General features: G+C 37.0%; 9 protein-coding genes and 1 long non-coding RNA gene across 18 annotated transcripts; 7 read left to right on the forward strand and 3 right to left on the reverse strand.

The window, feature by feature from the left end:
* Nucleotides 1–27,746: 27,746 nt before the first annotated feature.
* LOC149501509 (myotubularin-related protein 9) lies at nucleotides 27,747–39,487 on the reverse strand. The gene is made up of 10 exons (XM_089733059.1): nucleotides 39,235–39,487; nucleotides 38,206–38,459; nucleotides 37,427–37,625; nucleotides 36,928–37,084; nucleotides 36,183–36,293; nucleotides 33,663–33,784; nucleotides 32,917–33,023; nucleotides 31,832–32,052; nucleotides 30,703–30,885; nucleotides 27,747–29,473 (listed from the first exon to the last, which is right to left on the reverse strand). The coding sequence occupies exons 1-10, from the start codon at nucleotides 39,379–39,381 to the stop codon at nucleotides 29,301–29,303; spliced, it is 1,674 nt and encodes a 557-aa protein (XP_089589185.1). The 5' UTR covers nucleotides 39,382–39,487; the 3' UTR covers nucleotides 27,747–29,300.
* Nucleotides 39,488–41,054: 1,567 nt separating this feature from the next.
* Nucleotides 41,055–68,505, forward strand: LOC114250321 (MYND-type zinc finger-containing chromatin reader Zmynd8). Of its 6 annotated transcripts, XM_089733062.1 has the most exons (23): nucleotides 41,055–41,302; nucleotides 41,475–42,638; nucleotides 42,948–43,174; nucleotides 44,030–44,114; nucleotides 45,648–45,837; nucleotides 48,250–48,420; nucleotides 50,008–50,183; nucleotides 52,697–52,807; nucleotides 53,432–53,544; nucleotides 54,263–54,355; nucleotides 54,506–55,736; nucleotides 56,613–56,856; nucleotides 57,482–57,684; nucleotides 58,124–58,212; nucleotides 58,249–58,318; nucleotides 60,611–60,736; nucleotides 61,254–61,398; nucleotides 61,839–61,962; nucleotides 62,727–62,847; nucleotides 63,505–63,576; nucleotides 64,403–64,502; nucleotides 65,553–65,668; nucleotides 67,577–68,505. In XM_089733062.1, exons 2-23 carry the CDS (start codon nucleotides 41,478–41,480, stop codon nucleotides 67,694–67,696), a joined length of 5,088 nt encoding a protein of 1,695 aa, XP_089589188.1. In that variant the 5' UTR covers nucleotides 41,055–41,302; nucleotides 41,475–41,477; the 3' UTR covers nucleotides 67,697–68,505. The 6 variants fall into 6 exon arrangements, with proteins under 6 accessions (XP_089589188.1, XP_028039943.2, XP_028039946.2 ...); XM_028184142.2 differs by having other exon boundaries at nucleotides 58,124–58,318; XM_028184145.2 differs by having other exon boundaries at nucleotides 58,124–58,318; nucleotides 64,412–64,502.
* A 3,268-nt stretch (nucleotides 68,506–71,773) lies between these two features.
* rnh1 (ribonuclease H1) lies at nucleotides 71,774–73,546 on the reverse strand. The gene is made up of 2 exons (XM_028184157.2): nucleotides 72,590–73,546; nucleotides 71,774–72,437 (listed from the first exon to the last, which is right to left on the reverse strand). Exons 1-2 carry the CDS (start codon nucleotides 73,452–73,454, stop codon nucleotides 72,247–72,249), a joined length of 1,056 nt encoding a protein of 351 aa, XP_028039958.2. The 5' UTR covers nucleotides 73,455–73,546; the 3' UTR covers nucleotides 71,774–72,246.
* A 1,679-nt stretch (nucleotides 73,547–75,225) lies between these two features.
* LOC114250337 (serine/threonine-protein phosphatase 2A regulatory subunit B'' subunit delta) lies at nucleotides 75,226–229,637 on the reverse strand. 4 transcript variants are annotated; one of them, XM_028184168.2, is made up of 14 exons: nucleotides 228,411–229,637; nucleotides 158,358–158,381; nucleotides 124,204–124,413; nucleotides 91,906–92,042; nucleotides 91,184–91,361; nucleotides 89,370–89,512; nucleotides 88,589–88,689; nucleotides 87,696–87,864; nucleotides 86,585–86,711; nucleotides 85,025–85,189; nucleotides 83,553–83,635; nucleotides 83,351–83,468; nucleotides 80,975–81,002; nucleotides 80,397–80,500 (listed from the first exon to the last, which is right to left on the reverse strand). In XM_028184168.2, the coding sequence occupies exons 1-12, from the start codon at nucleotides 229,275–229,277 to the stop codon at nucleotides 83,363–83,365; spliced, it is 2,310 nt and encodes a 769-aa protein (XP_028039969.1). In that variant the 5' UTR covers nucleotides 229,278–229,637; the 3' UTR covers nucleotides 80,397–80,500; nucleotides 80,975–81,002; nucleotides 83,351–83,362. The 4 variants fall into 4 exon arrangements, with proteins under 4 accessions (XP_028039966.2, XP_028039967.2, XP_028039968.1 ...); XM_028184167.2 differs by lacking the exon at nucleotides 80,975–81,002 and having other exon boundaries at nucleotides 80,364–80,500; nucleotides 228,411–229,636; XM_028184165.2 differs by lacking the exons at nucleotides 80,975–81,002; nucleotides 83,351–83,468 and having other exon boundaries at nucleotides 75,226–80,500; nucleotides 228,411–229,629.
* Nucleotides 158,437–160,427, forward strand: LOC149501510 (uncharacterized). Its single transcript, XM_089733084.1, has 2 exons — nucleotides 158,437–158,888; nucleotides 159,186–160,427. The coding sequence occupies exons 1-2, from the start codon at nucleotides 158,832–158,834 to the stop codon at nucleotides 160,425–160,427; spliced, it is 1,299 nt and encodes a 432-aa protein (XP_089589210.1). The 5' UTR covers nucleotides 158,437–158,831.
* Nucleotides 161,574–162,173, forward strand: LOC114250341 (uncharacterized). The gene is made up of 2 exons (XM_028184170.2): nucleotides 161,574–161,630; nucleotides 161,697–162,173. Exons 1-2 carry the CDS (start codon nucleotides 161,574–161,576, stop codon nucleotides 162,171–162,173), a joined length of 534 nt encoding a protein of 177 aa, XP_028039971.2.
* On the forward strand, nucleotides 165,280–167,933 carry LOC149501511 (uncharacterized). Its single transcript, XM_089733082.1, has 2 exons — nucleotides 165,280–165,639; nucleotides 165,721–167,933. Exons 1-2 carry the CDS (start codon nucleotides 165,589–165,591, stop codon nucleotides 167,683–167,685), a joined length of 2,016 nt encoding a protein of 671 aa, XP_089589208.1. The 5' UTR covers nucleotides 165,280–165,588; the 3' UTR covers nucleotides 167,686–167,933.
* Nucleotides 169,260–170,412, forward strand: LOC149501512 (uncharacterized). The gene is made up of 2 exons (XR_016324213.1): nucleotides 169,260–169,349; nucleotides 170,194–170,412. It is a non-coding gene; the product is annotated as an uncharacterized LOC149501512 (long non-coding RNA).
* LOC114250340 (uncharacterized) lies at nucleotides 171,355–174,023 on the forward strand. Its single transcript, XM_089732799.1, has 2 exons — nucleotides 171,355–171,396; nucleotides 172,285–174,023. Exons 1-2 carry the CDS (start codon nucleotides 171,355–171,357, stop codon nucleotides 172,987–172,989), a joined length of 747 nt encoding a protein of 248 aa, XP_089588925.1. The 3' UTR covers nucleotides 172,990–174,023.
* LOC114250338 (uncharacterized) lies at nucleotides 175,736–179,608 on the forward strand. Its single transcript, XM_089733083.1, has 2 exons — nucleotides 175,736–176,268; nucleotides 177,348–179,608. The coding sequence occupies exon 2, from the start codon at nucleotides 178,368–178,370 to the stop codon at nucleotides 179,403–179,405; it is 1,038 nt and encodes a 345-aa protein (XP_089589209.1). The 5' UTR covers nucleotides 175,736–176,268; nucleotides 177,348–178,367; the 3' UTR covers nucleotides 179,406–179,608.
* Nucleotides 229,638–231,835: the final 2,198 nt, after the last annotated feature.

Consider the following 231,835-nt stretch of genomic DNA (forward strand, 5'->3'; position numbering starts at 1 on the left):
TACAGAAAGAAAAAGATTCACTAAATTAATTCATAATTTATTATGACATAATAAAAAGCATAAATAAACCGTCCCTAAGATGCCCGGAGCACTAATGTCGAATATTCCGATCTATAAAAAGATGTACCATGAAGGAGTAACGTTGTGTTATAACTTGTTGTAAGCTGTAGTATGCAATGTGTGTTGCGTAATGAATAATGGTAGAGTATATTCTTATTGTGCAGGTTAGGTTCCACGATTTTGCCTATTCCTGCAATGACGCAGTCATGCGTTTCAATGGTTTTTTTTATTACTTCGTTGGGTTTACGAGCTCACGGCCCCCCTGATGTTAAGTGGTTACCGGCGCCCATAGATATCTACCACGTAAATGCCGCCACCCACCTTGAGACATGAGTTCTAAGTTCTCACTTTTTTTACTAAGTCTGCCCCCTTTTTTTTTTCGGGCTGGGGCCGAACCTCCTACGAGGTCCGCCCTTTAAGTCGAAACGCATTACTGCTTCACGGCAGAAATAGGCGGGGTGGTGGTACCTACCCGCGCGGACTCACAAGAGGTCCTACCACCCGTAATTACGCAAATTATAATTTTGCGAGTTTGAGAGAGATATTTTTATTACACGATGTTATTCCTTCACCGTGGAAGTCAATCGTGAACATGTGTTAAGAACGTATTTCATTTGAAAAATGGTACCTGCCGGCGGGATTCGAACACTGGTGTATCGCAACATTCGCAACATGCGTATGCACTGGACGTCTTATCCTTTAGGCCACGACGACTTCATAATGGTGACTTCATAATGGTGGTGGTATAAAAAATTTGAAACATCGACCATCACTATGGTGCTGTTTCAAAATGTGTACCATCATACACATTTATCCCATATTTACGTGACATTGGGACGAATTCCGACAGGATATGACAGAATTGGTACGAAATCATCGTTTGAATTATTAAGTTTTTGTTGAATACTAGGTATTTATTATAACATCTTAAAATTACTATAAAGGGGACGGCCCATTTCAGGCCCAAAGCGGACAATAGATTAGAGAAAAAATACTTAGTGCATTAATTTTGTCATAAATAAATATGCATTTACTTTCTTCCAAATAAGCGCCACTACAGTTTACAATAAGTAGTTTAAAAAAAGTAACTCTATTGAAAAAAACAAGAATTGTATTTTTGCGGGAAAAATATTGCCAACTTCAAAACCTTTTACGTATTAAGTAAACATTTTAAGTATATAAAAAAACATATAAATAAATCATTTTAAATATTATCATTAATCAATCGATTTTAATCGATTTTCAGCACATAAAATAACATCAAAGACATACCCATTGGACTTTAACTTGTTACTATACTTGAGACCTTAGAACTTATATCTCAAAGTGGGTGGCGCATTTACGTTGTGGATGTTTGTGGGCTCCAGTAACCACTTAACACCAGGGTGGCTGTGAGATCGTCCACCCATCTAAGCAATAAAAAAAAACTTTACTTGTATTGTTATTTAAATATGTACAACTAAAACAAAACCATAAAAAATAAAATATAATGTGTACTCGTAAAAAAAAATTAAGAAATAAATCCAATATCGGTTATTTAAAAAAATGATCGATATATGAATTTCATGTAATTATTTTTCTTTATACTGACAACACTGATTTTAATCTGACTGACTGACACTTCGCTTGCTGCTTGTGCTTGCGTTCAAAATGGATGTGTTTTGATTTTTCTTCGATTTATTTTGCTTTTATCAATAACGTTTCAAACTACGGCTGAAAACCATTGTGTGAATTGTGGTTTTAACCTGACCGAGATTTAAAACCGTGTATATGCCCTCCTGTGCTATTTTTAGATGATTTACTAATTGTGTATGAAGATGAAGAAAATATAGAATAATATAGATATTTAAAGAAGTATGTGTGTTTTTTATACCCTAATAACTACAATTGGATAAAAATACATTAGGAACATCTTAAACATTAAAAAAAGAAAAGTTCTTGAGGTATTTATATAGAAAATTAACCTCAAAACGAGTTTTTTATTTTTATTATATTTTTTATAATAGTGGCGTCAATTTCAATATATTTTTTAGATATCTAATACATTTAAGAATTTGAATCAGTCCATTTTTATAGTAATATTTAATGTCCATCTTGGGCCTAGCACACTATGGAGAGTGGGCAATCCCCTTTAATAATAATGTCATAGTGAATAAATGTGGTAAGCGCTTTCAAAAAACAAATTACTTATTGGAACAGTTTAAAAGTATTTATTTCTTAGGTCAACGTATTGAACATTAACGTAACCGTTTTCTTGGTTATTTGTGGTATTTCAACCTTCGTGGCAACGCTGTGTGTACTTGGTTTCAATGGTATCTAGAGTCGTAAACAACTTTTTGCCGTCTCATACCGATTTCTATGGTCCCAGATCAGGTAAAGACAGAAAGAAAAATCTCTAGTGATTTTCGATTTCAAACACTGTTTCATAAGGATTGGTGGTTTAGTTTGATAGTATTTGTTTATAGATTAGATAATAAAATTAAATAAAACGTTATGATTTATGACATTTTTGTCGATATGTACACGCAATTTAGTTTTTGGTGCGTCTCAATTTAATTTATAATCTCATTTGTAAGTCAGAATTTGTTAATTGCCCTCAAATTTTAAAATGTTATTACCATAGTCTTCGAAAACGGTACTTTCTACAAAACCAATCTATTTATTACGTACATACCACTTGTAAACATTAACTTCAAATTTTCGTAATTCACACACCAATCAAATACCGGATCGCGTTCAATTAGGTACTCCGAACCGAGAATATTGTAATTTAAGTGATACCTACATTATGTACAGTTTTCTTAGTGTAGTACTCTAAGCGTCGGAATAATAATGACAATAAAAACGTGAGAAGGTACTGTAATAGTAGTTTTAATTACGTCTTAAAATTGCGAAGACCGCAGAAAATACTATTTTATGATACAGTATGACTCAATTCGGCTTTGAGATACTCTTAAAGCGTATAAAATATACCTACGTAGCTTCTAAATACCTGTAGTTCACATAACAGAAAAAGAGTTCAGTGTGCTTAGTGCGAGTTTAAGTTCTCGATAGCGTAAAAGTTAACCCAATTTTGCTTCGATCAACAATAGAATTTTGTATGCAGTTGGAACAGCGCCCCTAGCGGCAAACGTACGCAGACGTTCCCATTCCATACAAATATGAGCTAACTTTTACGCTCCCCACACAACGTGGTCTCGCCTTGTCGCGGCGGTGGGGCTTAAGCGTGCACCCCGATATCGTGGAGCAGCGTTGTCTGCACAGGGGTGCCGCGAACTAAGAAGACTGCACACAGTGTTCCTTTTTCCCACCTTTGCTGGACAAAGGGTGCGTGAAGCGGGAGAGGGCTCCCTTCTGGAGACCTCTTGGATGCTAGGCCATGTCCCCGGCAGCCCTTTGGCTGTTAAAGGGGAAGGCCCTCCAGAGGAGGGTACCGGCACGCCGGCGTGGTCACGCCGTGGTCAGACGTGTGGGTCTGTCAGTAATGGTAGACCCCACGTGGATGAGAAGTGAACCGGAGGGCACTCCCTTCCGGTCGCTGGTTGCCATGTCCCCGGCTGCCTCTTGGCAGCTAAAGGGGAAGGCCCTCCAGAGGGGGGTACCGGTTTACCGGCGTGGCTTCGAAGAAGCATACCGTAATCCCTACCGAGTAGGGGACGGGGGCCGCTGCCTAGCAGGGGCCGCGAGGATGCGAACCTCTATAAAAAATGCCCTAATCCTAAGCCTGTGACGTGCCCGGTGATGGGATGAGTGGCTGGAGGGAGTCCAGTCGTGAGGGCCGTCCCAGGGGACCGACCCCTGGTTAAATATCAAAGGAAAAAATTAATGATGGCAAAGTTTGTAAAAAATTTACCCCAGGAGGGTACCACCTTAGGTGGAGAATCCCTCCGTGCTTCCACCTTGGTGGAAGCATGCAGCCCCGCGTATTCTGGGGGGGCAAAGCTTGCCATGACGAAGGGGGCTGTATGACGGGCAGCGGAAAACCCGTCGAACAGAGACACGCCAGCGCTGACTTGACGCACTCTGGGCTCGTCAGTGACAGCGAGGCGGCTGGCTCGAAAGAGACAACCGCCAAAAAGATAAGGCGGAAAAGGAAGACCCAGCGAGTTTCCTCACGCGAGGGGGGAGGGGAGCCAACGTCATCCTCTGGCGCAGATGCCCCGCCGGAGAAGGTACTGGTAGTCTCCGATGCGGCCTCTGCTGCGGAGGAGATGCCGCCCCCGAAAGGAAGACCCGCCCGGAGGAGGGGCGCACCGTCACCGGCGCAGTCATCGGCGTCGATGTCTGTCGCCTCACTGGACGGGCAAACGACAGAGGAGGAAGAAGGCGGCCTTCAGGACCCTGCCTTGGTCATAGACAGGGCCATGAGGACCGTCAAATCATATGCGGCCAACGGCACTAAGACCAAAGCCGCTGGCCGTAAACTGCGAGAGGTGGTCTCGCAGGTCTCGAAGGTTCTGCCTTCGGTTGCTTCCGCCAATGACCAGGTGGTACAGCTGATGGCGGAAAATTCGAGGCTTCGAGCACTACTTCAAGCCCAACAGCAGCCTGATGATGAGGCTGCTGCTTCGAAGAGGACAGCGACAGCGACGGCGTCACCTGCGGTACCCCGGGCCACTGGGTTGCGGACTCCTCCGGCTCCTGTACCGATGGCGACGTCGTGTATCACTGGGGCCCCTCGGAGCCGCCGTTCCCCAGCGCTGACTGGCGACAGTTGGCCTGTGCTGCCACCACCGCGCGTGGCAGAGCAGCGTCCACGTCTCCCATCGCCGCGCACTAGGGAGATGACCGCTACCAAGAGGCAGCAGGCACTCGTGGGGCCACGGGAGCTGGCTGGAAACTTCAGCCTGGACGAGGTCATCACTCGCACCGTCCAGGTTGTATTGGAAAGGCTGGGCGGCAGGCTGGCGGCCCTCGAGGCGCAACTCATTGCCCCGGCTGACGCACGGCGACCGGCACATGCAGCAGTGTTGGGTGCTCCAGCCGCCCACCCCGCCCCCGTACGGACTCCAGCCACTAGGTTGGGCCCGGGACGGGATAGAACAAAGCGGGGGGGCGGCGCCAACGCGAAACGCCCATCGCAAGCACCCCAGCCCCGTCCGCTGCCTCCGCCCCCATCCAACATGGACGAGGGGTGGAACGTGGTGGCCCGGCGGGGTGCCAAGAAGGTCCCACTGGCATCTCCACAAGTGGGTGAAGCGCCGGCGGCCACGGCGGCTCAGGCTCCTCCCCAACAGGGTCGAGCGCCTGTAGCCGCCAAAAAGAAAAACAAGAAAACAAAGAAGCCACCGCGCGCGCCGCGGTCGGCGGCAGTGGTCCTAACGCTGCTGCCGGCTGCCAAAGCCAAGGGCATGACATACGGAGATGTCATTGCTCGGGCGCGCGCGGCAGTCGATCTGAATGAGATCGGGGCGGGGGAGGGTCTCCGCTCTAGGCAGACAGCCAATGGGGCCAAACTGCTAGAGTGTTCCGGTGCCGATAGTCCCGGCATCGCAGAGCGTCTGGCCGCAAGGCTCCGCGCGGTCCTGCCTGAAGAGGAGGTGCGGGTGCATAGGCCGGTCAAGATGGCCGAATTGAAAGTGACCGGCCTGGACGAATGCACCACCAGGGATGAGGTGGCGGCGGCCGTCGCTTCCCAGGGCAACTGTGCCCTGCAGAATATAACCGTAGGCGAGCTGCGTCCCGGTTATAGCGGGGCCAGCTCCGTGTGGGTACGTTGCCCGGTGGAGGCGGCCTTCGCCCTGGCTGCTCCTCCGCCCGGGAGACCTTTGGGGGATCCGGGTAGGTTGCGCGTGGGCTGGATAGCAGCCCACGTGCGCCTGCTAGAACCACGCGCCTGGCGGTGCCTAAAGTGCTTCAGCACTGGGCACTGCCTCGCCAGGTGCGTAAGTGCGGTTGACCGCAGCGGACTGTGTTTCCGCTGTGGTCAGCCTGGACACAAGGCGGCCGTGTGCTCGGCTGCGCCGCATTGCTTATTGTGTGCGGCGGCCGGACGCAGGGCTGACCACCGGACCGGGGGCAAGGCATGCCCCCCAGCCGGCAAAACGCAATCAGAAATTGGCGCCGCCAAGCTAAGCGGCGCCAAAAGAAGCTGTCGGCCGGGGGAGCACCGGCCGGCACTTTGGCCCACGCTGAGGCGTTCGCGCCCGATAGCGGGGACAATGGAGTAAGGGAGGGGGCGATGGATGTGGTCCAGTCTTAATGGATCACACCTATCGCTTCCTCCAAGGAAACTTGAACCACTCCGCCGGGGCTCAGGACATGCTGCTCCAGACTATGGCGGAGTGGTCAATTGACGTGGCTGTGGTCGCCGAGCCGTACTTCGTTCCCCTAGCAGACGACTGCTGGTTTGGGGACGTTGATGGCTTGGCGGCCATACATATAAGAAGATCCGCGATGATTCCCCCCCTGGCGATGGTGACCAGGGGTCCCGGGATCGTCGCGGTACAATTAGAAAATACCGTCGTGATCGGGGTGTACTTCTCTCCGAATCGGCCTACCGTCGAGTTCGAGCGGTTCCTGGACGGGCTGGAGGTGATCGCTCGTCACCTCTCTCCCCGTTCCGTGATACTGGCGGGGGACTTCAATGCGAAGTCTGTCGCTTGGGGTTCCCCATCTACGGACGCTCGTGGTAGGCTGTTGGAGGAGTGGGCGGTCGCGGCCGATCTCTGTATCGTTAACAGGGGCTCAGTCGCGACATGCGTGCGGTGGACAGGAGAGTCTATTGTGGACTTGACGTTCGCGAGCTCGTCCGTCGCACAGCGCATCCTCGGCTGGGGCGTGGTGGTGGGGGCGGAATCGTTGTCAGATCACCGGTATATCCGGTTCGATCTTTCCGCTCCCACGCCAACACCGGCCGCAGGCGCTCGCGGGGTTAACCCCCCGCGGAGTGCATCCCGGTCATTCCCTAGGTGGGCATTGAAGCTCCTGAAGAAGGAGCTCCTGGTGGAGGCCTCTATGGTGGCGGCGTGGACGCCCACGCGCCCACACCCTTTCGACGTGGAGGCCGAGGCCGAATGGTTCCGCGGCGCGATGCACCGCATATGCGATGCCTCAATGCCCCGGGTCGGCTCTCGGCATTGCGGACGGCGGCAGTCTCCCTGGTGGTCGCCTGAAATTGCGAGACTGCGCGCGGTCTCCATTCGGGCGAGCCGCCAATGCGCTAGACACCGCCGTCGCCGCCACCTGCGGCGCGACGACCCCGTCGCGTTTGCGGAGGAGGAAACCCGGCTGCACGGCGAATATCGCGCTGCGAAGGACGCCCTGCGGCTGGCCATCAGGCGGGCCAAGGAGCAGAACATGGAGAGACTCTTGGAGGCGCTCGAAGCGGATCCATGGGGGAGCCCGTACAGGTTGGTGCGCGGCAAGCTGCGCCCGTGGGCCCCCCCTATGACTGAGCGACTCCAGCCTCAACAGCTGCGGGACATCGTTTCGGCGTTGTTCCCGCAGGAGCGGGAGGGTTTTGTTCCCCCCGCTATGGGTGAGCCGTCGGACGCCATCGACGGTGAAGCCCCTGCTGAGGTGCCCCGTATTACTGGGGCAGAGCTCCGTGTGGCGGTTGTAAGGATGACTGCAAAGGACACGGCCCCCGGCCCGGACGGAGTCCATGGCCGGGTGCTGGCCTTGGCCCTCGATGCCCTAGGGGACCGGCTCCTGGAGCTATTTAATAGTTGCCTGGAGTCGGGACAGTTCCCGTTGCTCTGGCGGACGGGCAGACTTGTGTTGTTGCGGAAGGAGGGGCGCCCGGTGGATACAGCCGCCGGGTATCGTCCTATCGTACTGCTGGACGAGGCGGGAAAATTGCTGGAGCGTATTCTGGCTGCCCGCATCGTTCAGCACCTGGTCGGGGTTGGACCTGACCTGTCGGCGGAGCAGTTCGGCTTCCGGGAGGGCCGTTCGACCGTGGATGCAATACTTCGGGTGCGGGCCCTCTCGGACGAGGCTGTCTCACGGGGTGGGGTGGCGCTGGCGGTGTCTCTTGACATCGCCAACGCATTTAACACCCTGCCCTGGTCCGTGATAGGGGGGGCACTGGAGAGGCATGGAGTGCCCCTCTACCTCCGCCGGCTGGTTGGCTCCTATTTGGAGGCCAGGTCGGTCGAATGTACCGGGTACGGTGGGACCCTTCACCGTTTTCCGGTCGTGCGGGGTGTTCCGCAGGGGTCGGTTCTCGGACCCCTCTTGTGGAACATCGGGTACGACTGGGTGCTGAGGGGTGCCCTCCTCCCGGGCCTCCGCGTTATTTGTTACACGGACGACACGTTGGTCGTGGCCCGGGGGGATGATTATAGAGAGTCTGCCCGTCTCGCCACAGCGGGGGTGGCCCTCGTTGTCGGGAGGATAAGGAGACTGGGCCTCGACGTGGCGCTCAGTAAATCCGAGGCCTTGTGGTTTCACGGGCCACGGAGAGCGCCACCTGTCGACGCCCACATCGTGGTTGGAGGCGTCCGAATAGGGGTCGGGGTGCAGTTGAGGTACCTCGGCCTCGTGTTGGACAGCCGGTGGGCTTTTCGTGCTCACTTTGCGGAGCTGGTCCCCCGATTGATGAGGACAGCCGGATCTTTGAGCCGACTGCTCCCGAATATCGGGGGGCCGGATCAGGCTGTGCGCCGCCTCTACGCAGGGGTGGTGCGATCGATGGCCCTGTACGGTGCGCCTGTATGGGCTGAGCCACGCAACCGGGCCGCTATGGCTCGGTTCCTGCGCCGGCCGCAGCGCACCGTTGCTATCAGGGTCATCCGTGGATATCGCACCGTCTCCTTCGAGGCGGCGTGTGTGTTGGCGGGGACGCCGCCATGGGAGCTGGAGGCGGAGTCGCTCGCTGCCGACTATCGGTGGCGCAGCGAGCTTCGTGCTCTGGGCGTGGTGCGTCCCTCCAAAAGTAAGCTGCGGGCGCGGAAGGCCCATTCTCGGCGGTCCGTGCTCGAATCGTGGTCGAGGCGGTTGGCCAACCCCACGTGGGGTCTACGGACCGTTGAGGCGGTTTACCCAGTCTTTGATGACTGGGTGAATCGTGGCCGAGGACGCCTCACCTTCCGTCTGGTGCAGGTGCTGACTGGGCACGGATGCTTCGGAAAGTATCTGCACCGGATAGGAGCTGAGCCGACGACGAGGTGCCACCATTGTGGACACGACCTGGACACAGCGGAGCATACGCTCGCTGTCTGCCCCGCTTGGGAGGTGCAGCGCCGTGTCCTGGTCGCAAAGATAGGACCGGACTTGTCGCTGCCTGGCGTCGTGGCGTCGATGCTTGGCGGTGACGAGTCCTGGAAGGCTATGCTCGACTTCTGCGAGTGCACCATCTCGCAGAAGGAGGCGGCGGGGCGAGTGAGGCAAAGCTCTCCTCACTACGCAGAAACCCGCCGCCGCCGAGCAGGGGGTCGGGACCGGGGTCTCGTCCGTAACCCGGCCCCCTAAGAGCTTCGGGCTCCACCCGTTTTGTGCGGGGAGGAGCTTAGGCGTGGGGCGGCGTGGTAGGTCGCGTTCCCCCGACCGCTCCGGGGGAAGGTGTAGCGCGGCGCTATCAATCGGGCTCTTGGCCCGTCGACCGAGGGAACCGGCGGTCATGTTGCTGGCGGCCGCCGGTCCGGCGTCTGGGGGACGGCGGGATGGATGTAATGTGCTCTGCGTAAACCCTGTCCCGCCGTCTCAATAACTCCGACTGGGTTCCCACCCGGTCCGGGGTAGGGCGCCGGCTGTGAGCGGCAGGAGTTTTTAGTGAGGTTCGACTCCCACATACCCCACCTGCCGTGCGGGTGGGGATCCGGCGATTTACTTCAGATTTTGCATCTATATTACATTCATTAACAATAACATTTCATATAGAATATCAAAACTAAATAAAAACAATAATTACAATTTCGGAATAAAATAAAAATAATAATAGGTATGTAATAATAAAATAAAAAATAAAAATGAATGTCAAAACTACTCCTTGAATAACACGGTTCCTCTCTAACGCGAAAAGAAAAATCTCCAAAACCCTCTTATAATACGGTACTTTTTTTTACAACACGATTACGAAATTTTTGTTGAAAATTATTTAGAAAATTACATTATGCTATATGAACACACAATATATTGGAGTAACCGAAACTTTACTACTTGTTTTAATGTTAGGTAAAAAAATTTAGACAGACATAGCACATCTAAACCCATAGACACAGCCCACTGAGTTTCTCGACGGATCGTCTCAGTGCGAAGATTCTGAGAAGCACTGCTCTTGCTAGGGCGCTATCGACCCGGTCATCGTTCTCATCGAACCCGTCGCTTGCGACGAAGGGCTCGACGAGTAAATTAACCCTCAGACACAGCCCACTGAGTTTCTCGCCGGATCTTCTCAGTGGGTCGCGTTTCCGATCCGGTGATAGATTCTGCGAAGCACGGCTCTTGCTAGGGTTCGTGTTAGCAACGTCGTCAGGTTTGAGCTCACCTACTAGTCAAGGTTAGGCTGATATAGCCTCTCAAGCCTATCAGCTTAGGTAGGGGAAAAAAATCGCTATCGAGAACGTTAAGAAACGCACTAAGCACACCGAACAAAATTACATACTTTAGAATAATAGGTAACGGGTAGCGTATTGTAAAAAGGAATTGTCTTAATTGGTTTTCTCGAGGTTATTGAATGATAAAACTAAATATTAAATCAGTAATTAATTAAAACTACTAACGTGACGTAACTATAAATTCGTTCGTGATTGTCAATGTAAAAACCGTGATCTTCGAATAGTATTCACAAAATATTATTACGAACGCTTCAACCTTTTTCAAGTTGAAACTTTTAGAAAAAAAAAAAACTATATTTTTTTAAATTCGAATCGAAATATTACGAAATATTAGAATGAAAAAATTAGAAATGAAATGATGAGTAAATGAATACTCATGGATTGATTTAAATTACTTTTAGAAGTTAATTCTGGTCACACACGCAATTTCCAAGAATTCAAATAGTTTGGTTACAGTTTGTATAGATTACAGACTAATGGTAAAATCTGGAAATTTTAATGTCAAATATAAATTTCAAATAGACGAGAATACCCAGAAAAGCATTATAACCAACGGAATTTCTAGTTACGGAACGTAATTCTGTATTCACATTAAAATAATAACAGTTATAGCTGTTTGCACTACTTATATAGAAGATACATCATTAGAATTTACTTAGAGGAACTCCGTTACAGTTGCTGGAAAACCCATGATGGCGGGGTTCTAACAAAAGCCGGAAGGCACGGAGGCGGGCCGTCATACATCCTACACTTACACTAAGATAAACAATCAGAATAATTTTATTAATATTCTTTTGATTTTTCTGACCGACCGACCGAGGTCTTTGTCTAATACAATTCATTTCACTTTGATATTTACATAAAAATTTTACGTAAAAATATTAGGTAATTTAAAAAAAATACTACTCGATATTGATATGTTAAAAAGTTCCGTCTTCAGGTCGTTTATTATGAATTATTTTTAGTAGTAGTTTACTGAACTTCTACAGTAGGCGGGGCAGATGAGTTTTGAACGGACTAAGGATTTTCGATCAACAGCCTGTGATAACATGTAAATCAACGTATTTTTTCGCGCTACCCTACCCCGCCCTAATTTACCCGGGAATATACTTATAAAGATGACGCCGACAACTCATCCTCTCGGGATACCCGGCTGTCCAAGATCCTGTCAATGATCGCGGTCATCGGTCACCCGGTTGATAGTACTTTGTCATCGACTCAGCTCCAATACGATGTAGGTGAAAGTTTTTTTTTTCCTACCTAAGTTGATAACCTTGAGAGGCTATTTCAGTGTAACCTTAACTAGTAGGTGAGGTCACGGGGCTCAAACCTGACGATGTTGCTAACACGAACTCTAGCAAGAGCCGTGCTTCGCAGAATCTACCACCGAGGTAAAAGAAGCAAAACTGCTGAGTCATTACAACACTAGTTGGAATGTGAGAAGTCTTCTGTCGGAATTTCGACCCAGCTCCCGATTATCGGGGGAATCACTTTGACGGTTAATAGGCTATCTAGCATCGGACTAACAATCGGCCAGGCGCCTAGATGATCTCTTCAGGTTTGCTATTGATAATCAGCGGTGATTACCTTCGCCTTTGGAGTCCAAGACAGTATTAATTTAACGTGACTATCTAGTCATCTTCATCTATTCTATTCTTCATGACTATCTAGTCATCTTCGTCATGAATCTTCACAATTTCTGATGCTCAATGAATCATTAATAATCGTAGTAGTATGCAGAACGCGTTGATACTTTCGAGATGCGGTGCTGGATGAAAGCACTGCGGACCTCATGGACTCCACATCAGACCAACTCATCGATACTCGCGAATCTCAAAATCAATACAAGGCTTCCTAGCATCTGCCTCAAGCAAATCCTCTAGTATTTCGGAGATATTGCCAGGAAACACGGACACAATCTTGAAACAGTGGTGATTACTGGCAAAGTGGAAGGAAAAAATTCGCTGGGCGCTCAACGCATTGGTCCGACCCTTGATTCCACCGTCTACGATTCCCTGCTTGTAGCTGAAGATACGAAGAAATAGCACAACATCGTGAGCATGAAAGTCATGGAAGGAAATGGTCACGAATCAGAAATGAGGAGCACGACTAGAGGAGGGATATTAGTACATTTTATTCATTTCATGTGTCAGCTTTAGGCTTATTAGTTACAGACGTCTTTAATTAGCTCGTAGTTTTACTTGGCCTGTGGACGCTCCCCGAGTGCACACCTGGTTATATTGCTTCTGGAAATTGACCTACTTATTAATAAAAGTCTTGACAAAATGAGCTGTGCCGTTACAGATTTTTTTCCGAACAAAAAAGACAAACAAAACACACCATGTTTTCGATTAATACATGTTCTTGCAAATAGCTATCGTATCAAAGAGCTTTTATTTCGAAATCACAGACAGACACTTCCTTTTTTTTTCGTTTGTACTAAAAGTATCAGTGTGAATTAAATTCATATAAAAAAAAACAAAGTACTTAGTCACTAGGTATTGTCCAAATTATGTTATTATCCAAACGAAAATGAACTACATAATTATCGCCGTAAGGTAAAATTTTGTTCTAACAACATTCATAGACAGACGATCAAACGGTACATGCCGTGTCACAGATTAATCTGGAACAGAAGAAGATAATAACAATGTTTGATTGAGATTGATTACGTCTGCATATAGTCATTAAATTTAAAAATGTTTTCGTAAGAATGCATGTCTAGGCATTTGCATCATCGCAGTGTTTAGTTAGCTATAATATGTCGATGTTTTTTGGCATTCGAGTTTACGGGGTTGTCGGTCATAATACAATTTAGATGGGTATATTTGTTAAATAAATACTACGGCCGTTAACGTCCGTAAAAATGTTTAGGATTGACATGTAATAGCAGAAACTTTTCCCGATGAGATAACCAGTCTATAGCACGCCTCGTCAAGCCAAGGAGGTTGAAATAAGAGCGCGCATGAGATCACCCATGTGAAAATCCCTTAAATCAGTACGGCAGAATGGCATCAAGCACGAAGAGATGGCGGGATATCGTAACACGCCTCCAATCTGCTTCTTCCAAAACCTACGACAATGACCACTCTGCGAAGACTGTAAAGACTAAAAGGAAGTAGCAACTTAACATCTTATAATCAATTCAAATTGATTTCGCATTTAATGACACGTTATTATCAATAATTGAAAATAAACGATTTCCAGATAGTTTTCTAGCCAGTTGTGGCCAGTAGCAGATTTGTTAAGCCATTGTCCATGACTGCAGATTCCGTTAAGTATTATAGGTTAGAAGATGTCGTGGGTATGATCATCTTCTACTTGCTAATCTGAAAATAAGTACGTGTGCAAGTCCGAACTTTTCAAGATCTCACACTGCTTTCCTGGACATTTGTCCGTATTTCTAATGTTACCCTAATCTCTAATTTAGTCTCTAATTCCTGTGTTGCGTGCCGGTAGCAGTAGATGTTGTGAGCCCTTAAGGGCTATTACCACAACCATATTATTTCTGATGCCACGTAATGTAAACTGGAAGACTGGAACTAGTTCTAACCAACTATGCCGGCTAAATGAAAAGAACTTGAATACCAAGCTGAATTAAGAATTAAAAATAGCAGCGAGTATCCTGACGTTGACCTTGGTCAAGATATTAGGCTATTAGGATATAAAATTATTTTGTTTTAATTAGTTCTCAATATGAGGGGGATGGGGGTTTTCGGGAGTGCAAGAATTTGGGTTGGTTGGGTTTTGGTGTTAATACACTTAAGCATTTAAATATGTATAAGCATTTTTTTTACCATTTCGCCATTAATTTCAGCAATCAAATGTCGTTATAGTATACGAGTCATTGTGTAGGTTTAACGGAGAAAGTTGGGATTGCTAAGGATTGAACTAAGTTTCTTAAGTCCAAGACCCCTGTGCTCTCAGGCTGTGTACAGCCAAGCGGATCTATGCAAACCGGTTTATTATTATTTTATAGTCTTATATGTTCTACCTATGAACTTTTGATCTTACTCTCTATAATGTGTTCCGAGAAAGTGTACTTACTCGCTACGAATAAATAACGTACTCGTAGTATACTTGTGTATAGGTAACAAGTTGTTTTCAATGTAATGAAATAATATGCACAATTGTAAAGTATTCAAAATTTCGAATATAATAAAAGATTGATAAAATGAGTTTGAGTAAATGAAGTATAGATAAGTATATTATATAGAATTTAGATATTAGTGGTAGCGATGGGCTGTAGCGGCATTTTCGGTTAGCGAAACGAAACTAGCTATCGAATGTCAATAGCGGCTTTTGAAACGCGCTATTTCAGTAGCGAGCAATAGCGGGTTTTGTTTAGCAGTAAACTAATGTGCACACGAATGAGCTAGCGTCGCGATTAATATTTCAGTAATTACGACTTTATTTGTAATTTATCTTTAAGGATAATCTATATTAAACAACTATACACTTTATATTTTTAACTATTCAATTTTGCAATTAAACTTAAAACTTAGCGCCGAGTCTTTAATACATTTTGTCGCTAAACACGCGATTCGTGAATAACTGGTTCAAGGCCACAAAATTCGACTTCAACTTGCACTCATAATTTAATTTTATAAATCTTATTTTAAGGGCTTTAAGGGCTAAAGTCAAAGGTCAAAAGCATCTCAGTCGTGTGCGTGAAAGAGACAAAACGATGATTGTCTATTTCGATCGAACCGATGTTTGCGCTGCGTGTCGCGATAGCTGCCGACCGAGCGGTACGAAGTAAAACGAATATTGCCGAACGTTGTGTGATTTGTGTTCGTGATCGGTGACGTGATTGAGTAGTAGATGTTAGCAGGTTATTGCAGTACGGCGAAACTAGCTAACCGCTATTTTGTCTATAGATAGTTTCAATAACCATTTACGTTGCGCAACGACCATGCCTAATTAGTGGAGATTCCGAGGGGATAGATACTACATCTCCTTTTTCATCAAAGTAAATTTTAGTACCTATAGAATTGATTTATATTTTGGGATGACGTAAATGCTATCGGCTCGGAGGCCTTTCCAGTTTCACCCAGCCAGATGGGATGAAATTTGCTAAAAACTGTCCGAATACCTTCGAAGGAGGTGTAAGGGCTCAAGGACTACTGTACATCACAAGATTAAGTAATTGATTCCTCAGTTCACTTTAAATACGTTTCTCATCAACAACGTGTGTAAATAATATTAATTGTAACATTTCAATGTCAATTGACGGAAAAATTTATGAATTCATAAAACGTTTTGTCATAATATTAGATCAGTCAGCCATCTTTGTTTCCATTTTGACGTCTTTGCTGTTGAAGTCGGAACAGTCGGGGTGAACGACTGAGAATCATCATTACACTGAAACCGCATTATTACGCTGCTCGGCACCGCACTAGGCTTTCCCATTTTTATTTTTAAATTGCATTTTGTATAAACATTTAAATGATTACGTTTGCTTCCGTTCATTTCATTCTGAATGTAGGTTAGTAGTTTTACATTATAACAATAGCAACTATTAGTCGATTGTTTAAAATTCTAGACATTACATAACAATCGTATTCTATGCAATTTCGAATAAACATATTTCATTCAACGTATTACAATTTTAACACCAACAATGTTGGTTTTAAAATTGATAGACATAGGTATATAGTTGATAGACAAAGGTGAAAAAAAAACAAAAAAAATCCCGGACTTTTATTTTATTGCTTAGATGGGTGGACGAGCTCACAGCCCACCTGGTGTTAAGTGGTTACTGGAGCCCATAGACACTTACGACGTAAATGTGCCACACACCTTGAGATATAAGTTTTAAGATCTCAAGTATAGGTTACATTTATACTTAGTCTGGCCATAAATACAGTTACAATTAAAAATAAACAAAACATTTAAATTTGGAATCTGTCATTTTTATATGATTGCTCATTGAGTTTTCTCATTTTGGCGCCAATACCTACATTGTACAATATTTTGCGATATTAAAATGGAGTGGGGTGATAAAGAGAACCGAATCGCTGTGATTGCATTACACAAAGTAGGTATGGAGCCAAATGCAATTTTTAAAACTCTCCATACGCTTGGTATTAGTAAAATGTTTGTGTACCGGGCTATTAATAGGTGCAATGAGACCTCCTCTGTTTGTGACTGAAAAAGATCTGGCCGTCCACGTAGTGTTCATACGAAAAAGGTGGTCAAAGCAGTAAGGGAAAGAATTCGAAGAAATCCTGTCCGAAACCAAAAGATTTTATCTCGGGAGATGAAGATAGCACCTAGAACCATGTCGCGTATTTTAAAAGATGACTTAGGACTTGCAGCCTATAAGAGACGTACTGGTCATTACTTAACTGATAATTTAAAAGAGAATAGAGTGGTAAAATCGAAACAACTACTGAAGCGGTACGCAAAGGGAGGTCATAGAAAATTTTTGTTTACGGATGTGAAAATTTTTACAATTGAGCAACGTTTTAACAAACAAAATGACCGTATTTATCCTTAAAGCTCTAAGGAAGCTTCCCAATTAGTCGACAGAGTGCAACGTGGGCACTATCCGACTTCAGTGATGGTTTGGTGGGGTATTAGCTATGAAGGAGTGACTGAGCCATATTTTTGTGAAAAAGGTATCAAAACATCGGCACAAGTGTATCAAGATACCATTCTTGAGAAGGTAGTGAAGCCCCTTAACAACACCATTTTCAATAATCAAGAATGGTCCTTCCAGCAAGACTCGGCGCCAGGTCATAAAGCTCGATCTACGCAGTCTTGGTTGGAAACGAACGTTTCGGACTTCATCAGAGCTGAAGACTGGCCGTCGTCTAGTCCCGATCTTAATCCGCTGGATTATGATTTATGGTCAGTTTTAGAGAGTACGGCTTGCTCTAAACGCCTTGATAATTTGGAGTCCCTAAAACAATCCGTACGAGTGGCAGTGAAAAATGTTCCCATGAAAATAGTGCTTGCTTCTATTGATAACTGGCCTCAACGTTTAAAAGACTGTATTGCAGCCAATGGAGACCACTTCGAATAAGCTTTTTATACTTTAAATTGTTTTATATTTATGTATTAAACTAACACACTGTAAAAGAATTAAATGTTATTTGCAATAGAATTTTTTCTTTCCTTTATAACAGTATTTATGGCCAGACTAAGTATTATGAACGACTCTGTTATTTTATCATTAGTACGTAAATTTAGAATTTTGAAGCTAAGACTGATCTTAGATCTCGTGTATTCATATTTCAATTCCCGTACTGTTTAATATTATCAAGCTTTACATTTGTTTGTTACTTAATAGAGAAATTCCATCACATAACTTTTGCCCACTAATATATTTACTTACTATAACATAAATACTTACAAATTCCGGTATATTTGTTTCTATAAATATAATAATATACCTAGTCAGGTCATAAGTATTGTCACACAGTAAAAACTTTTCTTTTAGAATGCTGGCCACAAAAAAGTTTATTGAATTCCAATTTCGAATTGTTCATGAAAATAAAAATGTATACTTTTAGATTTATACTCATTTTTAAATATGGAGTGGACGCTTAAAGAAGACCGTGTTGCAGTTATTGCGTTGCATCGTTGCGGTTACGCGCCAATTCAAATTTTTAACATACTGAAAAATTTTAATATAACCAAAAGATTCGTTTATCGTACCATCAAACGATACAATGAAGACTCTAGTGTAGATGACAGGTCAAGAAGTGGTCGCCTTCGGTCTGTTAGGACTCCAGCAGTGATAAAAGCTGTGAAGGCGCGAATTCAAAGAAATCCCAAACGTAAGCAGAAACTGTTGGCCCTTCAGATGGGGTTAAGCAGAACCACGGTGAAAAGGGTGTTAAATGAAGACTTAGGGCTTCGGGCATATCGAAGAAAAACAGGACATCGTTTTAATGCTCGTCTAATGGACTTGAGACTGAAGAGATGCCGCGCTTTGTTGAAGCGGTACGCGGGAAAAAAATATCGGGAAATTCTTTTTTCGGATGAAAACATTTTTACCGTAGAAGAGAGCTACAACAAACAAAATTATAAGGTGTACACACACAGTAGTGAAGAAGCGAGCAACCGTATTCCGCGTGTCCAACGAGGTCATTTTCCATCCTCGCTCATGGTATGGTTGGGAGTTTCTTATTGGGGCTTAACAGAGGTACATTTTTGTGAGAAAGGTGTAAAAACGAATGCAGTTGTGTATCAAAATACAGTCCTGACGAACCTTGTGGAACCTGTTTCTCATACCATGTTCAATAACAGGCACTGGGTATTCCAACAAGATTCGGCGCCAGCTCATAGAGCGAAGAGCACACAAGACTGGCTGGCGGCGCGTGAAATCGACTTCATCCGGCACGAAGACTGGCCCTCCACCAGTCCAGATTTGAATCCGTTAGATTACAAGATATGGCAACACTTGGAGGAAAAGGCGTGCTCAAAGCCTCATCCCAATTTGAAGTCACTCAAGACATCCTTGATTAAGGTAGCCGCCGATATTGACATGGACCTCGTTCGTGCTGCGATAGACGACTGGCCGCGCAGATTGAAGGCCTGTATTCAAAGTCACGGAGGTCATTTTGAATAAACTTTAGTGTCATAAGAATCTATGTTTTGTTAAGTTCATTTTGGTATATGAATGGTTACATAATGAATAAACTTGTTTCAATTATTTTACATTAAACATGTGACAGAATTTATGACCTGACTAGGTATAATTCAAGTTATCCATCAGGAACATCGGCTATTGGGAACTGTAAAATTGTAAAAGTTTTAATTAATTATCAAATTCATCCATTCAGTGTTACCGTATCTTTTGTTTTCGTTGTTAAAAGGTACAGTTTTCACAACGAAAGTTATGGCATGATAGGGTATAGGTACCTGTAGGTATTATCATTGAAAGCTTTCATTTTACAGCAATATTAGATGGGTGTTATGTCATCATCCAATCAGTGTAAGCTACTGTAAACACGCTCCCGACAATCCTACGTTTTTTTTATTGCCTAGGAATGTGGCTCACAGCCCACCTGGTGTTAAGTGGTTACTGGAACCCATAGACATCTACAACGTAAACACGCCACACACCTTGAGATATAAGTTCTAAGGTCTCAGTATAGTTACAACGGCTGCTCCACCCTTCAAACCGAAACGTATTACTGCTTCACGGCAGAAATAAGCGGGGCGGTGGTACCTACCGTGCGGACTCACCTACCACTAGTAATTACGCAAATTATAATTTTGCGGGTTTGATTTTTATTACACGATGTTATTCCTTCACCGCGGAAGTCAATCGTGAACAATTGTTAAGTACGTATTTCATTAGAAAAATTGGTAACCGCCTGCAAGATTGCGAGAACACCGTTGCATCGCTATATACAAATGCACCGGACGTCTTATCTTTTAGGCCACGACGACTTCAGGTACCATATTAAGCTACATTGCGTGTTGTTCCAAAACATAGGTGCCTAAACTCAATATCACCCGTCTACGTTTCGGAAAATCATATTCAATCTTTATCTAGTTAAAATTCATTGCGTTCCGAACAATGTAAAGTTCGCAAGGCCACGACAGGCAGAAGCGACGGTTAAATTAAAATGTAATTTTAAACATCGGTTACATCAAAAACCAGTTTCATATAAAACGTACGTTACGTACGTACCTACATACATAAGCACATATTCACGTTTATCATTCATCTTTTCATTGTTGGCACGCGGACAACATTTACAAACGGTCACTAGACGAGTACAGTCGGTGACCGTTGCGAATTATTTTAATTACCGAAAAATAATCGGTTTATTTAGATTTTAGTATTTCTTATTTCAAATTAAAACATCTAGACGTTAAAATTGGAAGCACGAATTGCGCTGAGAATAATTTCACGCAAGACATGTGTACGAGCTTTCAAAATTATCGAAGCAAATATTATTTAACCGCTCGATAGCAATTTTCTTTCTGAATGAACAAACATATACGAGCAGTTTTTTTTCTGTTCAAAAATATCACCTATCTATATAAATTATAAAATATAAATTAGGATTTAACAGTAACGAAGCAAATGCAAAAAAATGCAAACCTACTTCGAAATTAGTATTTAAATGCTCTTTGTATAAAATGACCTGTAGTATAAGTACCAGAGTTCTTATGTAATAATACTAATCTACTGTTTTAGATTGAATTTGAAACACCTGTTGTTTATTGGTTTCTTGAGGTCATCGACATCACCCACCTTTAGAGAAGTTTCAATTCTGTTGGATAGCTGCTGTATCATCATTCGAACCAAAATCCATAACCATACAATCTATCAGTACGCAAAAAAAAAACCAACAAACTGCACACAATTCTACGGGCTCCCTCATAATGAACTAATTTAAGCATTTTGGTATTCTTAAAATGTTAATAACTAAAACAATAAAGGTGAATCTATAGAGCTCAGCCTGTGTGCTTAGTGCGAATTTTTTAACGTTCTCGATAGCGTAAAAGTTAGCCCAATTTTGTATGTAGTTGGATAGCGCCCCTAGCGGCAAACGTAGGCAAACGATCCCATTCCATACAAAAATAAGTTAACTTTTACGCTATCGAGAACGTTAAAAAACTCGCACTAAGCACACTGAAAGAATTTGCTTCGATGAATCGAACACGGAATCGACATACACCTGCTTTTATCTTATACCTTTAAACGAGCAATTCTTGTATATATAGTTATATGTAATCTGAATCTCAGAAACGGCTCCGTCGATTTTCATAAAATTACAGGGGATTTCAAATTACAGGGGGGATATTAAAATTATACAGGGGATTTCGGGGGCGGTAAATCGATCTAGGTACGATTTATTTTCAGAAAATGTTGTTTTATTCGTATTTTCAACAATCAACTTTATCGATAATCAACTTTATGACTCTTCCCAACATCTATTGGCCAATAATACCTAATACTATTTTTGTTAATTGAGGGCAACTAACCGCTTTAAAGACACAACAAGACGGCGTTATAAAAAAAAAACGATCAAAGCTCGGTCATCATCTAGTTACTTTTAATACGAAAAGCATTTGGTTTCGACTGTACCGGCACCTACCTTCAGTAAAAATATATCAATTGAATGACCAACAAAGTCATCGTTGCATTGCATACCTAATTATTGCCGTACTTGGAAATCGCAGGTGTTTTTATCCGCTCCGTCGCCTAATGTCATCGACTCGATAAACTAGCTTCTGCATTTCACCATAGAAAATAACGTTTAACAGTCTATTAAGCGAGTAAGTTACTTTAAAATCGTTAGTTTATACATTAAAATTGATTTGACGTGATTGTTTTCACAGTAACTTCAGGTTTACCGTTTTAATGACAATACCTAAAAGAACGATATTAAATTCCATGTTACGTAAACGTTTTAGGCAAACAAAAATAAATGGTATTCGCACTTACTTCTGGAAGTCGCAAAATTGTCAGCTGTGAATCGTGATGTAGTTTGCTTATGATTACATGGTTCAATCTAAGACCTATTTATATTTAAGCCTTTAAATAAAGGACTTATACTTAAGTAAAGGAACACTTTTAAGATTTTTTTTCTTTCAAATATCTTCGGCTTTGAAGATATAAGCGCTATGGCTACTTGAATAAATTCAGATTGGAACAAAACACGTTAGATATAGATCTCTAACGTGTTTTGTTCCAATCTGAATTTGAAATGAAACACGTTAGAGATCTATACACTTCTCCCTTGCACGCTATGATACCACATACACATTTTTCTGTCGAACAATCAACTCTATCATTACATGCGCGTTCTGATAGGGCTATTAGCGCTTGGATGATGTTAAGATTCCAACGCTATAGCGTTTTGAATCGAGGAACCAAAAAGTGTGGTAAATTGTAGTGAAATAAATGGTCAAATGGAATTATTATCTATACATACTAGCGACCCGCCCTCGCTTCGCTTCGGAAACATTAAAACACACATGAAACCAAAAAAATAAAATAAAAAAAAATAAAAAAAAAAGTATCCTATGTTCATCAGGGACAATGTCGGCTTCTAATGGAAAAAGAATTTTTCAAATCGGTCCAGTTGTTTCGGAGCCTATTCGAAACAAACAAACAAACAAATCTTTCCTCTTTATAATATTAGTATAGATAAATAAAATTGGAGTGTCTATTTGTAACATTGAAATAACCGCTTTTTACTACGTGCATATGAATATACGGTACATACACCAAAATAACATTTTTTTTTAATTTTTGTCTGTCTGTCTGTTTGTTTGTTCCGGCTAATCTCTGGAACGGTTGAACCGATTTTGACGAGACTTTCACTGATAGATAGCTGATGATCTAAAGAGTAACTTACGCTTTTTTAGACTAGCTTCGCCCCGCGGCGTCACCCGCGTTACGACAATAGCTGCGGGTAACATCGCGGGACTCTGCTATTAATAATAATGTTTCCGAAGCGAAGCGAGGGCGGGTCGCTAGTTAATGATATATTACGTTGTGTCAGAACAAGCAAAAAATTACGACTTGCGTATGTGAATTCTTAGGCAAATGAAGTGTCATTTTATTTTACTTGTCTTAGTATTACACGTGATCCAGTTGAAAGCCAGTTATTTTGTGGTCTCCCATATCCCACGCAGGCGACGGGCAACTCTAAAGCCGCCGTCAACGAAACATATTTGTTGCTCAGTTAGGTGGACGAGTTCACAGCCCACCGGGTGTTAAGTGGTTACCGGAGCCCATAGACATCTCCAACGTAAATGCCGCCACTCGCCTTGAGATATGAGTTCTAAGATCTCAGATCCGGTGGTAAATTCTACAGAGTACTGCTCTTGCTAGGGCTAGTGTTAGCAAATTCCATCAAGTTTTTTTTTATTTTTTTTATTGCTTAGATGTGTGGACGAGCTCACAGCCCACCTGGTGTTAAGTGGTTACTGGAGCCCATAGACATCTACAACGTAAATGCGCCACACACCTTGAGATATAGTTCTAAGATCTCAGTATAGTCACAACGGCTGCCCCACCCTTCAAACCGAAACGCATTACTGCTTCACGGCAGAAATAGGCGGGGCGGTGGTACCTACCCGTGCGGACTCACAAGAGGTCCTACCACCAGTAATTAAAGTAAAGTAAAGTAAAGTTGAGCCCGTGAGCTCATCTACCAGTCCGCGAGATACTAGAATAATCCTTCGGGCTACCAGTAAATATGCAGGAAAAAAGCTATAGAGAATGATTTGTCTGCTTCGCGTTTCTTTTACTTTTTTATTTATCGGCACGGTACAGATTAAATCTAAAACACATTAGTCGGATCGTCAATTTTAATTGACAAACACATTTTAAATTTACATAAAAAAAATTGTCAAAAATTTGGTCTGTATTCACGGATTTCAAATAAATATCGAAATACAATACAATAAAACACAAGGAATTTACAAGGATAACTTTTCTTTTGTAATTTATCGGCACTCAATTATGATAATATAATAACCGTACAATTAATCATAGTAATAAAAAATTCCTAATTTTACTTAAGGACTAGGCCGCACTATTTCTATTCCTGTATTTATTTTATATTAAAGAAAAATTGGATGTACATATTTGTATATAATCAAGAATCCAAATTAAAAAGTTACTATAACACATAGAGAGCTTTCTCGTAGCTTTCTGTAGATCACATATTAACACGTTATTAATTATTCATTAACTTAATGCAAATTAAAATTTAATTTCATAAGTATATATTTGATTTTGTGAAACCTTATAAGAATGTAAAAGTAGATCATTTTTCTTAATATTTTTTTTCTCTAATTCATGATTCAAACGATATAATTTACATTATGTATTCACAAGAAAATAAAATTTATTACATTTCAGATATTTTTAATATTACACCATACCACTCGGTAAGTTAGTTCACATAGTTCTATAGTATAATTGAATTAAATAATTGAATATTGAAATCTAAACACATTGCATATGTAATAATTTAGCATAAAAATAAAAAATTGCACATTAATTAAAATAAGATTATATAAACATAAAATCATCCCGTAATTTTACTATTCATGAATTTGATTTATGCAAGTAAAGAAATGTATATACTTTTGACATTAAGTTCAATGTCTGGTATCCGGTAACTATAAAACATTATTATTGTAATATGTTAACTTAAAAACAAAAATAAACCCTATATTTATTATATTACTAGCAGACCCGGCCACACGTTGCTGTGGCTAAGGTTTTTGTTTCTAAATAACACGTGGCCGGCTATGCTAATACCAAAAAATAACAAAGTAAGAATAATTGGATTTCACTGTATTGCGTTTACTACGAAATAAATTTCACTTATACTTTAGCCTCAACAACACGTGGCGTTTATGCCATTAAATTGTAGCTTATGTGGAACGTTGGTATTTTTTAACACAGCGCCATCTATGAGATATTAAAGTCAGACAGTATTAAAACTGTTTGTAAAAACTGATTGAAGGCGCCATTTGTTTTAGACTTATGAAACTTACAATTAATAACAATAATCAACATAAGAAATCATTATTGTTAATTAATAAATATTGCGACCATTAATCGAAATTAAAACCATCCTATGGTCTAAGTTGGAACAAAGCACATATTATATAAAAATTATAATTAAAATCGGTTCAGTAGTTTAGGTATCCATCGCGGACAAACAACTTGACACGTAATTGAAATATATTAAATTATAAATATATTAAATAAATATAGGAGTTATGAATCCTGTATTTCAAATCGTACATACCATTTCACATCTCGAAGCTATTTACTTTCTTATCATATACATCCAGGAAAACGATTACCAAATACATATCTCTAACAAATATATTGACTCAGTCAAGTCACACAAAAAGGAATATCATCCTTACAAAACGATTTAATTGATCAAACTTCACCCACTATAACCATTTAATCGAACATAAATATTTTAAAAACATTGTGGTAAATTAAAATTTGTACATTTACCCATATCTAATATGAAAAATATTCTGAACATGTGGTAGCATTAGCATTTCTATTCAATATAATTTTAAATTATATTTACAATAATCTTATCAAGCTACATAAAGTGCATAGCTCGTTTAATGAAATTCAATATTAATTTCATTAGCTCACTAAATACTATTAATAGCTGGTGTTATAAATTGACATCATTTGAGGCCAATACTTTGAGGTGACATCTTAAATGTATATCTTGTTAAATCTTATACCTTTAAACGAGCATTTCTCGTATATTAATATATATGTATATAATCTAAATCTCGGAAACGGCTCCAACGATTTTCATAAAATTTAGTATACAGGGGATTTCGGGGGTGATAAATCGATCTAGCTACGATTTATTTTCAGAAAATGTTCTAAATGTTCTTTTATTCGTGTTTTCAATAATCAACTCTTCCCGACATCTATTAGCGAATAATAACACTATTTTCCTTAATTGAGGGCAACTAACCGCTTTAAAGACACAAGATGGCGTTATCAAAAAAAATGTCATGGTCTAGTGTGTATCTTAAATGTAATAATCTAAATAATCTTCTTGATACACGAATATATGACTATTTACAATATTAATTTGTCTTCATTGAAGATTAAGTGTTTCATGTGTATTATTGTTAAACGATATTACTTTGTCAAAGACTAAACTATAAAAAAAAAAATTTACTACTATTGCCATTAAAATATATGGCAATAATAGCAATGTTCGTATCAATGATTTTTTTGTGCCGTAATTATATTATCGAGGGGTGAAAGGCTATTTGGTTTAAGCGACATTTCGCTTAACACGCGCCATTTATATTTGTAATTAAAGGTCCGTTTTATTTGGTATTAGCGGCCCGCTCCGGCTCCGCTCGGGTCTTTGACAAAAATTTCAACGACGTTGTTTTATTTTTTTAAATAAAAGAAAACTTATTGCGGCATAACTATAATAGTTAGACATATTATGCTGTCGCAACACTTTTTGTAAATAATATTGTGTTCTACAAAGTCGTAGCACATTATTTTATTCTATCATCAATAGTATTCGCACGGCACGCGATGTAAAGAATATTTTAAGTATTTTTTTTACACCTTGGGTTATATTATTGGAGTATTAGTAAGGATCCCTGATTTTTTCAAAAAAGATTATAGCCTATGTCACTCGGGAATAGTGTTGCTTACAAACAGTGAAAGAATTTTTCAAATCGGTTCAGTAGTTTCGGAGCCTATTCAATACAAATAAACAACAAATCTTTCCTCTTTATAATATAAGTATTAGTATAGAAGTATAGATTAGCATCAGTAATTCGATGTTTTTAATTGAACTTCAATTATGTTTTTTCCATTCAAATAGCTGAAGCAGTTTTTCGTGTTAAGATTTTTTTTCCAAATTTTAAACTTTAAATGACTCCTGTAAAGTTGCATAAATGTCACTAAAAACCAAACAGCCGTCATCCCTCGATACATAATGCCAAATACCTTAACATCGTTTATCAGTTTTGGAAAAATACATTTATTCTTTTTAATTTGTATATTTAAATTTGTTAACACAGTAAGACTGAAGCTTTCTTCTTGGTACATTAAAAATAATATAATGATAATATGGATATATTATATTATTATGTAAGTAATACTAATATGAGATGCACTAAAATAAAATATAGAAAAATATTTTAAAATTTAATTTTTATACATTAAAACTTGATTTAGGTAGGTACTTAATGAGTAGTTTTCTTAAAATGCTACATGTATAAAACAAATAAATTCGCAGTGCCTTAACAAACATAGTAAGGCTTCATTTTCTACTTAAAAATCTCTTTTTAAACTTATTAAAAAATTCAGATTACTCTATTATGAAAGTATCGTATTGTTTTAATGAATCATATTTCATTTATTCAGTCGTATCATTCAAACATAGTATTATTATATAGTTGTCACTATTGTGTTTGTTTAATTTTTACTGGTGGTAGGACCTCTTGTGAGTCCGCGCGGGTAGCTACTACCATCCTGCCTATTTCGGCTGTGAAGCAGTAATGCGTTTCGGTTTGAAGGGTGGAGCAGCCGTTGCAACTATACTTTCAAAGAAACCACTCAAAGAAACCATTACGTTATTACTATAAAACATCGTATTATAGAAATCTATTAAACGATTATATCTTATGTATAAGGAACGTTTAGGCCGCAATGAACCCTATTGACTAGCTAAATAAAGATCAAAATACCCTTGATATTTTCTGGCCACGTTACAAGGCAAATGATTTTATTTTTCTGTCTCTATTCCTTTCAGAACGAGAACGGCTTTGTAGGATATATTTAAAATTGACAACATTAACAGGCGATGCAATATCGGTTCTACAATTTTCTTCTCACATACAATATATCGATGTTGAATCAAAATCATTAAGTAGTATAAGTATAAGTAATATCTTATACCTTTAAACGAGCAATTCTTGTATATATATATATATATAATCTGAATCTCGGAAACGGCTCCAACGAATTTCATAAAATTTAGTACACAGGGGATTTCGGGGGCGATAAATCGATCTAGCTACGATTTATTTTCAGAAAATGTTGTTTTATTCGTGTTTTCAATAATCAATTTTATCGATAATCAACTTTATGACTCTTCCCGACATCTATTGGCGAATAATAATACTAGTTTTACTGCTTTAAAGACACAACAAGATGACGTTATAAAAAAAAAAGCCGAGCAAAGCTCGGTTATTATCAAGTGCGAAATTTAATTAAATAATCATGTAGACAGGAAACCCTGTTGTCGACCCAGTTATCGATCAACATTTAATTGAATAGTAGTTTTTCCGTAATTTAAAATAGAGGTCTAAGATTACAAAATAGTAGGGATTTTTTTTTGTTCTTAAACATTATATTGAAAAAGTTGTTTTCAAAAGTCTAAAATATCAAGAACATGATAAGACAGTTTCGATGAACATTAAATTAGATAGTGCAATTATAGGTATCATAATGTAATCGTAATTCATGACGTCACGGTTACAAGTGCGGGCGTGCGAAAGAGATAGCTATTCATTTTTTGATTCACCTTTTGATTTTGATGCAGCTTTCAAAAATCGATACTTGCTGTACATAAAGTAACGTATACGATATAACATACGAAAAGACCCTACCAGTTTTGATAGGCCTTTGTTACTATTATAATTGTGAGACGAGCGTAACCAATGGTAAATTGCCACCGTCGCTCGTGGACATCAACAATGCCAGGGGCACAGCCAATCCGCGTCCTACGACTTTCCTTTGCATATCATATTTTTGACAAATTAGCATGGCTGATTCAGTTACCAGCAGAGAGAGAGGAACTTTTTGGCGAGAACGCGAGGAGTGAAGTTGTGTGATTTGTTTTATTTTGTCTATTTAGTTTTCCTGCAGGTTTAAATGTGTAATAACGGTGGTTTATTAACCGTTTAATATCTGTGAAAGTGCACAAATGTGGGAAAATGAAACAAAGCCGCTGGACGTAACTTCCCCGGATCCTCCAAAAAGTCCACTGAAAAAATCTCAGCAAATGACCACCATTTTACTGGGATTATACTTCATCCCATATCATCTAATTTCATTTCATTTCATCCCAGTTGATTAATGTCTCAAATTAATCATCTTTATTTCATTTCACTCCATATTATCATTTTTTCATAAAAATAACAATATAAATTAAGACATGACTTAAAGGTCTTAGTTACCCCTTCATAAAAACCATTTAAAAAAACCAGTAGACATGATTACTTATCGCACGTCTCCTGTTTAGGTTCGTAATATTGTTGAGCCAAGTCGAAGAGCTCCCGTCTGAGTTGTTGAGCCTGCGACCGCAGCTTCTGCTCCCTGGATCTGATCACTTTGTACTGTTCCTCGCGGTCCTCGGTGTTTTGCTCGATCATCCAGCGTAGGTAGAGCTCTGTAAACGAACATTTAAAATATCGATAAGTCTATAGATTTGATGGCTTGTTTTTTAACACCACCGCACTTAAATAGAAAAAGACAGTAAGTACCAATTTCATAGATATGAACTGTTCGTGAAGCGACTCGTTTTTCTTCCTTTTTTTTCTAGTAGGTATTTATAAGATTTAATGTAGCCGATCAATATTTTGGTGGGAAATGAATTATGCATTAAAAAAAAGGAACATGACCAATAAGCTATATAATAATATGTAGAATTGAGACCGTGGCACATAAAATAAGATTATTCCCTTTTTGCACGTTTATAGTTCTTTCACAAATCTTCTGTATTAAAATATAATAATTAAAAATTATCTGAGCGTTTTGACGCTCTGCTCATTCAATCGTCTTCGCCATCATGTTTTTCTCTGTCATTCTCTTTTCCTTTCTTACCCCTTTCTCTCACTCACGTCTTAACGCTCCGTTCCACGCTCTTTTCATACGTTCCGTTCTTATCAATCCTACGTATATGTCATTTTGTCTTCGATTCATCAGCTGATTTTCATTTGACTTTCACGAGCATGTCAAGTTACAGTTTTCTTAGATTATCAATAACGAGACCAAAGAGAAAACCTTAATAAATAAAATGTATCTAAATCTTGATGTGTCATTATGGTCGAATTTCGATTGTTAAGCGAACTATACTCTACTTGTAACTATACTGAGACCTTAGAACACATATCTCAAGGTGGGTGGCCACATTTATGTTTTAGACGTCTATGGGCTCCAGTAACCACTTAACACCAGGCGGGCTGTGAGCTCGTCCACCCATCCAAGCAAAAAAAAGATATGTGGTGTCGTGGGATACCGGATAGGAACGAAGTTCCTTATTATAAAAATATTAATTTTAAGTTCTATTTGAGGTATAAAGAAAATAAAACTGGAGGTTTCGCAACAACCCACGGTCATTCGGTAACGTGCCAACTTATTGTGGTACACTTCATTCACGGCTGTTTGCATAAGAATTAGTGTATTGCGCAAACGAACGCTCTGAGATCGTGGTTAATGAATGATAAAAAAAATTGTTATTTTTTGTACGTTATTATAAAGTTAAGTCGTACACTGTGTACATTAATAATAAAAATCTTACGTTACGGACGTTTTTTCCCGGTCAGGGTACCCCTCTGCATCGTCCCATAAGGAACTTCGTTCCAAAAAATATATTGAAAATAATTTTTATATATTCACCTTCCCAAATGACGTAGCTCATCGGGGCGACCGAAGGCCATATGACGGACGGCGTCGGATCGTATAGCGGGTTGATGTACTTGGGCAGCTCGCCCGGCTGGTTCAGCCACGACCACACGCTCGTGGTCTGGGTGTACACGCCCCGGGACTGCCGCTCTTGATCCGTGTCGCAGAGGAACGTACCTGATATTAATATTATTATTATTTTTACTTTTGTTTGTACGACTAAGAGCTAAACTGGCTCGACGAGTAAATTAACCCACAGACACAGCCCACTGAGTTTCTCGTCGGATCTTCAGATCAGGTGGTAGATTCTGCGAAGCACGACTCTTGCTAGGGTTCGTGTTTGGTCAACGTCAGGTTTAAATCCCGTGAGCTTAACTACTCGACCGGTGACGTTGATATGGTTTCTTAAGACCATCAGCTTAGGTAGGAATAGTACATTGTGTACCAAGGGAGAAAGTACTTACTTTCCGCGGTGCACATACTATTTTTTCTCCTACCAGGCCGAAAGTTCGACATTGTAAAAAACTTAGCACCCGTGGAGTACCGAGCCGGGGTCCAGGGGCGAAGCCCTGGCGGGGGTTTGGGGGAGCGCAGCCCCCCACTAATAGAAAAGGGGGTTTAGAGACAGGGGTAGCCGTTGTTTTGTAAAAACTGAAACCTTAGACCTCATGTCTCAAGGTGGGTGGCGGCATTTACAAGCAAGGTGGGTGGGTTGTAAATGCTTATGGGTTTCGATAACCACTTAACACCAGGTGGGCCGTGAACTCGTCCACACATCAAAGCAATAAAAAAAAATTAAAATTTCGTTGCAAAGACAAAGGTCGTATGTTCTATGCGTTGGTAAGATTTAATCACGTCATACGGTAGACAACTGATTTTCGACGCTTCAATAATTTTTCATTATTCATTATATTGATTACAATTATTTTAAATTTCATTATATTGATATGGAATATTATTACAAAATTATTTTTAAAATTGTTAAATCTGAACTGAATAATTTTATTATAGTTAGACTGTTTAATTGTCGATTTCTAAGATTGATCTATCGATGCGTGTTCTTAAAGAATTTAATAGCATTTTATAATATTACATATCAGTAGGTAGGTAGCACGGCACTCACCGAACTGACTGGCATACGAATGTTCGAAGAGCGTTATCAGATAGGACTGTCGGTATTCGAAGCTGCACGGGAACTGCTCGAGGAACTGCCGCGCGCAGTCCAGGAACAGCAGGAACGTGGGGGCGGCGCGAGGAGCGCCCGCCGCGTACGGCCCGCAGCGGTGACGCGCGCCGAACGGGTGACCAGCCTGCAGCCACTCCCGCTCTATCAACGCTTGGAGCCTGAAAGGACATGGGCCATTTTCGGTCCAGCTACTAGTGCTCTCAAGGACACGAATGAAATATCTATAGAAAAAAAATTCATTTTTACATACTTAACATATAATTTAAGGGTATTTTAATGGTGGGCTAATTAAAATCATAAATAAAAAGAAATTAGCATGACTAAGCTACATTGATAATATTGAAGGAGTTGCCATAGGTAAAATATATTTATATTTTCAACAATCCACATTAAATCTTCTTCAAAAATACATTATATTGCAAAAAAAGTAGCAAAATATATTAACATATTTAATTAATGGATTTTAAAATCAATATAAAACATTATATCTAAACAAAAATCTATTTTTATACTTTTAAATCCGTAGAATAAATCTCTACATTGATCAATAATTATTGATCATAAGCAAAAACAAAACTACGCTTGTTTAATGTTTATTGACGTTTTGCATTTGATCAGTCGTTTTCGCACTCGTGCGCATTTTAATTCTGGTTTACATCGGAACATATTGCTATAAATATTATTAGACAGGATTTTTTTAATGCATTTATTCTTAACGATACTATTTATTTTCTTTTTTTTTATTGATTAGATAGATGAACGAGCTACAGCCCACCTGGTGTTAAGTGGTTACTGGAGCCCATAGACATCTACAACGTAAATGCACCACCCACCTTGAGATATAAGTTGTAAGGTCTCAGTATAGTTACAACGGCTGCCCCATCCTTCAAACCGAAACGCATTGCTGCTTCACGGCAGAAATAGGCAGGGTGGTGGTACCGATCCGTTCGAACTCACAAGAGGCCCTACCACCATTTTAAGTGATATTTCGCTAATAGACTATGTCGAGGATATATTCTTACCCTCTAATCGTTCTGCAGTCTGGATTGAGTATGATCTGTACTAATGAACAAACTAACAACGTCGCGTCTTCCCCACGGGTGCCGTGAACTAAAACCGGTTCCGCCTTCTGCAATTACACAACTGTATAATATAACAGAATATCCTTAATCAAATATTAATGACACAGTTTTGAAGTTTACTGAATGAGCTAGTTGATTACCGGCGATAAATATCGCACATCGAACTTTCGAAAGAGACAGTCGGTTGATTTCGGATTCGTAGAGCGTTATCTAGGTCGCACGATGTACTGAGGTTATCTACTATGTAGGACCGCACATTGCCAGACTTGAACAACGACTGACGTCACATAGATCGCGACGGAGATACCGCTATCGGAAGCCGACTGTCTCTTTCTAAAGGTGCAATATTACCTATTCGCCGGGTTCCGTAATATTATTTTGATCAATAACTAATAATTAATAAAGTTACTAAATACACATAATTATGGGACTGCAAGATTTCAGCACTAAAATGGCAACACCGTACAATCCATGTATTGTCAAATGTCAACTTAAGTTAATGTAACCGATTATTAACTTTATTTGTTTATGTAGATGCAAATGGAAGAATTTGAATCGAGCCCTACACCCCGGCAGAGGGTAATAAGAAAGAAAGAAAGAAAGAAGAGAAGAATTTATTAAATGTTTTTTTTCGCCTCCTGCCTTCCACCTTATTATTTAGTATTCGTGTTTTAGATTTCAATTACCTGATGTATGTGCTGGGCTATGATACAGGCCGTGTGTAGTGAATTCCTGACGCTCTCTGGCCAACCGCAAGATTCAAGTTTGGACACCCACTTGTCACACGATATCTCGCGATCGTTACACGCTGGATTCATTAAATAAGAACAATTAACAAAGCATATTACAATTTTTATATACGAGTCAATAATGAGATCATGGTAGTACATTAGGAATAATAATATCTTCTTTTTAGTAATATAATTTCGACTGATGTTTCGGCTAACCAATGATTTAACGTTTAATTAAATATAGTGGATTATTAACAGTTTATCTAGAGCAGCGCTGTTGACTGTTGCCATATACATATATTTAACAAAATCAGACTCAGGATGAAACCTTCAAAATGTGCTAAAAAAACACGTGTGGCACTCGGAGACAGCCGCAGTAAAGCTATTGCATAGCATTTTTTATCAACTTATGCAATTATAATTAGACAATAATAATGTAATATTAAAATAATAATAAAATAAGACCACGCTATATTTATAAACATTAACAAAAGCAAAACATTAACTGTCCCCTTCACACTCATAAGCTAGACCGCGCGAGAGAGAGATGGGCTGATTTTTATGATGCGCATGAAGTGGGAAGTCACGCCACGCGCTTATTCACAAGCACTACACAAGCGCAACGTGTAAATGAGTTGAACGCGAGCTACATGGTAGGCTGAGTGGGGGTGTTAGGTTTTATTTTCGTTACGGAATTTATTGATTCGGTCGCTGCGCTTAAAGCCCGCGACATTTTTTTAATAGCCATGAATAACTTTTACAATTAAAATTATTTTCATTTATAATGATTAATTAATTAATTTATATTAATTTTTAAAAAATATTTTTTCACACTTGTAAGAAAATTGTCAATAAAATGAATTTTGACTATAAATAATTTCATTATGTGTCTCGAAGACCAATTAGATTATAATTGTGAGATATGAGCATTGCAACGTTTTGCTGGGGACTATTAAGGAATTTGTTGTTTCTTTCCCGCAAGTAAGTTTTAGTGTAAAATTTAAATATCATAGTGAGCTTCATATCATATAGGCTATGGTATGTCTGGAGCTCAATAAAAGCGCTTTGCTTAGAAGGTTGTTTTCGACATACTATATTTATAATTAGTTTTTAATAAGGCAGTAACATACATGGGTAACACGGATTTTCTATAAGTCGGTAATACCTAGTCAGGTCATAAGTATTGTCACACAGTAAAAACTTTTCTTTTAGAATGCTGGCCACAAAAAAGTTTATTGAATTCGAATTTCGAATTGTTCATGAAAATAAAAATGTATACTTTTAGAATTTTACTCATTTTTAAATATGGAGTGGACGCTTAAAGAAGACCGTGTTGCAGTTATTGCGTTGCATCGTTGCGGTTACGCGCCAATTCAAATTTTTAACATACTGAAAAATTTGAATATAACCAAAAGGTTCGTTTATCGTACCATCAAACGATACAATGAAGACTCTAGTGTAGATGACAGGTCAAGAAGTGGTCGCCCTCGGTCTGTTAGGACTCCGGCAGTGATAAAAAGCTGTGAAGGCGCGAATTCAAAGAAATCCCAAAGGTAAGCAGAAACTGTGGGCCCTTCAGATGGGGTTAAGCAGAACCACGGTGAAAAGGGTGTTAAATGAAGACTTAGGGCTTCGGGCATATCGAAGAAAAACAGGACATCGTTTGAATGCTCGTCTAATGGACCTGAGACTGAAGAGATGCCGCGCTTTGTTGAAGCGGTACGCGGGAAAAAAATATCGGGAAATTCTTTTTTCGGATGAAAACATTTTTACCGTAGAAGAGAGCTACAACAAACAAAATGATAAGGTGTACGTACACAGTAGTGAAGAAGCGAGCAACCGTATTCCGCGTGTCCAACGAGGTCATTTTCCATCCTCGCTCAAGGTATGGTTGGGAGTTTCTTATTGGGGCTTAACAGAGGTACATTTTTGTGAGAAAGGTGTAAAAACGAATGCAGTTGTGTATCAAAATACAATCCTGACGAACCTTGTGGAACCTGTTTCTCATACCATGTTCAATAACAGGCACTGGGTATTTCAACAAGATTCGGCGCCAGCTCATAGAGCGAAGAGCACACAAGACTGGCTGGCGGCGCGTGAAATCGACTTCATCCGGCACGAAGACTGGCCCTCCTCCAGTCTAGATTTGAATCCGTTAGATTACAAGATATGGCAACACTCGGAGGAAAAGGCGTGCTCAAAGCCTCATCCCAATTTGGAGTCACTCAAGACATCCTTGATTAAGGCAGCCGCCGATATTGACATGGACCTCGTTCGTGCTGCGATAGACGACTGGCCGCGCAGATTGAAGGCCTGTATTCAAAATCACGGAGGTCATTTTGAATAAACTTTCTTTCTATGTTTTGTTAAGTTCATTTTGGTATATGAATGGTTACATAATGAATAAACTTGTTTCAATTATTTTACATTAAACATGTGACAGAATTTATGACCAGACTAGGTATATTATTGTACCTTCAATGAGTTTTGAATAGCTTTCCAAAAGTTGTTGGTTGTCCACTTCATCCATTGATCTGTTGTATATTTTCCATTGAGAATAATTGGCATTATTTTCAGTACCACCACCTGTAATATTTTTATCACAGATATCAGTGGGGATTAAAGGTCCAGAGCGCCCTAGGCAATCACTTTATCGGCCGCCCCTGTACCGGCCATAAATGGCCATCATAAACTATATATTTTACTATAAATTTTAACTAATTGTTTTTGGAATTACAATGACATTGTATCATCAAACCCTAGACTTTAGTAGACCAGGACCCTTGTACTTACGCTAATAAGCGAATGAAATATGACGTTATAACTGTGAAGAAATCAAGAGGGACGACAGAAGATTTAGATCATAGATCAGCCTAAGTTCTTAATCGTCGATATGTTATTTTCTTTATTTATTTAAAAATTCTGAGCTCGCGCGCCCCTTGTAACTACACGCCCGTAATCACGTGCCTAGTTTGCCTTACGGATAATCCGCCTCTGACAGATATATATATTTATCCATTTCGTTCTATCTTGATATATATGTATATAATTATACTTTGGTTGTGTATGCAACTGAACTCTTAAGGCAGAGCAGGACCGGTCTTTGTGGCGAGGCTTGGGGGAGGCCTATGTCCAGCAGTGAACGTCTATGGGCTTTTAGAATAGCATATAGAATAGAAAAATGTTTTATTTTACTCTGCTTCAAGATGTTTATGTTTACCTTTACTCTGTTGCTGTGAAATGGAATTTGTGCTTCGTAAATCATATATAACGCCTTTGGTTCCTATAGCAACAACTGCATTTAGTATCGCCTCATCGGGTCTACATCGACGGTGCTTAGGCCCATATAATGGTTGTCCAGCTCGCATCAACACTGCCTAGATAATTAAAATTTCATATTTTCAATAAATTCCAGTACAGACATATAATGAAGATAGGATATAAATATCATTTTTTTCTATAAATATGATATTTAGCAACCATGTTTAAAAAAGAGATATATAGAGAATCATGGATGAAATGATAATTGTGGACCTTGAAGGCCTTACAGTAACACATATCAAACAATAGACAGAAAGTAACCCAGTTACTTTACAAAAAAAATTAACATTTATACAGGCCATTAAACTCATATCATTAAAATATTGATTTCATGCTTTATTAAGAATTTTGATCTAAATCAATCAAATCATGATTAAATGGATAGGAAATAAACTTACACCATTAGTGTGCCTATATGACAGGACAGGAATCCTGCCTCCTTGACGGAACGTAGCAGCAGCTACTAGGGTCTCATCATCTATGTTTTTCGGTACAACCACAGCTTTACCGTAGCTTGAACACATTGTGTAATTTTGATTTGCTCTGGATACTCTCCACTCTTCCGTTGCTAATACTTTAGTGAATTCTTCTTCTATACTGTATTTTTTAGGGTTTGTATTAGCTAAGAAGATGGGAATGTTAATGCACTAGGTACCTAGGTATGTAAGGTATATACAGTAGGTATAGTACATCTAGTAGTCATCGCAATACACAGTAGTACATCTCTTTGGGGGTATAGCTGCAATTTGTTTTTTATTGTTGTTGTTGTATTGTTGTTTGATGTTATCTAGTAACTGGCGACCATTGAGATTAACAACATAAATACCACTACTCACTTTGAGACACGAGGTCTAGGTCTCAGTTCTATATTACAACACTAATGCTTTGCACCAGAAATAAGCAGAGTTATGGTCCCATATGGGTTCACAAGATGCCCCAATACCATTAAATATATAACTATAGATTTATCTGCAGTAGTGCACTACATACTTCCAATAGATATAGATATTTATTCCATAATATATTTAGACGGATTCCATATATTTACAGTAAATACATAACTAGGTGTGCTTGTAAAGTTTGCTTAGTAACATCTAGTTGAATATGAAAATTTGCTTTTGAATATCACTTCAGATCAGTGCTCTCTTAAATGTTTCAGTATTTTGAATTAACTTACCTATATAAAGAGTATCCGTTCTCAACTATAGGATTCATATGTCTATAAAAGAATGGGTAAAACAGACTCGGATCTTGCAAACTTGATAAATTCTCTAAGGTCTGTGCCATTAAATTTAATTCGGTACTACTGGCAATATCCAGTTGAAAAATTCTCAAGTCTTTACATTTGAGGAACAGAGAACCACCCTGTGTGATGCCACTGCTTGGTTTGTTTTCTTTTTTCTCTATGCTGTCTATATTCTTGTGCAGTAACTGTAATGTCAAAAGAAATACACTGTACAAACTGTTCCATTAATTAAATATACTGTAGAACTAAAAATAAACACACAAACTTTAAAACTACTAAACTTAAAATGATTCAGGTCATTTATATTGAAATAAAAACTTATTGCATGTATTTGTATTAATTTATGCAAAGGTTTAATAGTTTGTGCAAAATAAATACTTATATGTCATATAAATATATATAACTTATATACTAACATATATAAGTTACAGAACACCATAATGATTTCCAGATATAGTTATTTTATTTGTAAGCAGGGCTATCTAAGGGGGAGTCACTGATATTTATTGACTAATGTTAATTCACATTAAATATAGTAGGGAATAAATGTCCCAAGAAACAGAACTTAGACTACATTTTATTTCATTGTGATGTATATAAAAAAATGACCTAATGTTTGATGAGCAAGATATCCATCTCATGGGAAGTGCTTATTATATTTCATAGGTATTGACAATTCCAGGGGCACAGCCAAATCGGTGCTGACTGCTTATCTATGATCATAAAGGTTTAAGTGAAATCTACCCTGGATGTTTGCAAATTTAATTATAAAATGCAAATCGACAATTTTGAAAATATTTAAAGATTATTAAGTTCTAATTGCAACAAGGCATTAACGACCCTCGAAGACCACGTAATTAACAAATCGCTAATTGTTTGCTCTCTGTTTTTGAGCAGAACTCAAAGTTTTAGTTATCTGGCCCAAGCCAATCCAGAACTGTTGGAAGTGAAATTTTGTACCCATAACTCCTGAACGCCTTCTTTTCTGGAGCTCAATATAAGATGATGTCCGGTGATGCACACCGTACCGTCTATATTATCTTGACGTGGATATTTAAGAATAACTCCATTAAGTTTGTTAATATGAATAAGTTCGATGAATTCCATAACTTCTCGTTTATAAGATATAAATAGTGAACACTAGCGCAGCTGTTTTACGTTTTGACAAATTAAGCACAAAGTTGGGCTTGTCAACAATGTCAAGAAAACATCGCTAGGTTGATACTTTCGTCCATGGACATAAAAAAGGAATAAAATCGATTTTAAGAACATTAAATGAAATTCTAAGGTTTTTTAATAATAACAATAATTAACTTTTTTTTATAATTCTTGATTTCAGACGATAATTCGATTTAATATAGATTTTTAAGTTTTAATCGAGACTTCTTTTAGAAAAAATTGAACTAGAAAATTCTTAATCTACATGAGATGCAGATCTCTAATGATATCGTTTATGTTGAAAAAATATATCAATTTAAAGGAATATATTTATTCCGATTTCTATTTTCCGCGCACTCAATCAAATTAATCACTTCAATCTTTATTTCAGTATCAAGATCAAGCCTATGACAATGACACACAAATGAGGAGATATCATTTACCTGGGAGATATTGACAATCAAAAGACTTAGCTTATTAAATGAATGATATTAGTAATTAACTTCTACTGACAGTCTTATAAATAATTTCATTTTCTTTAAGTTGATTATAACTACCAAAGATGTAGATATGTAAATGGAATAGACTAAACTCAATTAAACTTACCAACCGTTTACTTCCATTTGACTCCATAGAGAAGAGGGCCGCTCGGATTGTTGATAACCCTATTCTTACGGAGCGTTTGGAGCATTTAGGTCTATGGAGAGACTTCGAAGGGCGAGACCTCCGAGGAATTATTTGACATGATCCTATCATTTCGTTTTGATCATCATACCACCTGCCCCTGAAGCAAAGTTTATCCATTAAATCTGGAACCACACTCATTCATTCTCAGTGCATTTTCAGACATCATTTCTGCGACGCATTTAGAACGAACTTCCACCCGGTGTTTCCCGAACGCTGTGACATGTCCTTCTTCAAAAGAGGCTTCCGGAGAGTACTCGGCGACAGGCAGCGGCTTGGCTCTGCCCCTGGCATTGCTGAAGTCCATGGGCGACGGTAACCACTCACCATCAGTAGGGCCGTATGCTCGTCAGCCTACAAGGACAATATTTAAATATGTGTAAATATTTAAGCATTTAATATTTTTTTAGTCTCTGGTACATACGATACAAGGAATCCTAATTTGGGGTTGGATGACCGTGTGTGATTTGTCCCCAGTTATTTAATTTAAAAAAGTTATTTAAATTTAAATCACACAATGTTATTTCTTCCTAACAGAAGTCGTTCGTAAACATGGATTACGAACGTATTTCGTGACAGACCCTGCGAGATTTAAACACGGGCATAGACGTCACTTCGTCGCTACAAGCCAAAATAATAACCAAGACATTTTTTTGTTTTGATAATAAGTATAGTAATCAGTTTATACATTAAAAAAACATTATATCACTGATTTATTACTTTTGTTATTTTGATGTAGAAAATAACACTCAAAAGCAATTTAAGATAACAATTGCAATTTAATTTTAAAATTTTTGACGAAGTGTCGACTAATTTTTTTCTTTGTTCCATTTCCTAAAGGAAGACTTTTTTAAAATAGAGTTAAATCTGTGCAACAGAGTACAATAGGCACGATTATAACAGAATGAGTTTGGCAAGAAGAAAAAAATTAATTTGAAGGAGTGAGATAGCATATACCTTTTGAATGTTGTTTGATAGCATCGCACGCCATCTAGGGTCGTTTGGCGTCACTCTCGTCGTGCGATGCGATGGCGATGTGTGTGATTTTTTCCGTTCGTTATTGTTATGTTTTGTGATAATAACAGAAGATTATTGAAATAGACAACCTATAAAGTACATGTAAAACCTAGAACTTCACAGCTGCTAATTAAATTTCTGTTCCTCTGTGAGATAATTCAACCTTAAAGTGAGTCTTTATTTTTGTATGATTGTACTCAAAGTAGGTATGTAAGTAGCTGGCAGGGTGGCTGAGTTTGACCGGTAGATAGTTATTATTGGACAATTCATTTACTTTCGAAGCACAGTAAAAACATAGTCTTATCCAATGCTGATTACAGATGAAATAAAAATTGTTACAGGCTATGGAGGATAATTCTGAAACCCACATGGAGACTGATGTTACTTCGACCACTGAGGATGTACCTGAGACGCAGGAGGTGACTGGATCAAATGGCAGTGTTGAAATGGTTATTGTAGTGGAGAAAATGGAAGAAGAGGAGGACAACAACAAAACAGACAAGGCCCTATCAGATTCCGAAATAATATCAACAGGTCCAACAGAGCTATCCTCCGATGAGAGATCCTCGCCAGCTAAAGATCTTGATCAACCAAAGACGGTTATTGTTTCACCAACTAAAGATATTGAACAGCCATGTAGTTCATCTTATGTCAATGCAACCGTTCCAATTTCACCTTGTAACATACCTTCGCCGATTAAGCCAACCACAGAAGATGTAACTTCAGACTTATTGCAGACTGAAGTAGTTGATTCTTCAAGTAAAATGGAAATTACTAATCCTGTCACTGAGAATATTACAATACCAGAAATAAATCCACCAAAAATGGTTCAAGATATTGATGAACCTGAAGACAAATCTCTTAAAGATATTAAATCAACAGCAACACCTATTATAACACCAGAAGAAATTCCATTGCATGAAATCTCTAATGAGAATGTTGTTATGACAATCCAGTTGTCAGAAAAGGCTGAGTCAGAAACACCTACTCCTGCTGCAATGCCAATAGATGTCATAGTCGAGAGAGAAGATCAAAATGTCTCTCAAGTTGAAATACCAGAAGTGCAAGAAAAAGATCACAATAAAAGCATCAGTAGAGAGCTTAAGTCTCTTATAAAATCAGCAAAGGAGTCAAAGATAATAAGTGAATGTACTCAATTAAAAACCAAGACCAGGAAATCTAGAGTTATTCTAGATAGTTCTAATGCTAGTCTCAATGCTTCCATTGAAGCCGAAAAAATACATGGAGCCCGAAGACACAGTAATAACTCACAGAAGAGCAATTGTAGTGAGAAATCTGATAAACCTGTCACGAAAAGATCTATGCGGTCACAGAACCCTGAATTTGTGAATAAAGTGAAACAATTCTTGAATTCTGTCACTGGGAAAATGCAAAAAGAGGATGATATGACTGATGATGAACTCGAAGAGAATAAACCAGGTGAAAAGGTTGAAGGGATGAGGTCACAGTCTGGCACTCCTAAAAAGAAAAAACTTGAAACACTTGTAAGTATAAATTGAAACAATAATTACTAAGCAAACACAATACCGAAGTTATTTATGCTGGCTGTTGTAATATGCCTATTAAGATTAGATATAGTTTTTTAAATAAATTCAGACAATAAAATGAAAGGCATATCACATAAAATAAGAGAGCTTTTTATCAATACTGTTAATGTCAAAATCATTAAGGTATTTAGTGCAAAAGATGCATTTTAAAAAATTATTATACAGAAAGATTCAACAAATTTTAATATATGATTATTTGAACCAAATGCGGACATTAATTAAATCAATTATATGTTAATCTAAAAGCAGGTCCTGGGAAAACTTCAGTCAGATTTGTATTGCTGGCGTTGTCATTGGCAAGTTGAACAGGCTGAACATGAGAAGACCCATGCTCCAATGCATTGTAATGTCTGCCCTCGATCATTCCACTATAGATGTTTGTCAAGTGCAGAGCGTAATAAAATTACAGAAGATAAAAGCTGGGTGTGCCCTGATTGCTTAATAATACTGAATGCAGAAAGCTCTGAAACTAGGTAAGCTTTCTAAATATAGTTACTGAAGTTATGGAGATAATGGTGAAATTCAATGAACTATGTATCACTGTGTGGGAATATATTGGTCATGGTATAATAATTAAGCCCCAAGTTAAATATTACTTAAAAATAAATTAAATATATCTCATAGATAAAACTTCAAACAGCAGCCACTAAATCACTGGCTCCCAATAATGTATGTTTGTGTACAAATTTATAATATTAACACTATTTAAATTTTAAAGTTCATAATCAATGATGCAATAATATAATAAAACAAGACAACAAGAACATTAATTACAATATTTCTAGGTTATTAATACTGTCTTTTTTCTTTTAGTTTGCAATGAAAACTTTAGATTTTCCATTAGCATAGCCATTTCTTTCTGGTCGTTCCCTCAATGCTGAGGATCGTGACTGTATGTCAATCTATAGCCATTTATGATTCAATTAATTCTGGAAACAAATACTCTGTAAAAAATAATTAATCTTTATTTATATATTATTCTTATGTAAATCATACTGCGGACTGACTGTGAGGTATTTATAGGCTATCTAAGGAAACTACTTAACATCAGGTGAACTATAAACTGCTTACAAATATCATTCAAAATATGCATGATGGAAATGTATATGCTGCATTCATAATACCTTGACATATTTAACTTAAAAGATAATATAATCATTATTTTTATGAATTTAAGATAATGATTTGTTACATGTTATATATTATGAATTATATATATATATATATATATATTATAATATGAATGCTAATAAAACAATTATAAAATAAACCATATATTGTCAACATTTAAATTAAATAAAAGAAACATTGGCTACTATTCTTTTCAGATCACCGGCAATGAAAAAGATATCATTGGGAATGCTTTGTGAGCTACTAAAGTTTGCATTGGAGAGGATGATGGATCTGAATGGGGTAATATATTAGACTATGTAAAAAACACAAATTTTATGTATTGATGATTGAATAAGTTTATATACTTTTTTAATGATATAGAAAGATGCTTAAATATGTTATTTTTATAAATAATGTTGCTACATTTCGAAAGAAATTTATCGGTCCCATATTTATATAAATAATTGCGTTATTTTAGTAAGCTTTGATTATTATAGAAAAATAACGAGATTTCATCAAGACCCCTAGTTTTTATTCTCGTACATTACAAGTGTGCAATTACTCAATCGTCTACTTTCACCGCTTTAGTCCGCGTGGCGAACTCGCGGGCGGCCATTGTATGACTCTGTGTAGACGCGGCACTCGGAGCGCGGGTGAAATGACCTTGCCACTTATCGGAGGTAGCACCGGTCGCGTGACGCCATTCGCCATCCCTCTCACACTGCTCGATCGATAAGCACTCGAAGTTATACCTCGCTCGCTCTATCACGCTAATAATAAACCACGCCTTGTGCACATTTCGGATGTGGGTTGCGTTTTCTTCGATTCTTTAAATTCATTATACTGTCATGTCATGTTTCTCAAAGTATTGATCACATAAGGTGATATTGTATTTAAAAAATTTAAACAAAGACACAAAACCACCTCATCTCATCTTAAAAAGACCGGAAGCTGATTTAAAAGAAGTAAATTGATGCGAAAAGTCCTTTGTAACATGCGTTTAGTAAAATATTTTAATCGTCGACGGAGAGATGCCGTTATGATTAGATAATTCATTTATGTGCATTGACACGTAGCCCCGGCTTGACTTTAAATTGAGACCTAATTTACATGACACGAGTAGTTCACGACATATCGTGTCTTAGAAATAAAATCTTATTCTATCCCGTAGTATTCTGTTTGTTCTGATTTACACCTAACCGTGAGAAATGTGTGAAAAAAGTTAAAAAAAACTGTATAGACCTTCGCGTTCACTTTTCACACGTCGATTATCCGATTTGGTTGAAAGAACAGTTTGTGTTTCAGGGACGATTTCTGGTGTGGTTCCATTGATTGACGATAGGTGGCGCGCCAGTCTATCCAAAAAATTGATGTACCTGTTTGCGAAATAGTAATAATAAATAAAATAGCTTCTAATGAAAAATTCGACTAGAAACTGTATGGTCGCAAAAAGCAACTTAATTAACATGTTTTTAACTATCAATCATTGTTTGGTCCTGTAAAGCAATTGCGCATTATAAAAAAACAAATTTGGTAAATTTCAATTAAATAGTTATTTATTCTCATTACCAAGATATAGAAAATTCAAGTTATTTCGGTGGCCATCATTGAACAATATATTGATGATACTTTTAAGATAAACTTGCACATATATACGTATATACAGTTCCGAAACAACAACATAATATGGTTCGTCGGTCTATCGAGCAACTATACCGGCTCGATGGAAGATCTTCCTTTGTCATTAATTTAAAAAAAAACAACTAAAATAAGTTCAACTAAAATCGATGAAAACCGCCAAACTTAAATATAGAATTTACGTGAAATTCCCAGGTGGAGCCATTCATGACCCCGGTTGATCGCGAAACGTTTCCCGATTATGAGAAGTACGTGGTGCACCCCATGGACCTATCCCGCATGAAGTCGAACATCGCCAACGGCCTCTACGGAAGCACCGAAGCCTTCTACGCCGACGCCCAATGGATACTCCACAATAGTATTATATTCAACACACGTGAGTTGGGTTGTATCGAATTTTTATATTTATTATTATTTTGGCTGTTGTTGTGTCGCTTGTTTTGTTGGTTCACCTTCTTGCTTTTGATGTTATTACATTTAATCGGAATTTATCAGCAAATCATCATGTATTAACTTTTGTCACGCTTCTTTTTATTGACGACATATTAATTTCATTCCCTTCATGTTCTTTTTAATGAATACTAAATAAATGTGCTTCGATTTTCGATTGTTAACATATTCGTATGCTGTGTAGTTTTTCTGAGATCTGATTATTGATTTTGTTGAAGGGTAAAATGTATTGCATCATATAACCCCAATATAATCAGTTTCACGAAAGTAGTTTCGATATATGCGAAAGTAGTTTCGTTAAAAAATTAGTGTCGCGAAATTCACAGTATCGCAGTAACCATGGCGCCTTCAGCATCAAAGCTATAATTTGCTATATTCAATGTAGCTATAGAATATAAACTTAAAAAAAGACTATCAAGAAAAAAAAAAGTTGGTAGATTCGAGGATTGTCAACAAGAAGGCATTTAGGTGCAATGAAGTTAGTCTCTAAATTAGCAGATGAAGATCCTGAGAGTTATAAAAACTATTTTCAAATGATAATTTTGCTTTTTTACTGTAGGTGTTTCGGGTCCCATAGACACCCTTGTCGCTGATATTCATTAATAAGATCTAATTTTTATTCTGTACTCCATCGTTGGTTTGCTATTTTCAACGCTTGAAGCGCGTCCGAACTAACAATACACACGTCCGCACAGCGCAGGCCCTTTCGCGACATTAGTTTCACGTCACGTCTACACTATGAAATTAGTTGCATGACACTAATTTCACCAAAAAATCGCGCAGCGCACGAAACTAATTTGAATGCATGAAATTAATGCATGCATTACGAAAGTATTAAATTACACGTGAAACTGTTGGTAAAACTAGTGTCACGAAATTAGTTTCATGCCACTAATTTCGTAATGTAAATTCGCCTTTAGAAATCACATTGACTTAGTTATTGTTTATCGAAATTTTATCTTGCGTTGAATGGGTTTATTACGCTGTCGCATCTACAACTCAAGAAATCCTATGGAAATTAGATCTCTTTATATTAAATTGCAATTAGAACGTGTGTCAGTTTACTGTATTTGATGTACATTATTAAAAGTCGATAGTTGAAAGCCGCATAATAAGTAAAAAAATAGTAATATGAAAGAAGAAAAAAAACTTAAAATACATACTTGCTTTTGAATCAGCCATGGTCTTGCACGCAACTCCACTCCACGCAAATAAATTAAATAAAAAAATAAATAAACACCCTATATAATATGATAAAAGTAATAATAACACTAAATCCGTCATGTTATAATAGAGTTGTCATAATTTAACTGTAAAAATGTTTAATATGTTTAATGCTGTTCGGTACGTAAAATAAATTACCCACTGTTAAAGTTTTGAGACAAGATACAAGCAACGTTTTTTTATAAAAAGTTGTGTACTACGACATACAGTATGTTTAATTATCACCGAAAATAGACGAGATTGGTTTTGTCATTATTGTCTAATTAATGCAGTAGGTAGCGCCTAGGCTGTGTTATTTGCATTGACCATCGTGATCACACAGGTGTCTTGTTCTCATCTGCCTACGAAGTGAAAAAAAGCGCTTGTGGCGTAATAAATACGTCTGGTATACTCGTGTCGAATGATGTGATCATAGTGCGATCTTTGTATTCGAATACTATCGTTTAAAAAAACTGCTTGTCTAACTCGTTGTCACTAATAAGAAGATAATAATATATGATTTTATTGTTTCATAAAACAATAAAATTCGACCATATAGACATTGTACTGCATGAGCAGTAGTAGCATCTGTGTTATTTCATGTAATTGTTTAGAGGTTAGAGGCTGGACACGATTTATTATTTTTAAACATTTTCTAACAGGCACTAGTAAGTTGCTATTAAGCAGTCATTAAGCTTAGCGGTACTGGTAATGTTAAAAATCGTCGCTCTATTTGCGTAAGCTAAATAATAAAGATTTTTTATAATTTGAATCTAATGAATAATTAAGTATAATTCTCGGGCCTTAAGGTACTGTTAAAACTGCTACCTTACATCTCATGTCTCAAGGTGAGAGGCGGCATTTACCTTGTATCTATGGGCTCCGGTTACCACTTAAGACCAGGTGGGCCGTGAGCTCAACTACGCATCTAAATAAAAATTTTTTTTTATAAAATCCTTTCGAGACATCGGTCGTGTGTCCTAACTTTCGACGCCTATATCATTTTCTATTAACAAAGATTTTAAAATTAGCGTTGATTCGTCATTACACTGATACGAAATATTAATAATTCATCAATCATCTAAGATATATAAAAAAAAACGAATTTTAATATTGCGTCATACTTATTGTCCGTATATTTCAGTTCAGTCGAAGTTGACCGGCGCCGCGAGGGCGGTGGTGCGCTCGTGTCGTGCGGAGATGGGCGAGATCGAGGCGTGTCCCGAGTGCTACGCGGCCGCGCATGCGCGCAAACCCACCTGGTTCACCGATGTGTGCTCCACTCCGCACATACTCTTGTGGGCTAAACTTAAAGGTATACACACAATTTGCATTGTAATTTATTAATAATGAAATATCTGAGAAGTCGTCGTGGCCTAAAGGATAAGACGTCCGGTGCATTCGTGTTGAGCGATGCACTGGTGTTCGAATCCCAGGCGGGTACCAATTTTTCTAATGAAATACGAACTCAACAAATGTTCACGATTGACTTCCACGGTGAAGGAATAACATCGTGTAATAAACATTAAACCCGCAAAATTATAATTTGCGTAATCACTGGTGGTAGGACCTCTTGGGAGTCCGCACGGGTAGTTACCACCACCCCGCCTATTTCCGCCGTGAAGCAGTAATGCCTTTCGGTTTGAAGGGTGGAGTAGCCGTTGTAACTATACTGAGACCTTAGAACTTGTATCTCGAGGTGGGTGGCGCGTTTACGTTGTAGATGTCTATGGGCTCCATTAACCACCTAACACCAGGTGGGCTGTAAGCTCGTCCACCCATCTAAGCAATAAAAAAAAAAGTTCGACCTATTCTAGTAACCTCGAGAGGTTATTCTAGATTCACCAAACTAGTATGTGAGCTCACGGGACTCAAACCGAGAGTGTTGCTAATACTGGCCCTAGCAAGAGCAGTGTGCTTCGCAGAATCTACCGCCAAATCGGAAACACGACCCACTGAGAAGACCCGGCGAGAAACTCAGTGGGCTGTGTCTATGGGTTAATTTACTCGCCGAGCCCCTCGTCGCAAGCGACGGGTTCGGCGAGGATGGTGACCGGTGCTTGAGGTACCTAAAAGCACTATTAGTGGATCGAGAGGATCCGTAATGACGTGTTTAGGGCTTTGCAATCGTTGGCACTCAAGGAAGACTTTTGTGATAGTTCCACCAACTGCAACACATGGCACGATTAGTTTCAACAAATGATCATTTTTTATACATCTAATCGTGCAGAGCTTCAGGTTTACTAATAAGATATAAAATTATTGGTATAGTATGATAGGTATTAGTAGTTGTATCTGTGGATTTAGTTATTGTGGGGATATAAAAGATATTACTCTAGTTTTCTAAGTTAAAATCTTTTTCTTCTTGTCCTTATCCCACTTTGCGTGGGGTCGCTGTATAGGGATTTGTCATGAGTTTTACGACAGACCGATTGCCAGACGGCAATTCTTCTTGCATTATATCTTCAATAATATGTACATTGTAACGTGCTATATACCCGTACGAAGTCACAAGACATTCTACCACCAGTAATTACGCAAACTATATTTTTGCGCTTTTCATTTTTACTATCGATATTATTCCTTAACCGTGAAAGTCAAGTCAGTCGTGAACGTTTGTTAAGTACGTGTTTCTAATGAAAAATTGGTACCCGTTTGCGGGATTCGAACACCGGTACATCGCTTAATACGATTGCGTCTTATCTTTTAGGCCACGACGACTTCAAATACTTTTTATTTTTAATTATTTTTATTGCCCTTGTAGGTAGACGTGCATACTGCCCACCTGATGGTAAGTGGTTACCGTTGCCCATGGACTTCAGCAATGCCAGGAGCAGAGTCAAGTCGCAGCTTACCGTAATAATAATATATACTTTAATATTTTATGTGCTACTGCTACCAGGGTTTCCGTATTGGCCAGCCAAAGGCATGTCAGTGAGTCCGGCCGGTCTGGTCGACGTGCGTTTCTTCGGCGCCCACGATCGAGCCTGGGTGCCGGCCAAAGACTGCTTCCTGTACTCGGAGAAGGATCCAAACAACTTTAGAACTAAACGACAGGATATATTGGACAGCATGCAGGTTTGTGAATCGAATGCATTACAGAGCGTTTTGTGTTAGCAACGGCGATTTTGCCGTAGCTCGTCAATTTTTTATTGCTTAGATGGGTTGATGATCTCACAACCCGCTTGGTGTTAAGCGGTTACTGGAGTCCATAGACATTTACAAGGTAAATGCCGCCACCCACCTCGAGCATGAGTTTTAAGGTTCTAAGATCTCAGTTATACAGATGTGTTGTAATTAAAAGCATTTTCGAGGAGTTTTATCGAACCCAATAATATTCAATATGTTTGGATTGAATCATAAGGGGCCATCCATAAAGTACGTCACACGTTAATGGGGAGGGGGGGTATCACCGAAGTGTGACATCGTGTGACAAGGGGCATGGGGGGGTCAATACTTTTGTGACGTCACATGTTAAAATTTAAAATACTAAAACGCAGTTTGTATGTGAATTAAAAATTTTAAAAATTTACAAACTTGATCTATATTTATTAATAATTTTTTGATATATATTTATTGATCTATATTTATTAATAATTTAGCGAAAATTCGTCCTCCAAGAATTGCGGCTAGACGTGCCCGAGAAATTCTCTGTTTAATGAATGATGACGATGCTTTATGGATGGAAGAGAATGATGTCGACACTAAGGATGTTCCTGACGTTCAAATTCAGAACGAAAATGAAGTGCCTGATTTACCAGTAATAGCTGATATAAAAGAGTGGATCCAAAGTCCATGGACAATCGATAATTAAGTTTTTTATCTTTAATTAATATAATTAATCGTTTATTATTTTCTAACTAGTCGTTTGTTTTTTCGGTTTTATGAAATGTTGGACTTTATGTTGATTTTATTAGATTATTATTTAATAAAAATAAGTAAAAAATGAAAATAGCTGTTTTCTCTCGATTATTTTTAAATACATACATAAATTTAAAAAATGTGTGACGTCACATCAGGAGGGGGGGGTTATAAAAATGTGACAACCTGTGACAAGGAGGGGGGGAGGGGTTCAAAAGTCCTAAAATTCGTGTGACGTACTTTATGGATGGCCCCTAATGAGTGGATGTGTGTTGTGAAGGCGCGTGAGACAGTGTTGGTTCACCACGCAGCAACATTACGGACATCCTTTAACTGGTGCTCGATATCGCATATGTTCTAGTTAGTCTTTATTTTAAATACTGATTTAAAAATGTTTAGCTAATTTTGTGTATTGTGGAATTGGAAACGAGAAAGTCATTAGTTTCTTGTTGATTTTTTTGTCAATGATGAAACGGAGTTTCGATTCGATATTAAATTTTATAAACATCTGTCAAGGTGTTTGATCACCCACTTTGTCGTATTTAAATAATAACTTGGATAGTTTTATAGAATTTATTAAACGTAACTTTTTAGAGACAAACAATCTGTTTATATTTTGCAGCAGTAATGGAGGGAAAATGCATTGACACAGATTATACCTATAACATAGATTACCCAACTCAACACAAGGCTTTAATAAGCAAGAATTCCACATGACCACGACTGCTCTGCCGAGAGCAACCGATTATGATGATGATTAAATTCATACGGTTTAACACTAATCCATCCGGTATCAGTCAAATTGGGCGTTCTCAAACATTTGTAAAATTACACACATTTAAATGTTGTAATACTAAACTATAACATACTTCTTAGAATATGGATATGTATTTTTCACTCTTTAATCCTAGTTTTATCTTCCGTTGTCAAAATAAATAAATATTGCATCTAAATTAAGCAATAAAATCGATAACATTTTTATTTATCGATTAGTTTGAAAAAGCGCGGTAGGAATAAGTACAGTAAGTTTAGTAGGTATAAAGGAGATCTTTTACAAATATTATTGTTCATCTTCAAAACGAAATCTCCAACGAATAAAAACAAAACCAGTTTATTTATGGAGGGGATAACCTATAGAAGAGAGACCCTATAGAAATCGCACTTTATCAAGCAATAGTACTCGCGAGACGATAGATTAGATTGTCATATTCCGTTTTTTCCGATTCCGCTTAGAGTCCGACTGTTAATACAGTGTAATACTGTCACAGCGACTGCTAAAATACATCTCCGTTTAAAGTTTTATCTATACTAATATATAAATCCAGAGGGGTTTTTACGGATGTTCCGTTATAACTACTGATATAACTACCATGCATGCGATTGACTTGAAACTTGGTATCCATGTAGAAAATACATGTACTTAATGGATAGGCCAATATTTATATGAGCGTTGGACTCCCTACACCAGTTGCGGGGGCGTAAATTAACTGTAACTTACTTGAGACCTTAGAACTTATATCTCAAGGTGGGTGGCGCATTTACGTTGTGGATGTCTATGGGCTCCAGTAACCACTTAACACCAGGTGGGCTGTGAGCTCGTCCACACATCTAAGCAATAAAAAAAAAAAAGATGAGAATCTTTATGAGCGTGAGAAATAATAATGTTAATTTTCAATACCCAGCGAAGCGGACGGGTACAGCTAGTAATAATATAAGTCTGCATTTTTCAGGAAGCCGAAGAGCACATTCGTAACATATCGAGGAAGTATGGAAAATTCGTCTACCCCCCGTTCAGAACGCAATTCGATCCTGCGAAACTAAACGAGCAAATGAGAGTGATGGTATGTACTAGGCTGTTAATCTTGATGCGCGATATCGAAGTCTCAGAAACGCACCCGCATCGTTTTTTTTTCCTTACTTATTCTCTGGTAGCTTAAGAGGCTACTCCAGCTACGCCCTGACGGGTAGGTGAGCTCACGGGCTCCACCTGAGAGAATTTGCTAACACTAGTCCTAGCAAGAGCAGTGCTTCACAGAATCTCACTGGTGGTAGGACCTCTTGTGAGTCCGCACGGGTTGGTACCACCGCCCTGCCTATTTCTGCCGTGAAGCAGTAATCCGTTTCGTTTCGGGAAACACCGTGGAGGGGAGCTCATTCCATAGCCGGATGGTACGTGGCAAAAAAGACTTCTGGAAAGGCACTGTCGATGAACGCAGCAGTTCCAGATAATATGGGTGAACTCTGCTCCGATGGCGGGAGGTGATGAGGGGATCATCTCAAACAATTCCTCAGAGCACTCCCCATGGAACATACGGTACAATAAATAAATAAACCCGAAATACACACATGATACATAAAAGAAGTAGTATATATTTGAGTTAGACTCGTTATATTTGAGTTAGTTAGAATCGATCCCAGACATGGCTGTGGTAGAAGTAATTGTTAATAGCTCCGTCGGTTTTCAGATACCATCGTTCGAGGGTGAGATACGTGTTACGGTCAAGGATAAATCGCCGAATACAACAAAAGACAAGAGCAGGACCAATTCTAAATGCTCTAAGAACTCTACAAATGGCAGGTGACTACACTGTTTGAACTATGTTGTAAATTGTCGCTTAGCTAATAATATCATGCCCGTCACACAAAAAAACTGGATATCTTCTAAGGATTTTGTCTGATGTGTTGCGGCTCATAAATGGCTAATACATTGCCTTGTGTATTTAGTTATGGAAGCATATAGAAGATAATATGTAGTTTTTCCCTCTAATAACAAATTGAGCAAATTAGATTTTTACGGTATCTTTAACAAAACATCGAAAACTGTTATTGCATACATAATTAATTTAGGTCACAAGTGGTCGAATAATTTGTGCAACTCTATTTATGTTCTATTAAATATTGTACTAGCGTGAACACAGAGTCTAAATAAATAAATCTAGTAATTTTAACACGAAAAGTTAGTTTTACCAAGTCAATACCAAGTACAAAATTATTTGATTATCATCTATACCGCTGGCATCCGAATAACTTAATGTAACCAGCTCTCGTGCTTAAGAACAGCTAAAAATATATATTTTGGTATAACAAATTATTACCGTCAATTGTGCATTGACCTAAGTTTATAATATAAACTCTTATTACATTTTAAATTGCGATTGTTTTGATTTGATTTACCAGTTAGATTTCTACGTGTCTACTAAATATTCATTTACATTGTTAATGGCCTCCGTTAAGGTAAAAATACATTCTAGGTGACCTGACTAAACATAATGACATAGCACAAATAATGTTTTCAGTGACATAAGCGAAGCAGAAGATCTACTGGGGCAGCCTTGTAACAAAACAAATGATGATATTAATGATTCAAAGGACGAGGTGAAGGAGCAGAAGTAAATATATATTTTTTAGTTGCTAATAAAACAATTAGTTAAATATGTAATCAGTTAAATGCATCAAAATAAGATTTTTAATTTTATTATTCATTCATTGCGAGATATTCGGTTTTATCTGTTCAATTGATTATAACTATTACATTGCAGTCAAAAGTTAATGGATGTTGACGAATCTGCGGTCAAAGACACAAAAGAGACTGAAAACTCGAGGAAAAGACGGCGCTCCTGTGTTACAGACACACCGGTGCAAGACAACACAGCCAACGAGAAAAAAAAGCGAGTCGATGATGAAAAATCTGATAAAAAGATAAACACAAAAGATACGAGCAATAAAGAATTACCAAAGATCAAAAAGAAAGAACCAGAGAACGTTATTATTCCAATAGACGATGATGATTCAGTTATCTCGATCGATGAGTCAAACGATTCAGTCAAAGGTAAAGAGAAAATAGTTGAGAAAAACCGAACCGTCACTCCAATAAAAATAATATTACCTAAACATAACCGACACACTCCGAAATCTAGCGGCACCAGAGACTCTCCCAGAACCAGCACCCCCAACGATAAATCTCTTTTGGTGACGCCAAAAGATGAAAGATCTGCGTCAAAACAAAAAAATAAACCAGGCAGGAGCTCCACAGAGAGACGCAGCAGGGAAAGCAAGAGTAGACATGAAAAGAGGAGGGATTCCAGAAGTAACAAATCCCTGAACGGTAGCACAAGTTCTAAAACTGAAAAAAATGACAGGAAGAGCGATAAAAACAACGAAAACGCAAACGCTGCCAACAAAGAGAAACCCGCAAGTAAAATATCAGTTATCAAAGTTAAAGATAGCGAAGCGATAAAATTAACAGAGAAGACTCCGCCCGCAGAGGCTGTGAAGTCGGTTAAAGATCGAACGGCGGAGGATGACGACACTAGTCTGGCGGCAATCGCCCGCGACACGGCCCGGAATGCCGACTCGGTCATAATGAGCAACCCGCCCGGCATGCCCACCATCAGCAGCGTCAGGTCCTTGTCCACGCTGGCCCAGGACACCTCAACGACGACCACAAAAACGAACACGGCATCCGCGTCGGTGGACATAACCGCGGACAGTACGCCGGACTCGAGCGCGCTCAGCAATACCGACTCGGCCAAGTCGCAGAAAGCGAGGAATGAGAACGAGCCCATGGTGGGGAGGGTGGGGGTGCGGGCGTTCGCCAGGATGACGTCACCGGAACGCAACAAAACTAACAATGTGCAAGTAGAGATCAAGACTGAACCGATCGATCTAGACGACCCGAGTAGGCACATGGAGAAGATGGATCTGATGAACGCATTCAAACTCCGACCCGTGAATCAAAGTTCCAGCCTACGTGAGGTGCGCTTTAATAAGGTAACTTACTAATTTAAAATTATCTAAGAGTTGTTGTCTTTTTTTTTATTGTCGTTGTATACAGACGAGCATACGGCCCCCCTGATGGTGAGTGGTCACCGTCGCTCATGGATGTCAGCAATGCCAGGGGCAGAGCCAAGCCGCTGCCTACCATTAAGTACTCTCCGCAAACCTGGTTTGAAGAAGGACATGTCATAGTCTTGCGATGGCCCTGGAAGAACAAACGGCATAATCTAAAGCTTAGCTAAAGTGACTTGTTGTTCTGTTACCGGTCGAACCAGATCATATCTTACATCTCTAATTGTATGGAATTGTTCCAGTGTATTATCTGCAAGTTTTCTTTCATACAAACCATGTCTTGACTATGACACATGAATAAGAAACGAGCCGAATCGGTCGAATCGTTCTCATCACGTGGTGATTGATTTTTATTTGAAACAAAATCAATCTATTTTGATTAATTTTTACCAGTATTTCATGCTATTTAGCAGTTGATCAAGCCAAAGTTAAATTCTACTAATAACAATAAGTAGCGTACTAGCACACGCTAGTTAATGACTAGATTCATGACCTTAAGACCTACTTGCGCAATCCAAATTCACTAATAACATTGAAAGCTCCAGGACAGACCACAACTCACTACCAAAGTCTTCAAACGTGTAGCGACGTTTAAAAAAACAATCTTGAAATTTAGTTTTCTGTTTTATCAATCAAATTAAATAATACACTATAATTTTGATACATTTGTGCAAGGATCAAAATTTCGGATGAAAAAATTCACTGAATTGTATTAGCATACTATGCAATATCACGGCTATCTTGAATATAAAAAACCGTAAGTTGATTGTAGGATTGATTGACATTTTACCTTTACAGGTCGTTGTGACGCCTCTAACGCGAAGAGCGCCGACAGGGGCGGCCGAAATACGTCCGCGTGCGAAGAAGACTTTCCCACAGCCCAAGAAACCCGAAGACTGCCAGCTCAACGGGAAGAACTCCATGGTGTACATACCCATACAGCCGGCCATCACACAGGCGCCGGCCCGACTGCTGCGCCCCGCCTCCGGCCCCCCTGCCAGCCAGCCGCGCTGTGTCGCACCCATCATAGTCAGCAGCTCAGGTCTACCAAACTGAATCAACTTATAGACATTAAGGGTCATGGCACACTATGCAAGCACGACAACGGCACCGCTCCGACCCAACTTTTTTTTTTCCTACCTAAGCTGATGATAGCCTTGAGAGGCTATTTCAGCGTAACCTTAACTAGTAGGTGAGCTCACGGGGCTCAAACCGAAGTGATGCTAACACTGATCCTAGCAAGAGCAGTGCTTCGCAGAATCTACCACCGGATCGGAAACGCGACCCACTAAGAAGATGCGGCGAGAAATTCAGTGGGCTGTGTCTATGAGTTAATTTGCTCGTCGAGTACTTCGTCGCAAGCGACAGGTTCGACGAGGACGGTGACCGGTGCGTGTGGTACCTAATAAGCGCCGTTAACCCAACGATTAGTTTGTCATTTGAATTTGACCCGTAAATCGTGTGTCGTATAATATGCTTTGTAACGTCAGTATAAAAAGCCAACAGCGGGGTGTCTGCGCGTTTGCTGCTACCTAACAACCGTTCGTAGTAGTCTTACAGATACAATACAGAGCCGTGTCGCACATCCGTTATCACGTCATTAACTAGGGTTGTCATAACTAAAAAATTAATCCTATCATAATAAACATTTACGTTCTTTTTGACAGGAAACAATGGTGTAAATACAGTGACAACACAGATGTTGCCGCCTACGCTGACCTCGGCCAGCACCGCGGTCACAACCCTAGTACAGTCGGCGCCCACAGTTGGGCAAGTGCCGACTACCGTCCACACGGTGCCCCTCATGACTTCCGTCAATGGACAGTGGATGTTTAGTTTACAACCTGTGATGTCCGTCGGAGCTATCGATGTAAGCACACAAGGGACATACTAATTTTATATAAGGTAACTCGAGCGAAATGCTCCTGACGAACATATAGGATGTTCCAATCGTAAAATTCAAAGTAGCCCATATATAATATTTGACGGTAGTTAGCGCAATATAGGAATGTATATGAATAACAACTTAAATAAATATGGGTAATTTTTTTAATTGGGTCAGTCACGGAAACGTCCCTAGTGTTTTTTTTAAAACACGAATATTTCAATACTCGTTCGTCTAGTTGAAAAACTAGTAAGAGATAAATTTTATAAAAAATCAGTACTGTTATATTACAAGGTAAGAGTCAAATAAAAAGTACACCTCATTTTTATTTAATTATTTAAATAATAATTTTAATAATTTATTTTAATTAAACTAAGTGGTAGTAGTAATTATTGAACTAAGTAGTACATTGATTATCACACAGTCGAACACAACATCGCCGCTAGTGAACGGTGTCCCGGAAAGGCTCGGTCAAGCGGCGACCGTGGTGCCGGCCGCCGTCGTGTCGCCCGCCCCCGCGCCCCCCGCCTGCCCCGCGCCCCCCGCCTGCCCCGCGCCCCTCGGCGCCGCACCGCCGAGCCGGCCCGGAGACTCTGTCGTCACAAATACTCCCACAGAAGTGAGTTGCCATTTTGTAATCTATCTATATATTAATACGTGAAGCAAAAACTTTGTACCCCTTTTTACGAAAATTGCAATTTTCCCACACTTCAATAGAATAGAGAAGGAGTACAGATTGTTAATATCTTTTTAAATTATGTATAAAAAGTACATTAAATCAACAAAAAAACATTACACTGCACGTATTTGACACACACACGCATGCATACTATATTTTGTATATTGTCAAACTTTTCTTATAGTCCGGTCAATTTGAGAATAAATTATTGTTCATCCTTATTAAAATTTATCTAAAGTGTAGTCTCGGCGAAATCTGTGATTATAGAAGTTATATAGATTATATTAGTGTAGAATATAATATTTTTGGATGGGCGGAGCATCACGGTCGTTGTAGACGGTGACTGTTCTGATACCATGACCATTAACGCTGGCGTTCCACAAGGTTCGGTGCTCTCCCCCACGCTTTTCATCCTGTATATCAATGACATGCTGTCTATTGATGGCATGCATTGCTATGCAGATGATAGCACGGAGGATGCGCGATATATCGGCCATCAGAGTCTCTCTCGGAGCGTGGTGCAAGAGAGACGATCAAAACTTGTGTCTGAAGTGGAGAACTCTCTGGGGCGAGTCTCCGAATGGGGTGAATTGAACTTGGTTCAATTCAACCCGATAAAGACACAAGTTTGCGCGTTCACTGCGAAGAAGGACCCCTTTGTCATGGCGCCGCAATTCCAAGGAGTATCCCTGCAACCTTCCGAGAGTATCGGGATACTTGGGGTCGACATTTCGAGCGATGTCCAGTTTCGGAGTCATTTGGAAGGCAAAGCCAAGTTGGCGTCCAAAATGCTGGGAGTCATCAACAGAGCGAAGCGGTACTTCACGCCTGGACAAAGACTTTTGCTTTATAAAGCACAAGTCCGGCCTCGCGTGGAGTACTGCTCCCATCTCTGGGTCGGGGCTCCCAAATACCAGCTTCTTCCATTTGACTCCATACAGAGGAGGGCCGTTCGGATTGTCGATAATCCCATTCTCTCGGATCGTTTGGAGCCTCTGGGTCTGCGGAGGGACTTCGGTTCCCTCTGTATTTTGTACCGTATGTTCCATGGGGAGTGCTCTGAGGAATTGTTCGAGATGATACCAGCATCTCGTTTTTACCATCGCACCGCCCGCCACCGGAGTAGAGTTCATCCATACTACCTGGAGTCACTGCGGTCATCCACAGTGCGTTTCCAGAGATCTTTTTTGCCACGTACCATCCGGCTATGAAATGAGCTCCCCTCCACGGTGTTTCCCGAGCGCTATGACATGTCCTTCTTCAAACGAGGCTTATGGAGAGTATTAAGCGGTAGGCAGCGGCTTGGCTCTGCCCCTGGCATTGCTGAAGTCCATGGGCGACGGTAACCACTCACCATCAGGTGGGCCGTATGCCCGTCTGCCTACAAAGGAAATAAAAAAAATAAAAATATAATATAGAAGAGAAAGAAATAGAATATAGAGTTATAGATTATAGAAGTTTGAATCTTTAACAATAGGATCATAATAGTGTACAAACTTGTAATTTCACTTAATTATAGTCGAATTTCGACTACCGGAGGACCACTAGTTCATTTAATTTCGACATTATTTACAATATTACATACCACCGCCCTGTCGTGAAACAGTCTTTAGACTTTATGAAGAGCGACTTCGATTTTATGTCCCAATGTGGGTCTTTTATGTTATGATGTCGATGGGCTTTGATACCCGATAAACACAAAAAACTAGAAAAGTATTAGAAAGTGTTCTTTGCTCATTCGTGTAATTGGTACAATAGCGAAGCTTGTGCCTCAAAACCAGCTATGACGTTTACGCTGTGGCTTTTGTTGAAACATTTTTTTTTGTTGCCCTTGTTGGCAGACGAGCATACGGCCCACCCGATGGTGACTGGTTACCGTCGCCCATGGATTTCAGCAATGCCAGAGGCAGAGCCAAGCCGCTGCCTACCGAAAATATATAAATAATAATACATAAATAATAATAATATTATATAAATAATATATAAATAACTGCTCCACTAGAGCAATAAAATAAATACGGATCGTTTGGATTTAGCTTGTTTGACGATGGCTTACAATTATTTGACTTGCGCCAGACATTTAATGGACTCTAGCATGACGAGTCATCGTTACATCTCTCGTCAAACATAAGAGACGTTAGCGCGATTTACGTAAATTTTTGCATAGTAAATATCTTATACGTTAAATCAGACTTTGTCAATAACATCGTTAATGTCTTACTTTCCATGTAGCTCCCGAGGTTACAGCAGCGGCCGTCGATACAAAATCCACTAGATCCCAACTTCCCAATTGGTATTGTACCAGCGCCATCTACCGTCGGTCCTCTAACGGCTAAACTCAATCAGAATGCCATCAAGGTAAATTAGAAATACTCATAAATTCGTAATATAATATTTTCGCTTCAATAAAAATATGACCCACTGTTACATCTATCGTTTTTTCTGGGATCGAAACAATCCTGTCCATATGTTTATAAAATCTATACTAATATATAAATCTATAGTGGTTTTTACGGATGTTCCGTTATAACTACTGAACCATGCATCCGATTGACTTGAAACTTGGTATCCATGTAGAAAATACGTGTACTTAATGGATAGGCCAATATTTATATGAGCGTTGGACTCCTTAAGAATAATGAACATAAATAATAATGTTAATTTTAAATGCCCAGCGAAGCGGGCGAGTACGGCTTGTACTATATAAAAATAAAAATACCCTCAATTGCGAAACAAAAACAAACCAACCTACACATTGAAATTTCGCTGCACAGTTACTCGTTTGGAACTAATTTTATCTTGTTACATTAAATCATAAAGAATGTACCTTAAATTTTGGTAGAATAGTTACTCAGTGTTACGACATTTGTTGCAGCTAGCCGATTTCTTCCGCACGCTACTGGAGGATTCGCTGGATAATCTCGACGATCCATCGACGCAGGTCACGTCCCTGAAGCTGCAGCTCGAACAGACCAAGTGGAGGCACCAGCAGAGACTGGACGAAATCAAACATAACTTTGGTAAACAAACATAAAGTTTCTAATGTGTATTTTGTGTAATATGTTCTTTTTTGTTACAAAAAAATTTAGGAAATGTTACTAATAATGTTTGAAACACCAAACTGATAGCTACCAAATAAAATGATAATGAACTATTTTATCTCTACCTATAAATAGTATTTAGAATGTGGGTTTGATTTAACACTAAACATGCCATAACGGGTCAAATGACCCATTTGGAACTTTCACATTGTGCACGTATCATCTTATTGCTTTTGCACATTTGACTTCACGACTTTTTCTTACGAAATAATCTATACCTACTTATTATACAATTTTTTTGGATATTATTGTTTTTTTTTTGAGTAATACTTGTCGTATACCGTTATCTACCCGTTATGGTAGAAATAGGTGTCACTAAGTGTTGGTATGATTAGTGTTTAATTTAATACGATTCATAGAATTATCGGTGGCGGAAATGCGCGCAACGTTCGAGAAAGAGAAACAGCGGCTCGTCATGGAGACCAGGCGTCTGGCGCAAATCGAATTGGAAACAGCTGTCAAACTAGCTAAATCTAAACAATGGTGAGAAGATTTACTAAAAAATTATAGATTTTATTGTCACCCCAGATGTATAACGCGACTAATGTATGACGCGACACTCATTTGCTGGTAGCCTTCTTAGCTATTACAGCTTCGCCCGGACGGGTAGGTGAGCTCACCCTAGCAAGAGCAGTACTTCACTGAATCTACCACTGGATCGAAATCGCGACCCACTGAGAAAATCTATAATAGTTGTTTGTACTGGAACGTTTCAATAGCTTAAAAAATTTGATACGATACCACTGTTCGAAAAGCAGACCAGCTATGTGTTCTCGTTTGAAGTGTGGTACAGCCGTCATCTTACAACTGAGACTGTAACCTCATCTCTCAAGACGAGAGACAACGTTCACATTATAATGTCTATTGAATCTGGTAACCTGGAGGTTGATTAGTAACACGAATAAAAAAAAATATTTCTAAATTTTTAAGGTTTTTTTTTATTGTTTAGATGTGTGGACGAGCTCACCAGCCCACCTGGTGTTAAGTGGTTACAGGAGTCCATAGACATCTACAACATAAATGCGCTATCCACCTCGAGATATAAGTTCTAAGATCTCAGTATAGTTACAACGGCTGCCCCACCCTTCAAACCGAAACGCATTACTGCTTCACGGCAGAAATAGGCAGGGTGGTGGTATCTACCCTCGCGGACTCCCAAGAGGACCTACCACCAGTAATATCATCGAATATCAGTTATATTATGTATGGGTTAGGTTATTACATTAATTGTGTATATGAATTTGTAGGTGTGCGAACTGCAGCCAAGAAGCTCAGTTTTATTGTTGCTGGAACACTTCGTACTGCGACTACCCGTGCCAGCGCGCGCACTGGTCGCAACACTACTCCGTGTGCACGCAGCAGCGATCAGTAAGTCATCATCATCGTTTTCCTGCCCCTCTCCCAGTTACCTGGGGTCGGCGCAACATGTTTTCTCCTTCCATACTCCTCTATCATATATCATTTCTTCGCTCACTCCCCTCATATTACTTTTTTACTGGTGGTAGGACTTGTGAGTCCGCACGGGTAGGTACCGCTACCCCGCCTATTTCTGCCGTGAAGCAGTAATGCGTTTCGGCTTGAAGGGCGGGGCAGCTGTTGTAACTATACTGAGACCTTAGAACTTATATCTCAAGGTGGGTGGCGCATTTACGTTGTAAATGTCTATGGGTTTCAGTAACCACCTACCACCAGGTGGGCTGTGAGCTCGTCGACCCATCTAAGCAATAAAAAAGAAAAGATAATGTGTATTAAAATTATTTTGAATTTGAATTTCAGTTTTTTATTGTGTGTTTTGAAATATTAATTATTGTGTTCTGATAACAATTTCATACGCTATACATTTTACGCTTCTTAAGTGAACAAATCAATTTATTAATGTTAAAAATTAGGTATAATAATTATAGAAATGTTACAGTGGGGCACGGCACAAAAAAGGTTGGGAAACACTGATATAGTTGATCACGTGCGACAAAAACAAAACTTTGTGTATCAATTCATTATAATTCCATTCCGCTTAATTTGCAGGAAGGCAACAATAATAATAACAGCGACGGAACTGGCGCTCCTGAGAGTAGATCGCAGACAGATAAGTTGCCAGTGAGTATTAATATTTAACATGCTTTTATTAGCCTGGTATGTCTTTTTATGTCACGGAATTTTTAAACTTAATTTTCACCAGCTTCAAACGTCCGATTAACTTGAAAACTTGAAAACCAAGGACCGATAGCAAAACAACAATTCTATTATCTCAACCCGCATGAATTTTAAAAATATGAAATTAATTGTTATTTCAATTTGCTGTTTAAGCATAGTTTTTTTAGTTTTCAAATGACGTACGCTCCCGAAGGCGAAAGCCGAAGAATTATACTAAAATAAACCTTAAGACATACGCCAAAAAATAAACTATAGCTAAGCACAAATATCTGTTTTAGTGTGGAGCCAAGGTTGCTTGTGTGAGCTTTTAACATGTGCTTAGTATGAGTGCGTTAACCCCGTGTGTCATCGGTTTTGTAACGGTGCTCATTGCGTACGCAAAAAAAAAATATGTTAATTTTTTATGTAATTGTTTACCATATCTTCTTAGACGTTTTACTCTTAGTAGAATGGTTGTGGTGTGGAGGGGGTAGACCTGACGCGTCTTACAATGCCCTACCATCGTTCTTCTGCACTCGTTTGCCGTGTAAAGTATATAAATTATAATCGGGGACAAACAAATTAGAATTTATATACGATTGATGTTTTCTAGATGTAGGCATCTTACCTCCCAACAAAAACTGACCTCATGTCTCAAGATGACTCTCGCTTTATGATGCCCATGGACCCTGGTAACCGCTTAATACAAGGCCCGCATGCTCTTTCATATATGTAAGGAATTAAGTTTGTAATCGAGGATGCTACTATTGCGTAATCTTTTGTTGTACTGGCGTTGCAGAAGAGCACCGTGGTGCCGACCCTCACGGTCGGCGGGAAACTTGCCTCCAGATCAGCCAGCCAGGATAGCACGCCAATGTCTTCCATCATCAGTGAGTACGCTTACGAATATCAATACTGTATCACTTATCAAAATTATATCTATATATTCATTATCACGTGAAGCAAAAATTTTATACCCCTTTTTCCGAAAATTGCGCGGACGAAGGACTATTAAATTTCACACACAAGAATATAGAAGAGTGCAGAATGTTAATTTTTTTTTTAAATTATCCGTCAAAAATACATTAAAAAAAACATTATACACACTACCATGTATTTGACACACACACATGCATATTATTTGTTTATTTTCAAACTTTTCGTATTGCATATAGTCTGGTCAAATTGAGAATATATTCAATATTGTTTGTCTTTATTAATATTTGTCTAAAGTGTAGTCTTGGCAAAATCTGTGATTATAAAAGTATAAGTTAAGTCTTTGAGAATAGAATCATATTAATGTTCAAACTTATAATTTCAATTGAATAAAGTCGAATTTCGACTACCCGTGGACCACTGGTTATAATAATTTTGCTTTACATACAATTTTTGAGAGTAAGTTCATTTTATCAGAAATTACAATTTTGTATATAGGCTTTGAAGGGCAGTGTATAGTAATACACGGATGTTCGTTTTTGCCAAATTGGATTTAAAAAATTTATTTATTTATTTATACTTATTGTACACAAAAAGAAAATACAATAAAAACAGATTTAAAGAATGTCTAAATACTATGTACAAAGGCGAGCTTAACTCATGAGTTTTCTTCCAGCAAACCATTATCAGAGAGAAATACGATGTATAAGAGGGGAATAGTGTACAATATAAGAGCTATTAAAGCATGATTTTTTAAACTAAGCATAAAAAAAAAATCTAATATTAAATGAAAAATACATATAAATAAAAATACATAAAACAATAACTTAAATTTAAGGCTTTTACAACATTCAATGTCGAATTCTTTCAACTTCATACTAATAGCGTCATGTGTATAGTTTAGTATAGTGATGTTTACAGTCGTCTTAAGGTAATAGTATCCTGTACAATTCAAGCGCACTGGTTATTCAGGTGGATTAATATTCGTGTTTTATAAATTACAGTGAGCATGGTCGAGGACGTCAGCGGGAACCAAACGGTGAAATGTGTGGGGACGTACAATGGGAGCAAAGCCGGCGCCGTGCCCGCGCAGATACCACCTCTCATAATCAACAAGCAGGTATTTATAGTCCGGGTATCCGTAAATGGATTCCCCAGCAGTAAAAAAAAAGAAGGTATTTAAAGTCCGTTCGCGTTAAGAATGCAGTTAGTCGTCAGTGCAACTTCAGGGTAAAGGTGTATTCACATTGGTGTTAAAATCCAAACACATTATATTTTTAAAGATTGAGTTTAATGAATTTAAAAAGTACACTTTAAAGTTAAAAATCAAAATTAAGTCATTAATATTTTAATCACTATCACTAGTATCGTTAGTATTTATTATAATAAAATAATTTTGTGCAGCGAGTTTCATGACGTCATCTTAGTACCACATGGTATTTTCTGCTTGTAAGACGTAGTCGCAGCAATTCTAAAAATACTAGTAAACTGTTCTTTCGGGCATACCGCATCCATTTGCCGTTTTTTGTACTATACTGTCCAAAGCCACATTTAAATCAGACTGTTTAAAATATTTAAAAACATTCAACTGGTCACTGTGAACTTGACCTTGTAATTTGAAACGATTTGATTGGTTAAGGGGCGGGGCTAGGCCGGCGAACATTGATGACTCACTGCATTCTTAATGCGAACGAACTATAATGTGCATATCAATTTTTCAAGAGTGACTATCACAGTAAAATCTGAAACATCAAGGAAAATCGAATATAATAATGTGCCGAAATGATTCGAATACATACAAAACGAAATCTTTAAATAATTCAAATAATAATAGCATTAAAACTTGATTTTGATGAATATATCGAAGGCTGAAAAGCTATTTAGTTTCAGCGATTTTTATGAAACTTTACAGCGAAGCCATTTAGAGCTTAAATTTTGAGAAAAAAATCATAATAAAAACTTCTTCAGCTATTCGATTGTGGTAAACTTTATTGAAGTTCAATTGAAAACATCGAACTGTTGATACTAATACCAAATAAAATGCACCTTAAATTACAAAGACAAATGTCGCGTGGTAAGCGAATTTTCGCTTAGACCAAACAGCAGTTCACCCCTCGATATATGTGCGGAACAGATCATGTCCACATACTAAGTATAAATATTCGAAAAATATTGTTAATTTCGACATCAGTACTAAATTAATTTTCTATTTGAAGGTAGTTTCAGATTGACCAAAAGCTCACTTAGAGACTTCTTCATTCGAAATTGTTTCATATGCTAAAACTTTAATTTTAGAGCATTATCGTTCAACCAAAGGGTCGAGACTGATACTTGAAGGTTTAAGCATTTAACAATAAGGGAGGTTGCAGCTTTTCTGAATAAAATATTTACTTCACGTTTAGTGTGACGAGTGTTAATTACAAATGAATAGTAATTAATTAAAGTTTCCTTACGACGGTCGCAACGTTTAAAGCTTAAACCGAAATGCGTCAGAGATTTTCAACACGAGCTTGAAACATTATAACTTGGCGGGTAGCCAACTCAGAACACGAAAATATTAGACAAATGCCTGAATCTCGCTTACGACATTTTCAAGATAAACTTGCTTATATATACAAGTTCCAAACATCAACATTCTTATCCTCCCGATCCATTAACAGTGCTTTCAAGTACCTCAAGTACCGGTCACCGTCCTCGCCGAACCCGTCGCTTGCGACGAAGGGCTCGACGAGTAAATTAACTCTCAGACACAGCCCACTGAGTTTCCCGCCGGATCTTTTCAGTGGGTCGCGTTTCCGATCCCGTGGTAGATTCTGCGAAGCACTGCTCTTGCTAGGGCACTAGAGCCAGTGTTAACAACACTCCCGGTTTGAGCCCCGTGAGCTCACCTACTCGCCCGGTCACGCTGACATAGCCCCTCAAGACTATCTATCAGCTTAGGAAAAAAAAACAACATTCGGACCGTCGGTCTACAAGATCATCCCTTTGTCGTATTACATGCACATAACAAAGAAAAACATTTCCACAGATAATGAACGAGGAGAACAAAAAAGTAGTAACGTCGGGAGGCTACCTCATCGTGGGCTCCACGTCCAACGCCAGCGTCAACCCGCCGCGACGCACTCACACGCTGCAGTACTTCACTTAGCGCCGACCGAACTTGGAAATAATCCCGCGGACTGTCCGACAGAAGTAAGGTTAAAATTTTCATGGACATTTTAGTGGAATTGTAACCCAGTGTGGTCGGAAATGTGAAAATGTTGGACGTAGTTCAACAGAAATAGCCCGCACTGAGCCACAGTAAAGCTGTTCAAAAAACAATACATACTGTACTAGCACTAAATTATATGGTTATAGTTTTAGGATGTCGTTACTTCTCTTAATGAATAAATAGACTTGTTTTATGTAACGTCATCTGGTCACCAGATACACGTATTGACATTATTGTAGATATTTCAATACTTTCTGATAAGTTGCATTAAATTAGCTGGTGGTGTCTTGTGAGTCCGCACGGGTATGTACCACCACACCGCCTATTTCCGCCGTGAAGCAGTAATGCGTTTCGGTTTGAAGGGCGGGGTAGCCGTTGTAACTATACTGAGACCTTAGAACTTATATCTCGAGGTGGGTGGCGCATTTACATTGTAGATGTCTATGGGCTCCAGTAACCACTTAACACCAGGTGGGCTGTGAGCTCGTCCACCCAACTAAGCAATAAAAAATAAAAAAATAAGCTTTGTTGAGTGGTAGTACATATTTGAGTAAATGGTTTTTGTTATAGTTTCTACTTCAACGATTTTAAGCCATATACATGTTTGGTTATAAATGTCTGTTTGTGAAGCATTCACAGTAAAATTAAGTGATATTTGCAATTTATGATGCAACTATAATTAAATATAACTATAACATTAAATGTTTTACTTGAAATTAAAGCAATGTTTTTAATGAACATGTATTCTGCATATACTGTTATATAAATTAACAACAAACCATCTGTAATAATATTAGATAGTGTGTAAGCTATCAGAAAAAAAAATGTTACTTGTTTGAATTGGAAATTGGAATCGTTTTTGAACAAAATATAATAATTGTGTAAATAAATATTAAATGCAATAAAAAATTTAGAAATTAGCATTCATCCATCTTTTTTATTTATATGTGGATGAATGGTCTTATAATCTGTCTTTTTCTTTTTTTTGTTATTATTATATCATTATAATAATTTTCAAACACTTAGAAAAATAAAATCCAATATTTCTGTTCTGCAAAAGTTGTATGTTGTCTTTTTCATTAGTCACAGTATACTACTATAGGTAGTTTGTCTCGAAATATTGTTTATTCTAGTATTCCATTAGAAGGACTATCTGTTTATATTTAAAAAAGGAGTATGTATATATTAGTGCATGCGTTTCAGTAGAGTACATAATGCTAGACAAATATTTACGTTATGTACACGACGTATATAATTAAATTAAGTCCCACACGCCCATTGTGCATTTATTTTATGATAGTTATGATTTTATTTGATCATCAGCTGTTTTATTGTCACTAGGTGCGTAGGAAGTTTTTTAGTGTGCTCTGTGAAAAGAATAGAAAAAAAGCAATATTTATGCTAAATGCTAATAATATTAGTATATAGGAAGATCTGTTAAAATAAAACATATTAGAAATTAAGTTTTCGGATTTTATGATATATCAAAATAGAGATGCAGTTGAATGAAAGTGTAAAAATTTGTGCTCAAATAAATTTCTCTGTCCAGTATAGTAACCGGCAAACATCGTGAGCAAATGACCTTGGCTGCGCAGAACCGAATTTTAGATCACTTTGGTGGTGAGGGTGAGGCGCGACGGCAGGGGAAATCGTATCGAGCGCGTTATTGGTAGATCAGTCGAACCTTGCGTAAAGTACGCTTGCGTACAGTGAAAAATCTATCGTTATTAATCGTTAAGTTATATTTTATTATAATTGCTTGTTGACTTTGTTGCCATTGCTATTTGTTGAGTGTTTGTTGATTTTTTATAAAAAATACACTATGCCGCGACAAACTGGTGGAGTATTCAAAAGAAAGGGTAGAAAAATTGTGTACGACGTATATTGCTTCATTATAAAACAGGGGAAGAATGATATTATGGAAAAAGTAAAACAGACTTCGGAAGCAACAAAAACATCAGTGAGTACTGTTAGGTGCATTATTAACGAAGCTAAAGGCTCTGGCTTGCTCATCGTGCTTGGGACTCCGGGTAAGAAAAGATCAGGGAAGAAGAAAGTTACCGGAATGGATAGTTTCGTTCAATCTGTAATAAAAAGGCTTCGAAAATTTTAAAGAAGATATACATTTTAATGGCTCGGAATGAAGTTTACGACGAATTATGAAAGAGCTAGGCTTCAGATGAAAAAAAAAACAGAAAATAATCGGAAGCTGGTAATTGAAAAAAGTAACATTCGATTACTACAAATCGAATATCTTCAAAAAATAATTAATTATAGACAAAAAAGAAGATCGAACCGACCGAGTCGTAAACTACACCGATGAGCCCTATGTCGACTTAACACGATGATGGCGACTCGGGTGATGAAAACAGTGATGATGATAATGGTCAAGATTATGATAACGAAAAAAAAATTACAAATACCAGCTTCGCTTCAACTGAACGAAGACCTGGCAACAGCTCTAGTTTTGACTTAATAGAAGGAATATCTATTTTACCCCAAGATTAAATTATTACAATTATTAACCTATATTTTTTGTTGATGTTCTAATAAATATATAAATAAATACATATGTTGATTTTAATAATTTAATTGCATTATGACGCAGAGTAAATAATATTTTTGCACGTGAGTGTACCATGCGCAAACTTACCCCCACTACGTCAACAAATGCTCAAGAAGTTTGCCGGCTATTATACAAATCATACTACTTTTATGTTTGCGGATTAGAACGTGCGGTTCACTATTTACATAATATTTAAGACTGCTATATAAGGTTTGCTGCAAATAGAGCATTTTAGGTTAATGTGATTTTCGGAAAACACGTTCAATGTGTTTTCGTTGTTGTCGTATGTAAGTTTCATTAAGTGTAACTGTAAAGCGGAATTATATTTTAATTTTCTTATTAATAATGATAGTGAATTAAAATATTTTGTTTAAATATTATGTAATTCCTAGTCCTAGTCAATGCGTATAGAATATTGAAGATCAATCAAATTTATTATATGCGTACATAGGTCAAGCATAAACATACTAAAAGCACATTAGAAAACATACAATATTGATTAGTTTTAAAGATCCAATAGTGACATTGAATTATAAAAAGGAATATTAAGCGTTTGCATTGAATTTTGACAAATATATCTTATGAGATTCATAGCGTGCTTCAAGTAATTTTTCAATGTTGACAGGACCATTGAAATTTGGATTGTGTTGAAAGGGCCGGATTTACAGACCCATGATATATTTTAATGTAGAAATTTGCTTGTCTCTATTTTAGTTTTTAATCATAGTGTAACAGTAAAACGTTCATTACTTTTACTACATTGTACGACTTGAAAGATTAGGCAGTATTTGTAATTGTAAATAATATACTGTAGTTATTAAATAAAAACTTGAAACATATCTGCTTGTTTATGTTCAATAACCCTTTGTTAATGTCCTTGGAGAATATGTGTTATTAATAGGATAATAGTACCATTATTAAAAATATACACTTTCGGGACATTAATAATTGCTGTTATATAGTGTACAAACTGCTACATAATTAAATAGCTTGGGCAATTAGTTAATTTCAAAACCCAAGTACTAAGAACTTTATCTTGACAGACCACAATGAGAGGACATTGTGTGATTTCAAGTATACTCAATTCACGTCTAATTACTTAACAATAAACTTAAAATAACTCAAAAATAATTTGATTATTATAATGGATTAAAGCAAATATGGAAACCCTTGTATATGCTTAGCCAACTGAGTTTTTCGCCGGATCTTCTGTGAGTTGCGATTCCAATCCGGTGGTAGATTCAGTAAAGCACTGCTCTTACTAGGGCTAATTTTAACAAATTCTTTCATGATGAGCCTGTGAGCTCATCTACCCGTTCAGGCGTAGCTGGAATAGTCTTTTAGGCTACCGATGAATAGGGAGGGGAATAAAACCATCATTTCATAGATAAGTAAAAAACATTAAACATGCACTGAGCTAAAGCTTAAAAATTTTAAAGAACTTTGTACAGTCGAAACAGTATTTATTTCCTTTAGACTTTACATAATCAAGTTTAACATTTTTTTAAATGATAGAAAATAGATTGCAAATAATCTGTGATTATATTATTTTCTGTACATGTTTTACAAATTTATTTTGTTGTAGATTTTCGAGACACAAATTAGACATATTATATATTTAAAATTGATGCTATTTGATAGTAAAATAAATAAAGCTTAATTAGCAGTCAGTCTTCTCAAGATGTTGCCTCAACTGCTTATTTACAGCCAAGACTTCATAGTATTTATCATAACAATCACACATAAGTCTCACTAGTTCCGATGGATTTTTGTGAACAAACAACAGTATACAGACTGGTCATATGTTTGAGTTATTTATAATTTTTAATTTGGAGCATATTAAATTATTATGAATAATATTAAAAATCAAATTTGGCCAAAACTTGTAATTTAATTCATCATAATCACCATAACCAAATAATCATGATTTGTAAGAAGCCGCTCCTGCCTTTGCCAACTGATCTGCCATCTCGTTACCATGTATTCCACTATGTGCTTCTACATAATTCCACTTAATGTCTAATTTGTGCTGGACACTATCTAAATCTTTGAAATCTTTTTCGTTTTTTACTGGTTCACCAGACTGCAATTTCCAACCTTTCCTTTTCCAACCTATAAAGATAATGGATAATTAAATTTGTGCAAATCAAATGTGTGTAAAATAGCTTTACTCAATTAATTGAAAAGTGGAATATTAATATAGTTACATAAACAAAACATAAAACATAGTTAATGGTAGACTAAATTGTTTGAATAGCATTTACCAGGCATCCATTTAGTGACTGAATTGATTAAAAATTTAGAGTCTGTGTTAATTGATAGTTTTGTAATTCCATTTTGTAGTGCTTGTTTTATAGCCTTAGTAGCCGCTTGTATTTCACCACAGTTATTAGTTGCTCTGCCCGATACCGGTTCACTAACGTTTAGAGAGTGACCGTCTCCCCAGTACACACCCAAGCCTGCTTTCGCACTACTCCGACCATTTGCTGAGCATGCTCCGTCAGTATACACCTGTACAAAGCCATGAGGGTCCGTTTCAAAATCGTTGTTGTCTTGTCTTTGTTTTTTTGGTTCTGGTGGATCAATCATTATCGTTTTTCGTTCAGGTTTAGCACTATTTTTCTTTATTATTTTATCAACTCCTTTCTGGAAACCTTTTAATCTTGCTTCAATATCGTCCATTTGCTTCGTTAAAATAGTGTTCAGGTCATCGGATATTTCAAAATCTTCATCGAAATCGTCCTCAGCTTTAGTTTGTGATTTTAATTTGTTTTCATTCTCATTCTTGTCATTTGTAGTGGTCGAATAGGGACGTTTCAGATTATTAGACGCGGTTTTTTTATTTCCGACCTTAAAGCTAGTTCCAGGTTTAGAAGGCGGACCCTTATTACCTCCTTGGGTGACTACATAGTCCTGAGCCTGATTTATGGTGTCGAATTTTTTGTACTTAGCGCCAGAAAATCCTTTGACCTGAGCTTCACAATCTGCCCAAGTCATAAAAATTCCTGAGGTACGACCTTTTGCCACTGCGTAAAATGGCATTTTAGGATACGTAAACGCTTTATTTACACACAATCTTGTCTCTTTTTTCAAAAACACAGTTCGAAAAATACTTAGCCACTTTGACATTTGGTTTGACAGTTTCTTGTTTAGTTTGATTCGACCATTAGGTTGGCAAAGAAAAAGTAACCGAAGACGCTATCCAGATAAATCTGTTTATCAAATAGCCGAAACCAAGATTAGTATTTAAAAAACGAATGAAATAAAATAGAATCAATGAGATAAGATCATAGCAAGTAGGTGTTTGGTAAAGAAACTAGCGATTAGGCCGTTAAAAATTGCTACTTAAATCAGAACGTTCAATAATTCCTTATCCAACCGCGACGGGACAACGCAAAGCCACCGCGGCGCCGTCGCCCGATACATGTCTTGCTGGATTCCCCGGATTCACTCTCGGTGCTTTTAGTCCTCTCCGTCCTCGTCAAACTCGTCGATAACGAAGACGAAGAGCTCGACGAGCGAATTAACCTGTAGATACAGCCCACTGAGTTTCTCGCCGGATCTTCTCAGTGGGTCGCGATTCCGATCCGGTGGTAGGTTCTGCGAAGCATTGCTCTTTCTAGGGCTAGTGTTAGCAAATTCTTTCAGGTTGAGCCCATGAGCTTACCTGCCCATTCGGGTGTAGCTGGAATAGCCTGGAATACCAGTGAATAGGTAGGAAAAAAAATAAGCAATGATTATGTAAATGAATAACAAACAATTATAGTGAATATTTGGAATACAAAAGACGGATTGAATTTGGAAAGAAAGGCGGATTTTATCTTTGACTTTGATATTTGTTTATCGAAACACTGATAGCTAGGGGTATTGTTATGACACAAACCACTGGTAACTGTGTGATTAGTGCAAGTTTTATAACTTCTCGATCACGTAAAAGTTAACTTAAATTTGTATGGCATTGGAACAGCGTCCCACGTTCGCCGCTGGAGGTTACGACATTTCCGCATTCTCCCGTCGATACAATTATAGTCAAACATTATAAATATATGTACTAATTTAAGGCCTTCATTTAAAGAGATAATTTGAAGCCGAACCATATTAGAGTGCTGTGTTGCTTTTTATTTATCGATTAGACGTGTGGACGGGATCACGGACCACCTGTTGTTAAGTGGTTACTGGAGCCTATGGACAACGTTAATGCCGCTAGCTACCTCGAAACATGAGTTCTAAGGACAGTGTTACTTTTTTTTTTTTTTTTAATTTCCTAGCGCAAATTTCCTTTCGCAAGCGACGGGTTCGACGAGAACGGTGATCGGTGCTTGAAGTACCTAAAAGCACTGTTAGTGGATCGGGAGGATCTGAAATGACGTTTACGTGATTAGGGCGACGTCTACTGTTTACCATTTGGCCCGCAAAATAGGCTATGTAGTTTCCGGCGGCCACGACAAGAAGGTTTTCGTGTCGTGCCGCTTTCCCAAAATGGTGCACTGATGCCGACTGAACATACTAACTGATGGAGTGGAGCTCCAGATTATCATGGAGATCCATGTTCCTCATATACCACAGTGCTCCGACGGGTATCCTACAAAAACAGGATTGTATGACTTGAAGGGGTTTTAAATTACTGCGGGCCGCGTGAACGAACACTACACCTGCATAGGTCAAGACCGAGCGTGTGCAAAATTTGTAGAGTGTCAACTTATTACGAAGGGATAATTTACTTCGCTTGCAAATCATCGGATAGATTTTTACAATACAACGGCTGCCTCAGCCTTTAAACCGAAACGCATTACTGCTTCACGCAACAATTCACTTTGAATTGTACATCAGTTATTTATTTAAGATTGAAGAAATATATTTGCTAGAACAAGTATAAAGAAATGAATAAAACCACATAGAATACAATGATGTAGTTTATTAGGAGACTTAACTATATGTTTGTCACCTTAAATTCACATGTTAACACACCGTTACCTACTTCATCGCTAAATTACGTAAAAAACTTTATTAATACCTAAATGTTGAGGTTAGGTGTCGTGTATCACCTGCTTTATCAATTGTTAATACTGTATGAAAATTAAACAATTGAAATTCCGAATTGAAATGTATATTATATTTTAATATTTAATGTTTTTGTATGAGCTAGACCTCTGGATATCTGCAGACGTAGATAAGTGGATAGACTATTAGTAAATGCGGTATCTAGTCACCGAATCCTATTTCGGCGGGAAGTGGAAGGTCCGGCTCGGGGCATGGGATAGGTTTTTCGTCCCTAACATCCCGGTGTCCAAATTGATTACGCGCAATGTTGCAGTTACCTATGCGTTCATTATGAATTTACATATTTTATAAATGAGTCATCTATTATCAAAGGCGGCAATCTGTGCATTTAGACAAAAAAATGTTATTAATATGTCAATACAGATTGATTGAATATAATCGTCTCCTTCAAAGAATACGGTTCAAAACCTGCATTAAATACAGTATTAACTTAACCTGTTATTTATCTAAGATGTCGTTCAGAAGAGTTTTGTGACTGCCAATGGAATACAAAGTCAATAATTCGTTTTTCTGATTTACCAATAATTGTCCAAAAGTCACATCGCCGGCTTTGTTAATAGTCGACTCAAATATGACATTTTAGCAGTGAGCGTGGCGATGATGAGGTCATAATTAAATTAAATCACATATACGTATGAAAAATTTCTAATTCAACCAATTGATGTTATTTTGTTTTAGTTACTTCGAATATAACTAATTTAAATTATATTTGTTGTAAATTTGTCCTTAAGTAAACTTAATGCGTTATAGCATTAAATAATAAACTTAGCTTTACATTCAAATAAGTGGATTACGATTTTATTGAAACTGAATACAAAATAAAAACCACATTACATTAAGTGTACTTGTGTGTGTATTACTGGGGCTTAATTCCATAAAATTATAATGCATTTAAGACTATAAACTAAGAGATTAAAATTAAAAGCTAGTACCTAATAAGGATAAGGTACTTACTTTTAATATAAAATCATCATGAACGTACTTACGTGTACGTGCCTACTTTTGTATTATAATCGTAAAATATTTACTTATTGTTTTTTAAATACATATAACAAACCTGTCTACTTTCTAAATTTTGAATACTTAAGGAATTAATAAAAAACAAAACTCTACCGAAACACGAAATATAATAAGTTTATAATATCGGTATGTACAGAGTTGTAGTGTACGTATTTTTTCTAATTTGATTAAAATAATTCAATTTTACAGTTCATTGAACCGATTATAGCACGTAAAAAATTCTAAGTAATAATAATGAAACATACTTTTAAACAACATTGTAACACATATTCATAAAATTTGTCAAACAATTTCAACAATATTTTTGGTTAATGATTGGTAAGGTTAGTCAATAAATTTTATGTCGACACATAATTAAAAATGTAAACATGAAGAGGTAAATTCAAATGTTAACGCGATTAGTGATTTTTTTATATTTAGGCTGTCTCAAATAAGGTCACACTTCCTGATTGATTTTGTTATGGAAGAGAACTTGTGTGATAATGATTTTTCAGACATAATTCGAGATATCTGCCAACGGTACGAGAGGGTTGTCACCTTCGATCAACAAGTAGTTACTATTGTTGATCGAAGGTTGTCACACACCGTCGATTTCTTTGACATTACGTGTTTAAATTAAGTTGCTTCCAAAATCAGCATAACGCAACTTTGTGGCTTTTTAATAAAGGGAATTTAAGAAAAAGTTTGATTCGGAGTGCGTTAGTAAGTGCGCACAAGCCCAAAAATTAAAATTACTTCTAAAAATAGTATGGTATGTAGGTACGTAATTAACCATTAAAATAGGTAGACTTGGTAAAAATATAAGCTGTCCACCACAGAATGCGACATATTTTGAAACAAAAAAAAACTGTCAATTTCAAACTCGTTCTTTGGTCGATTTGACATTTCAAAGATTATTGATGCGCCCATAGGCTCGTAACAGCACCTGAAGACTAGAATATCTAATTATTGTATTATTATAACCTAGTAAAACCTTCAGTGAAAGCTTATAAAACATTTCTCGTTATAGTATCCAAAGTAAATTATTTATCTATATGATATTAAAATTAGTTCTTTGCTTGAGAATTGCAGAGATAGATTGGCGGCCACCTAGTCAAGAATACAAGCATAAATCTGCAATTGGTTAAGGCCGATATGTTTGTTTGTCGCTTCATAAATGATATTCGTACATATATCTGTGTGAAAAACAAATATTTGATAAACAAAAAAGGAAAATTGTGAATGATGAAAATACACTAGAAAAGTTCCGTCAGCTTTTACTGCAAGAAAATATTTCCTAATATTATACAGAAGCTTGAAATACAGATTCACTATGTCTTCTAAGATTTCACTAATTACTAGAAATTTATCATATCATTTTTTGAATGTGTAAATTCGTGCTAAATAAATGGTTTTTAAGTAAATACCAAAAAACGTGCTATGTAAATCCAATTTAATACACCGATTATTATTATTATATCATTTAGTACATGTAATTACGATTCGTTTAGATATGGTCTAGAATTTGAAATTCTATCAGACAATTCAAAGTTTTTTTATCCAAGGTCTAGCTTTAGCTACATAAAGTCTAGTAGTATTTTTTTTTATTGCTTAGGTGGGTGGACGAGCTCACAGCCCAACTGGTGTTAAGTGGTTACTGGAGCCCATAGATATCTACAACGTAAATGCGCCACCCACCACCTAGAGATATAAGTTCTAAGATCTCAGTATAGTTACAACGGCTGCCCCACCCTTCAAACCGAAACAAGTAAAGTAGTAAGTCCAGTATAATAATTACATAAACGGTACGTGATGAATGCCGCACTTTGGTTGTGTCACTGAAATCCACTAGCACATCTCTTCGCGGGGGCGAAGAAAAAAGCAAATAAAGGATTTACCGGAGAATAAGTAACACCGTTCTTGTTATTTGCAGTGGTTAAAGCGTATTGTGAGCCGGCAATAGTAGGTATCATATCAACAGTCATGAGTTCGGACTTGAAGGGTGGTCTTCGACCTCATGTCTCAAGGTGGATGACGGCATTCACATTCAAATATCTATGAGCTCCATTGAACACCAGATAAAAAATTGACCGATTTTAAGACTTCATTTGTAGCTATGTGTGTAATCCATAATAAATCAATGTATAGATTTGTCATAACATAAGATATTAAAGAATATACGTCGCATAATTATGTCATGTTTATTTCTTTCAAAAAGAAAAACTTGGGATCGATTTACTGCCTAAAATTCCTGCAACCGTATTTCAAAGTGAGGCCTGAAATTTAAGAACTGTTAGCGTTAACAAAATTACTAGTAAACAGTTAAAGAGTGTATTTGGTATTATGAGTGGGGACTACGGTCACGCCTGATGAAATCACACGATCATTCATAGATCCTTTACAATACAGTGCAAGCTGCTTAAACGACGCGAATATGAAATGGCAACTTATTTACGAGGCGCTCCAAGAGGAATCAATTTTTTTTTATTAAATCTCAAAAATTTAAACCACATATACTTTTACCGGCAGGCTTAGGCAAGGCTTTCAAGAAATTACGATCAGTTCAAGGCGATCGTTCCTACTCTGTCCTAATTAGCTATAGGTACTTAATTGTTATATTCACATAATGATCCAGTTTTTAGATACCTACGGATTTTCATTCAAAGTTAAACCGCTTTGGTTACATGTTGTAAATTTAGTATGCGGCATTTCGAAAATATTTACTAAGTCATTTTGAAATGTATGTGCATAATATCAAAAATACGTCAACTTTTATAGTTTCATATCTGTTATAGCCTGATTTTGTCACGACAAATAAATAAATAAAGCTTAATGGACGAACGTTTATTAATGACTGGCAACATTAGTATCTTTTGTCTTATAATAAAATATTAATAATGTGGATGGAGCGATGATATGATCAATCAAGAGCACGACGGAAAATGGCGGCGATAATATGAATCATAGATTCTACGTCAGTTACATTTATTAGGTATGTAATATATATATGTACGTGAAAAAATCTACAACACACATTAATAATTCACATGCAAACAAAACAGTTGCTTGATATGGTTAATTTGAGACTAAAATATACGTATTAAATAAATTGATACACAGGTATTAATACTATTAAAATGCCAAAACTAGTCTGTGTCGTAGTTCGAGAACATTTTTCGACGTACGTCACACTCACAAGACGCGCACTAAACTACTAGTTATTACTTGTCTATCAATCGTCTAAAGTCTACACTGTCACAAGGCACGTATCGACCACTAGGATACGCTGAAAAAATATTTCTCTGTATCGAACAACCGTATAACAATAGAGTCATTTAAAAAGCTAACACTACAAAATGTTTTGTAAATGGCGATCTTTGGCGACGCAGCACACCGACCGGCGAACGGTGTCGGTGGATCGTTACAGAGCGAGACAGCACGATGCAGTCCGCCGCTCCTATATCGAGCACTCGTCACTGTCGCGAGCGTAGTCGCCGTCCTCCTCGTCCCTGCGGGGGCTATTCTTCTTCACGTTGTTGGCGACGATGCCCGTATTCACTTTACTGAAGAGACCGCTTCTGTTCACCCTCGATATGTCTCGTTGGGGACTGAGTCGTTCTGCGATCGCCCTCTCGTAGTTATCGGAGATCTTGTTGATGCCATTGACGGGGCTCGTCGCGGGGGACCGAACCGGAGACACTGCGTTCTTCGTATCCACATCAAGTCTACCAGTTGCGACGCTGTACGAAGGCGGGTCTCTGGTTCGCACTCCACTAGACCCGAGCAGCTGGGAGTAGAGGAAGCTGTTGTTGCTGAAGCCGGAGTACCGATTGTCCATCTTGCCGTTGACCATCATCAGACTGACTGGTTTTTCTGGAGGGACAGGTTTCTCTGGGAGCCTTTTCTCGGCGAGTCCGTTATTGAGTGTTGCGTTCTGTTGTTTCCATCGTTCGGTCCCGAGGGAATATATGGAGCTAAGGTTCACGTAGCCGGGCGCGAGAGGACCGCCTTCGCTCAGCGTCGACTCCTCCACGCTCGAATCCTCCACCACTTCAGTATTCGTTATATCCTCCATATTGGGCGACAAACAGTCTTCGTCCGTCTCATCGTATGAGCTGGAAATATAGATTAGTTTCAATATCACGATACTAGTATACGATAATTCGAATAGAACAGTATGTACTGAATGCATTGTTCTCTGTTAGTTTCGCTTCATGCCGAATGCTGATGAGTTCGATTAATAATAAACAAAAGCTTTAAAATGATATAAAGTATAAAAGATAGCATACATATTATGTACATAGTGGATGTTTGAGTTCATCAGTAAGGCAGACGAGTACTTAAGCGAAAATCAATACCAAAAATATAAATGATTTGGCGTTATCGATATTCGGTTTCGTGATTCGTGTCGGATACATTAGATTTCAGTGCAAACTTTGAACACAGTAAGCGATATGGAACACGATGCACATGTGGTCCACGGGCGTCAATCAAGCTCACATCAGAAGCAGCGTCGGGACACAGCATTGCTTTCGTGTGCGCGTATAAATACAAGAAACATACTCTGCAATTCACACTTTATTTCTTACCCTAGCATAGCCAGTTCTGTCTTCCTCCCTGATGAAAGAAATCATAAATAATGAAAATATAAAATTATATTTATATAATATATATAAAAAAAAATAACATAAATATTAATACATAAACAGATATAATAATGTGAACTAAACATTGAATTGAATTTATAATGAAGATGTCAACTAATAGTGGGTCTTTTGTTAAAAATGAGTCTAGTTTAAAATTAACATTTTCGGGTTAAGAACTGTACGTGTTTGCATTCAGAACATATTTCTGTTAAGATATTTTCTAACACAGAAATAGGTAGAACGGTAAAGGCACGGCGTATCACTTTCTAATAACTAATTTGTTATTTACTTAAGTTCTTCAAATCATTCGATTATCGAATATCGATTCGAGGGCCAGGTTTGATTTTGATTCGTAAGTCGTAGACACAACTAAAACTATTTTTGACTGGATAAACAGCCAGACCGCAAGATAATATTAGTTCGCTCAGTGTGAAATGAAACGTAAAAGTCTGGAACTTTTTTTTAAATAGACGATAGCACATTAATCAAATGTAGACGAATAACGCCTTACTCGTCCATGACCACTAAAACCGCAAAGCCTAAGTAACGTAAGAAATAATATAATGACAATAAAAAATGCGGGATTAAACCGTAACAGTTCTAATTACAGTTTTACGTTATTTTTATGTACGAATTATTTTTTATACATAACTAAATATTTAAAAGGAAAATTGAGAATCATGATAGGTCTACCAAGCTTTGATAACTTACAACCTTTTAAGGGACCGTTTCGGATTAAAAGGACTTTGAAAATTCTCATTGGAAAGTGAGATTATTTTTAATTAAGAATTTTGATCACTTCGGAGAGAAAAGACGTAAGAAAATGGGAAAAAGAAGACAAAAAATCTTAATATTTGAGAAAATGACTTAACACATGCAAAATATTATGTACTCAATAACGAAACAATTAGCTAGGTACTATACACTAAGATCAACGTATATTGTTCTAGTTTAGGGAAAACTATAGGAAAACTAGCATTCGCCAAAAGAACAATGGCAGCTTTCTATACAACATTTTACCTGATATCTATTTGAGGCGTCTTGAAACAAAAAAATACTAAAACGATAGGAATAACATAGCTTAAGCTTAATCAGAAATATTTTTGGTATTAGAAAGTCACAAAAAAAAGATATCAACGTGTTTACTTTATAATTTGAGGTTATCTATCAATAAATAGATTTCTCTGATTTTTGTAGGCACGGACTATAACAAATTGAAAAAATAAGTAAATGATATGTTTAAATAACATTTTAGTTTCATTATCATAGATGAACCAAGGATACACTTCTAATAGTACTCGAGTAGGTACCCTTAGCAATTGCAGAGCTACCTCGGTAAATATACATATTATATAGTTTGTTCTTTCTTCTTTGTAAATGTGTAAAAATGTGTGTCAGAGATAGGTACTTTTAACCTTTTGAACGAATTAGTCACATATTTGCGACAAACGAAGGCTTGCAAAGCTATTTTAGTATAGTAGAATTATTTTGTCCGTGCAGTTTGGGTCATAAAAAATCGGAGCGGTGAAGCAAGTATTTCGCTCTCTCTTCCACTCACGAGCCTTATGGACGGGCATAGTCATGCGCATTATGTCAGTTGTTATACTGTTCAAATCATTGTCATCTGAAGTGCTGGCATTACTATTATATGTTTAGTTATTTAAGTACTAATTGTAAGAAAGGATAATTAATATTATTATTTTCATTTTAAATACTTTATGAATATTATTCATTATCAAAAAATATTGCTTTTTGTCCCAATAGTATAAATGCCATCCTTTACAAATGTATTAAACCGGAAGTACACAAAAATCGAATTAAAAGCTTATAAAATTAACATTTTTTCGTGGCTTTGCCACGTAAATCTAACATCGTATAAAAAACGAGCAAATAAAATGATGAAGTTTCGTTTATGTCTTAATCTAAGACGCCTTTTAAAACATTCAGGTAAAAAATTGCCATTGTTCTTTAATGGTAAATCTAAAAAAAAATTCAGATGTTTATGGTCTTGTAACGAGACCTTTAAGCTTATTTCTAAGCCTATTCTCTAATTTTTTATTTAATCAAAATCAAACCCAGCCCTTGTTTAAGATTTCGGTCGTTGCTGTAGACAATCATCACTCAAATAAAAAAAAGTGACACGCCAAAATCAAGTATCTTTCAACGAAATTAGATCTGTGCTGAAAATTCAAATAAAAGGTATGTATGTGCAGGTCCTATATTCGTGATAACAGAGCAGGGGGTTTATAGGTATGTTCATAATGCACCAAAATGCTTTAAAATACGAGTGCTGCATACATTCTAATGCGCTTACATTACCTAAATAATATACTATTTGTATAATTTCAACCCGTTCAGCCCGTTAGTCCTGCACAATTCATAGAACCGTTTTATACACCTTTTTTTCTCTGTTTCTTTCATTATCCTATACAATTGCCTGTACGTGTGAAAGAGATGGATTATTTTTGATATTTTTAGATTATAAATGTGTAGGTAATTTAGATTTTTAAACGTTTCTTACATTTGTTCTTGGGCCTCGCTTCCGCCTTCTTCGGCTACAAGGAGTTCGTATTCTTCAGCAGCGAATCTGTCCCATTCTGACATCTGGAACAGAATTACGAAGTGTCAATTTATTAATTTCAGTACGGTACCTATGTAATGTGTCAGTCGAGCACATAGATAATACACCACGATACACTTAATATTTAAGTATATGGCCGTTTTCCAATTACAGCACAATTAACCATTGCTTAATGGTAGTTTTCCAATTACAGAGCATAATGCGACTCAGTGACGCACAATGCCGAATTATGCTGAAGCTTAGTTGAGCATTATGCCGCATAATGCGCTCTTGTGCTGTAATTGAAAAACAGCCTATGTTTGCTTGCACTGTCAACATCATACGTATACTTATTGACGAAGAATAAGTAAATAGGCTATGCTTCGATAGGATAGGTTTAAAAGCGAACAATTATTTCTAAAAAAATACATAACTAGCATAAGTACGTTTAAAAGAAAATCAGGAAAAATAATTGCAGTAAATTTTGCGTCTTTAATGAAAACAACGCTGCGATTTGTTTGTTACTGATGCAATCCGATATCTGATGCATATAAAAATTCGATATTGAGAAATTGTTTCACTAAAATGCATTAATTGTCTATCGCTTACATCGTACACATACATTATTTAAATTTAATTTTTTTTTGTTTTTAACTTTTTTTGTATTGCTTAGATGGATGGTCGAGCTCACACAGCCCACCTGCTGTAAATTGGTTACTGGAGCCCATAGACATCCACAACGTAAATGCGCCACCCACCTTGAGATATAAGTTTTAAGGTCTTATAGTTGATAGTTAACATCTCCATATCTAACATAAAACATCTCCAGTATTTTAGATAGTGTTTCTGAGAATAATTTATGCATTCTATGTAATATAAGTGCATTGCATTTTTTTCATTTCATGGATATGTACTCAAGGTGATCATACCCTCATTAATACAATTATTGGATAGTGTTTACTTACTTACACTTTTCATAAATTAAAATGCCATAAATTTAGATGTTTAAATATAGGACAAAAATAGGGATATTTTCATATAATAAGTACTTGCGGTTTTACAACGAATGTCGAATGTCTGGATTTTTATTTAAAACCTAAAATGTATTGTTTCAAAACATTCTTATGAATTAATTAGAACTGTACTCTGAATTAATGTCTTAGTACAATCTTGGATCTAAGTAGGTACATCTAATGGTGGTAGGACCTCTTGTGAGTCCGCGCGGGTGGGTACCACCACCCTGCCTTGAGACCTTAGAACTTATATCTCAAGGTGGGTGGCGCATTTACGTTGTAGATGTCTATGGGCTCTAGTAACCACTTGACACCAGGTGGGCTGTAAGTTCGTACACCCACCTAAGCAATAAAAAAAAAACTAATATCTTCTTATCTCTCATCATCTAACATAGAACAATTTGTATATGTGGCACTTACTTCGCAATCGGAGTCTCTTTGTGTAGCGAACGGATCCCTTTGTTCGTGGTCGAGGTACTTCTCCAAGTTGAAGAAAGTGTCGAAGAATATTGGGGTTAATTTGCATTTCTTCAGGTCGCTCAACGTTATTTTTCCCGTTTCGGCTGGATGCACCATGTCTAACATCTACAAGGGAATAATTGAATTGAGAAATTCCTAAAACTTATTTCCGAGTGTTGGCTATTTGAATCGAAGTTACAATAGGCCTTTAAAGTATACTTAAAATTGATTTTAATTTCTAAACATTATTTATTATTCGACTTTTATTTATTTATTGCTTAGATGGATGGACGAGCTCACAGCCCACCTGGTGTTAAGTGGTTACTGGAGCCTATACACATCTACAACGTAAATGCGCCACCCACCTCGAGATATAAGTTCTAAGGTCTCAGTATAGTTACAACAGCTACCCCACCCTTCGAACCGAAACGCATTACTGCTTCACGGCGGAAATAGGCAGGGCGGTGGTACCTATCCGCGCGGACTCACAAGTGGTCCTACCACCAGTATGAAACCAGTATGAAATTTAAACTACTTATGTGAAACATTTTTTTACTGGTGGTAGGACCTCTTGTGAGTTCGCACGGGTAAGTACCACCAATCCGCTTATTTCTGCCGTGAAGCAGTAATGCGCTTCGGTTTGAAGGGTGGGGCAGCCGTTGTAACTAACTATACTGAGAACTTAGAACCTATATCTCAAGTTGGGTGGCGCATTTACGTTGTAGTTGTCTATGGGCTCCAGTAACCACTTAACACCAGGTGGGCTGTGAGCTCGTCCACCCATCTAAGCAATAAAAAAAAGCATTATTTTTTTATTTGAAAAGAATTATACATAGTTATGTTTTCGCGCGTTTTAAATGGAAATTGTCGTGAAACTGAGACAATGTTTGGTGTATTTACAGCTAAAAGTATGTTCCTTTTTGTACCTATTAAATAAAGGTTTCAGTAAACTTAGAATTGTTTCGAAATAAAAAAAAAGACATTCTTGTTCTGTTTAGATTAAATTTATAGTATTCCTTCAGTCTTAAAGAAAAAGCTCTTACAGAAGTTTTTTTTTATTGCCCTAGTAGGCAGACGAGCATACGGCCCACCTGATGGTGAGTGGTTACCGTCGCCCATGGACTTCAGCAATGCCAGGGCCATAGCCAAGCCGCTGCCTACCGCTTAATACTCTCCACAAATCTCTTTTAAAGAAGGGCATGTCATAGCGCTCGGGAAACACCGTGGAGGGGAGCTCATTCCATAGCCGCACGGTACGTAGCAAAAAAGACCTCTGGAAACGCACTGTCGATGAACGCAGCGGAAATGAGGGGATCATCTCAAACAATTCTTCAATTGTTAAGAATAAGAAAAAAATCGTTTTTTTACTATTCCTAAGTGCCGTGGAAGCAGTAGCTTAGGCTTCAATTGTTATTTACATTTGCATACCCACAGATGTCTAAATGAATCCGGGCTTATCTATTTGAATAATTGTTTTGATAGTAAAGGTTATTTTCAACTTTAGTACGAGTAGGTAGGTACCTGACATAAGCAGTCATTGAACGGCAGAGTTTCTATGCCAATAGCTTCCATCCGCTGCATCTGCTCCTCGTAGAAGTATTCGAGTTCGTACATTGATATGTACCCATCGCCGTCAATGTCCATGCATCTGAAATATTTATATTTATATTAAACTAGCTGACCCGGCAGACTTCGAAGTGCCTCAATCAATAAATAAACGACCTAAACTTTTGTATAAAATAAACTTAAAAAAAACCAAAAGGAATCCATCCGACGGGGGACACATCAAAGGAAAAACAATTTATTTATTTTCGAGCATTTTGATATTTATCTACCTTTTAAACCTTCTCTGGACTACCACGAATAATTCAAGACCAAAATTAGCCAGATCGGTCTAGCCGTTCTCGAGTTTTGGCGAGACTAACGAACAGCAATCCATTTTTATATATATAGATGTATTAGTTCATTGATAATAGCGAAGTTGTATTCTTAATGTCAGAGCTATTAGTAGAATCGAACGGCAATTGGAAGTGGTATAGCTTTTAGAGCTTTGGGTATGCGTCCTTGGGGATGTAATTGATACATCCTTACCGAACAATGTGGCGATTGTACGGTCCTTAGTGCTCAGCCACGAGGCTTGGGATTTCCTAACAGCTCAAGTACAGCTGCTTCGCGAATGAATCTACTACCGGATCGGAATCGCGACTCGCCGAGAGAAGAAACTCAGCGGCTGATGTATGGATAAGGTTGCATGTCGAAGTCTTTGCCGAGTTCGACGAGTACGGTTACCGGGGTCCCTATGACTGTTCCTAGCGTTAGAGCTGAAGGCGTCTAATGCAAGAGTTATTAGATCTGATGGATCTGTAAAGACGTGGGTTGAGAGAGCCACTAATTGTATTGGATGGTTAAGGACTATTTTTTTCCGGCTTTTCTTGTTTAGCTTTGATACGTGGATCGATAAACTAATTTTGAATTAAAAAATGTCAAGATAATCTACTTTAAGATGACATTAGGGCTAATAAATTGAACAAGTGTAGTGTTTTTTTATTTCATAATTTCCTCTTTTTTGACACTAGAATTTTGTGAGAAACTTAGTCGTAATAATGAATAGTGACGAACAAAAAAAACTTACCTGAACCAATATTCGATGGCAGTTGGATGAGTTTTGTCCTCTTCGGCGAGTAGGAACCACACGAACTCCGTGTAGGACATGCGGGGTTCTCCGTCGGGGGTCAGACGGTTCTGGTTACCTCGAGTTACGCATCCAGACAGCACCCGTTCTATCATTCGACTCGATAGCGCTGGGAATAATTTGAAATTGAACTCTAAGCGTATGGGGCAATAAGGTCACTTGTTATCTGGTACTTAGCGGCCTTTATAACTAAATGCTTTATCTTAATGCTGGAGCGTGTTCTAAGTCTGCCTGCACTCACATTTTGATGTCCATGGACTTTAGTAACCACTTAACACTAGGTGGGCGTCTATGAAATAAATGCTGCATATTTATCCGAGGAAAGTATTACATGTTTTAGTCGATTTAATTTAGGCAAATATCGATAATAATACTGTTACCACATATATCCCAACTCTAAACCGATTTGTTAAAGCGTGACATATTTCGAACGATTTACTGATCAAACTGTTAACATGCAATCAAACGTTATCAGTCAAACATTTAAAGACATAACTCTCAATATTTCGTAATATGTATCCATATCGACGCTTGAAAGGCAAACGTGACTAAGCGACAATAACTGCTTTGTACATAAATGATAGGCAATAACCATATTCTATGCGCAAAAAAAATATATTTCTAGGTCTATCAAAATCATTTCAATCCTACAGCTAGATTCGTTAAAATATATTTTTTTTCAGGTATTTCAACTTTAAATTAGTCTACTGTAAAGTTCACGCATTGTCGCTTAGTCACGTTTGCCTTTCAAGCGTCGATATGTATTTTGTTGTTTTAATCACTACTGCGTCTTTCGTAGCCTCTAAAGATGCTGTAGACGATTTTATACGTACCGTGATCATTGTGCCTCGCGAGATCGTGCCTGTCTATGAACAAGTCGTGATCCCGATCCAACTCCCAGAACTTGCAGTAAATCACGTAAAAGTGTTCGTAACTAGAATTAAATATTTCGAATTTCGTTAATTCACAACATAAAAATATTTGAGGGTAGTTTTATAATTATTAATGATACGTGGGTAGTTAGTTCGTCAATAAGAATACACTGGTGTTATTGCTCCTGGTAAATAAATTATATACTAGCTGTAATGTGGGATTCAGAATATCTATAAACGTTTATATTTTTTGATATTAAATAGCCCAGACACAGAGCAAACACAAATAACAACAGTTGCTCGATGTGTCCCCAAGTCAGTCAGTGTTTAAGCCAAGTAGGAGTAAATCATTTGGATATATGTATATCTGTATATCTGACTCTAATAGTACAGGAAATCTCAGTGTGGTAAGCCAGCTGACTTGTTGATAATTATCTTATCTATCTATCTTCTATCTTCTTCTCCTATATATAAAAATGAATTGCTGTTCGTTAGTCTTGCTAAAACTCGAGAACGGCTGGACCGATTTGACTAATTTTGGTCTTGAATTATTTGTGGAAGTCCAGAGAAGGTTTAAAAGGTGAAAATAAATATGAAAATGCTCGGAATGAAATAAAAATAACAATTTTGTTTTTCCTTTGATGTGTCCCCCGTCGGACGGATTCCTTTTGTTTGTTTAATCGATTAGGGCACTACGAAGTCTGCCGGGTCAGCTAGTTTATTAATAAAAATCAATTATTACCTAAAATATTGCGTGACTTGATTTATGTCCTCCTCGTCTTCTAACAATTGAATGATTTGTAGTAAATTCGATCTTCTCAGCTCCGGAATCGATATTCTTCCCGACCACGATCTATTCACACAGTAGAATATCCTAGCGATCACCTGGAATCCAAAAATCACAATATGAACATTAATCTAATATATATAACAATGGGGGGCATGATGCCTCGGGCGCTACTCCTAAAGAGGCTTTTTTCCCCCTACTTATGCTGATAACCTGAGAGGGTATATCAGCGTTACCCTAGCGTGTAGGTGAGCTCTCGGGTCTCAAACCGGATGTGCTGCTAACACTGGCCCTAGCAAGAGCCGTGCTTCGCAGAATCTACCACCGGATCGGAAACGCGACCCACTGAGAAGATCCGGCGAGAAACTCAGTGGACTGTGTCTATTAGTTGATTTACTCGCCGAGCCCTTCGCCGCAGGCGACGGATTTGGCGAGGACGGTGACCGGTGCTTGAGGTACCTAAAAGCACCGTGAATGGATCGGGAGGATCCGTAATGACGCGGTAAAGGGGCACGAAATGGCCCGCAAAACAAAAAATTGTTGGATGTGTATTTTATTTATTTATTATATATGTAATTGAATTCTGGAAAATTTATTTTGAATTTAGTGTCATAATAGATGTTAATTCACAAATGAAAATAAAAAGGTATTGTGCTCCGGGTGTGAGTTAAGATCGTTACGTCACTGAATAGAGTATTGTTAGCAATTACGACAAAGCGCTGCAGGTTTGCAAGTAATATACGCTAAAAATATTTCTATAGGTACATACATAAAACCTTATTTTATGTTTAAAAATATCGCCTGTCAGTCGGCGCGGCGTGCTGATAAGAAAAGCAGGGCCTTCACAGAGAAGGAAGGAAATGAACGTTTTTGACGCAATAGGGATGTCAATTACCGCCGCCGAGATGAATTCACGGGCTCCTTGCGTCATAAAATATTACGGCACTCATAATTGTGTAGGTATTCTACGTGTATTTTAAGGAAATGTATCTGTTGTCGTTACTGTTGTTTGTTGTTATTATTAAGGTATACTTCTTGTCGTATCGTATTTAGATATCGACGCTTGAAAGGCAAACGTGACTAAGCGACAATAACTGCTTAGTACATAAATGATAGGCAATAACTGTATTCGATGCGCAAAAAAAATATATTTCTAGGTCTATTAAAATCATTTCAATCCTACAGCCAGATTCGTTAAAATATAATTTTTTTCAGGTATTTCAACTTTAAATTAGTCTACTGTAAAGTTCACGCATTGTCGCTTAGTCACGTTTGCCTTTCAAGCGTCGCATGTATACACATTTAGACGCATTTACGCCATTTTTTAAATTTTATTTGATACCTTCTAGACGAAGTTTTTTTTCGGAAAAATATGTTTTTTTTTCTATATAATATGTTCCTCACGAGTAGTCACGAGATACCCGAATTTATACGTTCGATAGATGTCCGTTCCGATCCGGTGGTAGATTCTGTGAAGCAATGCTCCTGCTAGGGCCAGTATTATCAACACTCCCGGTTCGAGCTCACCTACTAGCTCGATGAATCTAGAATAAGCCCTCGAGGTTACTAGAGTAGGTAGGAAAAAAAGCAACCTTGTTGGAAGTCGCATTAGAAGTTTTACTTCAAAAAAATCGTTCCGTTAAATACAAATATTATCAAATAATAAACAAACAAAAAATATGAAACAAGACTCTTTTTGTCACAATGACCGAGAGCGTGACTAAATTAGTCGCTTTCTAACTAATTAAATATTCAAGTCACAAACTCACAGTGTGCACGTATCTGGAGTGAAACTCGGTGGCTTCCTTCAGAAACGAGAGTCCAGGGTGAGTGTCCACAACGTCTTGGACTAGAGGAACAAAATCTTCTGGAGTTAGGATGCTGCTCTTCCCTCGCGTCAAAATGTACACGAACCGCGACGCCTGATCGTGACATTGTGACGTCATTCTGAAAATAACGAATAGAAACTTCAGTTACGCAATACTGCGTAGAGCATTGTTGTTGAGTTGAAAATACACTGAAGGTTATTATTATTCCAAATGATAAGCGCTTTGGTGACTCTTGATAAAACAATACTAATGTATTTTTAGTCTATTCTCTTAGGTTTGAGCAGACTGTGCAAAGATAGCATTGTTTATTTTAAGACAGACTTAGCTCAATATACTTTATGATCATTTCCTCTGTCTACGTTGCTATTGCTTATTATCTCATATAAGTACAGGTAGCAAAACCACACGAATGAGTCTGTCTAGTCTGCCACAAAGTTCCATCCATTCCAAAAAGGACAGTGATATTTTGACTTTTTCTTTTCTTTTAAATGTTAATAATTTAGCATTCTCAACTAAACCAAAATTAAATCTTTCACAAAATTTGGAGATAAAATAAAGTGTCTATGGGTGTTCTAACATGACTTATAAAAAAAATGATTACAAAAAATTCCCACTCAATTATTTAATAAGGAACGTAAATATTTTCTTGTATTTTCACTCACTCTCTCCAGAAGTCAATGAATTTGTGTCCGTCGATAGGAAGGTGTAGATTCTGTTGAGTGGCCAGAAACAAAGGCATTTTCCAGTACAGCGGACATTCGCATGCTTTCACGATGTGCTTGAAACTCTCACGAGGTACCTGAGAAGCGGAAATAGTTTAAATTAAATAAAAACTTCGACACAGCATTACCGCTGAACGTTGTATTTAGGAGTTTAAGTGACCGTCTTCAATTGTCGCCAATACCAACACCACGTCGTCGTTTGAAATCGTCGTGGCCTATGAGATAAGACGTCTAGTGCATTCGTACCGAGCGATGCACCGGTGTTCTAGTCCCGCAGGCGGGTACTAATTTTTCTAGTGAAATACGTACTCAACAAATGTTCACGATTGACTTCCACGGTGAAGGAATAACATCGTGTAATAAAAATCAAACCCGCAAAATTATAATTTGCGTAATTACTGGTGGTAGGATCTCTTGTGAGTGCGCACGGGTAGGTACCACCACTCTGCCTATTTCTGCCGTGAAGCAGCAATGCGTTTCGGTTTGAAGGGTGGGGCAGCCGTTGTAACTATACTGAGACCTTAGAATTTATATCTCAAGGTGGGTGGCGCATTTACGTTGTAAATGTCTATAGGCTCCAGTAACCACTTAACACCTGGTGGGCTGTGGGCTCGTCCACCCATCTAAGCAATAATAAAAATAAAATTTACGTAATTAGCACAAATAGCTGAGCTATCATTAGAAGTGCACCTATTATGTTGGTACTGGAGCTTAAAGGCACAATAAAGGCAATGCTATCGTCATGCTTGTGTCATGAATGACAATTATATGTTATACAGTGCGACTTCCTTAGGTACCGTTCGCATCAAGGAAACTTCAGAGAAGACAAGTGAGAATTTCATTGCGAAATGCCACATACTTTAATTAACATCTTTATAAACAAGCCTTAATAATTCGTTTAAGACAAATAGAAAAGCGCAAGGTCATTTTCCTGGATACGTATAAAACTTGTAGGAATTATTTAATGTTAATTTTACGAGCCATTGTACGCCATACTTGTAAAATTTTACGTATTCATATAACCAAATCGGGTTCCCATCTTTCACACATGCATTTCTTACATTCTTTTACAGTATAAAGATTTCATTAAGCTTCAGAAAAAAAGCGTTTGATTTTTATTAGACGATGTTATTCTTTCACCGTGGAAGTCAATCGTGAACATTTGTTTAGTACGTATTTCATTAAAAAAATTAGTACCCGCCTGCGGGATTCGAACACCGGTGCATCGATCAACACGAATGCACCGGACGTCTTATCTTTTCGGCCACGAAGACTGATCTTTAATATGAATAAGCAAGAAGCATGTTGATAATACAAAAGAATGCCTATAAGGATTGCCAAACGAAGTAATGATAGTCTAACAAACAGACTTTAGAATGTTGCCAAATAGTATAATAGTAAATATACTTACCTATATTTACTACGAGTATTTACTATTGTACTATTTTCAAGGTTTTTTGAATCGTAATTAATTTATATTTTAATGGAAACGAGATAAATCTGTAAAATGTAAAACTTCACTAAGAAATAAACAAAAAATCACTATCAAATGAAAAAATATCAAAAGTATGGACGCACTACAGGGTGCGTTCAAATTCTAAACTTTAGTCAGATTTTGAATGGCACAGGGTTATCGTTCTATCCGTGTATGTTTGTCTGTATAAAGTATCCATGGATTGAAGGGTCCGGTGTAATTCTAATGAAATTAAATATTCCACTTCTCAATGAGCTACGTTTTAAGGACAGAGGAATTGCGAGTGGCCTAGAGGCCGTTTCTACAGTGGGTCAAGTGGGCAAACTCAAAAGCTACACCAGGAGGGAAAGGCTTGCTAACAGCTGGCCAAACGTCCCCGAAGGAGGACTTAAGGGGTAGAAGGTGGAACTGAAGGCGCCTGCTTTGCAAGTGAATTACCACCAGTTCGGAATCGTGGCACACTGAGAAGATCCGGCGATAAACTCAACTGTTTCTATGGGTTAAGTTTCACGTCAATCTTTTTGGTGGATTCGATGAATACGGCTACCTGTGCTTTGGGTGTTGTTATAGCATGCAAAAGTACTGAGAGTGTATCGAGGGGCGGTGAACATGTCTATGCTTATAAACAGCTGGGAGGCATGCACTAAGCTTCCTTTAGAAGCTTGCTATTTTACCTGTAAACATTGCCGAGAACTGATCTTGTTTTTCTCTAATTTGAATAACATGCGTCTAATTTGAATAAACATGACGCATGTTGATAACACAAAAGAATGCCTGTAAGGATTTCCAAACGACGAAATGATAGTGTACGGTAGTAGTCACTATTATAAGAAACATACTTTATAATGTTGCCAGCATGACCATTTAATTTTTCTATATTTATAAAGATCCAATAGCATTTTTTTTAATTGCGGTATCACAGCCCTCTTGGAGCTCCGCTTGTCTGTCATATACACGAGCTCATTCAATAATCCATGTAAAAAATAAAAATGTAACGTATCATAAAAAAATATTATAGCGTTCTATCAGTTTTACGAGAAAGTAAAATGTTATTATTCAATATATGTATTCAAATACTGGATTATAGTTATAAACTGGATATTAGACTAGAAATGTTAATATGGGATGGGATGGCAGTATATAATTGGATCAGGAATTAAATAATAATAACTCATTTGACATCGCTATACATTTTAACCACGTTGTTTTCTCAATTATTTTCACGTGTCATTAAAGCTGTATTATGGTTCGAAATGAACAAAGGTCACTGGCCGTAAAAGTCAAAGAGCAAGCACCTTATTTGTCTCGTAATGAAAGGATATGTTTATTATAATCAAATTAACTCTAATGAGACTAGAGAGTTCACTAACAAAAAATGTGATGTAAAGAGAAGAGAAATGACAAGTTATTTTTTTATTCAGAAATTAGTCAAAATTTTTATTCTATTAATTTGGACATATGGTATTTTAAATACTTAAAAGGTGGTAGGACAACTTGTGAGCCCGCACGGATAGGTATTACTAAGCCTATTTCTACCGTGAAACGGAGATGCGTTTCTTTTGAGAAGTGGGGCAGCCATTTCTCTACTATCTATACTAATATATAAATCTACAGTGGTTTTTAAGGATGTTCCGTTATAACTACTGAACCATGCATCCGATTCATTTGAAGCTTGGTGTCCATGTAGAAATTACATGTACTTAATGGATAGGCTATATATTTATATGCGTGTTGGACTCCCTACACCAGTTGCGGGTGCGTTACTGATGAGAATCTTTGTGGGGGTGAGAAATAATAATGTTAATTTTAAATGCCCAGCGAAGCGGACGGGTACAGCTAGTTGTATTACAAAACCGATACTTGGAACTCATGTCTCAAGGTGGGTGGCGACATTGACGTTGTTGATGTCTATGGGTTCTAGTTATCACTTAACCCCAGGTGGGCGTGAGCTCCTATATTCATATAAGCAATAAAAAATATAGGTTACTGCAACACGGCTGTTAATTGTTGTTGCTTCAGGGAATGGAAGATCATGATGAAGAATTCGGATGTATTTTTTATTGCTGTACACAACAGGCGTGCTGGTAAGTGTGTACCGAAGCCGATAGACATTAACAACAACATTGACAATATGAACACCGCCTTCACGTGCCTTCTAAGTGCCGGTATGTTATGAACGTGAGGTACGTTTTATGTGTCATATGGCCCGCTTCCGCTATTGAGGAATATAGGCCGAGAACTGGCGAGAACGGGACACGAGCTAATATGACCACACGTTTGTTAACTGTCTAAAATTGTGTGAGGTTTTTTTTAAATTGCCGTTTGCCGTATCTTTTATTGTAACTAAGGGACCACTAGCAGTAGTCGAAATTCGACTATAATTAATTGAAATTATAAGTTTGAACATTATTATGGTTCTATTGTCAAAGACTATTAAACTTATAACTAGTCAGGTCATAAGTATTGTCACACAGTAAAAACTTTTCTTTTAGAATGCTGGCCACAAAAAAGTTTATTGAATTCGAATTTCGAATTGTTCATGAAAATAAAAATGTATACTTTTAGAATTTTACTCATTTTTAAATATGGAGTGGACGCTTAAAGAAGACCGTGTTGCAGTTATTGCGTTGCATCGTTGCGGTTACGCGCCAATTCAAATTTTTAACATACTGAAAAATTTGAATATAACCAAAAGATTCGTTTATCGTACCATCAAACGATACAATGAAGACTCTAGTGTAGATGACAGGTCAAGAAGTGGTCGCCCTCGGTCTGTTAGGACTCCAGCAGTGATAAAAGCTGTGAAGGCGCGAATTCAAAGAAATCCCAAACGTAAGCAGAAACTGTTGGCCCTTCAGATGGGGTTAAGCAGAACCACGGTGAAAAGGGTGTTAAATGAAGACTTAGGGCTTCGGGCATATCGAAGAAAAACAGGATATCGTTTGAATGCTCGTCTAATGGACCTGAGACTGAAGAGATGCCGCGCTTTGTTGAAGCGGTACGCGGGAAAAAAATATCGGGAAATTCTTTTTTCGGATGAAAAATTTTTTACCGTAGAAGAGAGCTACAACAAACAAAATGATAAGGTGTACGCACACAGTAGTGAAGAAGCGAGCAACTGTATTCCGCGTGTCCAACGAGGTCATTTTCCATCCTCGCTCATGGTATGGTTGGGAGTTTCTTATTGGGGCTTAACAGAGGTACATTTTTGTGAGAAAGGTGTAAAAACGAATGCAGTTGTGTATCAAAATACAGTCCTGACGAACCTTGTGGAACCTGTTTCTCATACCATGTTCAATAACAGGCACTGGGTATTCCAACAAGATTCGGCGCCAGCTCATAGAGCGGAGAGCACACAAGACTGGCTGGCGGCGCGTGAAATCGACTTCATCCGGCACGAAGACTGGCCTTCCTCCAGTCCAGATTTGAATCCGTTAGATTACAAGATATGGCAACACTTGGAGGAAAAGGCGTGCTCAAAGCCTCATCCCAATTTGGAGTCACTCAAGACATCCTTGATTAAGGCAGCCGCCGATATTGACATGGACCTCGTTCGTGCTGCGATAGACGACTGGCCGCGCAGATTGAAGGCCTATATTCAAAATCACGGAGGTCATTTTGAATAAACTTTAGTGTCATAAGAATCTATGTTTTGTTAAGTTAATTTTGGTATATGAATGGTTACATAATGAATAAACTTGTTTCAATTATTTTACATTAAACATGTGACAGAATTTATGACCTGACTAAGTATAATCACAGAGTTCGCCAAACTCAACTATAGACAAATAATATTACAGATAAATAATATTTCTATTAACCTATTCTCAATTTGACCATAGACTTTAAGTAATAACAAAAGTTTGACAGTAAATAAAGAGTATATATATGTGTGTGTGTCAAATAGGTACACGGTAGTGTGTGTAATGTTTTTATTTATTTAATGTTTTATTAAAGCAAAATTTAAAAAATATTAAGTTTCTGCATTCCTTCTTTATATTCTGTATAAGTTTGGGAAATTTCATACTCATATCGATATAATTATAATGTCTAATTCATACGTAATTGTTTCTCTTTGGAGACAAAACCGAAACGGGAATGAGCAATTTTTTACTGTTTCGTATTAGTTTTTCTTTTCAAAAGTCCGTTGCTCCAAGCAAAAACTTGATCTTTTATCTTTATTTGAGTTTGCATCTTCCATATTCCGTTGTGATTAGAATAATACAAATTTGCACAATATTATTCGACCCTACATTTGGTTGGTAAGAGAGTGTTAACTATGAATGTGGAAGGATATAGAGGAAGAGGTAGACCTAAGAAGAAATGGATGGATTGCGTGAAAGACGATATGGGTAAGAGGGGAGTGAGCGAAGAAATTGTATATGATAGAAGAGTATGGAAGGAGAAAATATGTTGCGCCGACCCCAGATGACTGGGAGAAGGGCAGGATAATGATGATGATTATTCGACCCTACATCTCTCTCATCTCATCTCTATATCAAAACTTCGTGGTATTTTAAAATGTATACAGCAGAAATTTGTTGTAATGTAACTTTAATTTAGCCGAGAAATTCCTGATGATTCCGAAACAAAACACCGATCGAAGTATCGCCACAAAGGATTCTAATATCTGCTGAACCGTGCAGGGATACTCCTTGAAATTGGAGCGCCATGACAAAGGGGTGCTTCTTCGCAGTAAGCGTACAATCTATGCCTTCAATGGACTGAATTAGCGCACCGACAAATGGTCAACCACGACTTTGATGCTCCGTTTATCAAGCTAGCAATCCATTACCCACAGGGATTCCAGATGACCAAACCGGTCCGATAGTTCCATATTATTCTTTGTTATTAGAAAGACAGAAAATTTAGAAGTATATACGTCCGTTATCCTCAGCAGTGGGTTTTTGCAAATAAGAATCTTATTTTGTTTAAAAATTGATAGATTCCAAAAAACATGACAATTTATTTATTTATTTGTGTTATACATGTTATGTTGTACAGGTGGACGAGCTTACTCATCCTGGGTCGAACAAGTTGTGCCCGTATCGTTTGATCAATAATCAGACTGAATAAGATAATGATAAATACTCTTTGAGCTGTAGACATTAAACAATCTTGTACTCACATGTAACACAGATCAAGCCAAATAAGTGTGAATAAATTCAAAGACCAGTAAAGGAACGATTGAATCGCCAATCCTCCTTAAGGATCACGTGGTTAAGCCGCTAATCCGTGTAACACAAAGCGTCTGAGGTCGATAACCCCGCGCAAGTGGGTCAGCCGACTTGACGCGCCTATTTATAACGATGGACGACTAGGTTTGACAACGCGTCCAGTCCTACATACATAACAAATGACCATCACAGAACTTTCATTTCCTATGCACATAATAAAAATAAACTTTGTAACCGTTTTATGGGCTAGTTCCCCCTTCGTAGTTGTCAATATAAACAGGCGACACACGAAGGTACTCCAGCTTTCAGAGAACCTTCTATACCATACCAGACCGTTCTGTTGTCAACGGCAAAACTAACAAGCTAAGATGACCAGAGCATGATACAACAAAAAAAACTTTATTAAATATATTGTAGAGGGTAGCCATTATAGAACACAAGATATTTGATTGATGCCTGAATCTCGTTGCGACATTTTCAAGCGCATAGCAGTATGGAAAATATCAACCTTTTTTTTTTAAATACGCAATTTTTATACTCCCTGAGAATTTTTATTTTTTATTTTGTGTCCCCCATAGCTCTACTATGAGGTGTTTCAGGATTATCCATTCTTTCTGGGACACCCTGTATACAAGTTCCGAACAACAACATTTAGACCGTATTTTTACCGGGCAATTTCACCCGCTCGACGGAAAATCTTCCATTTAACGTTACTCCCTAAAACATTGACGTTACAATCTCGATTAAACTTTTGAATATTAAAACAAAAAACCTTTTAACCCTTCATTTGCTTCAAACATAACACGGCCTTCAATGAAACACCCAGTGCAACTTCTGTACTGTAACTGTTTTGTGACCGAACATTTCGATGGCCTTCGGACGAGCACCCATCCAGAAATGGATCCACGTATTCCTTTGAAGTCACGGATGGGAAAAGAGTGCTCGATGGAAAACACACAACGTCCTCTCTGTTTGTTTTTCCTTGTTTTGTTGATGTCGTTACATAAAGAATCAAGACAAATAATATTTTTTGTTTTCGTAATCAAAACTATTAAAGACTCGTTCGTGAATCGTGACACTAACGAAAATTCAACGGGAAAATCATTTTGTTAAGAGATAAATAACTGATCACCCATAAAGGATTTTTCACTAAGAGCGGTCGAACTTAAAAAATAAATAAAAAAAAACCTGTTTAAGCAAGTGATATTGCAACAATTTTAATTTTTTTTTTAAAGTGTATTCGATGACATTGTGTATGGAATATAATTTCAACCAAATGGCCGCCGCGACTCCGCTGTAGGTGGTATATCCTGATCTTGTATGACATTTTCGCATAAATGGGACTCAATTTCACGAAGAGCGCGAGTGGTTCAGATTTCACGTAGCCCCAAAGAAAGTAGTCGAGCGGTGTTAAGTCAGACGATCTCGGTGGCCAGTTGATGTCGCCATCACGCTTTGAATTCCTCATCCAATAAATTTAATGTTTCCCGTGCTGCATGGCAAGTGGCGCTGTCCCGTTGGAACCACATGCTTGTTAGATCCATACCATCTATCCTAAACTACTAAAAGTTTGTTATCATCGTCTGATATCATTTGCTATTGAAAGGTGAGTGCGGCTCCCTGCACATCTTCGAAGAAATAAGGGTCGATGCTACCGCTTGTCCGCGTGTAGCTTTCCATGATGAAATGTCACGATTAAATATTGTTCATGCCAAATTTTACAGCCATTGCTTCACCAAGATGGCCGCTATGAGCTGTCAAAGTTAGCGCGTCCCTATTGAAAAATCCTATATAAGAAGACAATTCCTGTGCCCGTCAAACAAAAGTTGCATTGTAGAAACCAAACTTAAAACAACGCAATCTGAACATCAAAGGCGTCGTGACCTCAAGGATTAACAACGAGCCAATCTCATCAAACAACAGTAATTAAAATCAAACCTGCAAATTGTATTTTTCGTATACCGTTGCTCATCGTGTAGGTAGGTTGGTTTTTTTTCTGTCTACGCTGATGGTCTTGAGAGACCATTTTAACGTAGCGTTATCAAGTAGGTGAGCTCGCGGGCCTCAAACCTGACGTTGTTGCTAACACGAACGCTAGCAAGAGTCTTTCTTCGCAGAATCTACCACCCGATCGGAAACGCGACCCACTGAGAAGATCCGGCGAGCAACTCAGTGAGCTGTGTCTGTGGGTTAATTTACTCGCCAAGCCCTTCGTCGCAGGCGGCGGGTTCGACAAGAACGATGAACGGTGCTTGGGGTACCTAAAAGCACCGTTAGTGGATCGGGAGGATCCGAAATGACGTGTTTTGGGCGACGTCAACTACGGTCTAATCCTTCTACGTCAATCTGACATCATTAATCATCATAAAATATCATTAAGAAATCTCAATTCATCATGTAAAATGATACTGATTCTGGTCGCTTGAACACAGAATAAATGAATAATGTTTAGGCATGGTACTGAAGTTGATGAAAAAGACCCATTATTTTTGGTTATGTTACAAATGTCCCCAGCACACAGAACGCTTGTGTATTGTTTTGAAAGTGATATACAATGAACGGCCTTTTCCTCAGGCATGCTCTCCCGCGGGTATTCCTCGACACATTGTTCAAATATATAGTGCTACGACAGAATTGGTTGAACCAGTTTTTTGTACAACTCAATTATCACTAACCTTGGAGTAAAAATTTATTGGGTCAAAAGTGTGTGCTAATTTAATAAACATTAGTTTTCCCATGCATATAAACATATGCATGTAAATTAGGTTATTCTATATAAGCAACTACAAATACTTCATGAAAAAAGCTTTATATTTTAGTCCGAGTGCACTCTGTCATGACAATGTGTCGGTATGTCACCGTAACGGTCGCACGTCAACTGCGTCATATTTCAACTGCGATGACGTCATAAGCCGCTATATGCATCCTTGTTACTTGCAACTAAACCCACATTTCGAATACCTATATAATAAATACCTATAATAACCTAATACCTACCTATATCTAACCTATAGTAACCTTATAATACCTGCAATAACCTATATAAATAATTGTAAATAGACATGCTTTATTAACAAAAATCGTCTTCAAATAGAAAAAAAAGATTTTCCAAAACAAATTAATATACACTAAAAACAATAATCATCTAAATCGGTTGGCGTTATATTGAGTTATTGAGTTATTCATCTATTTGTCGCGCACGTAATGCAAATTTAAAACTTATATGGTTTTCTCATGGATACCGTTATCAGAACTGGACTAAATTGATATGGGACCACACGGGAAGCGTCATCTTTCTAATAAAAAAAAGAATTATCAAAATCGATTCACCCAATCAAAAGTTATGAGGTAACAAACATAAAAAATATATACAGTCGAATTGAGAACCTACTCCTTTTTCCTCCTGAACCTTGAAGTCGGTTAAAAATGACGCCTAAAGAAAAACCTTGATAGGTATTTACAAATCCGTATTAAATGAAATATGTTAATTAACGGTCCGTTACCTCTAAATCGAATCCCTTGGCGTTATGATTTCTATCGATCGCCATTCCGAAGGCGACGATATGAATTATTCAAATGTACGAGGAAAACATGGACCAGGTGACAAAAGAAGCGTTAGGTACGGTTTTATTGAAATCGTAAGCGGCTTTGACAATAAAATTTACGATATTTATCACTGTATGAACGAAACGCAAATAATAAGCAGATATATCGCACCTTTAGAATTGAAGTGGTTTAATTCAAAATTCTTATTTTTTGGTAAACGCCAAAAATGTAATTGAAGAATTGTCATTTTTTAGTTTTTATATTATAATACGTAGGTACATACGTATTGGTGGTAGAACCTCTTGTGAGTCCGCGTGGGTAGGTATCACCACCCTGCCTATTTCCGCCGTGAAGCAGTAATACTTGAGACCTTAGAACTTATATCTCAAGGTGGGTGGCGCATTTACGTTGTAGATGTCTATGGGCTCCAGTAACCACTTAACACCAGGTGAGCTGCGACCTCGTCTACACATCTAAGTAATAGAAAAAAAAACGTACTTACCGAAATATTGTATTTTGTAATGTAACATTGCAACGTTATAATTGTGATAATTAAAACAACTTTTAAGTTTTAATTTCGAGTTTATTAATGTCATTATAGGTTTCGATTACATTGTAAAGTGTCACACTTTACTTTATGACCGACCACGTAGGTCGCGAAAACACAAACTGTAATGTATTCGAAGCGTCAGATTTGATAATATAATAAAAGTAAAAGTAATTTTAAATATGTATACAACTCGCGAATTTCGAAAAAAATATATGTTATTTACATAAAACAATAAATAATTTAATTAATTAATTAGGTGACAATCGACTAAAAAGTTCAAACACGGTGAAAAATATTCGTCGCGTACCTACCTATATCGTTTTAAAATTGTAAGACTATATTTTATTTTGTTGGGTGCGTAGGTGCTCATCGTCTTCATCTTGCCATAATTTTGTAAAATTCATACTAATTTTTTTTTTAGGCATGGCATTTAGTCAGTCGCCGGAAAATAAAAAATAAATTAATATGCTATATTTTAATCAACACAAATAAAATTCCTCTTTAGGTAGATGCATAATATGTCGACTGATAGTAGTATCTTGTGTCGTTAAGAGCGAATCATAGATACAGCCGATTTTCTTTTTTATAAGTTCGACGAGAATATATTTTGTCTGTGTTAAATCAATCGCTTAGGAACTAGTGGACTTTTTTGGCGGGAACGCGAGGAGTGAAGTTGTGTGATTTGTTTTATTTTGTCTATTTAGTGTTTCTTCGGGTTTAAATGTGTAATAATGGTGGTTTATTAACTGTTTAATATCTGTGAAAGTGCACAAATGTGGGAAAATGAAACAAAGCCGCTGGACGTAACTTCTCGGGATCCTCCAAAAAGTCCACTGAAAAAATCTTAGTAAACCACCATTAGCAGACCACCATTTTACTGAGATTATATTTCATCTCATATCATCTCATTTAATTTCATCCCAGTTGATTAATGTCTCAAATTAATCATTTTCATTTCATTTCACTCCATAATATCATTTTTCATAAAAATATGAATATACATTAAAATAAGACATGACATAAAGGTCTTAGATACCAGGTCATAAAATCCCTTTAAAAAAATTAGGAAGTAGTGTCGGAAGTGTCTAATCTATGTAATAAACCAGTAATTTAGTTAGTTAATTAATTTTTATTTAAATTCGTTAGTTTAACTAGTCTAATTTATATAATAAATTAGTTTAAACAAATGATGCATAAGTATACATCTCAACATACACATATAGTTAAAATATTATAAAATTTCATTAAAACGTAGTGCACTATGTTCCTGTTTCGCTTAATAATAATAATAATAATAATAAACATTTATTCCAAACGCAAATTAAGTACAAAAAATAAATAAAAAAGATAACAAAAATAACGAGGCTTGGAAATGGTTACCGGCTCAGCAATGCCTAACAGTATCGAGACAATCGGTACTGCGGCGCTGATCTTCCGCCGGCACCTGCGGAGTGACGCGCACACCAGCATCAGACCGACCAATACACATCATTGTAAAATATATTAAAAAATAAAAAGAACATGAATAATAAAAAAATTAAAAAAAAACAGTTATGAAAAGGACAACAAAATGACATTATTAAATTAATTAAATAAAAATTGCAGTTGCAAAGCACAATTGATTATAGTACGGAGTAATTATATTTGATATTTTCGAATTTTTCTTGTATATTCAAAAGATATACTTTTAAATTTGTTTTAAAGGACCTTAGGGTTCTCTGGTGCCGGATAGGTGGAGGAATATTGTTCCAGCATTTAGAGGCCAAGTAGCGGAAGCTGCCTCTAAAAGCAGCAGAGCAGTGTCGAGCTTCACTGCTAAAGCATAACCAAACTTTATCATTCAAATGAAATATAAAATCAACAAAAAATGATCATTCGCTGCAAACATTTACGGTTGAATTTACTTTACACATTCAATGGTCCGAGTATTCTCGTTGCAAAACAGCGATTTGGTAGATTGTTGAATAAAGTTTTAGAGATGTGTTTTTAGCCTCGAGGGGCTATACTGATTTCACTCTGATTACTTGGCTAGCTCACGGGACTCAACCTGAAAGAATTTGCCACTACACCTACCCTAGATTTTCGTCCAAAGAGAACGCAATCGAAATTGTTTCCAATATCTATATATTAATACGTGAAGCAAAAACTTTGTATCCCTTTTTACGAAAATTGCGCGGACGGAGGTGTATGAAATTTTCCACACTTATAGGGAATATAGAGAAGAAGTGCACAATGCTAATTTTATTTTAAATCTATCTAAATAAAAGAAAGTCGTATTAGTTACACTATTTATAACTCAAGAACGGCTGAACGGATTTGGCTGAAAATTTGTGGGGAGGTTGCTTAGAATCAGGAGAAGGACATAGGATTTTTATTACGTTCCCGTGGGACGTGACATAAAACGTGGTATAACAAAACGCAACTGATATAGAATAATAAAACGCAACTGACAGCTAAACGTAATATGGTTAATTATAGTAGAATTTTGAAGTTTTTTGAAGTTGACCGGTTAATGTGTTTGTTTCGAGTTTCTATTAGCTTATTGTGCCGAGATAGGTAATCATTAAGAAAGCCATGCCGCGATCATCACGATCAAATCTTTCCCGACGAAGCCGTAATGCAGCTAGGGTTCAGGAAACATTGCGAGTGAAAGGACTGAAGAAGAACAAGAAAATATAATAATAATAATAACAACTTAAATACATGGCCAATAAAGTATCATTAAAATACTTGCTTTTTTAATTTACATTAATTATCCAAATAAAAAATTGACGTTGATAAAACAAAAGTCGGCTCATTTATTGTCTTTAAGGTGGAACAAAGTTCGCCGGGTCACCTAGTAATGCATAAAAGATACATTAAATCAATAAAGAAAACATTACACACACTACATACCATGTATTTGACGCACACACGCATGCATACTATTTATTGTCAAACTTTTGTTCTTGACGTCTGTGGTCAAATTGAGAATAGATTAAATATTGTTTGTCTTTGTTTATATTTTTTATAGTGTAGTCTTGGCGAAATTTGTGATTATAGAAGTATAAAATACAATCATAATAGTGTACAAACTTACAATTCCAATTAATTATAGTCGAATTTCGACTACTGCGGGACTTCTAGTCCCATTTAATACGATGGATAAGAATGCTTACGTCATTTAGCCTTTTCGTGTTTGATGTCTTAACTGCATCAAGCCACGGTTGACCTAAATGTGGGGAGGTCGGAGGTGAGTGGGCTCGGCAAACAACCCTTTGATAACCGGAGCACCCGTACCGGCATTCGCAATATACACGCATATTATTATGTGTAACAATATACTGATATTGTTTACCGATTTTCCGGCACATAACAGGGCCGTTTAGATCGATTTCGGTCACTGTTATTACGGTGTTTTCCTCTCTGTAATAACATTATTAGGGTGTACACATAATATTAAGTTGATAAATGTATTTTTTTGTAGATGGCAACATATTTGTGTTGAAATATCATAATAAATAAATTCATAAAATTGTGTCCTTTTTTTTATAGTACCTATTTTTTTTATTTGAACGTAGCGATTAGGAAATGGCAGAAAACGAAGGTAAAAAAAACAATTTTACCTTTTGTTCATACAGTACATATTCCAGCACCAGTTTTGAAGCGGTGTTCCGATTTGTAAAGAGTGCTTTAGAAATTACAGAACCGAGTATAAAATATACTATAATCTATTAGTGAAAAAACGCGGAAAATATTAACTGAGCTAACTGAATTTAAATATGTAATTCTGGTTATTGTTGATAGAAACGATCGTGGGAATTATCTCACGTCCTTGAATTCGCGCGTTTTATTGTTAATTATTATGCTATTTTGGAGACTACTTCGTATAATTCAAACTATTATTAAATTTACCAAGCGCTTTTCAGAAAAAATAACACATTGGTAAACTAATTACATAGTAGTAAAACAGCCCTAAGAGTCGACACGGATAACTTTCCACGTTTTTATTTACAATGAAGAAATAGGTTTATTTCTCCTTTAATTAAATGTCAATATTTATGAATTAAAATGTGATGCTGATGAAAATGCTATATTTTTCTAGATTATACTTCAAATAAGAAAATTTCATCTGATTACAATTGGCAATCTTGTAGCCTTCTTTTATTTCTATGATTTTGTCATTTAATTCTTATAAATTTCCATTCAATATAGCAATATAGACTTTTATCATGTATTTTAAAATACTATTTGCAGCGTTCAAGACACGCTCTGGTCAATCATGAGTAGATAAATTAAAAATGAATACAGTCATATTATGAAAAAAACCTCGTGGTTCTGAAAGGGAATTCATAGATTTTTTTTTATCCACTAATGGTCATTTTTACTCCAGAGCAACAATTTATTAAGCAAAATGACTGAAATTGTGCCCATAGCTTTACGGGAGCTTCTCAATTAATAAATAAGGTAAAGCGCTGGTATTATCCGGTTTCGGTGATGGTTTGGTGGGATTTCGGCAATATTTCTGCAAAAAGAAAACATTGCTCAAGAAATATTGAAATATGGTCCTTGCGAATGTCTTTTCGACAAGGCCCAGAAATAGGTCATGAAACTCGATCCGTGCAAAGCAAACTGTTTAGGAATGTTCCTAATTTAGTCAGAACGTCCATTTCTAGAATTCCAAATAATTCCATAATATTTTCAGTGGTGAATGTTCCTCTAGAAAGAATGTGTTTCAATAGATAATTGGCCAAAACGTTTAATTGGGATTAGGTATTTTATGGAAATAATTTTAAATAAAATTTCACATTTTAAAAATACTCATAAACTAATAAACACTGCAGCTATAAACGTTTCAGATAACAAAAAGACTTTTCCTGGTAACAAGATTTGTGGCAAGACTAAAATGTGCTCTAATTTAAATTCATTCACCTTTACAGGTAATTCATACAGATTATTCAATAATCAAACTTTGTAATCTAGAATGTGTTTAACGGATACGAGCAATTGAACGATTTACAACGACGTCTCCGTAATTGAGTGGGTTCGACGTGGAATACCAATAAGATCCGGTGATCAGACCTACAATCGATACGGCCTGTTCTCTCCGCCATTTCCGTTGATAGTTTATCTAAGTATTTATCAAGAGAAACTAACTACTTATACTCTCACAGATGTATGGCTTTGTTCGACTGAATGGGGTAATATATATAATAATATAGCTAATAGTCCTCTAGTATAATGGTCCTGATACACGCACAGACAGGCAGGTGGACTTGACGAAATTTATTGGCCTTTCTTTTGTGTGATCATCTTCAAAACCCCTTAACGAAAGTGGGGATTTATGTCATAGTAATTCGACAACCAAAAATGTATAGGTAAATTATGTATGTTTATCTATTTAACAATAAAACAAAGCAGACTTCAAATAAAACTGTAACAAAAATTGTTTCTATTATTTCAAGTAAATATTAACAAATTAAAAGAGATTGCTTCTTATTTATCAACCATCAGATGCACGTCTGAGCAATTTTAATGAATGAAGACACTGATTGTTTAGAGATTCACGCTTTCTATATTAATTTATTATCTTAATGGCTACGGGAATGCTGTAATATAAAGTTTATGCATTTTTGTTATCTCAACGGTGTTCTAATATTCTGTATATACAACAATAATAACTCCATAGGCCGGAATGTATAAATCCTTGATGACAAAAATAGATTAGGATGGTGGTGACCAATCTGTGAGACCAGGCCAAGACGAATTTGGGAAGGAAATTCAAGATGATTCTAGTACCAATGCGTTCTAAAAAATTACCATATCTGTCTTTAAAGGTTACGGTGTCGTGCCCGCGCCCCTTTCCTTTTTTTCCTCCTACCTAAGCTGATAGCCTTGAGAGACTATGTCAGCGTAATCAGGCGAGTAGGTGAGCTCACGGGGCTCAAACCGGGAGCGTTGCTAACACTGGCCCTAGCAAGAGTAATGCTTCGCAGAATCTACCACCGGATCGGAATGCGACCCTCTGAGAAGATTCGGCGAGAAACTCAGAGCCCGCGTCCTTAATGCTTGATGAATAGCCTGACATATTAGGAGGGTAGATGATCCCCTGATCTCAATCAAGTAATTTGTCGATAAATAGTTAACAGCTAAAAATCATCGCCTCAAGGACACAGCCTAGATCACATTTTTTGTAAAACTTTTCATTGTCGTATAGAGTACGCATGATGATATTAAAAAAAGAAAACTATATTTAAATACGATTACATGTTTACACACTTGCGAACACGTAGTAATTCAATGAAAGCGTATTAATTATCGTTGGACTAGAGAATAATTACTCATATTTTTCGATTCAACAGCTCTTGCGTAATGTCCTTCATTCAAGTTGACCGATATGATCTTAATTAAAGGAGTCGACTTTGCAAAAACGACCGCAATTAATTGAAGCTTTAGTATACATGGATACTTCGGTGATTATTTGTTTCTCTGTCATTTAGCATTAAACCTTTAAAGTTTATAATTGATTGGTATACTTTTTCGAGGTAATTTTGGGTATTGCATCAGATGAGCAAAAAGTCTAACTAACAGTGCCAGTGACGCAGCCTAGTTCTACTGTACAGCTATGTAAATGCGATTGAAGACTCAATTGCATCCTATACTACGATTCAGATCGGACCACGAGATAACTTTACGACAGAAATAAACAAGGCACTGAATAATGAGGTTTTTTAACTTATCCTTCAGCGAATTACAGGCGTTCTCAATGATATATGGTTTAATGCTTAAATTATGTTGATAGGGGTAGTAACAGCTTCCCACCACACGGGTCGTATGCTCGTCTAGCTATTGGGGCAATAAAACCTGTTTTATTTTTTAAAGGCCCACTCACTCTATTTAGTTCTACTGCATTAGTTTCAAATGTTAAAGTTAAAGTAAAGTAAGTAAAGAGCACAACATTTTCATCTTTTTTTTTCTTTTTTCGGGCGATTGGCCGAACCTCCTACGGGCTCCCCGCGCCTAAGGGGCGCGCAGGGTATGTGGGACTCAACGATCTCCAGGTGTTGAGAGCAGACCGCGGGCCGAGGTAATTTTAGGGCCCACCCACTAAACGACTCCCCTGCACTCTTACACCCGACGTCCGATCTCCGTCCGGGGTCAAAACCCGGTCAGAGTAGAGGGGTTTCCGCGGTCAACACTACAACCAGACACGCGGCGCCACCCCGAGGACGGCCGACCGACTGGTCGTCGAGGCGATAGTCGACGACCAACGACGTCGGTCTCCGCGGTACAGCGGTCCTACCAGGCCGCCCGGGCGATGCCGCTGGTGTTCCGGGATACCCCGCTGGGCCAGAATCAGCCTGCTAGGTCGGAACGCGATACACCGCCGACCGGGTTGCTCTTCCACAGTATGTTCGGCGACGACAGTGACGACGACAACATTTTCATCTGACCTAAATAAAAGCAAGAACATAAAATAAAAATCTCTCATTTAGTCATAGGTCATTTTGCTTCTACAGATTACCATAAAAAATCTAGAGACTTTTATAAAAAAAACAAAGTGAAGTAAAAATTTTATGTCAAAGACAAATTGAACAAACTTCTTAAGAAAGCCTTTTAGAAACAATACAAAATATTTAAATTTTTGCTCAAGATGTTTTTTTCTAGACGAGTTCAACAAACCCCGCTTGATAATAACGTAAAGATCGTCTAAAACGATGCATTTTAAGTAGAATACAAGGGGAATCAACCAGAATAACAAGCCGATGGATCGTTGCTAAGCATAAATTGGCTCTGAGCCAATTCAAATGCACTTCTACATAACCACAGCGAAATGGTAGCCTCAGTAAAGCACATTAATGTTTGTATTTTCATTAACTTGAATTATCTATATATTAATACGTGAAGGAAAAACTTTGTAATCCTTTTTACGAAAATTGCGCGGACGGTGGAGTATGAAATTTCCCACACTTATAGAGAATATAGAGAAGGAGTGCAGAATGTTAATATTTCTTTAAATTATGCCTAAAAAATACATTAAATCAATGAAAAAAATACATTACACACACTACCATGTATTTGACGCACACACGCATGCATACTATTTATTTATTGTCAAACTTTTGTTCTTGACGTCTGTGGTCAAATTGAGAATAGATTAAATATTGTTTGTCTTTGTTAATATTTTTCTATAGTGTAGTCTTGGCGAAATTTGTGATTATAGAAGTAGAATAGTCTTTGAAAATAGAATCATAATAGTGTACAAACTTACAATTTCAATTAATTATAGTCGTATTTCGACTACTGCGGGACCACTAGTATATTGTAATTGTTTCTAGTTCTTCGGTTTTCGCGAGTCGCAGACAGAATTGAAACTGCTTTTATGACTTAACTTCGGGTTTATGGTTTTCGTTAAATTACTTCTGACGTTTCGAATTTGTTACAGTTTTCGTAGTCACGATCCACTATGGTGATATTTGTCGACATGTGTATATTGTGTGCAACAATTATACAATGAATTTAATATAAATATAGTAAGCGCCTGATAAAGCTGTAAAATTAGCGTTAATTATAATAGGTGACATTGTTCATAAAACATTAGAATCGGAAGCTTTCAAACCTTACAGACCTTTCAGACCTTACATTTTCTGCATACATCTTATCTTACAGCTCGCAATCTAAGTTTGTATGGTATTGTATGAAATGCAACAAGCATTCTGAAAAATATATCGAACCTTTTTTTTTTAAATCATGTCTTCGTTTCTTTTTTTTATGCCCTTGTAAGTAGGTGAGTGGTTACCGTCGTACATAGACGTTAGCATTGCCAGGAGCAGAGCTAAGCCACTGCCTACCGTATTAAGCCGCTGCCTACCGTAAACGTTTTAATGTCGCATATCGATTATCTGTTCATTAATAGTCGACTATTAAGAATTACGATATCTATCTATATATATATAAATGAATTGCTGTTCGTTAGTGTTGCTAAAACTCGAGAACAGCTAGACCGATTTCGCTAATGGAAGTCCAGAGAAGGTTTAAAAGGTAGATAAATATGAAAATGCTCGGAATTAAATAAAAATAACAATTTTGTTTTTCCTTTGATGTGTCCCCCCTGTCGGACGGATTCATTTTGTATGTTTTAAGTTTATTTTATACAAAAGTTTAGGTCTTTTATTTGTCGATTGAGGCACTACGAAGTCTGCCGGGTCAGCTAGTCTTATAATATATATCGATAATAGTCCGAAACATACAGAAACAAAACGCTCAAAACTAGTTCAATTTCATTGTTCATTAATAAATTCAATAACGGATTTGAAACATTGATAGTCTGTTTACGTCTGCCGTCCAAACACCTAAGTGTTACAGTTTGAATGATAGCTGTTTTATTCCAATGTATTTGGCTCTTAAATTTTTAAAGGGAGTTTGCCAGTGATCATTCTCAGGCGATTAAAGTCGCCGGTGGCCGTATGTATGTTAGTTAAGCCTTTGCTTACGTAAAGTAATGATGTCGATTTCTGTTACTACGCACCTGGATTGCCTAACTTTATTTTTTTATTGTGTAGATGGGTGGACAAGCTCACAGCCCGCCTGGTGTTAAGTGGTTACCGAAACTCATAGACATCTACAACGTAAATGCGCCACCCACCTTGAGAAGTGACTTCTATGGTCTCAGTATAGTTACAACGGCTGTCCTACCGTTCAAACCGAAACGAATTACTGCTTCACGGCAGAAATAGGCAGGGTGGTGGTGCCTACCCGTGCGGACACACAAGAGGTCCTACCACCAATAAAAAAGTCATTTTGCCTTCTTTTGTTTGTTAATGTATGTTTTATACTTTTAGATTAAAATAGAAACAGAGTCTACTAGATATTCCGGTGCCTTAGTTACAGAAATCGACATAATTAATTCAGTGCGCCAAGTAGGGCCCCGCAAAGGGTTAAAAAAAAATGCTACTAACATACAATTAGACTATGCATGGTTGCAGCATATTGGGTTCTCAACACCGACCGTTTGTTGTCGAGAATTGCCCTAAACACGTCATTACGGATCCTGCCGATCCATTAACGGTGCTTTTAGGTACCACAAGCACCGGTCACCGTCCTCGCCGAACCCGTCACTTGCGACGAAGGGCTCGACGAGTAAATTAACCCATAGACACAGACCACTGAGTTTCTCGCCGGATCTTCTCAGTGGGTCGTGTTTCCGATCCGGTGTACATTCTGCGAAGCATTGCTCTTGCTAGGGCCAGTGTTAGCAACACTCCCGGTTTGAGCCCCGTGAGCTAACCTATACGTCAAGGAGAAGCTGAAATAGCCTCTCAAATCTATCAGCATAGGTAGCAAAAAAGAGCATATTCATGATACCCAGTGCCGATTTTAGCTGATACGAGATTCGTATCGGTTGTGACTTTAACACGCCGTAGTACCGCCTACTTCTGTCAATGCCAGCGAAACGATAGAAAGGGTCGAGTGACCTAGTTTCAAGTTAACAGTTTGCAACTTGTATATTTAACCACGTAGTAATTAACATGGGTAAGTTCTAGTATTTTATAACTTTAGAAACGTGATAAACACTGAAGCGTACAGTAAAGGCTCTATATTTGTGGGGTATATAATTATTATCTATATATTAATACGTGAAGGAAAAACTTTGAATCCCTTTTTACGAAAATTGCATTGACGTAGGAGTATGAAATTTTCCACACTTAAAGAGAATATAGAGAAGAAGTGCACAATGCTAATATATTTTTTTAAATAATGCATAAAAGATACATTAAATCAATAAAGAAAACATTACACACACTACATACCGTGTATTTGACGCACACACGCATGCATACTATTTATTGTCAAACTTTTGTTCTTGACGTCTGTTGTCAAATTGAGATTAAATATTCATGTCATGTCATGTCTTTGTAAATTTTTTTTATAGAGTAGTGTTGGCGAAATTTGTGATTATAGAAATATAAAATACAATCATAATAGTGTTCAAACTTACAACTCCAATTAATTATATTCGAATTTCGACTATTGCGGGACCTCTAATGTTTCATAAGTATGCCTCGAATACAGAAACCGTGAATATCGAAAAGTGCGTTACATACATACATATTGGAATTTTTTTATGTGTATATACAGACGTACAGATTAGATCGGCGAATAAAGAAATCTTAAAAATTCATAGCATTGAGTTTGTTGTCCCATAAGTCTTTTCACACCTACGTGGTTTTCAAATTTTGTGTTACTGAGTAACATATACATACTTCTTAGTTAACTTCCGGTGGTAAATTAATAAAGTAAGTAATGAAGTAGTATGTACTACTAATAATGTAATGAAGTAGTACTTTCTTTGGTTCTTGCAAACCTGGGTGATGAAGCGATCTGGAAATTTTAAGTTATGAGCGTGACGGCCTGGCAATAACAAAAATCTTAGGCAATGGATATATTGACTTAGATGTTCTTGACTTCATACACAAATCTCATGATAGCTATTTTAAGATATGAAGTGCAGAGGACGGTAAATACGCAAAAGTCCCTCAGGTTTGATGTCTTGTGCAAAACTATTTGCCCAACCCACCAAATATTAAAATAAGATAAGATAGGTTTCCACGAGACTGCAAACAAGTATTATTCGTGTAACAAATCTATATTTAAATAGGCATAGACAAACAAGCTTAGTACCTTTTTATGCTCTATTTGTCAATCCAATTTTTGTTTGGTGACAAGAAACAAAAAATAAGGCCAGTAATAAAATGAAAGAAAAAATGTTATACATAAAATTAAACTAAAACGTAAGTACGTCTATGCGAATAATTTGTTCTTCTAACTAAAAGTCGGTTAAAAAATATATAAAATAGTTTCTATATCTTCTATCTATTTATCTTTGAGTACACAGACGACGATTGTTGGTCATAGACTCCCACTTCGACCCAATGAACCATTCTAAGATTTTCTCTATATATTATGTACGTAATATTTTTTAGTTTCATGTATACGATACAGACCTTTCATTTAAAAAAAAAAAACAACATCACATAAAATTTACAAGACTGACATGGGTTTCATTAAATGGCTCAAGGACCTGTTCATAGCGTCATTACGTCATTAAGGTTTTGTTCAATACCGATTGTTATTAGCTTTACAAAGAAATGTGACGATCGCTTTCAATTGCTGCGTAAATTGTCCGGTTTATAAACAAAAACAACATATTCCAGTTACCATAGCAAAAATTTATTAGCTTCGAATAAATCAGCGGCGGTCTTTCAACGCGGTTTTAATAAGTAATCTACGCCTGGAACACAATTGGCAACAATCCAGTTTCATCGCTGAACGATAGAAACATGTATATTCTTAGTTCGTACAGGACCTTGGATCGAAAAACGGCTAAACTGTGCGAAACGACAGATATTCAGAAGAAACAATGTTGTCAAATTCAGATTAGTTTCAAGAAATAATTTAACCCAAGCTATCCATAGAGTATAAAATGTCAATTTTTTTATCACTTTTGTAGTCTGACGGTTTTGATTCCCAAATTAGTTAATGGTTACTATCACTTAAGATCTTCAGCAATGTCTAGAGCACAGATAGCCAGAATGCTGCGTGCTAGTGGGAGTACTTTTGAAATCACTGAATGTGTTTTTAGAGGTTGTTGGAAATAACTCTTCTACTGTTTTAAGGAGATGGCGAAGGCATCTGTAACAAACTTCTTAGTTCTTTTTTTTTATGATTGAAGGATTACTGGTGGCCCGGAGGCCTTTCCAGTTTCACCAGGACAGGTGGGCGAGCAAAGGCTCAGCCAGGAGGGGTGGGATTTGCTAGTAGCTACCCGAGCGCCTCCGAAGGAGACCTAACAGCTCAAGAGCAGCTGCTTCGCGAATGAATCTACTACCGGATCGGAATCGCGACCCGCTGAGAAGATCCGGCGAGAAACTCAGCGAGCTGATTCATGGGTTAGGTTGCACGGCGAACTCTTTGTCGAGTTCGACGAGTACGGTTACCGGGGTCCCCAAGCCTGCTCCTAGAGCTGAAGGCGTCTAGTGCAAAGGTTATTGGATCTGATGGATCCGTAAGGACGTGTCTAGGGCGTCGACGGTGACTGGCTCCTGCATGATCAGGATTCGGGAAGTAGTCAGCGGCGGCTACGATAAGGCGATTATCATGACGCATAACCTTATCGAAGTACCGTTCCGACGCTGACTTCATGTATTTCTGGATAGATTCGAGGCCCAGGTCGTCGTGTAGGTCAACGTTCCTCACGAACCACGGAGCTCCGACGGCTAACCTGCAAAAGCGGGATTGTAGAGATTGGAAGGTGTCTATGTGTGTGCGGGCCGCGTGAGCGAACACCACACTCGCGTAAGTCATGACGGGCCTTATGCAAGTTTTGTAAAGTGTCACCTTGTTCCGAAGGGACATTTTACTCCGCTTACAGATCATGAGGTAAAGTCTACCGAGAATAAACGCGGCACGGTCACGGACTGATTTTATATGCGGGCGGAATGTCATCGATGCGTCCAGGGTCACGCCCAGGTACTTGACCTTCCTGGCCCAGGGTATGGGTTGTCTAAAGAGAGTAATCGGGGGTGTGAGATTCCTCGTCCTAATCCGGGAGGAAATCCGTGTGGAGTTTCCCCCCTGAAATAGCACCGCAGTACTTTTCGCTGGGTTGATGTCTATGCGCCATTTTCGGAACCACTGTCCTAGGGCTAGGGCTGCGCTCTGAAGCTTCTTCGCGATTAGGGACTTGTTTCTACTGGAATAGTAAGCAGTCGTGTCGTCGGCGAATAAAGCTAAGTGGGTCGGCGGCGACCGGGGAATATCGTTAACAAATAAGCTAAATAGGAGGGGTGAGAGGACAGAGCCTTGCGGGACTCCAGCTGTGAGAGGTCGTGGGGAGGAGCGGGTCCCTTCGACTCGATATCGAAAAGAGCGGTTCGACAAGAAGTCCCGTATGATGAGCACGAGACTATCCGGCACGCCCATGTTGAATAGTTTGAAAATCAAACCGTTGTGCCAGACTTTGTCGAACGCTTTTGCGACGTCGAAGAAGAGAGCTCCCGTGTATAACGGTTTTGGTCGATTAATCCCCACAAGAATGTGCTCCGTGAGGCGGTGCACCTGTTGAACACATGAGTGATTTGTACGGAATCCGAATTGTTCATCGATGAGAATGCCCTTGGATGAGACGAAGTCTCTGAGGCGTTTGTAGAGCAGACGCTCATACAGTTTGCCTAGAGACATGAGGAGGCTAATCGGGCGGTAGCTCGTCGGATGATTTTTTGGTTTACCGGGTTTATGTATGCCGATAACGTCCGCTTCTTTCCACACCGCGGGAAAGATACAGTTCGCCATAGCGGCACTGAAAATAGATGCCAACATCACGATGAGTTGGACGGGTAGAAGTTTAATAACGCGGTTGGATATACCGTCGGAACCGGGAGCCTTGCGAGGACGTAGGTCTTTGATCAAGTCTTTAACTTCCATCGGGGTGACGGGTGGTAACGCATCCGAGGGTGGCAAGGAGGCTCTGCGTTCTACCTCACTGTCTACTAATTCTACATGAACAGGGTCCACGGATTGAGTGCTGGGCGTGCACTGCGTTTGCAATGTATCGGCCAGCAGCTCTGCTTTTTCGTCATCATCAAACGCCGCGAGTCGGCCTGAGGGGCCTACGAGGGGGGGCATAGTTACTACCGTATCCGATTTGAGAGTACGAGCTAAGCGGTAGTAAGACCTTTGGGAGGGCGCGAGTCCTTCTAAGAAATCAGACCATCTGGCATCTCGGACTTCGGCGATGCGAGACTTTACGTCGCGTTGTAGGGCACGCATTCGAATTCGATTTTCCGCGGTAGGATACCTGTCGTAGGCGCGTATCGAGGCGTTCTTAGCTCTAAGGAGTTCCCTAATATCGTCGGACAATTTGAAACGGTGAAGGAAGTCCTCCGCTACAACTTGTTTCGATGATCTATCTAATGTCAATGTAATGGTGTGCATACGGTGCACAGAATTCACTGGAAAGCCCTGTTCTAACAGATCGGCCTTGACGAGCTCTACATCTAACTCTTTAGGGACTCCGCGTATTACAACGCGGAGTTCGCGCTCCTCCTGGAGCGTATACGTATGGAAACTTATACGCTCCGTACGGAGGTAAGAAGAGAGGGCCCTATGGTCGTCGGGTGTTTGAACCTTAATTTGAATGCCGTTCGCGAGGTTACGGGCATTCGTGAAATTGATATTTTTGGCCTTAAGGGCCAGGCAAACTCGATCCCAAGCTGCCTTCTCCTGAAGGATAACCGGGGGAGGGGTCTGGGTTTTATTTTGTGCCACCGGACGCGGCGACGGAGTGGCACGGGCTGGGGGCGCAACGGGAGTCTGAGGGCGGGGGCGCGACGCGTTCGCGGCTTTGCTAATTTTAGCGGCCGCGGGAGCTCGGGACTCCGCGGCACGCTTCTTACCCTTCTGTACCAGGGTGAATCCATCCGTCGATGAGGCGGGGGCGAGGTCGACCTCCATGTCCGAGTCAGAGTCGGAGCACGAGGAGGCGGGTGCAGGCGACCTACGAGCAAGTGTAGGTGTTTTAGAGGGCGCGATGGAGGTCGCGGATGATCGCTCAGCTGAAACGATGGTCACGGCGGACGACGCAGCAGCTTTACTCGCCAGTATAGGCGACACGGGAGCGGCAGGCACGACGAAGGCTGCGGTGCTCGATGCAGAAGCTTTGCACGCAGGTACAGGCGACGCAGGAGCAGCGAGCGCGGCGGAGTCCTCGAGAGGGCTCCCAGTGTGATTGGCCTTGAAGGCCAGAAATTCTGAGGCGAGCTGTGGGTGGCGAAGTCGAAGGAATTCCGCGAATACAGCGTCCATGATCGCTGAGTGTCCAGGTGGGGCGGCCCCGGGTCTTGAAACACTCGCCTTGCGGCGAGGCCCCAACTTCTCGGACCTGAGCGGTTCTATTGAACACAGGTGGCAATGCGGCGCGATTACTACAGGACAAAGAAAAAAACACAACAAAACAGAAATAACAAAAAGAAACAAAACAAATAAATACTTCCAGGAAAACACTGTCGGCAGATGTACCATGAACACAAAAATAACTAAAACAAAACAAATAAAAACTTCCAGGAAAAACACTAAGACTTGGTCGGCAGATGTATCACGAACACAGGCCGTGCGAACAATGGCCGGGCTAACAAAAGCCGGGAGAATAAAGACCGGGCGATCGAGTGGTCGATGAGCACGTCCGCACGTGTCGGCTGCTTCTATCGGAATGACTTCTTAGTTCACTCCCTACGGAAAATACGATATAAAGCAAGGGCGTTTTATTGGTGGTGGGGCGTCTCGTGAGTCTACACGGGTAGGTACCACCATCCTGTGTATTTCTGCCATGAAGCAGTAATGCGTTTCTGTATGAAGGGTGGGGCAGCTGTTGTACTTAAAACTCATGTCTTGAGGTGTCTGGCAGCATATACGTTGTTAATGTCTATGGGCTCCGGTGTCTACTAGCCATAAGTGTGCTATGAGCTCATCCACCCATCTAAGCAATAAAAAATAAAAACAAACTTTTCTCGTAAGCATTAAACTAGTTGAAGTACGTACTTAAATCGTCTTCTTTACTGCAACTACGTAAATGTCATTGACTGGCATTTTAGATTCAAATCTTTCTCAACTTTACTTATTAGGTTATCTTAATAGTCGAAAGCCTTGTGGGGTTTGTTACACACAGTTATCTCGGCACCGGTGCCTTATAAGGACGAACCTCAGCGAAATCCATCAATGGGTAAGATAATTATCATTATTTGCATTTCGTATGACCTTCGAAACTGGCAAGAAAGTAAAGTTACATGATGGGATGTTTTGTAATCTATATTAGTCTACACTAATATATAAATCTACAGTGGTTTTTACGGATGTTCCGTTATAACTACTGAACCGTGCATCCGATTGACTTGAAACTTGGTATCCATGTAGAAAATATATGTACTTAATGGATATAGGCTAATATTTATATGAGTTTTGGCTCCCTAATAATACTGAAAATAAATAATAATGTTAATTTTAAAAGTTTAATTTATCAAGTCATACAAAGAAGATGATATACAAAGAAAAGGTCATGTAAACACCAAATTGATCCTAAAAAAATATGTATCTCACGTTGTCTACACTTGTGACTTACATTTCTTGAAAGTTAATATCTTAATTTTAGGCGTGACGCACTATAAACATTGAGAATGAAATGTGATTGAAAAGTTTCTTCATTAGATACGCTGGAATGGGTATTATATAAGAATCATTTTAATATCGTTTAATTTTATTCATAATACCACTCATTAACATACAATACAAGATTATTAATATGAAATCAACATAAATAACACAGATTGACACAATCATAAATTGGTTTTAAATATTTTTTAAGTAATTTGATATTTTATAGTTTAGTTACTGCTATTTTTGCATTAAAATAGGATTAAGGTTACTGATCCAGAGACACAATAATATAAGATATTAACCTACAATTTAGCTGCTCAGTAAATTGTGTTATTCAAATGTAAATTATCTGCTTTATTAGAATAAGAATCACATTGCATTTCAATATGTTGTACAGTTAGCGCCTGTCACGCCTCGTTAATTGAGTTTATTGATTTTTTTGTTCTTGATTTCTAAGGTAGATGAGGTTTACGGCTCGTCCGATGGCGAATGGTTGCCGTTGCTCTTGGGCATCATAAATGCCAGAGCACACACTACTGGTCAAAACTCAACAACAAATATATTTTAGTACCTATAGACGAGAAGTTGAGAAAATTTAATAGGTAAAGAATAAATGGGACATTTTAAATTTGAAATTTAAAATAGGCTTGTATAAATGAACGATCTCACGGCTTACCTGAACTTCAAAGCTGCCCCACTCGTCTTGAGACTTTATGAATGAATGATTACTGTTGACTCAGAGGCCTTTCCAGTTTTACCAAGACAGGTGGGCGAGCAAAGGCTCAGTCAGGAGGGATGGTATTTGCTAACAGCTGCCCGAGCGCCTCCAAAGGAGACCTAACAACTCAAGAGCAGCTGCTTCGCGAATGAATCTACTACCGGATCGAAATCGCGACCCGCTGAGATCCGGCGAGAAACTCAGGGAGCTGATTCATTTAGGTTAGGTTGCATGCCGAACTCTTTGTCGAGCTCGACAAGTACGGTTACCGGGGTCCCTAAGCCTGCTCCTAGTGTTAGAGCTGAAGGCGTCTAAGGCAAAGGTTATTGGATCTGAGTGATCCGTAAGGACGTGGTAAGAGCAACTGCTTTGTGAATGAATCTACTATCGGATCGGAATCGCGACCCGCTGAGAAAAGATCCGGCGAGAAACTCAGCAGGCTGATGCATGGGTTAGGATGCACGTCAAACTCTTTGCTGAGTTCGACGAGCAGGGTTACCGGGGTGTCTTGGGACGTGCGGTTGAAGTCTGAAAACTAGATCGAGTTTGACCGCAAAGAAACCATGGTTTCTAGTATAAAAGTTAAGATATAGAGCCTTACTCAATACGATTTACCACATGTCTCATAGTGGGTGACGACATTTATTGTGTGATTTCTATGGTCTTCGGTAACGACCAAGTGAGCAGAGCTTGTTCATCATTTGTTATTTGTCAATACATATTGTTATTGTCATCCAAGGCAAACGAGATTGCGGCCTACCTTATCTGTATTTCTTATGTCTGCAAAGTCAGGGTAGGTAACGGTAGAGAAGCTTTAGTGATGGAAACAGCTTGTCTGATATTAAACAATGAAACAGCTATGGTAATAAAGTTCCTTTTAAACTTTTAATAGTAACAATCGTTTTTTTATATATCGAAAAGCCAATTTTTGTTATGTCTAAACGATTTCCTAACGAAATAACATCTAAACGATTCCCTACCGAAATTTGTTCGGCAAAGAATTTCGGAGTCTAGCCTTATTAAGCAAATATCTATGATGTTCGGGTCGGAGACCGAAATGACCGAATTTGGATGTCGCCCAACTGAGATTGTTTTTTTGCCCTGAATAACCTTACTGATATGAGGTCCGATCGCGCTGATATATCCACAGTGATAAATGGTTCGAATTTGCCACAGATTGTCGTTGAAATGTTTCCAGTTGATCACAGATTTTATAGTATTTCGTGTCTCTGTGTATTTATTGTCTTACATTTATCTAAATACTTTTCGATAGCGATCATTTTATTCAGGCAGAATCTTAAAAGATCAAATGGAAAATCCCGTTTTAGTTCATACAGTTAATCCTAAGAATTTTGCGTGGAAACAAATAGAAACGCTTAGTGGACGACTAAATAAACAGAATGAACGAAAATATATTCGATTAACTAATTTTATAGAAAGAATAACGTATTTAAAATAATTTAACAAAAAATCCTAGACATCTTTACTCTCCGATATTATAAATTCTACGAAAGTAAAAAATCAACTGGATATTTGAATATGTCATCGACAGTTCTTGCCGTGACAATTTTAAAAATCCTCTCGATAAATTGTGAATTCATTTTTAATCTATAATCACAATTAATTGGACACAGAAGATTCTCGTGTACACCTTAGATAAATATATATTTACTTATTAAAAAAAACAGGTATGTAGTAAAAACAGCAAACATGGAAGTTCATTGTTGGATAGTGATTTTAAAATTAGTTTGTAAGCAGCAAATTTTATGGATGAAAATGATAGTCACTCTTCTTGGTTGAGTTGGCGAGACTATTTCTTGTTTAAAGTGTATTTTTAAGATCTCTGTCTCTTTCTAAAGTCTTAAAATGAACTTGATAATGTTTTTGTCAATATCTCCTGTGTTTAATCAAGCCTCAAATAAGGTTTATATTCCTTTTATAGGTTCCGGGAATCGATTAAGCAAGGCTTAAAAGAGTCTGCCCCGCATTTCAATGATACAAACACATTCCTAAGAACGATGTGATTATATCTATATAAAGGCAAAGTTTGTTGTGAGAGAGTAATGATTTATACATTAAATTACAACAGCAGACGCAATCTTTCTACGAAAATTATTCATGAGGATTTAATAAAATTTCTTACTCACAACACACAATTACGTGGTAAATTATTTGAAGAATTTTGGACATAAATGATAAAGTTTAATGCTAAGAAATAAATGTTATTCTGTCTCAGTTTGGGTTCCTCAACGGTTTCCAAGTATTTATGCGATAAATATTTAAAAAAAATCTTCAATATTAATCTGATACTGTAAATTATTTCTACTAATTTAAGATATTGTTACTTTGAAAGGTTTAAGCATTTCAATATTGAAATTGATTATACTATGTGATTAAGTGATTTGTGAAGTATTTAGCTATTCTAGATTAATCTAATAATAAACTAATTGAATGCGGGAATCCTATCGCACTTGATCGCGTGAGGGTTGACTTTAAATTATTTTATATTGCGCGTAGGGCAGAAACGAATTCAATATTTAGTCATTTTCATTGCCAATTTGAAATTGGCTTAGTGTTTTATATCAACTGCGTGTCTCTCTTCCTTTATATAGCAGTTCGCCTGTAATGTATCGATAAAGCTAAAACGACGTTGTCTGAACCTGAAAGATCACTATACTCTAAGCCCTGAGTCTCTGAACCTGGGCTGAGTTTTTCCCGTGAAAGATGTATTATTTATTGTCAAAAAGTAATCAACATTTTTACGACTGTAATATGATGTAAACATTTGTCAATCCCGGATCTCCTGTGTGCGTAGTATATATGTATAATACGAGGAAACAAACAATGCAATAAATCCATTGAATTGAGACGAGACACGTTCGAAATATAATTTTGTGTCAGACGAAAATTGTATTTTATATACATATTTTTTTAATTTTTTTATTGCTTAGATAGATGGACGAGCTCACAGCCCACCTGGTGTTAAGTGGTTACTGGAGCCCATAGACATCTACAACGTAAATGCGCCACCCACCTCGAGATATAAGTTCTAAGATCTCAGTATAGTTACAACGGCTTCGAACCGAAACGCATTACTGCTTCACGGCGGAAATAGGCGGGGTGGTGGTACCTACCCGTGCGGACTCCCAAGAGGTCCTACCACCAGTGAAAATTATATGTAGGATTCCTATGATCAAAACATGTCATTGCAGGTTTATTGCGTTTATATCTGATTTAATTGAGATTTAAGTCAATTTATCTATTTATTACACTTCATGCACTATTTACATTGGTTTCATTAACTCCTAAGGCATTCAGTACTAGTCAACCAAAGGTAGTTCAGAGTAAATAATGGTAAGCGCATTGAGATATAAATTAAACTCACTATCATAAGTGAATCGTTTTATGAAATGATTTATTTAAATTGTATATTATGTTTATATTCCCTCTCTCTCTCTCTCTCTCACACACACACTCTCTCTCACTCACTCACTCTCCCACCCACTCACTTACTCACTCAATCTATTTCTGATACGGTAACTTGAACTTTGGTTGAGCTTCTGTAACGTATACTTCGGTAACATACCTGACTATTAGGGAACGTTGCGAATGCCGACTGGACTTTGTGAAGAGCGTGGTCCTGCTGGTGCGGGGCGGGCGGCCGACCTTTGGGGAAGTGGAAGCGAGGTATGACTCTGGCCGGAGCGCCACTGTTGGCAGCGCCCCGTACTGTCCGCTGTAGCGTTGTATGCGGAGGTGCTGAAGAGGGCTTTATAGGTGCGGAGGCGGCGTAACTCTGTGGAGGAAAACAGAATTGTTAGCCGTGCTTCGTATAGTAATCAACGTGATTATAATAATTCAAAACAGTTTCTGTTGATTTTTTTTTACTAAGATCATTATTATTATTATTGACTAGGTGACCCGGCAGACTTCGTAGTGCCTCAATCGATAAATAAAAGTCCGACGGGGAACACATCAAAGGAAAAACAAAATTGATATTTTTATTTAATTCCGAGCATTTTCATATTTATCTACCTTTTAAACCTTCTCTGGACTTTCACAAATAGTTCAAGACCAAAATCAGCCAAATCGGTCCAGCCTTTCGCGAGACTAACGAACAGCAATTCATTTATATATATATATACATATAGATAAATAGATAAATGAAGGAACTGACGGCCCACTTGGGTTTTAGTGGTCATAGACACCAATTATGTTAACACCACCCCTCAACTTGATAAGTATCAGTTCTGACAGTACAGCGTCTGCCCTACTCATCAACCTGAAACGCATTACTGCTTCAAGGCAGAGTGGTGGTACATACCGTGCAGACTCAGGAACAACTTTTATGCCCTTGTTTGGTATCGTGATTTCCGTCGGAAGTAAGCTGTCATCATTTCCCTACACCAGAAGCAGAGCTCGTTCCGCACCCGCGATCCGAAGCTGAGAAATTTTCACATTTGCGTGTGAGAGAGCTCAATTAATTTTTTGTGTTAAATGATTTTGTTTATATTTTCGCTGACGTATGATGGTAACGCAATCGTGGTCCGGCTATTAATAAAACGATACGGATATAAGACCCCAGCTTACGATATATACGATCTATTAAAACTCTTATAGGTATATGATGCTACTTAAATTTCTAACTCCTAATTCTAGTTCGTAAGTACCGATGGTATGAAATGTTGCCAGGCCACGATTTACAATCATGCATTCCGATTTAAGGAATATAACCGTTATATCGATTCACTCTCACTTTTTAAGAAGCAGATAGCTTACTGAAATTGTATTCTGGTTCTTAAAACTGCCAGAGTCACATCCGTATCAAGAGATTGGTTTGAAAATAGAATGTTGTTTCCGTCAAGTGATGAGTGAGAGTTTCCGGCGATTTATTGTAGTGTTGTTGTTTGATATTTCGCACTAAAGAGCAAATGCTAGTATAGTATATACTATTAGTATATAGTTTATTATATAGTATACTGGTGACCCGCCCTCGCTTCGCTTCGGAAACTGTAATTTATTATTGATTTCTCCACCATTTAATGGATGTTCTTATACATATAAACCTTCCTCTTCAATCACTCTATCTATTAGAAAAAACCGCATCAAAATCCGTTGCGTAGTTTTAAAGATTTAAGCATACATAGGGACAGATACCTATAGGGACAGAGAAAGCGACTTTGTTTTATACTATGTAGTGATAATATTAGTATACAATACAGATATTTCTTGATAGTAGTAAATTATTTCAAAAGTAAAATGTATTATGTCGTATGTGATGAAAAGCGGTCTAATCTATAGCAAAAGAGGTGTGGGCTCTTGACATAAATTTTCACTGAAGATACATATATTTTTCGTAGTCTTCGAATAGTATTTTAGTTACGAAGCTCTAAATGATGATTGATTTTCTACTAATTTTTATTATTATTATTAAACTAGTACGCTGAATCTATTACGGTCGGAATTAAAGACCGTGTGCTTTTAAATAAACCAATTAATGTTAACAATAGGCAGTGAAAACGGATAATCGAAATCAACGATTTTTAGTTTTTTTTTTATTATTTGCCTCATACGACGTACTCATTCTAAAACCTTTTTTTTTAATTTCATAAAGTTAAATGGCATAGTTAAGTAGAGAAAGTTTTAATCGGTTGTAATCTTTGAACCGGTCTGAAACTAAATTGTCTTTTTACACTTGCTAGACCTGTCGTTTTAAATTACGCTTTTTAAGTGAGTCATTTAATTAATTGAGCATAACAAGAAATCTCTAGTGCAGAGATTCCTATAGTGGTTGACATCATCCATTTACACAAACAATAATCTGCAGCTGGTTAACTGTAAAAATTAAATTAAACTGGTAAGAACTTCGTATCAATAAGAAAAAACTATAGATAGGATTTTAAAACAATTTCGCTGCAGGTATCTGAGGAATCAGTTCATTTTGGAAAAGGGCTCTTTATCCGAAGTGGTATTTTGGAAACCCCGACTTTACGTTGACTAGAAATTCAAATTAAAAAGTTAAAACATACATTGTTGTAGATTTTACACATCGTAAAAGTTAAAAATTAAATTTCAATCGTTGTAAATCCTTGAATTAATGCAATCGTATCAAGCGATGCATCGGTGCTCGAATCCTGCAGGCAGGTACCAATTTTTCTAATGAAATACGCACTAAACAATTGTTCACGATTGACTTCCACAGTGAAGGAATAACAACGTGTAATAAAAATCAAACCCGCAAAATTTTAATTTGCGTAATTACTGGTGGTAGAACATTTTGAGTTCGCACGACCCTGTCTATTTCTACCGTGAAGCAGTAATGCGTTTCGGTTTGAAGGGTTGGGCAGCCGTTGTACTATTAAAACTGAGACTTAGAACTTATGTCTCGAGGTAGGTGGCGGCATTTATGTCTATGAGCTTCGATAACCATTTAACACCAGCCCAGCCACATAATCAATAAATAAAAAGAGTCCGAATTCCTAATTTACCCTATCATTAGTAATTCGTAAGTAATCGTAATTAAAAAATTCCTACATCGTGCTAATGATTCGCGAGTTCATTGCTGTTTTAGGTATTTGTTTGAATGAAAACGTTGGATCTATAGTCTATTGCTCTAAGTTTGAGTTTCCTTCTGTACTATAGGATCCAAAAACGTTCACATACGAGACTAGAATAATTAGGTAGGTAAAGGGAGTTAAGCCTCGAAATTTAAATTTATTCAGCATACAGCCTAACCTAGAATGAACTTTTTGGCGGGAAGTGAAGTTGTGTGATTTGTTTTATTTTGACTATTTAGTGTTTCTTCGGGTTTAAATGTGTAATAACGGTGCTTTTTTTAATTGTTTAGTATCTGTGAAAGTGCACAAATGTGAGGCAATGAAACAAAGCCACTGAACGTAACTTCTCGGGATCCTCCAAAAAGTCTACTGAAAAAGTCTCAGTAAATGACCAAAATTTAACTGAGGTTATATTTCATCCCATAACATCTCATCTCATTTAATTTCATGCCGTTCATATTAATCAACTTCATTCCATTTTATAATATGACTTTTTATATAAAAAATATATAAAAAATATTAGGCTGTATGGTATGGTACCCTTGCCTTTCCAGTTGGAAAAATAAAACTACTACTACTGACATGTCCTTCTTCAAACGAGGCTTGTAGAGAGTATTACACGGTAGGCAGCGGCTTGGCTCTGCCCTTGGCATTGCTGAAGTCCATGGGCGACGGTAACCACTCACCATCAGGTAGGCCGTATGCTTATCTGCCAACAAAATCAATAAAAAAAAAACATAAAATGCGGTTTCATATTTCAGTGATAAAATGACAGTGCAATTGAGTGCAATAGATGACAGTAATCGCGTTCCTATCGGATCACTTATCTTTGCTTCGACTGCTTTCGTTTTCCTATCACCTTGACCCAATCATTCCTTGAGATGACGTCATCCGATATTTATATTTCGACTTTTGGCAGAAGCGTGTGTATGTGTGGGTGTGTGTGTATGATAAAATTGAATTATTGATCGATGTTATAGATTCTTCAATTTTTTTTATGTTATGTTATGTTTGTGTTAAGATTTCAGTATATTCGAGCACAAGAGACTTTTTACATTTAGTTTAAGATAGGGTGTACAGTGGTAGGTATAGTGTAAGATGAGGTGGCAAGTTAAGTTTAAGCTTTGATATACAGAAAAACTTCCATAAATAAATAAAAACGAAAGTCACTGAAATCTTACGACCTATATTAATTCTATGTATATTATATTAATATATATAATATTAAAGTATTAAAGTTTATAAAAAAATTTGAAAAGAGCAACTGATTTAATCTGAAATTCACAAATACATCTCACAGATAAATAAAAGCCCTTAATTGTTAATAATAATATTAGTTATACAATGTAATAAATTGTTTTTTTGGGATGGCATAGTTGTTGGTTCAAAGACCTTTGCGGGTGACTCAGTTGGATGATGCCGTAGCTAGGTTTCATGTCGAACTCTTCGATGACTTAGACTGGTAAACTGCAAGGTACTATGCCTCAGAGCTTAAGTCAAAGATAGGGCTCGATTGACCTCGTCTATTGAAGCATTAAACAAAAAACAAAACGTTCATATTATTTTCCATTAGAAATAGTCAAAATGATACTCAAATATCAATGTTACTCATAACAAAACACGTTACGCAGTTTGTTTTTAAAAATTCTAACCAGATTGATGGACACTAATAGGCTGTGAATTCACCGTGAAAATATGCGAATACGTGGCTATGTATAACAACTTTGGTCGTAGGTGGAAAGTATTTTGAACTCATACGATCATAATCGCAGGTTTTGGCGCCAGCTTATTTGGAACGGTGAGCAGGGCAAGTCGGAGTTAAACCGACTAAAACTACCTCAACATCCCGCATCCAAGCCTTTTTTTCTGACCTTGGGTCAAACCTCCTAGGCGGTCCCGGCGCTTAGGGGTCTCGCAGGGTATGGGAGATTGGTCCGCGACAGCGAACCGCGGGCCCAAGCATGTTTTAGGGCTCTACCGCACTAAGCGATTCCACTTCACTAACATTATTTGAATTATTCCGATAATTTTATTCAATTATTAAATAACTCTATGGCAAATTTTGGAATACTAACTCAATATTTACTAGAACATAAATGTTTTAAGTACACATTTTATTAAACTAGTCAATAGACGAAGAATAAAAATTGAACCCAATTCAATTAACTTTTATGAGGTATGTAATAAAGACTACTATTGTGTTTTAAAAAATAAATAGTCGATTTTAGTGTCCGAATCATCGGCGTTATTATATGAAATCGATTTCATTATGTGTTTAAAATTTCCTTACTTGACATTGGAATTTCAAAACATTGGATGGTAAAAAAATATTGAAGCAGTGATTATATTAAATTATTTTTGACTTGAAATTCGACTAAAGACATTTCCTATGAAAAACATTTGAAAATTTTAAAACTAAAAGGTACAGTTCTTACAGTTTTCGCGTCACTTTGATGACAGCAGACTTTTTGGCGGGAACGCGAGGAGTGAAGTTGTGTGATTTGTTTTATTTTGTCTATTTAGTGTTTCTTCAGGTTTAAATGTATAAACAACGGTGGTTTATTAACTATTATTTAATATCTTTGAAAGCGCACAAATGTGGAAATAAGGCACAAAGTCGCTGGATGTAACTTCTCGGGATCCTACAAAAAGTCCACTGAAAAAATTTCAGTCAATGACCACCATTTTACTGAGATTATATTTCATCCCATATCATCTCATCTCATTTCATTAAATTTTAATCCAGTTGATTAATATCTCAAATTAATCATCTTCATTTCATTTCATTTCACTCCATATTATCATTTTTCATAAAAATAAGAATATTAATTAAAATAACCCATGACTTAAAGGTCTTAGTTACCAGGTAATAAACACCCTTAAAAAAAAGATGACAGCAGTGAAAAATTATTTTGATATGAATTTTCTCAGGATATAATTCTGAAGGTCTGAATTTCCAGAACTGTTTCGTTAATTATCTTCACCTTAAATATCTTCACTACGTAGCGCATTAATTTCAACCGAAGCCCTGGTAATACAATTATAGGCTTGGGTTACACGTTCATGCCTATTTAAGCAATTAAATGAAAACGAGGAAGGTTTTGTTATGTCTGTGTATATTTTATTCAATATACGTTTCTGAAAACATTAACAAAAGTTGATAAAGTTGATAATTTTAGAAAAAGATGAAAATTACGTTATTAGATTTATTCAGAAGCCGAGAGGAACGATGGCACGAGGAACGGTGACTACTTGTCTCAAGTGTGCCAAAAACGGCAATAAAAAACTGAGAAAGTCGGTAAATTTTCGTCTAATTAAGATCACACCTAAACGGTGTACAGGGACTTATGTATCGGATATTTCAATATTTCTGCATAACTTAATATAAACCGCAGCTTTCTTATAAGCTGTAGCGTGGACCATAGAATGCCCCTGCCTTGCCTAGATTCTGTCTCGGGTGGAGATCAGGCCGAGTGTCTAGGACTGTCGTCTGTGGGTGGGCCTTTAACATCTTTGGCCACCGACTGCCACATATACCCTAGACGCGTGATCCTTGTAGGAGGTTTGGTCCCCGGTCATATAAAAGCTTCCTTAGATGCAAGCTTAAATACAACATCCGTTGCTGTTAAAAAACAAGTTCAAGATTTAGCTAAAAAATCTAAATAGCAATCATTAATTATTTCTGCTTAACAAAACATGAAATAGAAAATTCTTTTTGTCCCTACAGGCATACATACGACAAAGCGTGCGTGGGTGTGTAGCGATTCAACAAACTGTCATTTCTTTTGTGTGTGTCAATATTTTATGTTATTTATTTCTTAAACGTGTTAACCATTTATCAACGATTCAAGGTACTAACTAATCAGGTTTTATACTTAAATAATTTATCTGTAATTATTTTGTCAGTATGATTTCGTTATATATCTATTTAAATAGACAATGGTAATGCAAGGTACAAAAACAATTGGATTATATCAGTTTTTGGTTTATTACATTATCTATATGCATCGTAATTCTTTTCATTCTATTTTTCATTATGGTATTTGGCCATGGTTGATCATGTTTAATTTGGATCATTGTTAAAGCTGTCATTGTTTACTGATGGTAGAGCATGTCATGCACCCGCCCGGACAGATCTCATTTGTACAAATGCCATTAAAGGATCGACCTCATATCTAAGCTGGTAGCATCTGGTTAAGTCGTGAACTCACACACACACAGAGCATTAAAAGAATCGAGCTTAAAATCAAATTAAGTTCTAGTTCTTTTCTGTATTTCATTTTAAGTTTCGGTTTTTTCGGCTTACCCTTTTTAATACGGCTATCGGGATGCCGGTGAGGAGTTTAAAATGTAATTGAATAGTAATCTTTGTAATCCTCTCAGTGAAATGGCGGGAGTTTATTTCAGTTGAGGTTTTAATGGATATTTTGGGAAAATTGGAAACGGATCCACACTAATTTTTGTTTACTTTCACAGATAGTAAAATATTAATATTAACTGAATTTTATCTAAAGAGCTACATTTTCATAATAAAATTAATCACACAATATCAATCTTCACATTCGGGCCTATCAGTCGTATAATCCTTCTGCCTAATTCTAATGCAAAGATGTGAAATATAGACTAAGCACCACAACATAAAATACACGCGACTATGAAATTCTGATCGTAGGTTGACTCTCTGACTGATTGGTATGACTCTTATTGGTCCAATTGAAAGAAATTTTGAGTTTGCTACACTGCTACTAGACTGAAATATCACAGAACTATTTTCAGCAAAGTTAATAAAAAAGAACGGTTTGCCATCGACGGTTACGGTAGGCAGCGGCTTGGCTCTGCCCCTAGCATTGCTGAAGTCCATGGGCGACGGTAACCACTCACCAACAGGTGGGCCGTATATTCGTCTGCCTACACGGGCTATAAAAAAAACCCGATTAAGCTTCACTATAAGATAAAAATTCTATTCCTATTATTGAAATAAATTATAAGTTTAACAATAATTTAATTTACAGCGCGAGTGCCCTTGAAGCCGTATAATATCCCCCACGTAAGCCTGATGTGGGTCGAACATAAATTCTGCCAACTTGCTGATGTCAAACATAAGTATTCTAAACTAATTTATTTCTGTTTTGAGATAGACTCTTGAATTATTTAAAAAAAGAAGTATTTGTTTCGTTCGTTTAGGGCGGACCTGGGCAGACATATAGTTTATGTATTCAATTGAGCTAAAATTGTTTTCGAATGTGTTGGACAAGCTGTAGTGGGAAAGCATTCGACGTCGCCCCAAATACGTCATTACCATCTATTAACGGTGCTTTTAGGTACTTCAAGCAACGGTCATCGTTCTCATCGAGAAGAGAGAGAGAGAAGTACTCGACGAGTAAATTAACCCACAGACACAGCCCACTGAGTTTCTCGCCAGATCTTCTCAGTGGGTCGCGTTTCCGATCCGGTGGTAGATTCTGCGAAGCACGGCTCTTGCTAGGGTTCGTGTTAGCAACGTCGTCAGGTTTGAGCCCCGTGAGCTCACTTACTAGTTAAGGTTACGCTGAAATAGCCTTTCAAGGCTATCAGCTTAGGTAGGGAAAAAAAAAGTGTGACAAGAATAAAACGAAAACGCGTTAAGGTTGTGGAAGCCTGGAATCTAATTTCGGAAATTCATTTATATTTCAGTACGCCGTTTTAGGAAGGTTATTTATAAAAACAAATTTTAATTTTAAACTTCTAATTTCTAAATGAATTTTTTTCATTCCACAGAACATCACGGGAAACGATATCTTATTCATTGAATTGTGTAATTTTTTTTGTAATTCAAAATACATTATGGATTCATTACATCAAAACATTCCAGTACCAAATCTTCATAATTACTGCCAACTTCACAACAGCCACTTAAAGTTGATCTCGACTTCTCGACTACGGAGTTTCCAGTGTTTTGAAGCTAATTTATTAGAGGCAGTTTGTATAATATAAGCTAACTTTTACCGTCAAGGTTTCTTGTTAAGCTTTAACATTATATTCACTCAAGCTGAAACGCATAATTACTTTGCGGCAAAAGTAAGATTGATGAGGTCAAGCTGTTTATGTTATGCTCAAACAACAAACTGCTAGCAGAACTTATGTTTGAATTAAGAGAAAATAGTCAGCATTAAGTAGATGATAATAAGGCTTTTATTCTCAATTGTACGTATAGAATTGGGTTCCAATTGCTTATCACTAGTCACTTGTACTACACAGGCTATGTGAAATTAAATTTCGATAAAATACATTACATATAATAAAATACATAAAGAATTGCTCAACAATTAATATCAATATCAACCAATCCTACATACTTATTATAATCTAAAAACTAAACAAAAATAAGCATTATTCATCGTAACAGAAAATTATCTTCAAAATGTTATAAAACTATTTGAACTTAAAAATTTTTTATCGACTGTAGTATGTCAGCTGTTCAATACCAACTGAAGAGAATTATTGAAATGTCACTTTTTTTTTTAATTGCAAAAATGGATAGACGTGCTCACCACCTGGTGTTTAGTGGTAACAAGAGCCCATAGGCACCACGATAATGTCGCCACCCATATTGAGACACAAGTCCTAATTCTCAGTTTTTACAGTATAACGGCTGCCCCACCCTTTAAACCGTAACGCATTACGGCAGAAATAGGTAGGGTCGTGGTACCCGTACAGGCTCACAAAACGCCTTACCACCAGTAAACACAAGTCACCCTACCACCATATTAGTAAATTAGTGAGTATATTACTGAATATAATATAATGTAAGTACAGTAAGTAGTTTTAAAGAAATTATCCTCTTGGGTATACTCTATTATAGAACTTGGCGACAACACTTTCATTTTATTTCGTAAACATTTGTTCCGTGGTAGAGTATAATACTTCTTAAATCAACTCCGAGTTTGATTGCAACGAACGCTCGAATAAGTTCGTAATATTATTGGTTTGGTTTAAACATTTTTGGTTAACAAATTATTAATGGTACAAATTTATATAAAATAATTACAACGTATTTCTTTTTACTATTTATTATACACTGTGTGCTCAAAAAATAATTCTTGTTTTTTTCTATTTTGACAGTGTGTTTAATTAAGCTGGTTGCGGGTACATTCAGCGCATCGTTGGAGGGGATTTAAAAATCCGTTTCGACAATGTTCTCCCTGACAATAGAGATTACAACCACGCTTATATTTTTTATTACTAGCTTATTTAGCATTTTTTATTCAATGAATAATTGAATAAAAATGCCATTTTCCAAATATTCTGACATTTGATTGACATTGACCTTTAGCATAGGCAAATGTCAAATTCTTCAAATTTAAGCCGAAGGTTAGCATAGATAATACCATAAACAGAATCATAGACAATACACATGAACAGAATTCTCCCTAGATCTGAACTTTCGATAACAGTTCTGTTGCGCTGTGGTAATTGAGCGTGGACTGTATTTATTGTTTTGAGATATTTATTGAACGTTCTTAATACAATTTAAAGACTATAAAAGAAATATAAAATTGATGCGTTGCTCTTGGCGGCTGGATTTGAAAGAGCGTTGGTGTCATGGCGGAAGTCGCTCGTTGACACTTTGACGTTCAGAAATTGAACAGTTCTTATTTAGTGCAATTAAAACACGTGCATATACAATGCTGTATCGGTATATTTACTACTAAATGTGAGTCATGTAATGTTCATCAATCGAAGCCAACACGTTGCCTACGTATTTTCAATGTATTCCCTCTGGCTATATTTAAAATACGGGATAAAGAGGAGTACGCGGGGCGAGGGACCAGCGCGTAGTATAAATAGACACGCGCATGTCCGCGCACTCTCCACGCCAAATCGGGAAACGCGAATGGCATAGTACGTTGATCATCTATTATTATTTAATATTAAACTTATTGTTTATAATTATCAATTATTTCATTAAGATTTCTCATTTAAAGATATTAGTAGCCAAAGAATCAATCCAAAAATATAATGTATAGGGAACGTATTACTATGAAGATTGTATAGAAAGTACTGTGATAAAATAGGTAAGCGAATCCACTAAGCCACCGGACGGACGCCTCGGACTCGGATTTTTGTGATCTGCATGTGACACCTAAGCTCATCTAAGCTCCTTTAGTAAGTCAAAAAGGGAAAAACCGATAATTCAATAATTAATTATATTCATATTATGAAGCCTTTTTTTATTGTATAGACAGATGAACGAGCTTGTGAACCATCTAGTGTTCAACGGTTAGGGTAGGCGGTCTGCAGTGGCTGCAACGAGGATACGGTGGAGCACGCGCTCGCGTACTGCACCGCTTTCGCGGAGCAGCGCCGCGTCCTCGTTGCAAAAATAGGACCGGACTTGTCGCTTCCGACCGTCGTGGCTACGATGCTCGGCAGCGACGAGTCCTGGCAGGCGATGCTCGACTTCTGCGAGTCCACCATCTCGCAGAAGGAGGCGGCGGAACGGGAGAGGGAGAGCTCTTCTTCCCTCTCGGCGCCGTGCCGCCGCCGTCGAGCCGGGGTTCGGAGGAGGGCGTTTGTCCAGCTCCAGCCCCTATGAGGAGGCAGTCTCCTCCCGGTGATGGTCACGGGGCGACCTAAGGGGGTTGAGGCTGCGCCGCACGCTACCGTCACTCTAGCGCGCTGGCACCAGGAGGACGGGACGGCACGTCGGCGGCTGCGGACTGCGATGCGGTCCGCATTTTCGTCGTCGCTGTCGTCGCCGAACATACTGTTGAAGAGCAACCCGGTCGGCGGTGTATCGCGTTCCGACCCGGCAGGCTGGTTCTGGCCCAGCGGGGTATCCCGGAACACCAGCGGCACCGCCCGGGCGGCCTGGTAGGGCCGCCGTACCGCGGAGACCGACGTCGTTGGTCGTCGACTATCGCCTCGACGACCCGTCGGTCGGGCGTCCTCGGGGTGGCGCCGCGTGTCTGGTTGTAGTGTTGACCGCGGGAACCCCCCTACTCTGAACAGGTTCTGACCCCGGACGGAGATCGGACGTCGGGTGTAAGAGTGCAGGGGAGTCGTTTAGTGGGTGGGCCCTAAAATCCTTGGGCCCGCGATCTGCTCTCAACACCTGCAGATCGTTGAGTCTCACATACCCCGCGCGCCCCCTAGGCGCGGGGGGGACCTCGTAGGAAGTTCGGCCCCCGGCCCGAAAAAAAAAAAAAAAAAAAAAAAAGGCGGTGGTACTTAAACGTTTTCGGCCTACAACACGCTTTACCACCACTAATTACGAAAATAATATGTTGGCTTTCAAAGAGACTTTTTATTATACAATTTTACTCCTTTATGATAGAAGTTATTCGTGATAATGCCTTTTGTAAGTACATACATTCAATAGTTATACCTGTCTACGGGTTTTGATAGCTGACATTGTCGCATCGCTCAGAACGATTACATCGGCTGTCTTATCCTTAACGATGACGTCATAAATTATTAACTATTAATAATTGTTCTGTCTCATCTATGCATATTTGATAATGGAACCCGATTCTTCTGCGATAACCGCAAAAGATTTTGGGTCGTATAAACGTAAAAACTATTCAAAGACAACATTCTCATATGTGTAACGAAATCTTTCGCGGTGGCGTCTGAATTATAGTACTATATAAAGTAATGGAATAAAATTTGTTTTTTTTTCAATAGCAAATTATAATAAGAATATGAATATCCAACCTTTTTTCGTAATTACTTTTCTACCCGTCAGGTCTACAGATGCACCATTTCACAATTGGTTCCGTGATTCAAAAATTAGTTTTAGTCTTGTATTTCTTTTCTTCTTTTGATAGTTTATTTACGATCTGAAAACGCGTTTATCGCACTGAAGTATATTATAAAGGTCTATGGTTTATCGTTATTGAGAAATCCCTTTATAACCGTAATTGTTCTCATGAGTATTATAATCTCGTACCTTTATACCTCTTCTGTTGCGTCTACGTGACCGAACGTTTCATGTCGAGATTAACTGAAAATTTAGAGGAAATAAAATTGATACTAAAACGATGGAATAGACCCGGTCATCGTCCTCGTCAAGCCCATCGCTTGCAACAAAGGGTTCGACGAGTAAATTAACCCACAGATACAACCCACTGCGTTTCTCTGGCCGGATCTTCTCAGTAAGTCGCCTTTCCGATCCGGTGGTAGATTCTGCGAAGCACTGCTCTTGCTAGGGTTCGTGTTAGCAACGTCGTCAGGTTTGAGCCCCGTGAGCTCACCTACTAGTTAAGGTTACACTGAAATAGCCTCTCAAGGCTATCAGCATAGGTAGGATAAAAAATTGGAATAAACGGTTAAAGATGACAATATAGATAAATTAGAAATTGTAATAGCTGTTGTAAAATGAGCTGCTGTCGTCTATACCAATCTGGTAGATTTTTTTATTTTTTCTATCGGTAATATTGTCTTGCAAATGAAACATAGGTACTAAACGGTTCAAATAAAAATATTCTTTCGTCGATTTGCTCTCATGAAAATGCTGTAGCTAACGGAGCAATGTTATTATGTATTTTTTAACATTTAAATAACAAGAGAAAAGGGCCGTATTCGCGTTATCCCGTTTATAGAAACATTAATCTTTAGTAAATAAAATGGTCTTAGTATTTTTTAGCTCCGTAATGAAATAGCTCTCGTCAGCATAAGAAATTAGGTAATTCTCTGGGAGCTTCAAAAAGAAGGTTCGCAAAATATTTTTAATTTTAGTTGTAGTTATATAAAATTCAAGCTCGTGTGTTATTTTGAGTTCATGCCAAAGGTGTAATGCACCTTTGATATGCACAAGGTCGTGAGTACCTTACTCCTTTCAGTAATTCAGTTTAATATGGAATTTATTTAATGAATTATTCTTGCAAATCATTTTCGTATTCGCATGTAGCCTCAAGAAATAAGCTAATATATTCAAATATAAATGCTGACACAAACAAATGACGCTAATACATTTACGAAGATAGTAATCTCAAAAACCTACAAGCAATTGGCTTGACCTTCCTACTATAATACAATACTTTTGATTAATCAAAGATTGTTTGGCGTTAAGACTTTACCATTCGCAAATACAGTTGAAAATTTGAAGTTAAATCAAATTATATCATGACAACAAGATAGCAAGGCCCAGTGGTGCCAACACAAGGGAGAAGAAAGATGTGTTGAAAATTTATTTTTAATTTTAGTACTTTACCCAAATATACTTTAAATGAACCAACAAAATGTTGTATTTTATGTAATTGTATATAGACATTAATTATAGTGGTTACTTAGTGCCACACGCATCAATAGGAAAATTTAGGACAACATTTTGTTTGAAGCGGCTCAAAATACTTTATTGAAATAATGTTTGGCACGTTATGTGACTGTAATTATCGTGATGCATAAATTGTATTTCAATTCAAACACTTTAATGTTAAGCACTTTAAGAAGTCATGCTAGATGACAATTCATTGTTTAAAGTATAAACAACTTCTCGACTTATAGACTGCGCGGTTTATGTAGCTTCCTAAAGAAAGAAATATGTTCTTACCTAAAATATGTTTCTTATTTATTAATATGTATTGACGAAATTATATGTAAAAGTTTGAAGCATGTTTCTTGATACTTATTGAATGAAATGAAAATCAACGAACACAACCAACAAAATTTCAACTTATTTGTTGTTTTTACATTCTGACCTTTTTGACACATAAGTCTGTAGGTCAAGTTGGCGGTCATAATGTGTTGTAAATCATATTCACGAGAAAGTTTTTTCCATCTGCTAAGTATACAGATTGCTTTAAAATCAATACGACTATATTTATCACATTTTATGGTATCACTCAGAACGTATCTGAAGAATAAACTCAGGAATGAGGTTATTGGCTAGAGAACTAAAGTTATCGATATTATGTACATAGCTTAAAGAGTCAGAACTGAATATATGTTATGTACATGGCTTAAAGAGTCAGCAAGCTGAAGTAGCAGTTGGCTGGACGTATATACGATCACTGGAGGAGACAGGTTCTTGAGTGGAGACTGGGAATCAGTAAATGGTGGAACCTGCAATGTGATGGTGGAGCAATGCCTTATGAAGAGTGACTGGTAAGAAATCGATGAGAAAAGCGGGGTGCAGTTGCAGAAATGAAGGTTTTTTTATTTATAGCTTATCTAAGCAATAAAAAAAAAGTTGGATGGACGAGCTCACAGCCCACCTGGTGTTAAGTGGTTACTGGAGCCCATTAGACATCTACAACGTAAATGCTCCACCCACCTTGAGATATAAGTTCTAAGGTCTCAGTATAGTTACAACGGCTGCCCCCCCTTCAAACCGAATCGTATTACTGCTTCACGGCAGAAATAGGCGGAGTTGTGGTACCTACCCACCAGTGAAATTTTTTTTTTTAGGTCCCGCAGTGATCAACTGTCACCAGACGATGATGATGATGATGATATTTATATACATATATATTAGATACATGCCGTAATTGATTGGTGGCATTTTGTTCCTTTATTGCTTTTTATTAATCAGATAAATACGACTATATTGGTTAGATGTAAATAAATGAAAGTCAAACAAAAATATTGTTTTACAATTACCGCAACGTTTATAACTAAATAATAAAGCAACATCAATCTCTGTTTTAGCAGCTCAGCAATTAAATTTAATAGTAAAAACAATTTCTCGACGAAATTTACTTCCAATGCTTACAATATCTAAGAAAGTTTTCATTCGAAACTTCTTGAAGATCGAGAAGCTTGTTCATTGAATAGATTTGGTCGTAACTGTTAAAACACGATGAAAGATGATAAGATTGCTTAGGAACTTTAATGTCAGGGTTCCATGAGACATTTTGTTTGTTAATTCCCGCAGCATGATTTACACAAAAAAAAAAAGAATTTGAAATAAGTGATGTTCTTTCTTCTTCTTTTCGAGTGTTTTTACTCTTCAATATCATCAATAGACCAACATCTATTATATATTTGATATAATTCCAAATAGTGTCAAATATTACAGTAGTAGTAGTAGTAGTAGTAGTAGTAGTTCCATTTTTTCATCTGAAAAGGCGAAAGTAACAGGCCATGCAGTCTAATCTTTATTGGAATGAAATAAAATGAAATATGTAGTGGTTATTTACTGAGACTTTTTCAGTGAACTTTTTAGAAAATTCCAAGAAGCAACGTCCAGTGGCTTTGTTTCATTTTTCCATATTTTTGTACTTTCAAAGATACTAAACAGCTAGTAAACCACCATTATTACGCATTTAAACCGGAAGAAACACTAAATGATCAAAATAAAGTAATTTACATATAACTTCGATCCTAGTATTCCCGCCAAAAAGTCTTTAATACTCAAAAGATATAATTTTCGAATATGAAATTGACATAGTAGATGAATGTCATTTATCATTAGCATAATGACATCAATCCAACATAAAATAATTACGGAACATTATCTTTAGTCTTGATACAAGTATATTATGCGGTAGTTTTTGTGAATGTCAGGTATTATGAAATAAGTTCCCAGTGCCTTATTCACAGAATTAAAAAACAATGGACATTATAATAGCTTAACCTTTATGTTTTCTTTACGAGGCTGAAATATTGTTTGGGGCAAAACTTCAAAATACTACAGAAGAAACAAGTACATATACGCCGAAATTTTTTTGTCTAAACAATTTTCCCGGCAAAATCAAATGTATTTCTAAATCATTAATTTAGAACGAATAACACAGATAGATAATATGATTAAAATTAGAAATCCTTCGTTAATTAACGACAACAATAGGCTTAAGTTTAATCCAAAAAATACGTTAACATTTAATCAATTAAATAAATTCATATGTACCGTTTTAACTCTACGGCTACTTCCTGAAGTTAAGTCATTACCGTAGTCCATAGACATTACAAGTACTTTTAGGTTTCCTACTTCAGTGACTTTAGTAGAATCCCAGACACAGATTAGTCAAAATACGGGTAAAGTTTGGTTTATCTACCTAGAATACTATGAATGTATGATTTAGAAACAATGTACTGGTAGCATTGTATTGCGTCTAAGGTGGTTAAATATTATTTGGAAAATTTAATTTGAAATATATAGAATCAAGATCAGTGGATAACAATCTGTCTCGTCTATCTAATAATCATTTATCATACATAATCTATTGCTAATCCATCGAAGCAGTTTCTATACTAGCCTCCTTAGACAAAATGTTTAAAAAAAAGCAGCTAAAAGATTGATCCGAACAACTTGTGTATAATTCAGTAATGTTCCTACGGGGCTAGTTATTGTTACCGAAAATACAAAAAGTTATAGCTAACCGCTTACCAAAAATTCCACCTTTGGGAATCCAGCTTTTATCGTCTACCGGAATAGCGTCTAACATTTTTACTATAATACATAGTTCTTCAAGGAATAACGTATCTTTTTTTGTCTTTTTATATGTGTTTTTTGTGTTGTTTTTTTCTTCACGGTCGATGTGATACAAGGTCTTAATCTGTGACTAGACTATAATGCTAGGTTGCAATTGTTGACCTCTGTTACTTTGGAATTGCTGCTGGTGTAGCTGCTAAATAGGTATATATGTATTTTGAAATTAATTTTGAATTATGTAAAAACAACATACTTATAGTCACGTGAAGAAGTGATAATTGGGTATGGAAAATGTTTCAAGTAATTTTATCCGCACAAATATTTCTTTGTGCGTGTGTTTGCACTGAGTTCCTGTCTAAGCATTGCCTAGACCGATTTTTTTTATATTCGTATGAGTCTCTTGATTCTTTAGATTCATAATTGAACCTGGTTGGATCGTGGCAGTCTGAAATGGAATCCAGGACCAAGTATGCTGGTACTGTATTTGATTTACATTTTGACCCGGTAGGTAGCGCTGTGATCTGAGTATTTACTGAGCTGTAGTGACTCCACATAATCAACCACATTTGGATTTTTTTTAATTATGCGACCAGCTTTGTAACGATGCTTAAAAAATCAATTCAAAATTACAGAGTAAGTACATTTTTATTTTTGTAATCTTTCAAAGTGACTTCATAAAATATCATAGTCAAATATCATGTTGTTTTGAAATTCGTTCATAACTTTGTCGCCTCTGTTGTGAAATATTTATTGTGAATCAAATATTCATTGTGAATTTCAGAAAGTTCGTTCAGGTCTCAGGTCTAATACGTGCCTCACTCGAGTGCTTGAAAGTTCTAGATATCACAATACGTATCAATTTATTTGATTCATCTAAAATATATAACATGACGCAAGTGAGAGTTTTCGTATGTATGTATTCAATGCGATGTGGGATTACGAGTATATTCAATTTACAACCTGTCCGCAAAGTATTCAATAAAAGTATCATATTATGTTGCTAACATGCCGCTGTGTCTATAATTTAATAGAATCTATAATATAATAGAATGGTACTAAATATAATTACTACTTTTATCCAGAGTTTATTACGTTAACGGATAAGATAGTTATTCATTGAGTATTTCTTTAGCGAATGAAATCTGAGTTAACTTTTACGTTCTCGAGAACGTTAAAAAACTCGTACTGAACACACTGAGCAAAAATCAACGGTTCGGTGGTAAATGTCTTATTCGTAGTTTGTCACTAACAACTGCCTACCAGCAATGAAACTGCAGTCTTCACACTTATATCATCATCTACGTTGACTACCACACAAGATATCAATACACATCAATAAGAAACGCTCCCACGGCAACTCGGGATCACAACTAAAACTTACCACAAACCATTATTAACATTTACCAAATGCGCAATAAAAAAAATCTTCGCTTGCTTTATAGCAAAAATCGTAATGTTCGATAATCTAATAATAAAATAATAACCTATTGATATATTAATTAAGAATTGATTAAAAGTGAAAGTAAACAATATGTTCAAACTTAAAATTAACATTCATAGAAGCGTTAAGTGAATAATACAATTAATTTATATTAAGTATATTAATATTAATGAGTTTTGTGCTTGCTGCTTGCTTTTATAAATATTCTGATACAAAATCTGTAACTACTGTCGTGGGTTTTAGAGCAATTATATAATTATCGTATTTAAATATAATAATGTAAGACAAGTTGTGATTAGTGTTTGCCAGTTTTTACGGAAATTAATTGAATGCCTAAATAATAAAAATTTCTCCGGGTCTTCTTTGTAAATACTTACATTTAAATATTAAGTAATGAAACTTTTTAATATACCTATCTAAATAACATAGTATCATGTGTCTACGGAAGAAATCCTATTTCATCCGCTTTACCAAACGGCCATTCCGTCTCTTTTGCTCATGGCAAAAGTTATGGTGTCTAGACTGCGTCCCTGTCGTGCTTATTCTTATGTGAGTTCCCTGTTTGGTTTTCAGCGGGTTTCAGCCCGACAGCTGAGCCGACGCGTTGCCATGGTGAACATTGATCCGGACGCCATTTTGAATGCAACTGTCTGAGAATGTGGACACGATTGTGATTTAATTTAAAAGCGAGTGTGGGTTGGAGATTAGATTGCTATCTCATTATCTATCTATATCTATGTCTAAATTTCTATATATATAAAAATGAATTGCTGTTCGTTAGTTTCGCTAAAACTCGAGAACGGCTGGATCGATTTGACTAATTTTGGTCTTGAATTATTTGTGGAAGTCCAGAGAACGTTTAAAAGGTAGATAAATATGAAAATGCTCGGAATTAAATAAAAATAACAATTTTGTTTTCCCTTTGATGTGTCCCCCGTCAGACGGATTCCTTTTGTTTGTTTTAAGTTTATTTTATACAAAATTTTAGGTATTTTGTTTATCGATTGAGGCACTACGAAGTCTGCCGAGTCAGCTAGTAATAGATAGATTTAATCTGCCTACTTATATTTCATTGATTTCGTGTAATCTGTGCGGACTCTAAACATTTCGCGAAATCATTATTGACAATTTAAAACGAAGCGAAATGTCAGAATGAAAACGAAACCTCTTTTCACGGTTATTTTCGTTGCTGGGGTTGCAGGACGGAGCGCACAGATCTCATTTTCGACGTAAAAATCACTGAATCGCAATCAAATCTGATTTTAACAGATAACAGCGTTTTATTTTCGGCACGATATTTTTTTATTTATTTTATTTATTTCATGACACGGCTTTACCTCGTACCATATTTTTTTCTTCTATTTTTATTGCTTAGATGCGTGGACGAACTCACAGCCCACCAGGTGTTAAGTGGTTACTGGAGCCCATAGACATGTACAACGTAAATGCGCCATCCATCTTGAGATATAAGTTCTAAGGTCTCAGTATAGTTACAATGGCTACCCTACCCTTCAAACCGAAACGCATTACTGCTTCACGGCAGAAATATGCAGGGTGGTGGCAGCACCTACCGGCGCGGACTCACAAGAGGTCCTACCACCAGTATGTAATGTACCTACGTTTTCGTTTGATGCATTATTTACTAATCGTTAACTGTCATCTTGGTATACAAAATTAGAGAAGCCTTCATTTGATGTCCACGAGTAGACCAATCGACGTCCCATTCTAAAATTAAGTAGTTACAGCAACGCATAGCTATCAAAGCCGTGGTTACAATCTACCTTAAGACATGACGTTGCAATTTCAATTGTAATGTAAGATGACCGTCTCATCTTTCAAATCAGAACGCAATGTGATCCATAAATCAGCTGACGCGCTCCAATCCGGGTTCGTTGTGATGCAGACATGAAATCGCTGGCTGCCTGTTTAATTTTCCAAGTTCAAATAATTTAAGCTTCTCAAGCCGGCAAGATTAACATGAGCTTAACTTAGGGAATGTTTATTTTTATTGTTTAGATGGGTGGACGAGCTCGCGGCCTACTGATTTTATGTGGTTACTGGACCTCGTTGACATCAACAACGTAAAAACGGCCGTCTGGTGTAGTGGTAAGTGACATGGTCACTACCAAGGGGATCGCGGGTTCGAATCCCGCCAAGGGATAAATATAAAATGTCTTTTCCAAGGTTATGGATGTATATTAAGTATACGTAGGTACCTACGTGTATAATAAAAATCTTACATTTATTTCCGTTATCTGGTACCTGTAACACAAGTTCTTTACGAACTTACCACGGGACCAGTTAACGTGGCGTGATTGTTAGTAAATATTTATTTATTATTTATTAAATGCCACCACCCAACTTGAGACATGAGTTCTACAGTACAACGGCTGGCCCACCGTTCAAACTTAAAAGTATTACTGCTTCACAGCAGAAATAGGCTATCTTCTAATGGTGTGCTATCTTCCCGTGCGTCCTTACCAGACGCCCTGCCACCAGCAAAATACAGTTGTTTACTTATGTATAGATAATAAAGCATTCCTTTATTGGCTTCTGGTATTGTTATCTGTCTTCCACCTATGTAAATTTAGCAATGACCGACTGAATCAGTGGTGTTGTAGTTAATGCTTCTGACTGTTGCGCCGAGGGTCGTGGGTTCGATTCCCACATCGGGAAAACATTCGTGTGATGAACAGGTTTGTTTGCTCTTTGTCTGGATGTTTATTATTTATATATGCATTCCAATGTATATAAGCATGTATGTCAGTCTCTGGTGTCCATAACAAAGGGAATCCTAATTTGGGGCCAAATGACCTGCGCGATTTGTTCACAGATTATATTTATATTTTAACTAGCGGCCCGCTCCGGCTCCGCTCGGGTCTTTAACAAAAATTTCAACGATATTTGACGTAGATTTATTTTTTAAAATAAAAGAACACTTATTGTCGCATAACTACAATAGTTAGATATATGGTGCCGCGACACTTTTTGTAAATAATAATGTGTTCTACAAAGTCGTAGTACATTATTTTTTTCTATCATCAATAGTTTTCGCAGGGCACGCGATGTAAAAAATATGTTAGGTTTTTTTTTACACCTTGGGTTACATTATTGGAGTTTTAGTAAGGATCCTATGTTACTCGGAAATAGTGTAGCTTACAAACAGTTAAAGATTTTTTCAAATCGGTTCAGTAGTTTCGGAGCCTGTTCAATACATACAAACACAGAAATCTTTCCTCTTTATAATAATAATAATATATAGTATAGATAGTATAGAATTATAGATTAATAATATTAGTATACATAACCGCAGCAGAACGCGTCTCGTGTTCTCGAGTATTAAAAAATAACATTCTATACTTTAAAGTAGCAGGTATTTTCATTCAATCAAAGTTCCAAAAGAATTTTTAATCTCACAGCTCAAGTTGTGAAAAGCTTGAAAGCGCTTTAACGAAAAGATCGGTCAAGGGCGCTGCGCCAATGCAGTATTAGGTCTCGGAATATTTGACCTTAACTTTAATGGCTTTTTTTTAAATTAAATCATGGTACGTTATGGAATGGCATTATTTATTTATTTAATTATTCACAAATACAAAAACAATTACAAAGTGATCATCAATACAAAATATTGACAAATTGACCGTAAGTACTTGGCAGATGTCACCTCAATTAAAGGTGCAATTGACAATGCAATAGTTGACAACGTAATGTAATTAGAAAAGTAAAAATACAAAGAGTACATAATTTCAAGAAATATGAAATCCAGAATAATACTTTGTCACTAAGCAACACAATATTTAATACACACTTATTAGAAACTAAAGCTTTATTACATTTGTTTAATTATGATTAGGTTATATTTAGTTGGGATATGATCTGCGCCAGATTTTCCTTATTTCCTATTAGTGTTTTCGTGTGTTCCTGTGTTTTCCTATTAGTATTGGAGCAAGCGTAATTTTCTGAGTTCATAGAGGTTTTCTTGGGAGATTATTCGTGGTGCGATCGCACGTCCTTCCACAAGAGTTCTTTTACCTCTCTAAAAATTTAGGTCCTCAAGCCCACAGACTCCTCCGATCAGCGTGATAATGACTCCCAGCATTGAGGATTTACGACATAAGAAGAAGAATTTTAAACAAATCGTAATAGCATGGAAGAAGAAATTGAGAAGCGCATGTTACTCTGTAGATACAAAGCTTTCGATCAATAGATTCGTTGTTAAAAACAGACTCCAATACGAGAACTGTAATGATCAATTAAGCTACAATCATTAAACGTTAATGTCACGAAGACAAAGCAGTTTGCGAAAATGTCTGGAACTTATTTGACTTTATGGGTTATAAAAGTAAACTCAGTTTGGGTTTAGTCAGTTTATATGTTATACTCCGTCTACATTTAAATGTGAATCCTCAATATTATTCTAGTAACGACTGTTTAGACGCTCTTCAGACCTGAACCAATGCACGGCTGATTTTCTAAAGAGATTTTCGAGTTGGGGGCCGAACCTCTCAGTCTCGTATGAGACGCGGTGGCCGAAGGTGATAAAGACCCACCGAATAAACAACTCCCCTCTAATCTCACCCGACGCTTAAAGCACATCCTGGGAAAATTGGTGGGGATTACGCAGTTAACCTATAACCATATGCGTAGTCTTCCCACGAGCGCCGGGCCGACTTGATGGGCCGCAGTCACGGCAGCCCATCAAGTCAGCACAGGACGCTTTTTTTCAAGTTGATGGCCTTGAAAGGCCATTTCAGCGTTATTTTAACCCTAATAAGTAGGTGAGCTCATGGGGCTCAAACCGTTGCTAAAACTAACCCTAGCAAGAGCAGTGCTTCGCAGAATCTACCACCGAATCGGAAACGCGACCCACTGAGAAGATCCGGCGAGAAACTCAGTGGGCTGTGTCTGTGGGTTAATTCACTCGCCGAGCCCTTCGTCGTTAGCGACGGGTTCGACGAGAACGATGACCGGCGCTTGGGGTACCTAAAAGCACCGTTAGTGGATCGAGAGGATCCGAAATGACGTGGTGTCCCGGCTTAGCCCACTGAGGGTAGCATAGCACCTACCCGTATGAACTCCGAATACAATACCAGTTTAATACTGATAATGTTTTTCTTCACTTTTAAAGAGTCCATAACATACATAATTAAATCTACTTTTACGATTTAATTTCGCTTTTTTTATTGCCATTAAATTATTTCGGACGTTTCAAAAACTTTACAGTTTAATTAATACTTAATGCTTTACGACTGAGATTTTATTCGTCGATTGTAAGTTTTAATTATACGATGTTATTCCTTCCTCACTTTCGCATTAATAAAATCCAATAATCTCGACATAATTATTGTTAAGGATCTCTAAATCCCCCTCTAAACAAGTTTTTATTCTCGCCCACCACCGAGCTTCACTTCATCGAGCGATCGCGAACGCATATACGTCTTTAACGATTACATTATCTACTACAATATTGCACTTCATTATTATTTGTTTTTCAGTTTATCTTTTAATAAACCTGTAAATGAGTCGACTATTATCAAAGCCGGCAATGTGACTTTTGGACAATTATTAGTAAATCAGAAAAACGAATTATTGACTTTGTATTCCATCGGCAGTCACAAAACTATTCTGAACGACATCTTAGATAAATAACAGGTTAAGTATTAACCTTTATTTAATGCAGGTTTTGAACCGTATTCTTTGAAGGAGACGATTATATTCAAATCAATCTGTATTGATATATCAATAACATTTTTTTGTCCAAATGCTCAGATTGCCACCTTTGATAATAGACGACTCAAATACGAGCCAAATCGTTTCATTGAAGAGAACAACAAGACATCCAGCAAGGAACAATTATTATTCAATACAAATATCCCGGATGTCTTACTTGTTATGCCACGGTCGCTTGAAGATAGCTTACTTGTCTGTGCATTACATACATGTGCATATTCCATTGTAAGAGCTTAAGTGTGTGGTAAAACAGATGAATAATGAGGCCACGACACACCTGTTTGGACGCAGAAATTGCATTTTGTCTCTCTTTGTTTTCAAAGTGTTAAAGTCGGCATTACATTGCAAGCGAAGTTGCTATGAAAACTAATTTAATGTGATTTAAAGTTACCGCAGAATTTTAATAAAATAAAGACTACATCATAGAGCCAGTAAAGAGAAAGGTATATCGAATATGTTTTAATTATAAATTATTTTAAAATAGACCTTAAAAACACAAAATAGTTGCTGTAATTATATAGTTATATACCGTCCCATCGAATAGAACGATAATAAATCACATTACCGAATAGTTAATTGAGTACACAATTCAGTGGTATCATTGAATATTTACTTGTTTATCGTAATAATGAAATGTGAACGGTAAACAGTTACACGTTTTTGCATTGACAATGACAATGAGGGAGTGTTTTTTTTAGGAATGAGTGTTCCACTGTTAACACCTAGCTATTTCGAGTTTTATTTGGACAGGCGGCCGAACACGGGCTCAACCAGGAGTGAGCGCTTATATATTGTATCACCCGTCTTATATTAGCGATGCTAATTTTTGACACGTAGCATCCGGCTATGGAATGAGCTCCCCTCCACGGTGTTTCCCAAGCGCTATGACATCTCCTTCTTTAAAAGAGACTTGTGGAGAGTATTAAGCGGTAGGCAGCGGCCTGGCTCTGCCCCTGGCATTGCTGAGGTCCATGGGCGACGGTAACCACTCATCATCAGGTGGGCCGTATGCTCGTCTGCCTACAAGGGCAATATAAAAAAATAATTATTAACTTTTCATCTCAAGCAGTGGATGTTCGGATTTAGTAGTGTCGTGTGACCTTGTTCGCGCCCACGCTAACTGGGCAATTGATTTGAACGACTCTTGAAGCTACCGACGACAATACGATCACAATTTGCGAATCGTTTTTTTTCAAATATTCATTGTATGCGTTCTCAATTCGATCAGGCGGTAAGCGAAAGAAAATGTTTTTCGTCTCGGCGTACATTTTTGATAATAGCATTTTTTTTTATTGCTTAGTTGGGAGGAGCTCACAACCCACCTGGTGTTAAGTAGTTACTGGAGCCCATATACATCTACAACGTAAATGCTCCACCCACTTTGAGATATAAGTTCTAACGTCTCAGTATAGTTAAAACGGCTGCCCCGCCCTTCAAACCGAAACGCATTACTGCTTCAGGGCAGAAATAGGCGGGGCGGTGGTACCTACCCGTGCGGACTCACAAGAGGTCCTACCACCAGTTTAAAGAACAATTTTAATTGACTAGATCAAGAATCTTCAACAAGTATAGTTCCAGACTACTTCAATTAATACGAAGTATACGAACATATTATACAGGTGAATGGTAATTTATAATTCATAAACAAGGTTGAAGTTTGTACGCAGACCTCTCCGAAAAAGTGTTTTAATATCAAACTCCACTTTGGCTCGCAGTAAATTAAATTTACTCAGACCACATCGTAATACAACTACGAAAAGATTGAGTTTAGATATACCCGTAGTTTGACTTCAATAAATGAAGCCAGCATGTTTTCCCGGTAAATTAAACACAGCGGTCGCTATGAAAGCGTTTTAACAAATTATTATTAACTTTATCTAAGACAATTTGGTCGTTGAAGAATTTAAATTTACTATTTATTATGTACGAGACGTGTACAACAAAATTTACGTTTAAACTTTAGTTCTTTCATGCTTAAGATGCATCCTTGAGATGAAAAATAGTGTTTTACATATTATTTTAAACTTTAGAATAGATATACAACCTTGCAAAAAATTACATGAAATTTTGAACGAAATTTTGTTTTAAAACTTTTTTATTTGATTGGAAAGAACACCTTGTCGTTTTGTAATTAGTTAATCGGTATATGCTTGACTGCGTTGTTCGTATTGTCAAATGTATGAAATACACAAAGGCACTAACATGCCACTTGTTGTTTGTTTTAGGTTGATGGTATTATGACGAATGTGATAAACGACACGCGTGAATTTAAACATTAAGCAAGAAACATTCTTGTGTTCTTCTTATTACATTTCAATTAACAATATTCCAAAACAGTGTCGGATACACGTCATTACGGATCCTATCGATCCATTAACGGTGCTTTTAGGTACCACAAGCACCGTTACCGTCCTCGTCGAACCCGTCGCTTGCGACGAAGAACTCGACGAGCGAATTAACCCATATCCCCCCGGATCTTCTCAGTGGGTCGCGTTTCCGATCCGGTGGTAGATTCTGCGAAGCACTGCTCTTGCTAGGGCCAGTGTTAGCAACACTCCGGTTTGAGCCCCGTGAGCTCACCTACACGTTAGGGTGAAGCTGAAATAACCTCTTAAGGCTATCAGCATAGGTAGGAAAAAAAAAGTGTCGAATACTGAAATAAACCAAATAACTTGTAGAATCTCATTTTCTGAACGTCGAAACCATTATAATTTCATGTTTAGCCCACGTTAGCAAATATTTGTTAATTAGCCACGAACTCATATCTTGTTCAATTCAAAACCATATTAACCACGTGTTATTGAATTACAAAACAGTGAAGGTCTATTAATATTTCTCAATGGAGTTGATTTGATAAGGAGCGTTCTCGCCCGATAAGGCGCGGTAGGCACGGAGGGCAACGTCCTTAGTCAACACGTGCTTATCATAGCTTGAGCAATATGAACAGATGGTTTACTTTAATCTTAGTTTTGAAGACGTATCTTCAATTACTCTAAAGAACTAGAACAAAAGTTTTTTTTAATGTATCTGGAATCTTATGAGAATCATCTACTGTGCTGTGTTTATGTATTGATTTAAAAAAAAAGGTATAATTTAAATTTTGAAGTTACTGGAAAATATATGAAGAATATCAGTTATGAAAGGTATACAGACGGAATTATATTTCATCTGGATTTAAATGTTACGAAAGCACATTAAGTATCACAATTTAAATGCCGTTTATACTTTGAAACGTGCTGTCAATGATTCAATTGTTTATGTAACGGCTGTCTCTTCTTACGAACAAAAGCCTTACTTTATTCGCGGCAGAAATAGGCAGTAGATTACAACACCCACGTAGGCGTATTTTTTATTTTTTATTTTTTTATTGCTTATATCGGTGGACGAGCTCACAGCCCACCTGGTGTTAAGTGGTTGCTGGAGCCCATGGACATCTACAACGTAAATGCGCCACCCACTTTGAGATATAAGTTCTAAGATCTCAGTATAGTTACAACGGCTGCCCCACCCTTCAAACCGAAACGCATTACTGCTTCACGCTAGAAATAGGATAATTCACCCTACCAACCAGTAATAATATGATAGGACTTGTAGTTCGAATGGAGGAGACCAGAATGCCAAGACAACTATTATATGGGAAGCCAGAGGGCCGCAGAAGTCGTGGCAGGCCCAAAGTCCGATGGTTAGATGGCGTGGAGCACGACCTCAAAGTTATCGGTGTCAAGAACTGGAAAGAGAAAGCCCTGAACAGAGCAGTCCGGAGAGACATACTGGACCAGGCTAAGGCCCACCCTGCGCTGTAAGGCCTAAGATAATGATGATGAACCAGTAATAATGCAAATTTTTTAATTTTTGCGCGGGTTTTTTTATTGCCCGAAGTTAGGTTTAGGTTAGTTTTGCGGTAGGCAGCGGCTTGGCTCTGCCCCTGGCATTGCTGAAGTCCATGGGCGACGGTAACCACTCACCATCAGGTGGGTTGTGTGCTCGTCAGCCTATAAGGGTAATAAATAAAAAAGTTAACACTTCACGAACACATGTTTGGTATAACTTTAAAAACAATTGCCATCTGCTTGTCACACGTCACGTGTCTGCTTGACACAATTCGAAGTGGATGTTTCATCCAATCATTGCTTCCATCCTGTGCTATTAAGTTACCCATTACACGGTCAATTAACGGCTGCAGTTACGACCTATTACGACGTATATGTTATTACCTCATGCCTGTAAACTTGACCATAGATTTATGTGCAATTGTGGCTGACCGCAACATCAGTGGGTGCAACGAAATGATCTTTAATTATATGTTTCTTATATCTATTGAAATTACGACTTTAGTTAAATTGCTGTAAAATCAATACTAAATATCCTTCCAAGTAGCTATTTTCAATAAAATACATAAAAACATATCTGCGCTGAAACTAAAATTAAATAATTATAGTATAAGTGTCCTGAGCTCATTCTAACTTCATTAATAAGCAATAAACATATTTATTTATAAAAGGGAATTTTCCCGTGTGTCAATTTCAATTGCCCAATTCTGTCAGCCGATAAAGGGTACATTAAATTAAGTAAAAAAGATAATTACTACATATTATAGGCAGTAACTGGTCAACAAAATAACAAACAAAATTATCAACAAAATTAAGACTGTTTTATGACTTTATTACTTTACGAATGTCGTGACCACGAAAACTGTAACAAAGCATTCGTAACGTCATAAATAATATAATAACAACAAAAACGCGAGATTAAACCGTAAAAACAATTATGAATTATGTTCACGAATCGCGAAAGCCGAAGAATATGTACTTACATATAATTAATCACAAAATTTTTCTATGAAGAAACGGATTGCTTAATTCCAACTTATTACTGCAGTCCGAATGTGCTTGGATCTTATCAGGCGATTTAATACGCAATTTAAAACGAAGGTCGAGTATATTGCAACAAGTCACCCTTTTATCTAAACCTTGCGTCATACGATATTAAAAAGTGCAAGAGTTTCTTTAGCTTCAATTAGCCGCCGCCGAAGTTAACGAATAAGTATCTATTTCCAGTATCACAGTTACCGTTTATTTCTGTCGTCAAGCAGAAAAACGTTCTGGCTTGAAGGGTGGGACAATTTTTTTTCTCTACCTATGCTGATAGTCTTAAGAGGCTATTTCAGCTTCTCTTTGACGTTTAAGTGAGCTCACTGGGCTCTAACCGGGAGTATTGCTAACACTGGCCCTAGCAAGAGTAGTGCATCGCAGAATCTACCACCGGATCGGCAACGCGACCCACTGAGAAAATCCGGCGAGAAACTCAATGGGCTGAAGGGTGGGACATCTGTGATGCATTAAAATTGAGCTTACGTTTCAAGTTGGATGGTAGTGGGCCGTGAGAGTGTCTACTCAATTACCTATTCTTTCCACCATCCTTCATCCAGCAGACATATATTATGAACGAAAGTAACAAATGTATGTTTTTCACAGGCACTTACTTATTTACTGATGTGGGTTTACTGGTGGTAGGACCTTTTGTGAGTCCGCGCGGGTAGGTACCACCGCCCTGCTTATTTCTGCCGTGAAGCAGTAATGCGTTTCGATTTGAAGGGTGGAGCAGCCGTTGTAACTATACTTGAGACCTTAGAACTTATATCTCAAGGTGGGTGGCGCATTTACGTTGTAGATGTCTATGAGTTCCAGTAACCACTTAACACCAAGTGGGCTGTGAGCTCGCCCACCAACCAAAGCAATAAAAAAAAAACATACTAGCAAGTCCGAGAGACGTTGTCTTACCATTCAAATAAAATGAATCCTGGAATCTGATCTCCTTTGGCCTAGTTGCGATGTCATCGACCGTTTCTAATTGTAAATCAAAGACACATTTTTTTTTTTTAATAATAATCGATTCAGCATCTCATTGGAATTTAGTGACGACCACGTATACAGAGGAACTGTTACAATTTGTTTCTCCGTGTCTAGGTAAAGTAGACAATATCTTGCGTCTACGATTCGTATTAGTAGTTACTGCGGGCGAACGAGCAGCGTTTATTTCTAGAACATTGGGTTTTAAAGATTCATTCTTAGAAATGAAATTCTCATAGTGCAATATTCGCTCACTTGGAATTTAATTTAGGATTGTTACTGCGGCAGTATTATAGCGGCCGTATTATGAAAAACTCATTATGTTATGTTTTTTTTTATGGAAAGCAACATAAGCAACGTAACAAAAACTTATGTTAGTTTTTGTTACGTTGCTTATGTTGCTTTTAAGTCTACGAAATTTGATATTGGTGATTTGATTCACAAGGATAGCATTACAGAAACAGTTACAAATAACCAAATGTAATAAAATAAATAACTTAAATAGCAAGATGATTTGAAAATTAAAATAATATGTTTTTTATATCTAGTTAATCGATCAGACATCTTGAATGTATTCAATGATTTCAGTACATGAATAGATACAGGCCGAGTTAATAAAATAAATGTGAGTTAAAAACATTAGATTACGCTGACGAACTTCAGATCCGATGGTAAGTAGTAACCGTAGCTCATGGACGTCAGCAATTCCAGGGGCACAGCCAAGCATGTGACTGCCTGCTAAAATGCTGACACTTACTTCAAAATGCGTGACGTAATTGCCACGTTATAAAAAAATATTAAGCTTCATCAATCATAATATTTAGTCATGCTCGGATACCCGAGAAATTTTCATCGATACGACAGCCTTACTTAATAAATAAAGGCATAACATCAATCACGCCGCGATCAATAATATCGTTAACCAAAACTATCTTTATGTACAGAGTTTGGGTAACTTCCTATTCGAAGACAGCAATGTAAATACGGGCATTCCTATCGTCGCAAACGTCACAACTAGAGTTATGACGCGTATGTATCGGGAAACTCGAAACATAAAATTGATGTTACAGATTGTTATCGATTCTCACGTCCACACCGCTTCATTCGTCAAACGGTGTGTGACTGCTGCGAAAAATATCTGGTGTTTAAGGTTTGGATGTTCGTGTGATTCTCTTTGCGGGTTTAACTATAGGAGAAGACCAATGTTCGGGTTTTTGAGCGTTGAACGTTCATTGATTTACTTTTCCTCAAGTGTTATGTAGAAGTATTGTCTGGCCGCAAAAAGAATATCTTCGATCGAACAATATAGTGTCAGATGGCATTGAGTTTTAAATGAAACAAATTTGTTATTGGTTTACCTCAATGATACATACATAAGGGATTAAATAATTATTTCCACTTTTTATGTGTAAATATTGTAAGTTTGCGTTAAATATGTTGCATTCTCTCGACGGCCGGACAATAGAAGTTTGTGTGTCAAGACTCACAAATATGTATATTATGTATATAATAATATGTACTTCCCTAATTATAATATTATACTGGAGTGGTGGTACGACCAATTCCTGTACGAATTCCCGACTGTGAAAACATCCTATCAAGGCATATAATATTCATTTCTATACCTTACCATGTTTCTCGTATATTTTTCCGCTGTAGGTGTTTTGTCAAATTGTATAATACTATTATTACCTTAAAGCTTACGATATGCCCGAAGACTATTTGAAATACTCTATACTGACGAAGTTGGTTTCCAGAAGTCCTGTCCAAATTTTTGGTCACACGAGTGTACCGTGCGACGTGAATGAATGAATATCCGGTACTATGTGTACGCGGATAGATAAGATAATCGTTGAAAAACGAACCGAAGTAAACATTTCATTAGTTTAGATTTGTTTGGGGAAAAACTTTCGACATCTGTTGAACAATTTCTTTCATCATCATAGTTATCGTTAGCCGATAACGATCATTATTGCCATATCTCAAATACCGTTCGTAGCGCGCTATGACGTAAATATAAAAATAGAAAATTATTTCCGGAATATAACAAACTGTTATATATTTTTTTCCTACCTAATCTTAAGAGGCTATTTCAGCGTAACCTTAACTAGTAGGTGAGCTAACGGGGCTCAAACCTGACGACGTTGCTAACACGAACCCTAGCAAGAGTCGTGCTTCGCAGAATCTACCACCGGATCGGAAACGCGACCTACTGAGAAAATTCGGCGAGAAACTCAGTGAGCTGAGTCTGTGGGTTAATTTACTCGTCGAGCCCTTCGTCACAAGCGACGGGTTCGACGGGAACGATGACCTGTGCTTGAGGTACCTAAAAGCACCGTTAGTGGATCGGGTGGATCCGAAACGACGTGTTTTAGGCTTATATTTACAATGAGATCTTATAGGCTCCTAATAATAGATGGTCCTATAATCCTAATTTTATTAACACACCACCCATAATACTTGGATACCAAGTACCGTCACGCTCATCACAGTTTCCAGAGATCCTTTTTGTCAGATACCATCCGGCTCTGGAGGAAATTTCTCTTGTTGATACTTTCTGAATTTAACACATCCTTCGTCAAATGAGTTTTGAAAATTAGCACCTTCAAGTGAACTGTATGGTGCTCTTAAATCTACATTTATACCTAAAATATCACAACAACTTTTATTACACAGTATTTAATTATGGGCAGTCCTTTTCTATAATGGCGTCGCATCGCGAGAGCATCGGTATCGCAGGATTCGACTGATGCATGACCACGACCACTCTGTCAAGAGTGCACGAATAGAAGAAGAGACTTCTTCTTCTTCCTAGGAAGAAAGGACCTGGTGGTAGGACCTCTTGTGAATCCGCACAGGTAGGTACCACCACCCTGCCTATTTCTGCCGTGAAGCAGTAATGCGTTTCGGTTTGAAGGGTGGGGTAGCCGTTGTAACTATACTGAGACCTTAGAAATTATATCTCAAGGCGGGTGGCGCATTTACATTGTAGATGTCTATGGGCTTCAGTAACCACTTAACACCAAGGGCGCTGTGAGCTCGTCCACCCATCTAAGCAATAAAAAAAATCAAAAAAAGGCATTTTTTTCAAGAACTCACAAAAGACAATAGATTTAATTTCCATTCACGTAATTTAATTTATTGAATTTGAATGCTAACCAAATTAGTGAAAGGCGTTTTATTGTTTGAAATCAGTAGAAACACCTCTAGAAGTCGTAACAGATTTCCGCATTATCATAAAATCCATAAAAGCCCATTTACAGTTAACTGCTTCGACATTTATGAGGTCATTGAAGGCTTTGACGCCACCTACGAACCACAACGTATCGAAGGTAAAAATCATTTTTGGTAAAATCTCATTATTAAATTTGGTTATGATTTTTTTAAATAATTCCATTTAAATATCCGGACGCCAGTGGTATTTAGCAGATTTTCATCTGTGATATTTTCATTTTTATTAATGTTAAATTGTCATCTATATAATATTTTATGCAATCGATAATCAAACGTTTTTACGATTTATTCTGGGTTTTTTATCTACAATGAATGACTCTTGTTTGTCAAGCAGGCATGAGTTCCGATTTAAACGGTGGAAGATTTACAAAATACGATTGAAACCACATGCTCAAGGCAGGTTGCAGCATTCAGATTGTAATGGGCAACGATAACATAATATGTATCGATAAAAAATCGATAAGATTATATATAGTTATTATACTGTTACAGCATTATTATCCTTATCTGTCTATTACTACTCTATTTCTAATTCTATAATTTATGTACATAATTCTATAGACCAAAACCTACCGGGAGACATTTATCGATGCTGACCTGAAACAAGCAATTGATTTATTAATAAAAATTAAAGGGGTAATTTAAATATGACTACAATTTAAAATGATTTTCAGTCTGAAGTAAAGCTACACAGGACTTCATAATATATTTGTATAGAAAGTTGAATGAACTCTTATGGTTGAAGGAGAACCAACAGTTTGCGTCGATTCTGAAAACTGAAGCGTACAACAAAATTATTTGCTTAAATTATAGACGGTATAGAAACACAGTAAATTTGATATCCAACTTCTTCTCAGAAAGATATTGTAACTCTTTAACTAAAACACTTTATAACCAGACAAAGTAAGTAATGAAATTTCTAAATAAACGGTGATAATAACCGAGCGTAATCAATTACACAATGTCTTACTTAATTACAATATGTAACTTTTTTTAACAAAATGCAGTATATTAATTAAAACAATATCCCTTAAGTAATTGTACGTAATGGAGTTTCTATGGAGACAGACATTCTTTTGCATTTGTATTAATGTAATTATTAGTGTAAGTTCTTGATAATTATGACAAATTCTTAGGGAGAATTAATACGCGGCAAACATCGTAATTAACATCGTAAATCTATTTCTCAAATTTTCAATCTAACTTGACGGAATGTAATAAATTAACATAAATGAAATAATAACTTAAATTTCCTCTCAGATAACAAGCGAAACTAGAGGCGGGTCTTCATCATAAGTTTATGATGGCCTTTTGGTGATTTATTTAATTTTTTTAACATTAAGGCATTCTTAAACTTTTATTCTTTTTATTTATTTATTTTTGACTTTATTTACTCTACAGGATGTACTCGTGAATGGTCAAAGTTCTCCAGCAGGTGCCAGCTTCGCACCACCTATTTCAGTGCTCTCTGGAGCGGCGCTACCTCCGAGTTTCACACCTCAACAAATTCAAAGCAAAGAATACGCTAAGCCAGTTTCGGATCTCCTCAACACAGTTTTACGTGGAACGGCTTCTAACGGAGTATGTCCCGAATACATGCCGTTCCGGTTAATATCATCGGGATTACAAAAACAGAAAGAAAGTGTTGGGCCACTACATCAACCAAATAATCCCTTTTATTTAAACGATCAATATCTTCTGCCTCAAGATGAACGTGTACAATTTAATCACGTTCCACCTTCGAATTCGATCCAACCCTATCCTATTGCATCTTCGTCCGTAGTTGTGCCTTCTCCGTCAATAGCACCATTAACTGCTTATACAACCCCATTATTACCCCAGTATCCTATTGCGTCCCAACACCAAGAAACACCAACGACAATGCCATATCCTCCCGGAACTTATTTCAATCCTTCTGATAGTCATTTTGTCGATTCCTATACAGGATATACAATGCCTCTTAATTTACTAAATGTTAGCATGCCCGAAAAAAGTTCGGATCTGTTTTATTTGCCGAAACTATATTTAAAACCTTTAGAATACGTTTCACCTCCCTTATATTCTGAGCCATGTTTTCAACCTCCTAGCGGATTACAAAATGATCCAAACTATATTTATAATACGGGAAAATTTCAGTTGGATCCTCCAAAGGTTTCTGAAACAGTACCGTATGAATATTACCAGCAATCTTATCCTCTACCTATAAATAATTTTTCACCAGATCCATTCCCTGAATACTATAATTTAGCACCACAAACTTACATTCAATATGAAAAATCTTTTGAAGAACATTATCCAAATTATAAATTGACATCTCTTCCTCCAGTTATTCCTCTACAGCAATTCAAAACAAAATGCTTACCGACATCTACTGTGTGTTCAAGTAACACACCTTATCTCACACCGTACGAGAATCTACCGCCGTCTCCTATAAATTTGCAAATTACTTTACCTCCTTCACCAGCTCCTGTGATTACAATATTAGGTCCTAGCCCGATATACCCAGAATCTCCACCCAAGTCTTTTCATCCTCCAAATGGTTATTTCGGGATGCCCTATCCAATTATAATAGACAGTAAGGAGCCAGGCTGGAAGGATTGGTTTCGTGCAATAATCGTGTATATTTTACTCAGTAGAAACTAGTTGTGGAGGAAACTCTTGCGGTTCTTGTGGTGGCTCTGATAATGAATATGTCCCGTACCTATTCCTACAAATAACCCAATTATGCTATAAATACGCGTATTTTTAAGTACAATTAACAGAGCATAAGATTTAAGAACACTGAGCCAAGTTATTTTTAGGTGGTACTAAATTATATTTTAGAATGTAAATATTTATACCTATGTATCTATTTGGTGTTAAGTTGAAATAAACAAAAAAATTCAATAGTATTTTTTTCGTGTTTCGATTCTTTCTTTTTTTTTTTTTTTTTTTTTTTTTTTTTTTTTTTTTTTTTTTTTTTTTTTTTTTTTTTTTTTTTTTTTTTTTTTTTTTTTTTTTTTTTTTTTTATTGCTTAGATGGATGGACGAGCTCACAGCCCACCTGATGTTAAGTGGTTACTGGAGCCCATAGACATCTACAACGTAAATGCGCCACCCACCTCGAGATATAAGTTCTAAGGTCTCAGTATAGTTACGACGGCTACCCCACCCTTCGAACCGAAACGCATTACTGCTTCACGGCGGTAATAGGCGGGGTGGTGGTATCTACCCGTGCGGACTCCCAAGAGGTCCTACCACCAGTGATTACGCAAATTACAATTTTGCGGGTTTGATTTTTATTACACGATGTTATTCCTTCACCGTGGAGTGAATAGTGGCCATAATTGAAATACGATGTTTTTCATTGAGCTTTTTTACTTTCATGTTATATAAATCAATGCGATATAATAAAATCTTACCTAAGCAGTATTAAATAAATTAATCAATGCATTCTTGCTTTTTCAAGTTTTCTGACGATCGAATTGGCTGCAACTACACGGTCCACTCGAGTAAATTTAAAATGTATAATCTCAACACTTCCACATATTATGTTACATAATAATGCTATATAAAATATTGCATTAAAAACACATCTCTTATTTAATGTTTTTATCACGTTCAACACGTGAGATAAGACTGTTGGTTTATCATTTTTTATTTCGATTATTTTTGATTAGAAACGTGTACGCCATGTGAGATCGATACTTAATATATAATGAAGCAAATCTCTTATTCAACAATATTTTAGTTTATAAATGTAGCGTGCAAAGAGACACCGATTTCATTAAATGCTTTCATTTATCTAGTATGAAATTTTCCGTTCTTTTGATTTCAACAATTGGATTGCTGTTAACAAGTTTTCAGGTACGCAATATATATTAACATGGAAATGAATAATTAAATGTAATCTTATCTTTATTTTGTTTACAGGGGTTACGGAGTCAATCGTCATTCCCGTACTATGGAGGTCCCGTAGTTTATCCCAACGACAGTGATGATGACGATTTAGGAATACTTTTGACAATTCTTCTCCTCGCTACAAGAAATCGAAACTGTGGTGGATATGGCTGCGGAGGAAATAATTGCTGCAACAGCAACAGTAGACCTCTCCTCGTACACTACCCGATTCCAATTCTAATTAATAGCCCAACAATATCTTACTTCGATAGAAGTTCCGAGGAATATGATTCTGACGGGTACGATTGGGGAGCTGGCTTTTTGAGTACTGACGTTTCGGCTGGTGGTGGTGGAGGTGGCGGCTGCGGTTCCTCCCGATCGAATAGCGATCCCAAACAAATAGTCGTAATTGATGCTAACAATGGAGCCAGCAAAACCGATGAAGCATCTGGAATTGGGGTAAAGGTTGACGTGCCCGTAAACACTGACGCCTTAAATATAGATCCGTAAAGATCCTTGAAACAGGTTATAATATTGCAGCGATTCCTCAAAGTTGGTCATATGTCCTCTGACCTCCCTCATTGTGCTTACTATACAAATATAACAATTTCATGAATTAGCCATGTCAAATTAATGACATTTGCTGTCTCAGCACATAATGTTAAATTTTAAAATAATTATAGTAATCTTAATCCTTTGAACGGAGCTTTCACATCTGTACTATCTCATTGATAGATCAAAACTGGTGTTTTAAGTATTAAAAATTCCTAAACACCGACATTGTTCAAAGTTAGTTTATTCTTTTCATCGCCAAGATTAGAACATACGCTAATATTTACATAACGTTTGGTTTTTCTTTAAACGCCATAATCGTTTAGAAATTTGTGTCACTAATAACATCCTACGATACCATTATAAGCAATTACCATTCTTCATGTATTACATATCTGTTAAAGTATTTAAATATTTTGTATAAGTTTAGACTCGAATTTTTTTTGTAAAATCGATCCCTATAGAAAATGTATTAAATACTAAATTGTATATCCATTGTGAAATATGAGGTATTACGCTAATGAAGTACTTCAAAAATGTCATAGCGATTCATTATTATTAACGTTTCTTTTTATAAGATAAAAAGTTTCTTCATCGTAAAATGTTTCATTATGTTGATGAACTGAATTAAGTAATATTATAAAAACACATAACACGTTACAAACTAAAGTTATTAATAAAGTTTTAATATAAGCCACATTTTACTTTTTACGAATTTGTTATTTGACCACAAAATGAAAAATTTATGTCTTAGTTTCAAAGAGTAGCTCTGTGAGTGAAATTCAGTGAATATATCTCATAAGAAAATGCGGCATGAACCGGGACGTATTTTCATATACAATTGAGATTTGAGCTCGTGTCTCAAAATGGGATATCATGAGGTTACATATTGGCTCTAGTAACGTGACTTCTTTCACCCGTCTAAGCCATAAAAAGTATGAGAAATTGTTCCTGAAATTGTCAATGATAAATAAGTCGCTAAAATATTGCATCTACATCCATATTGTTTTTCTAGTAAGCGATATTTCTGTATCATTAAAAAGTTACACATTGAATAAGGAAAAAGGTTTTTTTAACTAAAAACAATTTAGAAAGCAAAATCTATTTATTTACAAAAAAACACAGGTTATGTTCATGTATTTGTGTGCCCTTCTTTCACTTCAAAAAGAAAACAATGGATTGACATGATTTTTTAAAATTCATAGTTTTAGGGCAGTATAGTGACATAGTCCATCTTTTATGCCAAAAAAAAAATTGCGTTCTCAAGGAAAAATATTTTATCACCTGACACATTATCAAAATTAATTGACACTTTTCCTTGACCACGCGGGCGAAGTCGCGAGTTTCAACTACTTAAAAAATACACAATTTAAAACGATTATGCTATTTAATATTCTAATTACCTAAATATAAATCTCAATTTTCTTTTTACTTATTATGTTGAAGTAATCTATTGAAATGCGACGCGTTGGTGTGTATTTAAAGCTGCCATGATACGCAATTATTTAAAATCGTTGTCATTCTAGTGCTTTGAAAAAATACTACAGGATTTTAATAGGTATCGCAATAGGTGGGCAATGGGTGGTTCTCAGGCCCCACCAAAAGTGTGACGTGGTTATCTAAATTACGTCATTCACATTGAATCATGACTTGTAATTATTTTTAATAGTCGTTCTTCCCTTCGGACTAGAACACCAGTAGTTCGCAGCAAAAAGAAAAAAGAAAATGCGTGAACTACACATGCGTACGTTTCAGAAAAAAAAACACTGGTATTTATACAGTCCCGAACTTGTGATGAATCTTTTATTTGAGACGCACGTAACAAACATGAAGGATTTGGAATAAAAATTGCTGTTTCTCTATTTATTTATATTTTGCCTAGACCGGTGGACGAGTTCACAGCCCACCTGGTGTTAAGTGGTTAGCGGAGCTCATAGTCATCTATAACGTAAATTCCGCCCCCCACCTTGAAGTATGAGCTCTAAGGTTTCAGTATACTTACAACGGCTGCCCCACCCTTCAAACCGAAACGCATTACTGCTCCGCGACTGAAATAGGCAAGATAGTGGTACCTACCCGTGCGGACTCAGAAGACGTCCTACCACCAGTAACATTAACCAATAACATCATTTTAATTTTCTAATAAAAATTTCCGTGACAGTGACGTGTGCGTAAATTTCTGAACACCGGATGACTACAAGTCCGTAAAAGGCTTTGTAGCCGAGACGACCATTAATGATTTAGATCCACAGTACATAACAAAAGTTTCTTGATACACGGTCGGTACTTGCCTACCTGCTTCTAGTAACCTCGAGGGGTTATGCTAGGTTCATCGGACGTGTAGGCGAAGCTCACAGGGCTTAGCCTTGGAGACTTTGCTAACATGTACCCTAGCAAGAGAAGTGCTTCGCTGAAGCTACCACCGGATTTAATGAGAATCTTAATGAATTGTGATCTGCTACTCCGTGATCACAGTTACATGGAAATATTCGATGTCTCAAAAACCAACTGACAGCTTTTATTTATTCATTTTTCCTCCTACCTAAGCTGATGGTTTAGAGAGACCATATCAGCGTAACCTTAACTAGTAGGTGAGCTCATGGGGCTCAAACCTGACGATGCTGCTAAGACGAGCCCTAGCAAGAGCCGTGCTTCGCAGAATCTACCACCGGATCGGAAACGCGATATATCTTTTCATCAGCTTCAAAATGTTTTTTTGAATTCTATATTATCGTTTTTTTTTTTAGATTTTTCACTTGGACTCAAAGAAATAGAGGTGTGCGAAGTTTACGAATTTAGAAACTTAGGGTATTACCCACCGACTATAAATTCAATAAAAGGGCTTTTATATCGATAAGGTCAATGCTAACATTCGGCTTCGTAACCGATACATATATATTTTCGTAAATTTTGTTTTTAAAGTTATAATTTTATACGTACGTTTAATTTTATTATACGTTATAATTTTGCGACAAGGTTTATTTTTGATTCATAAACATTAGTTACATTAAACGTCTTAAAATAAGCATTTGTCGCCACAAACATATTAAACAATAAATCACAAACAAATGCTATTTTAAAATTTTGTTTACATTCTTACCCGGTATAAAAAACAGCACGCATGCATATATTTATGTACGAGTACATCTCCACAAGCCATATGTTGGATTGATATGTCACAACATCGAGATCCTTATCTTAAGACATCGGCAATAATGAAACATCCTACGTTGGGACGTGACATACCTACAAAAACGCAAGATAAGAGTTTCTTCGTACGCAGATAATTAATATTCACGATTAAATGAGATACCCCTTCAAGATAATTAAAATATAAGTGTGAGCACGCAAGGAGAACAGTTTACGTATTGAAATGGCGTCCGCCAGACTTGTCGGACTCTTCATTTTACTTTTGTATTCAAAGGTGAGAGTTAATTGTATTTAAATTTTGTTTTGTATTTGAAGTTTGGACGATATTTAATTGATTTTGTTATATTTATTGCAGGACTCATACGGGCAACAAGGCTTGGAAATTCAGCACTTAGGCCTCCATGTCGTCGGTAGTCCAAATGTTGCGTCATGTCTATCTAAAATCCAAGGATCGAACCCTCTACAAAATGGACAAAATAGCCCTCAACAACCTAAGCTTCAGCAATACAATCTTCAACAACAACAACAGGGTCCCCAACAACAACAAGGCTTCCAACAACAACAGGGCTATCAGCAACAGCAAATTTTGCAACAACAACAGCAATATATCCAACAACAACAAGCCCTTCAACAACAACAAGCTTTTCAACAACAACTGTTTCAGCAACAGGTTTTGCAGCAGTCTATGAACGCGCAGCCCAATAACTTGCAAACACCGGCTAAACAACAATCCAACACTGTTCAGCAGCCAGTAAATTCTCAGAACTTTAACGTCCCCATTCCAACTAATCCATCTTTCAATTTACAGTTCGTTAATCAGAAACCTCAAGTATTTGACTGTAACAGTTCATCATCAACTAAATCACAACCTCAAGGATCTCAAAAGAATAAAGCGACTTCTACCATTCCTGAAATAGAGTTGACTTCTCTAAAATTTATACCATTGGACCCGAACTTCTCACTACAAGGAAATCCCGATGCATCCCTTACGTTCCAGATCGGATCACAAGTACATCAAATTCCTCTGACCACGCTAACCCAGCCGACAACTTCAACAAATCAGAATTTTCAAAATCAGCCTGTGCATACTCTGCAAAACCAAGTCTCACCTCAAATTCAGTCTGTGGTACAACAACAAGTAGACAACAAATATACTCCTCTTCAAAGTATGCCCTTCACCTATGCACAAAGTGTGCCTCCTGGTCAATTACAAAACCCGTCTGCGGTCGTCCTGGGATCTAGCTCACCAATTTTATCATCACATAAAAATCAACCGACAATTGCATTACAAAATATGCAGCCTCCTTCGTATCAAGATATAATGGAATCGTTATCTTTGAAATATCCGCCATTTGTAAATTTCTTGCAGAATCCGCAGATTCAAACTTCCATTCCGAACCAGTCATCATTGAATCCTGTTCCAAATCAATCTTCGACAATTCCCGTGACAAATAAGCCTATTGCAATATTCCCTGTAACGCAGATTCCTACAATTCAACCACCTCAGCACAATCAACTGCTTATTTTGCCAATTAATACACAGGCAACTTCTACCCACAGTCAGCCACTTATGACCTTTTCTCAAATGGTACCGCAGCCAATGTTGCAGGGACCACAAAATCAAGCAATGATCGCATCGCTACAACCACAGCTGCAAAATCAACCAGTCATATCCTCAAATTCGATCCAGCCGATTTATCAGAGTCAATCCATCCCACCAGTTTCTTCATTTAATAATCTGGCTCCAACTCAAAACCCATATTTGTCGGTGCAGGTGCAAGTCCCACCAGCGCAGAATGTTCCAACAATAATGTCCATGCCATCTCCATCTTTTCTACCAGCCCTTGAGAATCAACAGCCCTGGTTAGGTTCTCAGGAATCCGGGTACTCCTCAATCCAAAATTTACCCATCGTAAACCCACAAAGTCAACCAATATTTCCATTCATTTTGCCTGAATACCAAACAGCTTTTGTAGCAAATAATGGATTTGGTGGAAAACCAAAGTCATCAAGCCTCAGATCCCTTTTGCCAATACTGATTAATATACTGAAGGAAAACACCAACTGTAGATGTCCACATTGCAATGGTCTATATGATGATCACGACCCAAATTTATTCGAAGAGTGTTTAAATCAGAGAAAGTCGCTTCCCAATGAAGCATCCATATTTTCAACATTTACAGCAGACCATGAAGAGCTATTGAGGTCAAGTCGATCAGAGCAAAATGAAACGAAGCCAAATGATTCGGTAACCAATGATGAAAGCGCTGAAGAAAACGAAGACAGTTCAGAGTACGTAGATGATAATGATGAAGAGTAGTTGCTGTACATATAAGAAAACTTTATTTAATAAATTATTGTTTATCATCTTAGTTTTATTCAGAATATAAATAAAATAGTTAAAGTAATTTTTACTATTACTTTATTAATAATGAAGACTGAAAATTAAAAGAAAATACAAACTTTATTTAAATTTAACTCAATCGTATCTAGATGGTTACAATATAAATTTAGTGGTGTACGTAAGTAAACCTATTTTACGGTTTCATTTCACAACAATATTCGTGCGGACAACAAACACTATAAAATATTTAAAAAAGTTGGATTTTAACACACAATTAAAGCTGTAAAAGTAATACGCACACGACTTGCGGAAAACGAAGAAATAGTTATGTTTTAAGGTTGGTTTAATTTTATTGTTAATTTTCAACTTGTTTCGAGTCCACACGAATATTTCTACTCTCACTAAATAGCGACTTTGTTAAAATTTTAATGAGCATATGAAATCACGATCCGCCTGATGTTAGGCAGTTACGGAAGTCCATTTATACCCTATGAATTCTGTCACGCACTTTGATCCTGATTGACCTGGTTCGCCACAGATACGGCCGGGGTTGTGATACATACTGACACAACTGACGTCATATTAAAAAATATATAATATCTATTTTATTTATTATATTAATAGATAATTTATAAATTAATACAAATTTACAACAACGAAGAAAACTGACTCCAATGTTGTAGGAGTCAATTAAATATGCATTTTTAATGGTAACTCAAAAACTACGGGTCAGATCTTAATAAGATTTAAATGAGGCCACATGAGAAGCACCAGCCTTTAAATAAAAGAATCATCAGTATCGGTATATATAGAAAAAGTCACATAAACACATAATTGAATAGTCGAATTAAGAACCTCCTCTTTTCTGAGATCGATTAAAAAAGGATTTAAAATTTTCGAAAACGTATCACAAGATTGTCAATATTATTTTTAACTATACCATCTACTAACTACTATTAGAAAACTTCAAATTCACATTCTTCTTCTTCCAGTGCCTCTTCAATCCTGAAGGTTGGCCGTTAGCTTTCTATATTCGTTTTTATCTGCAGCCAGCCGGAACAGCTGTTCGACGGAGGCAATACCGGTCCACTCCCGGATATTCCGGAGCCATGATTTCTTTCTTCGCCCAGCACGTCTCTTCCGAAATTCACAATAGCTTTATTTATATATCAAAGAACGTTATGTGTCAACAAGCAATGAATTGCAGGTGACACGTAGGTTTGACAAAGTAAAATAAAAATGTGTGGAATCGTAGAATGGTATTATGAACAAAGATGACAAAAATAGTATAATCTTTTTTTAAAAGTGATTATTCTTGGCGTGAAACACGTTTAAGACACTTACATTACTTATAACAATAAGTATAACTTAATTTATTGTTTATAGAAGAACAAAGTAAACAAAATAGGCAAATAAATCTTAAATTATCGTCAATTAACACGTACAATTTACTGAATAAATCAGCCCTTAGTCACCGTGATACGTCTAATCTTTAATAATTTAAACATGAGTTGGTTCAAACACAATGGAAAATTGATAAAGCGTCAGTATAAAATCACTAATCGGACCCGTTCTATCCAAAGAACAAGATGGCTTCCGCAACGTGGATCGCCTGTTTCACACTTCTCGCTTTTATTGGAGTAAGAATAACAAATGCATTTTTATCGCTCTGTTGAAACGCTGAAAAAATTCGAAGAATTTATTTTCGTAATTATTAAAATACATTTTAATAAAAACACGTGCAATTTATCAATCCATCCGGAAAGGAATTTGAGATTCACACGTATTAGAAAATGGTATATTTATATGAACTAGTGGTTGCCCGGTAGTCGAAATTCGACTATAATAATTATTAATTTAAAATATAAGTTTGAATATTATTATAGTTCTATTGTCAAAGACACTTTACCTCTATAGTCACAGATTTCGCTAAGGCTACACTATAGACAAATAATATTAAAGAAATCAATATTAATCTATTCTCAACTTGACCACAGACTTTATCAATAAAAAAATAGTATATATGCGTGTGTGTGTCAAATACATATTAGTGTGTGTTATGTAATGTTTTCTTTAATGCTTAATGCATTTTTTATGTATTATTTAAAAAAATATTAGCATTGTGCACTCCCTCTCTATATTCTCTATGTGGGACATTTCATACTCCTCCGTCCGCGCAATTTTCGTAAAAGGATACAATGTTTTTGCTTCACCTATTAATAAATATATAGATAATGAGATCACAGATGGGTTGTTTGTTATTAATGAACTGTTTGGTCCAATATTCTGTCCACGAGTAATTGGAATAGCCCCTTAGGCTACCAATGATTAGGTAGGAAAAAAGTTCCAATAATTGTCCGATAGACTATACTGGTAGTAGAAGATACTGGAAGGATATTTTCGAATACTCCCTAATACGAAACATTCAATTATTCATTTTCGGTTTTGTGCGACACTTTATTTGTTTACCTTTTTTTGTTACAGGTCATAAACGCTGCGTGCTACTCTGGTGCCAACGGAAACAATGGCGCGTATGCTGTCCCAGAGCCATACAACTACGGGGCATATCCTCCATCGCCACCTATTATTATAAAAAAAGACAATTCTATCGATATTCTACCATTTCTCTGCCTGCTACTAGCTGGTCGTTGAAATGTTGTATTGAATTACAAATATATTGAAATTAAATTAATATTAAAATTAATGAAATTGTACTATTCTTCGATTTATATTAGCGTAAATCGAGATGAACCTAAAGCCAGCCTGATGTTAAGCGCGCACCGAAGGTCTTCGACGTTCAATACGCGAATTCGGTCTTTATTACTTCAGGGTCAGTTTTGATGGAATTAAAATACTTCGCCTTTCACACCAGACTGCTTTATAGCAGAAATAAATATGATGGTGGTATTGAGTTGTGCCAAAACTCGCCCCACGAGTACGGTACAGCGGATGATGTTGGGCCACGAGGTTCTTAAGCGGTTACACCCTCGCTTCACAGTCCAACACGTGGCGACCGATCAGTCAAGCCCCAACTAAAAATTAAGGGACTGTTTGTGTAATGACAGTTTATGTTATTAGTAATCGATCTCGTGGCCCTAGTCTAGTGCTGCCATCCCAAAATTAATATCACAGCTTTTAAATAAAAAAAGTTACGATCAAGTTTTTAGATATTCTAGTACTTTTCAATTCAATTTTCAATATCGAATTCTATGGGCGTCATTTTTGTGTTTTTATTTAGTATATTAATATTTTTTGACATCCCTGACAACAAACCGTTCCGACCAAAATTTAGGGCAACAGCGTTACCTATAGAATTAATCATCATTTTGCATTCTAGATCTTTATATAATCTGAATTTTTCATAAGCCATAATTATAAGACAAATACCGCGTCATCATGAAAATTAAAAACATTAATAATAAAATAAAAAAATACACTCACAATTATCATAATAGGCCATAATCGCAATTTTTATGGAATTAATTTCAAAAGATTCCGTTACAAAAGATTACGTTACGATTTATCACATACTTTTTAAAAAGCAATCTGATAAAATGTTCTAAATTTTACGAAATATCCGAATTTATTGCAAGAACACATGACACGTATAAAAGAAACCGCGTCCAAACACTGTTCGATATTAAAATGGGCGCCGTGCTCTGGATATGTTTGGTTTTTGCTGTGAATGTAAATATTAAAAAGAACATATACGTCATTTCTTTTCTATTTCTTAATAAACATACTAATTATAAGTTTTTTTAGCAGATGCTGCTAGCGCGAGCCCAGTATATATGTAACTGCGGCCCGGAGTCAGTAGGCTGCCAACCGTACCCGATCGTAGTGAGGTCCAATAAAAACAATAATGGTTTGAAGCAGCTTTTGCCAATTCTCCTGCTTCTTCTCTTTGATGGTGGCTTCGGCGGGTTAGGCGGATATGGATGTAGCGGAGGTTGCGGAAATAGAGATTGTGGAGGCTGCTGTGGAAATCCCATACCCATAGCCTACCCTATTCCAGTTAATAATCAAATGTTCTGGTACTAATGTCATTATGTATCCGCTCTTTTACACGGAATTAATTGGTTTGCTATCAATTTTAAAAACCATTTTCATTTTATACTGTCACTTTCCAAATAATTAATAAATCGAAACGAATAATCTGTGAAGAAAATTTATTTCGTTATTCCTAATAAGCCTCTACTTATCTGAACGAAGAGCACTTAAAAGTATACTAATAATAAGTGTACAAATACTATGAATAAAATACATGATACACCCGAAGTTGTTTAAATTTGATAGCGCGTTGCAAAAAGGAACGTGTTTACTACAGAAATTCTTATAAATTGCATCATTAACGATTACCCCGTAACCGAATTTGATTTGTACAGCCAGTATATATATATTTAAATAAACAAGTAATTTTTTATTCTTTAATAGAGACTCAAACCAAAATGTACGCGCAGTTAACGTTTTTGACGTCTGTACTGCTCCTTAAGGTCGGTGAATATTTGACTTTCAAGATTTTATCTCTCGGATTAGTTTATATGTGTTATTTACAGTGTTTTGAATACGTTTTAGGTAACGGCGACTAAATATCAGTGCGGTGGATATGTCACACAACCAGTCCAAACATTATTGACATCTCCAATACAGTGTCAGCCTACAGGGGTGGGTTCTTTCACACCGGTCGCTCAATTCGTTATACCGGCCATTATAAAGCCATTACTGCAACCTGAACCGACTGTCCAAAGTTTGGCACCAGCAGTACCTAATAACTCTGTATTTCCGGGATTTGTACCTAACAATTTCCCGTACGGATTGGCGGGTTCCTTTGGTGGGATGCCTCCTATTATAATAGACAGCGACGATGACGATGATGATTTCACAAATCTGCTCTTTTTCCTCGTACTTGCTTTAGGAAACCGAAGATGCGGTTTTGGGGGTTACGGAAATTGCTGCGGATGTTGCGGCGGAGGATACGGAGGAGGATTAGGAGGGGGCCGTTGTGGTGGAAGTTGCGGCTGTGACGGGTATCAAAATTGTTTTCCTTTCCTTGTTCCATTCCCGTATATTAATTCTTACGGTTCTACTGGTGGCGCGTCCATAGGTGATATTGCAGGATTGTTAGGCTATGGAGCCGGCGGAAAAGCATTAGGTGCAGGACCCGGAATTGGAGTTGTTGGCGGTGCTTTGGGGGGATATGGCGTAAAAGTACCTGGAAATCGTGGAAGCCACTCAAATGATGACGATTGTTCCGATGAAATAAATCTTATCATAAGATAGGAACATTTTTTTTAATTTTATCGCGTAATAGAACTAAGCCGAGAAAGTTTTCATTTATCATGTAATATAAATAATAAGTTTTTAATCGTATTTATTAGATACGTTTTAAGAGAATCTGAGATTGTGTCCAGAGAATAAATAGTTCGTTTTTGTTAAGAACTTGTTGAATAAAACTTCATTTGTTTGGATCACTTTTGTTTTAAGTTTGCGTAATATTAGTAAAGAATACAAAAAAAAAGTAGAACACGAGAAATATAAAAGAAAAGGTCGACTTAAAGTAACCTCATACCAAAAGAAGTTTTACAAGATGCTCGGTGGACCAACGCTAGCAGTTCCCTTTGTATTGCTTTTGATACAGGTTAGCTATATCTTATTTGGATTTAAAACATACAGGCGAACAAATAATTCAATTCAATTACCGTTTCCAGTGCAATCAAATTAAGAGTCAGTACAGCGAATGCAGTTTTTTGGGATGTTATCCTAGTTATGCACCGAGCATTTACCACGTTTCTTCTTTAAGCCAAGATTGCTGTCAGCAAAGCACGCCGATTGTGGTCTACTACTATCCTTATTGCTCTCTATACGGACAACAGAGCGTCTACGATCAGCTTCAGCAGTATTTCTACGGAGCTTACAACCCTTACTGCCAATCCACGTGTGAGAGCAAGTGTGGAGGATGCCCTTGCGCTTATAGTCAATCTCCTATAATTATAATAAACGAAGACAACTGCGAATTCAAAGACTGCGACGAAGGCATAAGTTTCGATAACTTACTGGCTTTAATCGAAACTATTATGTCCCCAGAGGCTACAGCGTGCACTCCATGCTCTACAACTTGTATGTGTCCAAACAAAAAAGGGTGCTGCTGTAAGAAATGTAAATGTGGGAAAAAGGCCCATTCAAAATCAGGCCGTTGTAACTCGTGTGACGGTAAATTCGAATATTCAAACACGAGAGACTTATGTAATTTTATTGATAAATGTAAAAACAATGGTGATACTCACGTAACCATTATTATATCTGATTATGATGATTAAAACTGAAAGTAATATGTTGCTTCTTATTATTATAAAATTTTCAAGTTTGTAAATTTATTGGAACGGTCGATAGTTCTGTGGTATTTTACTAGCGTTTTGTAAGAATGGAGTTGCGTATTCGAGATTGGGCACGACTTAAATGTAATCAAAATGTTTTCAACGTTAGCTTGGTGCAATCCGACATTATAAAATAGGATTAAATAAATAAAAACCATTCGATCCTTATTTTAATTACATTTCTAAAAATAATGTAACAAATAATATTTCAACATTGTACTTTTACGTAAATAAATCAAAATGCCAACGAAGTTTTTGATTACAATATTATTATTGTTCTTAATAATACTAAAATAAGTGACGATGACCCCAAAAAAAACATTAAAGTATATCCACTAAATATCCACATACACTAAAGTATGTCCTTTGTTATGTTAAAGACTTTGCTCCGAGTAATATTTTATTATGGCAAATCAAAATCGAGTAAGATAAGGTGGGCGAGGTAACTATTAAGCATTACCACTTAACCAAAGACTACGCTTCATCAGATTTAACATGAACGCGCTCTCTCGTCAATATGGTTGCTTTTGTACTGTACAGTACCACGCAAAGGCGTTGACGTGTCTTTTTTTAGAAACTCCGAAGCTCGAATAAGCGTCAAATAGGACAACAGTAGGCGAATAAACTCTGCTTTGTGTCTGCTCACTGTTTGGCGGTGGCGTATCAATCCGCAAAGGATAGACATTTCTCTTCTGCCACCTCTTGTATATTGGCTCAACTACCGAACCAAGATACCGTTGGGTCAAGAAGTCCATTCTTATTCTTCTTCCCTTCATCCCACTATGTGGGGTCGGCGCAGCGTGTCCTCTTTTTCAATTTAGGCCTATATACGCCTTCTCTGCACTCACACTCTTCAAAAGTAAAACTCACACCAAACTTCTTTTGCGACGAAATTAATTATTACCATTTATTACCCATTAATATGGTCCGAAAATAATAATTCTTACCGCATTAGTGCGCAATATTTCGGTTGAAATTTTCAAGCTTATACCGTTTGAATTGAGACTTGTGTGAAAAAGGGTCACAAAGCAAGTGTGTAAATAGTAGCTATGAAGTCATACTAGTGTTTCACTGCTCCTGCTCCTCATCCTGCCCATAAACATAGTATGTCCCCGTCGGTACGATCCTTCTGTTGTTGTTAGTTATTTGGAAGCATAACATACAGACAAATTATTCTCATATCAACTCCGAACTAATAATCCATTAATGTTGATATTTACTAAAATTAAAATTAATATTTACTGGTAGCAGGACGTCTTGTGAGTCCTCGCGGGTTATTACCATCATTGTACCTATTACTGTCGTGAAGCAGTAATGTGTTTCGGATAGAAGGATGGGGCAGCCGTTATACTGCAAAAATTGAGACCTTGGAACTCATTTTTGAAGATGGGTGGCGGCATTTATGTTGTTGATGTCTATGGTACCCACTTAACATCAGGTAGGTCGTCAGCTCATCCAACTATCTAAGTTATATAAAAAAAAGCTTATGATATTTGAGTTCTGGATTATCGGCCAGTATTTGATATTCTCAAAGCACAATCTTGTCTGCTGCTCTAATGCCACTCAGTAACTCGTAAGGCGAATGAGTTTTTTGGGATAATAGTAGATACATACATAATATTCCTCTAAATATTAATTAGTTTAAAAGTAATATAAATTAGATCTCTAAACATAGATAAAGAAAACTAACTACCCTCGAGTCCCTTTAATGATGATTTTATCACAGATTGAGATTTCAAACTCATTTGAAGACATTCATAGCACAGGGAGATAGATTTTGAAGTCCTTTGTTTTTTAAAAAAAAAAAAACAAAACAATGACAAAAAAATTATCATTTTAGATACAATTAAAGCATTTTTGTTTAAATACCAATTGTATGATCTCTATTGTTCCATTGTTTGATAACAATTTGTATGTAGTCCAAAGCTATCGTTGTAAACAAAAGGTATTCGACCAATAAGCAAATATTTCTTTTGTGTTCAATTATCAACTACGTGCTCTATTCGTTTGCGGAACCAAGCATTATCTTCATTAATAATGCTGTTAAAAATGTCCTTTATAACAAATCTAGGCAATTCTGGAGGTATAAAAGCACACGGTATTCGAAATATAAGTACATATTATATCAAAAAACATGGCTTCTATAAAATTCGTCGTGTTTACCGCTGTGACGCTCCTCTTAAATGTAAGTTAAAACTTAATCTAGAAGCAGAAAGTTTTTTCTATAATTATTTACAGTAATTCAGACATTGGAAAATTGAAATTACCTTACTTTCATTGACAAATCAATGTTTTTTAGATTTCGAAGACAATTTAAAGCCTAAGGTCAGGACGTAAATTTAGGTTATATAAATAGCAACACGTCGACTATACTCAACTTGCATACGCCCCGTCATGACCTATGCAAGTGTAGTGTTCGCTCACGCGACCCGCACCAACTTGAAACCCCTTCAAGTCATTCAATCCCGATTTTGCAGGATAGCCGTCGGAGCACCATGATTCCTAAGGAATGTGGATCTCCATGATGACCTGGAATTTGACTGAGTCAGTAAGTATTTACAGTTGGCATCATTGCTCCACTTTGAGAAGGCGACACGACACGAAAACTCTCTTATCGTGGCCGCTGAGAATTACATACCCAATCCTGTAGACCGAATGGTAAACAGTCGACGTCGCCCTAAACACGTCATCCTCCCGATCCATTAACGGTGCATTTAGGTACCACAAGCACCGGTCACCCTCCTCGTCGAACCCGTCGCTTGTGACGAAGGGCTCGACGAGTAAATTAACCCATAGACACAGCCCGCTGAGTTTCTCGCCGGATCTTCTCAGCGGGTCGCCTTTCCGATCCGATGGTAGATTTTGCGAAGCACCGCTCTTGCTAGGGCCAGTGTTAGCAACACTCCGGTTTGAGCTCCGTGAGCTCATCAACACGTCAAGGAGAAGCTGAAATAGCCTCTCAAGGCAATCAGCATAGGTAAGAAAAAAGCAAAAAACTATATTACTATTACTCAAAGGCATAGGATTATTCTGCGCTTTTATCTTGGAGAGTGCGATGTTATTACAAAATAAAACAAACAAATCAAAGCAGAAAATTATACATTTAAATATTTTTCTGGTCTATTCGGGCTTATAGTTACCTAATTCCATCCTGGCTAAGCCCGTGCTTGGCCTAAAGAAGCTGGAAAGGCGTCTGGCGAACAGCAATTCCTCCATATTAAAAATGTCTCAACGAGATTTTGTATTTATATTTGTATTTTTCAGTGTCACTGGGCTAAAACTCAATACATCCCCGGGTATAGTCAAGATTATTATGAGGATAATGACAACGACCTTGACGATATTCTCCCCTTTGTGATTCTTGCTTTATTGGGAAGTGGGCGTTATGGCGGAGGGTTTGGAGGGTTTGGCAGCTATGGAAGATACGAAAGCTCAGCAGGTTGTATCCCGATACCCTACATTCCGGTACGTTCCTGTGGCAGATGTGGAGGAGGATGCGGGAATTATACCGATCGTGGAAGTTACGGGAGTTGTGGAAATTGATTTTAACGAAGTACATTTTGGTAGATATTATAAATAAACGGCATGTATAACCATTTGAAAACTCGGATTTGATTTTTTGTGATTTGATGTGATTTATTTTAATTGTTCACTTTAATTTTCATTCTCATAGCTCTTTGTTCTTTGGAATCGATCGAATGCATGAAAGCATAATAATTATATAATGTATATAATATGTGCGAATATTTTTAAAGCATTGAAGAATGCTGTGAACTTTATGAGACATACTAGTATTAGTGCTATCTTATAGCAGATGATAGCGCGGAGATAGTAAATGATATCTAAAGCGATAATAACAACGTTTCACTATATGTTATGTAACGATTATTTGTAAGACACGCTCTCGAAAAATGAATAAAAACCGAATTTTTGAAGTCACATAATAGATAGTTTATAATCTATGAAACATAAATATAGTTAAATTGATCTAGTTTAACAAAAAAACATTTAAATATGTTCATAAATATTTTTTTGATATTCCTGATAACAGAGGTAAGCATTCATATTGTTAAAAATATTAATATAATCCAAATTTATTTCTACTGTTATAATCAATAATTATGAACATTTTAGGTGGTATACACTTACAAGCCGCAAAAACAATCTCTAAGTTCACAGACGGGGAAAAATTCCGCATCGAAGAACATTGCGACAGTAACACCAGCAAGGTATAAAAAATCTTGTAAAAGAAGACACGGGTCGCACTCTACTTTTGCCAATAATATGCCAGACTTCCCAGAAGTAGAATACCCAACAGACATGTCAGATTCAACCAGACCTTTCTATTTTAACGAAGGCTCTATTTTAAGTCCTTTTCCGAATGATGTGAAAGCTTCTTTCCAAAACATAATGTCACAGAGTAAGCCAAAAAATAACGCACAATATTTAAGCTGCACTGGGATATTAAATGTCGCAGAAATTCTTAACTCCAACAAAAAAAAGGAAAAGCACGATGAAAAAGATGTTCATTTAGAACAAGAAGATGAATGTGATAAGATAACACATGTTGAGAAAAAAGACGAGTTTGAAGAATTTCCTGATCTTTTAAAACCCGTAGAGAAGAATGAAAAAGAAGTGACTTTTAAAAAACAAGATAGTATCAAGGCTTCTGATTATCCTGATGATTTTAAACAAGAAAACGAGAATGATGAAGTTTCTGCTCTTCTTGGGACCGACATGAAATTAGTTCAGAGTTTGACCAATGAACTATACGAGGCGGTTCCAGTTTCAGAGGTAACTGAATCAATAGAAGACGAACGCAGTTCTACTTTTTCATGGCTTAATGGCAAGATAACACCAGAAATTTGTGAAAAAACAGAAGAATTCAATAAATTTTATGATTTAATAAAAGAAAATTCGGTCATAAAATGGCCCGTCACAATAAATGGTATAACAAAAGAATGGTTTGGTTTTGTTATTGAGGATACAAAACCTGTAACAAATGGAAGCGCAAACACAAACAGTGACGTTGCAAACAAGGATACAATGGCTAAAGATTTATCGGAAAACACTTGTCTAGAATTCCCAGACGAACAACTTCCTAATTCATTAGTATACGATTATATGGATAAAACAAACCTGACAGACACCATTTTTGAAATTACTGAAGAAGAATATAATAAAAATGTCACATCAGAAGAGATAGAATGCTACGTTCTAACTCCAATGGTGATTCCACGTCGGTCGAAAAAGACACTTGAAAAATCATTAACAAAACCTGAACATACAAATCATAATACTTCATTTTATGAGTGGGATTAGAGTGTGACTGATGTAATGGGAAACTTAGCAAATTATAAGTACTGAGATAAATTGTAATCTGATACTACTCAAATATGTCCATTTGAGTAGTATTACAAAATATATTAAGCGTTCAGTTATTGATAAGAATAGATTCAAGATGTATGTATTTATGTTTACGATAGAAATATGTGTGGTAAATAAATTGTAAAACGTTAGCTAGATTTTCTTACCTTCCTTCTTGGTTTAATTTCTGTATTTCAAAAAATTTGATGTTACCTGAAACAATTATATTAAAATCTGTTAAAAGCTATAACAAGTTCATTCTACAGAGTACTTGGGAATTTACTAACACGGTTTATATTTTAGTAGCTGTAGTATCTTCAATAGGTTAAAGGCTCAGAATCAACATGCGCTATTTCTAATGTTGCATTGTAGAACAGGTATTTTTTTGGGTCTAGAGGATAACCCCGGACTTTCGCCTATGCAGTGGGGAGAGTAGGCGAGATATATCGGAGTTCAACCAACTATAGTCGGATTTTTAATTAGACGAAGCCAGCTGACAGTAGCTAATGTCACTTTGTGAAATAATGTTGCTATATTTAAAGTAATAGTGATGCGTTCACTTCTCGTTCAATCACATGAATGAACAATGTGTGTGAAGAGTTAATCATTAATTTCAAACTATAAAAGAATATTATTTATATTTTACAATAAAATTGTATTAAAGTGCTCCAATATATGTTACTAGTAGTAGGTAACTACAATCAGTTTTTTATTTTCATTACCTACCTTTAATTGTTATATTTTATACATACTATAGTTTCAACTATATGATGTATTGGAAATAAGACAGTCTTACAAGCTTCCTCGCAATGTTTTTCTTAATGTTTAAAACACTCGGTATTCAGTACAGGTAGATACTATAGGAACATAATATTTCGTCGAAAACTCGTTGGTATGTACAAAGCACGCCTAAAATTCGAATCCCGTACCCGATATCGGCAATTCGGCACATCAACTATTCACTAGACAATCAAGGCAATTTCATTAATTCAGGAGTTTTTTCAATCGTTCACTTTGTCACAACACTATTTTTATTTCATCAAAAACTGACAACACAGTAAACGTCAGTTGACTTCGTCTAATAAAAAATCCGACTATAAGACTCCCTATCGAATAAAAAACCTGCGTCTGAACTCCGGATTAGACATAGTTTACCCAATACAGGATGCCGCAACGCAATCCAACCCGCAACCACCTTTGTTCTCGGTTGGCGGGCTGTCTGAAGCCCGCCCAAATAGAGCACCAAACTCGCACCCCCGAGGTACTATTGGGTTAGAGTCAGCGCGAATCAGAGAGTGTAGGATGTGTGTAAAGCAGCATGGGTATGCTGCATGGGTGCGTATGCTGCATGGGTGTGTTTTGGATAATACTATATTTTAAAGTAGTTACTGTAATTCAAAGAGATAATATGTCTGTAAGCGATCAACAGCATTAAGATTGTAGTGTTCGTAAGATCTAACACTTCTGCCCTTGGAAGGTAAATAAGCAATTTAGTTAAAAATTTCAGTACCGGTTGAAGGGAGATTTAGAAAATATGATAATAGTTTCAGTCCAACTTAGATTTTCTATTTCTGAACTATATATAAAATTAAGAATAATTTCATGAACTGACAACGACACAGAACGAAACAATAAATATTGTCACGTACCGTCGACAAGAATTACTAAAATTATGTTGCAAGCGGAGAACTTTCCCGTTCTTACTACATTTTTATCTGAACGCTACTTACGAAACCTTAAAGTGATATTAATGAAAATAAATTGTTGATAAAACTACCATTACATAAGTTTATACCGTTAATTTTATCATGTGAGATCTGTGAACGCTACGCTAGATAAACATCAGACAGATCGGCACGTTTCTAAAATAATTGTTCATAAATGAAATGTAAAAAACATAGTATTTATAATTCAGCACGATATAACACGATTCTAGTTTCAGAAGAATGGGGCTGAGAGAAAAGGTGGCGTTAATTTTGATAGTAATTTTTCAGGTTAGTAAACTTTTAGCAACATTTTAACTTAAATTTTGTTTGAAATATACCCATTTTTAGTACATTTACAATAACAATTATGTCTCGAATGCTATTTTGCAGATAACTAACATAATTTGCATGCCCCGAAATTCAAGAAAGTCTACATTAAAAGATTATTTTAAAAGTCCGGATAAAAAATCAAGCGATGAATTATATTCACCTAGAATTACAAACTACAGGCCAAGTTGTAGAAACGATGTAAACTCACAAATGAATTCAGTTCTTAAAGATTTTCATTTTCAAGATGTAGAATATCCAACATTTCAATACAGTAATAATCCATTTAATTCATTTGACGATATTTACCATGACCAAACATTGGAACCAAAACCATATGACGTAAACCCAGGTTTACAAGCACAGATTAATAATCTCAAAAAAGAAGCACGGATGAAACGTAAACAAGGCGCCATAAAACGTTTAAGTAAAGGAAATATAGGACAATCTAAACAATTGCAGGGACACCCTGATTGTGTTCTGTCACCAAAAACAAATATTGTAGACCTCATAGTATTCCCTGAAGTTGAGTATCCTATAACTGCTTCGGATATGTGGTCGTCAAAGTTTAAAAATTCTATGTCAAGTTTTTTAAATAGTGCGCAACAGTCTCCTAACGATTACATCAATTTAGATCCAAACTTAAAATCCAACAAAGGTTATTCAAGACAACCAAACCAACGTACGGTCTCACGCGAAGTAATAAATCGAGAACATAATGCTTTTACAAAATCTAAACGAAAACGTAATGATAAAATGAAGCCAGGTTTTTTAAACCAAACTCGTGGAATTCATAAAATGAAACAGACAGACCGACAAACTGATCCAGCAAATACGGAAACGCGTAATTCCAAAATTAATAGTACTATTAAATTGTTTAATGAAACAATGATATTTAATAAAACGAGTGATCCAAAATCTTCGTTATCAGATATCACCATAAACGATCTTGAAGTTAATCAACAAAAAGGAATATTGTTTTTAAATGATTCACTTGAAATGAACAGACATATTAAAACTGATAATATTTTAAAAACCAATCTAACCGAAAAGATATTGCAAAACAATTCGTTGTCAAAAGAAGATAGCGCAGAGGATGATAACAGCTTCTTCAAAAATAATACTGGATACTTGTCTGACGATAAACTTATACTCTTTATAGATGATTTAATCAGAGAAGCCATAAAAAGTATTGCTTTCGAAGATGCTCAACCGTTGATCGATAGATCTATAACCAATGAAACAATACAAAAAAATCAAACCGCAAATCCTAATACATACACTTTTATGGAAGAAAATAAAACCCATGAAATTAGTAATACTTCTTGTTCTTCTATCGCACACAATAAAACTGAAAACTGCACAGAAAATGTATTAAAAAATATTAAAGAAAGTTTGTCTCCATTCTCTGATATACCGTTTAAAGTTAACTTGTTAACGCCAAATTTTTTGGAAGCTACGTGCGATTTACCTGATGAAAAAGTCGATAAGAATAACTTTGAAGAAACTATGGTAGTTGAAATGGCTGAAAACTCACACGGACATGAAAATGATTTGCCAGAACCAATTCTTATTTGTTATATTGACACAAATAATGTAACTAACAACAGCGCAACAAATATATGTGATATTATTGCAGAGCAAGAATGTGACACAAGCTCAAACTCTCGCATGAACCCAAATTCTGAAACGAAATTGAAAAAAATCGCATCTTACACGGAATCCTACAATTCGGAATTGGAAAATTTTAAACAACTTCATACTTATTCTAAAAACTTTGAAGAAAAACAAATTCATTGCCATTATAATTACATTGAAAATCAGAGAATAGATGCTCCTAATTTGAAAACGTTAATTATTAAAGACCCTTTAATTTACAACATTGAGAAAAAGAAATATTCGCCACATTTAACTTTAAATTTATTAGATAATGATACATACACACAACAAACTCAGAAAAATATTATGGATAAGAACTTACAATTAGATTTGCTTACTAATATCCCTGAACTATGTTTACTTGAAGAGAATCACTTTTCTGAGTCATATCTTGAAGATGAAACAAAAAAGAGAGAGCAAAATTTAATCAAGGAGACCTTAACTGCCACTCAATGTGATGATGAACAATTACAACCACTTGAGCTATTGATTTACTTGACTGATTCTGATTCAAATTATAATGAACCTATAACATCATCAAAGGAAAATGTAACTGAAAAGTTTTGTGAAATTATATCTATGTTATGTGAAGGGAAAGGAAAAAACCAAATACCAATAAATGAGACTCATCATCAATTATCAGGACAACTAAATTGCGATAACATAGACTTAGTCAGGAATTATTCTCTTTATAATTTTGGTCCGACCGAGGACGGTATATTAAATAATATAAAAGTAATTCCTAATTGTTTTCTGATAATAAATGATGAAAATGCTGTAACTAGCTACTCTCTTGTAGAACTCATCATAGATATCTTTCTCGAAGATTGTAATAGCAATTTGCCAATCGAATTTCTAAAGCCTTATGTATCAGGCAACGGACCGCATAACATCAGCAATTTAGCACCTCTTAATGCAAAAGATACATCAATAAAGTTTAAATCGACTCCGGTGCATTCACCATTTGACATATATGTTACTAGTACTCATAAAAGTAACCAAACAAATAAAAATAACCAGGAAAGTAACGAAACTTCATTTAAAACTGATGAGAAAAATAACAGCACGGCAGTAACTGATCCGATAAGCGATAAAGTTGACCAAAATGATAGACCTTTGCATGTTCTTCCACATCATGATGAGATTGGTAAAAATTATATTTCATCAGTAATTTCTGCAACTACATCACCTGTTAATGTAATAAGTGAAAAATCAAAGCCTACTGATCCTACCCAAGGCTCTTTATATGATCCAGACGCAGTGGTATCAGATAATACAACAAACATCGTCTCGGAAAAAATTGCATCGAATTCTTCGCTGGAGGAACCAGCTGCACCTAACAAAATTGGTGAAAATTTTGAACTAAAATACCATCCTAATGATGTAAGATATCAAAAAACACCGCCTATGGTCTCAACACATACTCCTAATAATACAATAGGCAATAAAATATCGACAGCTACTCCTATATCTAAAAATGTGAATAACGACTCAAAAACTGAAAAAGCAAATATGCATTCAAGCCTTCAACACTGCATTTCATTTATTCCCGAAAATTTGTCGAGACCAGAAAGCATTACAAATGAGAATAATAAAAACGTAACATCAGCTAGCACAGTAGTCAAACCTGCTCTAAGTACCAAAACGCCAAACGATTTTGAATTTGATCCGAAAGTCGACAAGAAAATTGATATTCACGATAAAAGTAATAAAATATCCAAAAACAAAGCGAATAATTTCAAAGAGTCAGCCATTTTAACTAATGACGAACATAGTCATAAATCACAATCGAATGTCGTCGTAGCTCATACTGCTAAATCAACTGAAGGTGCTTCACTCATAGCAGGTAGCATATCTAATGAAACAAAAAATGCTAGGAACGATGCTTTAAAGACTAAAAAAACAGATACACCTTACTCTCTTCATAGCCATTCTCCAACTCTTGAAGATGTCCACAAACTAGACAGTACAAATAAAATAATGGAAAAAGCACCAACGAACGTGCTATTAAAAAAGCCAGCTTCAGGTGATAAAAAAAGGCAATATTTTGAATTAAAACAAATAGAGAATAATTTTAGAAAAACATCACAAATAAATAAGTTACCAACTGATGTTAATAATCAACAAACAAAAGATTTTGATCCCCTGTCAAAAACTACCACAGCTCAAAATAATGAACACAGCGGTTCAGTACAGTTGATTAAACATGAAAATAATAAAAATACAGAGTTAAAAAAAAAAGATCAACTTTCTTCAAAACAGATTATCACAATTTACCGTGATCATTTTCTAAATGGATCACTGCCATCAGAAACCAATGAATCAACATCGAAAGATGAATCGCCATCCAAACAAAACAACTTAAATATAAATGAAACAACGCAAGCAAATAAAAGTCAAGTTAAAAAAATCACCCCTAAACAAGTTATAAAACAATACCGCGATTACTTTCGCAACCAATGTGATGTCAAAATAAACGAAACTAATTCCAACGGTACAAAACTGACTTCAATTGCAAAGTCTAAGGGTAGTCGAAATTATGTTCAAGTTAATGAAATTACTTCCGACGCTTCCACGGATCCTAGAAGAATATCGTACATTACAGATTCAAACAAAAGAAACGTAGAAAATGAAGAATATAAAAAAAACAATCATAATCCCAAAGATGACGAATTGTTTATAATCGACATGAATATCGAAGACTATGTTGAAAATGAAGCGCAACCATATGACATTAGTGTTACAGATATGCCGTACGATTTTAGCGATGATGTGCCTAAACAAAATGACATTGAGATTGAAATTATGAACACAATCACCAATATTTTCGAACCAGATGAAACAAGTAACGATTGGAATCACGAATCTTACCTAATACCTCATTTCTCATATGATCTAACAGATAAACAGTGGCACGAAATAAACACGTTTAATGACTTAAATCGAGGAACAGAAACCTCAACTAAGGAATATACTTTAGAAGACGACATGCTACTACTGACTGAAGCAAAAAAATAGAGGAAATACATACGTCATCATTAATTGACAATCCAATGAAAACTCTTAATGTGGACTATCACATATTCTAGTAATTTGTCAGGTATACGTTTTTAGTTCATTTTAAACAAGGAAATGTTATGCGGTAGGCAGTGGCTTGGCTCTGCCCCTGGCATTGCTGAAGTCCATGGCCATCAGGTGGGCCGTATGCTCGTCTGCCTAAAAGGGCAATAAAAAAACCTACTCATTCCTTGAAAGACAAATCTTTCGTATTGATTTAATGGAAGTAAAGAAGTATTTATTTGTTCATTAATGTAGATATTATCTAATAATTTATTGTATTATAAAATATATTGATAAGAATTTGTACGATATTATTATTAACTCTAGAATTAAGAATGAAATAAACATGATCACGATACATAGTATTAGCAGTTTTTTTTTACCTTACCTCTCTAGTAGTGATGTTATGGAGCAAGCGCAAGACAGGGTGAAGTGGAGACAACTTGCGAGGGCCCTATGTACCAGCATGGTACCCTAGGACTACAACAACAACAACCTCTTTAGTCGATATTAAATATTCGACTATTGAGATTTACAGACATGGACTATTTGGTCGTAGTGTCATTTACAGAGACGAAAATAATAGAATACTAAATATTTGTTAACCAGATATATCAATCAATGCTTGAGTAGGGTTTGCTATAATGTTTGCTTTATTTTGTAGATTCAATTTAATGTTGGGTATTATACTTTGCTGAAAAGGGATCCCAATTATATTATACTGGACAATAAAATTGTTCCATCGTTCACCACTGTGGAGAAGTACCTCTCTCTTGTCTTTCTGTGTTTGTCTAGGTATTGTAAATTATGATTAGTAAATTATGTTTTTTTTTAATTATAGATTAGATTAATATATTTATGATTTTTATATTTGAAAGTGTATTATTTCCTTAATAACAGTTCGAATCGCGAATGGTAAAAGTATTATGTTTCGGAGCATTTTTTAAGTTAGATTTCATAGTATTTCTCTTTATAGATTATTGCTAATTACTGCTTCGGACGGCAAATTGTGAAAATTAAACATCTGTTAACAATTTGCAATCACAGCCCGCGGCTAATTTTGCTTATTAAATAAAGTATTTGAATAATTTTGATAATTGTTTTATTTAGTGAGCTATTACAATAATAGAAAGAAGCAAATGAAGAAATAATATCGTTAATTCGAAATAATATAAAAATATAACCTACATAGACTTGTTTGAGTGATCAAAATCTCAAAACGCTATCGAGCCCTATCCACTTAAAGTTCGAAATATAATTTTCATATTATGTATTGACATTCTAAACCTGAACATTAATGTAATAAAAATACAAAAAAATATATTGTAGGTATGCATAATAAATTTACATAATGATCACAATATTATAAAACGCCTATTTGTATTTCAATAGCACAACGTGCACGTGTTAATAACAAGTCTGCTTTCGAATGTCAACATGATTTAAAAGATACTGTTTCAATGAAATGGATGAATTTAAAATTAAAACCTTATTTATTCATTAAACGAAACAACTATGCAAAAACCTGTTAGTGTAAATAAAAAGAACCGGTTGTATTTCCAACGTACACAAGAAAAGAGAAACTACAGATGAATCATTTTGTTGATGAGAATATATTATTTAAAAATTAAATAACCAATCAAATTAAATTGTTTTGACAGCGATTTGTATCTTCATAACAATATGAAGTTCCAATGATATAATATGATCACGATTCTGATCGTATTCATTCAATCGAATATTATCAATCATTTCCATAGAAATACAAAATAAAGTTATTCAAATAAAACTACGTAACTCAGTATAATACTGTGTAATACTTGACAATATTGAATCCCGCCACAATATCCATCTGTTCTAATAAAAGATACCGGTTATTTCATCAATATACAATAATAGTAAAGCCATTTCTAGTCGTATTTATTCGACGCGAAGACAAATCGACAAATAAGGAAAACTGTCAACTCATCAAACGACAATTATTTGTAATCTTCGAACCAATTAACCGTGAAGCAGGAAAACAATTGGTCGTCGTCATCTTTACACAAGTTGAACTCATCCATTTTACAAAAAATATTATGTGTAGAGGTTTGTAACTGGATTGTCAGAGTATAGAGATATATATAGAGTTATTTAACGTTTTTGATACTCACTCAAACGTTTATCTAGGTTTGCCGTTGGGGGCGCTGTTCCAACTGCATACAAATTTGAGTTAACTTTCACGCTATCGAGAACGTTGAAAAACTCGCACTAAGCACACTGATGTAACTATTTTATATTGCACTGAGTGGACCAACGGATCAACGATCCAACTTAAGTGGTTCCCGAGGCCCATATACGTCAATGATAAAGCCCCCCTTCAGGCAAGAAGTTGAAATCTCAATTTTATTGAATACCACGACCATATTGAATGCACCATGCTTCAAGCCAAAACGCTTGGTGCTTCGCGGTATCTATCTAATCTTTCTAAGTTAACGAATGGTAAAAATATAAAATCATGAGTCTTCTGTAGCTACGTGACTGTGGTGCCTAGGCGACCTTGCCTCTGCCTGTGATTACATCATATTGACGAGCGTGGCGAGCGCCGGACGCGGTTCGGCGAGCACGAGGAACCGTAGACTGCAGGGTTCGTCTGTACTAATGCTGCATTGTTTTGTTTCAGAGAATTTATTTATTCAAAAAAAAAACCTTTTCATTCGTATTTGATTTCTTATTAAGATTGATTGTTTTGTAGTAGTTAATATCTATACTAATATTATAAAGCTGAAGAGTTTGTTTGTTTATAACATCACGCTAAGACCAATAGGACCAAGCGGAGCACCAATAAAGAATGTTTCAAAATTGGGGTATTTTTCCCTTTTTTGAGCTTACGTTAGATATACGCCAAAGTAACTATTCCACGCAGATGAAGTCGCGGGCAAATGCTAGTTGAATATATTAGTCATAGGTATGTTAGAAAGGGTAGCAATTTTATTAATTTAATTTAAATTATTAGCAAAGGGGACAGCAATTTTCGTATGTTTTGTTAGTAGTAGTAGTAGTAACGACATTCCCCTTTGTGTTGCCTGTAGACTCCGGTGTGTACTTAACACCAAGTGGACGGTGAGCCCGTAAGCCCATTAATTAAAATTATGTAGAATAGGGATCGCAGCGCATAAAACAAAACTTCCTCTGTTCCAAAATCTTCTCTTTTAATAATAATTAACACTTTTATTACGTCTTGCTCATTTTTCAACCGTCCTCGCCATCTTCCAATTCTCTGTTATTCTCTTCTCCCTTTCTTTCCGTTTTATCTCACTCATATCTTAACGCTCCGTTCCACACTCTTTTCATATGTTCCGTTCTTACCGATCCTACAATTATGTTAAAAATCTAACTAGAAGACAAAGATAAAAACATAAAAATATAATAGTAAAGATAATAATTTTAATATCTTAAAACAAGATCTGTTCAAACAAACTGTTTTTACTGGTGGTAGGACCTCTTGTGAGTCCGCGCGGGTAGTTACCACCACCCTGCCTATTTCTGCCGTGAAGCAGTAATGCGTTTCGGTTTTAAGGGTGGGGCATCCGTTGTAACTATATTTGAGACCTTAGAACTTATATCTCAAGGTGGGTGGCGCATTTACGTTGTAGATGTCTATGGACTCCAGTAACCACTTAACCACCAGGTGGGCTGTGAGCTCGTCCATCCATCTAAGCAATAAAAAAAAAAAAAAAAAAACATATATGTAGTTTAGATGCCCTGTTATTAGAAGAAATTATCTATCTATCGCCTAAAAGTAAAGTTTGCGTCGTAAAATGACCAAAGTGACCTCTTCATTAGAAAATTAATTACTTCGATCTAATGAATAATGCAGATCATGTTTCTGAACAAAATTCAAATTCAAAATCATTTATTTCAACTTAGATGTCAGTATAACAATGTTAACTTGTTGAATGTCAAAATAAAAATAACAATCTTAACTCTACAACCTCGGTCCCAAAAAAAACCACAGTCCTGAGAAGAACCGGCGAAACAAATCAGCGGGCTTTTTTTTTGTTTTTTCTCAATATTTTTTTTTTTTTAAATAAGTAAAAAAAAATACACGTATTGTGACTAAATGTGACATTTATTTTAATGTACTAAGTGCAGCTACTATTTTTATTTCGCGATTGAAGACTTAATTACCCAACGATTTATACAAAATGCCACTATTTCATCACGACAATGCAATAATTTTCCGGGATTATTTATTACCTAGTAATGAATTGTAACGTAAACAGTGTAATTAAGTAGTTATACTACACAAATTACAATAGTATGTACCAGCACTTGTGTCTTAGCAATTTTGATGAAATCAAAACAATATTTTAAATACGGAGGGGTTTTAGTTGGTCTGTTCTATTTCTATCGCATAACAATTAAAGAACAGACATACCTGGAACCTCGGAGTCTACAAAGGGCCCTCGATTCTCTCTGTGCTTTTTGTTCTATGGGGCGTGCTCTGAGGAATTGTTCTCCATCTCCATTTTACCATCACACCTTCCGCCTCCAGAGCAGAGTTTATGCATACCTACTATTTAGAAATCCTGAGTTCATTGACAGTGCATTACCACAGATCTTTCATCATCGCCCTGCTTGCAATGAAGTCTCTTACATGATGTTTCCCGAGCGGTATGACATGTCCTTCTTCAAACGAGGCTTGCCGAGAGTACATAGCGGTAGGCAGCGATTTGGCTGTGCCCCTGACATTGTCGATGTCCATGAGTGACGTAACTTACTCACTATGAGGTAGGCAATACACTTATCGACCTACAGAAGCAATATAAAAAACATTTTGCGGCAACGCATCGACATGAGAAATTAGTGTTTTCTTGATTAATATTGACGAATCACAGGCGGACAAATCCACGAGGCTCCCTGTGTATTCATACATTACGAAACGGTTCAGTGAAGCCCAGGGTCCTTTGTGCACAGTAATAGATAAATTGCTGTTGATTGGCCTTTGTTTAACTAATTGGATGTTTATCTCAGAGCTCCCCATCGAAGATAAACGATTGAAGGGAAGATAAATTATATATTTCGACTGAATAAAAATCATTGAAGTTACGGTAACTAAACAATGGTATAGTGATATATATTTATAGTGGATATTTTTAAATGCACAACAAAATTTTAAATGCTCAACAAAATAATAGTAAAATGAGCATATAGGCAGGTCGTAAATGGTGCACATTGTAGCCCAAATACAGCAAACAATGAAAGCAGGCGATTTGGTTGCTTATTATATGTAGGTTTTTTAAAAATTATATTTATAAAAACAGCAGGTTCCACAAACTCATAAAAATAATTAAAAAGTTTATTCACTTCTTCAACCTGTGTCCACCCAATGCTGAGTGTAGACCTTTTCAAATGCGCTCCATTCTTATCGGTCTTTTGCCTTTCGCATCCAGTCCTTAGAAGCTATTTTGACCAGGTCGTCGGTCCCACGCATTGGTCGGTCCCACGATCTCGTTACGACGTCCAGTACGATGTTTCCACTCCCGTACCTTTGTGCCCCACGGATTGTCAGAAATGTAAAATTATTTACGTGATATTAGTAAATTTTTTGAGGATATCTGTAGGTGATGACTATAAATGAAATGCTTACAACTTTTTCATTTTTGTTACTTATTACTTGGATGGGTGGACGAGCTCACAGCTCAGCTGGTGTTAAGTGGTTACTGGAGACCATAGACATCTACAAAGTAAATGCGCCACCCATTACTGCTTCACGGCAGAAATAAGCGGGGTGGTGGTACCTATCCGTGCGGACTCACAAGAGGTCCTACCACCAGTAATTACGCAAATTTTAATTTTTAGCTTTCTTTTTAACTGGCATTCTTCTTCTTCTTCTTCTCCATCGCTCCCTCATTGCTGAGGATCGTGACTCCGTTGCTTCACGAGCTTGTCGACTGTCAGCCTCCATCGGTTCCGGTCAGTTGCCTGGTGTAGTGCAGCGCTAAGTGGTCCGCTGGTTTGCTTTTTTTTTTACCGGCATTCTATTCGTTGAGATTTCGAGCACGTTAGACCAGATGTGCTCGCCCATCAAGAGCGATATACAAAATCTATAGAGCTAATCACTGTCAGAATAGTATTATAGATTCGAAAAAAAATCATACGGGATACTTAATGTTAATGCGGACCAATGCCTCCACTATCGTGTATAAGGCAACGTAGCGTCTGCGATACGGTTTTTCGCACAATTTCAAAGTCACCCAGACGCGCTCGGTAAGGTTAAAACGAACATTAACAATGAAAACAATATGTTACCGAGATATTTCTTGGTATACACGTTGTTTTTAAAAAAATCAAACAATGCTTTATTCTGGGACCGTATCGGCGTTAATCATAATTGTATTCTTAGAGTACTTCGAACGCGTTACCAGAAAAGACGGAGACGATATTCAAAAATTGGTGATTATACTTGCAAAGAAAAAAATCGCGGGAAGCAGCCCATACACAGCCTTTTTTTTTATTGCTTACATGAGTGGACGAGCTCACAACCCACCTGATGTTAAGTGGTCACTGGAGCCCATAGACATCTACAACGTAAATGCGCCACCCACCTTGAGATATAAGTTCTAAGATCTCAAGTATAGTTACAACGGCTGCCCCACCCTTCAAACCGAAACGCATTACTGCTTCACGGCAGAAATAGACAGAGTGGTGGTACCTACCAGTGCGGACTCACAAGAGGTCCTACCATCAGTAAATAGTTAGTAAGTTGGCCTATGATGCTTTGTGAGTAGCCAAAGATAGGATGAAATGGCACAACATCTTGAGGATGAACGTCATGGATGGAGGTGGTCACGACCCTCAGAGATGAGAAGCGTGACTGAAGGCTATTCATATTAATTTGTGGAATATATTGTGAGCCCGCTCAGGTTGATAATAGGACGAATTTTGAACCAGAACTATGTTCTCCGAGTACCTCGTGTAATAATCAAATGCGTAGGTATCACTACATAGTATAAAACAAAGTCGCTTTCTCTGTCCCTACATCCCTATGTATGCTTCAATCTTTAAAACTACGCAACGGATTTTGATGCGGTTTTTTTAATAGATAGAGTGATTGAAGAGGAAGGTTTATATGTATAATAACATCCATTAAAGTAATATACATTTGAGTAATTTATAATAGTAATATATTTATGTGTATTCTTTGCACATTTAAATGGTTCCGTCGTGATGCAGCCAGTAGATGGGTTGACCGTTAATCTATTTTGTGACTTCGACCTCATGAGGTGAGACATATCTCAAGGTTGATTATATTCACGTTGGAATGTATGTAGGTCTGGTTACGACCAAAAAACGAGGAGGCCAAGAGCTCGTCCCCCATTTAAAGCAATTGAATATAATACGCAATCTATGTGTAGGTACTTAAATAATTTATTAAGTGCGCCTATAATATTGTACATACATAGCATACATGGCATTCGTATCTTAACAAATTAATATCCGCTGATATCACACAACATAACAACAAAGATGACCATAAACAATAATACAATGCTATCTGCCGTGAAGCAGTAATGCGTTTCGGATTGAAGGGTGGGGCAGCCCGTTGTAACTATACTGAGACCTTAGAACTTATATCTCAAGGTGGGTGGCGCATTTACGTTGTCTATGGCCTCCAGTAACCACTTAACACCAAGTGGGCTGTGAGCTCGTCCACCAGTCTAAGCAATAAAAATAAAATATATATAGGTGCGTCTTAAAATTCTAAAATGAAAATGATCTTGCACAATTTCATCAAAGTATCACAAATATGAAACTTTCACTATCCAACTGGATTAAGGGCCCCGATTCAGAAAGTATACAAACTTGATACGTCGCGTTTTGTAACGAATCTCTCATTCGGTAGCCATATCCACTTGTGGCTTGTACCATACACACTGCCACTAAAGGCGTAGTTTTTTGGGTAGATTTCTAAAAAAAAAAATCTTTTATCCCGAACTTTTCATATTTTAAATTTAAAAAACATTAATGTTAAAAACATTGTAAATAATCATAAAAAATATTCAAGAAAATGCACCATCCTATACAAAAAATAAGAAATTTTCAATGCATAACTACATTAGTTAAATTATCAATAAAAATATTGCTAAAAGAAATTCTTTAGGTGTTCTAGTGAATGCACAAAAAAAAACAATTATTATCGTAATTAAAACAAATTTTAAGGCTTAATCAATCTCAATAAATATAGATATAATGACAAAGAAACTATAAAAGTATTTTTAATTAAGTTTAAGACTCATGAAAACCTAAGAAAACACTAAATCGGTATTCTAATGCATTATTTACTTTTCATGTTTCTTGTCTGTGTTTAAGACACCCACATTACAAGAAATAGCACACCTAAATTGGCTTTGCAGAAAGTCTAGTCGACGGCCGTAATTTATTTAAAAAAAATACTCTAGCTGCAACACCTAAAGCAATAAAAAACGGTGTTAATAATGTAAACACGGCCTGGCCTGTAGCTATTCTAGACCCTTGAATGTTTTATGACAAAACTTGTACAGTCTTCTGGGTCTAGGCTGATTTAAATTGTTTGCCTTAGTGGTTTATTGTAGGTACTCCGGAATAGTTGTACCGGAATGTTTGGCGTTCATCGTCTGGTCTAGCTTCTGTATTTAGTATTTGCATTTTTTTATTGTGTAGCTTGGTTACAAGTTCACAGCCCACCTGGCGTGATTATGGGAACCCATAGATGTAAAAAAGGTTGTTTTTATATTTTTTAATCCGGTAAATATTAGCTCGTCTGTCAATCCTAATAGTACATTTAGATGTGCTTTTCTAGTCTTCTACTTGTCGACAAATGAAGCCGTTTTGTCGCAGATTATCTATAATATTACCAAAAATGTGTATGCTATAACAGCTATACACAAAAAATAAGTCCATACATATTTTTGTATATATAAATAAATTAAATGGTTCACAAATTATTTACAACAATTCTTATTTAACCGAAGATTAATCCGAAGTAGCTTTGAACAGTGCATTGATGGCTGTCTGAAAGTCAGTGACCGTAATATGAATCTGAAAGACGATGCCTCATATCGTATCATAGAGATAACGACGTTGGCATCATCCCAAGCTCTCTGGAGTCTGTTTGTTCGTCGAGACGTGTTATTTTGGTGTAACCGAGCAAACACTAAGAAATTGCATTTTCATATTATAAACATGACTTTAATTGGTTTCTATGTAGGGTCGATTGAAAAAGGTAGTGATACTTTTAAGATATTTTTTGTTAAGTTGTGATTATATGGTTCTAAATTCTAAAAGTAACAAAAAAATAATTTTATGTATCAACATACTAATCATATCATTAGTGAGCGTAATTAACTTACTTAATAAAAAAAGAGTAGGTTTGGAATGTTACGTAACACTGTTTTTAGGTTATAATGATTATTCACTTTTTGTCGTGTTATAACGTATTAAAACTGAACAAAGTTTACATACAGATTAATAAAAAAGGAATAAATTTTCTCCGTAAAAACTTTACGATGCGATTATTTATTATTATTATAAATGAGGTCACGTTGAAGGATGCTATTAGAACATTACTTAATATTATATATTTAGTACTATATATTTCACATTTCGTGGGCTCACGCGTTAGGCAGCGGCTTAACTCTGCCTCTGCATTGCTGACGTCCATGGGCGACGGAAACCACTCACCATGAGGTGGGACATATGCATATGCTATATTTTTTTGCACAACAAGGGCAATAAAAAAATTTTTTTTTTTTACATCCAATTGCATGTGTTCAAATTCTAAAAGAATGAGATTTTCATTTAAAATTACAAGATATTGAAATCAAATAGGGCACAATGCGTTTAAAAAGCTTAAATAGTAAATGAATATCGAAATTGTTGAATACAAACAATCGGAAATATTTAGCTTTAAGACGACATGGCCAGGGATAGATAGCTAAGAGATGGTTCGTAAAGAAATGTCCTTCTGACATGCCTCAGTGTGACGTTAAATTTCAGTGTTTATATGGAGCCGCTGCAGAAAACGAAGGCCAATGCTATTTTTTTTTTCTATCTATGCCGATAGCCTTGAGAGGCTATTTCAGCTTCGCCCTAACGTGCGTAGGTGAGCTCACGGGGCTCAAACCGAAGTGTCCCTAACACTGACCCTAGCAAGAGCAGTGTTTCGCAGAATCTACCACCGGATCAGAAACGCGACCCAATGAGAAGATCCGGCGAGAAGCTCAGTGGGCTTAATGGTAGGTAGTAGCTGATTGTTTATAACACGAAAATATTAAAAATCACGTTCGAAATATTTTATTCCATCAAATGGTTTTTGCATTAAACATCATTAATTTTAACACAGCTAATAAACAAATGAACAATATTTAAATGGTAATTACCGGCTGTAAGGGTTTATCGCGTACACCAAACATTCATACGTGCATACGAATTAAACGCCTTGACTAATTACTGTAGCATTAACTTTAGACTAAACACAATAACGATTATTGTGATATTTAAATCGATCGTAAATTCTATTAATGTGATTTGCATACATTCTATAAACTTAATTTCCATTATATTAGCAATAGGTGTTGCGTGACTGCTCTTTGTTTTCGTTTTAAAACATCATTAAGACCCAGCCCTTCGCATGGTAAGGTTATGATAATTGAAGGTTACGTATTTTATACTGTAGATCTAGGAAACCTCAAGGTAATCTTAAGCTACTGGGTAATCTAGTCTGGTTAGAAGTTTAGGGCGTAGGAGACTAGTGGTCTAACTGAATCCCGCTGACACGTATCAAATTTTCTATTGAAATACGTACTTAAAAAAGATGTGTGGTGTCGTGGGACACCGGATAGGAACGAAGTTCCTTATTATAAGAATATTAACTTTATGTTCTATTCGAGGTATAAAGAAAATAATTATTCGGGTATACATTTTTTATTGATAAAAATAATTTATAAAAAATATATAATAATAATATACAAAGAAACAGCTATTTATATGAATAATAATAATAACCGTCATCACGTAGACTATACATTAGACACTGTATAGCCATCATACTAAGACTATCCATAAATATCTTACGTTACGGAGGTTTTTTCCCGGTAAGGGTACCCCTCCGCATCGTCTCCTATGGAACTTCGTTCCAACAAATTTTCCTTAAGTTTGAAGGTCGGGGCCAGCCGTTGTACTGTAAAACTGAGATTTACAGCTCATGTCTCAAGTATAATTGCGGCATTTACGCTGTGGATGTTTCTGGGCTACGGTAACTACTTAACGCCAGATTGGCCTTGAGCTGCTGCACCCAACCGAGCAATTAAAAAATTCTACCATTTTGCGGTCATCGAATTCCACGTACGCCGATCGCCATCTAAGTGTACGCCTTTACTTGAGTTGCGTTCTAAATGCGGTGTCGGTAATATCAAAATGACGATGCCTTAATGTTTTATCTAATCTAGAACGTACGACCTCAGTGGCAGCTGTAGTAAATAAATCTTCATCACAGCCCCTATGGATAGCTGACTCACCGGGACTTGCCACCGAATTTAATGTCTATTTCATTCGTTGTCCATTACCATCGTCTATTCGTCTATTGTGTATCTCTGCGTTCCTTATTGTTTTCTTTAAAAGTATTTCGTATTCACCAATCAATTTATTTTGATTTTCGTGCATTAAAAAGCCGATTGGACAATTTTTGTGTACTCTAATTATTATAATTCTTCGATGATTATTAACACGTCATCTCGGATCCTCCCGATCCACTAACGGTGCTTTTAGGTACCTCAAGCACCGGTCACCGTTCTCGTCGAACCCGTCGCTTGCGACGAAGGGCTCGACGAGTAAATTAACCCTCAGACACAGCCCACTGAGTTTCTCGCCGGATCTTCTCAGTGGGTCGCGTTTCCGATCCGGTGGTAGATTCTGCGAAGCACGGCCCTTGCTATGGTTCGTGTTAGCAACTTCGTCAGGTTTAAGCCCCGTGAGCTCACCTACTAGTTAAGGTTCCGTTGATATAGCCTCCCAAGGCTATCAGCTTAGGTAGGAAAAAAAAAGAAAGATGATTATTAATTTACAATATTGTATTACAGGAAAGACTAGCTTTACTAATTTATCAAGCGTTTCCCCACTTCCTGTATGAGCATTGGAGTTATTTACCACACCAAAAAAAAAGGATAATTTTCGTTAAGAAGTTCGGAAATATAACCGATCATTAGTTTTAGTGGCAAGTGTAATAGAAACCTTAGTTCCTCTCCTGCAAAGTGAGTGATGGCGTGACATTGCTTACAAGTAGCCTACAGGACTTTTAAATTAGGTTGACAAAATTACCGAATATTATGTGATAAAGCGATTTGCTGCACAATGATAAACTTAAGAAACGTTAAAAATATATTTAATTGTATGATGATATCTAATTTGTGATGTCTAATTTTGTCATGGAAGTCATTGCACACTGCGTTTTTTTTCTTTTAATGTAGATTCATAGTTCTGCCTTTACCATGTCAACACTGAGTTTGGTTTCAGAGTCGGACTATAATTACATGCATAGATATGGGATGCATACATAACGGTTATTATTATTTTTTAAACAGGGCCATCATTTTAAAATATTTTATGTGTTATATAGTAGGTAAGTGTTTCTGTCTCTGAGCAATAAAAATATTCTGTGAATCACAATTGCAGCATAGAACAGTCATAATTTTTTGAAAGATTCATATTAATTTCATTTTGCAGGTACACATTTGTTACGTAAATTGAATTGTTTGGGTCTTTAGGCTTAGCGCATTTCATATGCGGTGACTTAATGCTGTCATGTAATTGTTACGAAGTCTTATAATAAAATAAGTAAAGGTAGCTAGGCGGTTTCATTTTTTCGGTTGGCTGAAAAGAGGACATTTGAATAGAAAACGCGAGATCGCGGACTTACCGACTTACCACCTAACTGGCTGTATATCTATTTCGATGACAGGGCATATTTTATAGAACATAATTAAGACTTCCATTATATACGAGGATGGCTTGCGATGCAAGACAAATGTATTTTAAAATTAATCCAATTAACTAAGAATTACATAATCAACATTAATCCTATTGCTATTCAAAGAATATTATTCATAATCCCGTTTTGGATAATTAAATATCTACCTACTTTACATAATCTAATTTTATTACCATCCTTGCGGATCAGACACATTACCATTATAAGATTATGGTACTCTTGTTGGACGATGAACGTGGAAAATAAAATTTTAGAGGAACATTTAAGAAGCTTATAAATGAACATAACATTTTAGCACACATTTTATTGAAGTGAAAACTTCTTTAGAATCGTTGTGATTTCAAACCGGATGCAACGGAAAAAACGACAGGTAAGAGACACAAATACAAAAATGTGTAGGATGAAGCCAGCAAAGAATGAGACAGAAATATACATACTATTTAATACAGCGCCATCTGTGAGATTTTTTAATACTAACGTGTGTATGAAAGCTCTTGTAGTGAATTTTAATTTAGGATTATACGTGAAATTAAAATATCAATTCACAGAGGGCGCTACCTTACAATTATTTACTAATGACAAAATTTTACATATACTTAAGACGTTTAGGATAATTGTATTTTAATTTTGGAAGGTTTCACTTCTACCACGTGTGAATTGCACACATGTAATTTTTTTATTAGTAAGCGAATATCGGATCTCATAGACATGAACTTGTTGTTGATGTTACTTAGATTTTGAATATAATTTCAGTAATCACATTACTTTATGTCATCTACTAGCGGCCCGCTCCGGCTCCGCTCGATTCTTTAACAAAAACGTCAACGATATTTGACGTTGTGTTATTTTTTTAAATAAAAGAACACTTATTGCGGCATAACTATAATAGTTAGACATATGCTGTCGCGACACTTTTTGTAAATAATAATATTTTCTACAAAGTCGTAGTACATTATTTTATTCTATCATCAATAGTTTTCGCAGGGCACGCGATGTAAATAATATTTTAGGTATTTTTACACCTTGAGTTACGTTATTAGAGTTTTAGTAAGGATCCCAAATTTTTTCAAAAAAGATTATATATAGCCTATGTCACTCAGGAATAGTGTAGCTTCCAAACAGTGAAAGAATTTTTCAAATCGGTTCAGTAGTTTCGGAGCCTATTCAATACAAACAAACAAATATTTCCTCTTTATATTATTAGCATATTTTAGGTATTTTTACACGTTGAGTTACATTATTAGAGTTTTAGTTAGGATCTCTAATTTAAAAAAAAAAAATTTTATCCTATGTCAGTCGGGAATAGTGTAGCTTCCAAACAGTGAAAGAATTTTTCAAATCGGTTCAGTAGTTTCGGAGCCTATTCAATACAAACAAACAAACAAATATTTCCTCTTTATAATATTAGTATAGATATAGATTATAGCGTTAATGAAAGAGAGCTTGTAATTAAACCGTGAACGGTATTGTCGGTCGATAATGATCTCGTGCATGTCGCGGGGGCCATGTGTTTCGCAAAGTAAACTCAATTACAAACGATCAAGGCCTCACTTCACATGCTTTTATGTATTACGATATAATGCACTCCTTCTCACAGTTGGAGTTCGACCTTTCCACCGTAAAACAGTCAACGCCGAATGTCTGGCGGCGGTTAATTAGCCAGACCCAAATAAGGCTTCAGCGGCCTTGAAGAGCTAAATCTCTTCCAAAAGCACTGCCGTGGAAGGACGCGGGAACCCACCATGTGTATTTTCCCAAGAAATCCTCATGAGGCCACGACCCTCAGGATTGAGGATTATCGACGCAAGGAAGAGGATCTCACAGTTCGTTATTCAGATTAAAACAATAGGGTTTACGACTGCATTATTGATCACTTTAAGAACACCTAACCGATATTAATTATTTAAAAATATAATGGTTCTGCAAAACCAAAAAACTCCGGCGAAAAGCAGTTATTTAAGATGGCGCCACCATACTACAAAACTTCACTAATTGTGAGCTTTGTCAAACATCGCTAAGTTAGTAGGTTTTTTTGTTGTTGCTTAGATGGGTGGACGAGCTCACAGCCCACCTGGTGTTAAGTGGTTACTGGAGCCCATAGACATCTACGACGACAATGCGCCACCCACCTTGAGATATAAGTTCTAAGGTCTCAGTATAGTTACAACGGCTGCCCCACCCTTCAAACCGATACGCATTACTGCTTCACGGCGGAAACAGGCAGGGTGGTGGTGCCTACCCGCGCGGACTCACAAGAGGTCCTATCGCCAGTTCTAAATATGAATGCGGCTGCTCACCTTGACTCACCTTTAGATAGCCCAATGTAACATCGTGTAACATCGCGGGACTCAACTATCAATAATAAAATTTAATGTTTCCGAAGCGAAACAAAGGCGGGTCGCTAGTTAATAATAAATGCGATATTATACCATATAAGTAGTTTTAAGCATGTCGGATAATGAAGTAAAAACTTATTAAGAAAAAAATGTCGATAGCACTCCTATGAATATTCCACTGGTGTTTGATTTTAGTTTTGTTTTGGATCAGACCGGTAATCGAATTGACTCACTTTCAGAGCTTGTACTCGAATTGTTTCTGTGTTTTGTGGAGATGTTCGATAGTTTAACCTTTAGCTTGAAGCCAGGAGAGATCAGGTCTGTGATGTAAGCGAGCGCGAAGGCGGCTGTGGGCGCGAGGTCACTTGCACAACCAGCGGAACCTTACCGGAAAGTAAAGACTCATTTATATTGACATTACGAAAAGAATGGTGTGAATTTTTAAGCCCGCAAAATTATAATTTGCGTAATTACTGGTGGTAGGACCTCTTGTGAGTCCGCGCGGGTGGGTATCACCACCCTGCCTATTTCTGCCGCGAAGCAGTAATGCGTTTCGGTTTGAAGGGTGGAGTGACCCTTGTAACTGTACTGGAAACCTTAGAACCTATATCTCAAAGTGGATGGCACATTTACGTTGTGGATGTCTATGGGCTCCAGTAACTACTTAACACCAGGTGAGCTATGAGCTCGTCTATCCATCAAAACAATAAAAAAGGGGGGTTCTGAAGAGAGAATTCGTAGTAAAGTCCTGGCCATACGGTTTAAATTACTATGCGCGTGTGTAGTGTTGCCGTTTTTGGAAGATTCCATGTACTGCTTTAGGTTGTTGCAAACTTGTAATTAAAAATTAAATACTAATTAACTTTCCTTCGTAAGCACGTTATTAGTTTCGGTTTTATTTATATGAAAACATAATATTATCATTAAAAATAAGGAGTAATTAAGATCATTACGAACATAAAAAAATATATTTTTATTATCGTTTTTATTATTATATGTAACTAAATTTTAAACTATTAATTCATTAGACATTTTTCTTAAATAAATAAATTATAATGGACCTGCGAGAAATGTTGGTGATTAATAATAAATATATTAACAGAGAGACCGTATTAAATAAAGCAGTCATAATTTCGTTAGATCCAATACAAACACAGGCAGCAATTCATTCATATAAAAATATGGATTGTTAAATAAATCCACTAATTCGTATTCCAAATGACAATAATTAATTAATAAAATTACATTAACACAAAATGTTCGCTTGTACAGCAGATTGTTTTTGAGGGAGGGAAGTATTATATTATTATAAGATATTATAGGTTCCTATAAATGTTTAATTGGTAATTATTATAATTTAAAATAGTTGAATTAAGTGTAATATTAAAAATCAGTCTGAAAAGAATTTTTATTACAATTGTAATTGGAATTACCAGTTTACGTGATAAATAATGACATTATGCTCATAGGTCGCGTTATACAATTTTAAAAACAATAATGATGTCATAACATTATATCATGTAATATAATAATCATCATTATTTTATTTATTGAAATGATATTAAACTTTATTTTCGTTAAATTACTGTTTCTAACTTTTTTTTTGAACGTAAACAATATTATATCTCCACTTTACGTGATCGACATATTATTTTGTATTTCTTTAATAATATTACATAATATCAATTCTACAGGCATTCTTATTCTTAGGTATATACTTTTGGATGCAAATAATTAATATTAAAATCTAGAGTGTTCCAATGTCATCCCCAAAGTAACCACACAATAGCGTGGTGAATTTTAAATGTATGAATATTCATCACCCATGACTAGTTTTTTGTACATTTAGCGATCTTGTCTGTAGTTAAAACAAAATAATCGAACAAAAAACCTTTTTTAATCATCAATAAATTAATTAAGATTATCGTTTATTATATCAATGGCCCGACAGTAATCTGTGGTCAAGGTTTTTACGCGATACTGCACAGGACGGCTTTCTATCCGATTGTTTTATAAGCAATTTTGATTCAACATTCTTTTGTCAATGATTTTCCGAACTTGAAGGGCAGATGAGATCGTTCGCTGGTATCGATCCTACTTGTATATATGCATGAATCTGACAAAGGTCAAAGGAATAGATACTTAATTTTGTTTCACTTTTGCACTAATCTAGACTAGCCTAACCAAAACTAAATAAATAAATGTTGTATGTCAGACCGTGGCTGAATTGTAGCAAGGGTTTTGACACAACAATTAATACTAACTAGTGGCCCAGCAGTAGTCGAGATTCGACTATAATTAATTGAAGTTATAAGCTTATTATTATGGTTCTAATAATAATTCTAATTGTATTCGTCAAAACTGCACTATAGATCAATAATATTAAAGACAAACAATATTAAATCTATTTTCAATTCGACCACAGACTTTAAACAATAACAGAAGTTTCCCAATTGACAGTAAACAAAGAGTTTTATGTAGGTGTGTGTGTCAAATACATGATAGTGTGTGTAATGTTTTCTTTATTGTATTAAGTATATTTTATGCATTAATTTAAAAAAATATTAGCATTATGCACTCCTTCTCTATATTCTCTATAAGTGTGAGAAATTTCATACTCCTCCGTCCGCGCAATTTTCGTAAAAAGGGGTACAAAGTTTTTGCTTCACGTATAAATATATAGATTACTCTATACTAAGAAGCCAATCATTTATGCAAAAATTTTAGATATTCAAATACTAAGAGATAAAAATATCACACCTTAATATTGAGAGCAAGATTCGAATTTACGTCTCCTGTGAACTCGAGCAAATACATCATTCTTATGCTTCATCTGTGCTTGTAACATTACTCACGAGGGGTCAGGTACCACCATCCTGTCTATTTCCGCCCCGAAGCAGTCATATATTCCAGTTTAAAGAGTGAGAGAGCCGCTTCACCTAAAACCGAGGTTGTTAACGCATTTCTCAATATTAGGCACCATATTCATACCATTGACACACCATTTCGGATCCTCCAGATCCATTAACGCTGCTTTTAGGTACCTCAAGCACCGGTCATCGTTCTTGTCGAACCATCGCTTGCGACGAAGGCCTGTACCACAGACACAGCCCACTGAGTTTCTCGCCGGATCTTCTCAGTGGGTCGCGTTTCCGACCCGGTGGTAGATTCTACGAACCACTGCTCTTGCTAGGGTTAGCTTAGCAACGCCGTCAGGTTTGAGCCCCGTGAGCTAACCTACTCGTTAGGTTACGCTAACAGCCTCTCAAGGTTTAATCATCAATGAGCTTAGGTCGCAAAAACCATTATCACTAACTACGCTACATAAAATAATGAAATGATGAATGAAATAATAAAGTTATAATATTTCCTTCGACATTTATGAGTTCTAAACGTAATGAAACGTACTTTTACTAAGTTTAATTTCCCGTTCATATGTATATTTATTGTACAGAGTACATATAATATGGTCGGAATAAAAAACTTGTGTTCTCTAGACGAGCCCTTATACGTTGATAGTTTGCCGCATTCTAGATACACCGCCCCCGGTATTCGCGTCATGTTTTGCAATACACAACTCGGTTCGTACAGGTGAGGCTTTGTTCCGATCGCAACAGGTTTTCTCTTACTGCCGTGTACCGTTTAAGAAAAATTCGCGAGAACCCTTCAGTGCGATTGCTACTGAATAGAGATGTTGATTTCTATTATATTATACAGTAAACGAGAGAGAGAGAGAGAGAGAACACTATATTTTACACAAAATAAATAAACAATGCGAAACATCGCAGACAGCATTTCTTCCAGTCAACCATCAGGTGGATAAGAAACATTAAGAAAACAATTATACTTAGTGTACCTATCGTTTAAAATATATACATATATACACACACATACATACATGACTCGACAAGCTAACGGATCCTCGGTCAATACATAATCATAACAATGGCTTAGTATCGCAAATTATCTTGAGACATGAGGTTGAAGAATATCGACATTTACCTTGAAATGTGCAGCCAATTGTATCAGATTGTATAACGCCCATCCTATGCTGCGTTCCTATGGCACCGAATCGCATGACTGATTCACAGCAAAAACAGGTTGGATTGTATTACCTATGCATGCGGCTCCCAATACGATATACCACCAGTAATCACGCAAATTAAAAAAAAAACTATGCATTTGCAAAATAACTCTATGATGGTTATTTGAAAAGAAAATAACTCCAACTTATTTAAATCTCTTCATTATAGAACTCGAGAAAGCTACGGTGTTAGTTATAATCTATAGTGTATAGAATCGAATTGAAATTACAACGGAACTTAGATTCAGCGAACCAATGTAACTTTATAATTTGGCGTTGCTTAGGTGAGGTTATTCTTAATTTCATAGAATTAAGAATGTTTTCTTCCTGTTTGCTAATTGGTCGGATTTTATAAATATATTATGCAGAAAAACATTGCTTTTAAAGAAAAAACTAATTTTCTTAAATTTTTTTTTATGGTAGGCATAAATTAACCTACCTCTTGGACTACTAATAAAACTATCGTGATTTTTAGGACACCCTGTATATATGCTCAGTTTGACAATTCCAATCCATTTCAATTGGTGGAAATGCCGTAACACGTTTCGACATGAGTGCTTCAAGATATCAGACACCGTCCGTGGCTTAGTGGCTTCACTAATTAACATCAGATCAGAACATCTTGAACTAATCTGAATTAGTGAGCCAACAATTTATCTTCCTGCTGTTGTCTCTGTATTTATTAAGTCCATAATACAAAACTGGACATATGATCAGAGAGAAAAAGGAGAAATGGACCAGTTTAATAACTGAATGGTATCCACGAGATGGTAAAAGGAATAGAGGTAGACAGACTAAAAGATGGGAGGACGACATTATAAAAATAGCTGGTACTACATGGACGCGTACAGCAAAGGACAGGACACAGTGGAAATCTTTAGAGGAGGCCTTTGTCGAAGGACAAGCTGCGATACCACAACCACCGTTTGCCGATATTTAATTTAATTCCATAAGGAACTTAGTATTTAAGTTTTGGCATGTTTAAGTAATTTGATATAGTTTGTAAAAATAAGAACAGCAATATTTATTTATTTATTTTAATACAAAGTATTGTTGCCTAAACAATCGAAAGTCACTGGAGTGTGAATGGATCGGTCGACAAACGTTGAATCCAAGCGACCATTTTGAATTCACCAGTATTTTTGAATGATCAGAATTTAATACTCAATCGTTGATAAAACGCCGCTATTTGAATTTAATCGACTGGATAAGCTTCTTCATCTTTCTCGTTATTGTTAAATCTTGAGTGCCTATATAATGTTCAGTAACTATCAGGACGTGGGACCCCACCATGTGTACTTTCCCAAGAAATCCTCATTTAATATACAGACTCTAGATCAAGTGACGTCGGTCGTAACAGGCAAGGTATGCGAAAGAAGGCCCAGAGGCAGAAGTCCAATGTGCTGGTCGGACCAGATGCGCTCCACTCTCAATACTTCAGTTCACGTTGCTACCCACACAGCCGAGGATAGGCAGGAATGGCGCAGGATAATACAGGAGAAGGTTGTTAGAGGAGGCCACGACCCTCAGCATTGAGGATTATCGAAGCAAGGCAGTTCTTGCTGTTTCGAAAAAGAGAAAAAGCATAAATATTAGGTTTTGTTTAATTTTTCATTCAGATGTTTCTTAAAGGTAACCAACATCTATTGGCAATTTAAATTCATGCTTTAATTGCAGACGTGCTTTACTTTGCACACTTTGGTGTGGTTTTGTGCGGTAAGTTATGTAAATGACAAAACAAAAAACTTCTCGTGTAGTGATCAAAATAGAGAACTGAATTTTAACGTAATTTAATCAGTTACTTATGTTTTTTCGTCGATAAATAACCATCATTACATTGTACATCTAAACAAAACTCTATAGACACAACTTACTTAGTTTCTCGCCGGGTCTCATGATCATCAGTTGGCATAGCTTCAGCGAAGCACTGTTCTTGCTAGAACTAGTGTTAGCAAGTCCTACCCGTCCGCGCGTAGTTGGAATAACTTGCTACCTACGATCAGATAAGAACAAAAAAAAAAAAAAACAATTATATGATTAAAAACGAATCCAAAACGCAAATAACATGTACTAATAACATTTAATACTGTAATTCGTACGCGACCACACGTCGAGTCTAGAGAAACAGTTAGATTTTCGATTATTTGTGTTTAAATCGTTATCTATACCGTATTTAGTATAATAATCATGTGGGCATATTCTAGTTCGGTCGCTTAAAGAATCTGATTCAAATGTCACATTATCCGTCTCACTCCTACTTTATCAAAATGACAAAGTGTAAGCAGGAAAGAATAACACCCTATACGGTAGCCTCTATTCGTAGAATCACATGGTATGGTTGAAGGAAACTTATATCGGATGCATGAATGAGTAGTGACGCGTAGCGTGGGCTTCACGGTCAATTGTGACACGCTAAGCTGAACAAGCGAGCTCAACCAATCCTTCAACTCATATACTAATTGTATTGAACTAAATAAAATTGTATTAATATCATCCGTGATTAGAATTTGAAAAAAAAGTGTAATTTTTTTTTTGTAAATTTTATTAATTATTTTTATAGCTTAGGCGGTGAACGAAATCATTATCCATCTTAAATGGCTATCTTCGCCCATGGACATCAACAATATAAATACCGTAACCCACCTTGAATCCTGAGTTCTATAGAAGAATCGCTGCCTCTCATCCTTTAAGCCAGAACGCAAAATACTTCGCGGCAAAAATAGGCAAGATGGTGATGTCTTCCCTTAAGTATTCACTAGGTGCCTTACCACCAGAATCTCTGAAGACCATTCATGACAATAGTATAAATTTGTTTAGTATGGAAATTAAACTAAATTGCACATATCCGGGATAATTATTCATAGATTTTTAAGTCCGTCAGTAAGTACGTAAATTCATGGATCAGGGAGAACTATCGTATTTGTTATAACAGACAAACCCAAAGTTTGGTTTAATTAACGACCATTATGAAACATAACATTGAACAAACCTACTCAGCAACAAAATGCGATACTCTATATTGAGAAGTTTCACTAATATATCATACCAAGTATTTAATTTTCATGCTTGCTTCAACCACTTTTAATGAATAATCTGTAATAACATAATCGCATTTCATCAGTTGTTTATTTCGCAGTTTCCTGGATTCTTACACCACTAGTTTCATTAAAAGAATAACATTTTAACCACGCTTGCGTCACTAATCGTTAACATTTGCATACATTTGTAGACACACAATGAAAGCGGCAAGTAATGTTTTTTTTTTAAAAAAGAATCGTTGTACCACGCGGCTTTCGCTGGATCAGATATTGCATGTCAACTCCGTGGCTCGCTCTCACCGTTCACCATTCACTATGGTTATCGACTGTTCGTTGTTATTTTGTATAGTTTACCACTATTTACGGATTAGGAGTGTAATTCACGCATAGCCGTATAATAATTTCGCTATATAACTTGAAGGTGAATTTCCCGAAAATCTCAAAAAAGACGAGGTTAATTTTAGAAGATATTAAATATTAAAAACAATAATGTAAATACTTATGTATAAGATGAGCGCTCCTTTCAGACCAAATCAAAAGTTTTCAGTTAATACATTGTCAATGAGACACAGGTCAGTTGATACTACCACAGACTATAACATAAACGCATTTAGGACAAAAATAAAAAGAGGTAAAAAATTTTCCCTTCCCAAGTCAAGAACAAATAAGACCTATAGGATTGGTAAAAGCAATAATTTAACTACCATCCAGTTTTGTCACTTTCAATAAATGTTATATAAATTTTCCACATTTTTTAACGGATTAGTAACTATATGCAGATTAGTAAAAGGCAATCTTCTTACGTGTTAGAAATAAACTCATTCAGAGCACAGGATACTTGTTTTAAAATGATAAAATTGGTGTAAATATAATATGAAGACACTACCTAAATGAAAACAGGTTATAAATGTCAAGACTTTTAAGTTATTTTGTTTTTGTAATATCTACAAAGTGTCAACTGCAACCTGGGTTTTTTTAAGTCACAAATATTATTTTTACTATTCACAACAATCATCTCGAACAACTCGATAGATAGATAGATTTTTAGGAACTGGAAAATACACGAAACTATTGCTTACCGATCTCAAGAAAAGAATGTTTTTAGTTCTCTTTGTAACGATTATAATTGGTCCCACGTATCGCGTGCAAATTATATCTTAATAATCATTTCCAGGTTCTAGTACCTATATACTATTTTAGTATGAATAAATTACTATCCTGCAAAATATGATCGTCGCGTCACAATGGGTTCAGTGGTTTTTGGCAATTAGCCTGAATCAAAAACAAAGACGCGACAGAGAATAAAAAAAAACGGCCTTTTTAGATTTTGATAAAACCTAGTTCAAACATAGTTACAATTTATTTTTGTGCGTGTTTTACTTTTTATCCATAAGTACTTATTTATGTAAAATAATACCATAAATAAACACTAGCAGCACAAAACTCATTAATGATTCTATCACCTAATTTAAAATTTATGTTACAAAGAAGACAATATTTCAATTATTGTCATATCCATTACTTGTCATTTTGTGTCATGAAATATTTTCGGTTTCACGTAGGCCGAAGCAATATTTCATGTCGAACCAATTCCATTTAGTAATCCATTATGGGCTTCAAAGGAGCTGCGCTGTACTGAAGAACTTTTTAACTGTTCCGAATTAAATTAACGGTTTCTGACCGATCCATTAACGGTGCTTTTAGGTACCACAAGCACCGGTCACCGTCCTCATCGAACCCATCGCTTGCGACGAAGGGCTCGACGAGCTAATTAACCTATAGACACAGCCCACTGAGTTTCTCGCCGGATCTTCTCAGTGGGTCGCGTTTCCGATCCGGTGGTAGATTCTTCGAAGCACTGCTCTTGCTAGGGCCAGTGTTAGCAACACTCCGGTTTCAGCCCCGTGAGCTCACCTACATGTTAGGGCGAAGCTGAAATAGCCTCTCTCATGGCTATCAGCATGGGTAAAAGAAAAAAAAAGGTTTCGTGCTGATCGTATTTTAAGGTTTCTAAAGATGTTTTCCTACTGCGTTTTAGTTTGAATGGTGAGGAGGCAGCCATAGTTAAGACACTCAATCTAATGTTTTAAGTAGATTATGAGATTCTAGCTGTCTCTGGAATAAGACTGAGTGCTCGTCTGCCAAAGCTAACGCAATTATAAAGCCGCGATACTATATTTATATATTTTAGCATTTTCTTTGGTTTTCGTGAGTCGTAGAGACACAATTAAAACTACTTTTACGGGTTAGGTACTTAATTTAGCGTTTTTAATTATTGTCATTATATAATTTCCGATGTTTCGTATACTTTATAGTTGTCGTGGTGACGGACAAGTATTGTTCGTCGACTTTTGAATACAGTAATCTCCCTTATAACACGGTACTCTTATAACACATTTTCATATTACGCGATTTCAGTCCCTCGTATAATACGGTTGTTTCCCCGTATAACGCGGAGATTTCACACGTTATATTTCTGTACTATGAAATTCGTAATTTTTTATATAGTTCATAATTAATTTCGAGTACATTTGCACATTGTGCCAATTTTGTTTTTATAAAATTAAATTAAATAAATTTATTAAATTTGTGTTTCTAGCCCTTGAATTATAAAAACATTTTTTATTTCAATAACTAATCACAACTTTTTTATTTCAATAATTATATGGTATAAACAAAACAAATTTTTTTTACAATATATATATAATGAAGCTCGGGATGTCCATTTTCGATTTTCGAAAGAGCCTTTAAAAATTCATGCAGATAAATATTTGGTATACGTATCTTTCTTAAAATTAACAAAGTATCGATGTTAGAGTTGTCACTAAGTAACAAGATCCTAAACACCACATTAAAATTGCATAATAAAAACGAAATTACCGAATACTATCCTCTTATCATTATAGCATTGTAACGAGGCATTAATTTTATCGGCAATAAACAACTTATTACTTCACAATGACCGTATGAAATACTTTCAATAATTTTTTTGGCGACAAAATAAATAAGTAGATTACAAAGCAGGTCATAGCCGATGCATTGCGGTTTCTGGGACTCATTGACCCGTGAGAGATGAGGTCGACGTCTCAATTGTTTTGTATAAAGGCTATCCCCATCTCACAAAAGAACGCATTATGCTCGCCGGCAGAGATAGGCAAAATAATGTTACCAACACATAAGGGCTTAAAACTGAAAACTTACTAAAATTAACAATGAAAATTACATTTTTACGGTTTTGATTTTGATTATCGATTTTATCGAGCCAGCAGTTTAGTCCTTTAGGATGTTCACCGCGGAAGGCATCCGTGAACATATCCCAATTACCTATTTATTACCTTAGAAAAAAAAAATGTTTTCGGATGAACCTATCAGACCTAAAAATCATTTACTTTCTATAGGTACTTTTTTTGACGCTGGCTATACGTTTTCACTGCAGTTTTTAATTTCGTCTTTAACGCTACTGTTAGAAGATCGAAATTCATAAACATGGGTTTAAAGCAAATATGTGCGTTGAAGTAGTCTTTATGCAAATGAATATAAGAGTCACATATTTTTTTTACGGTTAAGAACTAGAAGCATTACATTACGCGACGTTTTCTATGAGTCAACCACAGCGGCATGTTGGGTTGAAAGGTTGGTTTCGAAAATTGGTGCCTGCCTGCGTTCCCTACCTAATCGTTGGTAGTCTAAGGGACTATTCCAACTCGGCCTGGTGGGTGAGCTCACGGGCTCAAGCTGACAGATTAGAAGTCTAATCTACGCGAGCAAGGGCATTCACGTTGTGAGTTTTATCGACTTATAAAAGCCAGTAACAGTATAGGTACGTAAGCTAGTTCAATCGTGTAGTCCAATAAAAAAAGCCTTAATTTAAGGACAACACAATGACGTACTGAGGAAAAGGTAGGCCTAAGAAAAAATTAATGGATTGCGTGAAAGACGATATGTGTATGAGGAGAGTGAGCGAATAAATAGTATCTATATATTAATACGTGAAGCATAAACTTTGTATCCCTTTTTAGGAAAACCGCGCGGACGGAGAAGTATAAAATTTCTCACACTTATAGAGAATATAGAGAAGGAGTGCACAATGCTATTTTTTTTTAAATAATGCATAAAAATACATTAAAACAATAAAGAAAACATTACACTCACTACAATGTATTTGACACACACACGCATGCAATATGCATACTATGTGTTTATTGTCAAACGTTTCTTATTGCTTTTGGTCTGTGGTCTAATTGAGAATAGATTAAATATTGTTTGTTTTTGTTAAATTTTTTTTTTTTTAAGAACGGACAGGTATAATAAGTTATATTATAAAAAAAAATTGTTAAAATTTGTCTAAAGTGTAGTCTTAGTGAAATTTGTGAAGAAGTAAAATAGTTTTTGACAATACAATCTTAACAGTGTTTATACAAACTTATAATTTCAATTAATTATAGTCGAATTTCTTCTACCGGGGGACCACTAGTATGATAGAAAAAAACATATTGCGCCGACCCCAGGTCTGTCAGACTGGGAGAAGGACAGGAGAATGATGTTTTTTTTTTTTCCTACCTAAGCTGGTAGCCTTGAGAGGCTATTCCAGCGTAACCCTAACTAGTAGGTGAGCTCACGGGGCTCAAACCTGATGACGTTCCTAACACGAACCCTAGCAAGAGCCGTGCTTTGCAGAATCTACCACCGGATCGGAAACGCGACCCACTGAGAAGATCCGGCGAGAAACTCAGTGGGCTGTAGACAATGACGTACTGAACTTGACTACATCAAGTGCCACAGTTACGAAATCGGACAAGTGCAAATAAAGTCGTTTAAATTCAACACTCGCGTAATTATGAAAGCTGTTATTGTGTATTTTATTGTACGTTCTTGAACCCACGCACGACACCAACTCACTCAAGGTGATAATGACGAAAAATGAGGACCGTATAACTGTCTCTCGAGTTATTCAGTACAGGTTTACATAGTGCTTAGATTTATTATTGAATTTTTAATAGATCATAAAATATTAAGTCTTTAACAAATCTTAGTAATGCTCTCTCTACCTTGCTTTTTAATACATACTGGCTGACCCGGCAGACTCCGTAGTTCCTCAATCGATAAATAAAAGACCTAAGCTTTTGTATAAAATAAACTTAAAATAAACAAAAGGAATCCGTCCGACGGGGGACACATCAAAGGGAAAACAAAATTGTTATACCTTTTAAACCTTCTCTGGACTTCCACGAATAATTCAAGACCAAAATTAGCCAAATCGGTCCAGCCGTACTCGAGTTTTAGCGAGACTAACGAACAGCAATTCATTTATATATATATATATATAGATAGATTATAAGAATTTAAATTTCAAAATTGAAAATCACTGCGCTAAAAACAGAATCGTTTTATTTATTTACTTTCGTGCTTATTTAAAAGCATACAGCTAGATAGTAAATGAAAAAATTCAAATTACTGCATATTTCTTTAAGAATTTTCTTCTAGCAAATCCGCGTAAGTGTTAGAATATAAATTAAACTGATGAGTGCGTAAAATATGTTTTTGAAGTTATACTTCTTTAGGCGCGTTATGAAAAATTGATGAGAGTGAAATTTTACGATGCGCGCGCACCGTGACACAAAATTAACAGAATGAAGTTGCCCACTAAATCGCTCATTACAATACGACCGAAGTAACTTGGCGAGTCTGAATATAGCCGCAGGTGAACTTTCCGAACCGTGCCGAGAATTACCGAATTTATACGATGTCAAGAAAAGGGATGTCCAATATGCGTGTTTGAGGATGTTGTTTAATCGTTTTTTTTTTCAAATTGATTAAAATTTAAATAAAAAAAAAGAAATAAATTTAATAAAAATAAAGTATAACTTCTTACGCGCGTACATAAGTACACGCACCCTTTTTTTCTGTTACTTAGACCAGTGGTCGACAACCCGCGACTCGCGAGCCGCAAGCGGCTACGGCTCGTCCGCGAAATGTTTAGGTCAGGCACGGAATATTACTTGTTATCTTACCTTGTAAGAGATAAGTAAACATTTTTATAAAAACAATATGTCTACAAAATTATAATTGCCTCTTTGGATAAATTTCAATTATGTGTTATTTATATTTGGCTCTTTTGTTTGACAAGGTTGCCGACCACTGGCTTAGACAAACGAACAAGCTTACAGCCAGTCTGTTCTGTCTGTCTGCGTCTTAGAAGTCATTAAGTACGACAATTTAGTACGAATTCATTATAAAAAATAGTATTCTTACTTGCCAGCAGATTTTTATAAACTACAGAGTCGCGGCTCGATGTGACTACTTACACCAAGCGTCTTATCGTTTAGGCTAAGACAACGAAATTCTAATTAAATATTTAATCAAACTACGGTCATATAAACATACCAATTACGATTTACCAATATACGACTTGTATAATTGTTCGGTATGCGACAACAGATCCGTGAAACGATATAACTTCGTCTCCAAATATGTGTGACAATTCAGCGACACCTGTTGTCTACATCTACCTACATACGTTATTGATTTAGTTACCATACACGTATTGATATTACGTCGTGTTTTGCGATAACACGACAATCACGTTCTACTACAACAAAAATGTTCCGAAATGTTATTTTCTTAAGGTTTGTCGTATATAAATTGTGATGACAGGAGTCAAAATTGGGCAGGATTATATTGCCTTTATTAGCGTCTATTTGAACCGAAATAGAAATTGTAGTTTTACTGGACGCACGGTTCGACATCATTGTGTGTGATTTCTATCGTAAATAAATCTTGCATTTTGTTTTGTAAAGCGGAAAAACAGTGGAACTTGTGGTAGGAAATTTGGTATTTTCGAATGATTCGAAGTCTTTCACAGACTGATTCACACATTACCTACATATATTGTTTAAAGAAATTCAAACTATGTAGAATTTGATTAAAAATTGACAACCAATTACGTTTTCCTTTTTTTTCGACCGCGCGGACTATATAGGTTTTGACGGTCCGTAGGTGTTAGGTGCGGACCGGGGGCACATGGATGTTCTTAGATGTCAGAACCCGCACAAAGTAGAGGGTTCCAGTGGTCAACACTACGATTAGACTTACGGCGCCACCCGAAGGACTCCCGAAAGACTAGTCGTCGAGGCGATCGCCGACGATCATGCCGACATGCCGAGCTCCGCGTTACGACGGCCCGTCAAGTTGCCTCGGCGGTACCGCTGGTGATACCCCACTGAGTCAGAACCAGCCTGCCAGGTCGGAACGCGATACATTTCTGACCGGGATACACTTCCACAGTACGTCCGACGACGATGAACCCAACAGTGACAAATTGTGGGTGCACTTGTTGTTAAAAAATCAAAACGATCAAGGGCATTTTGCTCGAATTTTGATTATTTTTTAATTAATGTTCAATCATGAAAACACGTATCGTATTTTACTAACCCCTAACCTCTCCACTATCAAATTGTTTTTTTTTTAAGAGGTGCCAACAACTTACTGCAAAAATGGCGGCAAATTCATATCGATATTATGCCCATAATTATGAGATAGCTTTTAAATATTGCTTCCTTAGTAAATATAATCATTGCGTACTCGTAAGTGTGTGCACATATCTGTTTTGTTTACTCTACAATTCATAGTCCCCTAGTAAAAACATATGAGAGATACAATGGTACACATAATGGCTAGGCCGTGTCCGCCCCATTGTTTACATGTAGCACACTTTCACATGCTCCATATACTGAGTATGAAAAGCACTAAATGATGTATATGAACGATGTACACCAAACTCATTATGTTACAGACAAATAATGCTTCTGTTTAATTTTGTTTTACTCGTAAATTCGCAATCATTGAGTTTTTTTTCCTACCTATGCTGAGTCTTGAGAGGCTATTTCAGCTTCTCCTTGACGTGTAGGTGAGCTCACGGGGCTCAAGCCGGGAGTGTTGCTAGCACTGGCCCTAGCAAGAGCAGTGTTTCGCAGAATCTACCACCGCATCGGAAACGCGATCCACTGAGAAGATCCGGCGAGAAACTCAGTGGATTGTGTCCACGGGTTAAGTCACTCGTCGAGCCCTTCGTCGCAAGCGACGGGTTCGACGAAGACAGTGACCGGAAATTGAGTATAATTCAACTATTTACCCAGTAATATATTACTTACCTATTTATTTAGATTTTGTTATTCCCTATGCTTTAATTCGTTCGGTGGGCAAATTAATGGAGAAATGAAAAAAATATCTTTGTTATTTTACAAAACAGTTGTTTATACTACATTTGTTTTATGTAACAATATGTAGCAAGAGTTAAAACAACAAATAGAACTGGTTTTATTAAACTCAAGGTTACTTCCTAGATTTACGATAGTTCCTCATTAAATAATAGTATTATGACATTTTAAACTGTCAAATATATATCGAATATTACTGTTTCGAATTGTTTATTAAAAGGCCTTCGCAGTGATCGCAACTTTTGATAGACGTTATATAGATGAAAGAAAGAGTCTAAAAGAAGTATTGGCAGAGCATCTCATAAGATAGCTATTACTCAGAAGAAACACTGGCATGTGACCTCGGCTTCTTTGAGCAACAACTATTCTAGTTCATCGTTTTTTTTATTGATGTAATTATTCATATAAGCTCGTGGCTTGTTACCAAATCCCATTGAAATCAAATCATGAATATCGCTACATACGTTGTCATACTCAGTCAAACATGTGGCTGAAGCCTCAATTGTATTGCATAACATTGTCCGACCCTTCAAAGCAGAATGCTGGTTGCTTCGCGACAGACATAAACATAATGCTTGCACACTTGTGTGGGTTCACAATACAGTGTAATCAATTAATGTCTGTTAGCGATCATGGTATTCTTCTATAGTATTCCGATAACGACCTGCTTATATTCCAAATCCCTCTTTCAACGCCCATAGGTTGTGATATTCCAAATCCACACTAATAAGACTAGCACTGATTTCAGTATATCAACTTCCCTCTCAAGCCACTTTCCACATGATTTCAATTTTTACAAAGTACTTTTACTAGGACAAGTTCTGAGTAGCTTGGAATGGTTACAATGATCTGATGTTTGAATGCAGTGAAGCAATCTTTCACACCGATAAACGTCGTCGAACTCGGCAAAGAGTTCGACGTGCAGCCTAACATAAACATCAGCCCGCTGAGTTTCTTACCGGATCTTCTCAGCGGGTCGCGATTCCGATGCGGTAATATATTCATTCGCGTAGCAGCTGCTCTTTAGTTGTTAGGTCTCCTTTGAAGGCGTTCGGATAGCTGTTAGTAAATCCCACCCCTCCTGGCTGAGCCCATGCTCGCTCACCTGTCCTGGTAAAACTGGAAAGACCTCCGGTCTACTAGTAATCCTTCATTCATAAAAAAGCAATCGTTCAAGCCTGCTTTCAGTCTCCAAAATATCTATAAGTTTTCGGGGCGTACCAATAGTGTGTCCCAAAATGAATTGAATTCCTATTGTACAGACGTCGGTACTATAAGTTAGTATTTTTCTTAATAAATGGATACTAAGTCAAAAATCGAAAAACATAATCTAATCGTCAACTAAAAGCTGTCAGTAATAATGGCCTCCATTTAGTTGGTCCCATCTTTAATATTACGTCTATGGGTATAACAGAATGTACTAATTCTCACTCGCGAATGACGTAGAAACACAATTTTAGAACAACATTAATATAACACTACTAATGACATAAAATCAGTTGTGCAAACATTTGGAATTCACTCGTATCCAAACATTTGGAATTCACTTCTATCTCACTTGTCCCACTTTATTTTATGCTTCGCGTGAGCAGGACAATAATAAGAAAATCTAATGTACTGACTCTACTTGGGGCGGTCCGATCTTTATATTCGAATTTTAACAATGATATGTAGTTACATCGTAACATTCAGTTTTAAATGTCGATCGGCCTCACTAATAACCAGCCAACTACATAATAAAAAAAGTATATATTCAAATATATTTTTTTTTTTCAAGTACTGTATACCTGTGTACTCAAAGCTCGAAGAACGAGCGTGACGGGGCCAATAACTTATGCAAGCTTATTGAGCTCACGAACGCGTGAAAGTGAAAGCTCGACAAGCTCCACTCGTTCAACGCTTAATTTGTATTGACAAAACGATTAATAATCAATAATTATTGTGTAATATCTCATCAACATTATGCCATTGTCGCTAGTAATAATGTATTAGACAGTACGATGGAAATTTACTATATCGATTTTTTCTTTTCATATTAAAAATACAGATGTATTGAACTCTACGGCTCGCAACAGGGAAATTATAGCGACGTTCTTCATTTGTTAAAATAATAAAATAAAAAAAGATTAAGTCATTGTTTTGTTAACGCCAAAAGGTCAACGCCCCACCAAAGACCTACAGACCTACATTGATTGTAATAATAAAAAAAACGTAAATTTTGATAGGTTATCTCGTAACATATATTTAAGTAACCGATAAGTATTTAACTGATATTAAACAATATCTATAACATAGTGCCTTTGATATTATTATGATAAGAATTGAAAAGGATAGGAAAACTTTAAATTAATAGAAATACAAAATTATTTTTGAGCCTTCTAACTGCCTGATGTTGTTTGCCAGTTCCAAGTCGTGCTTGGAAATATAATAGGTACTTTCTTCAAGTTATCATTGTTTCAGTCACTTGAGTCGTCTGTAAGCACGAAAACTTTAAAGCATCCGAAGCTTCTGAAATAATATAAGGACAATAAAAAACGCGAGATGAAACCCTAAAATTTAAAATTACCTTTAAATACATATCAAGATGTGAAAGGCTATTTGGTTTAAGCGACATTCATCTTTGTAATTAAAAGTCCGTTTTACTTAGTATCAGCGTCAACAAATTCGACGTCTTTAATTGAACTTTAATTAAGTTTAATCGAAAAGTCCACTGAAAAAATCTCAGTAAATGACCACCATTTTATTTAGATTATATTTCAACCCATCTCATTTCATTTAATTTCATAACAGTTGATTAATGTCTCAAATTGGTCATCTTCATTTCATTTCATGTCATTTCACTGCATATTATCATTTTTCATAAAAATAAGAGTATACACTAAAATAGGACATGACCTAAGGGTCTTAGTTACCAGGTCATAAAATCCCTTAAAAAAAAGTACCTGTTCGAAAATTTGTAATTTCATCATTTTGGAATTAATCGTTTAGAAACTTATAGACGAATTATATACACATCCAGATAATAATCCAAATAATTTACCAACGGAAAGCTTCGAAATTTTCAATAACAATACGGGCCCTATACCAGATACTGGCTACAATGACCAACTAGATCAAGTTGATCGGGAATAAAACAATTGAATACTGTTTCAATTATTTTCAATAGTTGAATTGTAAAAAACATTGTGTGCTTAACCAACGTTAACAATTCTCGAAACCTAATTAGCATACACACGCAATACTGAATTACGCAAAAACACACAAGACTACACTTTTTTGGGTAATTTAAGACGTTACATTACACGCGATTAGAGTAAATTAAATGAAGCCAGTGGATCCGTAATGAATACAATGAATACATTACCGCGTTCTTCTCATTTCTCAACAAATTTTGTCTAATACTTCCGGCGAGGAGGCCTCTGAATAATCACCAGGAGGACCACTCTTGGCAGAGATCGTCGTCACATAAATCAGGGAGTGTGATTTTTTTTACCCCACTACTGCGGAAGTATGGTAATAATTTACGAATGCACCTATATCTAATTAATAAAAACACTTGAATGCTAGTACTTATTGTAGGAAGGTGCAAACAAAAAAAAGTTTAATTTAGAAGTCACCATCGGGTACACTTACAACTAACTACATTTTATGTTTAAACTATATTAGAAATATATTATAACTAGCGACCCGCCCTCGCTTCGCTTCGGAAACATCAAAACACACATGAAACCAAAAAATAAAAATAAAAAAAAATTAAAAAAAGTAGCCTATGTTCATCAGGGACAATGTCGGCTTCTAATGGAAAAATAATTTTTCAAATCGGTCCAGTAGTTTCGGAGCCTATTCGAAACAAACAAACAAACAAATCTTTCCTCTTTATAATATTAGTATAGATATATTTTAAGCGCTGTTATTTTACGGGTTCTCACCAAGATTTTCATAAGTCATGAGTTTTCATGTCGAGTAAAAGTAAAAAGCGTGATTAAACCTCGTTAAATAATAATAATGAATTTATAATTATATATAATAGAGAAAGCTTAAAACAACGTAGTACTTGTTTGTTACTCAATTTGTTATTATTATTCGCTTTTTATTATTATTATTTTTTATAACAATACGTCTCCATATATACCAAACCTTCGCCAAGCGGACGCTGTCATTAAGTCACCCTATATTATTTAGATATGGATTACCATTTATCAACTTAACTTCCTCTATTGCTGCTTCTATCTATTATTCCTTATTGGGATGAAACTGTGACACATAATTCTTATATTTTTTTTATTATAGATGCATGTTCGAGCTTCCGGCTCAAGGTAGAGTGTTTACCAGACTCCAAAAGACATAACAGTGCTAACGCCGACACCCACCTTGAGACGTGAGTCTGAAGTATCACTCGTATTGTTTTAACGGCTGTTCAAACTGGAACGCGTGATAGCTTCGTGGCAGACAGCATTTTGGTACCTATCGGTGGTAAATAATTGATTCTTATTACATGATTTTATTATTCCCTCATCGTGGACTACGCGTTCGCAAACACGTGTTAAGTACGTATTTCGTTAGGTAAAACCAGTCAAGGTGAAGCCTGAATAGGCCCTCGATGCTGCCGGCAGATAAAATACACTGGGTGTCTTCTCATCTTGGTCACGACGACTTAAATATTAAGATGAATGGTGACATTCGCGTTATTAGATCTACTGACCACTTAACGCGCAATAAAAGTAACATTACTACGACATTCTCTTAATATTTTTAATTTCGTGCTAGCTAGCATTAGATTAAGCAGCTTGTTGTCCTTGATATAAACTAACTGCTAATTTCAATATGGGTATGTCCATAATAATATGATATTAAACAAATCTGGGGTGCTTTTTTTTATAATTGAAAGATTACTAGTTGCCCGGAGGCCTTTCTAGCTTCACCAGCGCAGGTGGGCGAGCAAGGGCTCAGCCAGGAGGGTTGGAATTTGCTAACAGTTACCCAAGAGCCTCCAAAAGAGTCCTAATAACTCAAAAGCAGCTGCTTCGCGAATGAATCTACTGCCGGAAGTCGTGCGTCTCAAAGACGAGCTTAGTAAGCACGCTATCGCTGGTTACAAAATATATATCGACACTTGAAAGGCAAACATAACTAAGCGACAATGCGTGAACTTTACAGTAGACTAATTTAAAGTTGAAATACCTGAAAAAAATTATATTTTAACGAATCTAGCTGTAGGATTGAAATGATTTTAATAGACCTAGAAATATATATTTTTGCGCATCGAATATGGTTATTGCCTATCATTTATGTACAATGCAGTTATTGTCGCTTAGTAACGTTTGCCTTTCAAGCGTCGATATAATAGTAAAAAAATATTTAAATACGATAGTTGAGATAAAGCGTTGCGGTACAAACAAAAACATTTCCAGCGCGTACATAAAATTACGTAATCATTTTTATTACGGCATGATTCTTATCTCGCTTTATCGTATAGTCGAATGCCCGAAATGACTTTCTCCCGTTCTTAACTATCATAAAACTTTTCGACAAAATCATTACATATTCGAAATCTAATTTCATTTTCTGTGAACCGCGCTGAGACCTACCTTATTAACTTCAAATCGAATCCTTGGTCTAACTCCTAATAAACTATTGCCACGTACAATATCGAATCGAAAATGGTGATTCAATTCTTTAGAAAAGTAGTTCTATCGTTGTAAGGAACGTAATTCAAAGACCATTCGACTCGTCGACTCCCACGCAGTCGTCTAGAATGAGGAAATGACATATTGACTTTTAGAAGATCGTTCCTTTTCAAGTGTCTGTAGGTACAACGCGACAGTTTTTTTATGTGAATATATCAACATACTTTGAAAATATCTTGATCTTGTATTGAAAATTTAAGTAGACCAATTATTCCGGTCGAAATTTTCCTCTCTCGCACACGTCACTGGTGTCATTTGCACGGATTTCAAGAGTTTTTGCAATTTTATAGGAGAGCCATTTAAAGTTTCAAATTTGGAAAAAATATTATAACAAAAAACTTCTTCAGCTATTTGAATGGAGTAAACTTAATTGAAGTTCAATTAAAAACATCGAATTATTGATACTAATCACTACATAGTATAAAACAAAGTCGCTTTCTCTGTCCCTATATCTGTCTGTCCCTATGTATGCTTAAATCTTTAAAACTACGCAACGGATTTTGATGCGGTTTTTTTTATAGATACGAGTGATTGAAGAGGAAGGTTTATATGTATAATAACATCCATTAAATAGTGGAGAAATCAATAATAAATTACAGTTTCCGAAGCTAAGCGAGGGCGGGTCGCTAGTCTATATCTATACTAATATTATAAAGAGGAAAGATTTGTTTGTTTGTTTGTTTCGAATAGGCTCCGAAACTACTGGACCGATTTGAAAAATTATTTTTCCATTAGAAGCCGACATTGTCCCTGATGAACATAGGCTACTTTTTTTTTTTTTTTTTTATTTTTTTTTTTTGGTTTCATGTGTGTTTTGATGTTTCCGAAGCGAAGCGAGGGCGGGTCGCTAGTTATAATATATTTCTAATATAGTTTAAACATAAAATGTAGTTAGTTGTAAGTGTACCCGATGGTGACTTCTAAATTAAACTTTTTTTTGTTTGCACCTTCCTACAATAAGTACTAGCATTCAAGTGTTTTTATTAATTAGATATAGGTGCATTCGTAAATTATTACCATACTTCCGCAGTAGTGGGGTAAAAAAATCACACTCCCTGATTTATGTGACGACGATCTCTGCCAAGAGTGGTCCTCCTGGTGATTATTCAGAGGCCTCCTCGCCGGAAGTATTAGACAAAATTTGTTGAGAAATGAGAAGAACGCGGTAATGTATTCATTGTATTCATTACGGATCCACTGGCTTCATTTAATTTACTCTAATCGCGTGTAATGTAACGTCTTAAATTACCCAAAAAAGTGTAGTCTTGTGTGTTTTTGCGTAATTCAGTATTGCGTTTTTTTTTTTTTTTTTTTTATTTTTTTTGTTTCATGTGTGTTTTAATGTTTCCGAAGCGAAGCGAGGGCGGGTCGCTAGTATCTAATAAAACGGACTTTTAACTACAAAGACAAATGTCGCGTATTAAGCGAAATGACGCTTAACCCGAATAGTCTTTCGCTCCTCGATTTGATCAGCGAAAGCCGTCAGAATCGATAACGCTATTATAAAACATATCGTTCTTAGCATGTGCGTGATAATGGAACCATAACTACATATTTGGGTCTTACGATACGATTGCATCACGACCGTCCACCACGTTCCAATTACGTACGATGACTTCTCGTGTGATTTCTCGCACGCCATTACAGTCGGTCGGTCGAGAATAAATTCTTACAATCACTTCCGTTCAATTTAACGTTGGCTTCCTTCGAATTATAAATTGCGGTGTTGCTAGTTTCTAAAGAGTCCGAACGAACGAATCGTTTGCCTAGTCAACGCTTTGAATGCGTCGATCGTTTAAATATTACTAGCTGACCCGGCAAACGTTGTTTTGCCTTAAATAAGATTTCTAGGGAGTTTCTAGTGTAGAAAAAAAAACTTATTGTAAGTGTGTAAATGAGTGAAAGAGGCATGTAGCGCTGTGAACGACGAGGGAAAATAAAAATAACAAAACCTCATTCAACCACTATAAAGCACACCACCATGAATTATAACAAAAAAAAACTGTCCAAAAATAAAACAATAATGTTAGAGGTGGATAACCCTTATCACTTAGGGGTATGAAAAATAGATAGTAGCCGATTCTCAGACCTACTGAACATGCATATAAAATTTCATAAAAATCGGTCGAACCGTTTCAGAGGTGTATGGTAACTAACATTGTGACACGAGAATTTAATATATATGACTAGCTGACCCGGCAGACTTCGTAGTGCCCCAATCGATAAATAAAAGACACATCAAGGGGACACATCAAAGGAAAAACAAAATTGTTTGTTTTTATACAATTCCGAGCTTTTTTATGTTTTCTCACCTTTTAAACCTTATCTGGACTTCACAAATAATTCAAGACCAAAATTAGTCAAATCGGTCCAGCCATTCTCGAGTTTTAGCGAGACTAACGAACAGCAATTCATTTTTATATATATAGATATATAGATTATATCAACTTATTTTCCTCGGCGTCACTCGGATGCAGTCGGATGTCGGTCGGCTCTAATCGGGCGCCGCTGGGCGTCAGCCAAGTCATTCCCGTCGTTCCATCCAGTTTTAAATTTGGAACGATTTTTTTTTTTCTTAGCCCGTAGTAGATACGTCTCACGAGGTGAACAATCTCTGTACGATTCGAACACATGTCTTAAGCGAACGCGTGTCCAAATAACTATGTTCGTTCGGTAGGTAATTTGTTCGTAAAAATAGCAATGATCCCAATACATCCCGAGCCCGATTGTAGAGAGATCGAGGCCGAAATGTTTATACGTCCATACTGCACTAAGCTGCGTGACACAAATACCTAGTATTCGTATCCTGCTTTAAACTGTTTGTGATTCTACGCGCGCGCGACATAACAGTAACAGAAAAACGTGAAATTTCGTGCAGCCCGTCGCGTCGCCATGAAGCGTTAACGAAATCTTAGTTTTTTAAATACGAGGTCACAAATTTCAAGGTCAAAGTTTAAGTGCGATTCAAATAACGATCGAGTCCAGTGAGGTATTTCATAAGGATCGTATTGCTTTCATAATAATAATATGTTTCGCCCCTAAGACGTTCGAAAATTGTGTAGGTTAAATTTTATCGACTACTCGGGGAAAAGTAACCTCAAAATAACTAGCGTTTAACGTCGGGATCATTATTAATTGCAATGAAATTAACAAATTCCTTTGAATACAATCACGTTACGTTTGCATATTCATAGCGAAGAATGAATAAAGGTGATCTTACATTATTAATTATTTAATTGCGTAGAACACACACACACACACACACACCCTTACGTCATATCATTAGCAATGAATTTAGCTGTAATTAAACATTTATTTTCGAAGTCCGAAAACAAGACAACCGCAAATGGTAGCTGACCCCAATTCAAAGATTATAAAAAACGTTATAAAATGAATTACAAAATGTTTTAATAAACCGCAATTGGTGAAGTCATTTTAACTTTCTGAGATTTTCATTGATGTAATGTTTGTTTTATTCAAGGCCCGTGAATTGAATATTCATTGTAAATTATTGTTTTCCTAACGAAACAGATCGCTTCTTTGTTTTTTAAAACAAAAAGGATAATGAACATTGAAATCGAGACTGGTCTTTCAGAGATAACACAGTGGGCGTATTCACACGAATAGATTTTACGAAAAAAAAATTAAAACTAATTGTCACATTATAGAATCCAGCGGAAAGTTACAGAAGACTAACTTAAAATTTAATGTGAAATTATATTAGTTGAACGTATTCCAATTTTAAACGAAATGCGTATTTTTATTTTTTTTATAGCTTAGATGGGTGGACGAGCTCACAGCCCACCCGGTGTTAAGTGGTTACTGGAGTCCATAGAAATCTACAAAATACTGGTGGTAGGACCTCTTGGGAGTCCGCACAGGTAGGTACCACCACCCCGCCTATTGCCGCCGTGAAGCAGTAATTTAGCCTTTCGGTTCGAAGGGTGGGGTAGCCGTTGTAACTATACTGAGACCTTAGAACTTATATCTCAAGGTGGGTGGCGCATTTACGTTGTAGATGTCTATGGGCTCCAGTAACCACTTAACACCAGGTGGGCTGTGACCTCGTCCATCCATCTAAGCAATAAAAAAATTAAAAAAAAAAATGCGCCACCCACCTTGAGATATAAGTTCTAAGGTCTGAAGTATAGTTACAACGGCTGCCCCACCCTTCAAACCGAAACGCATTACTGCTTCACGGCAAAAATAGGCAGGGCGGTGGTACCTACCCGTGCGGACTGACAAGAGGTCCTACCACCAGTAAAAACGTAATTCTATTGCCTTTATTTATTGCTTTTGTATGTAGTTAAATCAGCGTACGGCTCACTTGTGAGTGAATTCCATTGCTCATTGGCGTTAGCAAAGTTAGGCTAGTTAGCAAAGCACAGTCAATTCGCTGCCTTCAAAAGCAAAAGAGTGGACAGCTCATAGGACAAGAGTCACGTCGCTGTCTACAACTGAGGCTTAGCTTTCTATCTCATACTAGTGGTCCCCGGTAGTCGAAATTCGACTATAACTAGTTGAAATCATAACTTTGTTAACTATTATGATTCTATTGTCAAAGACTATTATTATACGTCTTTAATCACAGATTTCGCCACTAAACTATAGACAAATATTAAACAAAGACAAAACGATATTTAATCTATTCTCAATTTGACCACAGCCTATAACTGACAGACTGCAATTAAATAAGAAAAAAAATTGACAATTAACAAATAGTATGCATGCGTGTGTGTGTCAAATAAATGATTGTATGTGTAGTGTTTTTATAAATTGATCTCTATATTTTCTATAAGTGTGGGAAATTTCATTGTTCTCCGTCCGCGCAATTTTCGTAAAAAGGGGTACAAAGTTTTTATTTCACGCATTAATATATAGATGACTAGCAAAAACCCAAGACAATAGGTTTAAAACGTGCTTATAGCGATGCAATAGGTACTCGAATGTTCAGATTGGCAGTATGACAAAAATTCTATGTATACTCTATAATACATTGTACAATATACTGTGAAGTGGTGCAATGCGTCCTGAATGATTGAACGCAACGACAGGTTACAGCGTGTTGGTTCAACGGACCTAAGTTTGTTATATCTCTTGATTTATATCAGCATTCCGCCCCGTATTCAATCAATACATTCATTGAACAAACACAGCGTGTTGTTAAAACTTCCCAAAGACCATGTCACAATGAAATAGACAAAATGATTTTGCCTATCTCACGTGCCGACAACGAACTCTTTTAGCATTATGCAAATTTAAACATTTTTCGGTTTGCAATGAGACTTAATCAACTGTATCGAACACAATGTTGATCCGTCATCGTTCGAGCCAAACAAAAATAAATGTGTTTAATTAATGAAAACAATTGGTATCTGCTCCAGGATCGATTTGTGGTCTAGTCTTTTTACGAAGTTTGAACTACAAGGTCACAAATCCTAGTTTTCAATCAAAATTTTTCGTTTTTAAACGTCTTTAAAGAACTTAAATTTTCAATTATGTGAAGACCGGAGAAACAATTTTACAATTAACTCAATTCATTACAAGAGGTTTCCGTGAAAAAACCGTGGCTGATGTCACCGTATTATTGAATCACAAAATATTTCAGGCGTCTAAAATATACAAGTCTACTATAAATTTACAGCTCCGCGGCGCGGCTCGACTCAAACACTCGTCTTTGTGTGCGTCTTCTGTGACGCGGGCACAAGCGACCTATCGAATGGCGAATACAATTATTTATTTTACATTGTATTTGAACTGCGAACCCACGGTTAGTACAAGTATTTCCATGTGTACACATAAATGTTTATTCTCCAGCAAGCTATCTCACAAACGTACCTGTGCTCTATTGATGACATCGTGCGGTCCCCGCCATGTCGTTGCTGCTGGAGATTTCCTCTTGGCGAGCTCTAGAGTAGCCTCGCTGGGGCATTTCTCGAACATGAGCACGCGTTCAGCGACAGATCCTCTCGTGAGGAACGGTCGCACGGGCGTCGTACCCGCAGCGGAGACCGGCTCACCGGCGCCGGCGCTGGAGGCCCTGCGAGCGCGAGCTTCGAACTTGGATCGAGCTTCGGTCACGTGAGAACCAAGCGAGGCACGTCTCTCTCCTCCAGCCCCTGCAGCCGGCTTCCTCGCACCGGTTTCCAGTTTATCCTGATAGCGGCTCTTTGCGTAATCAACGAGAGAGACCGGCGGAACCACGTCTGGTCTCTCTGCGGGACGTTCTGCAACAACTCCCCCTGTACGAAGAGCTCTCAACAATCTTTCCTCCTCGCGCGCTACTTCTAATCTCATGGCAGCGGCATCAGCGCGCCTACCTCCAACTAAAGTCGTTCCTGTTCCATTGCGTTCAGGCACTAAATCTGGAGGCAAAGTGATATCCATAATTTCGCCATCAGGTTCGGATCTTTGCTCTTGTCTCAGTTCCCTCCTCGCCCTCTCACGAGTAGGATCCGGGCGATGATCCCGTCTGAGTTCTGGTCTTTGCTTCAGGTCTGGCTTAGGTTCTGGTTTGGGTTTGGTCCGTAGGTTGTCGGTCAGCTTGATGCCGGATGTAGGTCTGCAAGAGAGGATCTCAGAAGGCGCCAAGCCGCGTGCTTTCCACGTCTGATAGATAGCCTCGGCATGGTCGGATATCTGCCTGGCTATGGCCGCGATATCCTCCTCGCCGGTGTCTATCTCGCGACGAGCCGTCGCCGCCATGGCCGAGCTAAACTCAGACAGACTCAGCGAAGGCGCGCGCACTGCACTCCCGACTTCAGGGACCGGTCGGGCCCTCCATTTAAACTCACAGCACTCACAAAACAACGCTCAAAACATATTATTTTTATTTTAAAACACACATTTACATTCAAGCCCAGTGATGGGTTGCGACGGAACAGCTGTAGAGGCTTTACTGAGAGCACGCGTGGGACAATAAACAATGGTGAGGAACGTGGTTAAGGACGCGACGGTGAGGGAGTACAACACACGGAGGCTCCTCGCGCGGACTGCGGCGCGCCGCGAGAGAACTCACTGCCGGCGCTACCCGCGTTCCCCCTCCCGGCTCCGACATACTACTACATACAACATACTATCTCTATCAACGACAATAATTAATTCAATGTTACATTTCAAGAAACTCAACTATTTCAGACCATTTCTATTCGTAGAGAATAAAGTTCATACAATATCCAGGTAACTTCTAGCTGTCGCGGTATTTTGTGTTCAGGGTCATTCATTAATAAGAACTGAAATCGTGTTTTTTTTAATTTAGCAAAAATTTACAAATTGTACCTACCTACTATTTTTTGTTTTGGGATCGGCACGGGCTAGGCCGAATGCATACTGGACGGTGGATTGCAAGCCGGTGACAAGGACAGACAATACTGTCACAGAGTAAATGTTCAACAAAAACGTAGATTGTGGCAGCGAAACCATAAAGTTAGAAATGTTCGTTCGTTTTAAATAAAAAACAATTTTCAAGAAATTAATTATCCAATATTTAATATATTTTCAAAAGAGCATTGAATGTTGCAACATTAATAAAACAAACCAATTATAATTTACATGTACTCAGCGTAATTCAATTAATTGTTTAGCTTCTAGCCAAGGCTAACACTACATAATTACCCTTTACCATAACAATATGATTAAATAACAACTACCAGTTTGAAATGTATTTAATAGACATTTGTTTAATAAAATTTAAAAACATATAAATATACGTTAAGAATGAACTTACATTAACTAAACTTAACAATGTGACCCTAGTGTGATAATCTTCCAAGAAATATATATTTCAAAATCAAAACCACAGCTTATCTCCTCTTAGACCAGGGCTGAAGCCTTTAAAAATGGTAAAAAGTGAAAAAAAATTATAGTAGGATGAAACCCGTTAAGAAAGGACGAGAATATAACAAAAATGAAAGGAAAATAATTTACGGGCGATCTGAGGTCGGGAAGTGGGAGGTGGTAAGTTTTTAAGGGTAAAAAACGGTTTATCTCGATTTTCGGCAAAACTACAAGTCCTATGGAAAAAAATTAAATGACAAACAACAATTATAGTAGTATATTTCGATTTGTATTTTTTTGTTTATCAATATAACATAGAATCTTACGTTTTTCAAGTAATTAAAGTGTAAATGTTACTAAATAGCTTGGCTTTGCCCCTGGTGTCACTGACGATCATAAGCTATGCCGAGCACTTACGACCAGGTGGGTTGTATGCTCATCTGCTCATCGTCATTTTAGATCTATACAATCAAGTGTACTGTCTGTTTAAGTCGCCACTGTGTGAACGTCGGCGACGCGACGCGCACGCGCGTCCGCCACGCAAATAGAACGCACGTATATTTAGCCTCCCCTGCCTTTTAGTTCCTATTCTATGAAGCAACGCGTCCTGAACGATCAGCCAACATCTTCAGATCTGTTAACGAATGTACGACCACTATCGTATCGTCGACGAAGCATCTCAGTAATATTATTTGCGGCGACTTTATAATGAAGACTAGCGGCCCGCTCCGGCTCCGCTCAGGTCAACAAAAATTTCTTTGTTTTATTTTTTTAAATAAAAGAACACTTATTGCGGCATAACTATAATAGTTAAAAATATGCTGTCGCGACACTTTTTGTAAATAATTATGTCTTCTACAAAATCGTAGTACATTATTTTATTCTATCATCAATAGTTTTCGCAGGGCACGCGATGTAAAGAATATAGGTATTTTTTTTAAATTATAGAGCTTACATTATAAAAGTTTTAGTGAGGATTAGTAAGGATTTTTCAAAAAAGATTATAGCCTATGTCGCTCGGGAAGAATGTAGCTTCCAAACAGTGAAAGAATTTTTCAAATCGGTTCAGTAGTTTCAGAGCCTATTCAATATAAATATAGATAAATAACTCATGAATATTAAAGTTATGAGGGCGCCATTAGGGTTTTTTGCCGAATTAATATTTGTAGGTACATAATACTGATTAACACATAACTATATAATGATATCAAATTCTCCAGACAATGAAAAACTTAACTGCCTTTTCTGTAATATAAATACGAATATATCGATAATAAAAAATTAAAACTATAATAAATTCATGGTGGCTCACTAATGACTTTTATTGGTGGTAGGGCGTCTTTTGAGTCCGCACGGGTAGGTACCACCACCCTGCATATTTCTGCCGCGAAGCAGTAATGCGTTTCGGTTCGAAGGGTGGGGCCGCCGTTGTACTGTAAAAATTGAGACCTTAGAACAACTCATGTCTCAAGGTAGGTGGCGTCATT

This window comes from Bombyx mandarina, chromosome 15, assembly GCF_030267445.1.
Source record: "Bombyx mandarina strain Sakado chromosome 15, ASM3026744v2".
NCBI classification, from domain to species: Eukaryota; Metazoa; Arthropoda; class Insecta; order Lepidoptera; family Bombycidae; genus Bombyx; species Bombyx mandarina.

Bases quoted from the DNA above. Each gene is read 5' to 3' on its own strand.
- LOC114250340 (XM_089732799.1), top strand. From the start codon at position 171,355: ATGGGCGCCGTGCTCTGGATATGTTTGGTTTTTGCTGTGAAT. The intron at 171,397-172,284 runs GTAAATATTAAA...AATACGTTTTAG, and splicing joins GTTTGGTTTTTGCTGTGAAT to GTAACGGCGACTAAATATCA.
- LOC114250321 (XM_028184142.2), top strand. From the start codon at position 41,478: ATGGAGGATAATTCTGAAACCCACATGGAGACTGATGTTACTTCGACC. The intron at 54,356-54,505 runs GTAAATATATAT...ATTACATTGCAG, and splicing joins GACGAGGTGAAGGAGCAGAA to TCAAAAGTTAATGGATGTTG. The intron at 61,399-61,838 runs GTAAACAAACAT...TACGATTCATAG, and splicing joins CGAAATCAAACATAACTTTG to AATTATCGGTGGCGGAAATG.
- LOC149501509 (XM_089733059.1), bottom strand. From the start codon at position 39,381: ATGGAATTCATCGAACTTATTCATATTAACAAACTTAATGGAGTTATT. The intron at 37,085-37,426 runs GTAAGTTTATTT...TTAATTATCTAG, and splicing joins CATATAGGCACACTAATGGT to GCAGTGTTGATGCGAGCTGG. The intron at 36,294-36,927 runs GTAAACATAAAC...AAAATATTACAG, and splicing joins TTCACAGCAACAGAGTAAAG to GTGGTGGTACTGAAAATAAT.
- LOC114250338 (XM_089733083.1), top strand. From the start codon at position 178,368: ATGCCAGACTTCCCAGAAGTAGAATACCCAACAGACATGTCAGATTCA.
- LOC114250337 (XM_028184165.2), bottom strand. From the start codon at position 229,277: ATGGCGGCGACGGCTCGTCGCGAGATAGACACCGGCGAGGAGGATATC. The intron at 85,190-86,584 runs GTACCTACCTAC...ATTCCCTTGTAG, and splicing joins TCAATGACTGCTTATGTCAG to ATGTTAGACATGGTGCATCC. The intron at 80,501-83,552 runs GTAAGAAACGTT...CTATATTTCCAG, and splicing joins AGCGAGGCCCAAGAACAAAT to CTCATACGATGAGACGGACG.
- LOC149501511 (XM_089733082.1), top strand. From the start codon at position 165,589: ATGGCGTCCGCCAGACTTGTCGGACTCTTCATTTTACTTTTGTATTCA. The intron at 165,640-165,720 runs GTGAGAGTTAAT...TATTTATTGCAG, and splicing joins TTTTACTTTTGTATTCAAAG to GACTCATACGGGCAACAAGG.
- LOC114250341 (XM_028184170.2), top strand. From the start codon at position 161,574: ATGAAATTTTCCGTTCTTTTGATTTCAACAATTGGATTGCTGTTAACA. The intron at 161,631-161,696 runs GTACGCAATATA...TTTTGTTTACAG, and splicing joins TGCTGTTAACAAGTTTTCAG to GGGTTACGGAGTCAATCGTC.
- LOC149501510 (XM_089733084.1), top strand. From the start codon at position 158,832: ATGGAGTTTCTATGGAGACAGACATTCTTTTGCATTTGTATTAATGTA. The intron at 158,889-159,185 runs GTAAGTTCTTGA...TTTACTCTACAG, and splicing joins GTATTAATGTAATTATTAGT to GATGTACTCGTGAATGGTCA.
- rnh1 (XM_028184157.2), bottom strand. From the start codon at position 73,454: ATGTCAAAGTGGCTAAGTATTTTTCGAACTGTGTTTTTGAAAAAAGAG. The intron at 72,438-72,589 runs GTAAATGCTATT...TTATCTTTATAG, and splicing joins AGTCACTAAATGGATGCCTG to GTTGGAAAAGGAAAGGTTGG.